The 251353-nt window shown below is 45.2% G+C and overlaps 3 protein-coding genes, 1 long non-coding RNA gene, 2 other non-coding genes and 1 pseudogene across 15 annotated transcripts; 2 read left to right on the top strand and 5 right to left on the bottom strand.

Annotated features, from left to right (window-relative positions):
• Positions 1-1723: 1723 nt before the first annotated feature.
• Positions 1724-2217, bottom strand: LOC125078448 (40S ribosomal protein S24-like; annotated as a pseudogene).
• A 21660-nt stretch (positions 2218-23877) lies between these two features.
• Positions 23878-172176, top strand: DENND2B (DENN domain containing 2B). Of its 9 annotated transcripts, XM_047691160.1 has the most exons (23): positions 23878-23978; positions 24235-24368; positions 53841-53922; positions 70979-71067; positions 121659-121763; positions 137311-138555; positions 141987-142123; positions 149513-149664; positions 151123-151338; positions 152253-152349; positions 152946-152990; positions 153952-154136; positions 155629-155738; positions 155960-156029; positions 158818-158895; positions 159473-159613; positions 163280-163428; positions 167056-167233; positions 167491-167532; positions 168535-168646; positions 169410-169649; positions 170567-170653; positions 171433-172176. In XM_047691160.1, the coding sequence occupies exons 5-23, from the start codon at positions 121684-121686 to the stop codon at positions 171465-171467; spliced, it is 3399 nt and encodes a 1132-aa protein (XP_047547116.1). In that variant the 5' UTR covers positions 23878-23978; positions 24235-24368; positions 53841-53922; positions 70979-71067; positions 121659-121683; the 3' UTR covers positions 171468-172176. The 9 variants fall into 9 exon arrangements, with proteins under 9 accessions (XP_047547116.1, XP_047547113.1, XP_047547115.1 ...); XM_047691157.1 differs by lacking the exon at positions 53841-53922; XM_047691159.1 differs by lacking the exons at positions 23878-23978; positions 53841-53922 and having other exon boundaries at positions 24125-24368.
• Positions 172177-177143: 4967 nt separating this feature from the next.
• Positions 177144-185988, bottom strand: LOC125078935 (uncharacterized). The gene is made up of 2 exons (XR_007121017.1): positions 185917-185988; positions 177144-178157 (listed from the first exon to the last, which is right to left on the bottom strand). It is a non-coding gene; the product is annotated as an uncharacterized LOC125078935 (long non-coding RNA).
• Positions 178593-181562, bottom strand: RPL27A (ribosomal protein L27a). Its single transcript, XM_047692209.1, has 5 exons — positions 181468-181562; positions 181016-181079; positions 180514-180589; positions 179680-179854; positions 178593-178765 (listed from the first exon to the last, which is right to left on the bottom strand). Exons 1-5 carry the CDS (start codon positions 181468-181470, stop codon positions 178637-178639), a joined length of 447 nt encoding a protein of 148 aa, XP_047548165.1. The 5' UTR covers positions 181471-181562; the 3' UTR covers positions 178593-178636.
• Positions 178872-179002, bottom strand: LOC125080279 (small nucleolar RNA SNORA3/SNORA45 family). Its single transcript, XR_007121302.1, has one exon. It is a non-coding gene; the product is annotated as a small nucleolar RNA SNORA3/SNORA45 family (small nucleolar RNA).
• On the bottom strand, positions 180216-180346 carry LOC125080280 (small nucleolar RNA SNORA3/SNORA45 family). The gene has a single exon (XR_007121303.1). It is a non-coding gene; the product is annotated as a small nucleolar RNA SNORA3/SNORA45 family (small nucleolar RNA).
• On the top strand, positions 181678-238923 carry TRIM66 (tripartite motif containing 66). Of its 2 annotated transcripts, XM_047692208.1 has the most exons (22): positions 181678-184151; positions 184644-184830; positions 189595-189901; positions 205941-206044; positions 207817-207964; positions 208786-208918; positions 209224-209340; positions 210561-210675; positions 211246-211392; positions 213523-213640; positions 215033-215934; positions 217324-217485; positions 229075-229596; positions 229753-229945; positions 232012-232072; positions 232489-232663; positions 232912-233201; positions 233677-233803; positions 234128-234202; positions 234567-234719; positions 235131-235349; positions 236107-238923. In XM_047692208.1, exons 4-22 carry the CDS (start codon positions 206036-206038, stop codon positions 236164-236166), a joined length of 3726 nt encoding a protein of 1241 aa, XP_047548164.1. In that variant the 5' UTR covers positions 181678-184151; positions 184644-184830; positions 189595-189901; positions 205941-206035; the 3' UTR covers positions 236167-238923. The 2 variants fall into 2 exon arrangements, with proteins under 2 accessions (XP_047548164.1, XP_047548163.1); XM_047692207.1 differs by lacking the exons at positions 184644-184830; positions 189595-189901.
• The last annotated feature ends 12430 nt before the right edge of the window (positions 238924-251353 follow it).

Here is a 251353-nt window from a genome sequence, read left to right as displayed (position 1 = left end):
GTGGGCAGTGGGACGCCCTCCGCCGGATGGCAGAGCCCCGTAATCCCCTCACGGCAGCTTCCGCACTCCTCGAGTGGGAAATATGGACTCACATTTTTGGAAGCCTCTTCTTTGCGGGGTGGGGTGGGCAGAGGGTTTGAACCCACCTTTCAAGAATAATTGCGCCACATTTAAATAAGCTGAGCCTCGTTACCTTGCACTCCACTCCACTCCTCCACACTTCTTTGTTATTTGATAGACCGTAGAGCCCAAGCGACTCTGCTACACCACACTGCGCTCAGCAAAGTATTGATCTTTGGGAGGAACTCCTTTAAGGAACACTGCTCAGTGGGAGTCACTTGAAGGGACACAAGGAAATCTTCAGTGCCGAGCGAGTCTCCTCAGCAGATGGCTTGATCAGCAGTTCTGGGCTACCAGGATACTACGGCAGTCTCCGTCTGCACTGTCGCTCATTTCCTGCTCTCCTCTCACCTAAAGAAATTGAGTAAAAGTCTTCATTATCATTGGGATATTTTTAATTGTAGTATAAAAGTATTCTACATAATGCTGTTTATCAAAAGCCTCCTTCAGAACATAGTGGTTAGGCAAGCAGGGTCCCGAATATCCAGTCTGGAGAGCTGAGTTTGAATTCAGACTCCGCCACCTTTTTGCTCTGTGATTCTGGGTGTACGAGTTACTTAACTTCTTCAAATCTCACTTTTCCTGTTGTCGCTACTCAGGGATACCAAGAGTACCAATCTGGACTGTGAGCTTCTTAAGAGTGGGGGGTGGGCATATCAGTTTTGTTTACTGAGTTTAAGACGCATCTATTATTTCATCTGTCATAGAAGGGGCTAAAAATAGCTGTTGAATGCAGTGAATTAGGAATTGGGTTGCTGTAAGGATTTTGTGAGAGAATTCCTTGAAAATGCTTAGCACAATGCCTTGCAAAGAGAAAGTACTCCACAGATTTAGCTAGCATTATAATGTTCCAAGCACTGTCGTTGGATTTGTGGAGAATAAAAAGTGAATCAGGCTAAAGCAGAATAAAAAAAAGAAAATGATGCACATAAAATCTGTAATGCTAGGAACTAAATAGTAAGATTTTGTTCATAAGCTGTTGCTGTAAGATTGATACAAAGTGTTATGAAGCTTAGAGGAGAAAGAGATATTGTTCATTTGGGGGTTCAAAAAAGGCTTTCTAGAGAAAGAGGCATTTGAGCAAAGTCTTGAAGTATGGCCAGGAATTAATAAGAGATATTTAAAGTACCTGTTAACTGCTTTTATAATTTAACTGCTTTTATAACGATTGAGGTTGAGACAGAGTTTTTCTTTTATTATTTGTGGGTTTCAAAATCCTGGCTCCATAACTTAGCCACGTCTGTGTAACCCTGAACAGATTAACCGTTCTCTACCTCAGTTTTGTCATCTTTAAAATGGGAATAATAATAGTATATTCCTCGTTGGGAGGATCAAATAAATTAATATAAATAAAGTGCTTTGAATAGAACTTGACACATAGTAAATGCTCAATAAATATTAGCTGATATTATTATCCTTTTTAAAAAAACATTTTATTTATTTATTTGACAGACAGAGATCACAAGTAGGCAGAGAGGCAGGCAGAGAGAGAGAGGACAAAGCAGGCTCCCCGAAGAGCAGAGAGCCCAATGTGGGGCTCGATCCCAGGACCCTGGGATCATGACCTGAGCCGAAGGCAGAGGCTTTTTTCTTTTTTTTCACATTAACATTCTTAGTTTATTAATCATCTCATGAAAAATCTGCACAATCACCATAGATAAAGCCACTGCAGCGTCTTTACTCCTTCTGTTGTCCAATCTCCAGCTCACTTTTTACCAGCACCAACATTGGCTTTCGCAGTCCCCCTGACTTTCTTCATTCTGTTCTTGCGTTCTTTTCTCTGTTTTCTTGCGTTCTTTTTCTTCTCATACAGACCATGTCTTGCAAGTCTATGTTTGGGTTCATTTTTCTTTGCATAATCCAAGGAATCATAAATCATGCCAAAGCCAGTTGTCTTGCCACCACCAAAATGGGTTCTGAATCCAAATACAAATATGACATCTGGTGTGGTCTTGTACATTTTGGCTAGTTTTTCCCGAATTTCTGTCTTAGGTACTGTTGCCTTTCCAGGATGAAGGACATCAATAACCATTTGTTTGTGCTGAAGTAGTCGGTTGGTCATGAACTTCTGGTCCGGATAGTTACTGTGTCGTTCATGATGGCGGCCAAGCTTCAAGGAGCCGGAGAGGAAAAGAGCCAAAGGCAGAGGCTTTAACTCACTGAGCCACCCAGGTGCCCCACTAATATTATTATCTTAATCAGACTTCAGCCTGTTTCCCACTATGTTCTCCCTTACCTGATACTTTGTCCATACCTCATGTCACTTGGCTCTCTTCCCCAGGAATCTATTATTACCTTCCATCCTGAATTCCATTCCAGTTGAAGCATTACTTTATTTTTGTCAAGTCAACTTTTTGAAATCTGCTATTCCAGGTGCAACCTGTTTCCATGGCTTTTTTTTTTTTTTTTTTAATGTTCAGGTACTTATCTTAATCTGATTTAAATTATATGTAGTTATGTTTCATTTCCCCCCAACAGCTTATGAACTCCTTGAAGGTGGAAATTGTTCCTAATTTTCCCTAAATAACAAGGGCTTGTTAAGCAGTAGGTGTTTAATAAACATTTGTTGAATTTGCTGACTTAATTTTTTATTTAAATAGATCCCTGTTAGAAGAAGAGTTGGCTTCTTCAAAAAAAAGTCTACCTACATACTTTAATGAATATAATGAACATTCAGTTATAACAACTTTCCCAGAATTTAACATTTAGAAATATATGGGAAAGAAGATGCTTGGAATGAAATAAAACCTAAAGACTGACATGAAATTAAATCTTTGCATTTATTTTTATATTTATATATTATAATTTCAAGGTTTGAACCATAAACCACAGAGTGAGAGAATCGTTTTTCTCTTTTTTAAGATTCGATGAGAATGATGATGAAACATGACCTACCACCTGGCCCTTTGTGGATCAAACACAGCCCAAGCCAGGTACTTCTTTAAATGGTTTTGTTTTGTTTTTGGAAAGAGAGAAAGAGAGAGAGAGAGACAATAAGGGGACAATAAGAGACTGGGGAGGGGCAGAAGGAGGAGGAGAGAGAATCTTAAGCAGGCTCTGCACTCAGCACCAAACCTGATATGGGACTCAGTCTCACGACCCTGAGATCATGACCTGAGCCAAAATCAAGAATCCAGTGGTTAACTGAGCTACCCAAGTGCCCCTAAGCCAGACACTTCTTAAAGCTACCAGTGAGACTTGGAAATGGAACAGCAAATAGAGGGAGGGCATATGATCAGGAATGTATCTGATCAAAAATGGAAAAAGGAACTATTGGTGTAAGTCTTCCATGATTTCTCTCTTCATGAGAGTAGATACATTACTAAGAACACACAGACATTATCTAGGTTGTAATTTGGGGAATAGATGGGTTGGAGGACATTTTTATTCCTGAAATCTGAGGAAAGAGATTGGTATTGTATTTGGGACTTCTTGAGGAGAAAAAAACAAGTTTAGTGACGAGCAAATGTAAATTATGTTTCTCTACATGAAGAGGCAAAAAAGGGTTAAAAGCCTATGATGTAAAAGTGGGTATCATGCCAGAGTTAGACAATGATTTATACTGTACATACCAGAGAATGTATAAATCATTTTATTTGACAGGTGGTATTTTTATTTCTTCAGCAGACTTAGGGAGCTTTAGAATCATTACAGCTTTGTAAAGTAGTATTATAGACTGAGTCATTAGATCATTCATTTTGCCTGATTACATCAACTCATTGGGTTTTTGGGGAATGAAAGAAACTCATTATCAAAATTGTCATCTTGATTATATAGATTAAAGAGAATGGATCAAAGTTCTGAGAATTAGCTTTCACAGCCTGTTAAAAAATTGGAAGTTAAAAAATTGATTGCAGAGCAGGAATGATTAGGGAAAAGTTTTGTCATTTTAAAAAACTATCAGAGATTAAAGGAATGGTAATTTTGGTAGATACCAATAGTTGGAATCCATGTGGAGTTTTTAAAAAATACTTTTTTGGAGTATAATTTATGTTACATTATATTCACCTGTTTTAAGGGTACAGCTCAATAATTTTAATAAATTTATAGAATTTTGCAAACATCACCACAATCCACTTTTAGAACATTTTTATTAACTGAAAAAGATTCCTGTGCCTACCATATGCAGTTAGTCTCAGCTCCTGCCTCTAGACCCAGGCAACCACTCTTTTCCTTGCTGTTTTTATAAATTTTCCTTTTCTTTTTTTTTTAATTTTTTTTTAAAGATTTTATTTATTTATTTGTCAGAAAGAGAGAGAGAGAAAGCACACAAACAGGCAGAGAGGCAGGCAGAGGAGGAGAGAGAGGCAGGCTCCCTGCCGAGCAAGGAGCCCGATGCGGGACTCGATCCCAGGACCCTGGGATCGTGACCTGAGCCGAAGGCAGCAGCTTAACCCACTGAGCCACCCAGGCGTCCCTAAATTTTCCTTTTCTAAGGAGTTTGGATAAATGAATCATGCAATATGGGACCTTTTTTTGTCTGTCATTCACTTAGCATAATATTTTCGAGGCTCATCCATGTTGTAGCAGGTATCAGTAATTCACTCTTGTGTATGACTGAATAATATTCCATTATATGAATATACTACTTTTGTTTATCCATTCACTAGTTGATTCATTTTCATTGTTTCCACTTGGGGACTATAACAAATAGTGCTGCAAAGAAAGATTGGGTACACAGGTTTGTGTGGATAGAGGTTTTAATTTCTCTCGGGAGATACTTAGGAGTGGCATTACTGAGTGGAATGGTAAATTTATGTTTAATATTTTAAGAAACTGCCAAACTTTTCCAAAGTGACTGTACCATTTTACTTTCCATAAGTGAGGTACGAAGGTTCTGGTTTTTCTACATCCTCCTCAATACTTGTTATCATTTGATTATAGTCATTCTAGTGGGTATGAAGTACTATCTCATTGTGATTGTGATTTTAATTTGCATTTCCGTAATGATTATTGATATAGAGTACATTTTCTCATACTTATTAGCCATTCCTATTCTTTTGTGAAATGTCTGTTCAAATCTTTTGCCCATTTTTATTTTATTTTATTTTTTAAAGATTTTATTTATTTATTTGACAGAGAGAGAGATCACAAGTAGGCAGAGAGGCAGGCAGAGAGAGAGGAGGGGAAGCAGGCTCCCCACTGAGCAGAGAGCCCGATGCGGGGCTCAGTCCCAGGACCCTGAGATCGTGACCAGAGCTGAAGGCAGAGGCTTTAACCCACTGAGCCACCCAGGTGCCTGTCTTTTGCCCATTTTTAAATTGGCTTCCTTTTTCATTATTGAGTTATAATTATGAGTTCTTGTTCTGACCAAGAATTCTTTATCAGCTGTGTGATGTATAAGAATTTTCTCCCAGTCTGTGTCATGTCTTTCATTGCCTTAATGGTGTTTATTGAAACACAAACATCTTAACTGTTGATGAAGTCCATTTACTTAATTTTTTCCTTCTATGGATTGTGCTTTCAGTAGCTAGGAAATCTTTGCCTAACTCAAGTTTACGTAAGTGATTCGCCAAATGATCTGTGTACAGGTTGGGGAACAGATCATCAAGTCTTCTACGACTTTTATTTTCTGTTGTGTGCAAGGCCTCGCATTCCAGCAGTGCATACCTAGGACCCATGTATAACTTCCAGACCACCCAGGATACATGCGTGAGAGCTTATCAAGGTCCACTATGATGAGCTTGTTCCCTGGATCCCATCGTTAAATTTATGGCTGGTCTGTTGCTTGCTGCAACCAATACTATAGTCTCAGCCAGCTGTGATGTTGAGTTTTCCCGATCGTTTACCATTTGTTTTCTAAGGTCACTTGTTTCCGACAATACCCTGGATACCAAATCAAGTCATTGCCTCCAGGTGCAGAACTGCTGGTCTTCATGGCTTGTCCTGTTTTTTTTTTTTTTTAAAGATTTTATTTATTTGACAGAGAGAAATCACAAGTAAGCAGAGAGGCAGGCAGAGAGAGAGGAGGAAGCAGGCTCCCTGCTGAGCAGAAAGCCAGATGCGGGGCTCGAACCCAGGACCTGGGTTCATGACCTGAGCCGAAGGCAGCGGCTTAACCCACTGAGCCACCCAGGTGCCCCGGCTTGTCCTGTTTTAACAGAACTACTGTGTTGGCGCTGGGGTCAGGGATAGGGAATGGGAACAGTCTCTGATGTCCCAGATCCCCACTTTCCTCACAGAAGTTCAGCAGTTTTATTATGTATTTATAAAATAAATGCTTTTCAATCTGTTGTACACCTCTGGTCAGTTTCTGCCCCCCCCCCCCAAATTGCTGATATGCTTATTTTGACAATTTTTTGTAGTTTTATTGTTGCTTTGGACAGATGATTTGCCAGTCTCCTTACTCCATCTTCTGAAATTGTCCGTTATGTAGTTTTGATGTCTTAAAAACTGATACAATATATCTTGACAGATGCAACAGCTTTTAAAAAATTAATATTTAGATCTTTCAGTTCCTTTCCAATGTTATATCCTTCCTACCCTTTCAAAATGCAATTCTTGATGCTCTTAAGTTTACTTTTATATATTCTCTTAGGATGAAATTTATTATTTCTGTCAGTATTCCTTTATTCATTCAGTAGTCGTGCATTAAGTCTTTGTTCTATATTGATGTTAGAATGTATTTCCATTTCAGGAAGCTCTCACAAGTTGAGTAGGAAGCCACATTTTCAGGGTTAGAATTATAACAGTTTTAGAGTAAACTTTAGTTATATTCCCTGGCCTATGGTAAGTTTACCTAATTATAATTATAGGTGTATCCCATTAGAAATACATTTAAAATTTTAAGAGATAATAGGGTAATTGTATTAATTAAAATAAGCGCTTTACATTCAAATATTTGTATCCTTCAGTTTTGTGACTTTTTTCCCCGTCATACACCATCCTCTTCACATTGTGGAGAGAACATAAAATGGTCTACACACAAAGTTTCTGTATTTTTTTTTTTCCGTATGAGCCCCAATAGTAAGTAAGGCAAAGAAGTCCCATTTGGAAAGGAGGGAGCAGGTCGGGGAGATATTGGAAGTTGTGTGTAATGGCATTAGAATGTGAAGAAGAACCCCAAAGTTGAGGTGGCTCACATTATTATCTGAAGTTATTTTATTATAGGACAAGGTATGGCAGGTAGAGAGGTTATGTCACCTTCCATATTAATTTGTTCCTTGGGCCAAGGAAATTTTACTCTCTGTTGTGGACTGGGCAAGACTGGGCATAAAGTGAGTGGGGCAGAGGATGCTTTCAGTATGAGAAAGGAAAAGAAGATGGGTGGTTGAGATTGTAGGCAAGTAGAGCAAGCAGACTTGTGGAGGGAGGAGGCATAAAAGCACTGACGAGGCTTGACACAAGGCAAAAGATCTTTCTAGCTAATAGTAGGTGTTCTGAGTGAACAGCTAGAACCTCATCATCCTTTTTGCAGTTTAAGAAAATAAAAGTCAGGTGAGGTCAAGGGATGATTTTAGTAAATACTGTAGTTGGATTTGGGGGTCCATTATCTGATGCATAGCATGGACAGGAAATGTGCTAGAAATGTTTCACACTAATTGGTTTTATATGTGGTCGTCTGACTAATGTAATCTTTGACTTAATTTTTTTTTAAAAAGATTTTATTTATTTACTTGACAGAGATCACAAGTAGGCAGAGAGGCAGGCAGAGAAAGAGGAGGAAGCAGGCTCCCCACAGAGCAGAGAGCCCAATGCCGGGCTCGATCCCAGGACCCTGGGATCACGACCCGAGCCGAAGGCAGAGGCTTAACCCGCTGAGCCACCCAGGCGCCCCTTTGACTTAATTTTTATACTGACATCTCATTTTATAAGTCCTAGCTTGGTCTCAATGCTAGCACTTAGATAATGAGATGTTAAAATGAAAATTAACATAATGGATATGAAATAATTTTGAAAAACACTTTGCTATGTAAATGCAAGAAGATGGGGTGCCAGGGTGACTCAGTGGGTTAGGCCTCTGCCTTCGGCTCAGGTCATGATCTCAGGGTCCTGGGATTTAGCCCCGCATCGGGCTCCCTGCACAGCAGGGAGCCTGCTTCCCCCTCTCTCTCTGCCTGCCTCTCTGCCTACTTGTGATTTCTCTCTGTGTCAAATAAATAAATGAAATCTTTAAAAAAATGCAAGAAAATATCATCATATAATACAAAAATATCAAGAGCTACTGCTTTCATTTTTCTATTTTATTTTTTTAAGGTTTTATTTATTTATTCATGGAGAGAGAGAGGCAGAGGCAGAGGGAGAAGCAGGCTCCCGGAGAAGCAGGGACCCTGGTGTAGGACTCGATCCCAGGATGCCAGGAAGAGTTAGTGCTAAATGAAAACATTTCATAAGATAAAGCTTCCCCAAAATCATAATGAAAATTGATGGAAAGATAAGGTTTAATATATCACAAATTTCAGCAAACATGTATTGAGTCTATGATCGCTAAACAGTGAGGTTCATGTATGTTAAAAGTGAAGGACAGATCACTTAATTGACATAGATCCTATAGGTACCACAATTTAAAAATCCTTTTCTGCTTATTGTGTTTATGATGCTAGTTTAAACCCAGTACATTTGCTCTGGAATCTAAAGGAGAAGATTTTTCCTAAAAAAGATGATGGTGTGTTTATCTAGGCCCTCCAAAAGCATTTCCTGCCAGGCAGTTGACAAGTAGCCTTGGCACAATTTCAGAAAACTATTTGCTTCTGTTTACCCTTCCAGATACAGTGTCTCCTAGGAATTGAGATGAGGAATCTCCTTTAACTCTTTTAAATTTTTGAAGCATACTTTATATATAACACTTTAGAGTCTACTCTTTATATTAGCACAATGAAAATTCTTGTGTCTTTAAATTCTTAAAAAAAAATGCATCTGCTTTAGTAATTCACTAGCAGAGACATCAAAGCCTTAAAGTGAATTAATCCAATGTAATTAGAATATTCCTTTTCTTTTTTTTTTTAATTTTTTTTTTTAAGACTTTATTTATTTATTTGAGAGAGAGACAGTGAGAGAGAGCATGAACGAGGAGAAGGTCAGAGAGAGAAGCAGACTCCCCGCGTAGCCGGGAGCCCGATGCGGGACTCGATCCCGGGACTCCAGGATCATGACCTGAGCAGAAGGCAGTCGTCCAACCAACTGAGCCACCCAGGCGTCCCTAGAATATTCCTTTTCCATAAGATTGATCATGGGATAATTGTTAACATTTTTAAAATCCCTCTTCATTAAGAAACAGAACTCATTATTGAGTTTCTTCTGGAGAGTATACTCTACTTAATTTACTTATAATATTTTTCTTTTTCTTTTCACATAACATTATAGAAAGGTTTTGGGAAGTGAGGTAGATATTATATTTTAAAAATATAGTTGGGGGGATGCCTGGGTGGCTCAGTGGGTTAAGCCGCTGCCTTCGGCTCAGGTCATGATCTCAGGGTCCTGGGATCGAGCCCCGCATCGGGCTCTCTGCTCAGCGGGGAGCCTGCTTCCCCCCCCCTTCTCTGCCTGCCTCTGCCTACTTGTGATCTCTGTCTGTTAAATAAATAAATAATCTTAAAAAAAAAATACATAGTTGGGGCCTGGGTGGCTCAGTTGGTTAAGCATCTACCTTCAGCTCAAGTCATGATCCCAGGTTCCTCTCCCTCTGCCCCTCTCTCTGCTTATAGCCTCTCCCTGTCTGTCAAATAAATAAATAAAAACTTTAAAAAATTAATTACTTAAAATTTTTATTCCTTTTAGGAAGTCAATTTGTTTTTTAATATTTTAAATGTTTTTACTATATAGTCAGGAATACAGGAGCATATTATAACTTTATTGTGATCCCAGAATGCATGTTATTTCAATTAAGTATAAATGTATCTTTGAGGGAATATGATGGCAAATGTATTAATTTAAAGATGAGAAATCTGAGATACAGAAAGATATAATAACTTGAGATACCTACTACGGTTAAATGTGAGCAAATTTAGGTCCTCTTGTTCTGATCCAAAATCAGAAGAAGGCCATGGATCAGAACAAGATGACTTCTGAATGGCAAGGATTAGAGCAAGCAACACGTCAGAGGCAAAGAGTACAGGAGACTGGCATGCAAACACCAATGGGGTGGATAGATGGAGAACGATAAGCACATGTCCAAAGTTTGGAGTCTCAAATTCAAGGTCTGACATTAGAATCTGTCCCCTTGATACTCTGGACAACATAGGTCTCTCATTCCCTACCCTCCCTTTCTCTCTGTAATTCACTAGGTTTCAGACGTAGTTGGAAGACATGGTCCTGCTTTTACACAACTGATACTGAAGGCTTATGTGCTGAGATGAATGGTTCCCTGCATGAAGGGAATAAAGAGTTAACAGAGTCCAGCATCCAGAGGGTTCTGTCTGAGAGGCTGGAGTTATAAGGGCAAAATGATTCAGCAAAGCTAGGGTCACCACTGTACCATGCACAGAGAATTATCTTGGTCTTGTGAATTGGTGACGTTGGTCCCTTCCATGACTTCTTATCTGTGTCTTGAAACCATGTAGACTCCCAGACTGCCTGGCCCAGGAACAATCTGATTACTGACCAATGGCCTCAGCCCTATCCTGTGGATCTACACCACCTTAATTGTTAGGACTTCCAGCTATGTATTCCAGAGGAAGTAAAGAATAGGAAATCCAAAGTTGGGTGAAGCAAGCAGAATGACTGAGACAATCCTGTCAGTTAGTCAGGAACTAGTATTACTGTCCTCTTAGACACAGAACTCACCTGCACCTCTCTTGCACTGCCTGTCACAGAGTAAGTAGGTCCGTAACAAACATTGGTCGAAGATTGAATCATTGCAGGGGTCTGCCAGTGATGAAAGTAACTTAATGGGAGAGGGAGTAACTCCTGACATAGGCACAGAGTGTAGCTTTCAGAGGTGAGAAAGATGAAACTGTTTTACTACATAGGGATGTCCTAGAAATAAACTAAGGCACAAAGAATTATTGAACTGGGTGGCTCAGTGGATTAAGCCTCTGCCTTCGGTACAGGTCATGATCTCAAGGTCCTGGGATTAAGCCCTGCACTGGGCTCTCTGCTCAGCGGGGAGCCTGCTTCCCCCTCTCTCTGCCTGCCTCTCTGCCTACTTGTTATTTCTCTCTCTCTCTGTCAAATAAATAAATAAAATCTTAAAAAAAAAAAAGAATTATTGACATGTCCTAGGCTATAGAGCCATCTAGGGTTATTTAGAAATTAACTAAGTGTCTTCGTTCTTAGATTTCTGCTATGCACACTAAACAAATGGTTTGTAAAGATTCAAAACAGTGCTTAGGCCAGCTAAAAAAAATTTTTTTTAACTAATGTAAAGTTTGAGTAAGTGAAATTTTGAAGATGATGGAATCTAATTGATAACTTCCTTACTCTTTAACCTGTAGATAATCTCCCTTTTAAAAGTGTTCATTATAGTAGTGATTATGCAGAGAAGAAGCCTGTGATGAAAATGTGGTATAAAATTGTGTTCTTTGTTCAGCAAGTTAAAACAAGCTGGTCTGTAAGCAATTATTATCTTCATCAAAATTCCTAGCTCTAATGTTTTGGCTTCATTGGCCCAGCACGTATGCCTTCTCAAACAATTGGATGGATTTAAAACACTTATGAGATGTTTGTGCTTATATCTTAACATAGCATCAGTTCAACAGGAAAAAGGAAAAAAAATGTAAGATTTGGCATTAGGGCATAGTTTTAAAAAGAAAATCAAACCAAAACTAAAGTAAACAAAAAGCCCATAACAGTGTCTAAATCCCTATATACGAATGAACATTCTTTATTCAGCCTTTTAATACCCTCAGGTAGCTGTGCAGTAGTTAGTGTTCAGGAGTGTCTTTCTGTTCCTAACTCATTAATCATTTAACATTTCTGAAAGAAATTACCAGAGAATTGGCTACCCATTACTAACATTTTTATAATGGGTGATATATTTTTTTAAAAATCTCTTTTTTGCCTTTTTTTGTTTTATTTTTGGTTATTCTAAGTAGCAACAACAACAACAAATATATTCTGTATTCTAAGGAAACTGTTCAGGTGCCTGATTGGGTAAGCAGATGATTTAAAAGCGAATTAGCTTTTTTTTTTTTTTTAAAGATTTTATTTATTTATTTGACAGAGAGATCACAAGTAGGCAGAGAGGCAGGCAGAGAGAGAGAGAGGAGGAAGCAGGCTCCCTGCAGAGCAGAGAGCCCCACATGGGGCTCGATCCCAGGACCCTGGGATCGTGACCTGAGCCGAAGGCAGAGGCTTTAACCCACTGAGCCACCCAGGCGCCCCGTGAATTAGCTTTTTAAATTCTGAATTTGCATATGTATAAGTGACTATGAAGAATGTACCTTTGGATAAGATTGGGAATGTTTGGTTAAAAAATAATCATCTTGGGGCGCCTGGGTGGCTCAGTGGGTTAAGCCGCTGCCTTCGGCTCAGGTCATGATCTCAGAGTCCTGGGATCGAGCTCCGCATCGGGCTCTCTGCTCGGTAGGGAGCCTGCTTCCTCCTCTCTCTCTGCCTGCCTCTCTGCCTACTTGTGATCTCTCTGTCAAATAAATAAATAAAAATCTTAAAAAAAAATCATCTTTTAAAATTAAAAATGTCCACAGGTGCATTTTTAAGCTTATGTAATTTTTTCTCGTGGGTTAGGTTTATCATTACAGTCTTTACTTAGCTAATGATTACACAGTCAAATATTTATACCATATATTCTTTTGAAATTACTGTAGGGGCTCCTGGGTGGCTCAGTCAGTTAAGGGTCCAATTCTTGGTTTCAGCTGAGGTCAGGATCTCAGGAATAAGCCCTGGTAGAGCTCTGTTCTCAGTGGGGAGTCTAGTTGCCCTTCTCCCTTCCCCTCTGCCTTTCCATCCCACTTCCTCTGCTCCTCTGCACTTGTGCACTCACTCTCCCTCTCTAAAATAAATAAAATCTTTTTAAAAGCCCAGAAATTACTGTAATGCAACAGCTATTTATTGGGTACCTGCCATTTACTAGATGTTGAAGATGGATATACCTTTAAGGGCTGCACATTCCAGCAGAATCAACAGATTGGAGTATGGTGAACAATACTTATGAACAGGTGTTATGGGCTGTGAACTGTGCCTTGAGTGTAAAGAGAGGGAGTAATTCATTTTGCCTAGGGATAGGAGAAGCCTTTGCTGAAGAGGTGACCTTCAAATCGGGCTTATCAAAAGTGTTAGCTTTCTTCACATTTTTGCAGAATGACAAGTTATTAATGAGTTAGAGCATAGACTGCCTGAAGCCAGTGATAAGATGTAGAGTTTGATAGAAGAGTTTGAAGGAAAAACATGCGAAATTTCCCATCAGGTAGAAGAAAAAGACAATGAGATGAACAATTAAGAGATCAGTCTAGGAGGTCCAAGAGTTGCTGTGGAAAGCGAGAAAAGAATCTAAATCACTAAGAATAAGTAAAAAGGATAGTTGAGTATTAGTCGGTATTGGGAGGAGGTTTTTAGTGAAGCCTGTCAATTTCTTTTGCATCTTTCAGTAGGGTTTCAGAAATGGTAAAGTTACTTTTTGTCATTCAACTTCAATGCTCTTTGTTTATCAGAGATCATTTTTTCCAGAGATGCTCCAAAAATTTGTTTTTGCAAAACTGAATTTTGGTTGGCAAAAGATCTATTTCTTCACAGTATCAGAATCTGCATGCTAGGGTCCCCTGGGTGGGTCAGTTAGTTAAGTGTCTGCCTTCAGCTCAGGTCATGATCTCAGGGTCCTGGGATTGAGCCCCATGTCAGGTTCCCTGTACCATAGGGAGTCTGCTTCTGCTGCTGCTGTCTCACCCTCTGGCTCATGGTCTCTCTCTCTCTCAAATAAGTAAGTAAAATCTTAAAAAAAAAAAAAAAGAATCTGTATGCTGGAAAGTTGAGGCTCTTAATAAATCACAGTTGGTAGTAAATCACACACACCCACACACACCCACACACACACACACACACACACACACAAGAAGTTTAGAGTGACAGCTTCCAATGTATCTGTAACCCAGAATTTCTGAGCCCTTAAATATTGGCTCTTTAAGTCTTGATGACTTGAAAGTTGGTTGATGAGTTAGATACCGAGTGAGGAGGAAGGAACTAAAGACAGGATGGAATGCTAGTTTATCCTGCAAGAAAAGAAAAGAAAGGAAAGAAAGGAGAATAAGATGGATGTGAATGCTGGAAAGAGCTTGGCCTTCCAGTCCTTTGACTGTAATATGTCAGCTGGGGTATGCTATCAGCTAGTGATAGAGTAGACACATACGAAATGTCACCCCCATCTTACTAGTGTTTAAATTTTCAAAGTCATAACCATGACTATATAAACGTTAGTGTGAGTAACCTTTTCATAACTATTTTAACAGAAACTCCCTAAACATTTATCATTCTATTTGTCAAGAAAATAGTTATTCTATTATTCTGTTTATTTGAATCCACTCAGCATGTAACATTGGTCATCCCCGAATTAGTAGACATCTTCCCCTTGACTCTAACCTGTAGTCTAGAATCTCCCATAGAACTTTTTTCAGTTCTAAGTGTCCAGACCCTACCTCAGGAGATTCTGAATCAGAATCTCTATGGAGATACCCTGGACTACAGCATTCCATTTTTACAAACTCCTCAGATGATTTTTTTCCCCCTGAGAACACATATTTTATTCTTTAGAAATATAAGGAAGTTGGGAGAGAACTACAGTTCTCAGGCAATTTCTAATGAACTCCAAGGCTGAAGACCATCTTTGTTTCTAACTTACTCTGCACACTACCTCCAGAATTTTTTCCTCAAATGCACATTGTGGGGGTACCTGGGTGACTCAGTCAGTTAAGCATCTGCCTTTGGCTCGAGGTACTGGGATTGGGCTCCTTGTTCAGTGGGGAGTCAGTTTCTCCCTCTGCCCCCCACCCCCGCTCATGCTTTCTCTCATACTCTCTCTCATGCTCTCTCTCTCAAAATGAATAAATAAAATCTTAAAAAAAAAAAAGAAATGCACATCATGTTACTCATTTCCTCAAAAACACTGCCCTTCAGAATAAGATTCAAATTTCTTCATATTGCTTTCCTGGCCTTCCTAGATCTGATCCTGTCAAAGTACGTTTAGCTTATGCTGCAGTAACAACCTCCTGGCTTAAGACAATAAAAGTCTATTTCCTACTCCTGCAACATGTCCAGCATGGATCAATAGGGAGGCACTGGTTTATTCAGTGACCCAATTCTGCCCCATTATCTCACATGGCTTTGGAGCTTTGTGGTTAGAGATGAGAGATATGCCATCTCTTCTTCCTCTTCTCTCTCTCTCTCTTTTTAAAGGTAAGCTCCACATCCAGCGTGGGGCTTGAACTCAGTACCCCAAGAGCAGGAGTTGCATGCTGAACCAGCCAGGTGCCCCTCTCACTCATTCTTAAGTACTTTGACCTGGAAGTGGAATGTGTCATTTCTGCTCACAATCTATAGCCCTGCCTAACTGCAGGGTGAGTGGAACATATAAACATCTGGGGACTGGGAAGAGTATTAGTAAGCATTTGTTGTATCTACCACAGACCCCATATCTACATATTTTTTTAAAAGTTGAAGAGGACTTCATACAACTTCATAAAAATTAACCATTTAAAAATGTACGGTTCAATGGCATTAATGTTGTGCAACCATTACTTCTGTCTAGTTCCAAAACATTTTCATCACCCCCAAAGGAGACCCCTTACCCATTTTCCCTCCCTCCATCCCCTGGCAACCACTAATCTTTTTTTTTTTTAAAATGAGATTATTTATTTATTTATTTATTTATTTGCCAGAGAGAGAGAGAGAGAGTGAGCGAGTGAGCACAGGCAGGCAGAGTGGCAGCAGAGGCAGAGGGAGAAGCAGGCTCCCCACCAAGCAAGGAGCCCCATGTGGGACTCGATTCCAGGATGTGGGGATCATGACCTGAGCTGAAGGTAGCCGCTTAACCAACTGAGCCACTCAGGCATCCCAAACACTTCTTTTTGTCTCTAGGGATTTACCTATTTGGATAGTACATATAAATGGAATAATATACTACATGGCCTTTTGTGTTTGGCTTCTTTCACTTGTTTAATGTTTTCCAAGTTCATCCATATTGTAGAATGTATCAGTACTTCATTCCTTTTTGTGGCCAAATAATATTTCATTATATGAATATACTACATTTTGTCTATCAGTTTGTCTGTTGATGGACACTTGGGTTGTTTCTACCTTTAGGTTGTTGTGAATAGTGCTATGAAAATTGATGTACAAAATTATTTATTTCGACACCTATTTTCAGTCCTTTTAGTGTATATCTAGGACTGGAATTGTAGGGTCATACAGTAATTCTATGTTTAACTTTTTGAGGAACTGCCAAACTGTTTTCCACCTGATTTGCCTTCTTAGCCTCTGTTACTCCAGTTAAATGAGAAGCAGTCATTGTTCTTAAAGTTAGTATTTTACAGCTCAGGGTATTTCTTTGGTTTTGAATCATCTCCCTTTTTTTTCTGTTTTTTTGAAATAAAAATTGTAACAATTTTTTAAGGTTCAGTTCCAACCTTCCTTCCATCAGTTCTTGGAAAGAAACTACTACTTCTGCAAATTCCTGTGTTTCCTCCTCTTTATCTCTTTTATACCACATATTTTATTCTGACTAGTTGTTTATATATACCTTCCTCACTAGATTTTAGATATGCTTATGTGACTTACTCTTTTTTATTCCACATGATGTCAAAAACAGTTCTTTGCAGATGTTTAATAAAGGTTGAGTGAATAAAGATACAAATAAATAGCTATGGCCTTTTTTTTCTCATTTGCTATGGGTTCTTTTTTTTTTTTGGAAGTAATCTGGAAAATGACTGGAAGGTATCACATTCTCAAAATTTTTATTTCAGGGATGGTTTTTGGGCAAAATTCAGTGAACTTAGTTAAAAAGTAAATCATTTTTTTTTTAAAGATTTTGTTTATTTATTTGCTTGTATGAGGGAGAACACAACAGAAGAGCAGGGAGAAGCAGGCTCCCCGCTGAGCAGGGAGCCCAATGTGGGGCTCTATCCCAGGACCCTGGGATCATGACCTGAGCCGAAGGCAGATGCTTAACCCACTGAGTCACCAAGCACCCCAAAGGCAAATCATTATTTAATCTAAGGATATTTGATTAGATCTAAAACTGATACCACTGGAACAAAGATCAAGAACTAGTGTTTCAAATCAGAAATTTTTAGACTTTAATTTCTCCCAATCAAAAATTATCTTCAAGTCCCTGAGAGAAGGAAAAAGGACCATTCAGCAAGAGATACAAATGAGGAGACCTTCTAGCCTTCTGAGCCTTTTCTTGTTCCTGTCCATCTGAAGAGCAGCCAACATTTCATCTTATTCTTTATTCTCTCCCAGGTAGAGCCTACCCAGTATCATCAGTCTTGCTATCCTAATATTTGCTTTAAATAAATAATAAATAGCCTGGCATTTGGAATAAAACCCCAAACAGTATTACAGAGCAAAACATAAATGGACCCAGGTCAGACTGAACCTTTTTGTAAACTGGTTATAGGAAAAGAAGCTTGATCTTATTTATTATATCTCTCATGCACTTAGGAGGGGAGGAGTGAAAGACACTGCATGGTATTCAGGCAAGGAAACAGATTCTACTATGAACAAGGGGGTAATTTTTTTTTTTAATTTTGTTTTGAGAGGGAGAGAGAAAAAAAGAATAATAAACTAATAACTTATTGTAGCTTTATGTTAAAATCCAAATTATAACACTTAAGAAAGTAATAATCACTGAAATCCAAATGAGATTTACCATCTTGACAAAAATAACATTTATCTTAAAACATATGGTTCTTGAGATCTTTATTAATAACCTTGTAATTTATGTTCTTTATGTTAATTATTCCTCTCAGGAGTACTAAGTTACTTTTCCTCTTTAAATTCTCTGTAGATATAGATAAAATCTTTCTTTTATTCCAAAAGAAAATTTTCAGGTTTTGAGAAAAAAGTATCTACCATCTTTTCACTCTCAGTCTGTTAATACAGTAACAGAAGGAACTATTCATTGGAGGGTTTGTTTAAGAAAAACATAAAAATAAGGAAGTTATTTACAAACAGATGTGGCATTTTATAACCACATCTGCATGTTAACCAACATTGCTTGCTGAAGCTATTTTGTAGTCTGGAATTGCGCATAGTAATACTCATAAGCAAACTGAAGGTTGCAATTCTGCTAATCCTACCAGTGGACTGGAGTAGAGCATGAAACCTTAGTCTTGCTCTGGAACAGTGATTCTTATCTCTTTTGAGATTGCTAACCTCTTTGATAATCTGTTTTCAGCTATGGACCTCTCCTCCCCAAAATGCTTTACACACGTATAAGTAATTTTGCATTCCCTTTGAATATCTCTGGAAGAATATACAAGAAACTCAGTGATTGCTTAAAGAGAGGGCAATGGGAGGACAAGAGGGGGAAGGAAGACTTCTCTTTCTCTATATATCCTTTTTTTAAAAAAAGATTTTATTTATTTATTTGAGAGTGAGCACAAGCGCGGTGGGGGTGGGGGGACGGCAAGCAGAGGGAGAGGGAGAAGCAGACTCCATGCTGAGCAAGGACCCTGATGTGGGACTTGATCCCATCATGACCTGAGCTGAAGGCAGACACTTAACCCACTGAGCCACCCAGGCACCCTCTATATATTCTTTTATACTGTTTTCAGCCAGGTATATATCTTACATATATATGTATATATATATTTTTAAGATTTTATTTATTTATTTGACATAGATCACAAGTAGGCAGAGCAGCAGGCAGAGAGAGAGGAGGAAGCAGGCTTCCCACTGAGCAGGGAGCCCGATGTGGGGCTCAATCCTAGGACCCTGAGATCATGACCTGAACCAAAGGCAGAGGCTCAACCCACTGAGCCACCCAGGCGCCCTATATGTATATGTTTTAATGTGTGTTTTTTAAAGTCACAATGTCAAAAAGTTTTGCACACAATTTTGGGTTCTGTGCTTCTTATCTCCTACAATTTAAAAACTCAGTAGTTTTTGGGGCCCCTGGTTGGGTGTCTGCCTTTAGCTCGGGTCATGATCCCAGGGTCCTGGGACTGAACCCCACATCCGGCTTCCTGCTCAGCGGGAAACCTGCTTCTCCCTCTCACTTGCCCACTCCCCCTGCTTGTGTTCCTGCTCTTGCTGTCTCTCTCCCTCTGTCAAATAAATAAATAAAATCTTTTAAAAGAATTAAGTAGCTTTTAATAGAATATACATTTAGTCAATTGTTATGGATTATTTTACCTGATTACAAAAGATAGAAATGTAATTAATAGTTTCAGTAACCTATAAGTGCCACTATATTTGTATAACAAAACATGCTGATTCCTCAATGATCTGTTAAAATCTTGTTAAACTTTGGTTAGTAGGATTTTTTTTTTTTAACATTTGGTTTAAGGATTTTTTTCTTTCAGAGGTAGGCTGTAAAGGCAGTTGTGCCTAAAGGAGTTGCTTATTATAAAGGAAAGAGCTATATTATGTTTCAATTCATGTAATATCTTGCTTGATTCCTTTTAGGAAGCCTGTGTGAGTGTGTAGTGATAGAGAGGTTTTGCTCTAAGGAAAAAATGGCCTATGTAGAAATGACAAAGATCTTAGAATTAATTTAGTGTAGTGTTTCTTAACCTTGGAGTTCTTATTCTGTAGGCCTGGGACTACGGCCAGAATCTGTATTTCTGACAAATTCTTAGATGATTCCAAAGGGCTCTCAGCTTTAGGAACTAGTGGTCTAGTACATGCTATTATGCTTTACTGACTACAAAAACTAATCACAAGAATTCATTCCACCAATGTTGCATCTATGTGAATGTAAGCTGCATTCATCTTTTGACAGTCTTGGAAAGGAGGAAAGTAAAAAGCCAGAGGAAATGACAAGGTCATCCCTTTGCAGTCATGATAGCTACTTCTGAGTCATGCTGGGCTTCTGGAGATTACAGGTCGGAGTTGTTTTATGTCGAAACTGGCTCTAAGTCTTAAAGCTTATGGAAAAAGTTCAAGGGTAAATATGGGGTGTTTTAGAAATGAGGTTCTACTCAAATGTAGGTGGAATGGAAAGCAGGATTGGGTTAAATAGTACTTGTTGAAGTTATGGATTAATAATTAGTAATTAGTTTCTCTAAAAAACATTTTAGAATGATTTCGATCTTTAGCATTTAAGGTTAACTATTTAAATGAAACATACTATTTTTATTAAAAAATTTAAAATGGGAAATGATATGTGGAAAAGCATGCCCTGGAAAACTTAAAGGTCATCTAGGACAACCTTCTTGCCCAGTTGCCTGCTTTAGAGAAAGCTGGTTATTTGGATCATGAAGCACAGACAAACCCCCCATTGCCCCTTTAATTAAGACTCCTTGTTGGGGCGCCTGGGTGACTTAGTGGGTCAAGCCTCTGCCTTTGGCTCAGGTCATGGTCTCAGGGTCCTGGGATCAAGCCCCGCATCCGGCTCAGGTCATGGTCTCAGGGTCCTGGGATCGAGCCCCGCGTCAGGCTCTCTGCTCAGTGGGGAGCCTGCTTCCCTTCCTCTCTCTCTCTGCCTGCCTCTCTGCCTACTTGTGATCTCTGTCTGTCAATAAATAAATAAAATAAAAAAAAAGACTCCTTGTATAATATTATAGGCAGAGAAATAACTGCTTCATGAATACTAGACCTGCAAATCTGAAAGATTTCCTCAAAAATCTTAACCCTTTGTCTCTCAAAGAAAAAAAAAAAAAAACAAAAAACCCACACCCAAGCAAAATCTATGAACTAGAAAGCCCAAAATATTTACAATGTTTAAGTGCAGGATTTAAAATAGCAAAAAGAAGTAAAGCCCATCTCTGTGATGTCAAGTGCTATTTTGGTATATAACAAAATAGTTGAATCATAAGTCCCTCAAAGTTAAAATATTAAACAGACTCTTAGCTATAAGATGTGTTGCCAGGCATCTGTATAGAATATAACCATGTAATCAAAGCATATTGTATTTCTCCACACACAGAGAAGCAAAGCTACTGCTTCTAAAGATTAGGAAACTTTCATTAGACTGACAGAAGACAGTACAGAGGAAATGGCTTGGGGGTGGAGGAGATGTATGAAAGAGGATAAAAGGAACAGTATTCATACTATCCAAATTAGAGCCAGGATGTTTATGCTCAAATCTTGTCTTGGCTCTGTGTTGAGGGGACTGAATAATGGGAAAATGTATCTGTGAGATCCCTAAATTAGGCACTAAATATACCAAATTCCTTCTATAAATGCTTTTTATTTATAGCAGTCTCTGAACATTTCTGAATATATTGTGAGTAAAGCCCAAAGCCATAATGCTAATTACCTCTACCTCTTTTCTGTTGCTAGTATCCTTCCTAAAGGTGTTCTTTCATTTTGTTGTTTACAAGTCACATGCATCCACAGGATTGTAGCCTTATGGGGAGTGGTCTTATTTACCTTTCATTTACTCAAACAGCATCTATGTATCAGGCACCCATTTCATGCCGGGCGCTGTGCTAGGCACATATGGTGTAATTATTAGTAAGACAGACCTGGTCCCAGACCTCACAGAGCTTACATTTCCCTTAGCTTGGTCAAGTGATGTGGACTTTAGATGAATGTAAATTACTTAATTAGCACCATTTAAAATAGCTTTAAAAACATTTCAGATGTCAGTGTCTCTAATAAAATTTTGGCCAGTATTAACTGACTAATGCTGAAATCTGTGGAGTTAGACTTAAGATAATATTTAGGTTGTATTTAGAAAAATTTTTTATTTTTTATTTTATTTTTCTTTTAATAAAAGAAAATTATTTATTTGAGAGAGAGTGATAGAGTGCACAAGCAGGGTGAAGGGCATAGGGAGAAGCAGAATCTCCACTGAGCAGGGAGCCCAAAGTGGGACTCCATTCCAGGACTCTGGGGTCATGACCTGAACTGAAGGCAGATGCTTAACAGGCATCCTGTATTTAGAAAACTTAAGGGATGTTACTTTGCTTTCTTAAGTTTTTTCTTAACAATTAAAAAAGTTCTATGCATAATTTGGAAGAGCACCCAACAAAAGGAGCGACTATTTGCATCTCGTTATTGCCCTCCTACGTTGTTAGCGCTCCGACCAGTAAGAGGCAGTAAGAGGCAGCAGTTGCTAGAGGTGAAAACAGTTGACCGTCCTGGCTCTGTGTAAAGAAAACCTCCATGCTTTCTTCACAGATGTCACTCACTAGAAAAACAGGATTCTGATAGAAATTTTAATAGTTTTGTAAGTAGGAAACTTAAGAACCTCCTTCCACAGCTTAGGGAGCTACAGGTAGAATTTGCCTGGAACATTATTAAATTCTGTGGCTTGTGTTCCCTAAGGATTCTTCTACATGAGTTCTCTTGTTGCTTGTGGTGGACAGAACCACCCTAATTGGAGACTGAAGATTGGAGAATCCTAAGTCCATCCATGTATGTTTCCTGAAGGGTTCAAGTGCTTTACTGAACTAGAGAAGAAACTCTCTGCTAGATTTTGAATTTGGAGTAAACATTGTTCTGACTTACCCTATTTTAGGTTTCCCCCTGTATTTTCCAGTTGCCTCAACAATGAAAATCTTGGGTTTTCCTAATGAAGAACCAATTCACTTTACCAAAAACTGATATATTTTTCAAACACAGACAACTGTGTCACACTGTATATAAAGCCTTCTACTAAAAAGGCCAAGTGTTATCTTTTGGCACTACTACTTCTAAGGTAAAAAGTTAGTACTAGGGGCACCTGGGTGGCTCAGTGGGTTAAAGCCTCTGCCTTTGGCTCTGGTCATGATCCCAGGGTCCTGGGATTGAGCCCCACATTGGGCTATCTGCTCAGCGGGGAGCCTGCTTCCCGCTCTTCTCTCTGCCTGCCTCTCTGCCTACTTGTGATCTTTGTCTGTCAAAAAAAAAAAAAAAAAAAAAAGTTAGTACTAGAGATACTCCAAAAAGATATTAGTATCTTTTTAGAGTAAAGGAAAAATAGACTTTATCAGTTTGTTTCTTGCCACTATTTCTGCTCTATCATGAACAAATACAATTATTTCCAGGATCTTAAAATCCCCATCGTTTTTTATTCTTGTCCCACAGCTGAGCAAATCCCTCTTTAGGATATATGACAATTGAATTGGCTTGGGCTGTGAAACACGTCTCAGCCTTATAGCCTGTTTATGCTCATTCATGCACATTTGCTCCTTCAAATTCTAACTAGGTTTGTAAAAGTCAATTTTATGCATTACAATATCAAGGTCTATTTATAGTGATTTATGGGATGAGAAATTGGGTTACATGGCTTCCTAACATCCCACCAAGTATGTATGGCTTTGGATTTTAAGTGGTTTGCGTTATTCTTTTCCAAGTGGATTGTCACACTGAGTTAACAATGTCTTTTGGAATTCCACTAATAAATCACAGATTCTCACGGCTAGTATTCCATTGCTTATTTAATGACACCCTATTTGAGTGCTGGGTTTTGCAAGCTAAATGGAGTACTTAAAATCTCTGAATGCCCTCCGAACTTTTAGTTCAGATCAGACTCATTGGAACCTTTGCGTTTTCAGAATTTCTCGGCCACTGCTGCAGTTCCAAATGTAGCTTCTTGTCATGTCTTTTTGGGTTTTGCAGGGCTCCCCCAGGCCGGGGGCTGGGAGAACGGAAAGAGCTCATCGGTTTGTTTGAAGGCAGGCAAGCTGTACAGGCAGCCTTTCCCAGACTCTCCCAACTCCGGCTTTTCATGCATACCAGCAGATCCGCTTTTTTCCTCCAGTGATTGAAACCATCTGGACTGCAGGGGGGTCACGTGTGTATGAGAAAATGACATAAAGTTTCAGACCCCCTTGTGCTTTGCTCCAGATACAGACAATTCTTGTTCGGATGGTGCCGAGGTGAGGGCGGACCAGTTGCGGGCCAACTCCTCATCCAGCCCACCCACCCCCATTTTCCCAGCCCTGGTCCCTCCCCCCACCCCCTTGCCTCCGGGCTCCGTACTCTCTGCGCGGTTTTCTTGTTCTCTTCAGTGCCTTGGAGCACACCCCTCTACCGGGTTCCAGCCGCCCACCCTCTCCGTCTCGGGTGGAGGCATACCTCCTCCACGCCCCCCTCCACTCAAATCCGTGCTCCCTCCCATCTCTCTCCCTCCAGCCCGGCCACAGCCTGGGGCGCGGATGCCTGCCGGACCACCGCCCTCTCTCCCGGAGCGGCTCCTCCCCCGGGCTGCGCGGCTCCAGACAAGCCCCCATCAGTGCGAGCGCCCAGCCCGGCTGGGGAGCTCAGAGGTAAGTGCGTCCGGCCGCCGCCCCGGCTTTCACAGCCGGTCTTCCCGCGGGTCGGGAAGGGGGGGCGGTTGGAGGAAGGGAGGGTTGCCCGTGCCCTTACTCCAGGAGGGGCGCGGGTTCCGCTCTGCCGCGCCCTGCCCGCCGCTGCAGCCCTAGTCCTTTCCCCGCTATTCACCGCTCCTAGCCTCCGCCGAGTTCCAGCTCCGTAAGTATTTGCGCCGAGCGCCCACACTCGCGGGGCCTCTGCAGGAGCAGAGGAGCAGGGCGGAGGGGCAGCTTCCCGGGGTGGTGGGGACTGCCCTCCCAGCGGTTGGTCGGGGCAGGCTGTGCTTTCCGGCAGGCTAGGGCCACACGGTTGGGGGTGGGGAGCCGCGAGACCAGGGTCTGGGGAAGTACAGAGCTTCGTGCAGCGAGGAGACTGCAGGCTGTCCCGGGAATGGGCTCGGTATGCCGCCTCGTCCCCTGGACTCACCCAAGGGGCACTGCTGTGGCTGTCGAGCCCTTACCTGGAGCTATGGTAGCTTGTATGCAGGCTCCTTGAGGGACGGACGGACGGACGGACACACACACACACACACACACACACACACACACACACGGAACTCAAACAAAGGAAAATTAACTTTGCACTCTATCACTTCAGCAAATTAAACTGTGACTCTTTGTGACTAATTAGCTTTCCATTTTTGTCCTCCTTAAAAGTGCACTAAGTATTAAAGATGTATTTTTTAAGTGACTCAAGACTAATGGAATAATACACTTTAGCCAATGTTTGTGCTACCTTATCCAATAATTTAGGAATTTAATAGAATTCAAGGGAGTGAACATTTTCAAATGTTTCTAAAGAGCTTATTTTCCTGGGACCTTTATATGAATGTTGTTTACAGTTACTTGAATATGAATAAAACAACTTCTTCACCTTCTTCACTAAGTGAGAGAATTTGCTTAATGCTGCCTTAGTCTAGTTCTTGATTTTATCCCTATGCAGGTGTTTCTGTTGTTTAGACATCAGGGTCTTGGGAATGGGAGAGAGGTCATTATTTCATCTCCCGGACAGCTTGAGTTATCTCTTACATCCACGCACTTGGACTGACCGGCCTGGGATAGGGCCGCAAGATTAAAACCCAAGTGATTGTGTTATTGTGTTTTTTTTCCCCTCTCCAGGTAGTATTTTCAGAAAGTAAATTACTTCACTGATGAGATTTTTCAGAAACAGGCATATCTAAAGTATCAGAAATGGTTTAGGTTCAGAAAGCTGATCAGAAGTAGAGTCCATATTGGTCACAGTCTGTCTCTAGTATTGAATTAAGGACTGCACAAAGGAAGAGCTCAAGAGGAGCCTGTTGAATGCAGGGAGTGAAGTAAAGGCTTCCTGGACTCTGCTGGCTTGTTTGAGCATTCCCCTGTGACTTCGTAGGTACAAACTTCCTTTCCATTTATCTGGTAACTCTTACCTTTGGGAAATAACTCCACATGATACAGAGGAGATTTGTTCAAGTGTATATGGGGAGTGGTATTCTCTTTAAAGTATTTCTTATGGAAAACTTAGTGATTGATGATTAGTAAAAACTTTGCTATTGGGTTTGTGGACTTACTGAAGAAAGAGGAGTGATACAGAAGAGAAGAATAAAAAATTTCGATCCCAATCCCTTGGCTTAGAATATAAGAATTAGTTATAGAAGCTCAGAGGAGAAAAGGATTATGAGCCAGTGTGTTTCCTAGAAGAGAAAGGATTTCAACTAGGCATTAAAGCAAAGTGTGGCCCTGAAACTGGTGGAGAGTTTCCAAGGGAGAGAGAAATATAGATCCTGGGGAGAATTTCCAAGAGAGAGAATAGGTCATTTGGACTGGAGCTGGCGAGAAAAGTAATACTTTCTGAGCATCTTACTCTGCGCCACATGCCGTGCTGTCTCTCATCCTCTAGTCATTTGAAGTAGGTATTGTCATTCTTGTCTTAGAGAGAGGGGATTCTTGTTTTAAAGACAGGATTCCAGAAGATGAGTAACTTGCTCAAGATCGCACAAGCAGTGAGTGGTAGAGCCAGAGTTCTAACTCCTGGTTGTCTCCTTCTAAAGCTCGCGCTTCCGCAGCTGCCTTCTGTGATGGGATGTGGGAAGTTAAGCTGAAGTGGACCGGTCAGCTTGAATACTGGGTCAGGAGCTGTAATTTTATCCTATACACACTGTATGACTTTTAAAGATTTTTGAGAGAAGGAGTGATGGGCAAAGCAGTGTTTTTAGGATTAATGTGACACCAGGGAACAGCAGTGTGATATGCTTGTCACAGGTAAGGTGCAAGATGTAGTTCTTAATTCAGGAGGTTAAAAAAAGTGAAGGTAGCCAAGATACTTGGGTGTTTAAATTCTTGCCGCATTTACCATAGCCTCCAATAGCTTGGTTCCCTGGGTAGGAACTCTGCACTGACCACAGGGCTGCTGGGAATCTAGAAAAGAGCTGGATCTGACCAGGCAAACACTGAACTGGAATGTGTATGCCGAACAGCACGCCCAGCAGTTTATCCTTTATGCTCCCCACATGGATTGCAGTGCTTTGGTGAAAGTTTTTCTTTCTTTTACGACTACCCTGGGACAGAGATCAATGTTGTCATTTGTTTAAGAGCCTTTACTAGGAGGCAAAGTTGAGCTTCCAAACCAAGGCCTCTGCCCTAAAGATCTCATTTGAGGTGTCCTTATCCCCCCAGTATTCCCATGTTTCTTAAAAATGCTGAATTTTAAAATTTGATACTGGCAAGATAAAAATGAATTGAGATTACCTTTCTTAATAAGATCAGTTATGAGAAAATGGACACTTATTTCCCCCCCTTTTTTTTTTTTTTGCGGAGGAACAATAGAGGACTCTGGAGAGTTACTCTAGGAATTTTGAAGGAATGGAACAAGGATTTAGAGATGTTCAGAGCTCTTCCTACCCCTCTGCATTTCTTACCAGTTAATTGTGTTGTTCATATACACAGCTAGGGAGCTTACAGGGCCTTTGAATACCCAAGTTTATAGCCAGACCCTTTGATTCTCTGCAGATAATGGGCTCAGGAAGGGCAGTAGTGGGTGGAGCCATTTTATTAGAATTGTCTCCCACTTTGAATACAATCTAGATGTCTGGTTCTTCCATGTGCAACCTCTAGGTCTTTTTCTCTGAACTGGTCAGTGCCCTGAGGATTTGGTTTTTAGGCAAGGAATATCAGGTAGTGAGAAAGGGGGTTGTGCAAAAAAAGCAGAAAAATGAAGTTTGTCAACTACAGAATTTTTATTTTAATTAATGTTAGAGTCAGCCATAGTTTTTTGTAACATACAAAATGTAAACCCAAAATATGATGTTAGTTCTTTACAACCATTTTTACCTTAAAAAGCCTCTAACTGGAGAGCTTGCCCCATTGAATGGGGCTTTGATAGGTATAATTCTCAGCAGCAGCTCTAATGGTGTGAGGACATGACTCAGTTTGGGTTTTGGATCTCAGAAGAATGTGACCTCTCACTGTAGGGGATTTAGACTCCAAAGATATGGGTTAAAGTTCTTCTTTGCCACTTTTATTTAGAAGTGTCTGGAGTTTGATGTCGGGGCAATCTCTTAGCTTATTTATTCTAGTTCATCTAAAGGAGGGTAATCCCCAGGTCCAGCCAGAGTTCATGCCCTGATTAGTTCTGCGGTTCCTTCTCATAGTTTGTACTCTTGTATCACCTGAAAGCCATTTTGTTTTATCTGTAGCCTGTGGTTATGATCAGAAAGGAAAATCAGCTAGAATTTCCTCCAGAGAATGGCAAATTTCCTTATTAGTCGACTGGTAATCTTGGGTAGGAGTTTTTGTGAGGATGCTCTTGAGGTTAGTTTTGGAAATTGGGGTCTCAAATAGTGACTTTGGTGGTGCTCTTATGTAAATGTCAGAAAATTTTTTTTTTTTTAAGATTTTATTTATTTATTTGACAGATCACAAGTAGGCAGCAAGGCAGGCAGAGAGAGAGATGGGGAAGCAGGCTCCCTGCTGAGCAGAGAGCCTGATGCAGGCTCGATCCCAGGACCTTGGGATCATGACCTGAGACGAAGGCAGAGGCTTAACCCACTGAGCCACCCAGGCGCCCCTAAATGTCAGAAATGTTTAGTTGCATTTTTGGTTCATTGCTTACTCATACAATTGATTATTAGTGTTTTTATATGTGGTAACCATTTGTTATTTTTTTTTTTAAAGATTTTATTTATTTATTTGACAGAGAGAGATCACAAGCAGGCAGAGAGGCAGATAGAGAGAGAGGAGGAAGCAGGCTCCCTGCTGAGCAGAGAGCCCGATGCGGGGCTCGATCCCAGGACCCTGAGATCATGACCTGAGCCGAAGGCAGCGGCTTAACCCACTGAGCCACCCAGGCGCCCCCCATTTGTTATTTTTATCATTTATTCAAGGAGTGACAGATTTTCTAAGGTAGCTGAACACTTAGAAAAATACTGCTGGAATATCCTTTTGGTTCTCAGATGTAATCTCCATTTCTCCAGTGGAACCATTTGACCATTCTAACTTACTCTGCCTCCAGATATCCTTAAATCTCTCTCAAGTGATTTGCTGTCTCTCAAGAGATTTCACAATCTCTCTAGGAAACTTTTCTGAGCTTTCCAGACTGATGATGATTACAGATTATCTCCTTGTCTTTAGCCTGAGTTTTCTTTTAGCGTGGCTTATTTTCACTGTTTTCCCATCCCTCTTCAACACACAGATGTTCACAGAGTGAACAACTTGTCTTTCAAGGACTCCAGGGGCAGCTACCAAATGTGCAGATTGCCCCTCTGGACTCATCCTTTCTTTCCCTTTGTCTGGCTAACCAAGCTGAGCACTCTGTATTTTTCTTTATACATTTCTCTTTTCAGACCTATGATTATACTTGTTGCTTTTTTTTTTTTTTTATTCAGGAAGTCAATATCAGATATGTTAGCAATTACAGCTTTTGGTGAAGGGAGACTTTTGGAAATAAAATGTGCTTTTCCCCCCTATCAGCATGAATCATTGTGTAACTTCTGAAAACTCTGGAGATGATCTTCTAAAAAAAATTATCAAAAGAATTTTGCGTAAGTCCTTTAAGAGCTTAAAAAGAATCCAGCCTTTGTAAGACTACACTAAAAATAAAAGACTAGCCGAATCAGGGCCTTTCTAGAAGTATAAGAATCATTTGTTTATACCAGAATTTAGGATCCCCAAGCAAATATGATAGAACGAATCTACTAACCCTTTTTTAATAGCATAAGAAATAAGAACCTTTTTAGTGGACCCTTGTGATAAAGGGCCATAGTGATTAGAATATGCTGAGAAACCTGATTGTCAGTGTTCTGGAAATTAACTTTGAGTGGGCATGTATAAAGGTTGGTGGCTTTTAGCCTTCCTTTGGTGTGAAGTAGAGATCTTGGATGTTAATAGAGATCTTGGATGTTAATTAAACTAAGGACAAGTTTGAATCTAGATATTTGTGGATTTCCCCTCCTTCTCCCTAAAAGCTAATTGGAGTGGAGCAGAAAGTGCCTCTCATCAGGGAGTCCTTGTCTTGGAATGTTTTGTCTGTGTTACTCTCATTCATACTCTTTCTTGTGTTCATCATTTGTTGAATATCCACTGTGGAAAAAGCACTGGGCTAGTGCTTTCAAGTGTCTGTTTGTTCTCTTATAACTTTTTTTTTCAGTGAACATGCTTCATATTAGGTATTTGAAGAATCAGCAAGTGGGTCAAGTTAAGAAATTAGATGGGGAATTGATTTTGGATGTGGGTGTTGGATAACTCCTGATTGGAATGCTGCCATTGAGAAGTGGCCATTTGTACATCACTCTGCCCTCTGGTCTAGGTGACAAGGAGGCTGACCATGTGGGATATATTTTTTAGTGAGTAAACAGGGCCTAGTTATTTATTTTTGCTATCAGTTGTGTTAAATTACATTTTCTGTTGCCAGGAATTCCGCTTAGCGTAATATCCCCTGCATTCGGAAGTACTGCATAGTTGGTAGTAAGGACTAGGTGCAGAAGTGTTTCCTGAAGGTCTGGTTTGGCCAAGGATGGATTCTAGGTGCTTAGACCCAATGGGTTTTTACACAAACTGGAGTGATTCTAACCCTGGAACCTAAGGGGGATGGAAGTTCTCTTCAAATGTTGTACTGGTATGGGAGGGATGACAAAGCTTTTGTTTCTCAGTGGACCCCAGAATCTGTACATGGAGACCAGAGTTGAAGAAAACCCAGCTTACAAATGAATATTTAGTACTACATAGGGTTAGGGAGAACATGGAAAAATGGGATTTAAGATCAAAGGGTTCATTTGTGTCCTTAATGTCAAATTAATCAGAAATATCAGTTGTGAGGGTTTTGTTTTGCTCTTTTTTTCTTTTCCATGTATGTATTTTGACAGGTCTTGAAATTGACATTATTTTAAATTGGAATAGTATTAGGATTAAAATGTTTATACAGAAAGTGATAATAGAGTTATGGGAGATGGGCAAAGGCCACTTTGTATCTTACTTCAGACCATTCAAAAAATCCCCATGAGTACCTCAGTGGTCAGAATTAGTTTGAAATTGTTTTGCTGAGAGGCATGGGTAAAATAACATTTATTAGCTTTGGTTTATTCCTGGTTTAGATATGAGCGAGAAAGCTACTTTGGGAGCAGTATCATGTGCCCAGCCCTGCCCACATTCAAGCTGCCTACTTAGTTCCCATGTATTTGTCACTGTTACTGGCCCCTGGAGGGCCAGGCTAGATCTCAGGATATGAGGCTCAGATTTGATTGAAGTGACATCAGAAGATGTCTGGCTGGCTCAGGCAGTAGAGCATTAGACTCTTAATCTCAGGGCTGTGGGTTTGAGCCCCACGTTAGGTGTAGAGATTGCTTAAAAGTAAAACATTTTTTAAAAAGGGGGGGTTGGACCTGGTAGGTCATCAGGGCCATAGGTGTGGGGAGATAAGTGGATTGGGCAGGGAAGAAAAACTGAAGGGCATGTAGTACGGTGGAAATTGAGTAAAGAAATAAAAAAGTTAGAATTCTTTTCCCCCCCTCATTGACTTAGACCTTTGTTCAGTTAGAAATGTTTATCACTTGAGGTCATTTTTATGAACACTCACTGTAACTAGTTGAAGGCGCTGTGATTCCTGTGTATTGATGAGAAGAACCCTCCTAGATGATTCTCTGGATATGTATTTGGGTTATTTCCATTTTCTTTCCCTCTTTTTCTCCTAAGTTGTGATGCTATTTGTTTGTTTGTTTAAGGAATATTCTGGCTTTAGTATCTGGAAACTTTTAGGGCTGTGGGGACTGGGGCAGGGGTGCTGAGTGTGACATGTTGTCAGGTATGAGAGGCTTTTACACTCAGACAAATTTCCAGGAAAGAGGGGATATAAAAGTTTATATACAAAGTTAGAAGGGAGAATGTCATGGCAGGTGGTGTAACTGCTTTGGCCATTGTGATGGTCTCTGTTAAGATGGGGCTGATGGTTGGATGATGCAGTGGTATTGAGAATATTTTATAATCCACATTACTCCTTGAAGAAGATTTTTTTTCTTTAAGGAAAAGCATAGTGCATTATGTTGATTTTTGTTTTGAAATTTGTATGACATATCCATAAGTGAGCATATAGAGAAACTAGCTCTTTTGAGATCACACAGCTCAGAAGAGGAAGAGCCAGGATGTGGTGAATCTAGGCAGAGACTGAATGCCAAGCACTTAACTTGTTCTGTATAGCCTCTAACTGGTCTTGACTCCTCTACTCCCTTCCCAGTCTCTTCTCCATATGGCAACCAAAGTATTATGTCTGTCCCTAATTTCAGCCCTCCTATGGAATCCCACACATCACACTTAGAGTCCAATTGCCAAGTTCTTAAGTGCTCTAACCTGTAGTTCTTCCACCTGCGGTCCACCGTCCTCCCCATCTCTTCTGTCACAGAGCCTTTGCCCTGTACCTGGGGTACTCATCTTGAATACTGCTAGTTTTTACCCTCCTTCATTTGGGTATCAGCTCAAATGCATCTCCTTGAGAAAGCTTTCCCTGACCATCCTATGTAAACCACTCTTTGTGAATCTTTAATCCTTCCTTTGTTTTTCTTCCTAAAATATTACGTATTTGTGTGTTTTTCCTGTTTGCTTTCACAAATAAATAAACTCCTTGAAATGAGGGAGTTGGTTTATCTGTTTACTGGTATCTTTACTTTTTAGAACAGTACATGGAAAGTTTTCTTTAAATATTTAAGTGAGTAAGTGGTGTCATTTGCATTTGACGTTCATGTTTAACATGACTTCACTTGGATAAAAATAGCAGAGAAGAAAGGGATATACAGGTGATACATTCAGGTCTGGGTCTTGGTTTTATATTTGTTACCAAGGCTTTGCCATAATATGTGGCAGAGAAATGCTCAGAAAATCTGACTTGAGGTAGCTCAGTTGGTTAAGCGTCTGCCTTCGGCTTGTGTCATGATCTCAGGGTCCTGGGATTGAGCCCCACAGGGAGCCTGCTTCTTCCGCTCTCTGCTTATTCTCTCTCTTCCTCTTTCTCGAATAAATAAAATCTTAAAAAAAAAAGAGAGAGAAAATCTGAGTTGAACAAATCCACTGTTTGATTTATTTTGGATTTCTTTTTTTTTTTTTTTTAAGATTTTATTTATTTATCTGACAGAGAGAGATCACAAGCAGGCAGAGAGGCAGGCAGAGAGAGGAGGAAGCAGGCTCCCTGCTGAGCAGAGAGCCCGATGCGGGGCTCGATCCCAGGACTCTGAGATCATGACCTGAGCCGAAGGCAGCGGCTTAACCCACTGAGCCACCCAGGCACCCCTATTTTGGATTTCTGACAGGAGTTCAAAGAAGGGAGAGAATAGGGTGCCTGGGTGGCTCAGTGGGTTAAGCCTCTGCCTTTGGCTCAGGCCTTGATCTCAGGTTCCTGGGATTGAGTCCCACATCGGGCTCTCTGCTCAGTGGGGAGCCTGTTTCCCCCCACTCTCTGCCTTCCTCTCTGCCTACTTGTGATCTCTCTCTGTCAAACAAATAAATAAAATCTTAAAAAAATAAAAAAAAAAAAAAGAAGGGAGAGAATAGTATGGACTGGAGTGCTTAGAGAAAATTTGTGGAGGCCTTGAAGGAGGATTGAATTTGTTTGGGTGTATAGGAATTGTAGAGATGGGGTTGTTGTCGTTTATTTTTTTAAAGATTTACAAGTGATTGGGAGAGGGGGCAGAGGGGGAGAATCTTCAAGATGACTCTTTGCTGAGTGCAGAGCCTGATCCCAGGACCCCGAGATTGTGACCTGACCGAAATCAAGAGTTGGCTGCTCAACTGAGAAAGCCATCCAGGTGCCCCGTTGTTGTTTTTTAAGCTGGAAAGACTATTAGGATGATCTAGTTCAGCTTCTTGGTTATAGATGGGGAAACTGAACCCAGAGAAACAAAGACTTGTCCTTTGTTCAGATATGGTGAACCATATCTGAAATTTAGGTATTTTGATTCCTATGTCAGTTCTCTTTCCTCTGTACAGTGGTGCCTTCAGAATCAAGGAGGAGCTTTGGGGGTAGGAAAGTGATTAGGAATATTGAGAGCAAAGGCCCAGAAAAAATGTTGGCTGTGTGGGATGGAAATTAGGTCATCTTAATTGAAACAGCAAGTTTATGAAAGAGCTCCATGGGAGATATAGTAGGCTGTAGAAGCTGGATAAGACCAGATCCTGGAGGATTTTTTCTTTCTTTCTTTCTTTTCTTTTTTTTTTTTTTTTTTTTTTTTGTTTTAAGTAATCTCTATTCTCAGTGTTGGGCTTGAAGTCACAACCTGGAGATCAAATGTTGTATGCTCTACCAACTGAGCCAGCCAGGAGCCCCATATCCTGGAGGATCTTGAATATTATTGGATACTTTAAATTTAGAATTACAGGGAGGCATGTGAAAATACTGTAAATATTGTTCTGTATTTTCTCTCCAATAAAGGTGACCAATAATGTAGTACAGAAAATGGATTAGAATTGAAGAATACTTTGGAGTCTTGGAGGAGTTAGAAGGCCCTTATAACAATCCAAGTATTAGTGTAGTTTGCGGCCTAGTAACATTTCAGTTTGTTTTGTTTTTGTTGTTGGAAATTGTGTGTTTTTTGAAGACGATATATAAATTTCTGACAAAAGATGTATGTACCCATTTTTCTAGGGGAGTTTGGGAGTAAGAACCCTGAAGAACCAGTTTTTTACTTTATTCAATTTCATATACGTTATAAATGAAATTTCTGTATCTAAATGGTAATCCATTTTAAGAAATCCAGGTCAGGGAGGCTCCTGGGTGACTCAGTGGGTTAAGCCTCTGCCTTCAGCTCAGGTCATGATCTCAGGGTCCTGGGATTGAGCCCCATATCAGGCTCTCTGCTCAGCAGGGAGCCTGCTTCCCCTTCTCTCTCTGCCTGCCTCTGTGCCTACTTGTGATCTCTCTCTCTCTCTCTGTTAAATAAATAAATAAAATCTTTAAAAGAAAAAAAAGAAAAGAAAAGAAAATCCAGGTCAGGAAAGTAGGGGTAGAAGATAACACTATACAAGGTGTGAAGCTTGTGGCAGGGGGTATGGGGAAGGGCAGAAGTTGCAGATGGACAATGAATGGGAGCAGCTTCCAAAAGAGAGCCTGGGCTTCTCTGTTAGAGCTGCTTCATCATGGCTAGAGAGTCAGGAATCCAGGGACCTCAGCCTGGTACTGGATTAAAAAAAATTTTTTTTTTTCTTATTTATTTTTTAGAGAGAGAGAGAGCATGAGAGGAGAGAGGTCATTGGAAGAAACAGACTCCCTGCTGGGCAGGGAGCCCCATGTGGGATTCTATCCCAGGACTCTAGGATCATGACCCGAGCTGAAGGCACTTGCCTAACCAACTGAGCCACCCAGGAGCCCCGAAAAATTGTGGGCTCACAATTCTTTGGTTGGACGGGTTGTGTTGAAACCCTGGCCCATTCATGTAGTCCACATAAGTTTTATTTTTTTAAACATTTATTTATTTGGCGGGGGAGGGCAGAGAGAGAGAGAGAAAGCATCCTAAGCACACTAGGCACTGAGCTCAGAGCCCAATATGGGGCTTGATCCACGAGATATGACCTGAGCTGAAATCAAATGCTGGTCGTTCAACCAACTGCATCACAAGGCGCCCCATGTAGTCCACATAAGTTTTCAACTGGAGCTGATGAGACTAGATTGATACAATCCTTACCAGGCCAGTATATTGGCAGAGGGTATGATACTTTAAAAGTTTTTTCCATCCTCAGGAATCTTTTTCCATCTCCAAGGAAAAACTGTAAAAGTCAGTGTGTAAGTGAGAACACAGACCTTGAAATAATATCTCAAATTTGGATCTGAGAGTTTGGGATGCAGAAAAATCCTGGAGCATTAACATCCAACAAATACTTATTGAGCAGCACCTGTTAAACACCTCATACTGTGCTCAGTATTAGAGTTTGAATCTTTTGATCATATTGCATCAAGTGTTATTGTTAGGATATCAACATTTGGTTCTATTTCATGCTAAGTTCTTTTAGCTCCCAAAGTTATGTAGCTCAGTCCCTAAACCCTCAGTTCAGACTGTTCACTTATGCTTGCATTCATTTGTTGAATCCGTTAATTGCTGTGCAATATGTAAGAGGCGATATGCTGAATGCTGAGGCAGTTTTGAAGATGAAAAAGGGTGGGTGAGGGTCCTCAACCGGTCCACTGGGATTTATCAGGTAGACCTGGCAGCTGTGCAGTTTCCTGGGATTCGTAGCCATGAGAGGAGTGTTTCAGCAGTGGTGCATCCCTCTTCACTTATTTTGCCCACACTGGGTTCTCCCCGTCCCTCTTGCCCCTGTTCTCTAACCCTATCTTTAAATTTATGAGAAATGAAAATTAGCTTCTTTGCCCTTAAATTTTGGAAGTTCCATTAAGGGTAGAACTTCTCTGATGAAACCTTTATTAAAGTTTGAAATCTTTCCGGTTTCAAGTTTGAATCTCTTCTATCTGTGTAATCCCACAGAAGAGGCTTCTCCATTAGAACTTTCCTCCTTCCTCTGAAAATCACTTTGCTTACGGAGTAGACAAAGTATGAGTATGCAGACAGAGTATGCAGTATTCGGTATTTTTTTTTTTTAAAGGTTTTATTTATTTGACAGAGAGAGAGATCACAAGTAGTCAGAGAGGCAGGCAGAGAGAGAGAGAAGAAAGCAGGCTCCCCGCTGATCAGAGAGCCCGATGCGGGGCTCGATCCCAGAACCCTGAGATCCTGACCTGAGTTGAAGGCAGAGGCTTAACCCACTGAGCCACACAGGCGCCCGGTATTTTTTTTTTTTTAAGATTTTATTTATTTATTTGACAGACAGAGATCACACGTAGGCAGAGAGGCAGGCAGAGAGAGAGGGGGAAGCAAGCTCCCCACCAAGCAGAGAGACCGATGCGGGGCTCCATCCCAGGACCCTGGGATCATGACTGTAGCCGAAGGCAGAGGCTTTAACTCACTGAGCCCCCCAGGCGCCCCATAGTAATCGATATTTCTCAGGCTTCTTCACTTCTGCCTGCTTCATTGGCTCTCTATGGGGATGCCAGGAGGGGCATGTTGTTTTGTTCACTTAGACGGATTGACAAAAATGAGAGGGAGGTAATGGTGCTAAATCTCCTCATCCTTTGGAAAGGAGAGGCGAAAGAAGGTGGATACAGAAGAGTGTTACATTGAGCCTGTGCATTGCCAATTGGAGTGAGGTTGTGTTCCCCTCCTTTGCTTGGCATCTGGAGCCAGCTTGTCCACTGTCTGAGATTTACTCTACTTATTTGTGTCTGTGAGCTCTTTTAATAGAAAATTACAAAATATAAAATAATCTTTCTCTCCAACTCTAAGTTGATTTTTCTAAAAATGTAATATGTTCATAGTACCTTTAGAAAAAAAGATTCACTTTCCTGTCACCTAGAGATCACCACTGTTAATATCTTAGTGCACCCTCTTCTCTGTTTTTCTCTAGGCATATATATGTACATGTTTGTATCTGTTTTTTTGAATAAAGCAAGATCATACATGCTGTTTTTCATTCTATCTTATTTTCAATTTTCTCCACTTTCCCCGGTCAGGACATTTTTATTTTAACTGATGCCAAGACTATATTTCAGATTTCCCCTATTGACCCTTAAGTATCTTCAACATTTTTTCCATACCAACATCAAACCTATAACCACACACTCTATCTGGCTCTTATGTCCCTTAAACTTCTTTTAATCTAACCTAGGCTCTTTAGTATGATACTATTTTGTTGAAGAATTATCCTTAATCGGTTCCTTCAGTTGAATGCTGACTCTGTTACCTGTGTATTGCTAAGGGGTTTGTAAATATTATCTCAATTAACCCTTGCAACAGCACTGAGAAGCATGTTTTATTATTCTTGATTTTTGTATACTCTCTTCCTGTGAGATCTCAGCTATCTCCAGGGCTTCAACTCTTTCCTTTATGGCAGGGGTACATCACTTGTATCTCAGTGGTTACCCTGAGAGCATGAGTTCTCTCTCTCCCTCTCTTTCTTTCTTTGTTTCTTCTCTCTCTCTCTCTTTCTTTCCTTCTTTCTTTCGAGAAAGCACAAGCAGGTAGAGTGGCAGGCAGAGGCAGAGAGAGAAGCAGGGTCTCTGCTGAGCAAGGAGCCTGAAACGGGACTTGATCCTAGGACCCTGGGATCATGATCCAGGGATCATGGACCCTGGGATCATGATCCAGGCTGAAGGCAGCTGCTTAACTCACTGAGCCACCCAGGCATCCCAAGAGCATGAGTTCTTGAGCCAGATGGTCTGGGTTCAAATGCTTTTTCTACCCTTTCTCATATGTGATCCTGGACAAGTCACTTAACCTCTCTGTGCTTCAGTTTCTTCATCTGTAAAAGGGCTAGTAATAGTGCCTACCTCCTAAGTTCTTTGTGAGGATAAATAAATTAATGCATATAAAGTGCTTAGATGACCTGGCATGTAGATAGTGTGTATCATCATTGCTGCTGGATGACCCACAGGCATCTCAAATTTTCCCTGTTTAGTACTTACCTCTGTAAAGCTGCTCGTTTTTCTCCTGTATTCATGAGCTCCTTTAAGGGTATCAGAGTCGTCCCTGATTTCTTGGTAATCATACTCAAAGTCTTGTCAATTCCATTTCCCAAAAGTCCTTCTCACTGTCTTGCCTCCAACGCAGTTAGAAATTTGACCATTTTTTTTCCTGGAATGCATCCTCAGTGTCTCAAAAGGCCTGCCCCTGGATGTTCTTGTCAATCTCCCAGCCTGTTTCCCAGAGTGATCATTCTAAAACAGTTTAATTTTATAGTTCCTTGCTAAAAACTCTTTCCTTTTTTTTATGAGGAATAACATAAAATGCACAAATATTAAGTGTATAGCTTACTGGATTTCAACGTTTGTATTCACCCATGTAACCCCCACTCAAATCAAGATATAGAACATTTCCAGCACTCCAGATGGTTGCTTTATGTCTCTTCCAAGATAGTATCCACATTCCTGCCCTTAACCACTCTTCTATTACCATTTGTCATTGCCTTTTCTTCCTTTTTTTTTTCAGATCTTTACAGCTACTTAAAATAGAATTCTTTTTTCCAGTTTTATTAAGAAATAATTGCTGTACATCACTGTATAAGATTAAGGTGTACAACATGATGTTTTGATTTACATATATTGTGAATTGATTACCACAGTCACTTCAGCTAACATCCATAGTCTCGTATACACACAGTACAAAAAAAAAAAAAGGCAAAAAGAGAGACACATTTTATCTCCTCGTGATGAGAACTTTTAGGATGTCCTCTCTTGGCAATTTTCCTATATGTCATACAGCAGTATTAGCCACGGTCATCTTGTCATACATTATGTCCCTTATTTATCCTACCTTCTAGAAGTTTGTACCTACCCCTGACCACTCTTGTTATCTCCGTTTATTTTGCCTTTCTTGAGCTTTGTGTATATGAATCATAAAAGCTCTTTGTTGAATTTTCTTTGACAGGGTAATCCCAAACTCACTTAATGTGACATTCAGAAATGTTTGTCATCTGGCTTTTTACTTCAAATCCTTCACACTCAGCCACCCTTCTTGCCAGGCCAAAATTGTGTCGTTTGCTAACACAATAGGCTCTTTTCCCCTTTCCTTTCTTTTTTTTTTTTTTTTTTTTTTGTACTTGATATTCTGCTTCATTCCCTAGCAAATTCATCCTCCAAAACTCGGCTCTAGGCTGGATCAAGCCCTTCTCTCTACTCTGGGAGCATGATTATTATTGTATTATTGTTAGTTATTTATTTACATGTCTTTTGTCTCTACTCATCATTTTCAAGAACTCAGCGATGGGACATTCCCCCACTCCCTAATTTTACACAAGTCATTCATATTCTCTCTGGGAAAATGAGAAAACAGAAACAAACAAACAAAAATAACCCCAAATCCCACTATATAGAGATGATATATCTATATATATAGATATATTATGATGTATCTATTTATCTATATGTCTATATACCAGAATATATACACAAACACTGTAAAGCGTAAATAAACATACATCCACAAAATACAAAATATTTATTTAATCTATTAATTACATTTGGTTCCCCCCCACCCTTTTGTTATAAAAACCCTTTGTATTTAACACAGTTCTCTTCCCTGATTATTTTTGGAGGATACATTTATAGAAATAAAATGGGTAGATGAAAGAAATGAACATTTTTAAGGCCTTTTGTTATACTTAGCTAAATCAGTCTCCAAAATTTCTTTAACCTGTAGTGTACTTCTGCTAGGGTGAGAGTGTCCCTTTCCAGCTGTCCCTACCAAACTAAAAAGAAAGAAAATAGTATTTGCAAATCTGATAAGTTTAAAATGGTTTTGCATTGTTGCTATTATTTGCATTTCTTTAATTGTTACCAAGGTTGAATATTTTCTCATAAGCTTGATGCCATTTATATTTATATTATATAATCTATATTTCTTTTGTGATTTACATGTTTCATGTATTTTTATTGATTTTATCCATGTTTTTAATATGAAGAGTATTAGCTCATCATATATACTATGTACATTTTCCTGACTTTATCATTTATCTTCTAACTTTATCATTTTCCACATACAAACATTTTAATTATTTAATGTAATAAAATTTATTAGTCTTTTAAGTAATTTTCTCTACCTGTGGTGTCATTCTTAAAAAGGTCTTTCCTTAGCAAGATCAGATAAATATCCATTCTATATTCATGTACCTCTTTTATGATGTTATTTTTTGCATTTAAATCTTTACTCAGTCTGGAACTTACTCTGTTATGAAATAATAATACTAATAATAGCTAACCTTTTGAGTGCATATTATATTCCAGGCATATGTTTCATTTGTACTGACTCATTTAATATTTTCAACAAACTTATGATGTAGGTATGGTTGCTCAGCTAGTAAAAATGGCAGAAATGGGATTCAGGTTCAGGTTTGAGCCCTAGAGCCCATGCCTTTAACTACTCGGCTAACTTAGTTTTTTCCCACTGTCCTAATGTCATTTGTTAAGATATCCATTCTTTCGGGGTGCCTGGGTGGCTCAGTGGGTTGAGCCTCTGCCTTCAGCTCAGGTCATGATCCCAGGATCCTGGGATCGAGCCCGGCATCCGGCTCTCTGCTCAGCAGGGAGCCTGCCTCCACCTCTCTCTCTGCCTGCCTCTCTGCCTACTTGTGATCTCTGTCTGTCAAATAAATAAATAAAATCTTAAAAAAAAAAAAGAAATCCATTCTTTCCCTGCCACTTTGAAATTGCCAATTTTAATCATATGCTATATATATATATATATATATACATATATATGTATATATATATATATACACACACACACACATACACACACTTAGGTGTGTTACTATACTTTTGTTCCCCTGACCTGTCTGTTCTGGTGATAATGCCACACTGTTTTAATTTGTGTAGCTGAAAGATGGTGTTCTCTTCCCCTTCGCCTCCCCAGTGCCTAGCAGTGACTGTTGCCTTGTAGATATTTAATGAATATTTGCAGAATGATGTAACTCTTGGAGGTTCATGGATAGAATTCAGAGGGTCTGCAGCTTGGTTAGGAAAAAATTACATCATCATTTTCCTTGATACCAGACTGAAATTTAATATTTCTTTCAATTATGAATATAGGCAATAAAGCACAGTAGTAATAGCACTACCTGTGACTTTGTCATGGGTATTTGCCAGGGTTAACCTTAGGTTAAAAACTCTTGGTTTAATGTGTTTCTTTCTTGAGGCTATTTTATCTTTCTGTCTAATACCTAGACAGTACCTGATACTTGGTAGACGCCCAATAAATATGCTAATTTGAAAAACTCTTTTTGTTTAGATTTACCCATTTATTTTATTTTATTATTATTTTAATATTGTACTTAAAAATTATTTATTTTTATTTTTTTATTAATTTATTTGACTGAGAGAGAGAGATCACAAGCAGGCAGAGAGGCAGGCAGAGAGAGAGGAGGAAGCAGGCTCCCTGCTAAGCAGAGAGCCCGATGTGGGGCTCTATCCCAGGACCCTGAGATCATGACCTGAGCTGAAGGCCGAGGCTTAACCCACTGAGCCACCCAGGCGCCCCTAATATTGCACTTTTTAAAAAAGATTTTATTTATTTTTTTGGCAGAGATAGGGAGAGAGAACACAAGCAGGGGAAGGGGCAAAGGGAGAGAGAAGCTGAATCCCTGGTGAGCAGGTCCCAAAAAGCCCCCAAAGTGGGCCTTGATTCCAGGATCCTGGGATCATGACCTGACCTCAAGGCAAATGCTTAACCAGCTGAGCCACCCAGGTGCCCCTACTTGGTATTTTTAAAACTTAAACACTTGTCTCATTTAAAGTTGTTCCTTCAGCCATATTTTGGACTGAGTTTATGTGATGGATAAATTTCTTAAGATCAAAGCCCTAACAGATATTTCTTTTTCATATTCTCAAGAAGTCTTACTTTGTTAAATAATTTCAGATTAAAAAAATACTTTCTCTGAGACTTTCATATGCATCTCTTGGCCTTAATTTATCCTCTGTAAAACTGGAAGAAATTCAGATTCGGGTTTTTTCTATATGCAAAGTTTTTTCTTTTCTTTATATTTCAAAGATATGAAACTGTCATAGTGTTAATTTGTGGTTGTTGATTTTGTTCAGGATCCTATAAATCTTTTGAATTTGGGGAGAAATCTTTTCTGGACAGTTTGCTTCTTTCGTTAAACTTTTAATTAGAGATCTGAGGCCATTTGTTCAAAGACTTCTGTTATTTGCAGGGTGTTCTCTGCGCTGCATTCCTTCGCATGATTTTCAACTTGTACATTCTTTTTTTTTTTTTTTTTGGTGGTCAACTTGTACATTCTTGAATCTCTCTTTTGCTTTCATTCATTTCTGCATATTATATCTTTTTCTTGATTAGCTTTTAGTAGCATCACTTGTGTTTTTATTACATTCATATCTATTCATGGCTTTAGGATGCATCTTCTGTTTTTACATCTTGGACTTGTGTAGTCATTATGATGGTCTCTTTCATCTCCTTGAGATCAGTGACAGCTGCTTTTTAAATTTGATTGATTGATTAAGTGTTTACTGTGGGGAAGGCATTCCATTACAGGGATTAGCTTTGTTTTTCTTTCCTACCCTAAGTTTTTTTTTTTTTCTTTGCTTATATTTTTTTCCTGTTTATTCATTTTTCTAAGTTCACTTGTTGATTCCCCTTTCATAGTTTCAAACTATTTTGTTTGCACTGTATTTACTGAGATTGGTGAGAAGTCCTTTTCAATATATCGAGATACCATTTCAGCCACATTATAAAGGGTTAAGGAATTGAGGCATTTTTTTTTTAAATTTTGTGATGGTAAATTTAATTAATGATCACCTAATTACAAATCCCCCATTTTGGAAAATGACTTCGTAAAGGAGAAATGACATTTCAAATTCCCAGTTCATCTTTGTTAATATGAACTTGAAGGAAGAGCCTATGATGACGGGAGAAAGCTCTCTACCAAGACATGGCTTGGCTTGTGCCTGAGAGGCTCACGGCTTGGGCATGCTTCTGGAGAGCTTGCCCACTGCCACAGCCTCCAGGCCAGTGAAGGCAGGGGTGCTCATGCTGTCTTCTTTCTCAGTCACTCTGCTCCCACTTGGCCATTGCTATTATTCATGCTGACTCTTGGCATTTCTGTGTGAAAACTCCCAGGACAGCAAGCAAAGGAATAAGTAGAAATATATTTTTTTAAGATTTTATTTATTTGCGAGAGAGAGAGAGAGAGAGAGAGAGAGACAGAGAGAGCACAAGCAGGAGGAGCAGCAGAGATAGTTTTTGATTATAGATAACTGTGTCATTTTGACATATAACTCAGAAGGAGTGCAAGGATTGGTATTGATATAACAAAATTTCTTTCATTCCTATCTAGTTATTTATGTGAAAATGTTTCTTGGCCCTTGCAACTAATAGACTAAAAATGAAAAAATTAATGCATTTATAACAAAGTTTTACTGTTTGTATTTAATAAAAATTTGAACTATGATTGTTTTGACCAATTACATAATAGTAGTAAAGGTAAGGAAAGCTCAATCCAAAAGAAAATTTTTTTGAACATTTAGAGTTTATAATCACAGAATTGAAAATACATGTATGGGATGTCTGGGTGGCTCATTCAGTTAAGCATCTTCCTGTAGCTCAGGTCATGATCCCATGGTCCTAGGATTAAGCCCCATGTCCAGTTCTCTGCTCAGTGGGGAACCTGCTTCTCCCTTACCCTCTGCCTGCCACTCCCCCTGCTTGTGCTCTTTCTGTCAAATAAATAAATAAAATCTTTTTTTTTTTTTTAAAGAATAGTATAGTAGTTTTATCTTAAAAATGTCAATATTTGGAGTGCCTGGGTGGCTTAGTCAGTTAATCATCTGCCTTTGGCTCAGTTCATGATCTCAGGGTCCTGGGATAGAGCCCCAGAGCTCACCGGGCTCCCTGTTCAGTGGGGAGTCTGCTTCTCCCTTTCCCTCTGCTCCTTCCCCTGCTCATGTTCTCTCTCAAATAAATAAAAAAAAACCTTTAAAAAAGTCAGTATTTATAAAATGTCAATATCTGTAATACACTAGAAAGCATATCTCTACTATTTATGATGCAAAAATAAGTTTTTAATTTAAACATATAAGAGGGATACTTGTTTTGTAAAATTCATTTAGGGTAATATGACAAACATTTATAATAGAGTGTGATATAAGTGATTAACAAGAGGAAAAGGAAGAAAAATAGGGAAAAGATGTAAAGGATGCCCTAGGATTAGAAAAAGCAACCAGACGAGGGGCTATTGGAGCTGAAGCTTGGGGGACTGTGGGAGTTGGCTAGCAAAGTAAAGGTGGAAAGGAAGTGGGAACAGTGTATGCAAAAGACCTAGAGGTATAAAAGAACATGGAGAGCTTGGGGGGATGGCAGGAATGGCATGAGCAGGATGGTGATTTACAGCCAGCCTGACAGTGCACTTTGATGACCTGGAAAGCAGAGACGATGGGGCCAGGGGTGGGGGTACAGGCAGGAGGTAGTGAGAACAAGAGTGATCCATTAATTTTGCTTTTTCCTAGTGATTATTTCTCATACTGGTTGTCTTCCGGACATTCTTACAACTGTAGAGATTCTTGTTTATATTCTGCTAGGGAAGAAAAGAGAGGCCCGGCCAGGGTCTATTCCTCTTACAGGTTTTGTATCTCAGTAGTGATGGTCAGGCTGAGAATAGTGCTAGAGGCCAAGGCTTCTTTCCACATACTGGCCACATGTTTGATTGAGGCCTTCCTCAATTAAATTTGTCACTAAAAAGGGTGACTATGTTTTTGGACCCAAATTTGAGATCCTTGGGCTAATAAAAGATTTCCCCTCTGATTTGTGAATTTATGTGAAAAACTTTTACAAACTTCCATAAATTAAATCAAATTTAACTAAATCACCCTTATTATAAAGAATTCTACTGTATAAAATTTCTCTGGTCCCAGAAAAGGTAGCACATAAGGTCATTATTCTGGCCCATCTGGGAATTCTTTTGCTTTTGTTAATAAAGAATCTCCCCATTATAGGGATCCAAATAGGAGTGCTGTAAAATAAGACTGTATATAGTCCTGAAAAAAAAAAAAAAAAATTTGTTCCACAAAGTGGTAGAGCCATGATTCAGTGTTTGGGTAGAGCAGATTGAATGAACTCCGAAAAGAAATCATCAAAGGGTTGATTTGATACCACACAGAAACACGAGGTGGTGAGATGGGTAGTTTTCCCACGTTTTAATATTTTCCAGGATGACACTGAAAGCCTTGCCCTTAGAGAACCTTAGACAACCCTGGCCTCAAGCCAGCTAATAATTCATTCTTCCAGCCTCTGAAGAAGGAGAAATGGAAGATTTATACCATTTGCCCTGGGCCTTTTCTAGGAGAGCCTGGAAAAGAGTTGAGGACAACCATGGGAATATAACCAGCAAGGCCTTGCTCTTGGGGATGTGGGCGGGGCAGCAATAGGCGAGAATGGGGTCAAAGAAGTACTGAGTCAGTTGGGGAGACCTATTCTGTGCCATTCACTACTTAACACTTTCATAAATCTCACTAATTGTCTAAAAGAGGAGGAAGTCAGGACTTGGAGAAATCAATTAACTTGCCCAAGATCCAGATTTTGAATCCAGGTTCATTTGATTTCAAAACCCTTTCCACTATACTGTCATGCTTTCTTGTGCTGAAATCCTGGAAAATGAACAATATTCTGGATTGAATTAAGGAACTCATGGTATCCAGCTAACTGTTCAGAAAAACTCTGAGTTGGAGACATTCGGGGAGAGGAATAATGCTGGCTAGGAGAGAGGAATTGAGGGGAAACACTAGGAGTTCTTCAGATTGTCTGCTTCATAGAAAGGGATTTTGTGTGGTGGCATCTAGTCCTTCGTGGTGGCTTGGAGGAAGTGGCTCCTGAATTCATTTGCTGCCAGTAAGCCCTGTGAAGGAAAATGTGAGAAGACTCTGATATGGGGTATGGGATTTCACAAAACACAGTTTTTGTTTGTTTGTTTGTTTGTTTGTTTGTTTGTTTTTTGAGACCAACAGGGGGTTCCCAGATTTAAAATTTTTTCTCAGGGTAAGAGAATAGAAATAAACAAAAACCCCAGACCTATTATCTTCCTATTCTATAAGAAAAGGCATTTGAAAACCAGAATAATAAATGAATTAAAAACAAACAAGCAAATAAAATAGAATAAAAGGGCAGTCCTTCTCAAGAAAGGACCTTATATTCATCTTGTACAAAATTAGGCTAGATTAAAATACTTTAAATTAAGAAAAGTTTACAATAAAATTTATTGATGTGTTTGTCAGTTTTGGAAGTTTTATTTGATATACAGCATTAGGTGAAGCTTGACTGTCCAGTTGTTTCATAGTTGTTGTTGTTTTTTTTTAATCACAGTTACGGTCGGTAGTCCATTTCAACAGGTATATTGATGAAAACAGTATCAGTAGTCCTGTAATTCACTCAATGTGGAGTATTCCGGTGAATGGAGAGAAGGAGTAAGCACAGTTCTTAGGTTTCAGTTCTGTGGCCAGGCTAAGAAGGAAGCATAGTATTAGCTCTGGGGTCTGACGTGGGGAGGCCGCAGGGAGAGTGCTGGCAGCAAGGACCTTTCTGCCTCTGATTCCCGTGTAGAGGGGGGCTGAGGGCTGCATGGGCCCCTGACTCCCCAGTATGGAACAGGTAGGAATTTATTTGAGAGGGATGCTATAGATGGTAAAAAACTTATTATGGCCTGGACCATATTTAAGGGAACCACTCCTCTAAAGGAATTATCCTGTTTGGTTCTCCAAGATAATCTAAAGGCAGAGGCATAGACAAAGGCCCATTGTTTTCTCCAGGGCAGCTGTTTATTGCATTGGTGCTAAGGAGGGGTGTGGGAAGCCTACAGGACTGTGGCCTAGGTGCTCGGATTTGGGGTGGTCCTGCTGTTCTGCCTGGTTGTTTTCTTCTGAGTCTCTATTGAGGGGCTCAGGGGCAAACTGCATTTTCCTCCAGGCAGTGTAGTCTTAGCTTTACCTTCTTCATGGTCTCCATGCCCTGGAGTTTTGGTGAATGCTGAGGGCCTGGGAATAGAATAAAAGCCTAAATGCAGCTCGGGAATTCCCCGGCAGTCCTAGCCTGCCTCTCTTGTCCAAGGGAACACTTACCTTCTGCATTTCCAGGGCCATGCTGGGGGAAGTGTGTGCTTTGGCCTCTCTGGAGAAGGGCACATTAGCTTCCCTGGCCTGTTTACATTAGTTTAGTCCTTTCTGCCTTGATTGCAAATGAGGCCTTGGATCGGGGATTTCCCTGCTTCCATGGAGGTCACTCCTTCCTTTTGTCTGCTTTCTCAATTTTTCCACCTGGAGAAGAGCTCTCTCCCCACCCCCACCCCATTCTCCACCCTCATTATTAAAATACTGTCCTTGGCTTAACTCCTTGTGTCCTAGCTTTGGCCTAGTGAATGGATCAGTTCACAATCAGGAAGCAATTAATCTGTCTTCTCAAATTCTCTTTTGCTGTGTTCTTTCACTTAATCAGATCTTTTTTGTTTGCCTGTCACTGCCTTAGTCGTCAGTACTCTCCCCTAAGAAAGGGTTGTCTTCCAAGTCCTGAGGCTGGACTGCTTCTTGGTTCTTGTTGTATGGATGCGGGATTTCCTGGTTCTTTGGAATGTCTTGGCTGCTCCAGTAAAGTGTAAACTCCTTGAGGCTAAGAGCTCCAGGTTCATTCTTTCCCTTTCCTCCAGTCTGTGTTGTGGCATGTGAGAGGAGAGGTGGGCCCTATGGGGAGCATGACCACCAGTGGCAGACTCCCAGTGAGGCTACCTCAACCTTGCTCTCAATGTCAGCCTGTCCAGCCAGAGCACAGACACAGCTATACCCCCACTGAGGCTGACTCCACTGTGTGCTGGACCATGGCTCACAGTAGGTACAAGAGGGGCAGTAGTAGAAGCCTGCTTCAGAACTCTGTTTCTTTGTGCTTACTTCCCTTTTCTTCTTATTCATTTGAACCATCCTGATTTCAGAGCTTCTGATGTAATTGAGGGATCTTATTTGACCATCGAAGCGTTTTCTTTCTTAAAATGTCCTCGGAAAGCTCTAGTGAATTTTACTTGGTGGTAATAACTTTTGCACTCTGTTCATAGCTTTCAGATTTTGGGAGGCTTTCTCTCTTGGGTTATTCAGGGAGGATTATTTTTTTTAAATCAGTAGACCTTGTTCTGTACAGCGACTTCTGTTATCCCAAGTCTTCCTTTAGATTGATCTTGGGTCTTGTTCTCCTTCTAGAAGAACCTTGTTTGGGTCCCTTGAGTTTCCTTCCAGTTCCACTGATGATGCTCTAGTGCTAGTGGTTCTTTGCCTCTAGCCTGTCTCCCTCTCCTTGAGCTCCTGGTTCCTATCTCATACCCATAGATTCCTGTCTACACTGCTTGGTACTGTCATATATTTTCTTCTGACTTCTGTTCGGTCAGTTGTTAGATGACAGCCTATTTACATTCATATTTAGATCTAAGATCCTATTTTTAAATCTCAAATTTTTTTTTTTTTTTTTAAATCTGATTCCCTGCCCCTAGCTTATCTTCAATTTAAGACTGGGTTTTCCTTTTGTGCCACCCATCTGCTTGTCTAGCAGTGGTCTTTCCTTCAGTTTTCCTGTGTGCTGCGCCTACCTCACTCCCACAGTCTTCCCCTGCAGCGTAGATCACAAAGGAAATATTTAGTTAGTCTCTGCCAAACATTTCTGGCTGTGTTGTTTTGCTTAAGAAGACATGCAGATAAACTGTTTTGATTCTTGGTCTTGGTGCTCTAGGGCAGATGTTCTCCTGAAGCGGAGGTATTGTGGTCAGTGGCAAGAGTGCAGGAGTTCGGAGAATTGGATTCTAGTCCCTGCTGCACTACTAATTTGTGGTGTAATATTGTGCAAGGCACATTTCTATGTCTCAATTTCCTTTTGTCGAAAGGGACCTTATGATAAAAAAGACAGGAAATCTGGGGACATGAGCTGGGAACCCAGCAAGTAAGTATGGGGATCAAGGAGAGAGTGGAGAGGCTGGAGGTAGAGAACCATTACTATGAGTATCATTAGTGGAACCAGAAGGAAATGCAAATTCAAATGCAGATAAAAGTAATGTATATAATCACTTTGAAAAAGTCCGGGGCGCATGGGTGGCTCAGTGGGTTAAGCCACTGCCTTCGGCTCAGGTCATGATCTCAGGGTCCTGGGATCGAGTCCCGCGTCGGGCTCTCTGCTCGGTGGGGAGCCTGCTTTCCTCTCTCTCTCTCTCTGCCTGCCTCTCTACCTACTTGTGATCTCTGTCTGTCAAATAAATAAATAAAATCTTAAAAAAAAAAAAAAAGAAAAAGTCCAAAGTGTGATAACAAAATGGTAGAAATTTCTTTTTTTTTTTTTTTTAAGATTTTATTTATTTATTTGACACACAGAGAGAATGACACACAGGAGAATGGTCCTTGGAAGTTGTAGTTTCCAGGAACCTTAAATGTTTCCTAACATGTCCAACTTCTGCATTTGTTGATCACTCCTTCTATGCATGGCTGTGTTCCAGTTTTTGTGCCCTAAAGGTGATTGCAGCAACTAAGGGGGGAATCTGGGGGATCCTATCACCAGGAACTAGGAAATACAAGTAGACAAAAGAATTGAGAGATCCCTCTTGGTGTTCATGAGAGGCAGGTGTTTGAAGGAGAAGCAAAGTGGTTTAACATCTTCCTGTGTAAACCACAGCCCCCATGTACACATACTCAGATAGGCAGAGCTACATTTTTTCCCCCCTTATCCCTACCAGTCCCCTTCTGAAGTAATTCTGGGATTTTGTCAGATTTTGCCTTTCTCTTTACAGTTAAAATTTTCCATTGGTTTCTTCAGTTCAGAATGAGTTGGATGAAGACAGCCTCCAGAGTCTTTTGCTGTCTTGGGATCCTTTGTCAGATATAATCAGCAGAAACTTTCCTAAATGAGTGCGGAGGATACTTGTCTCTGTGGGGTTAGTGAGAAGTTTTAAGTTTCTGGACACACTATTGCTATGCCCAACCCTGGGAGGCTCTTGGGTGCTGAAACACAGAACTGAGTGGAATAGTTCTGGGTGTGGAGTTACTTCATCAACTCTGTATACTTTCAACTGGACCTTCTTTGCTGTTCTGCAGTTATTTATCTCTTAGTCCTTTTGACGTACACCAGAGTGCCCATCCCTTATTTTTTTGTATTCTATAAGCTCTGACTCCGTCTTGACCCTACATTGCAAATGAGGGCAACTTCTACTTTACTGGAACTGTTAACACTAGGTGACTTAAAACTCTGGGATAGTTCCTGTTCTTTAGATAGCTAGGTACTCCAAATCATCCAACTCCGAGGGAACAGGCAGTAAGCATTTCCTGTAAGCTTTGTAGACGTGTTCATTGAGAATGTCAACATCATTTTGGCAAAATAATGGTTTGGCTTTGGGTTGATAAAGGTTGTGAGCCCATGTCTGGCTATTTGGCACTTCCCCCCATCCCATTTGGTGTTAAACCAAATTGTCCAAGGCAGATGGCCCACCTGCTAGCTGTCAGATGATGCCTGGTGTGCCCTCTGCCACCCCAGTTCTGGATCCTCATGAGCCCTCTGGCTTCTGTGTTTCTCATCAATCATAGCTCATACTGTCACCCTCAGGTAGGTGTTTTTTAAACCCCACTCATATCCTCTTTAATCCTCTTCTTCCATCCTCTTTCTCTCCTATTTTGCTTGGTTATCTTAGGAAGTACCCTCCTTGTCCCCTTGCCTCTTTGAGTGTGGAGGAAAAGCTAGCCCTAATCATAGCTGAGAAGCATGACGTCAGAACCCTTTGCAAAGGAAAGTCAGACATTTGGGAATGAAATTAGGTGGTGTGAAAAATCAGTGCTACATGTCCTGTCCTTGTTGAATGCCTTTTGAAATCTCTAAAAATACCCATCTTGTAATTAACCTATCCTCCTTCTAGGACCACAATTTTGGATATGTAAAAATTATTTAGTTTTATTTCTATAATGTTTTATTTTACTCCTAGTATTTACATAGGTATTTTTTGTAGGTTTATTATATATCAACAGTATTTTGGCCATATTATTCAGTAATGAGCTTATCTGGGCATCCAACTACCATGTCTAATATTATTTGTTTGGGAAAGGTCTTCAACTCATAAAAGTGACTGACTGATAAAGGAGCGATCATAGTCTTCACGCTTTGGACCCTGCTGGTACTGATGCCTCGGAAGGGGCTAACTGTATTCCTGTCGTATGGAGAGGGAGAGACGTGCTGCCAAGGCATGCCTAGAACTGAAGCAGGAAGGTGTGGTCCTGGTCCTGCCTCTTATCTGAGTCTCTAGGAGGTAGTTAGAGGTGCTGGAATCTGCTGTGCTTGCCTTGGCCTAAGCTCTTTTTCTCCCCACTTTGTGTCACTTCAAGAAGTACTTTAGCTTAAAGACTGAAGAATTACCCCTACTTTGAAAATCATGGTCTAATTATGACAGGACCACATTCTTTAAACATGTTGTTTGGTGGAGTTAATTGAATTATCCCCTCCTATTTTTTTTTTTTAATATTTTATTTATTTATTTGACAGACAGAGATCACAAGTAGGCAGAGAGGCAGGCAGAGATAGAGGAGGAAGCAGGCTCTCCACTGAGCAGAGAGCCCGACGCGGGGCTCGATCCCAGTACCCTGGGATCATGACCTGAGCCGAAGGCAGAGGCTTAACCCACTGAGCCACCCAGGCGCCCCATATCCCCTCCTATTTTGAGTGAGAAATAAAACATTCTTGTTGCGATGCTGTATCAGGTCTTAAATGGAAAGCTCCTAGTTTGAAGCTGTGTACATTTCCAGCAGGAGAAATCTGCAGTCAATTTATGAAAACTGAAGATGTCCCTGTGCTCTGGGTGTAAACTGCCGCATCTCCTCGTGGAATGAACAGTTCAGGAAAATGAAACAATTTTTTGAATAAAATTCCAAGCTCCATTAGGTTCCAAGTGACTGAGAATTTCCTGTTAGAGTGGGAAAGCTTATCCCTGTGTTTTTGCCTGGGGACAGTGTGTATCATTTAGTTCCAGAGAAGTTCTTCCATAGCTGATTTCCTCTTTCTTTTTCCTTCTTTCTCTGGTGCCCAGGGGTGGGTTGAGCTCATTTTGATCTCATCTCCCTGAAAAAGCAGCATGTATTTTCGTCAAGGTTTGAGAATAAAATCTGTAGCCTCAGGGCAGGGTGAGACTAATGGCTCTTCCAAGCAGCAAACCTTTCACCTCTGCTTCATTGGTACCAGGCTGTAAGTAACTGGACTAACCAGCTACAGACGCTTATTGTGCAATTCTGAGGTGAGCATGGGCAGAATCCCAGGGGCTGGGAGGCAGACATGTGGCTACCAGAGAGGTGACATCAGCTGGTTTCCTGGTGCTGTGGAGGAAGGGGAGATTCCGGGTGCTCAGCCACCTTCTCGCATGTGGGGGGGCGGTTTCAGTCTACCCCCAGTCCTGTTGGCAGCCAAAGCCTTTGCTTGGGAAAAGCCTTCGTCTCATTCTTACCCTGTCCTGTTCCCGCTGGGACCTGAAATTGGAAGGGGTCTTGCAGCCTTGGCTATGGGCACAAAGCTCTGAGGAGGGAATATGCATGTGTGTTTCTTTGTGTCTGTGCATTCTGTGTTAATGCTAACAACTGATGAGGGTTTCCAAACTGAGGGTTGGATATGAGATGGGAAAGCATTATCTACCTTCTTTAGTATCTTTATTAGGAATTGCCCTTTTCTTGGAAGGGAAAGCCTTTTAAGATTTAACTGGTTTTTTAAATTAAAGTTATCTGATTATTTTCTTTTGATACTCTTAATATGGACACTTCTAAAAAGAACACATTTCTAATTTCTTTTCTGAATTCTGCTCCTTCCTCTAGCTTAACCTGGGACAGACCCTCACAAAGCCATAATAGGTGACAATTGGAAAAAGCACTTCTGCAAGAAAGGTCTTCCTCTTTGCTTAACCTTGCCTTGCATATGGGCTTCTGGGAACTGTGGTGGGGCTTCTTGGGAAGCCTGTACCTCACAGTAGGAATGGAAAAAGTTTTATGACTTCTGAAGCATGACAGAGAGAGTAGGGAATAGAGCTAGGAGCCATTGGAGCCTATGAAGCCCATCTGCTTACCAGCTTTCCTTTCCAGTCAGATGTTGGGTACCCCGTCTGGTTCCACCCTCCTCCCCTAAGAATGTGGGGAAAAATGAAGCCTCTGGATAGAAAGCAGGTGATAAAGCCATCAGCAAAAGCTTACACTACGAGGTTCAGACATCCCCACCCCAGGCCTGCCTTGAGTTTTTCTGGGGCTGTTGGTAGCCTAGGGTTTGTTTCTGAGACTCTTGCTCGTATTCAAATGTAGCCACTGCTCACTAGAAGCCAGCTGGGGCCAGCCCAGACTTGTTCTTCCTGGGTGTCTTCCCACTGCTATACTTTTCTCTTCTTTTGGGCTTTCAGATATGGGGACCTTCAAGGTCTGTGAGCTGCTAGAGTCCTTCTGAGAGCCTGGATCATCCCCTTCTGGGCCCCGGAAGCTGTGGTAAGCTCTTGGTTTCCTTCTTAGCTGGCACTTCCCACTGTCTACATTCCTTTCTGGCCAGCCGTCTGCCTCTAGGTCTCTGTGGGGTGCCATTGCTTCAGGCCCCTGTGATGCTGAGTACTAAGGCAGTTCCATGGAGTCAGGTCACTGGAGATCCCCAGGAGTTGGAAGAAATCGGAAGCTGGAATTGCCGTTTCTTGCTGTCCTGGAGGAAACAGGAGCTCTCTTTTCATGGGCTATGGTATGGTACTGATTCTTCTTAAAACTTCCCAGCTCGCTTCCCTGTATCCTTGCCACTCTGGGAGAGAGGGAGGAGGGAGATTGGTGCTGTTTCCTTGATCTTCCTGTGGCACTGGAGATGGGTGCAGCAGATGCCTTTCGTGAGGAAGGAGCTCAGAGGCAGGTGAGAGGATCTGTATTCTGGTTGCCATATAGCTGGCTGTCTTCCCAGTCAGGGCATGTTGATGCCCAGTGGTTCATGTTGGCATCTCCTTGTCCTTAAAGGCAGGTGCCACCTTGACCTGTCAAAATCTTTTTTTTTTTTTTTTTTTAAGATTTTGTTTATTTATTTGACAGAGAGAGGTAGTGAGAGCGGGAACATAAGCAGGGTGAGTGGGAGAGGGAGAAGCACTTCCCAATGAGCAGGGAGCCCGATGTGGGGCTCGATCCCAGGACCCTGAGATCATGACCTGAGCCGAAGGCAGACGTTTAACAACTGAGCCACCCAGGTACCCCTTCACCTGTCAAAATCTTAACAGAGGGCACCACCGTCTGCTCCTGTAAAGTTGAAAGGACCCAAGAGAGCATTAAAAGGAATGAATATGCTGGGCAGAAGATGAGCCTGAGAGAGAAGCTCCTTGCCTAGGTACTACCCAAGGAGGGGTGTGTGTGTGTGTGTGTGTGTGTGTGTGTGTGTGTGTGTTTGGCAGCTGGAAGTGGAGGGAGGGAGTAAACACTTCTATGGAAAAGGCAGTAAATCTGGAGAGGGAATGGCTGGCTGTGGTGAACACGGAAGCTGGCAATTTTTGCAGAGATGTGTTCCAGAGTAGCTGGAGGCCAGTCGTCACAGGGAGTGGGTTTGGACATGCTCAGTTGTGCTTGCCTTGCTGAATACCTCAGGTATGATGGCCATGAATGCCTTCCTCTGGGAGTAGAGCTGGTCCCACAACAGCCCTCCCCACTTTGCATCTGTATTATACCTAATTGTTTTTCGTTCATCAGGGGTCCTGGCCTAGAGTGTTCTGAGGCAGAGGCACTGGGTCTGAAAGTGGGCTGGCCAGCCAGAGCCTCACCTCCCAGTTTCCTGGCTCCCTGAGGATGAGAAGAAGCAGGTTTGCAGCTGCCAGTCCTCACTGACACAGCCTGTAGAGGCGTCTGTGCCCTGGCAGGTGTCAGAACGTTTTCACTGATGCCCCTGCCTCTTTGGGGTTTGAGAACAGAGGGGGCTTAATTTGAAGTAGACCAACCTCAAGGGCCCAAATCTGAAATGTATATTATAAAATTATTGCTAATCTTGGCCCTTCTTCCCTCCATGTCTCTCTCTTCCTTTTACCTTCCCATTACTGTCAGGGATTGTGAGCAGCTGCTGCCATCCATAGACTGATAGGACATTAAGACTCATCCTTAGAGAAGAGGTTGATTTGAACCTGTGATGACAGAGAGGGCCTTTTCACCCCAGAGCGGTGAGAGCAGGAAGGAATTGGGAAGAGTATTGATTCCACCCCCTTCCCTTTCCCCTCCTGTGCCCCCAACTTTTCCTTTCAATGGTCAAGGGCAGGAGAGAAAACCCAGGTCTTGCTTTTCAGCCTTTAGGCAGTCATCAAGTACTTGTGGAATTTTTCAGCTTAACCGGCATTGTGATGCAAATATTATATCAATCTTGTTTGCTGCCTGAGGGAACCTATAATCTCCAGGAGAGACAAAATTTGTTAAACAATTAGAGGATATCAAAGATCTTAACTGTGTTTGGTTTCAAACTGAATATATCTATAGTTCAGGAATGAGAAAGATGTGTATTAAAACTATAGGAAAGCTTTCTTGGAGGTGGCAGACTCTTTTCTGGTCTTTGAAAGTTAGATTAACTTGATATAAGCAAAGGAGAGGTAGGAAGTGTTCTGGATGTGGAGAAGAGCAAGATCATAGAAAGAATGTGGCATGGTCAGGGTCATTGTGATAGTCTGCCTTGGGAGTGGTAGGTGTGGCTGCTCAGAGCTGGAAAGTTGAAGCCTGGAACTTCCGCCTTGGTGAATGGGATATGAAAGTGAGGCAGTCAGTGGAAGTGGGAATTTGTGGAAATCACTCTTGTAGAAGAAAGTAGGGTAATTTTGGAGAGGACAGAGACTGGAAGAAAGGAAACCTACTGAAGAATATGGCACATCAGCAAGAAAAATAGAGAAGGGGGTAAATCCTAGAGAATATTTAGAAGTAGAGCAAGTAGGACGTAACATGGATGTGAAGGATGAAATTGAGGGAAAGGCAGAAGATGTCAGAATGTCTGCCCTATCAGAATGAACTGTTACTGATAGCTTACATTTATGAAATGCTTTGCACTGCTCAAAGCACTTTTTCATTCAGTAAGTATCTGAGAATTGTATGGGCTCTTAGAGTTCACCTAGTCTAGCTTCATTTTCCATATAGGGATTAGAACCAAAAGGGGAGGGTGCTATTTCCACCTCACACGGCTATTTAGTGGTAGAATTGGGCCTCCAGTCTCAGTCTTCTATCTCCTAGGGGAATTTGAAGAGAAGAGTACATGGAGAAGAAGTGTGGGATCAGGGAAGAGTCCTGTCTAGTTGGGTGACAGGAGATTACTGACCTCTGAGTAAAATGAAGCTAACTCAGAAGCATTCAGACCAGATGAGTGATTTTACTACTACATTTTTTTTTTTTTAGAATTACTAGACAAGGAAGATGGATTCCTTGGGTCCTTCTAGTTCTGAGAGTCTTTTTTTTTTTTAAATGGTTTCATTTATTTATTTGACAGAGAGGTAGAGGGAGAGCACAAGCAGGCAGACTGGCCAGCAGACCAAGTGGGACAAGCACACTCCCTGCTGAGCAGGGAGCCTGTTGAGGGGTTGATCCCAGGACTCTGGGATCATGACCCAAGCAGAAGGCAGCTGCTTAATTGACTGAGCCACCGAGGTGCTCTAGTTCTGAGATTCTGATGAATGCACAAAAAATGTATATGAAAAGTACTGAATTGGGTTTTCTGGGAGATGGGCTGGTTTCCAGGTGGTACTTTTCTAAGAGAATTTCGAGAGTAATTTGACTTCACGTGTTTTTCACCTTCTGTGCTGACCACAGAACCTAACTACCTAGGAGGACACGACTCTGCTGTTCAGAGACTATGGGCAGTGATAATCATCAGCCAAGAGCTCAATGTTTGCAGAGTTACATTTATGGCTCTGTTTGCATTATCCACTTCCTCTCCTCTCCTCCTCCTAACACACACACACACACACACACACACACACACACACACACACACACATTTACCTCCATTCCCCTCTTTCTCTTTCCTTCCTTTCCTCTTTTATTCTTTATTTTTCACTACTTTTCTTGTCCATCACCCCATCCTCCATCCCTGTTCTTCCCACTCTTGTCCGTCTTGTCTGAACAACTTCCTGTGTTGGAGTGACTTCCCTTCTTTGTTGAACTCAGACATGACTGTAGCAAAGCCGTGGAATATCCTGAAATATCCTGATGCACTGGAATCACCGTGGACTATCCTGGTTTGTCTGTATCCCTGATGCAGTGACTGGCGCCCAGTGATCAGAGCCAGAATCTGGACCCTTCCTTACTTCACAGTCAGTCATCCTTCACATTCTTCTTTCCTGTTAAAATAGCTCCTAATCTGGGGCGGCTGGGTGTCTCAGTTTGTTAAGCATCTGCCTTTGGCTTGAGTCGTGATCCCATAGGTCGCACATCCGGCTCCCTGCTCAGTGGGGAGCCTACTTCTCCCTCTCTCTCTGCCCTTCCTCCCCTCTTGTTCTATCTTTCTCTCGCTCTCTCTTTAAATAAATAAATAAATAAATAAATAAATAAATAAAGTTTTTTAAAAAAAATAATAGCTCCTGATCCTTCCTCTTCTGTCTATTGTCATTGCCCATACAGCAGGAGAGATAGCAGGGAGAGGTCATGGTTGAAAAAAGAGAAGTAGAGGTCACCTTTGGTGTCCTCAGAAGCATTTTGTGAACCTGCAGATCCCAAGTAGAGCCTTCATGTTTGCCTGTCACACTCTCGAAGCTCTCTCTGGGTTTCTGGCCCTCTGTGATGGGCTGCTGGCTGTGCTTCTGCTGGCTGTGTCTGGATACACCCTGAGTCTGAGAAGGAACAAGAATTTAATAAGCAGTGGTTATTCTCTTGGGAGGACATAGAGTCAGGCCTCATCTTCTTGGTGAATTTTCCCCAAGTAGACTTCCTCTCCTCAGCTCCTGGAGGCCTTTTCCTTGGAAGACGTGTGTCCCACGCACCTCAGGTGTTCTCTGCATTCACCTGAGTGGCTGCAGTCTTTCATCACCTTGAGGACTCTTCCTTGGCTTGCTCAGGTTTCAGGAAAAGCCAGCGTCTCTGAGATATGGCCTCTGGAGTCCCACAGTTTAGGGGAAAGAAGCCTTCTGCTGGCATCTGCTGTGCTGGGGACAGTGGTCCTCAACACTTTGTTTTTTGTACTCTGCCCTGTTTCCTCCCAGACTTTTAGCCGCGTTAGCCAACCAGTTACATGGACTTTGGGCAGTCGTGTTAACTCGGGAAGGAACCTTGACACTGAAGTAATAATAGGGTTTCTGAAATCTTTCTTTCAAAAAGCTAAGTGGTACTCAGATATGTTCCTTGACATCCTTGGGAGTAATGCTCAGAAATTCCCCCAAATATGCTATTCTCAGACTTCCAAACAAGTGTCCTTCTGTTTCTGTCCTTCCCGGATCTTAAATTGCTCGCTTTTCTCCCTTCACATTCCTTTGTCTTCCCATCTTCATCTGTCTTCCCTTCCTTGCAACCTGGGGCTTAATTTTTCCCCCTAGTGCATAGGTTCCTCTACATTGATCTCTAAGTGAATGAACGTTTGAAAGCACCTCTTTGTACACAAAAGGCAACTAGCTCTATTTTACATAAAATTGGGATATACCTAGCGCATGTGTTGTTATTAGATTTATTTATTTATTTTAGGAAGAGAGAGCATGAGTAGGGGGAGGGCCAGAGGGAGAGGAGGGAGAAGCAGACTCCTCACTGAATGTGGAGCCTGATACGGGGCTCACTCTCAGGACCCTCACATCATGAGCTGAGCTGAAATCAAGAGTCGGAGGCTTAACTGACTGAGCTACCCAGGCACCCCTCCTAGTACATGTATTGTTAAGGAGCTAATCATTCTGGAAACTTTTGGTTTTTGTCCTTGGGAAAAAGAGAGAAAATGGTTTTAAAAAAATGGCATGTTATATTTAGCGTGACAGTCATCTGCAGACCAGGGTCTCCTTCCACGTTCCTTGGGTAAGAAGTGGGTATTGAGGGGCTGCTGCTCTTCTCTCTTAGTGATTCTTCTTAGGTACCTAGAAGAAGCATCGTAGTTTTCCATTATGGGAGATAAGCTGGTATTTATATATCCCAGTAATGCTTGATGGAGCTGAAATGCTGCATTCCTGCAGTCTAATGTTTCCGTTAGGATAGTCAGACCCGAGTCCTTGCTCACCAACAGCTATCAGATGACGGCTTAGTAGAGAGGGCTAGAGATCCACAAGAATTCGCTTTGATAGTTAAAAATATCACCTTGTAATTCTGATCATGATGAACCATAGTTCAGGAAGATGATGGGTAAGAATTGTTGAGATTCCTGAGCTTCCCTGTGTCCTTACTAAAGCTTGGGTGCTCAGAGCCCCAAATAGGAGGTTCCAATGTGAGGACAGAGGGCTGATCAGGCAGGGCTCAGCTGGCCCTTCTTCCCATGAGCTTTCTTTACCTCGTCTAGCCATGAGTCCCCAGAGATGACTCCATAGGGCTAAAAGTGGTATCTTTGTGTTCTGTAGGAAGACTTAAGAGCCTCACGAACCAGACGTGAGCTTATTTCTCAGCTTAAGGGGCTCCATAGAAACTTGATTTTCTTTTTTTCCTTCAGTATATTTGCCTGAGATGTTATTAAGACTCCATTTTTCCCTGGGTCTTCAAATATAGTGTGTGTCCCCCCAGACACACTATTGTTCTAATAGGTATGGAGCAGGGTAAAGACATGGACCTCATTTGATCTGGGCTCTGTATTTTAGTCAGTGAACCTAAAAATCACATTAACTCATCATTTGACTCATATTGAACCATTTCTCAAGTCTCTTTCACTTCTACTGTCTTCATCCTGTTAGTGCAGTTTGTTTTTTCTAAACTTAAGAGTAAAATAATATCTTTTTTTTTTAATGCCACATTGCTATATTTAACCAGTGGTTCCAGTTTGTGGGAGCCTTTCTTCTTGATTCTGATATACTAACAATCCTTCCATTTAGTTTGCCATAAGCATTTTAGTTAAGCATGTCTTCCCCAAGTCATTGATAAAAAGGGTGACCGTGATAGGATCTAAAACAGATGGCCAAACTTCTAGGAATTCCAGAGCGCTTCTTCCTAGTTGATGATCCATTTTACAGCACCATTTGGGCCCAGCTGTCCTGAATTACCAGACTATCCAGCTGCCAGTGTATTTCTGTTTTATCCTTAAGATCAAGAGAAGTTTTTCTGAAATCCAGAAAAATTGGGTTCCTGTCATTCTTTGTTAAATGTGTGTGTATATGTATGTGTTTATTTATATGATATACAAATATATATCATGGAAATAGGTATGCATATTATATATTAAACCCCAAACTATTGTTTATAGACCACTTGCTATCTATCACTGTTGCACATATATTGTCTCCTTTATGCTCTATAATAATTTTATATTAACTTTATTTTTTATTTTATTATTTATTTATTTTGAAGATTTTATTTATTTAGTTGACAGAGATTACAAGTAGGCAGAGAGGCAGGCAGAGAGAGAGAGAGAGAGAGAGAGGAGGAAGCAGGCTCCCTGCTGAGCAGAGAGCCGATGAGGGGCTTGATCCCAGGACCCTGGGATCATGACCTGAGCCGAAGGCCGAGGCTTTAACCCTCTGAGCCACCCAGGTGCCCCTATTTTTAATTTTTTAAAAAAATATTTCATTTATTAGATAGAGATAGCAAGAGAGGGTATACAAGAAGGGGAAGTGGGAGAGGGAGAAGCAGACTTCCCACTGAGCTGAGAGCCTGATGCAGGGCTCTATCCCAGGACCCTGGGACCATGACCCGAGCTGAAGGCAGACACTTAACGACTGAGCCACCCAGGTGGCCCCTTATATTAACTTTATTAAGTGAAAGTTTAGTTTTATGTTTTAGTATGACTTGTACTTAATCTCTAGTGGCTGGTGTTTCCTTCTCCATGTCCTTGCCACTTTTCATATTTCTTTGTTCTGGAGTTTTGCCCATGATATTGCCTATTCAATAAATACTGACCACTTGTTATGTGTAAAGAAAGCACAGTATTATAGCCAGTTGGAAATTCAAAGACTAATAAGAAATGATCACATTGCTCAGAAGAGCTTGTATGTAGTTAAAAATATGAATGGATGACTTGGTGGGGGAAGGAGGGAAAGCAAAAGAATTCAGAAAAGAGAGTCCTGAGTGGTAATGGAGTGCTGAAGCTAGCCCGCTTACCAAGTTCTGAATGGAAAGTTCTAGAAGCCATAGTGGTGGTATGTTCTATGTCAGAACCTTTTCAGAAAGATGGAAGGTGTTTGGTTGACTGACTGTTTTAAATCCTATCCCAGCACTTTGTTGGAGTGTCTTCCTTTTTCACTTGTATGTGTTTGTGTTGTATAGTGTAATTATAGCTTTGTGAGGCGCAATTAGCATTGCCTGATGCTGTGTAAGTCTTCACAATCATTACTTAAGGTTAATTTTCAAATAAGTATCACATGTATGTGTTGTAAATTCAAAAGGTGCACAAAGGTGGCCCACGAAAGCAAGTCTTTTTCCCACCTTCTCTCCTCTTCCCCTAGAGCCAGTTGTGGTCACCAGCTCAGGTACTATAGTCCTCTCCTTAATGGCTGTGTATTAGTCCAGTGCAGCATTTCTCAAACTGCAGGTCATCATTAGTGGGTTGGAAAATCAAGTTAGTGAGGGCTGTACAAGCTGAAAATAACAGAGAGCATCACATATGCCCTCTCATACATGCACATTCTACATTACTATATAATATATGTACTTGTTACTCTGGGTCTTGCTCAAAACATACTTGAAATTTACCAGTCTAGTAATGACTGATATGGAGATTGTTCCTAATTTTTCATTATCTTAGATAATGCCGGAGTAGGCATTTTCCCCCGTCATACTTCGGACATTTTTTCTTAGAATAATGTCCTAGAAGTGAGGATACTGGGTCAAAAGATATGAGCATTTTAACTGATCTAGCCAAGTTACTTTCTGAAAACTATGTCCCCTTCACTATTTAATAAATGTCATCTGTATTTTATTTAGCATAGGTTATTTTTATTTTAACACATTTTTCTATGCACTATATGTGTGATATATATTTTAACAAAATGGGGTGATTATTACTTTTCTCAGTATAAACTTTCCTGTTTTACTAAATCTTCTTCTATAAGCCACAATTCTCATTCTGGCAGCAGCTTTTCTTGGATGTAATGTGTGAGGAGTGACTGCTGTAGTTCTTCTCAACCTTGAGCCATTCTTACCCATTCTTATGATTTGTGCTGTATATACTTTCTAAAAAAGATTTTATTTATTTATTTTTAGAGAAAGAGAGAGAAGGCATGTGTGCTTGAGTGGAGGGAGGGGCAAAGGGAGAGGGAGAGAGAGAATCTGCAGCAGACCCCGCTCTGAGCACAGAGCCTGAAATAGGACTTGATCCCACGATCCTGAGATCACGACCTGAGGCAAAAGCGAGTTGAATGCTCAACTGACTGGGCCACCCAGGCGCCCCTGTATATACTTTTATTTACTGGTCTTTAAATTGGTTTTTGAAGAGCTTTTTATTTTTAAATAATTTTAAACTTACAGAAAAGCTGCAGAAACAGCTTTATAGAACTAGGGTTCAGTTATCAACAAGAAGTTAATAGTAGTGTAATGTCAACTCTAGACTTAATTTGGATTTCATTAGTTTTTTCTCTTCCAGGATCTAATCCAGACTCCCACATTACATTTATGTGTTGTGTCTCCTTAGTCTCCTCCAATCTGTGGCAGTTCCACAGTCTGTCCTTGTCTTTTGTGACCCTGAGACTTTTTTTTTTTTTTTTTTACCCTGAGACTTTTGAGGGAGTACTAGTCAGGTATTTTATAGAATATCCCTCAAGTCAGGTTTGTTTGATGTTTTCTTATAATTATATTGAGGTTATGGATTTTGGGAAGAATGCCACAGAAATGAAATGCCCTTTTCACTACATCATGTCAGGCCTACATGGTGTCAGTATGTCTTATTAATAATAACATTATCTTTGATCACTTGGAAAAGATAATGTCTGCTAGGTTTCCTCATCATCAAGTTTTTGTTTTTCTGCCTTTGTAATTAAACATTTTGGGAGTGATACTTTGAGACTGTGCAGGTCTCCTATTTCTCTTTAAACTTCTGCCCACTAATTTTAGCAAACAAAAAACATACATAGGTGACACTTTGAACAACATGGGTTTGAACTATGCAGGTACATTTATACATGGATTTTTTTTTGATAAATCTTTTTTTTTTAGATTTTATTTGTTTGATAGAGAGAGAGAGGGAGAGCAGGAACACAAGTAGGGGGAGTGGAAGAGAGAAAGCAGGCTTCCTGCTGAGCAGGGAGCCCGATGTGGGGCTCAGCGTGGGGCTCAATCTCATGACCCCGGGGGATCATGACCTGAGCCTAAGGCAGACGCTTAACAACTGAGCCACCCAGGTGCCACTGGATAAATATATTATAATACTGTGGATGTGTTCTCTTTTCATATGATTTTCTTGTTAGCATTTTCTTTTCTCTAGTTTACTTTATTGTAAGAATGTGGTATATAATACACATAACATTCAAAATATGTGTTAATGACTTTATGGTATTGGGAAGGCTTCTAGTCTGCAGTAGGTTCTTAGTAGTTAAGTTTTTGGGAAGTCAAAAGTTATTTGAAGATTTTCAGCTGCACAGGGGGCCAGTACCCCTAACTCCAGCATTGTTTGTAGGTCAACTGTACCTTCTTTCACACTGGTCTAATCAATGAGATCAGTGAAAATGGGGTTAATAGCTGGTTATGTTTTTGTCTCATGCACATTAAGATAAATATAAAAGTATTTGACATTTTTAAAATGTTTGTCCATGTACCACTTATAATCAGTCATCTTCTATACACGCCATACGTTGGGAACCCTTGACCCTTCTAAGGTGCTAAGCACCAGATGTTTTAGGTTTTATGGTGACATTATTGATTCCTTATTAATTGGATTGATTTGTTGGTTGGTTTCATTAGTTCATATATTAAAAATGTATTAATTGTGCTTGGTACAGAGTTCTAAGCTAGAATTCAGAGTTAAGACATAGTTCTTGCCCTAGAGAATATTGTAGGCTTATAGGCTAGTAGGAGAATTAAGTTGAATAAGCCTTGTACACTAAAATACAAGGCAGTGAGCATGGCTAACAATGGAGTAGTAGACTGTTTTAAGTATAGGGCCAATGGATAGAGAATCCAGTCCAGGCAGGGAAAATCAGGGGAGATGGCATGGAGGAGGTGACACAGTCTGGACCTATATCTCCCACAGCTTTGCCCGGATCTTATGCTGAGGGGTGCTTTTCCTTTCAGGCTTAAGGTTTTTTGTTGTTGTTGTTGTTGTTTTTGTTTGTTTGTTTGTTATATCATGGAAGAGCTATTTGAGTCCACATTCTTCTTATTCTCCCAGCCCCTTTACTCCCATTTTGTGCTCTACCTCCCCTGTCCTCAAGCTTTGGTCATGACAGGTTAAGATCTTGGTTGAGCTCAGAGTTGCTAGGCAAGTAATCGTGAGAAGCCTGTTCTGGCAAGGTAAAATGGCGCTTTTAAAAGGGGCCTGGAATATTGCCTCCTCAGTCTAGTCTTTCCTGGCCCCAGACTGCATTTATGTGGCCCAGTGTTAAAATGCTCAGACTTAACAAGGGACAGTATTCAGTGGTCTGTGGATTTGAGAGATTCTAGGAAATGAGTGCATACATGAGCATTGAGACAGATACTCCAAGAGACTGGATCAAGCCACTGAGTATCTTGTGCCCTGGGGATCTGAATTTTGAGTTTCATGCTGAGGGTTGTAAGCTGAGTAGAGGTGAACTAGCTCTGGGAGGCTGACAGACCCAAGGGGAGTATGCTCAACCCAGTGCGAGGATGTCCAGTAGCCGCTTCATCACAGGGCAGGACAGTTACAGGCTAAATCCCACACTCTTTCAGTTCAGAGCCTTAACGTTGGGTGGGAGGGTGGCAGATGGGTGGGAGGTGGGTGGGATTTGGGCAGGAGTAAGGACCCCAGAGAATTTCCTGCCATAAAATGCCAGGACTTGAACATAGGATAGCTATTTCATCTGTGCAGGCAGAAGCAGAGTATGTGCAACAGTGGACGGAGACCGTTGGTTTGTTGATTCACGGGTACTGTCGAGCCCATGAGGAGACTGCTTGATTGGCAGTAGGCATATTATCTTTCAGAAGCCAATTCTTCTGCTCTGTAAAAGCAGCTTTGTCTCAGACCAATGGCTAAGGAATGAGTCCCAGGTAAAGGCTCAGTCTCCTTCTGCGGCACTTCTCAGGTCCTTTCCGAATTTCCCCATCCTGTGTTTGGTATCTTTCTTCTCTTTTCAGTCTTCTTTAGGCGAGAAGCCTAAATCTCCCATCTTCTCTAGGAGAGGGTGCCTTTTGTGGGGCTGGTCTTCGTGTCATCCCAGGCAGATGACTCCAAAGTTCCAGGCCAGGGGCTCTGCTGAAGGGCCTGGAGGAAACTCTGGAGCCCCTGAAACAAGAAGTCTTTCTGGAAGCAGTGGCAGTAGGTGCTTGCGACAGAACAGTTGGACTGAGCAACTGTAACAGAACATCCAAGTTGTAAGGACCCTTAGAGAACACCTAGTTCCAACAGCCCAACAGCCCAGCAGCCCTCTCATTATGTGCAGGGAAAATCGGAGGCCCTGAGAGGGGTGGGGACTTGCTCAAGGTCTCACCACCCTGGCAACCAGGACCTGGGCTCGGGTCAGCCGACTCTTTCTCTATTCCTGCATTTTTTTTTCTTTCTTTTTTTTTTTTTTTTTAAAGAGAGAGAGGGTGGAGTGGGAGAGGGAGAAGCAGGCTCCCTATTGAGCAGGGAGCCTGACGTGGGGCTTGATCCCAGGACCCTGGGATCATGACCTGAGCCGAAGGCAAATGCTTAACCAACTGAGCCACCCAGGTGCCCCTATTCCTGCATTTTTAATTTTTCCCTTTTTAACCACATTGCTGCTCAGTGGTAGCAGAAGAAAGCTGTAAAGCCCTAAAGGGCTGTTGTGTAAACCTGCCTGCTCACACGGCAGCCAGAGCCCAGTGGAGAACCGGGCAGGACACATGCAGATTCCCCCGCTACTTGGGCAGAACTAGATGTCCTCGGTGGAGAGGCAACTGGACTCCACAGTCTGGCGGGCACTGGAGCTCGGCTCCCAGAGGCAGCTGAAGTTCCACTGCATCTCTTAGGCACTCTGGGATCCAACAAGTAATATCAATATAAAAAGTAAGCAACAGCTTACTTTTCTTGAACTCCTTTGATCCTAAAATAAGGAGTGACTTGAACAGATTTTCTCTGCTCTTGTGTTTTTAGGTTTGGAATTTCAGTTGCTGTTAAAGAGACAAGAAGATACTATAAACTCTTCTAGTGACCAAATGTAGACTCTAATTATCATACATACATATAAATACACACACACACACATACACACACACACACATAGATATTCTCTTGGTACAGTATAAGTCTATGTACTCAGATTCCCTCATCTTATGGAGGGGACAGCTTCTGTTTTTGCTTTTAAAAAGTCTTTTTCAAAGATTGATTTATCCCACACACATTAAAAGATTGCCCACTGTGAATGAAATAGAAAAGTTGGTAGACCTCATGGGGCTCATGACCGTGGGGGGACAGGGGGTACGAGTGACAGTGATAAAGTGCTGTAAATACCACGATAAAGGCATCTTCCGACTGCTGTGCGATTGCAGAGCAGACAGACAGAGTCTTCTAAGAGATCAAGAAATATTTCACAGGGGAGGTGATCACTGTGTTGGGCCTTATAAGCAATAAGATTTTGCTTGTTGGTTAGGGGGAGGTCCTCCAATAAAGGTAACAGCATGAGCAGCAAGGAAGGAACAGTGGGAGAGGAAGAATGCAGTTAAATTATAAAACATAAGATGACTTTTTCTAAGGAAAAACGTATTTTTCTTAAGCACAGTGACCTGCACTGTAGAGGTAAGAGAAAGTGTTTTTGTCCCTGAATGGAGCTGACCGGAGAGAAGCTTCTCCTCTATGGGAACTGGGCCATTCCTGCACCCTGCTCAGTTTGGCAGTGACACTGGAGGAGGAGTGCCTGTAATGGGTAATGGGAGAGGCTATAAAACCCTGGAGCGCGTCCCTCGAAGAGTGACCTTACGAAGAAATTTCTGGGAAACAAACCACAGGGAGACTTTATAGGAATTTTTGGTTGAGCCCACAGGCAAGGCACATTGAGGAGAGGAGATGTAATTACAGTTTGTAAGTCTATGAAAAGAAACAGTGAGTAGCATGGAATAGCTGTTCTAAGTTTCTTCTTCCCGTAGGACTAGAGGAAATGGGTTCTTTGCATTCAGCAGATCTTTATCGAGTGCCAGCTGGGAGCTGGGCCCTATCCTGGATGCACGGAATATGGTGACAAAACAGTCAGGGTTTCTGCTCCCAAGGAACTCATCAGGGAAGGCTGGCCTTAATAAAAGGGAAATGTATTTTTGTTGGAGATTGTGATGAGCGCTATGAAGGATAAATCCTCATTTGATTGGGGGATGGGGGAAGACCTCTCTGAGGAGGTGAGAGACACGTAAGGACAAGGTAAGAGCCAGTTAGGCAGACTGGGGGCAGGGGGAGTGTCCCAGGCCAAGGAGAACAGCTTGGGAAGAATCTGGCCCTTTGGGGGAACTAAAAGAAGGCCTGTGTAGCTAGCGCATTTGGGGAAGGGAAGGAAGTATGCTGAGAGGAGACTGGAGAAGGATGAAGCAGAGCCTTCTAGGTCCTGATAAGAATTTAGATTTTATCTCAAGTGCAGTGGGAAGCCATTGAAGTGCGTCAAGCAGGAAATGACAGAATCGGATGTAGATGGGTAATTCAGACAGCTGCATGGAGAATGGAGCTAGGAGGACGAGACTGGAAGCTGCGGCAATCCAGGAGGGTTTTTAGTAATCAAGGAAAGGAACTGAGATGGCAGTGGAAGGCAGAAAAATGGACAGACACATTTTGGAAATAGAATTATTTGGAATCAGCAAATGGATTGGATATGGGGAGAGAGACACACAAAGATGTAAGGGTGTCTCCCAGATTTCTGGCACAAGTATGCATGTGTGCCTTTCAACAGATCCTAGACCCCACAAGGCTATAAAAGCCCTATCATTTGGGAAAGGTCACGTAGGGTTGATCTGAATCCAGCCTTGCAGAGGCAGTGGAGGGATGCAGCTCTCCACTTGCCCTGCCTAGTTCAAACAACTTATACCTGCAGCAGCCCAAGCAGGGGTTACAGTTTTTCCATGATGGGCCCTTACTGTCTCCCTCCCCCCCGGAGGACAAGGTTCTGAAGAACCTCTGTGAACTGCAGTGTGCCACTAGAGGGAGCATGGCTTGCATTCAGCGCCTGGCCTGGAAGGCTTTTTGGAAGTTGGATTACTTTAGAGACTGACTTGTATCCACTTCAGTACTCAGTGCAGGCCCTGGCCCCTGGCCCCTCATGGGGCTTAGAAGAATGCCTGACGTATGGTAGGTGCTCAGTAAATGTTAGATGGTGCTAATATTGTAACTCTGAGTATTATCTTGTTGTGGAAGTAGATGGGCATCATTTCTTCCTTCTCAGCACGGCTACTCTGAAGTGCAGTGTGCTTTTTCAGGATCAGGAGGAGAACAGAGGGATGCCCATGGGGGATGGGAAGAGGGGGAAGTTTAGGGACCTGATGGTGTTGCACTTGCCATTTCATCCCATCTTCCATCGCAGACATGAGACACTAGGGCCTGTGAGGGATTCGTGAGGTGGTGTTTGGCTCAGGTCTGGGCATCTGTGGTGGGAGATGGGTCCTTGCCCCCTTTGAAGCTCTGGTGGCTTCATTCCCCCAGTAGTGCCCACCACTTAGGGTTTATACCATCCCGTTATCTCCTGTTGCATTTTCTTGACACTTTTCCTACTTTAGCTCCTGACATATAGTTAGCTTTATACACACACACACACACACACACACATACGTTCACCTTTTAAACTCAAGTCAATTAAAATCTTGTTTTGAGAATTTTGTGATACATCAGAAGCTAATAAAAATGCAAGGATTCTGCAAGAGATCACTGCATTAAAGATCCGATCAGGACCTCTCTGGCACTGTTTTAGGAAGCAGCATTGAAAAATGTCTTTCTTGAGCCTCAGTGTCCTCCTCTTGGAGAGATACCAAATGCCATGGGGTTTTGTTTGTGTACATGGTAAAAAATGGCTGAGATGAATGAAGGTCTTAGCTCAGAGCCCAGTTTAAGGAGAATGCTTTCCCACCCATCATCTCTTTTTATGCCCATCCCAGCCCTATCAGTTGCCGGTGGGGTAGGTTTCATAGGTGGAAACTGGGAGGTTAGTTAGTGGTAGAGCCAGACACTTCTAGGGTCTTCTGACCCCTGCTCCACGGGTCCTCCTGCAGCCACTCTGCCTAATACACACATGAGGGTTGAAAGGCGTTGGTACTATTTCTAGATCTGTTCTTTCCTGCTTCTGTGACCTGGGGCAAGTCATTTGACCCCTCTTTGAGATTTTCTTTAATCTGTTAAATTAGTATGATAAGGGGCACCTGGGTGGCTCAGTTGTCGGGCTCTGCCTTTGGCTTGGGTTGTGGTCCTGGGGTCCTGGGATTGGACCCCTCATCGGGCTTCCTGCTCTGCAGGAGGCCTGCTTCTCCCTCTCCCACTCCCCCTGTTTGGGCTCCCTCTCTCACTGTGTCTCTCTCTGTCAAATAAATAAATGAAAAATCTTAAAAAAAAAATTGAAGTAAAATAAAATAAATTAGTATGGTAAATACCAGTCCTAACTTTTAGGTCGGTTGTGTTGAACAGATGAGCCACGATTTTTGAGAGTACTTGGGGAAAGTGTAAGGTAATTTATAGCTATGGGGCAGGACTTTCCCCTCTAATCTGTGCACTATTACCTTCCACATCTCATAGATGCTATCGTAGAATCTTCAGACCAACACGATGGTAGTCAGGTCAAATGCATGATGACTCTGAAAGATTCTCCACCTTCCCCTAGGAATTCAGCTTTGTATCTCCATAGCAGCTACCAGAAAAAAGTTTAGTTCTTAAGATCAGATGGTAGTGTACTTTAGGGGAAAGCCCTGGACTGGAGGCCAGTGGCCTGGTCTCCTAGTTCTTTGACTGCCTAACTAGCTAGCTAGGTAACTGTGCACTAAACATTTGCTCTCTCTGAGCCTCAGTTTTCCCATCTATAAAATGGTTATAATATTGTCCAGTGTATTTTAAATGGTTTGAGGATCAGACAAAACAGTGCATATAAAAGAAGGTCACAAAGCAGAAACGTACATGGCGGGGGTGGCAGAGCGGGGGCCTGAATTGAGGGCCTACTGTGTCCCAGGCTCGGTGCTAGCTCTTGGACAGGAATGATGGTATTCCTGGCTGTGACAGCAGCTCCCAGACAGCCGGGGCTTTGGCTGCAGGTCCTCTGTAGGGCAGAGAGATGAGGTTGTGTTTGTATCACGTTTGTTGCTTGGGCAGTGATTCTGGACTTGCCCAGGACTCTTACTGGTCCTGACCTAGTGTCTTTCCTCTCCATTGCAGGAAGATGAGAGACTGCTTGGGCACCAACAATAGTACCACAAGTCCCTGCACTGGTTAAAGCCATCACCACAACCTGGGCAGGCAGCAAGGTAAGCAGAGAGGCCAGTTCAGGCGAGCTCCTGGGATGTGAATGCATTTCCGCCTCAAGTCTGCCCGGAAAATCCCAAGTGCACAAACAAGTCCAGGCAATGCATCTGGGTCCTCCTACCCGCACTCCAGGACCCAGAGGAAGGACTTGCTTCCCCTCCCAAGTGCTCCAGCTAGCTCCCTCTCTTCTGGCCAGGATTCCTCTCAAGTTAAAAAAATGAGACACTGGAGGGGAAGAAAACAAGTCCACTCACTGTCTTTCCCATCTCCCATCTGAGCTGTTGAAGCAAGTTCCCAGGAGCTGCCCAGAGCCCTTGTTTGACTGGAAGGGAGGTAGGAGGAGTGGAATGTGTGCAGAACCCGGGCTGATCAAAAGACAGTGCTGTTTCATGGAAGCCTCCTAGAACTGAGAGCGGGAGAGAGGGGGGGTGGAGGGGGAGAGGGGAAAGGAGACAGAGAGAGAGAGAGAGTGCGCGCGCGCTTGGAGCAAGCGAGAGCGCAGGAGCATGCTGGCTGGCGAGAACAGGGTCTCCATGACAACTGGCCTGGCCAGCTAGAAGTGCTCTGCTCACTTGGCTGGAAGGAGCGCCACGAAAGGTCAGAGGAAGGAGCTGTGGGAAGCTCACAGCAGGTATCGGAGCTTAAGCGAGTGGATTTTGGGGCCCTTGGGCTCCCTTACAGTCTGTGGTGCGAGCCAAACTCTGCCAAGCATGGAGTGGGCAGGAAAGCACCGGGACTTTCAGGTAAGGTCAGCTCCGGCTTGGATTGTTTTTTCTCCTTTCCTGGCCATAGTCTTGGGCTGTTTTCTGGGAGGCAGGCAAATGTCTGTACTCTCTGCTCGGGGTTTGGGGCTCAGGAATGATGTCATGCTTCAACAGTTGGATTCTATTAGCTTAAGGAGGAGGGAAACAGCCAATTTTCTTGACTTTGCAAATCTAGCTGATCTCACTCTTGCTGAACCTGAGGTGTTTATACTTTTCTGTAGAAATCACCATCTTTTATTTAGCACAAAGGCTTAGGATATTTTACAGAAAGTAAATTTTTTATATAGAAAAGGCGAGTTATCATCACTTCAGTATTGTGTTTGAAGTTACAACACGGAAACTCCAGTGTCTTTTGAGTGGCTCAGTTTCTTCTAGTGAACACTGTCTGTTTTGTCTCTTGGTGCTGCTCTGTCTGACCTGTAATGAAAAAAAAAAAAAAAAAAAACAGTTAACTCAGCTAGGAGCCTGTGGCGAGTTCCTAGTCTCTGGAGCAGTTCTTAGGACAGAGGGACCTTCTTATGGATATCTAAGCTGAGATCACATGCTTAGTCTCTCTCCCAGGTAATCTGGAAAGAAGCATACTGTTCTCCTGCCCATAGCAGGCTTTCCTAAAAAAAAAAATGTATATGGGGTGGAGGCTGGCAGGTGTGTGTATATTTTGGGGTTGGGGGCCCTGTGGAGAGGTTTCCTATACGGGTACCTCTGAGTGAACTCTCAGTGGTGGCTGCTAAGACCCAGCTTGTTGGTGGAGACATGAGGTATTGTGGTTGTGCCAGATGGATACTTTGGGTTAATGTTTTAACTCAAATCTCAGGGCGTTCACTGTCCATGCTGTGCACTCCTTTTCTGTTTTTCCTATGTTTTGGTAAAGCTGGTTCTGACCTAGAGGAGTGGTGTGTGGTAAGCTCGGTGTGGCCTAGGAGAGGAGACCCTTCCAGAAAGGTGATGGGGTAGCTAGGTTGTTAGTAATCTTATTTGGAGAATTCATGCAGCAGACACTCCCTGCAGTTGGGACCCATCAGGAGATGTGCTTCCGCTTCAGCCATGTTATATATCTTAAACTTACTCCTGGGCCTCAGGGAACATTGTGGATGCCTTTGGTTTCTCTGTGGGATGAGGGAACAGCAGCTGTCCTGGCGCTTCGGTTTTTCTTCTTGAACTTTCTGAACAGAATATCTTTTGTATTCTGGCAGACAATGAGGGGGCCTTCTGATTAACTTCGGGTCAGCTTGCCAGTAAAGGCACTGACCATGTCCCCAGTTTGGGCTCCCTGAATGTGTATATGTCTGCATCAGTATTGTGGCCTGAGGGTCCACAGGGGTGAACTCCATGGCCCTGGACCTCAGAGGGGCCACTGCTAAAGTGATGCCTCCTTTTAGTGTGCTCCCAACAATTCTCTGCTTGGTCAAAACCTCTGTTTTGTTGGGGGGTGGATATGGCATAGCACTGTTGGTTGGGATTAAATTTGGGGGTTGTGAGGAAGGGGCAGTGCAAATTCAGAATCTGAGTTCTCTGCTTAAGTGGCTGTGGTTGGGCCTCACCTCTTCCCCTTCCCCCGCCCCGACAATGTGAAGATGGCTAGCAGTTGATCATTCTTTTGATATAGCAGAATGGACACTGAATTTGGGGTTAGTAGACTTAAGTACATGGTCAGATTCTGCTACTTGCCATCAAGGTGGCTGCCAGCAAGATCGTTAACCTCTGTGACCTTCAGATTTATTAGCTGTGAGATGAGAGATAATGGTATAACTACTTCAACAGGTCTGTTTGGAGGAACAAAAATGAGATAATTTCCATGAAAGTAATTGTAAGCAAGTCAAGTCCTACATAATGTAAGATGCTGCAAATTAGAGCTTGAAGGATGACCCCAGTCTCTTCTGAAAAGTCATTTTGCCCCTCTGTTCTGGTTTCCCAATTTATTTTTATTTATTTATTTATTTTTAAAAGATTTTTTATTTATTTCACACACAGAGAGAGATCACAAGTAGGCAGAGACCAGGCAGAGAGAGAGGGGTAAGCAGGCTCCCCGCTGAGCAGAGAGCCTAATGTGGGGCTTGATCCCAGGACCCTGGGATCATGACCTGAGCAGAAGGCAGAGGCTTTAACCCACTGAGCCACCCCGGCGCCCCTGGTTTCCCAGTTTATAAAGTGCCCTTTTCTTTTGTGCATTTGTAAGTAAAATGAGGAAAAAAAAAAAACCTTTAAAAAGTTCTTTAAGATATTAAAGGAAACAAATAGTGCTCTCTTTGAGTTGGGAAATAGAGTGATATTCACTGTAGGCTTTGAGCCTTATAAATGATCCTTCAGAGAGGAAGCTTTCTTTCCCTTAGGTTACCTCACTCATGTGTTTAGTATAGAAGAGAGGAATTCCAACAGACCCTTTGCTTTTCCAGTGTCCTATAGCTAGCTACCTGCCAGTTACGGTATCATAAATTTCAGTAGCTGGAAGAGAGGCTTCTGGTTGTCAGGTTTGTCTCCCTCTTTCTGCTGGGGAAACTGTACTGAGTGGGCAGAGAGGCCTTTTCTCCTGTTCTGGGTTTGAAAGGCAGTGTCTAACTGGCAGGAAGAGTTATCGCTCTGAAGGGCTCCTTGGGGGCTGGGCAGCTTTCAGGAACCTGTGTGGCTACAGCTTAGAGGGAAACGAGAAAGAAAGAAAGAAATGAGGAAGTGGGAATTTCAAGGGCAGAGATTCTTGATATGCAGTGGAACTGTGCCAAGGAACAGAATAGCAGGGGTGGGGAGACTCCAGGCAAGGACACCCGGATCTGATCTCAGGGAGTGTATACGGCTCATGGCATGCTTGGTGGGAACATGGGGAGGGACCCAGCACCCCACCTGCTGCCCCAGCTTTTGTTGTAGGACAGGGAAACTGCCTACCCTGCCCTGGATTTGGCTCTGGGAGGAAGCCCCTGGGAAGACCCTAAGGAGGCAGATTTGTTGTTGTTCAGCAGCAGAGCCTTTTTTCTAGGCAAATCACAGCCCAGCAGCCTCTAAGGTCTGATGGCCAAGTTGTCCATAGCTTAGGTTGAGGCTGTAGCTGTTCCCCACTCCTCTTTAGTCCAGCTTCCCAGAGCTGAGTCACACGTTGGATGGATCCCTCCATGTTCTTTAAGGATTAAAAAGTAACATTTCTGTTCTCACTCCTTCTCTCCCCCTTCCTCTACTCCCCTTCCTGCACACTCTCCCTCTGGGCTCCCTCTGGGCTCCCTCTCTCTAAAATTAGAATAATCAGTTATCCAAGGAAGTTGAAACTTTGAAATGCCTTGGAGGACAGGCCTGGGGCATCCTGAATTCCACTGGCTCTGCCCTGTCACTGCAATGGGGGGCTTGGGTATAAAGTTTGCAAGGGCTCCCCAGACTCTAGGTATCATGGCCACGCTGCTGGCCTGGAAGCAAGAGAGGCTGTGCTCCATTTCCTACCTAATCCGATTCTAAGAACTACTTTGGGAAGCAGCACCGGGCACCTGAGGGTGGTGGGAGGGTCTGAGTCAGGGACTGCCAGAGCACCTCCCTGCACGCAGGTGGGGCAGAGAGACTGAAGAGCATGTCTTCCTGTTGCTTCTCTGGTCTCCTAAATGCCATTGCGCTGGAGGCTCCTGATTTCTAGTGTTGGGCCCAAGAGAGTATACTGAGGCAGCCGAGTACAGGAACTCGTACCTCAGCCTGGGAGAGTATAGGCATCAGCCCTGCAGAGCATTGGCTTGGCCTCCCTGCTCCACTACATTAGCTTGGAAGAAGAGGGTGTTTAGGGTGGGCAGGGGGAGGGGAAGGGGAAATCTGCTGGCAGATTATTGAGTTCTTTGAGTTAGAAGATTCATGGAAAGTGGAGAAGAGGGCCGGGGGCATGAAAGAGGGAAAAAAAATTACCATCTGGCACAGTCTGCAGAGATTTCTCTACAAAGCCTGAGGGAGAAATTGTGTTAGTGAGTGCCTTCTCCTGGGGAGTGGGGAGGGAGAGTCTGAGCATCTATTTTTGCTGGGGAGGAGGCGCTGTGTGCATCTGTCTCAGCAAAATACTGGGTGCATCTTGTCTGTCTTAGAGGAACATGCCACGGAATTTTGCCTGATAGAAAAATTCCCTGTGAGACCTAGTGTGTTGAGGGGAGAGGAGGAGGTTAAATGAGTCTAGACTACCTTATTGTAGGATTTCTCCAAAGATCCCTTTTCTTATTATTTTTGGCTCCAATATATTGTCGAAATTATCACAATAACCTTCTCATCTAAAAACTGCCAGTGTGTTAGATTGTACTGTCTCTATTTTTTTAAAGATTTTATTTAATTGTTTGACAGATTTGACAGAGATCACAAATAGGCAGAGAGGCAGGCAGAGAGAGAGAGAGGAGGAAGCAGGGTCCCCACTGAGCGGAGAGCCCAATGCGGGGCTCAATCCCAGGACTATGGGATCATGACCTGAGCTGAAGCCAGAGTCTTTACCCCACTGAGCAACCCAGGCGCCCTGTACTGTCTCTCTTAAGGGTGAGTTATACGCAATTATATACGTTTTTAAGCAAAGCTGACTTGTGTCTAAGGGTTTGTCATGAAACCACGCATCTCTCAAAGATGCAGATTCTTGTGCGTGACTTGTCACTGAAGGCGTTTGTAGGTGAGCTGGAGGTTGATTAATGGGAAGGAGCACAGTGAATAAAAGACTGTTTGACCCTTGGGAAAATGAGATGAACAGTGGCCTATGGGAGACTAGGAAGAAACAGGAGAGAGGCTCTGGGCAAGGGGGTTGGGGGTGTGGGAGGAAACTAGTTCTGAGAAACAGCAGGGGGATAGAAGGCAGTACCTGGGCTGCTCTAGGAGGCCTTCGCAATTTAGCAGAAGGTTGCACTGCCCCCAGGGGATCCAAGGAGACCGTGTCCTAGCAATCAGGGAGGCTGGCACTGGGGTTGACGCTCTGTTCCTTTGTTCCTGGGTTTGGAGGCATCTTAGGCGCCCATGTGCCCTCTTGGTCTGCTCACCCATTTTGTCAATGAATAAGGAGGGTCTGGGCCAAGAGCTAGGAGGGTCTAAATAGTATCGAGTGTGAACTTGATGTTGTCACCAGGTATTGTATAATAGTTATTTCCTCCCCAAAGTGAGCCTCTGTCTCTGTGATGAAGAGAGAAGAAACATAGGCCTGCTGAAGTTAGGGTTTTGCAGTAGGGTTAATGACCATCTCATGCTTTATGCTGGGAAGAAGGCGGAACATCCCAACTCTTAGATGCTGATATAAAGCACTGTTTGAATGATGGAAGAGAGCCAACTAAAAAGGACTGGAGATAGGAGGGAGAGGTCGAAGCTTCTCTGAGTGTCAACAGATCAGGTGTTGGGGGGGGAGGAAAAAGGTAAGGGGAAAACTGGAAAGAAAACTATATAGTTTCTATATAGTTTTCTATATATATAAAACTTAAAGTTTTCAGAACTCTTCAGCCTTTTCGAGGAAGTGAGTTCTGGTGTGCTCATTTATGTCTTGGAACACAGGCTCCCTTATGCAGTTCTGACAGTTGAGTTTTAAAACTTGCTTTTAAATGAGTCAGCCTGTGTTTGTTCAGCTCTCAGGGACTCTTAATCCTTAGTGCATGTGGTGGAATGACCCATCAGCACTAATGTGAGCTGAGATCTCAGTGCTTCGAGGTGCAGCGGTGAAGAACTGGCACTTGTAGGCCATGGCTGCCTAGGTTTAGAGCCCAACGTTACAGTTACTAGCTGTGTGACCTTGGGCGAGTTGTTGAATCTCCCTGAGCCTCTGTTTTCTGTGAAGTATCTGTAAAATGGATATGATAACAGTAGTTAACTTGTGAGAGTTTTGCTGAGGATTGAATGAGATATTACATGGAAATTTCTCAGCCCAGCACCTGGCACTTAGTAAATGTTCAGTGCTTTCCCGTATTATTATCAACCTAGAGCAGCATTTTAAAGAGTAAGGCTGGCATCTCTCTTTTTTTTTTTTAAGATTTTTTATTTATCTATTTGACAGAGAGAGAGATCATAAGTAGGCAGAGAGGCAGGCAGAGAGAGGAGGAAGCAGGCTCACCGCTGAGCAGAGAGCCCGATGCGGGGCTCGATCTCAGGACCCTGAGATCATGACCTGAGCCGAAGGCAGAGGCTTAACCCACTGAGCCACCCAGGCACCCCAAGGCTGGCATCTCTTAATCAGGTTGGGATTACGATGCAGCAAAGTCAAATCAGATTCTATATCTTTCTTTATTTAAAGATTTTATTTAGTTTTTTTGAGAGACAGAGAGAGAGAGCACAAGCAGGGGGCTGGGAGAAGGAGAAGCAGATTCCTCACTGAGCAGAAGCCTGATGCAGGGTTCATTCCCAGGACCCTGGGACCATGACCTGAGCCAAAGGCAGATGCTTAACCAACTGAACCACCCAGGTACCCCAAATCAGATTCTTCTTTTAGAAGTTTATACTTCGTGTTTCATTCACCTTTCTGTCAAGACCTCAGGAGAGTCTCCGTGGTCGTCCTTCTCAAACCAGATTCAGAAGCTCGGCTTCACCCTTCACTGTAGGATGCTTACCCTTCACTGTCATGGGAGATGAGAACTGCTTCTTGCCTGCTGCTTTCCCTGTAGGCCTACCCATGCAGGGCCCTAGGTCCTCCTTTGCCCAGCATTGGCTGCCCTTCACAAGCTCCTGTTGGTGCTCTAGACACAGGCTATCCCAGCACTCCTCACCTCTACTTCCGTGAATTCTGTTGATCATCCTTGGAAACCCAGCATAGAGCATAGGCTTTGCAGCCAGCTCTGGAAGGCTGTAGTCTGGCTCTTCCAGTTATTATCTGTGGATCTCTGGCAAGTTAATTTTATAAACCTTATTGTCTGCATCTGTAAATTGGGAGTAAAATGGTACTCATCTCAATGGTTTGCTGCAAGGGTTAAATGAATTTATAGAAAGTACTTCGCTTAGTTGCTGGCGCAGATATGCTCTTGGTAACTGTTCGCTGCGATAGTTGTTCGAGATCCCTCCCTCTGTGTGTTCCTCTGCCTCCATACAGCAGTACAGAGAGCCCTGGTCAGGTCAGCAGATCTGAGTGATAGTCCTGGCTCTATCTGTGACTTGTCGGGTGACCCTGGGGAAGTCACCTTGGCTTCTCTAGACTTCAGTTTCCTCTTCTAAAGGGCAGAAGGTTTAGATTGAGGGTTTTCATTGACATTCTGACTTGATTCTTAAATACTTGTGTCTTATCTTACCAACAGATTCCCTGAAGTTGTATAAAATTAAGCGTAGGGGCGCCTAGATGGCTCGGTGGGTTAAAGCCTCTGCCTTTGGTTCAGGTCATGGTCCCAGGGTCTTGGGATCAAGCCCCGCATCGGGCTCTCTGCTCAGCAGGGAGCCTGCTTCCTCTTCTCTCTCTGCCTGCCTCTCTGCCTACTTGTGATCTCTGTCTAATAAATAAATAAATCTTAAAAAAAAATTAAGCGTAATATTTTATACATTTTATTTCCCCAAAGTGGCCAACATATATACCTTTTGCTTAAAAAACATTTGAGAAGCTTTTTAAAAAAATCCCATCAGCTGGATTCTAGGAAGCATTTGACTTGGTTCTCGTAACTTGGAGCCTGGGATCTTGTTCTCAGAGGCACAGGGTTTGGCTGTAACAACTTGAAAAGAGTGTCCAGCCTTTAGTGAGTTAGAAAGTCTACCAGCTTAGTAAGAAAGGAGGTGGGTTTCACTTGGTGCTGCTGGGAAAATTTTGGTCGACAGATGTTTGGAGGTACTTACCGGTTGTGCTGTATAGACTCAGATCAGCCCTGTAAATAAATGCTGCCGTCACTGTTTACTTCTCTCCATGGAGAAAAATGGCAGTGTTTCCTGGCTGACCCTCTCCCTTAGAGTCTGAAGTGAGTCAGTGGTGCTCAAGACAAATTCATGTGTTAGGAAGAGATGTCTAACGAAAGGGTGATACTTAGAGCCTGGGCTCTGGGGTCACACAGTTGGAGTTCATATTCTGGCTCTGCCACTTACTCTCTCTAAGATCTTGGGTGAATTGTGTAGCCTGTCCATGCCCCAGTTCCTATTCCATGAAACTGTGAGTCCTATTTCACAGAGTTGTGGTAAGGCCTAAGTGTCACATGCTTAGGATAGTACTTCGTATCTGGTGCTGAATGAAATACGAGCATTGACTGTTAGATTTCTTCTTCCCTTGTAAGCCAAGCAGAGCTTGTTTCCAAGTGGCTGGTCTGTCTGGTTTGTTCTGCTGAGAAATGTGGGATGAAATCCCCTTCTTTGTCATGGATGGACATCTCTAGTATCAGGAGAGCAGTGGTAAGTGTCCTGCAATCAGTACAGAGATCATAGCTCTTGTACTTTGCTTTTGCAAAGACATATATAAACCAGAAAGGGAATCTGAGCTAAAGAGCATGTAGGTTGAAAGGACCTGCTCTGATGTGTAACCTATGTTATATGGCACTGGAGTTAGGGACAGGCAGAACCCTGGGTAAAAGAACAAGATGGGAAGTGGGCTGAGGGAGAGATGGAGCTAGGTAATGAAGAGTGGTGAGTATTTCTGGGCAAGTGGTAGTGGCTGCGACGATAAGCCCTGTGGAGAAGCTCCTGGCACTCTCTCTTCCCAGAGGCACCTTGACTCCCCAGCCCCAGGTGAGAATTGCCCCCACAGTGATCACTCAGACCAGTCTCAGGGGAGCGGTGAATTGGGATGAGGTGGTTCTTATGTGTTCCTAACCAGAAGGAATAGCAAGAGTAGCTTGGTGTATCTTATCTACAAGTGTAATTATAAAGAGATTTCCTTTTCCAACTGCAAGAAACAGGAACTTTTGCTGCCAAACCTAGCAGCATGTTTTAAGTCCTTCAAATCTCCTCTGAGTGCTACCAAAGCTCTGAGCTTTGTTGTTATCTCTTGTTGAAATATAGCCTGGAAAGGTCATCTCAACAGTGCCAATTTATGGGCCTGCTGAACCCAGGCAGGCCTAGGGTATAATGGGGAGTTCCTGGGAGTAGGTGCTTCACAGATTTTCCCTTTGAGTCAGGTTGTTTATAATTTAAGGTTCCCTTTGCTTTAGAAGATCAAACTCTGCAGATTAGGGTCAAACAATTTACTTCTGCAGTTTTCCTTCTGTAGGCAGGAGCTCTGATTCCACAGTAACTCCCGTATGGTGGGGAGAAGCTCAGCCTTGATGGTAATTACGCTGCCAAAGCCAGCACTCCTCCCTGGAGGTTGGTTTTCTCAGCACAAAGTTATACCAGGATCCTTCACCCTATTTAGTTTATTAGCAGTTTTTTACTTATACTGTGTGTTTTGAAGGAGCAATTAAAAGAGGCGAAGACCACATGCTGTAGAAACCACACATAGGTTTTTGCACTCATTCGTAAAGATCTGAAGAAAAGAAGGTCAGACCCGTGTGTGCATGTACAGTACTCTGTCCCTTGGCAAGGTGGATGCAAATAGGGAAAGGAAACTAAAGAACCTAACTGACCCCAGCAACTGTAAAGAAGTGTGGCACTTGAGTGTGAGAGAAAATACCTGGGACAGCTGAGGTGAACTTGGCAATGGCAGTGACCTTGGTTGGCAGTCTATGACTTGACTAACTCAGCTGCTCTGTTTAAAGAATTGAGGCTTTGGAATCTAAGAAGGAAAGAGAGCACTGAAATTTTTTATTTTCTTTGCCTCCCTCTGACCCTGATTCACTTACCCGTCTGGGTTCAGACACCCGTGGAAAGACTGTCAGCTAAATTGCTGTTTTTGAAGTGGTGTGGGCAGCACTGTCCTCTCCAAGTCTCTGTATCTCTGGGTTGGAGTCCTCACTGCCTCCCAGGAGTGAATTATTGCTCATTTGTGCTGGGAGAGCCTGCTGGGAGGAGACTGGTGGTGAGAAGGGCAGTAGGTTAAACTCTGAGGAAGTGCCCGAAGGGAAGCGGGAAGCGGCAGGGATCAGGTTAAAAAGAAAACAGTAAGGAACAACTGGGGATGTTTGTCTTATTTAAATCTCATCAAATAGAAGTAGAAAAGCTTTTTTTTTTTTAAGATTTTATTTATTTGGGAGAGAGAAAAAGCGAGAGAAAGAGAGAGTGAGTGCCCAAGCAGGGAGGGGGCAGAGGGAGAGGGAGAAACAGTCTCCCCGCTGAACAGAGTGCCTGATATGGGACTCGTTCCCAGGACCCTGGGATCGTGACCTGAGCCTAAGGCAGACACTTAACCGGCTGAGCCACCCAGGCATCCCTCAGGTGGGTTTCAAAAGCAGTGCTATCCAGGCTTCTTTTCATCTGAAGAATACCCAAGGTCAGTTGTCTACACAGCTTGCTCAAACAAGTTGAGCCCTGAGAAACTGTAGAAACTAAAGGAGAACACCATAGAGTCATGTGTATTTACCACAACAAGAAAAAATCAGCAGGGCTGAGGGTGCGGAGCAAGCCATGGAGACTCTAATACCTGTGACATCATCCCCACCCCTGAGAGCTGTTCCTGTTTGGTCACCAAGGGTGTTAGGATGACTGCTTGTGTTCCCCAAGAGTTTATTTCTGCTTAGCCTTAAAAATTTAAGTAATTAATCAAAGTATAGTTAACATACAGTTTGGTATTAAATTCAGGGGTACAGCATAGTGATTCAACAACTCTATACATTGCTCAGTGCTCCCCACGCTGTGTGGTCACCCTCTCTTACCATCCAATGTTACTACAATATTAGTGACTCTATTCCCTAGGCTGTGCTTTTTATCTCTGTGATGTATTTGTTTTATAACTGGAAATTTGTGCCTCTTAATCCCCTTTATCTATTTCACCCATACCCCCACTTGATGCCCCTTCTGGCAACCACCAATTTGTTCTCTGTATTTAAGACTTTGGTTTTTGTTATTGTTGTGTGTTTGTTCATGTTTTGTTTGTATATTCCACATATAAGTGAAATCATATGTTATTTGTCTTTCTCTGACTTATTTCACATAGTGTAATACCCTCTAGGTCTGTTTGTGTTGTTCCAGATGCCAGAGTTTCATTCTTCTTCATGGCTGAGTAATATTCCTGTGTGTGTGTGTGTGTGCGCGCGCATGCACACACACGTGCATATGTGTGTGTATCATATCTTTATCCATTCATCTATTTTTAAATGTTTTAAGTATTTATTTATTTAAAGATTTTATTTATTTATTTGTGAAAGAGAGAGAGAGTGAGAGTGCACAAACGGGGAGGGTCAGAGAGAGAGAAGCAGACTCCCCACTGAGCAGGAAGCCTGATGCATGCCTTGATCCCAGGACCCTGAGACCATCACCTGAGCCAGAGGCAGATGCTTAACTGACTGAACCACCCAGGCACCCCTATCCATTCCTCTATTGATGGACACTTGGGTTGCTTCCATATTTTGGCTGTTGTAAATCAGTACAACTACTGTGGAAAACAGTATGGAGGTTCCTCAAGAAATTAAAATAGAAATACCATATGATCCAGTAATTCCACTACTGGGTATTTACCCAAAGGATACAAAAACACTAATTTGAAAAGATATATACACCCCTATGTTTATAGTAACATTATTTACAACAGCCTTTCTTTTTACTTTACATTCTTTGCCTCAGATTCTACCTTCTGCTATCACATAGATAAGGAGGGTGTGGGTGTGTGTGTCAAACTCTGCATTCTCTTTTGAGAAACTTTTTTATTCATTCATTCATTCATTCATTCAATACATAATCATTGAGTACCCATTCTGGTCTAGGCACTGTTCTATATACTGACAATATGGAGATAACTAAGACAGCAAAGTCCATGTGTCATGGAACTTAAAGTATTTGGGGTATCAGTCAGTAAATAAGTAAACAAATCAATAAATGAGATAAAGGTAGTGACAGGAGCTATGAAAGAAATTGTGGTGATATAAAAGAGGATAATTAATAGGAACTTGAAAGCTATCAAAACAGAACTTAGAGAAAGCGTCTCTGAGGAAGTGACATTTGGACTGCAAATTGAAGCACTAGAAGCAGCTGTGAAGGTGCAGGATTGGGGCATGTACATTTCTAGAGGAGCGAACAGTAGGGACAAAGCCCCTGGGTTGGAAAGAGCTTGGCATGTTGAAAGAGCATGAAGAAGTCATCATTGTTAGAATATAAAGGAGCCACTGGTTATAAGGGTGTAAGACATTGGTGTAGGCTAGACCAGGTACAGCCTTTTGGGCATGGGAAGGAATCTGGAGAGCCAGTGTGGGGGCATATATTCTAGGCCTGTGGCGCAACTAGGGATAAGATGTCAAAATGTGAGAGGGATGATTGGCTAAGAGGAGCACTGAATTTGAGAAGAATAAAAAAAAAAGAATATGGGGAAATAGAGGGGATCTGGAGTGGGGATAGGCATAGATAATTTGCTAAAAGAAGTGGAATAAGTATAATTCAATTCTGCATAATTCTTGGGATCAAGGAATATATGTTTCAAAAATTGCTGTAGATTTTAGGTTTGTGGTGTATCGTTAGAGAATGCTTTCTGTATTCCTGGCATTGTATTAGACTAGGCATTTCCCCTTGCATCATTTGAGTAAATTCTCACAATAATCTTTGAGTGAATTTGATGTTCTGATGTCTACAGATGAGGAACTCAGAGGGTCTAACTTGCTTAAAATCCACATCCCAGTCTGTATGATTCCAAAGTATGTGCCCCTTTTATACTTCCACTCTGACTGGTACACCAAATATACCTCCTCTTAGTTATCTAAAATATTTCATGTGCATTTTCCCCTGGAATTATGTGTTGTTTACTGTCATGTTCTCCCTTCTATCCATTGGAAGCTAGGATAGATTTTGGATGTTTGTGGATTTTTTTTTTTTTAAAGATTTTATTTATTTATTTTACAGAGATCACAAGTAATCAGAGAGGCAGGCAGAGAGAGAGAGGGGGAAGCAGGCTCCCTGCTGAGCAGAGAACCCAATGCAGGGCTAGATCCCAAGACCCTGAGATCATGAGCTGAGCCGAAGGCAGAGGCTTAACCACTGAGCCGCCCAGGTGCCCTGGATGTTTGTGGATTTGAATGAGTTCTTTTCAGCTTTCCTGAAAGGAGTACCTGATTAAGTATGGAAAATGCCAGTCCAAAAACGGGGGACGTGGGGGTAGGTGGCAAGACTTAGAAACAGATAATCTGATTCACATCTCTTTGGGTAGGAAGATTGATGGTCTTTCTCATGAGCAATACTATACAAGTAGTCACATGTCTTAGATTACAATTCCTTTTGTTTTATAGTAAGAGGATAAAATTTGTTTTGGAAAATTTAAGTAATTTTCAGTAAACTAGCATTTGTAAATGAACTATGATTTCCCAGTTTACAGGTCTCCTTTAGAGTCTCAAAGTTTATTGGAAATGTCCGAGGAAAGAAATTTATCAGGCCACAACTTTCACTTGCTGGAAATTGAATATTGACTAGTTTCTATTGGTGGCTATTTCTTTTATGAGGGATTGATCCTGTTTGGATTCTGTAAATCAAGCGTCAGGATTCTGGAATGAAAGTGTGTGTGCTGTTAATAAACTCTCATTCCTTAGTGCTCATGAGATCTGAGATCTGTGTTCAGCCTCCTCAGCCAGCTTAGATGCAATAGTTTGTGAAGGGCAGAGCAGGGTGAGATTGAATTTCATTTTAGCATAGATTCTTGACACACAGAGGAATTTTCTTTTGTAATGGGATTCTGCTTTCCTGTCTCCCCTGTCCCTGTCTGTTTAGTAACTACTTTGCTTCTGAAGGAAAAGATATGTGGTTAGGAAAAGATTCCTTTAGACAGTGTTTTTATCTTTAGCACTGATTCACTGAGCAGACATGAGATGGTCACCTACCATGCATGAGCAGGTCCCTACCATGAGTGGGGCCATACAGATCAATTAGGGGTCTCAGAGTTCATTTAAAGCAGAGTATAACGGAATTCTGGAGGGTCTGAACTCTAGTTGCAGGTTTTCAGACTTGAGCAGGCCCCAGATTCAGCTGGAGAGCTAGTTTCCAGCTCAGTAGGTCTGAAGTGGGGCCTGAGAATTTGCATTTTAAAAAAAGATTTATTTATTTATTTATTTATTTATTTGACAGAGAAATCACAAGTAGGCAGAAGTAGGCAGGCGGAGAGAGAAGAAGAAGCACGCTCCCTGCTGAGTGGGGCTCTATCCCAGGACCCTGGGATCATGACCTGAGCCGAAGGCAGAGGCTTAACCCACTGAGCCACCCAGGCACCCCGAGAATGTGCATTTTTTTTTTTTTTAAAGATTTTATTTATTTATTTGACAGAGAGATCACAAGCAGGCAGAGAGGCAGGCAGAGAGAGAGGAGGAAGCAGGCTCCCTGCTGAGCAGAGAGCCCGATGCGGGGCTCAATCCCAGGACTCTGAGATCATGACCTGAGCCGAAGGCAGCGGCTTAACCCACTGAGCCACCCAGGCACCCCAAAGATTTTATTCATTTATTTGACAGAGAGATCATAAGCAGGCAGAGAGAGAGGAGGAAGCAGGCTCCCCGCTGAGCAGAGAGCCCGATGTGGGGCTCGATCCCAGGACTCTGGGATCATGACCTGAGCCGAAGGCAGTGGCTTAACCCACTGAGCCACCCAGGCGCCCGAGAATGTGCATTTTTAACAAGTTTCTAAGTGCGGCTGGTGGCTGGGGAACACAGTGTAAGAGGCTCAGCCTCTGAGATTCAAATAAGGCTGTGAGGGCCAGATGTCATCCACATGCCTTCTTTCGGTGACCTAGCATTTCATGTCTGTACTTCAGACTCTCTTGGGTGGCTTACCACCACAATGTCAACAAAGCCCGGTAAAGGCCTGCACCCTCGGTCACAGTGACTCTTCTCACGATATCTGTATCACTTCCGGCTGAGGCTTCCGGCCAAGTGCTCGTCTCTAAACAAAACAGCTGTTTGACTTCTTGGAAAATGCCCATCCCAGGCCCTTGATTCGATTAGGATGGATGACATTTCTGCCAGGGTAAGCTCCCGCCTGCCCTTGAGCGCACCCCTCTGCTTGGCAGAACTGTCTCAGGGACTGTGTTCTGTTGATTAACCAGGTTTACACAGGATATGCCTGGGAGATTATCTCTGTAGCCCAGGAGTTGAATTTCCAGGGCAAAGTCCACAGTTGGCTGCTGATAGGCTGAGAACACCTGGAAGAGAGGATTTCACTTGGCTTTCACTTAGCCAGGCCTCAGTGCTTCTTCCCAGAGAGGTCAGGTGTTCTACTTGTCTGATGCCCAAGCAGGTATTTTTGGGGTGCTTCTCCAGAGCGGTGTGGCTCCAGGCACTGCCCCCTTGCTATCTGGTACAGGACCTGTGGCTTCAGGTGAGACACTTGCATGAATAAACATAAGCTGCCCTCTCTTCCTTGGCATTATCACTTTTTGCAGCACTGTCTGTGCTTGCTTCTCTCCTTGGGGGAGGATCTCCCAGGGCTCCCCTTTTCTTCACTTCGCTTATTAGTTCAGCACAGTTGTAGAATTCTGTTTCAGTGTGGGAAGAGATATTAAAAGTTACCTGACTTAGCTCTGCCCAAACCTTTTTCATACCCCTGCATACACAGGAAATGATCATTTTGGTAAGGCACGTTGAGATAATAGGAGGAGGCTCTTGATAGTGCTGAGCTCCAGCGCTTTCCCTGCCCTGGAGCTTGAAGGAGTCGCTCTGTCTGCACAGCTATCACCCACTCTTGGCATCGTGGTTGGGAACTCTGGTCCCGTCCCAAGCACACCAGCGTTTAGAGGTGAGAAAACAGAGCGCCCAGAAAGGTGGCAGAGCTAGGACAGAGAGGTGAGAAAACAGAGCGCCCAGAAAGGTGGCAGAGCTAGGACAGAGATGCAGGTCATTGCACTTTGGATTCCTCTTCTGTAAGCATTTCACAAGAACCGTAATGTGTTGCAATTTCAGATTAGTAAGTGTGGCATGAAACTGTCTCAGGCTAATTTTTAAGATATTTTTTCTTTTCTGATAACAAAAGTAATACATTTGTTCTATAAACTTTTACACAATAGGAAAATATATGTTGGAATATGAGCCTCTCCTATAAACCAATGCCCCAGGAGTATAATCAGTTAACAGTTGGGTAACAGTGGGTTTTCCTCCCAACAATACATTTATATAAACATTTATTTTATTTTTACAAAAAGAGATTATGGTCTAATCAAAGATGGAAAACAAAAAGTATTGGCAAGGTTGTGGAAAAATTAGGAACCTTTTACACTGCTGGTGGGAACGTAAATGGTATAGCTGTTGGACAGCCAGATTCAAAAGCTAAAATTTACCATATGACCCAGCAATTCCACTCTTAGGTAACCCTCCCAAATTGAAAACAGGGACTCAGATACCTAGATGCCAGTATTCATAGCAGCATTATTCACAGTAGCCAGAGGTGAGGAAACAAACCAAGTGTTTTAGCCGCTGATTAATGAATAAATAAAATCGGTATAGCCACACAATGGACTATTATTCAGCCATAAAAAGGGATGAAGTTCTGATCTCTGCTACAATGTGGATGAACCTCGAAAACATTGTGCCAAGTAAAATACACCAGACACAAAAGGACAGGTACTGGATGATTCTGCTTTTATGCAATATCTGTAATTGGCAATTCACCAAGACAGATAATAAGCTAGAGGTTTCCCAGGAGTTTGGGGACAAGGGAGAATGGTGAGCCATTGCAAAGTTTCTGTTGGGGTGATGGAAAGTACCAGAAACAGGTAGTGGTGATGGCTGTACAACATTGTGAATGTAATTAATGTCACTGAATTGTAAACTCAAAAATGCTTGCAATAGCAGAATTTATATTTTGCCATAACAACAAAATGAAAGAAAAGATTATACTCTCCTGAAAATGTTTTCACTTGGTCATTTACCTAGGCTGTCTTTCCTTGTCAGTGTATTCCTTTTAACAGCAGCATTGGGTTTCTTCAGGTGGATGAAGCAAACTTTATTTAAACCTGCCCCTGTTGATGGATACTCGAGTTGTTTCCAGTTTCTCCTGTCCTGAACAGGGCTGGCCCGCAGTAGTCAGCCATATATAGCTGTCTTTGCCCGAGCACTGTACTACTTGTACTACCTTCAGCAGAATTCCTAGAAGGGAAGATTTGCTGATTAAGGATATACTCATTTAAAATATTAGTAAACATTGCCAAACCGCTTCCCAAAGAAGTTGCATCAATGTAATTCTCGTCAACAGTATGGAAAGGTTTCTCCTGCACCATTGCCAACACGGCTGTTATAAATCTGATACGTGGAAAGGATTTCTTATTGTTACTTTATTTAGGATTTCTTTCCTTTTTTTTTTTTTTTTAAAGATTTTATTAATTTATTTGACAGAGGGAGAGCATCAGCAGGGGGAAAGGCAGAGAGAGAGGAAGAAGCAGGCTCCCTGCTGAGCAGAGAGCCCGATGTGGTGCTCAATCCCAGGACCCTGGGACCATGACCTGAGCCGAAGGCAGATGCTTAACTGACTGAGCTGGGTTCCCCAGGTGCCCCAGTCGCCCCAGGATTTCTTACTAGTAAATTGAACACCTTTTATGTTCACTGGCAGTTGTGCTTATTCTTTTGTGAATTTTTGTTTCGAATACTTTGTTTGCTTTTCTGTTTGGTCATCATTTTTTCTTATAGATTTACCAGGAGTTTTTACATAGGTGTTACATTAGAAGTATTCACTGTGTAAGTTGCTGATCTTTTTTCCTCCAGTTTATTTTTAATTTTTGACCTTTTTTTGGCTAATTATTTGCCTTTCACATGTTTTAAATTTTTCTTGAGGCAAATATATGATATTCTCCTTCAGGGCTTGTTTATTCTTCCCTTAATGACTTTCGAGTTGAATTTTGTGTCATACTTGGAAAAATTTTCTTCACTCATCAGAATTATACAACTCATTGATTTTTTTCTAGTGTTTTTATGGTTCCAATTAAGCTGTAATTAAGTTTGTACTAAGGATTGAGGTAGGAATTAAATTTTATTGATAAAAAACCTAGTAATAACCCTTCTCCTATTAAATCAGCTCCTATATAAAAATTTGTAAATGTCTGTTTACTTTAGTGTGTTTCGTGAGTAAGGCTATCTGTATTTAAATTTTTTGCAATATAAAAGTCTTTAGTGAGAGAGGCAGATCAAAATCAAGGAATTGTGCCCAGGTCTTCTGATTGCCAGTCATGGCTTTTGTTTGTTTTCTGTTATCCTTAGACAATGCAGCCGGATTCCTTTCCTTGAGGTTTGGGGATAATTGCCTCACTCCCCTTCTGAAGAACTTTACAGTGAATCCCGTGCGCAATTATATTTGATACATTAGACCTAGGTAGTGTGACATGAAAGCTTCACTCTTACATTATACTGAGTGAGATGAGCTCAGCCCGGCTGAGGTGGGAGCAGAGAGGCAAATGTGTGTTTGGTGCTGAGGAGGCTCAAGGGCCAAAGTCTGGAGGGATGTTAGGAAAGGTGTGATTTGGGGGGGGGGAGGAGCAGCAGAAAGAAGTGTGAAGAAGCTTGGCCGATTAGAAGATTAATGAAGATTTTTGAACTGAGAGAAGGAAGAGGAATCATTATTTATGTCCCGATGACTAAACTAGTAGGTCCCACCTAGTTGAATTTTAAAAGTCACCTTTCAGTGCTGGGTCAACCAAGGGTTGCTGCCCCCAAGGGTTGTGAACCCAGAAGAGAAAGGCTTATTTAAGGTTCAGAGTAAGTGAAATCCTACAACTAGAGAAGTTAGGGTTTGACAGACCCAGGAGAGCAGCATCGACCTGTTGAACGGCGTCGTTTCTGTTCTTGTCAGCCAGGAGCTTAGACGGAAATGTTTTTAGTGGGAATAGGCTAAATAAGGAAGCAGGAGAAACTCCTTCAGACCAGCAGACATTAATTAGGCCTGTAGGACTGGCTGCATATATACATACAATCCGTACCCTTAAGGAACTTAGTAGTAGTTCAGTGGATAAGATATGGAAAATGTCAATACACTGTAGTGTGATTTATGTCCCTGTAAGTGGTACCAGGAGGAAATGGTTCATTTAGTCACTGGTGGAAAGAGAGGGAGAAAGATAAAGGGCAAGGTTTCGCAGGGGAACTAATGCTGATTCAGATTTTGAAGGATAAATAGATTCTTTTTTAAAGTTTGTTCCTTTTGACCACCATGAAATGTTATTTCCTAAGTGACCAACCCAAAGGAAGGGCATTCCAGGTAGAGGGATCAGCGTGTGCAAAGACAGAGAGGAGTGAAACAGTATGTGCAAAGTTATGTGCCAATATGTATGTGCAAAGTTATGTGCCAAACATAACGTGCAAAGTTATGTGCCAGACTTAATTGCCAGTTGGTCATTTTGGCTGTGCATAGTAGGGAAGCGTGAGCAGAGTCAAGGTGAGGCTAGAGGCAGGTCTTTAGGAACTAGGCCTTCAACGGCTGGGTCTGCCATGGCCTACCAGATTACCCCAGACAGAGTGGGTTTTTAAACAATAATTCTCATGGTTTTGTGGGTCTCGTGTGGGGTGTTCTCGTGTAGTTTTAGTCAGATGGTGGCTGGCACTGGAATCATCAGAAGACTCATTCCCCCCATGTGTGTGGTGCCTGAGCTGGGAAAATTCAAGAGCTGAGGCTCCTGTACTCTGTTGCCTTTGTCTTTCCCTCACCCTCCATCACTATTCCCTGGGGCTATTCTAGCATGGTGGGCTCAGTGATCCCTGGGTCTCTTGTAGGGTGGCTCAGGAGTTGGAAGCCAGTCCCCCGGGTGAGGCTGGGGGAGGTTTCATGGCTTTTATGCAACCTGGCCTTGAAGTTAAGGACCTCAGCTAGGCCACATTCTGTTCCTTGAGGTAGTTACAGGGGTTCTTCTGGTTCAAGGAGAGGAGTAGCAAACTTGTTTTGAAATCACCACAAGCATACAAAGAAACTTGAATTTTATGCTATAGGGCAGTCTTGGCTAAACTTAATTCATTGCTTACCATCTTTACAGTATTACCATGGCCTCTTAATACCTGACCTGTTATTTACATAATGTTTAAATCAGCTCACATTCGAACTTAAATTTATTTTAAAGGAAATGTTATCTCGCTTTCTTAAAGTGGAAAATCAATATTCCTTGCCGTACACACAAGATAACTTTTAAAGTAAATACAGTGAGAACAAAAAATTTTAGCCAGATACTGCTGTCTGTGAAAGTCTCTCCAGTGTTAAAGCTAAGCACAGCAGCAGCAAGTGGAGACTTTCTTCTGAATCGAGTGAGAAGGTTTGAAAGAACTAGCGGATGGAAGACTTGATCAGCTTGTGATTTCATGCTGTCGAGGGCGTGCCCCCCAGTTCCTTACCATGTTCTAGCCATGCAGCTGCTAGAAGAACTTGAGGCCTGGAGTCATCCAGTAAAATTTGCATTGTAGCAGGATCACTCTAGCTGAAGTGCAGAAAATAGACTTGAAGAAAGTAAAAGTAGGAGCAAGGAGATGGTTCTCAGGAGATTATGGCAGTAAGTCAAGCAATTGATAATAAAAGTGGGGTGAATGAGTGGCCGGCCGGGAATGGAGGAGGTGAACCCAAGGCATTAAGGAGACAGGTTTGTAGGTCTTGGGGACAGACTGAGCTGGAGGAAGAAGGAGGAGGAGAAGTCAGAGACAGTTTGTGGAGTTGGGAAGATGTGGAGAAAAGCTGTGGAAAAAGTACAGGAGGGGAAAGTGTTTTATTAGAGGTAGAGTGGAAATGATGAGTTCTGGTTTAGGCATTCCTTTTTCTTAAATTTTAAAAACTGATGTTTTTTTCTTTTTCTTAATTTTTTTTTTTTTTTTTTTTTTACCATGAATTCAGTTGGCACTCTATGTATTTGTCTGATTGTTTCTTTGGGGTATTGTGTAGGTTCTTTCTCTCTCCCTTGGATTTTCTGTCAACCACAGATTAGACTTAATTAGATTTAGGGCAAGCATTTTGGGGGAGGGGCATTATTTATTTATTTATTTATTTAACATAGAAAGTATTCTTTGTTTCAGGGGTACAAGCCTGTGAATCATCAGTCTTACACAATTCACAGCACTCACCATAGCACCTCCCCAATGTCCATCACCCAGCCACCCTATTCCTACCCCCTCAGCCCACCAGCAACCTTCAGTTTGTTTTCTGAGATTAAGAGTCTCTTATGGTTTGTTTCCCTCCCCGTCCCATTTTGTTTCATTTGATGCAGCAGATCAGAGGCACATAATACCTGGTTTTCCAGACATCATTGATGCTAAATTTGGTCACTTCTTAAGGTAGGGCCAGCCAGATTTCTCCATTGTAAAATTATAGTTCTCATTTTATAACCAGCAGATAATCTGTGGGTAACCTTTGGCACTATTCCCCATCAATCTTTCACTTAACTGGTTTTATTTTTTAAACTTTTTTATTGTGGAAAGTGTCAAACATACACAAACATAGAGAAAATCAAAGATGAACAGCCATATATCCATCATCCATCCTCAGCTTTTCTTATCAGTGCTTGGCCTAGCTTGTTTTATTTCTATCCTTGTCCACTTACCCCTCCTTCTCCATTGGATTTGGGGAACAGATTCCAGGCATCATATACCATTGCATCCATAAATCCTTCACAATATCCCTCTAAAAGACCTTTCAGACACGTTTTAGATGTGTTAATTTCTGACCAGTGGATTTTAGCTGCCCTCATGAGGAAACAAAGAATGCTGATGGTTAAACTGATTCCGAGGTAGGGCTTTACAAGTAGGTCCAGTGGAAGGAGAAGGGGCTAGAGATTTGAGGGTGTGATGAATTGTGGATTCCTGCTTGAAAGTTCATACTGCCCCTCAGTCTTTTCAGTCTAAAGACTTCATCTTCCATCCTCTTATGGTGACTGTACCTTTGACCTCATCACCTGGAGCTGTTCCGCTTTCAGGATCCTAAGCTCTGAAATTCCCTTCGCTCCCCAGTCTTCTGAATGTTTACACCTCCCACTCTTCATTGTCCCCTCTGGACAGCTGATTCTCTGACCTTCCCTGCCTGTGGAGCCTTTGAGCGCCCTCGGGACTGCCCACTTATCTTCCTCTTCAGCCCAAACCCCAAAGTTAATTCTAGTCATGTGCTGGATTACCTGAGTTCCCTCCCTCTCTTCTTCCTGTGTTCTTCAGTCCTGGTGGGCTCCATAATCAGATTTTGCTGCCATGGTCCCTAGATTTCTGAGGGCTGCTTCATTTTTCAGAAGCACAGTTCCTGATGCATCATTCCTTTCTCAGAAAATTTATATGATTTCCCGGACAAAAGACAAGACCCTTTAACTTGGTTCTCAAAGGCCTCTGAGAGCTGACATTTCTTAGTCTTTCCACTTCTCCTTTTCCCTGGTTTACTTCCAGTTAAACTCCCACCAGGCTGAACATCTTGCCATCTTTCATATGTCTTCTGCTTCCCTGCCTCCAAGATGTTGCTCATGTAGTTCCATCCACCCAGGTTTGCCCCTTCATTCTTTTGCCATTTGACCTTCCATGCCCAGTGCAAGGGCAGCCCTCTCTAGGAATCCCTCCTGCTTCTTCAGTTGGAAGTAATCCCTGTCTACCTAAATCCACACCATTTCATCTCTCCAGTGGCCCTTAAAATAGTCTTCCTGGTATGTATTATGTTTATGTTTCTGTTCTATCCACCTTACTGGAATGTTTGCTCTCTGAGGGTGGACCCAGGCCTGAGGCATTTTGGTGTCCCAGCCAGCATTAAGCACATTAATTTACACATGTTGGTGTTCAGTATGTATTAATTGAATGCACATACGATTCTAAGTGTGAATGGAAGGAATGTTAAGTGTGAATTCCCCTGGCTTACCAGAGTCTGTCCTTAAGATTTCCTACCGCTTCTTCTGTTCTAGTGAGTAAAGAATCAGACTTAGCTTGATCTGGCCCTGTGGAGGAATAGACCAGTCTCCTGACCCACATTGCAATGGGTGAAGCACCAAGCTTGTCCCACTGTGGGAGCAGGAGCCTTGAGTACCAAGAGTTCCAGCAGGATGTTTCAGGTTTAGGGAGTTAGGCTGGCTTGGCTACATTCTGTGCACTGTAGGGGAGAGGATTTCAAAGTAGTACAGAAAAAGGAAACACGGAGAATGCTCTTGGCAGAGGTAGGAGCAGAGGGATTGGAGAGCATGGTGACCCTGAGGGGAGGGTTTTATTTTCATCAAGTGAGGCCAGTCCTTTTCCTCCATACCTCCCAGGGCTGAGCCTCAGTTGGATATGGGAAAACATGTGGGCATGATATTTGCCATTCTTCCTGCCTTGGGACCTTGAGTCATAGTCTAACTCTTCATCTCAAATTGCCTCCTGTCTCATTCTGTCCAACTATTGTTTGTCCATTAAGGTCTTGCTCACATTTCGTCTCCCACAGAAAACTTATCCTGAGCTACTCTAGCCCCTCTGCTCCTGCCCATTGTACTTGAGAGTACTTTTACTCTGTATCTCACATTTGAATCATTTCCTACTGTTATCCTGTCTCCCTAAGTTAGTCTGTGAGCTCCTTGAGTGTACGAATCACATCTCATGGCTTTTTTTTTTTCCTATGCTGAAAACAAAGCAGTGATCAGTAATTACCATTGCTTTTATGGAGGAGCCTGATACTAGAACTTGGAAGATTATCAGTAGCAGAAGAATTGAAGATGGGAAACTTGGTCATGGGCTGGTTCTCCAGAGTTTGGTTCTGGAGAGGCAATGCCTGTTCATCGTTACAATTGCCTAGGGTACAAAAGAAGAGAGTGGGTTTCCTGAATTCTGGCTTTTGAAACTCTGAGTTCAAATATGCTCAGCATCCAGGCAGGTAAGGGACCGAGGTTTTCAGGGCCTGGCCTCCAGGGAAGAAGAGGGAGGGCTAATGGCTGGGGCCCCACATAGCAGTGGCCAGCTTGGGGTAAGCTGGCACCATGCCAGTTCCCCTCATCTGTAGGAGCTGTAGGCACACGTGGTAGATTGGAGCTTGAAGGATCCTTCACCAGCCTCTTTCCCGAGCTGGAAACAGGACAGGGAGCAGCAAGCCAGTTGGCTGACTTGCCTTTTCTGCCTTAAAGTACTTTGTTTCTGTTGCTAGCAACAGACATGGGTAGTGTAAATAAAACACAGACACACAGGCACATAGACACATATGTAGAGACTGAAAATTTGAGTTGTCAGGGGCAGGAGGAGGGGCTGAGGTGGAAGGGGACTGAAAACGTGTAGCTAAGTTTTCTGAGATACTGAGTGTGCTGGATCCTCCTCTAGCCTTTGGCGATAGGGTAGCTGAGTGGGGGCGCCTGGGCTCTCGAGTAGGGTTAGATACTGCCTGGATACCACAGGTGTCGAAGACGGTGCTTGTTAACACTTGGATGCAGAGCTTCCCCCAGGCAGACATTCCTCTGAGGGAAATCCTGCTGATCTGAAGGCTGCTGGCAGCTTCTTCCTATCTGTCCTGCCTTTCTTTTATGGCCTTTTGCTCACTGATCCCTTGTGATGCTACATGTGGTGTACATTGATGGGCAGAGGCTGGGGCATTTCTGGTGGTCTTGACCTGTTAAAGCCCCCCAGGGTCTGCACACTTAAACATGTGCCTAGTGTTTTGGATAATGTCCCGAAAGCTGTAATCTTCCCTAGCATGGACTGAGACCCATTCAGCCTTGCTGGGGAGGGTAGTCCTACCAGCAGGATGCTGAATGGTTAGTGCCATAAGAACTAACAATTGAGTCTCATGTGAGATGAGCTTTTTAGAGACTTGAGTTCCATATAGACTGGGAGGAGGGTAGGTAATGAGGAAGACTGTGAGTCTCCGTTGCTGGAAATGTAACTAGGGGTGGGTTAGGTGTTCTCTCTTCCTTTATTCCTGGGTCCAAAAGGCATCTAAGATTACATCTGGAGAACATTTTCTGTTTCTGTTCAGGGGGGAAAAAAAGAGACTGCAATGATATGGTATGTCTCATGGAGTTACTGCATTTGTTCCTATAGGAGTTAAAGGTTCAAGGTACATGTGCATGGGTTACCCATTTTTTAATTTAGAAGGTCTGTAATATTATCCCTATAATAACAGCAGTCTGACTTATATACTGATAGCCTTTCTTGAATAGGAGAGAGAGGAATAGAGTTAATGTCAGGGTCTGAGGATTGCACATGACCCTGGAGTGGCTGCAAGGGCTTGCCTCCCATGCGACCTCTATCAATGGTGTAGTCACAGTGGTGCAAAGTCTGGGAGCTCTTGATGAGACTTGGTCACCTTCTCTCCATTCCCTGGTTTAGGTGGCGTAGTTGACTAGGGCTGTTATTGAATGGGTGGGATTCAGTCCACCTCTGAAGTTGATAAAACTCCAAAACAAGAGGTAGTACTCCTCCAAGTGGTCAGAGAGAATGCTGGTTCTTGTAATAAACTATGTTCTAGACCACCAAGCCTGGCTGGCTTCGTGGAGAGGCTTAAGGGGGAGGCATGAAGACCTCATAGAACTGGACTTTATCTCTCACTCCCGTCTCCTCCCCAACAATTATCACAACAAGTTGCCAGTGAAGTTTGGTTGTTGACTTCCCTACCTGCACAGTTCAAGTGGGCAGGGAGGTTGATGCTGAAGCCCCTCCCACCAGTTAACCGCATGGAGGGCTGTGTTGTTTTCGTACTGTGTCCTCAGTGTCTGGCCTCCCGCCTGGCACAGAGGAACTGCATGGTCATTGTTTATGGATTGAATGGTTTCCCAACCTAAGCTCGTGAGGGATGTTAGACTGGGCCTTGAAGTTTGGATAGGATTTGGATGATAACAGAGAGGAAGGAAAGTACTCCAGGCTGGAAGTGGTTTGAGCACAAAGATATGGAGGCAGAAATGGACATGTTTTGCAGCAGGAAGTATTCTGCCTGGAGAGAGAAGTATATTTGTATGTGTGTCTCTGTGCAGGTCTGGGTGTCTTTGTGTGGAGGGGAATGGAGGGTGTGGTGGTATGATGTGGGATGGTTGAAGGGGAGAAAGGAAGACGAGAGAAGTGTGATAGTTTGGTAGCCTTTGATAGGGTTCAGGAGAACCTGGAGGAATCTGGGTCTGGTATGATTGGCAGTTAAGGAGCCCAGAGGAAGGACATAGTGATATTGATGTTCTAGGATGCTTAGTCTGTCATTTATGAGCAGAGAGGACTGGACATGGAAGAATAAAGGGAAACTAGTAATGATAATAGTAATACTTCATATTTATTTAGTGCGAGGTGATAAGCTAGAGAAAAATTGCACGGAAGATGACATAGTTAGCCTCTTAATATTTAGCTATATTTGGCTTTTATTTGGTTAAATAAGAAATGGCTCCAAGGACATCTTCTTCCTGGGCTCTGCTTCTCAAAATGCGTCCTTGAATCTGCTGGAGCTGGTGCTGTTATCTGGCTCAGCTGGGCTGCTGAGTTTCTGTATGCTCTCTGCCAGGAACTAATGTCCTTTGGCCTCAGCTAGGGTGTGTCCCCAATCCAGCCATCTGGAAGGTCAGAGAAATTAGCCACTAGAATGTGCCCATTAGTGTGACGAGGGGTTACAACCTGTCACTGGAATCTTCAGCCTGGGAACTGCTTCTCTCACAGGGCTTTTCCAAGTTGGAACAGGCTAGCTGTTCTAGCACTGACTGCTCCCTTATTTGGACACTAAATTTTCAGGGTGAGACTGAACTTCTGCTTTGGTTTAGGAGAGTTTTTAAAGGATCTGATATTCTTGTGAGTGCTTTTCAGAGATAACGTGACATTAGAGCCATACCTTTCTTCACCTGATTCTTTCCTTGGCCTCTAGCCCATCCACTCACAAGACCAGGGTGGGGTACTGTCCACTTACCTCAGTCTTCCTAGGGGAAAAACTAGAGAACACATCATGAAGCCGAGAGTCAGGGTGGCTGAGGCTCAAGAGTCTGGCACCAGGGCTTTTGGGGGTGACTTCATGCCCAGTGCTGGGGCTTATCTCCTGGCTTTGGGGAACTTACTCTGTGCATCGGCTTGGTGGATTTGTAGTTTATTAGCCCAGCTTCATGGGGTGACCGGCCAAGGTGGGGAGCAAGGTACAAGGGAGAGGTGTTGGGGGTGGGGGTGGTGAATGGTGGTGGATGGTCATGGTGGGTGGTGTGGTGCTGCTGAGGGTGAGGAATCTTTCGTGGTAACTTTGAGAACACGCTTCTTTCCTGCCCACACCCCACCGTGGAAAGCTAATTATACTGAAGCCCTACCCCCGCAACTTCTGCCTTTCCTTGTGGTTGACCTCTGTGAGCCTCAGGAATCTAGCTTCTAATGGTGACGTTGGATCCTCCTGGAAGAAGGAAAGCAGGAAGGAGAAGAACACGTTTCCAGTGGTGTGCTTTCACTAGTTGGAACTCGCTGTGGGGCAGCCGTCAGCCCTTTGGGCGATTACTATGGGCTTAAAGTGTGATGCTGGATTTGAAGAGGCTGTAACTCGTAGAGACAGGTCTGACTGTGGAGGGGAGGCAGGGCCTCTCACCCAACCCCAGGTGAAGGCTAACTGCACTGAGAAACGGTTCCTGCCTGGAAGGAAAGCACCTCAGGCGGCGGTAAATTCTTTTTGTGCAATCCCTCACTTCACCTGCATGACCACACTTCATGGTGGGAACTGTCATTTCCATTTAATTGAGGAGGAAACCAAAATTTCGGGAGGTTGGGTAATTCCCAGCTAGTAGAGGCAGAGCTGGAATTTATATCCAAGATCACTCTTTTCCATTATTCCTTATAGAGGAAACCATGACAAGCCATTTATTTTAATACACTTTTTAATTTTAGAATAGTTATAGATTTACACAAAAGTTGTAAAGATAGTACAGAGAGTTCCTGTAGACCCTGCAAGCCATTAGTTTTTTTTTTTTCTTCCCCTACTGGTCCATTTTATGAGGATTCATGGAGTGGGAGAGGGGGAGTACAGATTTGGAGTAAGGACATATTTTCCAAAGATCTTAACTTGGAGATTTTTCAGCTAAGAGTTCTGAAAGTCCCATCAGAGTACATTGTTTCTTCCCCAGTTCCACTGTATCTCAGCTCTGCTGCACTAGGCTAGACCTGGCTTTGACATCTGGTTTCAGAGTCAAATACCCTAATTTCTGATGCTCTCAGTAGAATCAGATAGCAGCAGAGCTTTGGAGTTAGGGAAGGCAGGTCACTGTGGGGATGGTCCCTAGCAGCTTGGCTCCTGGACATTCTTCTGTCTGAGAAGAAGGGAGTGTTAATAGTTTGAGCTGATGTTTCATGACCTGGAGCAAGAGCCCTCCTGAGGGACACAGGAAACCTCAGTGTGGTGAGACCTGTTTGCTTGGATGCTCTCTTGAGTCTGTCCTTGCATAGTGCGGAGTATCTCGTATCCGTCGCTTCTCCGGGCCCAGGCCTCAGTCTGCGAGCAGGCAGGCTGGCTGTGGGCAGGATAATGTCCGTGGGCAGCTGGTGTGCTTTGTTTGGGGCCCCAGGGACGTTCTCCATTTAAGGGAAAGGGGTCTGCAGTCTCCTTGGCTCTGGGTGTGAATGGGCTGGCCCAGAGTTTGCTCATGGCCTTTGCTGGATGTGCTTTTTCAATGAGATCATTTCAGAATTACATTCCTATGAAATTATATTTCACTCAGGACGTGAAACTGGATTTGTGTAAAAGCATTGGCACTAAAACTCAGGGCTCAGAGCAGGGCAGAAATGAAGATAGGGATAAACAGCTCTTCTTTAGAAGGAGAGACAGAAAGAGAGAGAAAACAGTTGTTAAAGGATTTTGTATTGAGATTTGGTACACTGTGAGCATCCCTGGGGAGTCGGGATGGCCCCTCAGACCCTGGAAAGGCAGATTTGATGTTTGTTGTCCCAGCTGCCTGCCACTCCCAGGCAGTATGGGTTCACCCTCTCACACTGTCCTCTCTCATAGCTTGTTCTGTTTCTGTCTCTGTCTCTCACGCGCACATACACACACACAGCCCTTCCATGCTGACATTATTATTGTACTCTGTATGATTCTGATTTGTATCTCTGTGTAAATACTGTTCTCTCCTCTCAGAATGCCCTTCTCTCCCCTTGTCTGCCTAGGAAACTTTGGTCACTCACTAAAACTCATGTTGGCATTGCCTTTTCTGAACTCTGTGGTGCTGCCTTGAGACCAAGTATTTTCCGGGACCTCTGTGCTGTCATCCCCCTGTGCATCCCACTCCATTGAACTTCTTATCCGCTGTATCTGGAGAGCAAGGACATTTTCCCCGGGACCCTGTACTGTGCTTCATAAAGAGCAGGTGCTCAGTAAATGATTGTTGAAGGAAGGAAGCAAACGAATGAGGACTTGGATGCAAGCCAAAGTTGGGCACTGAAGGCAGGGTGAGCCACAGAGTGGTGGCTCGCTCAGCATAAGTAATGTCAGAGACCCCAAGACTGGAGAGTCAGATTTGTGGAAAAGGTGATGCATGTGTGTGCACACAAAAATACGGGGAAGTTTGAGGATTGGTAAGATAGAGAGCCCAGTGAGTTCTAAGTTCCATGAGCAAATTATGAAGATTGGGTCTGAACTCAGGGTTAGATGACACCGCTTCCTAAGTGATCTGTGTGAAGCCACAGCGGGATGGGGAGGAAAGAGCTCTAGATTTGGAATTGGGGGTTCTAGTGGTGCTGCTGATAATACTGATACAGCAGCATCGATAAAGTAACATAACGAAGCAACATAGTCTTTACTGTGGACCAGATACCATTCCAGGTAATTTTCATACGTGAGTCCATTTATCCTGTGAGGCAGCTACAGTATTAACTGTTGCCATATGAAGAACTGAGGTCACACAGCTACAAAGGAGTTCTAGACCTGGTTCTGCACTTACTGCTTGAGTGACCTTGGGGCAAGACCAGCCTCCCCGCTCCTTAGTCTCCTTGTAAAATGGAGAAAATACTGGTGCCTGGCTGGCTTTGTCTGGAGAGCATGTGACTCTTGATCTTGGGGTAGTGAGTTTAAGTCCCTCGTTGGGTGTAGAGACTACTAAAAAAAGAATGGAGAAAGTACCTATTGCATTCAAGCTCTGAGGCTTGTTTGGTAGGCTCCACTGAGATAACATGTGAAAGTGGTTTTGGGAAGTATAAAGCACTCCACAGTACCATGGGGCCAATGCTGGAGAAGAAGGGAAACTTGCACAGTAATTGTGGTTTAGATATTGGGCTCGTACTTAATATGTATGCCCCACAACTGTGGGGCCACAATTGTATTTCATGGCTCCTTTGGGCTACATCTTTGATTATATTTAGAATTGGGATTCAAGCTGTCATTAATGAATCAAGAAACCAGTTTTTATTGGAGCCAAATGTATATATGAATAGTCGTTAGAAGCAGATTCTTCGGGCTTCTTCCTTCCTAGTCAGGGAAGTAGTGTGGAAGCAGGGTGGTGGACATTTGCATGGGGGAGAATTACTCTCTCGGGTCCTGAGGAGCCCTGAGACCACTTGAGCCAGTGGTAGAGAGGCTGGGTCAGAGAAGAGGCCTGTGTCAACTCCAAGAGCCCAGCTGCCCAGCAGTGACTGCAGGAATCTGTGGGCTGGTGGATGTGACCTATTTTTGCTCAGGTGAGAAATTTGTGGGGAGTTTTAGAAATTGATTTACGTCACCGTTGCCTTGATAATGGAGACTGTGTCCAAGAAGGTGGTCCTTTTTGTGGGCATTGGGCCGTGAAGGTGCTGATGCTTGGGCTTGGGATGAGCTGTGCTGAGCCAGGCAGTAGATAGGGAAGAGGGGTGAAGGGGATGGAGGAGGCGTATCTCCATGTGCAGCCAAGGAAGAGCAGTGTGGCCCTGCTGAAGCCTGGTGTTAACGGTATTCTCTGCATGTCCTTAGAGCCAAGCAGCCTCCTCCATGAGGCCTGAGCTTGGAGTGCCTCCAGCCTGATAGCTGCCTGGATGGGCCCTGATGCCTGTGTGCATAATTATAGGTCACTGAGCAGAACCACTAGTCAGCTACATCCCTCAAAAATGCCTAATTGTAGGCTACACGTATGAAAATATACAAGAGATTAGACGCATGTCATACCTCATTACAAAGAGCAATGGCATGAGTCAGATGTGACTTGGGTGGTTGTTAGTATATGAGAGCTGCTTGATGAGCTTGCTGGCTGGCCCAGAAGGACGAAGGAGGTGTATTCCCTGTGCTTCCCTTAAGAAGACTGGTTACTTAGGGAAAAGGGAGAGAGTAAACGCTGGGGCCATTGCTTGCTCTTTATATCCGCACTTATACATAAATGAGTGTGGCTGCCTAAAGGTGGATCTGATTCCTCTTTGGGAACTGTCTCCAGCACCAGTTTATAAACCACATTGGAAAATGTCACATTTAAGTCCCAGGACCCTTGGCATTTGTGAGTCTTTAACATTCCTGGATTTAACCATTTCTGACACTCCTGAAGTACTGTGAAATATAGTAGTTTGTAGATGGTGGATCATCAACCTTAAAGATAAAACTTACCTTACCAGCAAATGAGGTTTATTCAGGAATAGCAGAGAATTGCAGTTTAAGACAAGCAAGGTATGGCAAAACCATAGGCAATTCCAAAGAACAAAGGAGAGGAACTTTTTTTTTTTTTTTTTTGGAGAGAGAGTCTGTGTGAGAGAGTGCATGGAGTGGGGGTCTGTGTGATGGGGGAAGGGCAGAGGGAGAGGGAGAGAGAATCTTTAGTCTCCATGCCCAGCTCCATCTCACAACCCTGAGATCATGACTTGAGCTGTAATCAAGACTTGGAGGCTTCACAGACTAAGCTACCCAGGAGCCGGGATGTTCTTTTCTTGAGGGAAAGGGGAAGTTGGGCAGGACTGCTAGAGACAAAAAGCCTGTTGGAGTCAACTGAGGATTTCAGAATGTAGTGGCTTTTTATTGGCTCAATTGTGACAGCCTCTTACTGGCTGGGCTGTTGCTGGGGGCAGAGAAAACCTTTCTTCCTGCTGGGACAGGAAAGTAGCTAAAGTAGTATAGACTTCTGTTGGGCCTGCAGTTGTGAGGGCTCCCACTTCTGGCCTCCTGACTCCATTTGAAATTAGGTTTCTTTCTCTTAATTTTCACCCTGAGGTGAGTTTGAAGCATGGTGCAGCAAGGACTCAGGAGAGCAGGGTACTTTGTTGTAAGTCATCTCTCTTTGTGCCCAGCGTTGACATATCTGCTGAGCTCTGTAGACCTCCATTCAGAATGATCTTTGCGTTTATGAGGAAGGTAAAATGGGTTAGGATAGGGATTTTTTTTTTAAAGATTTTATTTATTTATTTGAAAGAGATTACAAGTAGGCAGGGAGGCAGGCAGAGAGAGAGAGAGGGAAGCAGGTTCCCTGCTGAGCAGAGAGCCTGATGCGGGGCTTGATCCCAGGACCCTGAGGTCATGACCTGAGCTGAAGGCAGAGGCTTTAACCCACTGAGCCACCCAGGCGCCCCTGGATAAGGACTCTTTTTTTTTTTTTTTTTTTTTAATTTTTAAAAAGCTTTTTCAGTATTTGGGACACCTGAGTGTCTCAGTCCATTAAGCCACTGCCTTTGGCTCAGGTTATGATCCTAGGGTCCTGGGATTGAGTCCTATATCAGGCTCCTTGCTCAGCAGGGAGCCTGCTTCTCTCTCTGCCTCTGCCTGCCACTCTGCCTGCTTGTGCGTGCACGCACTCTCTCTCTGACAATTAATAAATAAATAAAATCTTTACAAAAATTTGTTTTTTTCAGTGTTCCAAGATTCATGGTTTATGCACCACACCCAGTGCTCCATGCAATACATACCCTCCTTAATACCCACCACCAGGCTCGCCCATCCCCCAACCACCCCCCTAAATCCTCAGTTTGTTTCTCAGAGTCCACAGGTTCTCACACTTCATCTCCTCCCTCTGATTTCCCCCAATTCACTTTTCCTTTCCTTCTAATGTCTTCCATGTTATTCCTTAGGCTCCATAGGTAAGTGAGACCATATGATAATTGACTTTCTCTTCTTATTTCACTCAACATAATCTCCTCCAGTCCTGTCCAGGTTGATACAAAAGCTGGGTTTTCATCCTTTCTGATGGAGGCATAATATTCCATTGTATGTATGGACCATATCTTTATCTATTTGTCTTTTGAAGGGCATCTTGGCTCTTTCCATAGTTTGGTGATTGTGGCATTTGCTGCTGTGAACATTGGGGTACAGATGGCCCTTCTTTTCACTACATCTGTATCTTTGGGGTAAATACCCAGTAGTACAATTGCAGGGTCATAGGGTAGCTCTATTTTTAATTTCTTGAGGAATTTCCACACTGTTTACCAAATTGGTTGCACCAACTTACATTCCCGCCAACAGTGTAAGAGGGTTCCCCTTTCTCCACATTCTCTCCAACATTTGTTGTTTCCTGTCTTGTTAATTTTGGCCATTCTAACTGGTAAGGTGGTACCTCAATGTGGTTTTGATTTGAATCTCTCTGATGGCTAATGATGATGAACATTTTTTCATGTGTGTGTTAGCCATTGGTATGTCTTCCCTGCGGAAGTGTCTGTTCATGTCTTCTGTCCATTTTTTGACGTGACTATCTGTTTTTTGAGTGTTGAGTTTGAGGAGTTCTTTATAGATTGTGGATATCAGCCCTTTGTAGTGTTGTTTGCGAATATCTTCTCCCATTCCGTGGGTTGCCTCTTTGTTTTGTTGACTGTTTCCTTTGCTGTGCAGAAGCTTTTAGGATAAGGACTCTTAATATGAGTCTGTGGAGTAGCTTGTGAACCCCCTAAAAGGAAAACCCTAAAATAGTGGACAGAAACTTATGTTCTTACAAACTTCCCGTGGAAGTTCTTGGGGTTTATTAGATAATCACAGGTCTCTGGGACCTCCAAGTAAACAACTGCTGTACTCTAAAAAGTAGAGATTTGGGGCAGTTTCCATACGCATCCCCCTTGATATGAAGTTTCTCCAGTACACTGGCAGTTACTGTTTATTCTGACCTAAGATGGTTTTCTCTAGATCGTGGGGTTTTTTTGGTCATATGGCTCTGAATGAGTTAGCACCCTTGAAGAATGCAGATTTTCCTTCAGAGAAAATTCAAATCATGTTCCAAAGCCTCTGAGGGAAGTTTCCAAATGGGAGTTTCAGAAATGTTTTGAGAATGTATTGGAATAAACATTCAAGCCCCTAAGGACTACTTTGAAAAGGAGAATGACTGGTATATCGTGAGTCTGTGTATCATGATTGTTAAATAATCTGCTTCATTACCTGTAGTTATAACTCTCTTGCCCTTAGCAGTTGGGAACTAAGCCTACAGCCCTAGCACAAGCTAGACAAAGATGATCTTGGAATTATTTCTTTGAAAATTGGTCTGTAATAACTATGTTGTCATTCAGATGTCCTCTAGCAGGATAAATGCCCAAGGTCTATGGGGAAATTATAAACTCCTTAAGAGAAGTAAAGGCATCTGAAAATACCTCATGTTACCTAGCTGGACCATACTTACCTACTGCTGGGCTAAGGGAGCCCAGGTTCACACAGGAGCCTACTTTGTCTGGTAGGGGGGGATGGGGGCGCTTTAATAAATACCCAGCCAGTTGCTCTGGTCTGGTCTGGTCCAGCACACTGTTGTCTCTGCATGAGGCCTCTCCCTAGCTCAGAAGGCAGCCTGAGCTCAGTCTAGATTTCTAAGCTTGTTAGTAGCAGTAGAGGTGGTAGGTAGGGTTCATCTGTGGCATTTGGGGTCCTCTTTCCTCCCAGTTTCAATTTTTTTAGTCATCTCTAAAACCAAGGAATCTCAATAGGGAAGGGACCTTACATGTCCTCTGTGCTAAACTACAAAGCAGGAGGAAAGGGGAAATAGACTAACCTTTTCTACCTCATTCACTGCTGTTATTCCCCAGCATCTTAATTGAGTGGCATGGATTAAAAAAATACCTTTCGGAAGAGTGAGCCCCTGTGAACACCACAACTTCCATAGACCATTGCTTATAGCTTCATTTGTTTATTTATTTGACAGCTATTAATAAGCACCTACTGTGTGATATTTACCCTAAGTGAACAAGACAGTCCTTGTCCTCAAGAGCATAGTCTCAATGAAGAAATTGGGAATTAGAAAGAACTTATAGTCTTTAATTGGAATTTAGGAATAAAAAATTCTCCCTCATTTTGTCCATTCTAGATCTTCTCATGTCTGAGGTCTCTTTGGGGGCCATAGAAAACACATATAATCCCTTTTTCACATGAGAGCCTTTCAGAATTCTCAAGGCAATTACCCTCTTCCTCCATCCTGTCTTGTCTTCTCCAGGGTAAACATTCTCCATTCCTTTAGTCATTTGTCCCGTGACATGCCTCTGAGTGCCCCTTCCATCCTGATCGCTATCCTCAGGATTCAGTCCAAACCAGGTCTGTCCCTTTGACAGCGTGGAGTCCAGAACTCAACACAGTATCCCAAACATTAAGTTCCAGAGACCATTCCAGCCTGGAACCTTTCTGCATTTCCACTTTTCTCTGCTTGCTCTGGGCCCCGGGCGACGGGTGATGGGAAGAGAAGGTCCTGGACTTGGCCAGACTGAGAACATCTTCATATTTGGCTGGCTAATCCTAAAAGTGAAAACTCCTTTCTTTTGTCTCCTTTTTGCCTTCACCCCTCACCCCTACCGCTCTCCAGTTGATATAGACAGTCTGCATACAGCCTTGCTGCCAGCAGTTTGCCTTTCCTTTTCTGAGTCACTGCTCTTCATTTACAGGGAAATTAGCATGAAAAAGCAAATTCCAGTTCTGTAACTTTATTCTGTTCCAACCCTTTGTCCCATTCTGTATCCCAACCCCCCACCCCAAATGACAAAAGTTGAGTCTTGTGACATCACCATGGTTAGCTGTTGTATCAGCTGCAGTGATGTCACCAACTGAGGATTATGACTTCAGGGAAGAATGGAGGGAGGGAGTAGAGCAGGCAAGAGACTCCTTGGGAACAAAGGAGTTATTTTCATGCAAATCTTCACCCAAAAAGCCCAGCTGGTCTTTCTGTGGATGGGCTGTCTGTCAGTGAAGCCCTCACTCAGATTCCCATTGCTCCCTCTCTCTGTGGATTAATGGTTTGATTTGTGGACATTGCCAAGTCCGAGCATGTGTGGAAGTCCCCTGCCAGCCTGGCTGGCTTCTGGGCTGGCTTTGGGTTTTGTTCACGAGGTCAGTGCTGAATAGAGGTTTTTAGGGAGGGAGTTCAGAGGAGATCCTGGGAGCCTGGGGTGAAGCTGGCACAGATGTGCCCTGGCTCTTAGCTGAGAGGGAGCTGGTGTGCAACCACTTCTCTTCAGGCATGGGATGGGGTGGGGGTGGGGGGCAGCTGTTCTGTCAGCCGCTCTGTGCCCAAGTGTGCCCTTCATAGACCTGAGTGTTTGCTGCCTGCCTCCTTCTGGGACCGGGTTGGGCCCGCCCTGGGAACTCCTCCTTGGCTCCTTGATGCCGAGACGTAGAAACGCCTGCTGCCGAGCTTCCCAGACTTTCTCAGTTCCTGGGCCCGTGGCGTTTCAGTAATGTTTTTCACAGTGTCCATTGGCCAAAAGAAACACCCAAGCTTCGTTTGTGAAGCATTTAGGTCTAAACCATGTAGTAAGAGCTTATATCCTAACAACTGAGTCGTCATTTGAAAAAATATATACATATAAATTGAAAGGAAAAATATTTGTATTTCATTCTTAAATTATCACAGTTACTAACTAATGGGATGGACTGGGCCCTATACAACATCTCACTTCTTTGTATGGGGACAGATGGAGGCTATGCTTGCAATGAACATAGCATACTGTAGGAACTTGTAGAATCACTATGTTGTACACTGGAAATGCAACATTTTACTGTAGTAAAAAAAGAAAAGACATCTTGGAATCAGAGTGAGTATTGCCATCCTCATTTCGTGTTCTATATTGCTTTGCACAGGGTACTTGCTTTTTGTCAAGTACTGATAACCCAGTTTTGCAAAGAAGTGACATCACTGAAAATAATGTAGTGCAATATGATGTTAAAAGTGTGAATTTGTGGGGTGTCCAACAAATGTTAAATACTGCTCTGTTTCCCTCAAAGAATTAAAATATTTTGCAGCACCCCCGTGAATTCATTGTAGTGCTCTAGGGTCCCACAGCACACAGTTTGAGAACCACAGACCAGCAATCAACAAGTAGCACTTGCTTTGTTTAAAGGAGGAAAAAGAAGCAAATTGTGTCCCCATCATGACTCTGAAAGAAATTGGACAGACAGATGGGTGGACAGAGTCCCCATACCTGCCGTCTCTGCTCCAGTGTGACTGCATTTTTAGGGGAAGCCCTTTCTTTGACCAGGGTCTGTGTTTGTGAGAGCTTCCATCTCTCCATCTCTAGGTGGGGAAGAATGATGAAGAGAAAAGTTCTAAAGAGCAGCACTAGAGGAGCATTTCTGATATTTATTTTGTGTTGATTCCAGGCCCTCTGAACTTAAAGAAAAATGAGGTTTTAACACCAAGAGTTTGAGGGGGACCATATGTGGGACCTCTGCTAATATCCTTTTCTAACTCTATCCAGATAAGCTGGGCTGCAGGGGTATACTTGGGATGAAGGATGGCTTCCTGCCACAAGAGATGACAAATACCAAGGGACAGACATGCTCTGGTATCAATGATAGAACTCAGTGCCAAACTCTCTAGACTCCGGTGTCTGCCACTTTCTATGAGACCCTGGGCAAATTTCTTAATCTGAGCTTCAGTCTTCATCCATAAAATAGAAATACTGACAGCTAGGTTAAATGAGATAAATGCATGGGGCGCCTGGGTGGCTCAGTCAGTTAAGTGTCTGACTTGGGCTCAGGTCTTGATCTCAGGGTCCTAGGATTGAGCCAAGGGTCAGGCTTCCTGCTCAGCGGGTAGTCTGCTTCTCCCTCTCCCCTTAACCCTCCCCCAACTTGTGCTCTGTCTCTCTCTGTTAAATAAATAAATAAAATCTTCAAAAAAAAAAAAAAAAAAAAGATAAATGCATGCATGGAGCCAGCAGAGCCTGACAGTATATGTGTACTTTCTTCTACTACCTTCCAAAATTGAGAAAGGGCTGTTCTCCAAAGAGAAATCCAACCCTATAGATCTGGCCAAGAACTGTAGTATGAGAGTGACTCTGTTTCTTCTTGGTAACTTTGTATATCTGATGTTCCCAGATCTGCTGAGCCCTGTAACGTGTGTACCCACTGTGTAGGTCCCTTTCTTACTCTCTAAATGGCATTTTAAAAATGAACAGAGTTCTTGGGGTGCCTGGATGGTTCAGTCCTTAAGCGTCTGCCTTTGGCTCAGGTCATGATCCTGGAGTCCTGGGATCAAGCCCCACATCAGGCTCTCTACTCTGCTAGGAAGACTGCTTCTCCCTCTCCCACTTCCTCTGCTTGTGTTCCCTCTTGCTGTCTCTCTATCAAATAAATAAATAAAATCTTAAAACATAAAATGAACAGAGTTCTTATTTAATGTAGCTGAATTTATCAGTGTTTTTCCTTAGGTTATCATTTTTTGAGTCCTGTTGAAGAAGTCTCAGCCTACTCCAACGTCTGTCTCCTTGGCTTTTGCTTGAGGTTTTTCTTCTGCTTTCAGTGTTCCTCTTTTGCCTTCTTTATCTTTCTTTCCCAAGGCCTGCAAGACTCAACCCAGTGTCACTCCCTGTCCCCTCCGGAAGCCCTCCCTGAAATCCATTCTGTCCACCTGATTAGGTGTTTTTCTCCTTGCTCTCAGAGCTCTGTGTTCATACTACTTTCACAGTTCTTGTTACATTGTACCAAATCCTTTTCAGTCTAACTGGGGCAGGATGGCTTGCTGTTCAGAGGCAAGAGTAAAGCACAGTAGCATGGGGGCTTGGCTGGGAAGATGTTCTCAAGGGGTTTGAAGAAGTAAATGAATGGAAGCCTTGGATGCCCACACCTGTCCCTTTGCTCTGCTTTTCTGACAATATTTCCCACCCTTCCTCAACCTGTTTCCTCTTTTGATGAGCATAAAGATCTTGTGGGCAGATTGTGAATCCCTTAGCGAGTATATTCCTGATTGAGAGTTAACTACATTACAGTGCCTCAGACAGGGCTGATGAGTTGCATCCAAAACAGTAGACATCAGAAAAGGAAGGTCCTGTAATTCTTTAAGATCCACAGAAAGGACGCTTGCATTTTACAATTGGGAAATAATTGTAATCTTTGCAGAGAGCAATTTCAGCTGAGTTTTTGGGCTGAGCCACCCCTGGGCTGAATCTTTTGGCCAGTCAGAAGACTGTCCCCTTTTGAGTTTTCTGAGTGGGTATGATTTTTGCAGGTAGGTCAGACTGAACTGGGAAGACTGGTAGGATTGGAAGATGGGCCTGGATAACAGAGCCCAAAGCTATTAACCCTGCCCAGGGAGAGTCACTCTAAACTGGTGGCAAATGTTTTGTCATTCAAAAAATATTTACTGTGGAGCTATTGTGTAGCCACTGATGATACAGCTGTGAACAAAACACAAAAATCCTGGGCGCCTGGGTGGCTCAGTGGGGTAAGCCTCTGCCTTTGGCTCAGGTCATGATCTCAGGGTCCTGGGGTTGAGTCCCGCATCAGGCTCTCTGCTCAGCAGGGAACCTGCTTCCTCCTCTCTCTCTCTGCCCGCCTCTCTGCCTACTTGTGATCTCTGTCTGCCAAATAAATAAATAAAATCTTTAAAAAAAACACACACACACAAAAAAATCCTTAGCTTATATAAACATAATGAGTGGGAAAGAAAAGTAGACCATAAATGATATGGAGAAAAATAGACCAGAAAGTAGGAAATAGGAGTGCTGAGGGGCAGCAGGATGGAGGAAGGTTTTTTGTTTTTTTGTTTTTCTGTTTTTTTAAAATTTTAAGATTTATTTATTTATTTGAGAAAGAGAGAGAGCACTCATGCAAGAGAGCATTGGAGCGGAATGGGGAGTAGGAGAGGGAGAGAGAGAATCTCAGGCAGACTCCCTGCATGAGTGTGGAGCCTGATGGAGGGCTCCATGTGGGGCTCAGTCTTATGACCCTGAGATCATAACCTGAGCTGAAATCAAGAGTCTGATACTTAACCCACTGAGCCTCTCAGCTGCCCCTGTTTTTTTTTTTTTTTTTTTTTTTTTTTTAATTTTATTTTTAAGTAATCTTCACACCTGGCATGGGACTCAAACTCACAACCCCAGATCAAGAGTTGCACATTCTACTGACTGAGCTAGCCAGGCGCCTTGAGGAAGGTTTTTTGGTAAGAATTTTGTTAATACTAATTTTTTACAATGTGGTTAGGGAAGTCCTCACTAAGAAGGTGGCATCTGACCAAAGTCCTGGAGGAAGAGGGAGCAGGCTTTCTCAGGGGTGTGCCCTAGTTACAAGGCATGGCAGGTATGAAGGCCCTGAGGTAGCACTGTGCCTCATATGTTTGAGGAAGTAATAAGGGGACAGTGGGACTGGTTGGAAAGAGAAAGGGGAAGAGTAGTTGAAGTTAGGTCAAAGAAATCATGGGGCCTCAGCTGATCAGGGCCTTGTGAGTCATTGTAAAGACTTTGGCTTTTACTTGGAGTGATTGGGAGCCCTTTCAAGGTTTTCAGCAGAGAAGTGACAAGATCTGCACTAATGCCAGTGGTAGTTTATTGAGGGTGTATTGTGTTAGTTTCCATTTTCTCAGTGAAACAGGAAGCAAAATCAGCTAGAAGAATAAGGACAAGGAAAAAATTTGAAGGCTGAGAGTTGGGGGAAAGGTAACCCATTGCCTAGAGACCTCAGATGTGTTCCTCTTGGTTCTGAGTGCCCTCTGTTTTTTGTAGATGGCGTCTAGTTGGTCTCCATATTCTCGTTATAGAGGTGGGGTGTTCTCCCCATGCTACAGATAGGAGAATGGCAATATTGAGACTTGCCCAGTCCCTTTGGCCCTTACTATTTCCTAGTTGCCTTCTGAGAAAGTTGGCTTGTGGATGGTGTGTTTTTCAGAGCAGGGAGGCATCTTGCCATCAATCAGGTTGAGTTCAGCTAGATTGGAGAACGTGGGAGGGGTGAGAAGGTGGTCAAGATTCAGGATCCGGAAAGGCTTCAGATTTGAACCAAATATTTAAGAAAGAATGGGGGACGAGGACATCAAGATAGAAGGAATCGGTTGAATAAAACCAATGAACGTTCCTGATGTGTGCAGGAAATGGCAACTAGTCTGCTGTGGCTGGCTGGAGGGAAGGCGCTGGTATGAGGTAGGGGTGCAGCCTTTTAATCAACATCATGATGATGGACTCATAGGCTCCTCTCACCAAAGTGAAAGAGGGCAGTGGTTAGCCCCCAGGAGCAGGGCTCCTTGTGGGGCAAGACTTTGTTCTACTTTCTTTTTCCACATTTGCCAAGTCATTGGACAGAGTAGGCTCCGTTGTCCTGGCAGAGTTGGGTTCAGCTGCTTGCTGAGAGGCTGAGTTTGCAGACTGTGTCTGGGTTTTTAAAACTATCTTGGAAGCCACCAGATTTCCTTTGGCCTGGAATTGCCTCACAAGCCCTCACCCCTTTTCAGGCTTTCAGGAAACATTTAAACCCAGCTTTCAGCCTCCACACAATCTGTACTGAGGTGGAGAAGGACCATCTGGCAGGAAAAAGGACAAAATGGTTGAGGTTGAAAACCCAAATTTACAGGCCTCTTTGAAGAGGAGGGTTGGGAAAGAGGATGTGGGAGTGATAAATGGACAGTGAAGAGATGGAAAGAGCTTAATTTTTTTCTGATTATTATTCAACAACAACAGGAAAAAAAAAAACAAACAAAAAACCAAAAACCATCTTTTCCCGTGGCTGCTTGAGAGGATTTCAGCCTCATAAGGGGCCTGTAAAAACAAACCAGATCTCAGTTCCTCTCCACTTGACCAGGCTCATAATCCCCTTGACATTTTTGCTTGAAGGGCCTTCTGGACCTAGAATCCCAGAACCTGGGGCTGGAATGGAGAAGCTCCAAGGTATAAGGTATGTAGAAATAGTAACAGAGAAACAGGGTCTGGCATTTTGGAGGGAAGCATGGGATAGAGTGGAGAAAATCATTCCTGGCTCCCGTTCTAAAGCTTCCATTGCCCACCCACCCAGCCTCCGAGCCCACTTTGTCCCCTTTCCCTTGGAAACCCTTGCTTTTAGGCACAGTAGAGCCAAAGATAGGTTGTGCGCAGATAAGCAGTGAGAAGTGAATTGGGAATGGAGGGGAAGAGAAGGGGGATGGAGGAGGAGAAACCCATATGAATGAGATGAAAGCAGATTTCCCAGGAACAGCCTCTTCTTGTGGGTGATGTCTTGTCTGCATCACTGTTCCAGAAGGTAATAGTGACCGTTGTGAGAGGATTGACTGAAAGCCCCAAGGTGGACAAAATCAGCTGAGGGATGGGAGGAGGAAAAGGCTTGCCATTGACAGTCCAACTGGGTGGCAGCCACAGTTGGAAAACTCCCTTTTCACAGTTTTATAGCAGCTGTGACTTTGGGAAGAGGAGTGCACTTTAAAGGATACAGCCAGTGTGGAATTTCTAGGACCCCTTATCACCGTTGCTTTCAGCTCTTTAGGGATCCTCTTCTGTCATCAGTTAAAAAGTCAGTTGACATTAAGTTGAGGACCTAGGGAAGAGCTAGCTAAAACGGCCCTCTAGCTTTCTCAGCCAGGTGGGGACAGAGGGGGCCAGCATGGCAGGAGAGCGGTGTGGCTGAACATCCTAGGAATCCCAAACAGCAGAGGCTGAGCCCGTGAGTTGTTAGTCCAGGCAGAGCCAGGAAAGGGAGACACAGCCCTTGCCACCTTAGCCCAAGGCCAGGACATCTGCCAGAGAGAAGGGAAGACTCAAACACTCACACGTTTGAGAACTCTGGTTTGGGTGGTTAAAAGGAACTCATTCTAGTGATGACCCTCCCAGAAGCTGGTTAGTGCCAGTGTTGCTTGCTGGGACTTTTGAAGGAGGAAATTAAAGACCTAAGCCCTCCTCTGGGGGAGCTGCTGGTCTGTCTATTCCTTTTCTTGGCCAAGGACATGCACTGATGAAAGGTTGCAGGAGGGAGTCAGTAAGAGGGGAAGGAGGGTCTGAGCAGGTGTTCCCTGGGCTGGGGGTGTGGGTGTGCTGACCTCACCATGGTCAGACCACAGCCGTATGGAGCTGTGCAGTCTCCAGGGTCTCAGTGCACACATAGAGCTCTGTTCCCTTTCCCACCTCTTCCTTTCCTCCAGGCTGCCACTTCCACAGGGGAGATTGCTTAAGAAATTAGTGGAATGCAGTTAGCAGAAATTCTGATATGGTTTAGAGGTTTCCTTTGTCGGATATCTTGACTTCTTACCTGGACCAGTAAAGCAGAGTGCTTGGCAGGGTCTGTGTTTCCTCTACAGGGCAACTTTAACCCCAGCAGAATGGGACTCTTCCATCCAAATGCTGCTATCTGTTTCTCATCACCAAATGCTGGTTCAAATGTCTCCTCCTTCAGGGGCAAGATGTCATGTCCACAGTTAGGCCCGTGAGAAAGTATCACACAGACATTTAGAAATATCACCTAAGCAAGGGGGAACTTTTTTTGTTTTGTTTTGTCTAGGATAGGAAGGTTTATTCTTAGAGGTTGGGCATCCCTCGGAAGGTGTGCCCTTCAGAGCCTGACCTGATGGATCGCTTTCTGGACCTTCGGGAGAGCATTTGTGATCATGGGATTGGATTATAGGGAGAAGGAGTGGGAGAGAGAGAGTTGCAAGATGAAGGCTGGCCCAGGCTAAAGCTAGGAGCCTTCCAGAGGTCTTTCCTCCAGTGGCAGTAAGGAGAATAGATGGGAAGGGGGGTTTCAAATGGCTCAGAGATAGTATGCCCTGCGCTGAAATAGCCTCCTCTTCCCTGCACTACGTAGGCCCAGCTGTCCAGAGACTTCGTGTAGTTGCTCCACTGGAAGCATGTTCCTGGTACAGTACCTCTTAACCCTCCCCTACTGGGACTTAGTCTAGGGCTACAGCACTCACCTGCTGATGGAGAGTCAGCTGGCCAGTGGCAGGCACCGGGTGGGGAGGGACAGCTATAAGTTGGAGAGAGCTTGCTGCATCTAAATGGGCCCCTTTTACTCAGTCTAGTCAGCTGTGGCCACGCAGAAATGCAGACAGTGACATCAGATTTTCTAATTTTTCAAGAGAAAGGCCAGTCTGACTTTTTATTTGTATTTTATTTGTACCTACCCACTTTTTAAAATGTTTGGTAACTAATTCAAATTTCTTAAAAATAAAGGGAAGGCCAGATGAGACCTATTTTTGCTCTTACAAACCATCAGCAATGTCTTCAGGTATAAACTCTTTCTCCTAGGAGTCAAAAGTGAGGAGAAAGTGCAGAAGGCAGATGTTAGCTACGGAGGTGGGTGGCAGGAAGAGTTGCTCTGAGATACAGGAGTATTGAGCACCAGAAAATTGAGGAACTGTTTAGAGGAGACATTGATAATGCTTTCACCGGACCGCATGTTGGACCTGCTCTCTGTCGTTGAAGGTCGGTGGTTCCTGTGCAGGTTGGAAGAAGCTGAGGGGTGGGAGGAGGATAAGGGACTAAATGAATATCCATCTTTTATTTGCTTGCAGCTGGGAAACCTTAGGAAGATGGTCAGTAGTGACCTTTGTACCTTTCCAAGTCCTCAGAAAGCAGTAGGACACAAGCTTTTACCCTTACAGGTATATAAACTAGCTTAAAATGCAAATTTCTAGGCCCTATTCCTATAGATTTCCATTCAGGAAGTAGAGGTGGGTCCTGGGACTCTATTTTTAATAAGTGCCCCTTTGATGTGAAGGAGGGTAAGTAGATAGCAGAGTCAGACAGAGCTGTGCCCACATTCCTGCCCTGTTCGTTCACTAGGTGAGTGATCTTGGACCATTCAATCTCTCTGAACCTAAATTTCCTGATTAGAAAACTTGTCCTGGAGAGCGGTGAGAGCTGAATTAGAAGATGATTAGAGGTAATACAGAGTCCTGGCTCCAAGCTGGGGCACTGGTGCAGGCTACCTGGCTCAAATTCCTGCTGGGCCACTTTCTAGCCTAGTGACTCAAGGCAAGCTGTTTAAGTGCTCTGTACCCTGATTTTCTTGGTAACATGTAAATAATATTATCTACTTCTTAGGGTTGTTCCTAGGATGAAGTGATTTAATATATGTGAAGTGCTTATAACTTCAGCTGTTACAGAAAGAATTTAGGAACATGTCTTAATAAATGTACCTTTGCCTTTCCCGAGTTCCTCTACCATGGGTAACCAATAGGTTAAGGCCTACCTCAAATGTCACCTCCTTATGAGGCATTCCCGGGGTCCAGTTTTTACCTGACTCTTCTCCCTTTATAGTTATATCCTCCGAGGGCAGAGACCGTGTCTGAATGTTTTTATATCCTTTGCACAGTGCTTGCATAGAGCAAATGTATTGAATGACAGTAGTAACAGGAGTTTAAAGATGACTCAAGGCCGGGAATGGACTGGTTGTTTTCCAAATACCTCGAGCAGCATGACCTGGAAGAAAAACCATTTATTAAGCTTCTGTGCCAGACAATCACATGAGGTAGATCATGTTATTATTATTGCTCTTAGGGTGAGAAAGTTGAGTCTTTGAAACTCACTTGTGCAATGTCACTTAACTACCAGTTGGTGGAGGCAGGGTTAGAATTAGTTATCTGACCCCAAGTTAGGTGTTCTTCCTGCTGCACCTCAAGTACCTGGGTTAGTGGTTTCTTTGTCTCGTCTCAATGCAGAGTTTGTAGAACAATTTTAGGAGTACCTTATTATAGTCCTTTTTCTGGACAGTCCTAACTCTTCAGATGGTTGTCTATAATTTGTCAGAGTTGGGTTTTTGAGCTACTCATGACTGGTGATAGATGCTAACTGAACAATTTCATTTTCTAAACATGAAGTTTCTGCCTGGACTTTGCATCGAAGGGCCTGAGAACTAACAAAACAGCCTCTCAGCCCCCTTCTCTGCTCCATTCCCAATGGGTATTTCCTCTACTGGGAGTATCTTCTCTCCGTGCAGCCAGGCTAGCTGAGATGTCAAACTGAAAGCCTAGCTGAGAGCCTGGAGTTGCTCTTAGGGCTCTGGAAGAAGCAATGTCCCCCAGGAAGCCATCCATGTGCAGTGTGCAAGTCTCAGCTTCAGGTGTAAAGGGTTATCCTGGTCCTTAGTTTCTCAAGCCCCTAGATTATTCCCTGATCTCACAGACCTGGCCTAGAGAGAGCAGGTGGGAGGAAGGATGACAAGTTGGCATCTCTCTTCTTCTGACAGAATGGGCCTGTCTGGGGTTTTCGGCGGGGCCTGCCCAACATGCCTGAACTCCAAGGCTACTTTTTTGAGAATAGCAGCTGTGCTCTTGCAGAAGTGTGATCAAGAATCCTTGCCATGGGCCTCGTAGAAATTTTGATCCACTCCTCTCTTGGTTACCTCTTCCCAGGCTTTTTCTTCTTGGCCCAAGCAAATGTCAGAGTCATCTGTATTTTTCCTTCTTACTAAGTTGGCTCTGTGTTCTCATATTCAATGACATGAAAGCATTTCTGAGCAGTGGGCCCACCCTCCTTAGATCGGAAATTCAGGGAAAGAAAGAATATATTTTTTATCATGTTATTTTAATATCTTTCAGTTTTTGGTCTTTCCACAGATCTTCTGCCCTTTCCCTGAGGACTTGCCCTGGAGCTGCTAGAGCATGTCTAGTGTTGTTTTGATGGGTTATGATGGTTATTGTGACCATTGTTACCATGGGCACTGTGCTCCCTGAGGACCCTGAGAGCCGGCCTGGGAAAGCTTCCAGAGGCTGCCTCTCTTTTCCTTCTTCTGTTGCACACACAGCCATATGCCAAGCACTTCACTTGGCACTGGGTTGGGGCAGATAAAGATCTCATGAGAGCCAGTGTACACAGAGGCTCTGGTGGCAGGCTTGACTTCTGCTTATCCTCAGTATCATCATCATCATCGTCATCATCACTAACATGTTGTATACTTAGGTTTATAAAGATTCCCCCCCCCAACAACTAGAGAAAGCTTTTCTCTACTTTGTGAAGGATAAAAGTGAGGCTTAGGTTTGGTTTTCTTGTCACCGAGACCAATCACTTATTTGCACCAAGGTAATAAGTAAGATGGCCTCTAGGAATAAGGTCTTTTAGTGGCTGTAAATAAATCTGTTTAACTTTCCCATCCCAGTGCACTTCATTTTGGGAATGCTTGGTGTATCAATTGTGTTCTTTCTCACATCCACTCTCCAGCACACTTAAAAAATTTTTTTTGCCCTTAGGTTTTATTTTAATGGCTATATTGAGATGTAATTCACATATTATAAAAATAGCACATTTCTGTCGTTTTTAGTTTATTCACAGAGCTGTGCAACCATCACCATGATCTAATTCCAGTACTTTTTTTTTTCACCTCAAAAAGAAACCCATACTTATTGCAGCCATTCCCTCTTCTGCCACTTTCAACCCAACCTAGGCAACCACTAATTTACTTTTTGTCTCTATAGATTTGTCTATTCTGGACATTTTGTAAAAATGGCACCAGGGTTCTTGCATATTATAGAGTGTATCACTACTTCTCATTCCTTTTTATGTCTGAATAATGTTCCATTGTATGGATATACCCCATTTGGTTTATGCTTTCATCCATTGATGGACATTTAGATTGTTTCTACTCTTTGGCTATTATGAATAATGCTGTTATGAACATTTGTGTATAGGCATTTTGTGGGCACAGTGTTTTTATTTCTCTTGGATATAGACATAGGAGTGGATCATGCGAGGTCATATGGTTACTCTGTACAACTTTTCTGAACGCCGAACTGTTTTCCAAAATGGCTGCACCATTGTACATTCTCACTAGCAATAAATGAAGGTTCCAGTATCTGCACAGCCTTATTAGCATTTGTTTTTTTCTGTCTGTTTCATTATAGCCATCCTGGTGGGTGTGAGGTTATATTACTTCATTGTAGTTTGGATTTCTGTTTCCCTGATGACTGGTGATTGTTTTGTCAGCTGACTGGCCGATTTTATATCTTTGGAGAAATGCCTATTCAAATCCTTTGTCCAGTTTTTAATTGGGTTATTTGTCTTTGTTATTGAATCGAAAGAATTCTTTATACATTCTGGATACAAGCTCCTTAGCAGATATATGATTTGCAAATAATTTCCCCCCCATTTATGTCTGTCTTTTCAATTTCTTGGTGGCCTTTTTATAGCACAAACATTTTTAATTTTGATATAATGCAGTTTATGTCTTTTTTTGGTGCTGGTTCTTTTGTTATCAGATCTAAGAAACCATTGCCTAATCTCATGTTACAAAGATTTACCCCTGTTTTCTTCTAAGCTTTGGTTTTGTAATTTTTTACTCTTACATTTAGGTCGGAGATCCATTTTTACTTACTTATTTATTTATTTTTTTGTATGGTATGAGGTAAGCGTCCTAATTTACTTTTTGCATATGAATATCCAGTTGTCCTAGCATCATGGGTTGAAAAGACTTCTTTCCCTATTGAATAGTATTGGCATCCTTGTTGAAAACCAATTGACCACGAACGTTTGGGTTTATTTCTGGACTCTCAGTTTTATTCCCTTGATCTCTGTTTCTATTCTTATGTCTGTATACACTGTCTTGATTACTGTAGTTTTGTAGTATGTTTTAGAATTAGTCTGAGTTCACTAACTTTATTCTTCTTTTTCAAGATTGTTATGAATCCCTTGGATTGCCATAAAATTTTAGGACCAGTTTGTCAGTTTCTGCAGTTGATGGATATTCTGTTCAATTTATAAATCAATTTGGGGAATATTGCCATCTTAATGATTTTGAATTTTCTGATCCATGAACATGGGATGTCTATTTATTTATGTCTTCTTTAATTTCTTTCAATGATGTTTTATACTTTGCACTATACAAGGCTTACATTTCTTTTGCTAAATTTATTCCCAAGTATTTTGTAAGTATTCTTAGAAATATTAAGGTTTTTTCTGCTCTTATTAATGGAATTGTTTTTCTTGATTTCATTTTCAGATTTTTCATTGCCAGTGGTTGGAAGGAAAATTGATTTTTAAAATATTACTCTGTATCCTGCAAACTTGCCTGACTCTGTATATTAGTTTACGAGTTTTTAATGGACTCCTTTGGATTTTCTGTGTACATGAGTATATCATCTGCAAATAAGAGATAATTCTACTTCTTCATTTCCAATCTGGATGTATTCTTAAGTTTTAACCTTTTTCCTTCTTTTATTATTTTAACATGAAGTAATGTTCCTCAAAGAATAATGATATATTTGCTAACTCTGTATGGTACATGCATGGACCTTTTTCACTTTGTCAGTTTTTTTGACTTAATTTTAATGAATATTAGAAAAAATACAGCTCATAATTTTATGGTGTTGGCTCAAATGTTATTCTGTTAGAATATTCCTCCCTGAACCTTCTATTTCAAATAACAGATCTTCACTGTCCCTCTACCTTGCTTCATTTTCTTCTTTATACTACTTATCATCCTCATACATATTATACATAAATGTACAGTGATGTATCACACACATGTGACATGCGAAAGGCTTATTGTTTGTTTTTCCTGTGATGTGATCTCCCTGAGGGCAGAGACTTTGTTTCATTCTTTGTTGGATGGTGGTGTCTAGGATATAGGTGCTCAGTAAATATTTGTTGAATGACTAAATGATTAATTATATTGAACAAGGTTAAATCTTTAAGACAAGCAAGTTAGTTTCAAGTTGGTTCAAGAAAAATACTGAATAAATAGTTATTCAGGAGGTATGCAAATAGGATGAATTTGCCAAAGCTCTATGGCATGCTAGAAGTTTGGGAATCTTTAAGAAATGAGAAGAGGTAGGATGGAAATGGAGTTTTGTCATTTTCTGTGAAGTGATTAGTTATGTGTTAGCTCACAGACTCATTGCCTAGACCAGATGAGGGATCCCTTGAGGCTCTTAAGCTATAACACATGGAATTAAATCTATGTGGGAAAGTGGTTCCTGCCACCCGCCACAGAAACCCTCTTAGCAGTTTTGGAGGTCATCTGGAAATGTTTGAGGTACTTTTGGCTGCCTGTGGAAACTTGGCTAATAGGCCTTGTCTTCTTTGCAGGGCTCTGGGTTTGCAGAGAGCAGAAATGACCATGACTGCCAACAAGAATTCCAGCATCACCCACGGAGCTGGAGGCACTAAGGCCCCTCGGGGGACTCTGAGCAGGTGAGTAGGGGAGCACTCTTGGGAGAATGGAGTTCACTGGAGGGTGGCATCAAGGGGCAGCCAAATGTCTTGGGTCCAAAATATAAATGCTTATTGTCATGACTCTGACACTTGTCCAGGTGAATGACCTGGGCCCAAGTTGTGCTGACTATGAAGCAAAAACCATCTCTAATATCTATGCCATTTTCCAGTTGTATAAGTGTCCATAGGAGAGAGCAAAGGGACCCTTTACAGATTTTGATTTGTACTGTTGGAGGAGCCTAAAGCTCCAGGAACTGAGCCAGAAAGAAGCAGCTGACATTCTCCCAGCTATATCCTTTTCCTTAAGATGAGGACAGCTTGGGGCCTGTGCCTGAGCTAGGCTACACTGTAGTGAGGGATGTTGACCACACTGGGGATCGGGGTGGGGAGACAGTTATGCATGTTAGCACAAGTTGCAAGCAGAAGTCTAGGTTCTACAGGAATTTAGGCTGGACTGTAAACAAAGAAGCTTGGGGAATTTTAGTCAGTGTAAGCTATAATTCACTTTCTTGGTTTGGTCTTCTTCTTTATAAAGTGGAATGTAGAATTCTAGATAGAAAAACCACAGATTTTGAAATCATATACAGTTGGCTTCAAGTCCAAGCTCTAACTACTCCCCAGATAGTGAGATCTCAGGATATTTTCTTATGCCCTCCAAAATTTTAGATACTCATCTATGAAATAATAATACTAGTATGTACCTCACAGAGTTGCTGTGAGGATTAAATGAGATAATATATGTCAGTGCCTAGCATAGTTTCTGGCATAAAGCTTCTCAATAAATGTTAGCTCTGTTCCTATGATGGGATAAAAGCTTCCAGAGCTAGGAGATTGACATATAGCTCTCACCAGGGCTCCTCAAGTTTGGTTCAAGGCTGGATGCTAATGTCCTAGAATAACCTCCGGGCTCTTTTATTAAAGCCATGTACCTTTCCTAACCCCCTTGCTGAAGCTAAGGGGGATAAATTTGGCTTTGGGGACCTCAGCCTCTAGAATGGGTAGCTGTGAGGAGGATGCTCCGCTTACCAACTTCGGGCTCCCTTTCCATTCAGTTCCGAGGCTCTTAGAAAGGCAGAACTGAAAGGAACCTTAGAGCTCATTCAGTTGAACCCACTTGTTTTACAGATTGGGAAGCTGAGACCTAGACAAGGAGAGGCCCTCCCTCTAAACACAAAGCTAAAGGGAGAGAGAACTTAAGGCTAGCTGTCTTGGTCCTGTTGTTTTACTACACCACTCCATTCACCTCCCTCTAAACATTCCTGGGATCTTCCCACTCAAAAACTGTTGTCAAGTATGATATGGTCAAACTTGGCCTGGCTTTCGTAAGGTTTGTCTACTGCAAACCTTACCTTTCTGCAAGTTTAGCTGCAAGAGTTACGTCGTTCAAAGTGCTTTTCTTAACCACCCAGCGAAGAAGGATTTCCCTCCCCTCTGTATTCACTCTTGGAACCCTTGGTTTGGAGCGTCCAGATGGCACTTCTTATACAGTACCTCCTAGGGTGCATTTCATGGGGGTCTTATTTCCCCTACTCTGTTGGAACTCTTTGGAGGCCCAGTACATACTCTTTTGGAATGTTAGAGTTGGAGGGGTCTTGGAATTCATCCAGTTACTTGATGTTCCATATGAGGAAGCTAAAACCCACATAGCTAATTGACTGTGGAACCATAATTTCAACTCATATGTGCAGGTTTTTGGGGTCCTACTGCTAAAGTGGGCACTGATCTGGGCTCACTGTCTTAGTGTTCAGGAAGAGGATAAGATCTAGCAGATAGGGAAACTCTCCTGAGAGTGGTGGCCGTGGGTAAAAGATGGTGCTTCAGAGCCTGTTCTGATGTGGCAGGCCACCTACCTCTCTGGAGGACCTGTGGCCTTAGCCTTACCTGAGATGCTTCCTAGAATCCAACCGTGACATCAGTAAAATTTGCCTGGTTATTTATTGCTGCGTAACAAACAGCCCTAAACTTAGTGGCTTAAAACTTTAACAGTCACTTATTTTGCTCATGAATTGCAGTTTGGGTAGGGCTCATTAGGGAAAGCTTGTCTCTATTCCTTGCAACACTGGTGACTCAGTGGCTAGGGGCTAGAGTCATCTGAAGACTTGTTACTTACATGTCTGTTGATGCTGGCAATCAGCTTGGACATCAGCTGGGGACCACCTATGTGTGGCCTCTGTGTTTGGTTACATACTTTTATAGCATGATGTCTGGGTTCCAAAAGTGAGCATCTCAAGAGAAGTAGGCAAAAATGCATGACATTTTAATGACCTAGCCACAGAAGTTGTGTGGTATCTTTTCTGTTTTACCCTGTTGTTTAAGGTGATAACGAAGGTCTGCCCAAGTTCAATGTAAAGAGCTCTGCACCCCAATTCCAATGTGGGGTGTGTGAGAGTGCTCCCCGAACCACTAGGCAATTCTCTGACACCAGTTGGATGCCCTACAATTCAACTCCATTCTGAGACTGTCTCAGTCCCAAAGACTGCCCTTTGGCTCAGATGCCAGTCCCAAGCCCAGGTTGTTTCCTGTGCTTTTGACAGACTGGCTAAACATGAGAGGTTCCCATGACCCCCTCCTTGGGTTCATGAATTTCCTAGAGGGGTTCACAGAACTCAGAAAACCCATTTACTCACTAGGTTACCATTTTATTACAAAGGATATTAATGGGTACAAATCAACAGCCAGATGAAGAGATATATAGGGCGAGATCTCAAAGAAAGGATTTTTTGTCCTGGGGAGCTTGGGCCTTGCATAGTGGCATGTGGCAGCATTCTGATTCACTAACCTGGAACTTCTCTGAACCCTGCCCTTTTGGGTTTTTATGGAGTTTTCAGTTGCATAGGCATGATTGATGAGATCACTGGCCATTGGTGTCTGACTCAACCTCCAGCCGGTCTCCCCTTCCTGGAATTCTGGGGAGGACGACAGCTGAAAGTTCCAATCCTCTAATCACAAGGTTGGTTTTCCTGGCAAACAGACCCCATGCTTAGGTGTAGTCCAGAAGTCATTTCATTAGCATGAAAGACACCTTGATCGCTGTCATCACTTAGGCAATTCCAAGGGTTTTAGGAGCTCTGTGCCAGAAATGGGACTAAGACCAATTCTATATTTCTTATTATAAATCACAACATCACACAAGTGGAGGGAAAATAATTCCCACCTGATGAGAGGAGTATCCACTTCACATTGTTAGAAGGGCATGTGAGATGGGATAGGTCGTGGTCACTGTCTTTGGAAAACTCAACCGGCCGTAGTCTGCCCTCTGATCCCAAACTTCACGTCCTTCCCCAATGTGAAATATGCTCAATCTCTCCCCGAACTTCCCAAGTCTCATCTTGTTCATGGCATCAGCTCGAAGTCTAAGATCTCATCATGTGAGTCAAGTTCAGGTATAGATGAAACGCTTTGGGTGCAGTCCCTTTCTCTCATTGTGTGCAGTTCCTTGGGTACTATTTCTCTTGATGTGTAGACCTATAAACTGAAGAGAGTATGTATCTGCCACCCAAGATACCCTGTTGGGACAGGCCCAGAATAACTGCTATAGATTGCCCTCTTCACAGAGAGGGAAACTGGAGACTGCGCAGCAGTTACTAGCCCATTGTAATTCTCATACAGAGCGAGGCACAAGTGACTGGAAGCCTTCTTTAGGTCCTGGTTTTACTGCCTGGGAGGCATTTACCTTGTCTCTGGCTCCCCCCTCAGGGCTTTGAGTCTACCCTGACTCTGACTTCCTTTTCTATCAAAGGTAGCTCTTTCGTGTAGGTGAGTAGTTTTCTCTATCTGCTTCATGTCCATAATATTTCAGGTGTCCAGAGTCTTCCCTTCATTTTATACTGTCTCTGTGCTTTCCAGTACCAGCCAATATACTTCATTTAAAAACTTTGTGGGTTTCTTTTGAATCCCTTTATAACGCACTGTAGTCGATGGGAGGCCATGTACAGATCCCTTTACCGTGAGTCCCTTCCCGCGTTGGGTTCCCTGGGAGAGTGCTCTGGGACAGGGGTTCTCAAGAGTCTCTGAAGCCTTACCATTTACAGAGGATCTGCGAGGCCCACCCTTCAAATCATTAGAAGGCCTTTTGTCTGTCTGTCCCTGAGATTCTCTGAGGCAGTGCTTGAAACCATTTTGTTAGGTCTTGACAAAGGATTTTTTAAGATTAGACAAGGGTCTAGTCCTACTCTAGCTCTTTTTCAAAGAGGTTTATTGAGGGATAATTAAACTACAGTAAACTGAACCCTTTAAAGTGTATAGTCTGATCAGTTCACATACCCGCACGCACACGCACACACATAGTAAAATTCCCAGTACAATCTGGAAGCCATTTCTTAACTTGAGAATTCTTTCCTGTCTAGAGAGACAGAAACAAGTGTTATTTTCTAACCCAGAAATTCCTTTCTCGTTTCTGTTTCCTTTCCGTGTTGCTTGAAAACGAAACAGTCCCTTTTCTGGCTCCTCTCTTCCGTCTTATACTGTAGGCAGCTAGACGTTGGATGGCACTCGCAGCGCTCTGCTCCAAGATACTTCAAGCTGGATCATCGAATTAGGTAGATTTCCCATTTGCCATATTGCTTTTGGGGACAGAATTACCAAAGTTTTCAACCTTTTTACGAGGGTCCCCTTCCCTCTAGCTTCTACTAACATTTCCTTACTTTCCCTTAACCCCTCTTGATAGCCTGTCACTCAGTCCCCAAGTCAGTGATTTAGGATTTTGTTTCAACAGCACTAAATTTCTAGGTACCAAAATCTGCTCCACGTATTGACTGCGACATAACTACCCCAGAATTTATGGTGTAAAACAACTATTTTATTATGCTCGCAGACTCTGTGGCTTAGGAATTCAGAGAACACTGCAGTGATGGCTGGTCCCTGCTCCATGATGTCGGGCACCTTGGCTGGAAGGACTTCAAGGCGTAGGGTGACTCATTGACTAGGGGCAGGTGACACCTAGAGGTATCTTGCCTCATGTCTGGGGGTTAATGTTGGCTATTTCTGGAACCTCAGCTAGGTCTATTAGAACACCTATATGTACCTTCTCTATGTGGCCTGGGCTTCCTCACAGGATGGGAGATAGGAAGTAGAAGCTGTTGGTTTCTTGAAGCTTGGGCCTGAAAATTGGCGCCGATTCATTTCAGTTATATTCTATTGGTCAAACAGTTGTAGAACCCAGATTCAAGGGAAGGGGTGCTTTTTATAGGAGACATGTCAAAGAATTAAGGGATCATGTTTTAAAAACTATTGTAAGTATCTTTAGTATGGTTTCCTGGAGCTACATTTCTCTCCCTGTTGGCTTTGCACAATACCTGGTTCTGCTTTGTAAAGCAGTCCCATTTTTACTAGACTAGGGTTTTGGGGATATTCCTGTAAGGCACCATTTTTTACCTGCCTCAGGGATGGCTTCTGTCTTATTAATACTCTGTGTTCATTGCAGCTACTATTTAGAGGATTTGGAGTTCCTGATCCTCTTTGTGCTTCCCTAGAAATCAGTTGGAAGGTAGACAGATAGGGCTTTGGTAGATTCTTAGGTGTACTTTTGGAAGTGAAAAGGTGACTTAGTTTCTGCTCTGACCCTACCTACCATTCTACTTACTCTGACAAGCTATGGTTGACCTCAAGAGTCTCTGTAGATGGTGACCCATATGTAGTTCCTTGGAGGATGAGGCATCCTGGACCCTGTTGAGGGCTTCCAATCTTTTGAGATGAGGTTGCTTTGGGAACAGGAAGGCCAACTTGTGTCACCCTGTCCTTTGGCTTTTTATCAGGACCATCCCAGAGTGGGATGTCAGTGGGAGTTACTGAGCTGAGCCCCTGCTTTGGCCTGGGGGGCAGGCTTCAGGGCTTGCTAATGGGACTCACAAAGCCTTCCTCTCCTTTCTCCTCCTCGGATGCCTCAGAGTATGGCCTTGAGGGAATACAGTGAGAACATCATCTCCAGAGTTGAGGCAGTCACTGTGTGGTGGGCGGATGCTGATGTCCACTGAGTCAACAAGGGCCTACCTTCATTGAACAGCCCTGTATTGGTGAATGGCCAACTCCAAGACTGTTTCACTGGGGAGCAGGCTAGACACCTGTTTAGTAGAGACTAAGCATACTGGAAGCTGGGCTCCATATAACCTTAATCTTCAGATCAGGGCTTGCTTCATGACATCCACAGTCCATCTTGTTACCTCCGGGGCTATTTCCTGGACCCACAGGAACCTTCTCCAACTGGCCCCAACTTGGTCCTCTTCCTGACACCGACAACCCCAGAAGCCCTGACAGCAGAACATGATGAGTTCAAAACCTCTTGTCATCAAGGACTAAAGATAGGCTTCCCTCCCAGAGAGCTCTTGGGTGCACTTGGCAATATATGGGGCATCCCTCGGCATGAATGCTTAACACTGTGTTCCTGGAGAATGGCTCAGATCGCTAAGCGAAGGGTTGGGTTGTGTTCTTAGGAAACAATACCAGAGGGAAGGGCATATAGTTTGCATTTTAACTCCCACCTTCTGTCTATGTATACATATACTGCACATGTTTTTTCTGTAGATTTGTCTTTCTATACCCTTAGTTCATATTCTTTCCTATTCAGTTGTCTGAATACATATTTGTACATATTTGTCTGAGTGTTTATGCTCCTCTGTTTCCTTTAAATTTCCTTTGTATTCTCCCCAGCCTTTCTTCTTTCTTTCTCCTTTTATCTGTTTATCTTACTCCCTCTCCTGTAAATGTTGCTTTTGGCCAGTCACATGCTGCAGTGTTGGCATCCATGCCTGTGGTGAGCAGCAGATCTGGCTGCCTGCTGACAAGGCGGTGACATGAGTGCCCAGTTTCACAGTGTCTGCCTCCCCAGGGACAGGCCTGAGGTTTTAGAATAAAGAGCAAAAGATGATCAGAGCCCAGGCTTAGGTGTCTTTTAGCTGTGCTGTATTTATTTTTATATTTCTTTTACCTTCCTGGAGGTATTGTGTTCAAGCACTTTTTAAATGTACATCATTTTAGCCACACAGCTAGTATGTAAGGATACTCAGAGCAAGTGTTTTTACTGTTCCATGGATAAAGAATTGGAGGTCAGAGAATTTAGATGACTTTTCCATGAACACATCCAGAAAGTGAGGGAATCAGGACCAGAGGAAATCCGGGTCTTTAGACTCTTGGCCTGGTATATGATTTTTGCCTTTATGGGAGAGTGCTTTACAGCCGTGCTGGTCTTCACTAAGTGCTTTATGTAACTTTTTGTGTTGTTCTTCAGGTCACATGTGACAAAGAGGGGGAAACAGGGAAGTCTGTGACTAATATCCTAGGTAGGCATAAAGAAACCTAGGTTTTAAGTATTTATCTTTTATTTCCTCATTCAGTCATTCAATATAAATATTAAGTCCCACTAAATTCTAGGTGCAATGCAAAGAGTAAGGGGTATCAAGATTAATAAGACACCATCACCACCTTCAACTAGGTCCACTCATCATCTATCTAGTAAGGGATACAGGTGAGGAAACAGTGTAGTCCAATAACATGTTGCAAGTACCATAACAGACATTTTCCCAGGTGCAGTGGAGGCATAAAAACTTGGCCATCTCCACCTAGATGAAGGGGGTAGGGTCAAGAGGGATTCCAGAGTGAAGCCACAGAGATATGTACGTGAACAAGCCAGCATCCTAGGCAAAGCAAACAATATGTAAAGGCCTAGAGGCATGAAAGGCGAGAAGTTTGATGCAAGTGGTTTTGGGATTGTATATAGGAAAAGGCAGATGACAAAGTGAAAATAGGAATCAGATCATGAGGGACCTTGTCATCCATGCCAGTGAATTTGGATAGTGGGGAGTTTGAAGCATGAAGAGTTTTGCATTTTAGAAAGATGTCAGAAGATGAGAGGACTGACTAGAACTAGGTTAAGATTGAAGGCAGAGAGAGAAATTAGATCATTTTAAGAGTCCTGGTGAAAGATCAGATCTGAACCAAGGGTAGTAATAACAGAGGAGATGAGGAGGAACTGGGGCATTATCCGAGAGATGTGAAGGTTATAGCATTGATAGGACTCAGTCATTAAGTACATCAGTGTGTTTCGGGAAGGAGCTCGGTACAGATGCTTGAAGGAGTAGGAAGCAAAGAACAAATCTGGACCTTTTCTCTCCTCTATGGAATGCACTGGAAAACATGAGGCAGTAAAAGCCAATGATGGAAGCATAGAGCAGCATAGGAATGAGACCATGTGAGAAGACATTCAGCCCAGGTGGGTGGGAATGAGAACAAAAGTGGTTCTGCTGTCTGAGGCCAACCCTTCTAGATGGGCATGGTATCCCCATCCCCTTTACTGCTTGTTTAAGGATATTATTCCGAGTTTGCTCTCTCTTATCCTGCATTGGCAGCTTTTCTCTGTCGTGGATCATTCCAGTCATCATTCAAATCATTCAAGCATACTGCATCATATCTCCCAGCTCAAGCTAGTCAACAAAATGCTTCTATTACACTACATTCGTTCTCTTCTACACACGTCTTCATTTCCTTCTTCTGCTTTTAGGAAAACCCTTTGAAAGAGATGCCCGCACTTTTTGTCTCCACTTCTCATTCCATTTTCTTGAATTCCTTCCAGTCAGGCTTTCCTTCCTACCTCTCCAAAATCTCTTTTCTCAAGATCATAGGATCCTCTGTATTGCTAAATCTAATAATCAGCTGTTTCTGTCTTCCTCTTACTCGATTGTTAGCAAATTTGACTCAGTTGATCACTCCGTTTTTTGGAGGTCTCCAGTACATCAGTCTTCATGATTTTCTTCCTTCCTTATTACATGCTCTTCTCGGTCAATCTTCTTCACCGGTTCTTCCTCCCTCTACATGACTTTGAAACACTGGAGTGCTCCGTTCAGGCCTTGGGTTTCTGTAGCTACTGACTCCCTAGATGAGCTCTTATAGTCATATAGTTTTCTGTCTTTTATTATTGAAGTATGGTTGACAAACATGTTATGTCAGTTTCAGGTGTACAACATAGTGATTTGACAATCCTATACACTATGCAATGCTCACCACAGTGAGTAACCCTACAGTGTTATCACAATATTATTGACTATAGTCCCTATGCTGTACTTTTCATCTCTGTGACTTATTTTTTTTTATAGCTGGACGTTTGTACCTCCTAATCCCCTTCACCTATTTTGCCCATCCCCCCACCTCCCTCCCTTTTGGTAGCTATCAGTTTGTTCTCTGTGTTTAAGGGTAAGGGTCTGTTTGGGTTTGTTTGTTTGTTTATTTTTTTGTTTTTAGATTCCACATATAAGTGTAATCATACGGTATTTGTTTTTCTCTGTCTTATTTCATTTAACATAAGGCCCTTTAGTTCATCCGTATCATCGCAAATGACAAGATCTCATTCTTTTTTATGGCCAAGTAACATTTCATTGTATGTATATACGTGTGTGTGTGTGTGTGTGTGTGTGTGTATCATATCTTTGGCTAGCCATTCATCTACTGTTGAACGCTTAGGTTGCTTCCATAGTTTGGCTATTGTGAATAATGCTGCAATAAACATAGGAGTGCATATTTCCTTTTGTATTATTGCTTTCATTTTCATTGGGCAAATACCCGGTAGTAGAATTACTACATCAGATGGTATTTCTATTTTTAATCTTTTGAGGAACCTCCATACTGTTTCCCTAGTAGTTTCACTAATTTACATTCCCACCAAAAGTGCACAAGGGTTCCCTTTTCTCCATACGCTTGCCAATGCTTGTTATTTCTTGTCTTTTTGATACTAGCCATACTTAGTCATATAGTTTTAATATCCATATACTGCTGATGATTACTAGATGAGGTTTATAACTCTAACTCCATTCTACCAGGTGCTCAGGCCAAAAACCTTGACATCATCCTTGACTTCTCTTTGTCTCTCATACCTTTTATCCAATTCATCAGCAAATCCTCTTGGTATAGCTCTCAAAATAGATTGTTCTCTTCTGCTCCCATTCTAATCCAAGCCATAATAATCTCTTGCTTGGTTTATTGCAGTGTCCTTTAGGTGATCTCCTTGCTGCCACGCTTGCATCCCTGCATTTCATTCTCTGCTGTGAAGTCAGAGCGTATCATTTTTCTGCTAACACCCTTTCAAGAGCTTCCTTTCTGTCTCAGAGTAAAAGCCCAGGTGTTATTATTGGTCCATAGGGTGTTCTGATGCATCTCTGACTAAGCTCCAGGCTTCTGCTCTCCTCACTCCACTCTGTCCACGTTGGGCTTTTTGCTGAGCCCAGAATACAGTAGGTAGGTAGTTGCCTCAAGCCTTTGCACCGTTGCTCCTTTTGCCTACAACATTTCTACCCTGCATAAACTCATTGTTTACTTCCTTAAGACTATATTCACATTGTCCCCAGCAGAGGGGCCTTCCCTGATCTCTCTCACTGTGACTCTCTCTCTCCCTTTAGCCTTTTTTATTCTTCTTCATTGGCTCCATATCCATCTGTCAGTGCTGGTTTGTTTATTGTCTGTTTGCTCTAAACAAATAAAGCCACACTGCTTCCCTCCACCAGACTATAACCTATCAAGAGACTTCATCTAATTTAATCTCTGCTGATCCTTGATGCCTAAAATAGCTCCTGGTATATATTTGGATCAAGGCACCACCATTCATGTAGCTACAGTTTCCCATTGTCCAAGAGAGGGAGAGTTACCTTGCTTTCAGTGCCAGCCTGCATTTGAGGAACTGGAAAATAGCTAGAGGAGACTGGCATCTGTGAGGGAGGGAGCACCCCCTCCCATCTATGCCCAGGAGATGCCACCTGCCATGGGAACACTGCCACAAAGAACCATGCATCCTCATCGCCAGTCCTCAAGCCTCCTTGTTTTCTGGGTTAACAGGTTGTTCCTGAGCCCTCTTCCACTTGGGGCAAAGACTGATGGAAGCTTATTCTATTATTGGGATTACAGAACTAGCTCCATTTGCAGGAAGTTCCCTGAGGAGATTCTCAGGCCAGAGCTCCTAGTAGGAGAGAGAATGAGATCGAAACAACAAGACCATGGAAGCCGCTCTTTGGGGAAGTGGAGGAGAGAGGTGTGGGGAAGGAAGGTTCAGGGCAGTGGTTCTGCACTGGGATAGGGCAGATCAATTATACACGCAGCTGACCTTTCCTCCCTGCATCATTTTGCTATTAGAACATTTTATTACTTCTCACGTCTCTGTGCATTTACTGGGCAGTCCCTCTTCTGGTTTGCCCTGGAGTCTTTCATGTAGCCAAGTTTGGTTGAGTCCACACGACCTCTCTCACGTGCCAGGCTCACGATGGGGCTGGCTATTGGCTTCGGGGACCTCGGTTGCGTTCCACATGGCCTCTCATTCTCTGAAAGACCAGCTTGGCTTCCTAACATGACAGTCTCAGGGTAGCATTCCAGGTACGCGAAGGCGGATTCTGCAAGGCCTCCTGAGGCCTCACGTTCGGGACTCAGCTTAATTTCTACTCCATTCTGCTTAGCGAAATAAGTCAATCGGAGAAAGACAGCTATCATATGATCTCCCTGATATGAGGAAGTGGAGATGCAACATGGGGGGTTTGAGGGGTAGGAAAGGAGTAAATGAAACTAGATGGGGTCAGGAGGGAGACAAACCATAACAGACTCTTAATCTCACAAAACAAACTGAGGGGTGCCGGGTGGGAGGGGGGAGGGAGAGGGTGGTTGGGTTGTGGACATTGGGGAGGGTATGTGCTATGGTGAGTGCTGTGAAATGTGTAAACCTGGCGATTCACAGACCTGTACCCCTGGGGCTAATAATACATTATATGTTAATAAAAAAAATTTCTACTCCATTCTGTTGGTCAAAGCAAATCACAAGGTCAACCTAGTTTTAAGGGGCAGAAAAATAGAATCCACCTTTTGATAGCATGAGTTGCAAAGGATTTATGGCCAGTTTAAATGTACTCTCTTCCTCTTTCACTCCAGATGTTTAGAATCCAAGGACAAAGGTAAGCTCTTTGAAAAAGTTTGCCAAGTGATTATTCAGAATAGCGAGCCCCTTGTTAGTTTAGTAATTATCAAGCTAAGACTGAGTACTATGTGTTAGCCACTGAGTTCAACACTTGATGTGTGTTGTCTCTATTCCTTACAGTAACCCCCTGAGATGTGTGTTCTTTTAACCTCCATTTTACAGATCAGGACACTAAGATTTAAAGACATAAAGTTATTTGCTCAAGGTCACATAACTCATTAGTAGCTACTCTGAAACATGAACCCTAAGGCTTTATAATGTTCTTACCCTCTGTTGAGAACAACTGGCCTAGCATAACCTGGTGAAAAACTTAATACTAATGATAATTAACAGTCATAGTGAGTTACAGTGTATGATATCAGTTTACATCCATAGTCTCATTTGCCCATTATGTCAGCCCTGTGATATTGTCAGAACAGTTTTAAGGAGTTGAAACTGGAATTTCAGAGCGAGTGAATGGCTTTGCTTATAGTAAATGCCTAAAAAGTTAGAAGCAGAACCTTGGAGACATAGCAATGAGTTCTTCTGTCAAGTGAAATCTCATGAGGGCAAGGTCTTATCTCTCTTGTTTACGAATTTATCCCTAGGACCTTGGAGTGAGTGAGTGCTTCCTTCTCTGGGCTGAACCTGGGGATGACTAGGCTCCAGGTCAGCGTGGGCAGGCCCCTTCTCCCATCCCGAGCTGCTAGACACACTGGGCCTGGCTTGTGTGGGGAGGCTGTGCAAGGAGCCCCTGTAGCTCTGCCCCAAACATTAGTGACACGAAGACCAGCACGTTTAAAGGGAAGGGCCAGTCTCTTCTCTATCTGATCCTTCCTGAGAGGAGAGAAAATAAACTTTAGTTAAAGCAGGCTAGGTTTTTGGGCACCTGGGTGATTCAGGCAGTTAAGTGTCTGCTTTCGGCTCAGGTCATGATCCCAGGGTTCTGGGATCGAGTCCCACTTTGGGCTCCTTGCTCAGCAGGGAGCCTGCTTCTCCCTCTCCCTCTGCTGCTCCCCCTGCTTGTGCTCTCTCTTTCTCTTTGTGTCAAATTAAAAAAAAAAAAAAAACTCTTAAAAAAAAAAAAGGCAGGCTAGGTATTTAGGGTTTGAGAGAATTTCTTACCTTGTGGACGTTTTTCCATGCTGGAACTACTAAGGGAAATTAGGGAGTCATGTTCTAAAAGCATGCTGGAGTTGGACAGACCAGAGATCCTTACCATATTTCTTTTCATGTGGAGCCATGCTGTCCACACCTCCCCCCCCCCGCCCCGCACCCCATAAACACAGTGGCTTCATGGCCTGGTGAATACCTTACCTTGAATTGAGGAAACTCATCCCTAGGGGAGCATATATCAAAAAGTGAGGAGAGATGAGGCACATTCAGGAGGCTTCCTGAGAGATTCTGAGTGTTGTTAGATGCCTGTCCTCTCCCACTAGAGTTTAAGCTTCATGAGGACATGAATTTTTGTCTCATTTATTCTTATGCCCGGCACCTAGAACAGGGCCTGGGGAATAGTAGGTGCTCACTAAATATTTGTTGAATGAATAAACACATGTTCAGGTTGTTTTCTATTAAAGGCATCTTCTCCCACATCCAAATGAGAATAATAGAAACATAGAGTCCTTTGTGGAGTCCAGACACCGCTGGCGTACAGGGCTGGACCGATGATGACCTTTGGCATCCACGGTTCTATGAAATAAATGAGGGACTTAAGGCCTCCCTCGTCTGTGAGTAGGTTGGGATCTCCCAAGGCTCAAGCCTGGCGCATTGCCCTGCTGCTGCCTACCCCGGGGAATGCTGAGGCTTATTCTTTTCACACGTCCTTGCTGCGCCGACTCTCTTTGGTCATTGGCTTGGCTGGGCACTGCATTTCTCTCATCTGTGCCCATGTACACGTGGGATGGCTCTTGTTTGACTTGCCCTTTTAAAAACAACTTAAGCATGTTGAGGTTTCCTGTCGATCGGGGGCAGCCAGAGGCTATGACCCAACAGGGAATTGTTGGCCAATCCCTGACTCACCCGAGCTCCAGTTTTCTGTGTGTGAGCAAGCAGTGACAGCAGGCTGGCTCGAGGGCAGCTGGCTGCCTTCCTGTGGATGGCATGGCCCTCTGGAGCCCATGAGGCTCCCTGTCCAGCTTTAAGGGCCATGCCTGCGGGTCAGGTGGGCTTTCCTAGCATGCGGCATTGGCTGTCTTTGAACTAAAAGAAGATGCCTGCTGTCTTTGAACTAAAACTGTTTGAGAAGAGGGCCAAAAGTTGACAGTGATTACCCTAACAGACAACTAGAAAAGTGTACTGAAAGAAAAGTCTGCTCAGGTTCTTGTCATTAAGCTCACCTTTACCTTTTCCTTTATTTGTCCTCCATTCACTGAGCACCTTCCAGATACTGAGGACGTGTCCTTCCACCTGGAAGAAATCACGGACTGGTAGGGAAGAGGTCTAGAGGTCTCGAGGAGGAAGACGTCCCTGATACTTAGAAATGCTATGTTTGAGACAGGGCTGTGCATGGTGCCCTGAGGGTTTCTGCTGCGTTGTGTCTGGGAGCCTTGGCAGTTCACAAAGATGGCAGAGGCCACTGCTTCCTCTTGAGCGGGGCAGCGTAGTGTTCTATAGCTTCCTGTCCTGGCTTCCCGCCTCACCAGCTGAGGGACCTTGGCTGAGATATTTAGTTTCCCTGTGCCTCTGTGGTTTTCCCTTATAAAGTGGAGATAATAATAAACAATAATAATTGTGTAGGGTTTTTGTGAAGACTAAATGAGTTTACTAATATGTGTAAAACCAGTTAGTTAGAACTCTTCCCCCTATTGGCTAAGAGCTACCAGTGGATTTAATGCTGAGGAGCAGCAGGTGCTTGTCTGAAGCGGTGCTACCGCTGAGGAGTTGGCCTCCCCTCCCCACCAGCATCCTTGTTAACGGCGCAGAGAGGACCCTTTCTGGAGGGACCCTGCTGATGCTTCTGAGACCTTCAGGGATCTGAATTCTGCCGAGGGGCAGCATGCTGTGCCGGTAACAGAAGTCTCAGGAGACGGGTTTATTAAGGAGACAGAGCGAAGGGCTCGGGGGTATACTTGGGGTACTTCAGGAAGCAGCATGCAGGAGATGCTCTCCTGAAAACCGAGCACCAGCATTTCTTCCTGGTGCCACGTTCAGCTGGGCCGTGTTGGTAGGTTGAAATCAGCCGTGGTGGGAATATTTATACTACGGAGCTTGGCCAGTGTTACAGATCTGTGCTTTCTCTTCAGAGGGCTGATGGCTAAACATTTCTACAGCACGGTCCTGGCCTTAGGGTTCTCTGGAGGCCTATGTAGCTTCTTGGGATCCTCTCCCCTGACCTAGAGCTGGCCTCTGTTCCAGACGGCACTCAGGGCCTCTGGGATCGAACTGGATAGAGAGACCCATTGAGTTTGGCCTGCTGTGGATAAGCAGCGCTCCTTTCCTTAAGGACGGCTTTGCCAGGTATACTTGAAAAGAGCACTTCGGGCTTGGGTGCCCTGCAGGAAAGAGATACTGAGCGCTCCAAAAATGAAATGCCATGCCTCTCATTGTCAGGCCACTCACTGCCATTTTCTCTTCTTTTCCTTTTTCTGTTTTTGTTTTTGTTGCTTTTAGGTCTCAGTCCGTCTCTCCACCTCCAGTTCTCTCCCCACCAAGGAGTCCCATCTACCCGCTCAGTGATAGTGAAACGTCAGCCTGCAGGTACCCGAGCCGCTCCAGCTCCCGGCTGCTCCTCAAGGACTGGCACCCCCGTGATCTTTCACCCCCAAATCCTCAAGCTCCCTCCCCAGGCACTTCACCACCCGTCTGTCCCCTCAAGGCCACCAACTTCAGTTATTCGGACCGAAGCCCTTCAGTGTGCAAGAGAGAGGACAAGAAGGAGAACATCCAAGGGGAAGGCCAGGATGTGGAGGGAGTAGCTGCTTGCCTCCCTCTTGCCCAGAGCACCCCGTCCTTAGGGCCAACACCTGGCCCACGGAGCTTCTTTTTGAACCGCACTGGCAGCCGTGCCCACAGCCTGGGCATCCGAGAGAAGATTTCAGCATGGGAGGGGCGCCGAGAGGCTTCGCCCAGGATGAGCGTGTGTGGGGAGAAGCGGGAGGGCTCTGGGGGCGAGTGGGCGCTCAGTGAGGGCTGTCCCAGCGTGGCGCCATCCCCCTGCAGCTCAGAAAAAGCCTTCGATTTCAAGGGCCTCCGGAGGATGAGCAGGACCTTCTCAGAGTGCTCCTACCCTGAGACCGAGGAGGAGGGAGAGGCGCTCCCTGTCCGGGACTCTTTCTATCGGCCGGAGAGACGGGCAGGCCGGAGTGAGCCCAGCACCTTCCTCAGGGGGCATGGCAGCAGGAGAGAGAGCTCAGCAGTGCTGAGTCGGATCCAGAAAATTGAACAGGCCCTGAAGGAGCAGCCAGGCCGGGGACTCCCCCAGCTCCCCAGCAGCTGCTATAGTGTAGACCGAGGGAGAAGGAAGACTGGGACCTTGGGCACATTGGAGGAACCGACAGGGAGCACGAGTGTGAGCACTGGCAGCCGGGCAGGAGGAGTGGCTGGAATTGGGGGGGAGGCAGGCCCACCCCTGGAGAGGGAAGGCAGTGACTCCACTAAGCCAGGGACCCCTGGAAATAGCCCGAGCTCCCAGCTGCTGCCGTCAAAGAGCTCCCCTGATCCCGCTGTGAACCCTGTCCCCAAACCCAAGCGCACCTTTGAATATGAGGCTGACAAGAACCCCAAGAGTAAGCCAAGCAATGGTCTACCTCCTTCGCCCACACCTGCTGCTCCACCCCCCCTGCCCTCTACCCCCGCCCCACCAGTCACCCGGAGACCCAAGAAGGACATGCGTGGTCACCGCAAATCCCAGAGCAGGTAACAATTGCTGTTCCAGTGTCTTTAATGGCTGGGCACAGTGACTTTCTTTTCGATGGAAGTTTCAAAAACAGACTGTAATTGTGGGTCACAGTCAGTAGTCCTTCCTTGGTCCTGGAGCAGTGAATCATCGTCAGGTGGTAACAGGAGTTAGGTGGAAAGGAATTTGCTCTGCTCTTGCTGGGATAAGGATCCATAAATGTGAGTGGGGCAGGGGTGGGGGGTGGGTGAAAGTGGTTCTTCCAAATGTTGCCTGCTGAAGGTGTGGGCTAGATTTGGACTTTGGGGGAGAGTTGGGCTGTGTCTTGAGCCCTGTCGGAACTTCCTTGGTGCCTGTGGGAGGGGTAGGGCCACCTTCCTTGTGGATAAAATGGGCAGTCCCTTGAAGACTAGCGGTAGGATCTTAGCCTCATGACCACCTGAAACGCCAGCGCTAGAAACTTACTTCTTTGAGGGAAGCATCATCTGAATACTGCATGTTGTCCTTAACGCGGGAGTATTGGCACTTTTAAGGTGATTTTCTCTTTCCTGAGGCTTCCTGGCCATTTAGGGACTCTGGGCCTATAGGGAGAGGGGATCCTTGGATCCTGAAAGGGGAGACTGAAGGACAAAGGAGTTGAAAAACACTTTCCTGGCTTCTTGGCCGTGCCCAAGAATGACCTGTCCTGACACTTTCAGTGTCTTCCTGGCAATCTGGGCATTCCTGGCCCTGGACTACCTGGGCCATCTTAATGTGACCAGGAGCTTGAGGTGCTGGGGTTCAGGAAGGTTAATAGCATCTTATTCTCTGAACTGGGGTAGGCTGGAAGCCTGCCTCCTTGGGAAGTCCTGTCCCCCTCTCCCTCTTTGCCTTTCTCTTCTAAAGCAAAGTCCGATGGCATTCAGGTTCATTTCAGTTCTCGGGATTCTTCCATTGGACCACACACTTCAGGCTGCATCCCACATAGCCTTGCTCATAAAGGTAACTGTTCATGAGAGGAGGACATCAGAAAGTTTCAGATCCATGGGCCAGAAGAGCCCTTGGCTAAGGGTAATCCTACGTTTTGGCTCACCTCAGCATGCTCCCTGGCTCTTAAGTCTTTAACAGCCTACCAAGAGTGTTTGCTTTGTTATTTATCCATTTCTATAAACACCACCCAGAGCCTGCCATGCACCAAACCCTGAACTGGTTAAGGGCACACAGGATCAGATAAGATGGGGTCCTTCCATTCTTGATGTGGTACAGGAGATAGATGGACAGATAAATGCTAGATGCTCTTCTGTGTGCTCCCTGTCAGAGTAGGGTGCTATAGAGACCCAAAGGAAGAGGCAGCTAAATCAGGCTGGGGAGTGAGCGAAGCCTCCTTATAGAGGGAGTTACTGAGCTAAATTTAGAAGAGCGAAACATTTGCAGTTAGCTAGGTGGGAAAGGGGGGTGCGGGAGAGTATGTCAGCCTGGAGGTTTTACACATACTCCCACACACAATACATTTATACGTAATACATACACACACACACACACACACCCCATATACAGAAGGGTCACTTCACATAAGAAGTAGCCTCGCAAATTTAAAAATCTGTGCTCTTGGGAGGAAAAAAAAAAGACCACTCAAAAAGCATAGCCTGTTTTATTTGCCTGTTCACAGAGCGAGCATATTCCCTCGCAGAGCAGGTGAGTTTCTTTCTATTGTGTCTGGTATGATTCTTATATTTAATACACCTTTTTATTTTTAAAAAATGCAAGCCAAATATTTCTTTGGGTATTCAAGCAAAGAAAAAGAAATCTGTTTTTAAAAATCTGTGGAGAAATTGACTCTATTAGTCTTAATTCAAGACAGTGTTTTGGTCTTCAGTGTGGTGCCTTCCTGAGGGATTTTCAGGGGTAACGTGGCAGAACACAATTTGTGTCTTATTTGCTGACTTGAGAACTACCTGCAAAAGATGTTGACCCCACTGTATGTATATCCACGAGAGCTTGATGTCAGACCACCAGTTTCCGTGGGCCCACGTTCACAAACCTCTGCACTCGACCATTGCATATTTAACTGGGTGAGAAGTCTGGGTCAGAGACAGATTTGGGAGCCATCATGGTAGGAATAGTAGATAGAGTGATGGCCATCAGTATTTGGCCCCCAGAAAGTACAGAGTGAGAGAATCCTAAAGACGGGACTCTGAGAGACCCTGGCATTTAAAAGACAAGTAGAAAAGGCAGACCCCTCACAAGAACCTGAAAAGTAAGTGCCAAAGAGGCTGTTGCCTGTGTCACAGAGGCGAAGGAAGAAGACTGCTGTTCCAGAGTGTTCAGCTGTGTCAGGCACTCCAGAGTAGCTAGGCAAGCTGAGAACAGAATGTGGCTTTTAGGACACTTGTAGTCCTTGACTTGCACCCCAAGACTCTCAGGAGTTTTTCATTAAACAAGAAAAAAAGGCTGAGATGTCTAATGGTACCCAAAAGAAGAGGGAAGTGTTCATGGGTGGGAGGAGGTCTTCAGTCAGTGCCTTTCCTTTCTCCCCCTCCCCAGGAGTTTGCTGGGACCTGCCTTGGAGAGAGAGAGAGAATGCAGCTGGGGTCACATCTTAGATAATGAAGGAGAGGAGGAGAGAGTACTGTGGGTCCAAGCTGTCTGAGGAGCTGACAAGCTGTGGTTTTGAAATTCTGCAAATGGCTATTTGCAGTGTGCAAAGGAGATTACTAGCTGAAGGGAAACTGGGTCTTGGAAGTAGCTTCTGACTGCAAATTGTCCTTCTAGTTCCACCTCAGAAGCAGTATGGTGTTTTTTGTTTTTTTTTTGTTGTTGTTGTTGTTTTGAAGTCTCAGCCTTTCCTCTTCCAACAACCCACCTACCACCCCAACTGCTTCCCTGACCCCCAAACAGCCCTGGGTACCCCCCACCCACTGTTGAGCCCTTGCCCCATGTTCAGATAAGGAGCCTTTGCTAGGATGCAGGTGTGATGGAGTCTCCAGAGGCAGAACAGGGACTCCATTCTTGTGGTCCTGGTGGATACTTCTCAAGGATGATATACTCCAGGACTTGGAGGCCCAGGTCAAAAGCTTAGACCCTGGAGCCAGACAGCCTGCGTGAGTCCTGCCTCTTGTCACTTCGTCCCCCTGAGCCTCCACCTCCACATTCATAAAATGGCACAATAGCTCGTAGCAGTGTTAGGAAGATTAATGATATTCACCTGCAAGGCATTTGATACGGCATCTGACACACAGCCCCCATCCTAGCTGTGGGAGCTGTTACGGGGATTATTTGCAGGAACCCAGTCTGGAGCCTTGCAGACCCTTTTCTCCTCCTTTGAATGGTAAGTTTTGACCCATCTTGATGCATTGCTTGGCAGCTGTTGGTGAGGAGGACGTCTGGTCTTTGCTCTTGCCCATGGCCATTTCCCCAACAAGGCAGTCGGAACCTAGTTTTGCTGGAATGACTCATGCTCTGTTATCCACAGAAAATCCTTTGAGTTTGAAGATGCATCCAGTCTCCAGTCCCTGTACCCCTCTTCTCCCACTGAGAACGGTACTGAGAGCCAACCCAAGTTTGGATCCAAAAGCACTTTAGAAGAGAACGCCTATGAAGATATTGTGGGTAAGCTCTGGCAGAGTGGGTGGGCTGGCTCGTCTCTGGGAGCTCTAGGGCAGGAACAGGAGGGACACCTTAGATTCTACTTCATTTACCGGGGGCAGAGTTGGCCCAGCTTCTGGAACTTCTCAAGAAAATGGGCACCAGAGGAAGCAGCTTAGCAAAGACTGAGCAGCTGAGAAATTAAAGCCTGACCTTGAATGAACTGAAACCCAAAGGGTTTCTGGGACCACAAAAAGGGGAAAACCACATCATCCTTTTTTTTTTTTTTTTTTTAATTTTCAGAAATCTTCCTTAGCTGTGTGTCCTTCCTTAGTGGTGTGCCTTTAGGCAAATCACTTTTCTTAGACCTCTGTCTTCTCACAGGGTGGTGATGATGATGTTGTGATTTTAACAATAATAATGATAATAGTAATAAAACTTCAAGGGATTGTTAGAATTCATTGAGATAAAATGTTTATCAAAGTACCTAGCAAAGTGCCTGGTCCTTAATATCTGTCTCCTACTTTCCTTTAAAGCAAATGGTGTCAAGAAAGCATCTGAGACTTTACTCTGCTTGCAAACAAGTCTAGCCCTCCCCAGTTCCATAGATGCTGACACGACACAAGACTCTGGGGAGACAAAGGACTTTATTGCTCATGGCACACAGGAGGCATGAGCTCCGTGTCCATGTAGGTCCCCCTTGCTCCCAGGTCCCATGAGGCAGTGTGGAGGAGGTCCAGGCTCTATGCACAGTGGGTCTGTGTCCCAGCTGAGTTTCTCCAAGCTTAAGGAACCCCAGTCTTTTCAGGGGGTGGCTAGCAAACATCCCCAACCTTTGCCCCACAAAGAGACATTATCTTTATTCTGGTCAGGAAACAAATCTGCCTCTACCCTCCAGGAAGACACCCTCTGTCTTCTGAGGTAGTTTGCTATACATCTTTGAAATGGTAGTCTGGATGGTTTCATTCCTCTTGCTCAAAAATCAGAAATATAAAGTGCCATGGAGAATTGTCCTTCAACAACTGAGAAGACTTGGTGTTGGCAAACCTGTATTCCAGGGTCAATGAAAAACCAACAGAGTGGGGTGGGTTGGGTTCATTTTGGGCTTTCATTCTAATTCTGGCCTCCTTCTCTTCAGCGGATACTTCAGTTCCGTTCAAGTAATGTGCTGTGTGTGAGTGTAGATCACTCAAGAGAAGAGAAGCAGTGTGCTGTGCTTAATCCCTCCTCTCTCATCTCCGGCTCTGTCTCATCTCTGTGTTAGGACTTGAGGCTGGAGACCAGAGGCTTAGATAACACATTAGAGAGGGAAGTGGCCCTAGTGGAGAACCTTCCAGATTCTCCTAAGACTGGGGAATCTTCAGAAGAGGAGGTCATCTATTCCCTCATTTGATCTGAGCCACCAGTTTCATTGTTTTCTCCTTACAACTCTCTGGGCTGGCGTTTCTGGAAAAATAGCAGAGCACTGCTTGGATCCACTTAGGCACTGCTTCCCCAGGAATGGAGTGCATAGTATACAGCCATCCAAAATTAGGTCATAACCGGAAGACTGTGGGAGTGGGATCCCTAGAATAGCAAAACGGTTTAGGGAGGGAGGCCTTTTCCCTTAACACTGGGAAAAAGCTTTGTACACATGGTCCCCAGAGTTGAGGTCAAGAGCTGTGGGGATCAGAGGCACAACCCCATCTTCCTCTCTGCTCTCGTTGCAGGGTACATTCCTGTTTCCTCTAGCTGAGAAGAAATCGGAATGTGTTCTTGCTGCCTGGGGCCCTTGGGAGCACCCAGTGCAGCAGCTGCAATGGGCAGAGGAGACTCGAGTTCTTAGCCCCCTCCCCCAGCCCAGAGGGCTCTGCCCATGCTGTGCTCCTCTTCTCTGAGGAGGCTTTGCAGCCTGACCGGGCTGACCAGGGATTTCAGGAGAGGAGATGGATGTTTTTGTGTCAACTGAATTGAACTAAGAGAAAGAGGTTTAACCATTTCTCCCTGTCCAGAGTTCCATGATCCTAACCCTATTTAGCCTTGTTTGGGGACTGTGTCTGGTGGGGCGGGGGGAGATGAGAATTTGGGGGGCGCTGTCCTGGGCAACAGAGCTGTTCTCTGGGCCTTCTTTGGTCAGATTAGAGAGAAGAGGAGGAGGGAGGCAAGGGTGTGTGGGCCTCAGTCTCCAGACTCAGTAGAGGAGTCTTTACCACTTTGGGATGCTGCAGGAGGAGGGAAGGAAATACCGGAGCAGCGTGGCTCCTTCCTGAACAGATGAGCTAGAGCTAGGGGAAAGGGCTGGGATGGGAGGAGGCTGAAGTGGGGGTGTGATCCCTCGCTGCTCACCTAGCTTCTGGATTTGGAGCATTGTGCAGAGTACAGGAGTAGTACTCGGGAGGGTATTGGAAGGAGGGCAGGGAGTGACCCAGGCACCTGGGTTTGGCTTCAGCCTTGGGGGTGGTGGGGTAGGGCTGTTCAGCATCTGTAATTAGTTCACTGCCTTGGACACAGCTTCTTCCTTTGTATCCCCGACAATAGCACTGGCTAAATTTCTAGACCAGGGAGGCTAGAGGGAAATCTAAGAGAGAATATCTCTTTCTCTTAGATCCTGGTTGATCTGTCCCTTTCTCTTTCCCTGGTCCAAGAATTTGGATCCCCCAGAGGCTTCACGGGGGCCCTCGTTGCTGCACTGTGAATGTCAGTTTCACTTTTGCCTGGGATTGAACAGTTCCCTGGACTTTCCAGGAGCCCTCTCTTCTGTTCTTGGCCCAGCCTGTGCTCTGTGAGCTTCAGGTCATTTTTGGTTCTGTTTGGATTAATCAACTCTTATGCTGCTTTGCTTTCACAGGGACAGACAAAGCTTTGTTTTGGGTATGTGATCATGGGCTTGTTGGGGACAGGGAGCTCCCATGTTAAATCTCCATCTTGGGGACCAGTTGATTGGATTGGAGTTACTGGTCGGTTAGAGGTTGAGGTTTAGTTGGCCCAGAAATGAACATGTCTTCTCTATGAGCAGTGGACTTGAACGAGGAGCCTTGGGGAATTTGTTGGCCTCCCGCCCACATCAGGCAGGACGCCTGGGGACCTGGGGTGGGATATTCCGAGACAGGCTGAGGTTTGTCCTGCTAATTTGCATTAGAGGGGTTCAAAAATAAAGTTACTGCCTTGCTGCTTCCTAGGCTGTTAATTCTCGCCTGTCCAATTTGACATCTGCCCCTGGAAGATGTTGCTGTCCCACAAAGCCTTATAATCGTTTGCATTCTGAGGCTGACACTTAAAAATGCACCGAAGGAAGCAGCTTATTAGGGAGTTATGTGGAGTGGCCTCGGCGCCTGACCAGGGAGCCTGGACTGCATTCCTACAGAGATTCCCACTCCCAGCAGCTAGTTGGGGCTGAGGGAGAGTTTCCAGGAACTTGAGTGGGATGGGAGCTGGGGATAGGGCCGGTCAGCCTGACTGCAAAGCTTTTGGAGCTTCTGCTCTCTCCGTCTTCTCTCATTTGTCCCCAGGCTGGAAAGTAGGAAGGCACAAAGGGTACCTAACAACACCAAGGCTGTAGCCTGGGCAGTTGGAGAAGGGTGTCCAGGCTTGGAGGGTGGGTAACAGTTGGCTCCTTAGAGCTCCACATCTGATGTACTGTGTGTTGGAGGGGAGAAGGGATGTGTTGGACCTTTATCCTGGCCCACTCCGCTGCGTGAAGGAGGGGAAGAGGCTGAGCACCAGCAGAAGCAGCTGGTTGGAACCAGGACAGGTTTTGAGAGAGAAGCTACAGACCCTGTGCCCTAGCCAGGGCACGGTCAAGAGGCTTAGGATTCTGTGGAGAGAAATCCTCACTGTCTGCGCACTTACACACCTCTTCCCTGACTGGTTCTTCTAGTTGTGTGTGTGTGAGTGAGTGCGGTTTGGTGTGTGTGGTTAATGACCAAAGGAACTGTGGGGAGGAGCGGGGGCAGGGCTGGGTGGGGCTGGTTTCTTCCTTCAAGAGGATCGCTATGATAAGCTTGGGCTCTGACAAGCCCCTTTAAAAGAGTGCAAAGCAGAAATTCTTGGCGATGCCCTTGTTCCATATCTCATCAGCAAAGCTGGGAAGGGTTGAGACCTCTTGGCTTCCCCAGCTGGGCTTGATGAGATGGGGCTGCTCAGGGCCAGGCTTCTGGGCAACAGGGCCTTCCTCTTCCTCTCCTCTCCTCAAGCAGTCAGTGCGGATCGGCCTCCAGCAGTCCGTGTGGTGGGAATGCAGGTGACAGTCTGGTGGTCTGCCAGGCTTCCTGTCTCCCATCTATGCCCCTGCTAACTCTTCACCATTTCTCTCCACTCAGCTGTAGCTGCTCTAGCCTTGCTGTGGCCTTGCTCCCCAGAAGGAAGTTCTGAGCCCTATTCCACAGCCTCCTGCCTCTCCCAACTCTGAGCCATTGCTTTGGGATTAATTTTCTCCCAGCAGGTTCAGGTGTGGTTCGCCTTGGGGCCCACTTTGTATCTGCATATTATCCCCATCCCCTGGGCATCCTTATTCCCTGGAAGGATGACAGGGAGTACGTCTGTGAGACAGCTCCAGAACAGTGGCTGGGAATAATCTAGGACATGGAGAGTAGCAGGTGAACGAGGGCTGTGAGGGCCCAGCTAAGGCTGGGGAGGCAGGGCTTGGGCTGGGGCCAGCAGTCATTTCCTGGAGCAGTGATGAGTGGCCTGATTCTATCAGAGAGAATTTGAAACATTGCTGAAGAAAGAGGCTGATGTTAAGGCTGGGAAGGCAGGAGGAGCAGGCTTTTGAGGCTTTCCTGAAATTTTGTTTCCAGAGGCAATGTTAGTATTGAGACCCTGGTGTTCGCACCTGTTTTCTCCCAGGTTGTCTTCGATGTGCCTCAGTGTTGTGCAGCTATTACTTCCCTGGGCTTTGGTCTCCTACATCTTTTCCTTGGAGTGTTGGATTTTGTATCCATGTTCAAAGCTCTGATCCTTTGGGAAGAAAGAAGGAGGAGAAGGAGAGAGGGAGGGAGAAGGAAGGAAGGAAGGGAGTTTGCCTTGGGAGTCATGTCATGGCACTCCGAATCTATTAGGAAGTTTAGAAACATCTATCTAAAGCAATGGTTCCTAACAGGGCAGGGGGGTAATTACATCCATCCAACCCATCAATCTATCCATCCATCCATCCTTCCTTCCTTCGTTCCTTCCTTCTTTCTATCTTTCTATCTTTCCATTGCTCCCTCCTCCCTCTGTACCCCCTGCCATGCATCCATGCCTGCATTTATCCTTCTGCTCAGGGGACATTTGGCAGTGTCTGGAGACATTTTTGGTTCTTACAACTGAGGGGATGCTACGGTCATCTAGTGGATTGAGGCCAGGGTTGCTGCTAAGCATCCCACAAATGCGCAGGAGAGCCCACCAGCGCAACAATCATCCAGCCCCAGATGTCAGTACTTTGGACAAACTCTAACCTAAAGCAGTTGAGACAAGGTCATCCTGTTGATTCAGGGATGATGATAAGGACTCTGGCTGGTCAGCCATCCAGCCCAAGGCCGTCTGGATTTGATGAGCTTGTAATAAATGTTCTTCCTGCCCCCATCAGAACAGTGATGCTCTGGCCGCATTTCCCAGGGTCCGGAAGATTGTGTCCTGGCGCTCTTGACTCCTGAATCCTCCCACCTCATCAATACAGGTCATATGTTGGAAACAGACCAAGAAGAACTGGGTGTCTCCTGCCTCCTCCCTAAGTGCCCAGAGTGGGGTAGGCTGGATGCCAGTTTTGATGCTTGGCTTCTAGAGCAGGGTTGCTGGCCGGCTCTGCTTAGTCAGGACTCTGGAATGGAGACCGGTCATCTTTATAGCATGGCTGTATTACAGGAAAACGTCTGCTCAGTTGCTGAGGACTCGGCTTGGTGCTGGGAATCACTTCATCCTGTCCCAGATCCTCTCTTGACCCCTTCTTGACTCACTTTCAAGAGATTTGTGTGGCTTTGCTGGTGGCTTGAGTAGGTGTGGCAGAAATCTTCCTTTCACACCTCTTCCCTCCCCCTACCTCTGCGGAAGCATTTCCTCAGTAGTTTTCCATGGTAGGAATAAGTAGATACCCCAAGTTTGGGGGGAATCTTGACTTTGGAAATTGGGAATTCTGTAAGCATATAGGGATTGGTTTTTCTCCTGTATCGCATCCTAGGAAAGCCTACAGTCTCAGCGGCCTTATTTCTAGTCCTGTAGCTCTTTCCTCAGTTGCTCCCCAAGAAGTGGTGTCTGAACTCCCCTGGGGCGTGAGGTACATCTGGGCATCTGCAGGACTCAGCGGTCACCAGCCTCCATCCCGCTGTGGAACAGAGAGAAGAGGAGTGAGCTCTGGTCTCTTCATGTATGCTGCCCCCAGCAGAGGGTAGCATATATATGTTGGTCACTAGTTGCCCGGGTCCCCAGTACCAGACAGGGATGTCCATGTGGCAGGGAGGATATGGAAAGACAAAGGAAGGAGAGCAGAGGGCCACATTCACTCTCATTGCCCACAGATCTGTGGCAGGAGGCACATGGTGTTCTGAGGCGTAGGGAAGTCCAGGTTTGTGCTGCAGGGAGAAGGGCAGGCACGTAGGGCTCTGGGAAGGAGATGCTTTTACAGGCAGGGACTGTGCTTTGTACTCCCTGAGATTTGCTGGCAGTGCCAGGATGGTGCCTGCTGCCAGGGATCTTAGCCATTCGTCCCGAGAAGCCCAGACCCCACCCTCACCTCTTTGGCACAGATGGCTAGCAGGCGTTTCACACCTCCCCTGTGTCACAGCAGGAGGGCTTGTTCCAAAAGGGGATTGAAGACCATTCCCTTATTGCAAGGCCGGTGGTGGAGGAAACAGTGACCCTGTAGTGAGAGTGCTGAAACTACTTGGCTTGCCCCTGTTCTGGTGTGGGGTTACCTGTGGACCAGATGGAAGAGCTGCCCTGAGAGAGTTGGTGCATAGGACAGTCAGTGGGAGGGAGGCCTGCCAGCCCCCTGCTCCTTGTAGTTAGGTTTGTTCCTCTGTGCCCAGCCTCCGGAGTGGGTCCTCAGGGGGCATTTGCAGTAGGACAGACGTGTGACCTCTGAAAGCCTTTCCTACCTTGAACTGTGTATCTCTGGGGCTTTCACAGCAGGAGGACTGGAGCCAAGGAATGAAGCCTGGTGTTGGTTTTGTCCTCTGGCTGGGCACAGGCAGGGTAGCTGAGCCAGTCTTGTGCAATCTCTGAATTTATAAAGCAGAGGCCAGACGAGGCTGAGCTGAACTGGGGGCGGGGGGTTTGCTTCTGGACTTGGAGCCGGGATCTGTTTGTAGCCTCCCTGCAGCAGACGGGCAGCTGTATGACTCATGGGCTGAAGGGCCAGGCAGAAGCCATTCTCTTTGGTTCACAGGAATTCTGCTTGTTTATTTGTGAGTGTGTTTCCTCCTTCCCTTCTCCCAGTCTCTGACTTCTCCCCCTCTGCAGGAGATCTGCCCAAGGAGAATCCATATGAGGATGTGGACTTAAAGAGCCGAAGAGCAGGACGAAAATCCCAGCAACTGTCTGAAAACTCCTTGGACTCTTTGCACAGGATGTGGGGTCCTCAGGACAGGAAGTACAACAACCCACCCACTCAGGTAATGGCAGCCCCAACTTGGGCCAACACAAGAGCCATAGTAGAGGCTTGTCCTGCCAGGGTGTGGGCCCGCTTCCACTCCCACTCTTTCCCTCACTAGTACTTGGCAAAGGAGGTGACCTCAGGGAAGAGCTCTGCATGCGGGGACTTCTGCCACATCGAAATCCTTGTGGGCACCCTGCCCTCTGTGCTCCCCTTCACTACTTGAGCTCTGCGCTGCAACATGAGCCCCAGCTGCCTCTTGTCCTGTCATTGTTCCTGCTCCCTTTCTGTGGGTAACAGGAAGACGGGCCCCTGGTTGGAGTCTTGGTATTCGGCAGCTCTGGCAGAAATGATCTCAGTACTGGCGTTGCGGGGCCAGGCATAGGCCCAAGAACCAGATATGGAGAGCTAGATAGGTGTCTGCCAGACCTGGAGCCGCTCACGTTGGAGGGAATTAAGACTGAATCGTCAAGAAAAGGGCTGATAGAAGGCAGGATGAGAAAAAAGGTGAAGAGTCAAAGGAGACTGTTAGACTCTAGCTCATTCTGGCCTTGTCCAGGGTGGACAGGGGGCAGGAGAAGGAGGCAGGAGGCGCTTTCTTAGACCTACCCAGGCAACTCTAATTCTCTTTGCAAATGGAGGGACCTGGACATTTTCTAACATTGGCTGGAGAATACAGAGATGGTTTCTTCTGGCTTTGGAGTGATATAATCATTTTTATAAAAGATTCACCTTTCTCATGAGCTATGTTCAAACAGGCCCACACTGAATTTGTGTGGCCAGCCTGACTGGGTGGGAGGAGGACTGGCTGAACAGTGATGAAGGATGATGCCAGATGCAGAAAGTGGGTGGGAGGCGGGCTGAGTGGGCAGGGGTGCTGCCTTTCTAGCAGGCAGCAGGATCTGTGGAGAGTAAGGTGCCTCTGAATAAGGGTGCTGGTTTCGACTGAGGGAGTAGATCGGGGCTGGGGAGGGGCAGCTGCAGTGAAGGAGCCACCTGGCTGGGAGGCCCACCTTGCCAGGCTTTGGGAGTGAGAGCCCAGAGCCCTTATGTTCTGCCTAGAAAAGGTGAGCAGGGCCAGGCTGCTATGTGGATTATGGCTAAGGAAGCATTTTAGGACTGGGTCAGGGGCTGTGGGAAGGAGATGACCTCCATCAACCAGGCTGAATAATGAGCCAAGGCTAAGCCTTGTCCCAAAGCTCAGGAGGAGCCCCCAGAATTCCCGCTTGTCCTTCTCTTTCCACTCAGATGAGAGCCCAGTTTTTTAGGCTCTGTTTTCTTTTTTCTGGTAGAGGTGGTTCGGCTTCCTTTGTGGAAGCTGTGTCTCATCTAGCTCTGACCTGCTGATGAGCAGCTGAGGTCTTATGAGAGGAAATCCAGGCAGAGGGAAATTCCAGGGTGGGATTCAGGGGAGCCAGGGATGCCAGCCAAGGCATATGTGCTGAACCCCTCTCCCACATCTTCTCCCCCGTACCAGCTCTCTCTGAAACCCAGCAGCCAGTCCCTGCGCAGTGGGAACTGGTCAGAGAGGAAGAGCCACCGGCTGCCGCGATTACCCAAGAGGCACAGCCATGACGACATGCTGCTGCTGGCTCAGCTGAGCCTGCCGTCTTCACCCTCCAGCCTCAATGAGGACAGCCTCAGCACCACCAGTGAGCTGCTGTCTAGCCGCAGGGCCCGCCGCATTCCTAAGGTAGCCTCCCCAGGGGGACCACCTGGGGCTGGCTGGGCAGGTGGGCAGGCAGGTGGGCAGCTCTCTCCTCTTCTTCCTTCCCTAATCCAGGACTGCTTCCTCACTTCTCCTTGAATAAATTCTGGGCCCTTGCACTGGCCTTTCTTTTTCACCTGGTTAATTCCCTGTCTTACTAACAGAGATGCATTAAGGGGTTCATGGGTGCACAGATGTTAGGGGAGGGACAGACTAGGGAGCACTCCTTGCCATTGAGTGACTGGAAGCCAGTCCTTTAGGAGACTCCCCTCTGGTGGAGTGTGCACTTGGAGATCTCTATGTATACATAAACACTTCTAGGCTTTGAAGGGCCTAAGACTCAAACTTGAGTCTTCCTTTCTCTGACTCTCAGAATTGAGAGTTTTCAGCAATGAGTTGCACGCACAGGCAGTCAGACCCAAATCCCCAGCCCAAAGCAGCAGATTTAGCCAAATGGTATTTTTAGCCTGCAAACAATGCTTGGGTATATTGGGAATTAGCTCCTTCCTGTCGTGGCCCCAGGTTATAGCCTAGAGGGAAAGGCTCCAGTCCTTGTTCCTGTTATTACATCTGAAGAGCTCTTTTGTCTCCACTGGTTCAGTGACTCTAGGGACCCAGAAGCTCCCGTCCTGTGTAGTTTGATCACAGTTCCTTCCTCTGGGGAGCTAAGTTTAACATTCTTGTGTAGGAGCAGAAGACCACTTAGGGGACGAGGGAGAGGAGAGCTACCGGCCAGTCTGCACTTGGGGTCAGTGCAGCAGGGAGACCAGAACTGGGCCCAGTGTGGGGAGGGCAGAAAGCTTGCACCTTAAGGGAACAAATGGGCTACTAATCAGCCTTCTTAGAAATAGGGGCAGCTGGTGTTAGGGTCATCTCACCTCCCTGCTTTTCCCACTCAGCTTGTCCAAAGAATTAACTCCATCTACAATGCCAAGAGGGGGAAGAAGAGGTTAAAAAAACTGTCTATGTCCAGCATTGAGACAGCATCACTGAGAGGTAGGCCTTGATGTCTGAGTGGTTCAGGTATCAGGGGCCCTTGGGCAGTAGGAACAGGGAGAGGTACAGACTAGCTTCAGTTTACCCTCCTGTGGGCCAATCCCAGGATCCTCCTGCCTTCTAGGAGGGTAGAGTCCTACCAAGAAACGGCACATAGAAAGGGAGGGCCAAGCAGGGAAGGAAGCCATGGGTTGGGTTAGTTCAGGCACTGGGCTGTGAGGCCCTGATGAGGGAGGTGGATGTGGGATTCTGGTTCTGCCAAAAGGAAAGGCCAGACTTACTGAGCACTGTGGTCTGTTTCCCATTTCAAATCTTGGCGTCCTGGAGGTAGTCCCTGTGATCCAGGACTTTAGGCCTCTCTGCTGTCTCGGCCTCCAGCTGAGGCCTTCAGTAGCTTCCCCCAGATCAGGACTGGATGGAGAGGGGTTTGTATAGCAATTAGCACCTGTGGTTTGAGCTCAGAGGGACCCTGGGCCTAGGGGGCCCAGAAGAGGTAGGATTCATCCCTTGTGAGAAGAGCTGGGAGGGGGGCCCAGGAAACATTGGCTGTGGGGCAGTGGTTCAGCAAGTGTGCACTCCTGCTGTTACTTTTCCAGATGAGAATAGTGAGAGCGAGAGCGACTCTGACGACAGGTTCAAAGGTGAGGCACGGAACCCCTTCCCAGCCCTGGCTGTAGAGTCACCCCCTCCTCCTCTGCACATATAGTTCTCATGTCCCCAGTTGGCCTGCTTTGGAGGGGCCACAGGCAGGCAGGATAGCAGCTGACAGAGCAAAGAGCTCCAGGGAAGTCCCCTCCTACTGTGTGCAAGGCAGCCCTGTGACGTTGAACTCAGACAGCCGCCTTCACCTGGACTTCCCCAAGGTATTGTCTGTGAGAATTGGGTGTTGATTTGCCTGGTAAATGCTGCGAATCTGGAGGGTCAGAGGTGGGTTTAGAAGATTACAAGTACCTCTTCTGGCTTTAAGAATTGTGCCCGTCTGAGGAAACTGGTCCTCTAGAGGCCCTGAGACCACTAACCCCCCATATCCACAGAGAGGACTGACACCTTCCTGAAAAGATTCTGGGAACTTCCCGTTCCAGCAACCTTGGATGAATCTCTATTTTTTCTCTCCTGGGAAACCTGTCTAGACTTTCCTGGAAGGTTAAAGTGTATGGGAGCTAGCTCCCTTCTGCCATCCTCCACTGGTTCTCCCACGGGTAGGGACAGGGACAAAAAATCCAAGTCCAAGGACTCTGAGAGGGTCCCAGGACGAAGCCTTCATGGTGGTTTCTATCTTCTCCTGTTGGTACGGGGCAGGGGTAGGTGGGTGCCTGGGTTTTGCCTGGCTTAGGCAGTCCTGTCAGCCCCAGCCCAGCCTCCAGAAGGCCTAGAAGGCCTAGCACAGCAGTTCCCCGTGGCAGGGCAGGGCCTCTGCATAGGCGTAGACACTTTGCTCCTGCCACTTCAGCCCCAGACCCAGCTGCGAGAGGTGGTCAGACCAGGCTTCTGCACTTACAGGTGGTCCACAGAGGCAAAGCCTGAGACTGGGGTTGGGGGGTGCTGATGTGGGGTCTGTGAGGGTCCAGTCTGCCTGTCCCCTGACATACAACCTGCCCCCAGCCCACACGCAGCGCCTGGTCCACATCCAGTCAATGCTGAAACGCGCACCCAGCTATCGGACTCTGGAGCTGGAACTGCTTGAGTGGCAGGAGCGGGAGCTTTTCGAGTACTTTGTGGTGGTGTCCCTCAAGAAGAAGCCATCTCGAAATACCTACCTCCCTGAAGTCTCCTACCAGTTTCCCAAGGTGAGGCCATCTCTCCCCCATCCCGCCCCTCCTCTAGCACCTTCTGTCTGCCTGGGCTATCTGTTGGGCAAGAGAGATCCTGTTCCTGCCATCGCCACTTATCTCGCAGTGACAGCCCTGAGCCTGGTGCCTGCCAGCTAGCTGGGAAGAGAGGCATTCCGAGCCGTGGGTTTGGGCCAGTACTTGTTCAGAAGGTGAGGTACAGAGAACACCTCCTAGTATGCTTAGAATAAAACTCAAATTGGTTATAAGGATGGCAAGGGGCCTGCGGAAGGGCCCCCAGGTGCTTCTACTTTATTTCTCTTTTTTAAACTACTTTATTGAGACTTAATTCACATACTATATAATTCAGCTATTTAAAGTATACAATTCAGGACCCCTGGGTGGCTCAATCGGTTAAGAGGCTGCCTTCAGCTCAGGTCATGATCCCAGGGTCCTGGGATTGAGCCCTGTATTGGGCTCCCTGCTCGGTGGGGAGTCTGCTTCTCCTTCTGCCAGCTCATGCTCTTTCTTTGTCTCTCTCTGACAAATAAATAAATAAAAATTTTTTAAAAAGTAAAGTATACAATTTAGTGACTTTTAGTATATTCAGAGTTATAAAATGAATATTAGAACATTTTTTTAAAAAGATTTTATTTTAGAGAGAGAGAGTGCAAGCAAGTAGGGGGAGGAGCAGATTGGAAGGTAGAGAGAGAGACTCTGAAGCAGACTCCATGCCCAGTGTGGAGCCTGGCACGGGGCTTAATCTCACAACCACGAGATCATGACCTGAGCCAAAACCAAGAGTTGGACGCTTACCTGACTGAGCCACCAAAGTGCCCCTGGAACATATTTTTATCACCCCAAACGGAAACTCTGTACCCTGTTAGCTGTCACTCCCCATCCCCCCACCTGCATTCCCTCTTACCACACCTTCTCTGCCCATCACCAGCCAGCCAGCCAGCCTGGCCTCCTTGCTCTTTGCCTCTGCCCGGAATGTTCTTTCTTTAGCTCTGCACATTGCTGCCGGCTCTTTTTCATTCCTCATTCTCTGCCCAGATAGTATGTCTTCCAGGAGATCTTTCCAGATACCTAAAGTATCCCTCCTCCTGCCCAGTTCCCTCTGTCACAGCACCTTATTTATTTCTTTTGTGGCAAGATCTCCTTCGGAGATTTTGTTGTCGATTGCTCACTCTCCTGACCAGAATGTGCAGGGATGCGGACCTTGTCTACTTTGTTTTCCATCAGTAGCCCTTGCATGTGACACAGGGCCAGGGGCCACATAGAAAAAGGGCTCACTTGGCACATACTGAATGAATAGATGATGACTCAGCTCTTCCCAGACCTCTCTGTAGGAATCGGGAATGGGGACAGGATTGCTGAGGAGCATGCCAGTTGGTAGGATGCCATCTAGAGCTCTTAGGACAGGAGATTCTTCTCAGCTCCCCTCCCCTACCAACCAAGGATCCATGTCTTCTCTTGTCTATCTCTCCCCATATTCCTCTCCCTGCAGCTGGACCGACCCACCAAGCAGATGCGGGAGGCAGAGGAGAGGCTCAAGGCCATTCCCCAGTTTTGCTTCCCTGATGCCAAGGACTGGCTTCCTGTGTCCGAGTACAGTAGGTGAGGCATGGCCTGGTCTGGCTGAGGTGAGGCAGGAAGGGGACACAGCCTCCTTGCCTCCCACAGCAGGGGCAACTGCATGGGACACACCTGAGTCCCAGCCTCCGCTTTTACAGCAACCTAGCCCTTCTCCTCCTCCCTGGGAGGGCATTCCCTCTTCTGGGGTGCTGTTTCCTGGGTTCTCTGATCCTTCCCTGATGCCAGACCCCTCCCCGTTCCAGTGAGACTTTCTCTTTCATGCTGACTGGGGAAGATGGCAGCAGACGCTTTGGCTACTGCAGGCGCTTACTGGTGAGTAGGGCCATGTGGTCCTTGGGGGCCTGGGCCACAGTGTGTATGTATGTGTGTGCTCATGTGTGTGTACACACACACACGCACTTTCTTCAACTCTAGTTTGTGTGAGATTCTGCATTCTGCTTCCATGTATGCTCCTTGAGGCCACCCCCAACACAGACAACATGTGCATGTAGGCACACTGATGAGGCATCCTGGGATGGCAGGACTCGGAGTGACCCTTCCAATCTAAGATAAACTGCACTACGAGGAGACAGTGGATCACCTTCTACTGAGATGTCCTTTGTTTTCAACTTTACACTTTTTCTTCTCATTCATTTCCCTCGGGCTCCTGGGCCCTGGCTACTGAAGCCGGATTGCAGGATCATATCAACCCAGCAGCATACCTGGCCCATACCTGGCCAGCTGAGTGAGGAGGCATCCTGTCCACGGTCTGCTAGTGCTGGAGGCTGAGGAGGGACAGAGCTGTACCTTCTGTGGGATTCTGGGAGACGTGCCTTGAACAGGGGAAAGGGAAGGTTTTGAAAGTATAAGCCATGTTATATAGAAAGAAGCCTGTCCCCATCTCCCTTCCCATTAGTCCTAGGAAGTAGGGATCCCCAGGTCCCCAGGTCCCCAGCCCTGGGTAGTAGTAGTAGTACCTTGAGGTAAGGTCAAGAGAGACTCCTGTTGCACTTTCCTCTGGAATTCACTAGGGATGTTGGTTTGGGGTGTCAACAGTATTTCAGGGCTCCCATGCCTTAGTGGGACAAGGACTCACTAGATATCTAGCCAGTCTAGGGGTAGACGAGAAGGATCCTAGGCAAGGGTCATGTATAGCAGGGACCCCAGATAAAGGATTTGGGGCCATTCATTAATTCATTTGTTCATTCATTCTGAAACACGTCCCATACTCCCACTGAGGGTCAGGCAACATGTTAAGGGCACCTAAAGAGGACTTAGACTTGAGTTCAATCCAGTCCTCAAGAAAATTTAGATAGTCTAATAGAGGAGGTCAGCCTTTGAATGTAGAAGGGAAGACAAAGGGAATAGGCTATTATTTAGGACCTATTGTGTTCCAGGCTAGACGCTTTAAGTATGTCATCTTCTTTAATCCTTATAGTAGTTCATGAAGTAGTACTATGTCAGTTTCTGTAGATTAAGAAATTAAGACTTGGGGGGAATAACTGCCCAGGATCACACAGCCAGTGAAACACAAGCCGGGGTTAACTCTAAGTTCTTTAACACCAAGTCTGATACTCTTGGATCACCCCAGAGGGTAGTCTGGGAGAAGGGATATTTGGATACTGACTGCCCAGTAAGCAGGGCTAAGGGGATGTGGAGCAGTGCAGATGCCAGATGGGGAGCCAGGCAGAGGCCAGCATGCCCCAGGTTCACCTGCGCCCAGAGAGGAGCATTCCAAGGACTGCTTTTGCAGGAATAGTGATGGAGCAGAGCTGCTCCTTTGCAGCGGGCCTGCCGCCCCCAGGGAAGAGCATGTTTGTCCTGGCGTGCTCGTGCTCGGAGAGGGCCTGGGCTGGGTCCCTGCCAAGGGGGCTGGCACTAGCTCGGCATTCCTGCAGATTGGACACAATGATTCTAACCCAAATCCCACATACTTGATTTAATCACTTGGGGCTTTAGGGGAGGCGGGGGAGAAGGAAAGAGAGAGGAGTGAGTTTCAGGCCTAATATGGACAAAAACAGATTCTGCCTTCTCTTTAGATCTGTGACGTGTGGCCAGCAGGTTTGGAAACTGAAATAGACCCATCTGCATTTGCTTAGCGGCCTGCGTGAGGGGCCAGCACCTGCTGCTCTGCTCCCTCCCTACTTGGCCTTGCCAGGCACTCAGGCCTCCAAGCCAGAGGCAGCCACAGAGCCCTGCCAGCCCCTGGCTGGAGAAGTAGACTCCTATGGCCTCACCCCAACCCACATTTGGGGGCTCCAGGCCTGGGGCGCTCTTAGTGCACATCTCCTCCAGCCATTCACTTTGCCAATCCCCTTTTTTCTTTGTTCTCCTCTCCTAGCATACCTCTATTCTGTGTCTTTGTGTCCCTTTCCCTTCTGTCGGGTCAGAAAGCAGCATGCTTTAGAGGTGAGACTGTAAATCTGAGGCCAAAACAGACTCCTGGATCTATGACTTAGATGCATGCCCTTGGCAATGGCTCACTCTCTTTGTGACTCAGTTTACTCATCTACAAAACGCAGGTGGTAGTGCCTGTGCACTACCTCTCACAGGCGGTTTTAGAGTACTAAGCCCGGGCCTCAGATATGGTAAACTTTCAATAAATAGTAGTTTGCGGCCCTTATCCATGTTCAGTTTGTCTTACTATAATAGGGTGGATCAAGGAAGGGAGGTAAGGAGAACCTAGAATGGGGCTGTTTTACAGAATATTCCCTGTGAGGGATGGGGGACTCCGTGGCTTGCTCCGAGGAATGTATACAGGTTCCTCTCATGACCACTGTGTCCTCTGGATTCCCAGCCTTTACCTTGTAAATCCACAAATCACCCTATAGCCTCTGCCGGGCTGCTTCCTCCTTCACCAGCCTCTGTCAGCGTCCTCCTGGGAGGAGCTCAGCAGGAGTCTGGCACATTGGGCTGGAAGACCCAGTGGAGGCTAGAGCCTGCCCCTGGAGGGTGTCAGCCTTTCCTCTGAGGGCTTGGTTGAGTAGTGGTTAGAAGAGGCTTGCCACCATCCACTGGAAGATCAGTCCTTAGTCCTCAGTTCCCCAGGAAAAGGAGCCAGATGTAGTAATTGTGGCTTCTCTGTATCTGTCTGTCTCTCCTCTGCCTCGTCCCGACCCAGCCGAGTGGGAAAGGGCCTCGGTTGCCAGAGGTATACTGTGTCATCAGCCGCCTTGGCTGCTTCGGCTTGTTTTCCAAGGTAAGAGGGCTATGGCTTACTTCCCTCCCCTTTCCCCAGCTGACAGCTCCCACAGGAATATCTGTGGCCAGCTCAGATGAGAAAACCACCTGTGTGTGCAAGCGAGCGAGCGGGCGGGTGTGAGCAAGAGAATGCAAGAGCAAGCACAGGGAGCTCGTGGACTCCTTCCTCTTCCCAAGCCTGGCTCCCCATCTGGCCAGCTGGCATCTCCCCAGCTCCTGTGCCAGCATGGTCTGCCAGCGTCACAGTCCACTCTGAGCCCTGGGTAGAGTCAGAGTCCTTTGGGAGAGAGACTCCCCTTGGGGAAACCAGGTGCCCAGGGACCCGACTTGAGAGTGGTGTTTCATTTACCCACCTCCTGGATGTGGGGCAAGGACGAGTTAGTGAGCAGAGCAGTCATCGAGTGCCAAGGGAAGCAGGAAATCTAGAGTGTAAAGCTGCTGGTGAGATAGCCCTCCTGTCCCTTAGCTTTTGGCCCCAGCTGGTCAGATGCCAGGCTGCCCTCTTCGCTGCCCAGGAGGTAGGGAAGGGCAGCGCCTGACACCCTTCCTCTTCTGGCCGCTGGCTGTGGGCACAGGTCCTAGATGAGGTGGAGCGCCGGCGTGGGATCTCTGCTGCCTTGGTCTATCCCTTCATGAGAAGTCTCATGGAGTCGCCCTTCCCTGCTCCGGGGAAGACCATCAAAGTGAAGACGTTTCTTCCAGGTGCTGGCAACGAGGTAGGGATTTCTGCTGCCTCTTCTCTCAGACTGTGGATGGGGGCTGGAGGACAACCTGCCTGGCCAAGGCTGCAGTTCCTGGGAGGGGTGGAGCACGGCCCCTTCCTCGATCACCATGTGTGTATAGCTAATCAGTCAGGACTGGAAAAGTGAAGGACAGAACTGTCAATGGGGCCCAACTCCCCACAGCTCCTAGGAGGCCTTCCCTGACCTGCTTGGACTTGACTGCATTCCACCTGCCCACCTTTTATTCATTCATCAACTATTTACCGACAGTTCTCCCTCACAGTCAGGGATGGTGCCAGACCTTGGAGCAGCCATGAGGTTGAAGTGGGGCATAGCTCTGTCCCTGTGGAGTTCATTATCTCATGAGAGAGACCAATATTAAATACATGTGTCTGCTTTTAAGTAGATAATTTCTGAACTTTTTAAGTGCCAGGTGTGAGCATGGGAGTGAGAGTATGTGACAGGTAACCTAAAACCTGCTTTAGGTTAGGGGGCCCGGGAAGGCCCCCTTTGAGGAAGTGACTAAGATGAGTAAAGTCAGCTAAATGAAGTGGGGGAGGGAGACTGAAAGAGAAGGGTGTGGACGGGAGAAGGTTATTCCAGGTGGAGAGGGAACAGCACCTGCAAAGGCACTAGTCGGAAGAGTGACAAGGAACTGATAAAAGGCCAAGATGGTTAAAAGGGTGTGAGCAGGGCAGGATGGGCAGCGAGGGCCATATCACAGTGTGCCTGCTAGGCCGAGTTAAGGATTTTGGAGTTTATCTAAGCAGGGTTATAAGATCTGAGATATATTTTTAAAAGCTCACTGTGGCTGCTCTGGAGATCATGGATTGGAGTGAAGGCAGGAGACCGGCTAGGCTCCTGTACGGAAGTGCAGACAGGAGATGATAGTAGCTTGGATTGAGGTGTGGTAGAAAAGGTGAGAAGTAGGTGGATTAGAGACACATTTTAGAATGAGGATCAGAGCACTTTGTGTTGAGTAGAAATATGGAGTAAATATTAGGGAGATTTTAAGGCTAATCCCAACCTTTTGGCTTGAGTGACAGGGTAGCTGCCGGCCTGCTGCCTATGGAGGGAGTGGGCTCTAAGGAGGAAGTGAGGAGGTGGATTTTGTACATGTTACATTTAAGATACCTGTGTGGCACCCAAGATAAGATGTTTCATAGCAGAAAGTATAGATAAGAGAAGAGAGCCTGCGCTCGGTCCTCCTCGGACTTGGGGAACTCCCAACATCTGGGGATCCTGCAGAAGGGGAGGAGCAACCCCCAGGAGGGAGAAGACAGGAGGCTGAGGTCAGGATGGAGAATGGCCAGCTGCCTTGACAAGACTAGATCTCGGAGGAGCAGGGATGGAGGGGCCCACATACCTGAGTGGAGTGAGTTGAGAAGTGAAGAGGGGTGAGAAAGTGGAAATAACTTGTACAGACTTCTCTTCAAGAGGCTCAGTTGTGAAGAGGACTAGGGAAGGGGACGGTGATTGAAAGGGAGAGTTTGCTGGAGATGGTCATCTGGAGGCTGGTGGGAATGGCCCCAGTGGAGTCAGAGGTGAAAGCGGATAGTCAGGGGAGGGAGGGAACAGTCAGACTGTGGCCCAGGAGGTGGCGGGGCTGTGGGATCCAGGGAGGGACTGGCTTCAGTTGGGAGAGACGGGCACTTCCTTGTGTGATGGCAGGGAAGGGCCATGGCTGGTAGATTCTGGCTTCTACCTGATGGCTTCGGTTTTCTCAAAATGGAAGAGAAGGTCATCCCCCGAGTGAGAGGTAGGTGCTGGGCTTCAGGAGAGGGAAGAAGAAATGACTGTTGTTGGAGAGAGCAGGAGAGGGTCTGACTAAAGAAACACGGAGTGTGCTGGTAGTGGCATGAAGGCCATTTCAGGGCTTTCCTTCAGCCTCTTTTCTCCCACCCTCCTCTGGAGGGACTTTAGGCTTCTTGAGAGGATTGGCACAGGCTGATGGCTGGCCTTGCCCCGAGAGCCCAGCAGCTTGCCTGGGAGACCTTGGGATGGCCTCACCCTCACCAGCCTCACTTCTCATCACTCTAACTTGAATTGCTTACTGTCGCTGAACCTTGCTTCCTTTTGCCTTGAACACTCTTGCCTTCTCTCCTTGGACAGCCCAAATGAAGTACCTTGTGCTCTGAGCGCCCCCCCCAACCATGAAGACATGAATCATGGCTTCCTCCATCTTGGCACCGGTGTCACAGCTGTGGTTGTTTAGATTCAGTCAGCCCCACTGGACTGTGATTCTTGAGGGCAGGGATGCATGAGAAGAGGCCCAGGTCCTATAGGATGCTTCTGGGAATTCTCATACCCTGGAGAGAGCCAGGACCCCAGGGGTGCTACAGAGCCAGGCCTGTTGGACTGTGTGTAGGCTCTTGGGGGTGGAGGGTTGTGGGGGAGCCTCACTGTAACTTCTTGGGGCTAGGACAGGGGCTCATACAGAGGCCTCTTGTGTCCCCGTGGTGTGGGTTTCCCTCAGGCCACAATCCTGAGCATTTTGGGTGAGTGCGGCATTGTGCTCATCACTGGGCCTTCTAGGAGTTCACTGGTGGTGGGAAAGGTAGTATCTGCTGATTGCGGGGGCACCTTGTACCCATTTTGCTGCTTCTCTGGGAGCCAGAGGAATGAATATTGAGCTAGGAGTTTGAACTTCCCTTGCTTAGACCATGAGGAATAAATGAGATGATAGGGGCGAAAGCCCCTGGAAAAGAGCTCTGACACTCTGAGCTCTATGAGGGAACCCATTTCTCACCCTGCTTAGCAGGAGGCCTAGACACCCTTGCTGCCCACAGGCACTGAGAGACCAAGGAGAAGACGAAGCAGGCCCCTGTGGCAGCTGCTTTGGCCCAGCCTGAGCTCCAGCAGTTCCTCCTGCTCTCACTGCTAGGGTCAGTTGCTACCCTTCACGCTCAGGACCACCCCCAGGGAAGTGACTTTTTGTGCCATAGCACCGACCTTGGGAGTGGCCTTGCATCCCCTGGAGGGCGGATGGCTGGGTCTGGCCCCGATAAAGTCCTGCTTCCTGGCACAGTGGTGGAGTAGCCAGCCCTTTCCTTGTGTTTTCCTTGTCCCTGGCACAGAGATTAGATGGCTCATGGAGATAGAGGCCGGAAGGGTAGCAAAAACGGGACCTCTGGAAGGAAACCCTAGCAGAAGAGGGAGAGGACATGGTGACAAGGACACTAGCATTGCCTTCTGAGAGATGGCAGTCAAGGGATACAGAAATGCTGCTCTTCCTATGGCCAGGGGAGCAGCAATGGAATCTGGTCAGCATGGGCGCCAAGACCTCTGCTAGGGGGCATGGACCTGGGCGCAGGGAGTACCCCACAGATAGAGCTGTGTGGTTTCCTCATTCTCCTTATCTACAAGAGCAGCCACTTCTCTTTTTCCTGTGAGCCTGATGGATGGCTCATCAACTGCTTCCCCCTGGAGCCTCCTCCACATTCCAGTTATCCCTCTTGCCACAGGCTAGGTGTCTGAGTACTGTGGGAACAGAGCTGTGGTCTGAGAGGAGACGGAGACTGGGTCTTACTGCACAGTGGGGTAGATTAGAAACCTGGAAAAAGAAGAGAGAGAAACCCATTGCCCTTCACTTTGTGTAGGACCTGGGAGGGACACCCACCTCGCCTGCCTTGACCCACCTTCCCCCTTGCTGTCCTGCAGGTGTTAGAGCTGCGGCGGCCCATGGATTCCCGGCTGGAGCATGTGGACTTCGAGTGCCTCTTCACCTGCCTCAGCGTGCGCCAGCTCATCCGAATCTTTGCCTCGCTGCTGTTGGAGCGCCGAGTCATTTTTGTGGCAGATAAGCTCAGGTAAGGCCCAGCAGGGAAAGGTGAAGAAGGGAGAGGGCACGTCCACTGATTGATCTGACGTGTACTTATGAGCCCTACTATGTGCCAGCCGCTGTGGTGTTGGTGTGGCAGGATGGAGAACCCAAGGGAGGACTTAGCCTGAGGGAAGAGGTGGGGACATTTGTTCTTTGGCCCAGCCAAGAGGGTGCAGATGCAAACACATGGATATGGAGAGAGCTGGGTGATGGTAGGACTTCCTGTGGAGGAGGAGGCAGGGCCTTCTCTGTGGGATGTGGGGTTGGAGGAGAGTGATGAGCTCTTAGGCAGAGCCACTTGAGGAAGGGGCAAGAGTGCCAACTAGGGTTTGGAGGAGCGCTGAGCCTCCCAGCGAGGAGCTGGTTAGGGCATCACCTGGAGAAGGCACCTGGCGATTTGTGGAGAAGATCAAGGGGAGGCATTGAGGGTGCCGGGGAGGAGAGTGGTTGCAGGAACGTTGACCAGTCAGATTAGGAGAGGGAAAAGATGTCCAGGGACAGGAGGTGCCCATGAGGCAGGGGAGCTTGTTTAGGAGGAATAGGAAAAGAGCTGGGTGGATCCTGGGTCTTGGTCTGATATGTTGGCATTTATGATTTTAGAGGCAGAGGAGTTCCAGATGCCAAGATCTGGCTGTGGCTATGGGAGAGGGTGGTAGAAGGGTCACAGAACATGAGGCATTATGAAAAGAGTTGAGGTCTTCTAGGCAATCAAGATCCATAAGAGAGTGTCTCAGTCTCCTCAGGCTGCTATAACAAAACACCAGACCGGGTGGCTTGTAAACAATAGAAGTGTATTTCTCACAGCTCCAAAGCGTGGACATCTAAGCTCAGGGTGCCAGCGTGGATATGTTCTGGTAAGGGCCTGCTTCCTGGCTCATAGCCAGAGCCTTCTCATTGTGGTGGAAGGAGCAAGGGAGCTCTGTCGGTCTGTTTTATAAGCACATGAATCCCATACATGAGGGCCCCACCATCATGACCTAAGCACCTTCCAAAGGTCCCTGACCTCATATTTGGGGTTTGAGATTTCCACACAGGAATTTTGGAGGGCACAAATACTTAAACTACGGCATAGGGTGTATGTGGGGAGTGGACAGGAAAGTAGAGGATGAGATCTTGGCAACACGTTGTGTATTTTTTTTGGTCAAAGAATCCATCATAGGAGGAAGAGGTTTCTTGAGAATGGTGGAGTTAATTCAGTCATTGGGACATTTATTAACCCACCTGCTCTATGCCATACCATATGCCAGGTGCTGATAGGAGGGGCAGAAAAGAAAAATCCTCTTTCGGGTTGGTCATCAGTAGGGCCAGGCTCCCTGGGGTCTTCCTTTCTGTCTATGTGAGGGGCTACTGAGGGGAGCAGGAGAAAGGGACTCCAGAATGCCGTCTCGGGGCACTGGGGCAGGATGCCAGGCCCACCCTTGGTCCAGGAGAAGGAAAAGGAGGAAATGCCAGGGCTGCTGACTTTTCCAGAGAAGGTCTACTTTAGAAACGAAAACGGTTCCTCGCTTCCCACCCCAGCCTCAGTGTTTCACAGTTGTGTGTCTTGTGGTCTGTCAAGAAGGGGCTGAGCCTGGCAGCTGGAAAAAGCCAGGGACAGCAGGCTCCCCGTGGAGCCTCTGTCTGCTGCCTCCCTGCCACCCATATTCACTCTTCCTCATCAAGAGAGCCTGGCCGGACCGTGGTGTCCCTACCAAAGCCTGGACCCGAGGTTCCTTTTTTCTGAGGGTTCCATTCCCTCACTCGGGGCTTCCTCTTTGCCGCCCCCACCCACAGCCCAGCTCCACTAGGGCCCTGAATGCAGCTATTGTTTCCTTTGGCTGCTCCTGCCTCTGAGCACATTCCTGCACCATTCTGGAAGGAAAATACCCCAGGGCTCTGTTCTTTGCCAGGCTCAGCATTCAAGTTCTGCCACTCTTGGGTCTAAGAAAAGATACCCACCCTCCTCAGGGTCTGCCTGTGACTAGAGAGGGGCAGGGTAGGCAGTCCAGTGATGGCACCAGGCCTGGACAGGGTCAGGGCTCGATGAGTCCAGCCATCTCATGTCCTGTTGCTCACATTTTAGGTTGTCCACAAATCCTTTGTGCCTCTAGGTCTAGTTTTGATGTCTGAGTATATGGAGGTGTGCACCGTGTATGTGTACAGGTTCTGCAGTGATCAGCCCCAGGGGCTATACAAAACCTTCTGTCTCCAAAGAGCCAGGCCCATTGGAGGGGAAGGTAGAGATCAATGTGTCCCTCAACCCTGAGACAGCCCTTTCCTAGATCTTTTCCAGATGGCTCTCCTTGAGGTGTGGGGAACTGCTGTCCCCAGGGGAAGGGCTGTCAGAGCCAGGATACCTGTGTCTCTGCCTCAAGGCCCAGCACTATTTTAGGCATCTCTAGGGTGACAGGACAGCCAAGCAAGGCACTGGCTGACGAAACACTTGTGAACATCCAGAGGTCCTTCAGGAAAAGGGGGTTTGTTTCTGTCATGGGTTGGAACCATGTTCTCTAACTGAGGGGGCATTATTCAGGAAAGGGGGAGAATTCCTGCTGGAGGTGATCCTGTAGAGTCTCTTGTGGCTAATAGGTGGGACCAATAGAGGCAGAGGGTCAGAGTGGGAAAGTCAAGCTTAAAACTGAACTTGACTGTGGCCTTTGCCTCCCCATCTACAATATGGTCCCTAGGGGAGGGCCTTTGATTCTCTTCCCAGCAGATGGGTTGTTCAAGCCAGGTGTGTCTCCTGTGTCTACTAGTGCCCCACACCAGCCCTCAACACACATGGAGCATGTACACTCACCTCTGCTCCCATTGGCTAACACCCTGGAGGTCTTCCTCCCCTCTTGCATTGGCCATTCTGCTCAGATAGCTGGTCCTGGAGTGCTGCTGGGTCTAGACGCCTGGAGCCCCCTCTAGGCGGAGAGAGGAATGACCGCACTGAGACTGTAGACTATTTTTTGGAGCCTGGGAGGAAAGATGGGTGGGGACGCCGTTTCCCCAGCTTGGTAGGAGCGGTTCCGGGCTCCTTACCTCAGTCAGTGGTCCTCAGTCAGACCACTTTTTGCGATTACAGAGAGGAAGGGTTGGATAGACGGCAGAGTAGTCAAGTGACACGGGACTGGGAGACAGGACGGTTGGTTGTGTCCTGGGTTGGCCACTTATGAAACTGACCCTTTGTATCTGTGGACCCAGCTATAAAAGGTAGAACTGGTAAGACTACCTCTGACGGCCTTCCAGCTCTTGCACACTCCGAATATGTGATCAACTCTTGCTCCCCTTACCTTCATGTTCCCTAGCTTGAGCTGTTACTTCCCCACCAAGTTAGGCCTATCTGTGCATTAGGGTGACCATTGCGGGTATGTATGTGAGTCGTTTGTGAGTTTAAGCTTTACTGTGTATCTTCATGGCTGTTCCTAGGTCAAGTCCCAAAGAAGGTTGGTGGTACCAGTGTCCTTGAGACCCTGAGCAGTGGGAATGTGGGGGCTTCACCAGTCGGCAGGGTCAGATCCTGACCTGAACTCCATTAGCACTTCTGTTGCACTGGGAAGCTTAACCTATAAAAGGATGTTTTAACTCCCATTCCCCAAAGGTTCTAGGCCTGGGCTCAGGTGCTTTGTCTCTGTCTGTCTACCAGTACACTCTCCAGCTGCTCCCATGCCGTGGTGGCCTTGCTCTACCCCTTCTCCTGGCAGCACACCTTCATTCCTGTCCTTCCGGCCTCCATGATTGACATCGTCTGCTGTCCCACACCCTTCCTGGTTGGCCTGCTCTCCAGCTCCCTCCCCAAACTGAAGGAGCTGCCTGTGGAGGAGGTGGGCCATTGTCTGGGGGACCAGCTGGGTGAGGGATGGAGGAATGAAGGGACCGAAGAAACAGAATCTCCCAGGAGGGAGGGAGGGGTGGATGGGGAAAGGAAGGGACCAAGACCACTGGAATCTTCTCACTTGTGGCCTCTGGGCCTCTCTGCCCAGCTTCTGTCCCTTCCTGGAATTATTCCTGTTGTCTGACTCTGAGGGCATCACAGGGGCTTGTTCCCTGCATCACTGCCACTGACGATTCTTTCTTTTAGGCACTGATGGTGAATCTGGGATCCGACCGATTCATCCGACAGGTAAGAAAGAGCAGGACCCCACAGAATATGGCCTGCCCTGGGGTAGGTGCCTGTTTGCTGCAGGCCCCAGGGCACCCGACACTGTTACACACATTGCTCAACCCTCACAGCCTATTTGCTGAGCTCTCTGGGCTCCATATTCACAGACTAGACAAAGATGGGGAGAAACTGATCGGGGAAGTGTTGACCCTAGCAGGATCTGCCTTTCTGGTTGGGATCATCCAGTGTGATGGGAGTGTGGGAATGTGGAGAGCATGGCCTGGAAGTCTGAACACTTGAGGTCTGGTTCTGCCACCTTGGAGCCCCACGATCTCAGGCAGGCCTCCAGACTTCTCCAAGCCAGAGTTCTCATCTCTAAAGCAGGCATGGTGACACCACCTGCCTTGAAATGTTGCTGGGGGATGATACATGATGCACAGAATGCTATGGAATTTCAAGGTTTACAATCATCATTGTAACTTTAGAAAGCCTTTGTTAGTCATGGAAGTTCTTCTGGCTTTCCACTAAGGAGCACAGCCCACTGGTGTGCCCTCCGGGAAGGTAGAGTGTATTACACACCACTGACAGCTGCTACTCCTGGGTACAAGGCATCAAGGTACAGACATAGAACAAGAATGCAGAGATAGGAACGACAGCCTAACCTCATACCTGAGCCACAGGCTGGGCCAGAGTTTCCCTGCACTGAGCCAGCTCTGCTTCCCACCATGGAGCCGGAGAAAGAGGAGCTGGGGAGGCTTCCTCAGGGTGCTCGGCAAGGAACCCCGAGCTCCTGGGCAGTGAATGCCACGACCTCCACCACTTTTTATCTGTGTGACCTTGGACGAGTTTCCTAACCTCTCTCTCTGCTCAGCTTCTCATTATAAAATGAGGTTGATAATAGTATTAGGATTTAGGGGAAGAATGAATAATATTAAATATTTAAGCTCTTCAGCCAGGGCCTGGCATATAGTAAGTGCTCAGTGTCTATGATTATGATGACTGTGTGTTTTCCTTCCCCTGTAGATGGATGATGAGGACACGCTGTTACCGAGGAAGTTACAGGCGGCTCTGGAGCAGGCTCTAGAGAGGAAGAATGAACTGATCTCCCAGGACTCTGACAGCGACTCTGATGATGGTGAGTGAGGCTTGCCCCAGGGCAGAATCAGCTCTGGCCCCAGGACTCCCTCTGCTCTGGATCCGGGCCTTATGGCACCAGGACCCTGTTTCTACACACCAGACCCTTCTCGTTGATGGGGCTTCAGGTACAGGACCTTGGTCTCAGGCTAGCCTGGAATTCTCCAGCCCCACTACCAGTGGGCTCAGGGAATAATGGGCCTGCAGGGAGAGAAGATTGTGGTGTTTTGTCAGGGGGAGTTGAGAAACATAACATTGGGGGCACTTCTGGGGTGGCCCAGGCTAGAAAGCTACCCTCTTCCATCTAATTCTTCTCTACTTCAGAAGGTTTGAGAAAGAAAACCCAAAGACATATGGCAATGCCTAGACTCTTCTTGCTGATAGGAAACTAGTTATTCCTCCCTCAGGGGCCTTGCCTTGAGCCCCTGCAGGAGATGGAGGGAACTTCCTCTTCTTGTGAAGCCCAGGAAAACCACCAAGGGTAAGGAGTATGGGGAAAGTGATCCTCTGGTCTCTGATTTCCACTCACATTTGCACAGTGAATATTTGCCAGCTTGCATGTATAGACCACAGTTTCTGACCTTCTAGTTCAGGGGCTAGTTACAAGCCCAGGAGCATAAGAGATAGTTTCAAAAACTGCTAAGTGGTTCTGGCTAGAAATTCCCTTGGGGAGAGGGAGACAATACCAGGTAGAGATTGGGGTTGGAGGTTGGAGATGACCGGTTCTTGGCCTGAACCTTGAAGATTTGTCTTTTCTCTTCCAGAATGTAATACCCTCAATGGGCTCGTATCGGAGGTGTTTATCCGGTTCTTTGTGGAGACTGTGGGGCACTACTCCCTCTTCCTGACTCAGAGCGAGAAGGGAGAGAGGGCCTTTCAGCGAGAGGCCTTCCGCAAGTCCGTGGCCTCCAAGAGCATCCGTCGTTTTCTTGAGGTTTTTATGGAGTCTCAGATGTTTGCCGGCTTCATCCAAGACAGGGAGCTAAGAAAGTGTCGGGCAAAGGGTAAGGCCAGAAGAGCTTGGGGTTGGGGGCTATGGGCCCTCTTGTATAAGTTGTCTGCTACTAGTAGGCCTGAATAACTGGGCACCGTGACAGAAGCTCTTAGCTGTCGGCTAGGGCCAGGCCTCCTACCATCCCTTTCTTCTGCTAGAAACCGCCAACAGAGCTTTCTTCTCCTCCCGTTGCAGGAAATGCCTTCACAAGACTGTGCACAGGCTGCAGCCATGTGGCTGGTAGCGTCGCCCTCCACCCAAGAGCAGCGTACCATTGGTTGCCCATCCCCTCCCCAGATGCCCTTCTCATTCAGAGAAAAAGGCCAGACTGAGCAATTTAGGGGGGTTCTAAGAACCAGAGGTTGGAGAAGCCACTGAAGAAAATTGAGCTAGCTCTCTGAGGTTGGTGGCAGCCTCCATTCAGAATAGGTCACCTTGTCTCTAATATCAGCTCAGCTCACTCTAGGACGTTATTTTTTTGGTTTTTTGTTTTGTTTTTTTAAAAAATCTCATCAAGATGTTTTTTTCTAACCTCAGGGTTGTTAGTTACATCTTCTGTTCACTAATACAGTCTAACAAACTTAGTCTAACAAACCTTTTGGAACAACATGGTAGAGTGATCTAAGAGGACCTAGAGAAGGCACCTGCTGAAATAAGGAGCGGCATCTTTGCCTTACACAGTGTAGCTCAGGCACATGCACCAGGAAGCAAGGTGCTGAGGTGCTGAGGGCCTCTTGCTTCAGCAGTGAGCACAGTAAGATGTTATTAACTACAGTTCTGATGATGAGACAGTCTGAATTCTAGTAAGATGCTGTCATAAATTGTAATTGCAGATCCTTGGTTTCTCTGTGCCCATGGTCCCCTCAAATAGGCCTCCCTTCCCTTCCTGCAATGATGGTTCTATTCCCTGTTCCTCCTCTTCCCCAGGCCTCTTTGAGCAGCGAGTGGAGCAGTATTTAGAGGAACTCCCAGACACTGAGCAGAGTGGGATGAATAAGTTTCTCCGAGGTTTGGGTAAGTAGCATGGTCACTGATGAGATAGATGTTCAGCAAGAAGCTGGGGCTGGGGGATCTGTACCCAAACTACTCTAAACCACTGCCCGAGGGTATTTATATTGGAGCTGTAGACAGAACAGTAAGAGATCCCCTGGTGAAGAGGTTCTCAGCCCAGTCCTCCAAGAGCATTAAGCACAGTAATTTTTTTTTTTAAGATTTTGTTTATTTGACAGAGATCACAAGTAGGCAGAGAGAGGAAGAAGCAGGCTCCCTGCTGAGCAGAGAAACAAGGACTTGCTCGATCCCAGGACCCTGAGATCATGACCTGAGCTGAAGGCAGAGGCTTAACCCACTGAGCCACCCAGGCGCCCCCATTAAGCACATTAAATTGCACAACCAGGAGAAACCAGAGATCCTTACATAAATCAGGTCTTTTCCTGCGTGTTCCTTCCTGAGTGTATATGAGGATGCTGGGGGCAGTGAGCTTTTCTCTAGGCCTAAAGGGGTCTACAAAAGTCTTAGTGCCAGAGTGCCCTTCTCTGAAAACCTCCACTGTCTTTATAGCATGTCTCAGTTTAAAGGGAAATTGGGGACAAAGAAGTTAAATAGCTTGCACATAGCCGCAGAGTGATTGATACCAGTGCCCTAATTAGAGCTCTAGCATATTTTCACTGCCCCGGATCCGATCCGTCTCAGCTAAAATCCAGTCTTTCTAACCAGATCTCCCACTGAGAGGGTTAAGGCTATTATAAGAGTTGATACTGAGACCTTCTCACTCTTACCTCTCTGACCCACAGGCAACAAAATGAAGTTCCTCCACAAGAAGAATTAAGCCCCTTTCCCAGTAATGGAGTCCAGTGCCTTGCCAAGCCTGGAGCCTGGGGAGGGGGCCAGCTTGGAACCTTCTGGGCTGCTGTGGCTACTCTGCCCCCCCAAGCCAGTCCACCTCTGCCTTCACAATATCCCAGGATACTGTTTGTAAATAATCTGCTGTAAGCTTTCTTATCTCTTTTTGTAACAAGCAAAGAGAATCTGGTAAATATTTGTATATTCCCAAGGGGCTGGGTGCTGGCGACTGGCCAATTATGTGCAGCTGACTGTCTCAGCCAAACCACTGATCTTCCCCTGGAGGCTCCAGGCCTGCCTGCCTGAGGCCCCTGCTGCCAGTCTTGGGCCCTGGAGAGCAGATGCTGTCTTGTTATGTACAGGAGGACTATTTTTTTTTTTTTTAATCTTAGAGTTTCTATTTTTTTTTTCTAGTAGTCCCCCTTCCCTAACCCTCCGTTTTTGAAAGGCAAAGGCCAATCAATCCCCATTTGCAGCGTGGTACCAGGCTCTCGGGCCTGGCCTTCTCTTGTTCCTCCCACCTTTGTGATAATGGTCAGTGAGTCACGGGAAGCCCACCCCCCACCCCCGGCTGTTCCAGTGCTCTTCAGGCCCAGCTTCCAGTCCGTGGTGGCCACGATGCGGTACAGGGCATCCCTCCTTCCCACCATCTACGGGTGTTCTCAATAAACAGTGTACAGTTGTTTGGGCCCAGAGCCCTACGTGTTCCTTGGCTTCATTTTCTATAGTTCTCTCTCCTGGGGGATGGGCTCAGGCCAGTCAGGAATGAAATACCATCATGCAGGGAATTGAGTACTTCCTTAAGAGTTTAGCTTCAGTGTGAGTCACTTACCTCCTCTGAAATCAAGTTCTCTGGCTTGAACTGTTACGACTGGTCTAGAAGATACCTTGTCATTGTTCTTGTTCAGCTTGCCACTTCGATAACCAACTGTTCAGACTCTCTGTATAAGTGTTCCCAGTGATGGAAAGAATGCTCAGTGGTTGCAGCTCCACTGTTAGGTGAATCTTAACATTTTGCTCTTTAGTATGAAGCCCTTAAGACATCACTAGGTGTCCTGACATTGGTGGTTAAAGCTCAGCAAAAGCCAACCCAGGCTTGCTCGCAGCTCTGGCCCATTGCCTGTAGCTCTTCTGTCACTCTGTTACTAGTTTTCTGTTGACCTCTGCAATATTCCATGGAAAACCAAGAAGAGCAGGGCAGGAAATATGGGTGGCTTAGGCTTTTCACCCACCCAAGGCCTTCGCAGAGCAACGACTGTGAAAATTTCCAAGACGAGAGATGAGGCAGTAAGCTGGAACTCTTTAACTGGAATTCAGTTTGGCACTGGCAGGATTTGAACCAAGAAGTAGACCTTCCTGTCCTTCCGCCCTGGCCTACTTAAACAGGAGACAGTCCTATCCTGGACTCCCTTCCCTCCTTCTTCCCATTTCCATTGAGGCCCCCACAGGTCCCAACCTGTCTGGGGTTTGGGGTTGCTATCTGCCTCCTAAAGTAGAGGGTTTGTTTTCTGGGAAGACAAAGTCGTCTTCTCCTCTGAAAAAGCCTCTTACATAGTTGGCTTTGGCATCTTCCAGGAATAGGGAGGCAGAGATTGAGGCCTCATGAGTCTGAGTTCTCAAGCTAAAGTAAAGAAGACAGTACTTATCAACAGAAAGTCCAGAGTCCGGTATAGTTACCTCCAGGACTCATTACTGCTAACCCAGTCTGGGCTTCATGATGGTCACAGAAATAGATTCCTTAACAGTAAAATAGTAATAATACAGTTTCCAAAAGCTGTTTCTTTCTCCTTTCCTTCTCCCACTCCCCTCTTTTTTAATGTGATTCCAAAGAATCCTCACAGATATGTGATCACGTCACAAGAGATATAGGTGTAAATTCCTTTTTTAAAATAAAATTTGAAACTTTTATGTATCTTTAAAATCTTAAGATACCTAAGATTAACCCTAAGGATTTCTTCCTCTTGTAAGGGCCACAGCTTCATCCTAATTCAGAAAATCAGTACAGGCCCATAATAACTCTGGTTGGGCTACAAGGGTCCACACAGGGAGTACTATGGGCTAGGCATGGAAGACTTTGGGGGAATATAGAGGAGGGTATGATGTCCAGGAGGCCTGGTATGGGGTTGACAAAAAGTGGTCAGGACTTCTTTCCAAGTTGTTTTACATGATTTCTTGACCCTTAAACAGATGGTTCTTAACCCTATTGGATCCAACACTCTCCTTTTCTATAGCATATACTCTAATTCCCCCCTTTGCTATCCTGAAATGAAATTGGTATATAAGGTAACCTACCTAAACACACCTTAATTTTCATATAAATAGGGAGAAATAAAAGGAAAAATTTTGTTGTAACATGTGTTTAAATATGTAAATGCTTGGGTATAGTTGTACTAGAAGATATAATAAGGTTGGATGTTTACACCTGTATATAGAATCACTGAATTTAGCAGCTACACAAGCACAGATAAAAGTGTGTTGTATCAGCAGCAGATTCTACTAAGTGCTACCATGGGTAAGAGAGTTGGACAACTTTTTTTTTAGAGGGTATGGAGGGGCAGAGGGAGAAGGAGAGAAAATCTTAAACAGGCTCCACGCCCAGCATGGAGCCCAGCACAGGCTCAATCTCAAGACCCTGAGGTCATGACCTGAGTTAAAATCAAGAGTCAGATGCTTAACCGACTGAGCCACTCAGGCACCCCAGAGAATTGAACAGCTTTTGGCAACGTTGTGAGCAAAACACAGTATGAGCTTTCCCTTAACTTAAACAGCATTTGGAATCCTGGAAAACTGAGAAGTATATATACCCGGGGGAGGGTATTATGTGTAAAATGGAGGTAGATCTAAACTAGATTTTTGTTGCTGTTTAGAATCAACACATACATTGCAGGATGTCTAGCAACCTGGACCCTCCATGATTGTGACAAAAAAACCCTGCTCCATTCATTTCCAAACTGTCTCCTAGAGGATGGTTTTTGCCACCATTAAGAATAAGTGTCTTTAAACCATCTTTCTGACCACCCTAGGGCACTTAGGGATAACACAACGCTTTTCCTCTATCAGAAGCCCCAGTGCCTACGGAGTGTCAGCCCTCTTCTATTCTGGAGTCAAGAAAGGCCCTGGGTTTTCTCCTTAATCACTTTGGTAACTTTTAGAGCAGGGCAGGTTGCCCAATACATCTTTCTAAATGCCCTTTTTTTTTTTTTTTAACGAAATACGCATGCTCTGGTAAACTGTAGTGTCAAAATGAGGAATCTGGGTTCCTTAAAGGCAATATTTTGAAGGAGTACCTTTGGAAAGCCATATTATTCCAACTCCAGCTCATATTGGAATTAGGGCTCCCCCAAAAGCATTCTAATTATAATCACAGCTCAGTTCAAATTTTTGCTAAAAATAATCTTTTTTTTACATGGAGACTTGTAACTTGTACCCAAATGACTTATTTATAAAGATACAGAAGCAGTATTTTTTTTAAAAAGTGGAAATAAAAGTAAAACAAAAATTGGTCCATAAAACAGAGCCAGAATTGAACTTACATTCTTAATAAAGGTGATACACAAAATTAGTTTCTAGAGCCCAAGTGGTAGTATGCCTTCCTAAACATCTTATTTGCCTATGGAGGTGGGGGTGAGTGTCACTTAAAAGGTCATGAAAACTTAAAAAAAAAGTCATGAAAATTCTAGACCAACGGAAAATACTACATTTCGGTACTGGCAAGTTTCTGGTAACTTGGAAATTATTTTCTGTCCATTTATATTTCTTTTTGTATTATATTAAATATGTTATATTAAATATGCATTTGGTTAAGAAAGAAACTCAAACTATCAAAACATACATCTCCCCCACCTCATACAGCTCATTAAGAAATGCCTTCTCAGTTTTATGTCCTCCCATTTCATCTCCATGAACGTACAAGCAGGTGTCCCAGGTACCGTGAACGTCGTAATTGGCGCTCATCTTTTTGGCAACCAATTAACAAGCTAATTCTGAGAAGTATGGAAATTCCCGTGTTTGACGTGTATAAAAACCATGTTTCCGTAAGCGCCGCAAGGTTGGCCCGGCCCCCTGTTCTGAAGGGGCCCACGCCCACCAAGAGCCGCCGAGTTAAACCTCCCGCCATGCCTGGGAAAATCTCCCGGCCGCGCAACGAGCCCGGCTCCGCCCCTTCCGGAACTGGCTGCGCCCACGGAAGGAACCGGTGCCGAGCGTGCTTCCGGTCGTGGAGCGGGTGAGGTTAACGTGACCCCGGAACCAGAACCTACACCCTCAGGAAGTGGTTCTCGGGGCTGAGGCGAGAAGAGGTGGGTGTTGTGTGATGGCGTTGCAGAAGTAGGGCAGTGTAAACCACAAGGGCAGCTGCGGCAGCCTCAGGCTCTGTAGGGCTGTGGCCTTTGCCGTCTTCGTTGTCGTCCGCCTTCCGCCGATGGTGCGCCCTTAGGCACACCAGGGGTTTTCAGACCAGGGACTGATTGCGTGTGGCCTAGCCATCAAGTAAGGATCCGCGTATTTGAATTGAGACCTTAAATTCGTTAGCGGATTTTGATAATGGGGTCGAGTCCGATATCGACAACTTACCTTTTTACAGCATCAGCTCTGAGGTTTGCGTGAAAATGTATCTAAAGCACATGTACATTAGGCCAGAAATCCTATCCTTAGCAATCCAAGCTATAGAAAATAAGCAGGTCAGCCTGATGGGCTAGGTGACGTTATTTTACCAGTTTGAAGAGGAAGGTAAACGTGGTTGAAGACCACGGACTTAGAGGGCATCTGACAAAGCTCTGGCCTTCGTTTATGGGAAGACTTCCATTAACCCTGTGCCCATATCAGCCACTAAAAAGACCAGTGGCAGTGTGGGCCTCTGTGCCTCCAGCACAGACTAATCAGCTTGGCAGCTTCATTTGTTTCTTCAGCGTGGACTGTATCTCAGCAGTGGCCCCTTTGATGCAAATATAAAGTCAAACTGTAAGGTTTGCGCTTGGTCCCATCAAACAAGCCAAGTGGTCCCTATAGGTCTGTGCTTTTCATCTGCAACATGAAAGTACGGTTTTGTCTCCTGGCTTCCTTGGCAATATTAACACCTGAATCAAAGCATCTGCCAGCTACTAGTTGTAGGTACTTGAATGAGCAAGCTGGAGAGTCCGCTTCAGCTGTCCTTCCCAGGCCAGGTGGGATGGCATGGTATCTGGACTATCTTCTATTTAAAATGGATGAGGGACTTTCACAATCAACATGGCCATCTACACCTCCATACAGGGATAAGTATTATCCCACTTAGCCGGACCCTGTTTATGAATAGTGATGCTACACAGTGCTAATGAATTTCTGGGTAAGAAACTGGCTTCTAAGGGACTTGTTTTCACATATGGGCTAAATCCCACCTGTCCAGGCCTAACCATTTAGCTGTCAGCCCCACCCCAATTCATCCACTTGCAAAGTCCTATCCATTTAATTTTCTGAATCCTACTCCTGCTACTTTCTCATTCCCATTTTCTTTGTCCCACCTCCCACTGCAGCCCAGTCCCTAACTACATTCTCACTTATTTTGCTTAACTTTCCCAAATTGGTTAGCATGTTTGCTCTTCTCTCTGCTTGGGTCATTTTGCCTTATCAGACCATGGGAATTAATTTGTCCGCTCCCATAATCGTTCACAGTAAGTCAAAAAGGTTTAGTTAAGTACTTCCATTTTAATCCACACAATCCTCAGTCTTTAAAGATGCCACACACAGCTGTTAAGATTTGGGTGAAAAGCTCAAACCCCATCTGAATCTCAAGATATTCTACATTTTTAGAATCTTCAATGTGTAATTATCATCAATTAGACTTTAAATTCTCTTAGTATCAACTACAACCCATTTCAGATCAATGACCTCAGCTTCCATATTTTATGTCCTCCAAGACACTAAGGGACCAGTTTTGCCTTTCTCCCATCATCAAAGATCAAATCTGAATTATCCAGTTTGTCCAACTGAGTAAAGCCTTCACACACTTCTCAACCAAATCACTAAGTTTGCTGTCCATTTTCCTTTTACTTGGGGGTCTGCAAAATCCTCTAAAGGTTGTCACAAATCTGTCCCATAGGAAGTCATGGTTCCCAGCCCACATATCACCCCCAGAGGACTAAGAAAACACCACTCAACGAAACCTAGTCGCATTTTAAGTGTCATCCTATTTTTTTGGCCAGGGCTGTAGACACCAACTTTATTTGGGGCCAAAGAAAATTTCACAATTTTTGGCAAGAACTAGAAAAACTGTAGCAAATTATAATTTACCCTGAGATCTGAAGGTCCTGTCTGCACACAAGCACTGGTCATTGTTTTGTTTTTGTAGGAGATACAAATCTTAGAAAGCCCAAGTACAGTTTCTGGCTTTTCCAAATTCTATGCTAATTTCAGACTAGAATCTTTAGCATTTCATGATGTAGTTCTTTGAACATTAATACACAGGGATACGTACATCCTGACAAATGCTTTTTAGATTCCAAACCACTTTCATGTGTAAAAGCCCCAGTGTGTTTAAGATTCAGACTGCTGGGCCCCCATCTCAAGATTCTGGAATGGTATGATAAAAGACAGAGTCAAGGAGGAAAAACCTTAGGCTCAGGAATTACATCCTTCACAATCGCTTCAATCCTATCACTTTGTCCACTCTTTGGAATGCCCCATCAAAACTGAGTTTTCCCTTTTGGAGTGCCTGACTGGCTCAGTTGGTAGAGCAAGTAACTCAATCTGAGGGCCCTGAGTTCAAGTCCCATGCTGGTTAAGAGCTTACTTAAACAAAACATAACCAACCGAATCTTCCCTTTTGAGCCATGTATTACAGTTAAAGGGTGTATTCTCCCACTCACTGTAAATTCAGAATATACAATGCAAATTGGTCTTTCAACTCTAAGATACATACATGTGCTATCATTCTCACTTTATAAATGAAAATGTTCTAGTTAGGTATTGGGCCAAGTCCTCTAAGTGCTGGTGCTATCTCTTCCACACTCTCTGAGGGGAGTTGACAGAGAGTCTCAGGCCCTCATACCCTTACTCCTGGAAATCCCTTAGGTGGGTTTCGGATATACAGGTCAGGAGGTAGGGGTGCTAAAGAATTTACACCCAGACCAGAAAAGAAAAGCACTTGTTAGCATTTAATGAACCTCTCCCCACAGGGCTTCAAGCTACTAGAACACAGGCGCCCCCGACACCCTTGATCTTCTCCTCTGCTCTTCTACTGAAGAATTTGGCCTTCACGATGACAGGCTGTTTTGGGAGTTTCCCCTTTCCCAAAACTTTGTAGTAGCCCTGGAGGAATAGAAAAAAAAAAGCTTTAATACACACCACAGCAGATGACAACTCCCTGGTATGAAGAAAGATGCCTGCCAATCTATACCACCTAGGAGCTGGGAGAGCATGTTTCTGATCTGGGCACTACCGGGGGCACTGACTGCCCTCGCCAGTGAATCAAGACCAGCAGATTCTCTCTGAGGACTCTAGCACACCAGGACAAGAGATGTGTCAGGATGTGACTCTAGCCTCAAGCAAAGCACCTCCCCCACCCTATTCAATTACCAGGTGGTAAAAATAAAGACTACATCCCCAACAAGGTTCCAAGAAGTCTGGACCATCAAAATTGCTCAAGGAGTGTTAAGTAGGCTGGAAAAAGGTATTTAAAACTTAACCAAAAGCCCCTTTAGGATTTAGACTATCTCCATACCCATGGGAGGTAAAACTGACACAAAGACTGGAACTCCAAAAGACAAACAAAAATGCTTTGTCATCACTGTTTTGGGGTGTGTGGAAATCTCCTCAGATAGCGGAGATCCATAAATAACAAACATCTCAGGATTTTATTCTGTAAGGGACATAAAGGGCCGAGAGCTGTGCCTCACATAAGTGGGACTGTCTAAGAGGGATAAGAACCAGCTAAGATACTGCCAAAAGCTTAGACCAGAAATGCAAACCTGTATATATCAGGGCAGTAACAGTGGGGATGAGATTACTGATTGTAAAGATTATTATTCTTCAAATATTTTATGTGAATCATAACTGAACTAGAGTTCAATTTTGGTCAGTTACCTGTGGAAATTCTATCAAAAGATGGAATAGTCTAGAAGGTAACAGGGTAGAGATTCCATGTAGATCATCAAATAGATTAGATTATCCAGAATTTTGAGAGGCAAGAACAATATGAAGTCACCAACTATTCCTTCACTCACCGATCGCACCACATCAATGATAGGAGCAGCTCCAGTCTTGTTTTTGGCGGCATTTACCCGTGTCTGCTCACTGACTAAAGTCCACAGTTTATCAAGGTTGACAGTTGGGCAGAAGCTCTGGTTCCTCTTTAAGTGGTAATGTCTCATACCAACTTTTCCAAAGTAACCTGGGTGACTAGGAAGAGAAGGGCAATCACTTTTATAACCTGACTCCAATTAAGAAGTGATGTATATCATCTTCATTGTTCTTCTCTCTTAGTTTTAGTGTAAATTGTTCACTGGTATACAACAGTGACATAGCAGGTATTCCATCCATTGTTGAACTAAAACAAATCTTTAAAAAAGAAGCCACCAAAGATGCTCCAGAGTAGGACTAGCCTTATTTCATGGAACTAGGATAAGTCACTGAAAAAGAGGCAATGAGGTCTTCTAGATCACTTGACAAAATTTTATGGAAATTTTACACATTCTTGTGATAAGAGATTTTCTAAACAAATTTGGGGACGTAAGTCACTCTAGGAGGTGCATAGTTAATCTGATGTCACTAACCCGGTGACTGACTATGCCATGAGGGTCACAGCCAGTGAATAAGGTCAGCAATTAATCTTCGAGGGCTCTAGCACACTAAGGCAATAAGCAGATACCCAAGCGTGACTCTAGCCTCGATGAAAAGTTCTCAGTTTGCATCGAATGTTAACTTGGTAAGACCCAGCCACACACAAGGTTTTCCAGTGGTAAGAGGCTTTCTTCCCACTGAAGGTGTCCTGAGCCAACCCTCTGCCCCTAATTCCAAACTGTCAGTGCCAGGAGAAGTACAAGTCAAGAAACACTCACTATTTGTCGAAGTTGATCCTGTGGTGATGCATGCCACCAGCATTACCCCGGCCTCCTGGGTGCTTCCGGTGCTTGCCTGCAAGAATACAAAGCTACATGGCTATAGCCTTCTCCAGCCCCTCAATTCTTCTTTCCCCATACTTCTACATATTTACTTATCTTGTTCCCAGTCTACAATACCTCTTTAAGCACTGCTATTCCCTCAAGTTTCCAGGTGAAACATCTCTTTGCAATGTTCCACATCATAGCACTATCCACAGTACTCCATGCCTTCGACAAATTAACACTTTGCCTCAATCAAACTTCATTCCCCCAACTGGTGTTAAATTCTCTTCAAATGGAGTACTGTAGAAAATTCTAAAAAATTCTAAAAAAAAAAAATCAACCGCTAACAGTCAAATTCGCACAAGGCGAACCCACTTCTACCCTACCCACTTCCCGGCTAGGTAAGTACCCAGCGGGGAGAGCTCAAAGCCGACCAGGATGGGATGCCGACACTTACCGATGCGGCCGTGGCCGTGGCTCACGTGGCCCCGAAGTTTCCGGGTCTTCCTCAGTCTGGAAGGCTGTATGGAAAAAGGTGCTTGGTGATAAGGCCAAAGGGAGGTGGGGCAGAGGGCGAGCCTGACCGTGTGCGAAGGGTCTGTAAGCTTTGGGGATCAAGTATCTGCGTTGGGTCACATTCAGCAAAGGTGAAGTTACGGACTGGCCCGGGGCCATGCGGCCTCATCAAGGCGGCGCCCGAGCGCGCGGGTCCCCGTGTCTCAAGAGATTCGAACCCAAGAAAAGCACGCGGCCCGACTCCAGGGCCGATGCCGGCCACCCTGCCCTGAGGTCCGCCATGGGCGGCCTGGAAAGCCGGGCCAAGATCGGGGGTAGGTGGCTGGGTGCAACACGAGTAGTGCTCGCGCCCTGCACCCGCAACTAAGCAGAGGCACGAAAAGAACCACCTACCATGTCGGCAGCCCAGACGGAAAAGGGACGCTTTCGTGAAATCTCGCGAGGTACCGATGACGGGGGCGGAGCCAATGAGACTCACTTCCGGCAGGGAGGCCGGGCCTAGGGCGGGGTCTCTTGAGTCTCGCGGGTCTCGCAGGTCTCGCGGGTCTCGCGTAACTGCCAGACTAGGCTGTCGCTTCTTTGAGCTGGGCGTTCTCGCCCTCTCAGCTGAGTCCGGTTTGAGGTGGCGGCCGGAATTCCTTGCGCGCGCAGACCTCGTTCCCTCAGGTTCTGAAGCTGAGAGCTGTCGCTGTATTCGCGGCTTGGGGCGCTGTGTGGTGTACGTCGTCGCGGCGCTTTGGCTCTGGAACCCGCCTAAGCCACCGTATCTCACTCAGCTCTTCCCCAAACGCCCCAACTCTGAGCCATTCCTCGCGCCTCGCGTTCTTTGTGGTCTGCTAGGCTCTGGCGGTAGCGGTTGTTTGCTTGTTCTCTGGCCGCCGTGCGGATTCGCGAGGCGCTGTTTGACCCTCAGTGTGCCCACCGGGTATCTCGCTCTGCTCCCTTTGAGTCCTTTCCTAGGTGTCTGCCACCCACTGGCACCTGCTCACCCATACCTGAGGAGGCACTCGGTCTTAATTCCACCTTTGCCTTCGTGCTATCATCCTGGGCATCCCCAGTTTGAACAATACTTAATACTTCAGGGATCTATATACCTGGTTGCTTTATGGTCCTTTTAATGCAGACTCTAAGTACTTTTTTCTAACCACCAAATTTTAATTTTCACTTGAATCTACTTGACATGGCCATGACCCTCTCTCTTGCACCAGGGAACCCCTGCTCAACCTCGAACCTGCGAAACTTCTCTGACCCATTCAGCCATTGTTGTTTACTTCTCCCACGTGTACGCCCACGCAGTCGCATAGGCAGCTCTTATATAATTGTCGACCACATTTATCTTCCCTTCTCCACCAAATTCAGGATTATTTTCTTGTATCCACGCACTCCCAGTTCCTGGCATGTAGCAACCTTCAACAAATTAATGTGACTGAATGTACTTACTGTCACCTCACTCAGTGGAAGAGCCATTTCTCAGTCTCAACAGGTGTCCAAAATCCCATTCTTTCAATTACTCTATGTGTGTATCTTCCCTACCCCGTTCCTCTCAGGTAACATGTTTTAGCGAAATATCCTAAATTCTCCCTGACTGATTTCTACCTAGCACCCTTACTCTTTCCTTTACAGTCAAGCTCCCCAAAAGAGTAGTCTGTGAATTCTGTCCATTTGTTGATTTCCTATTCATTGTTTACTCCGCAGCAATCTAGCCCTCAGGCACACCACTCTGACTCAAATCATCAATTAAAAAATACCAAATTGAATGGACTCTTCCCATTCCTTTTACCACTCATTCTCTCTGTTGTACCTCTTTCACTCCTTTTAGAAACTTCTCTTCTTCCTATCTCTCTGGCCATTTCTCAGTCTTTTCAGGTTCTTTTAACTTTATTAATCATTTAAGTGTTGCTATTTTTCAGCCTCTGGTCCTTGCCTCTCTTAACTTTTCACAGTACACAATCCTTGGGTGAGCTTATTTTGGGTGGCTTCAATTCACATCTCCATAGCTGAGCTCCACACTCCTGTATTTACTCAATCTCTGATTATTATTCCTTGAACATTCTACAGACAAACCTGGTAAACATATTCAAAGACTTCAATCTTCTCTGCTCACTGGTGCCTTCTTCTTTATACTGTATCTTGGTGAGTGGCACCCTTGTCCACCTAGATAGTGATGTCACGGAGACATGAAAATTGTTCCCAAGCCTTCATTTCCCCTAATACACTGTCACCATATCCTTTTGTTCTATATCTCAGATTTGCTTCCTCCTGTTAAGCCCCCATTCCACTGCCTTCATTAAGACCCTCATCATGTCTCTTGAGTTCAGCGGCCTTCTGTGGCCATCCTGGCTGCATTCTAACCCTCCTCCAATCCATTCATCCTTCACATCTCTGCCAGGTTCATCTTCCCAAAGCATGGCTTTCATCCTTTCACTTACTTGATCAAAAAAGTTGGATAGCTCCCTATTACAACAGAATACAGCCCACTTGCCTTTCCAAACTTCTCTTACACGAGCTTTTTCCTGCAGCCAGACTTGATACATCTCTTCTGCCTTTTTGCCTGTGCTGGTGCCATTTCTCACGTCTGTAGTGCTCATCTTCTTCCTGCTCAGATATTCTGAATCTTTCTCAACCTTTAAGGCCCACCTTATATTCTGCTTCTTCCACAATGATAATAGCCAAATACACCTTGCAGTTTACAAAATGCATCTGCCTGAGAGGTCAATACTACCAGCCCCATTTTATGAATAAAAATGAGAGAACTGTGGCACTGAAGGTTGAGCAACTTGCCAGAGGCTACAGAGCTGCCAAGAGACAGAGCCTGGGCCTACCTAGTCTTTAGTCTTCTCTTTCCAGATCTGCTTTTACCTCAGTGACCACTCCCTCTCTGACCTCACAGCATTATGGTCTTCATCAGTTCTTCAGTCCTTGATTACATACTGCCTGTGACCAGCAGAAAGAGGGGCCTTGAGAGTGGGGGGGGTGAGGCCTAAGAAGAGATCACCCCCTATTTGAATCAGATCTGGCCAATTAAGTGCACAAGAGACGAACTGAGCTATCCTTGGGAACATGGTCTATGAATGGAGGTAAGCTGGGCAGAGCTCTGGGAATGAAAGGTACCCATCAAGTGTCCTGTAAGGAGGACTAGAGCAAGGACCAAGACTGTCCAGGGGTAGAGGTAGGGTTCTGGGTCATGAGCACTACTTCTGGGTAGTTTTGCCAGCTTCCATGGGTATAGAGGAGCTATATTCTACCCCTCAGGCCATCCACCAGAATGGAATTTCTCCCTGAGTGGACCAGCACTCTGTGTTGGGTTCTGTGTTCACTTAATGTTCTTCTCATTGGTGGTTTCATCTCCAGGGTAGAGGGCATGCCCTGAGCAATTGTCTGGCTCTGGTTTCTAGAAGGCTCCCTTTTCATTCCCAAGGAAATCTTATAGCTTTAATATAAGGCTTATGTGTGTTTTGTCAGTGCAGGTCAGTTTCCCTAGGTTGACTAGCTCTGAGAGAGCAAATGAAGTTTGACACTGAGAAGCATCCAGACATTAGGCATTTGGTGACCTGTCCTTCTCCACTCAGGCACATGGAACATGACCCTGAGACTTGACCTCTGAGAGGCCTGCTTCTCTGTGACATCTCTTCTGAAGTAGAGCATGGCCTTGTGACATCTCAGGCATTTGGGCTCCCCAAGAAGGTCAGGGCCTCAGAAAATATCTGTGAAATGAGCAGAAGGGAAATGATGCCAGGCAGCAACCTGGCGAGACAGGTAAATGTGCTGACTTTTTTGGTACCCCAGACCTTTCTCCAGGGGACCTTATGAACACACCCCCACCCTGAAGAGGGCCCTGTGATCCCTCTTTCTTCCTCTCCCCTCTGGGTTCCTGAGTTCCTCAGCAGTCCTTCAGATACCAACCACAAAATGGGTGGATCCAATTTACTTGCACTCCGTCTTTAGGTTCAGACATTTGGAAATAATATGTTGCTTTCCTTTTTCAAGTAGAGGATTGTTCATTTAAGATGGGAAGAGCCAGGGTTTCTGTTCTTTTTAAGTGAGAATGCTGGAAAAACTGAGAAATCCAAATTTATTTCAGAAAGGATTTTTAAGAACTGCATGTAATAGAAAAGTCAGTGAAACATTAAAGAAAATGTTAAAAAAATAAACATCTTGAATCATAATACCTTACAATGCTCTTTTTGTGTCTGAATATTACCTTTCAGCTCTTGTCTACTTGGAAAAATAGCTACCCTCAAAGCTGATGATTGTAGCACACAAATCCTTTTGTATTCTGCTTTTCATTTGATATCATAACATTTTTCTGAATCACTACCTGGTCTTCATGATTATTATTATTAATAGCTTAAGGCTAATTTATCTTCAGCAGATACTATAATTTACCAAGCCATTTTCTCCTGTAGTTTTATTGTTGTTGTTGTTATTCTTATTGTGTCCTCTGCTATCAGTGATGCAATGAACATTTGTGTGTATGTGGTTTTTTTCTTCTATTGAATAACTTGTTTAGGGTAAATTCCCAGGAGTGAGATGGCTGTATTATAGGGTATGAATATTTTTATAATTCATTTTATGCTGTTTTTTCCCCCCAAATGGATTGTAGTAATTTATGCACCAGCAGCATGTATAGTTATCACTTTCAACTACCAGGTTCAGGGGTTTTTGATGCTGTTGTTTGTTTTGTTTTTGTCTTTATAAGTAGTTGTTGATATATGGCAATATGGCATTTAGAGGAAAATCCATAGGACCACAGGGTTGTCTTCAGCACAAAGTAAAAATAATCTAATTTCCGAGAGTCTTTCCGTACTGTGTTGAATAGATTTTTAAAAAATATCATGGTACGGGGCACCTGGGTGGCTCAGTGGGTTAAAGCCTCTGCCTTCGGTTCAGGTCATGATCCCAGGGTCCTGGGATGGAGCCCTGCATCGCATCGGGCTCTCTGCTCAGCAGGGAACCTGCTTCCCCTCCTCTCTCTCTGCCTGCCTCTCTGCCTACTTGTGATCTCTGTCTGTCAAATAAATAAATAAAACCTTAAAAAAACATATCATGGTACTACATGGAAAATGCATTCCTAGAGTTTTGTTGGAAGCTAGGATGGAAAACCTTGCTGCCATTAAACTCAGAATAACAAAATGTGAAGAGAGGAATTTGTGTACATTAGAGGGCAGTTTATCCAATAGCACAATAAAGAAGGGCTTAAATACTTGGGTTTTCGTTTAATTTCAGATGATAAAACTAGCAGAAGGAACATAGAAGTTTGGGGTCCTTTCCCAACTAGTCAAATGATATTGAACAAACAGCATATACTCTTTGGATCTTAGTTTTCTTGTTGAAAAATGCTGAGATTCATTCTTTCATTTTAGAAATATTTATTGATGGGGATAAAAATATATGTTTATAAAAAATAAAATTAAAAAAAATAAAAAGATAAAAAAAGAAACATTTATTGAGTGCATGCTATGTTCAGACACTATATATGCCTGTCAGGCAGTGAGAAGCAGGGACAAGGGTGAACAAGAAAGACTAAGTCATGTCCTAGGACTGTGTCCGAAAGAGACAGTAAACAAGTACACAGGTAATAATGTCACATTCAACACCGTCTAGCTCAAGTGGATGTTTTCTCATTACCTAGTGTGTCTCTCTCCCCATTTTTGCCTGAAGTACTTGCTTTGATGATTAAATTTGTTCTCTCCTACCCATGCAAACAGTCTTTGGAAATTCTTACTCCCAGTGTGACATGGAATGACTTGCTCTGCCATTCCTTGGCCAGGTTGTAGAAACCCTCAGATCAGGCTGTAAGGTATTAAAAGGAGGGAATTGTAGCAAGGTAATGTTATATGAGAGGTTTTCTGTCCTTCCAGACTTTCACATGATGTTCATTTAGTCCATGTTTGTCTGGGACTTAAAGCAGAGGTCACAGGCTAATGACTGGTATGTTTTGTTTGACTCATGCTGTTTTCTCATGTTTTTGAAATGTAATTAGTTGCCAACATTTGTGAGTTTAAATAAAAATGTGGATTTCTGACATTTTGGAAAACTAAGGTTTGACAACACTGGACCCACATTCTTTTAGGTGGAACCTAGCTATGGCTAGCCCCTGTGGGCATTTGAATTTGCTACCCCTGCCTTCCTCTATCCTCTATCCTCTTCCCCAGGTCAGAGGAGATAGGAAGGAGAGGCAAGAGCTAAGGTGTAGTGAAAAGCAGCCAGAGGAAGGGGGTAGAAGTTCAGTCATTTGGAACCCCCCAGTCCTCAAATCAGAGACTCCATTTCTTGGCCATGCCTTTAATTTAAACCTTATCCTCATAGAGTTACTTCAGTTGGTTTTCTAAGACAGAAATTAAGTATTTGTTTATATACTCATCCCGAGTAGTACCCACTGGTGTTGGAAAGCCATGCCACCTCCTTGAATCCCCAGAGTAATTATTTAAAGCTTAATGCAGCAGTTCTGAAGGTGCTGTCTGTAGACCGATGACAGGTCGGGGGGGCTGGGGGTGGTACCTGAGACTCTTCCGTAAGTGTTCATGGGGTCACAGGTATCCACAAGTGTCCATAGCGTCAAAAACATTTTTATAATAATATTAAGATGCTATCTGCCCTTTTCGTTGGGTTGGCATTCGCTCTGGTTGTGCCAAAGCAAAAGCCAAAGATGGTGTGTAAAAAGCCAAAGATGTTGGTACAAGTTATACTGTTCTTCACTGCCAGGCATTTACAGGAAAAGAGAGAGAAAGGGAAGAGAAGGGAGTCTCACTTAGGAGTGTCCATGACAAAGCAGTAAATAGTTTACTACGTTTCAGTCCTTGAATACATGTTTTTAATATTCCGTGAAGAAACTGGAAGAATGCATAAAGCAGTTCTACTTACCAAAGAGAGGAACTGCACATGTGCTGTAGTGTGAGTTGCAAACTGAACTAGCCTGTTTTTTGTTTTTGTTTTTGTTTTTGTTTTCGTATGACACCAGTTTTACTTGAAAGAACAACTGCCAGACTGTGGTTATTCAGCCTTGGGAATCTGGCAGGTATTTTCTCAAAAATGAAGTGAGCCTGTCATTTCAGGGAAAAAACCCGACAGTATTTGTTGCCAATGATAAAATTAGAGTTCCCAGCAAAAATTAGAATTCTGGTAAAGGTATTCTGAGTCTGACATCTTTATTTGAGTCTGACATCTTCCTTGTAAAGAATTTTCCAATGAGATTTGAGGCAATGTGAAAGAGTGTGATGTTTTGTTATTGTCTAATGAAACCTCAATACTCAGAGCATCTGCATAAGTCATTGAACCAGTATTTTCCAAATGGCAAATGCTTGGTGTTATAAAATGATGCCTGGGTAAAAGAACAGTTCACAGTGCAAGATAGGACAGTGGATTTTAATGTAACAGGGTAAGAAATGTTCACTGATGTAGTTTCAGACTCCACATGGCAACCAGCCTTTAAGAAACTACTACTTGTAGAATCAAAGAATGTGCACAGTTACCTGACAAGGCTATTAAACATAGCCATATTTTTTTCTAACTGTGTGCAGCCCTATGAGGCTGGATTTTCCTCACACACTATAAACAAAACAACACAGAGCAGATTGACTGAAGAAGGAGGTATAGGATTCCAGTTGTCTCCTATTACGACAGATATTAATGAGGTTTGCAAAAAGGAAAAATGATGTCACTCTTCTTACTAAATTTATTGTTTTGAAAATAGTTAATTTTTTTCCCAAAAAAGTACGTTATTCAGGTTGACATGTAATAGGTTTATTGTTTTTGCATGAATTAATAGTTTTAAGTTTCTCAGTTTTCATTTATAATATGGTAAATAGGAGTAGATAGAACCCCCATAAATAAAATCTCTCTGGGGTCCTGAATAATTAAAAAACATAAAGGGGTTTGAGACCAAAGAGTTTGATATTCTCAAAGTCTAATGAAATGGACTCAGCCACACTTAAACCTTCTAAGACAGACTGCCCTTACCTCCATGGGGCTACTATGCTGCCCTCTGCTAAATAAGTGTGAAGTCTGATTTTGAATTTGAACTTTGCTATTTACCACCTGTCTTTGTACAGTTACCCAGCCTCTCTGAACCTCAGTTTCCCTAGCCTGTCCCTCATGGCTTTATTTAATTTGTGAAAGTATCATAATGCCTATCTCCAAGAGTACCTGTGAGGACTGATAAAGCACAGGAAGCACAGGAAGCCCCTGGCATACACTTGGCTTTTAATACATTTCCTTCTCTTTTCCAAAATGAAATTTCAGCTCAAGCCTGTCCACTAATAAAGAGGAGCACAGGTAGATACTGGACACTTTTGAAAGTAAACAAACCCTGTAAGAAGCACACAACTGAGAAGACCTCTGCCGCTTTGCTTCCTACAGCGGAGATGCTGGACTCTCTCTCTGGGCTCAGGCTAGGGTGTGAGGCAGAGGCCTGCAGGCTACCAGGCACGAGCCTCCAGCTCTCTGAGTCCTCCCTGACCTGTTCAGGAACATCTCCCACCCAAAAGAAATGAGTCACTCTGCTTTGTCCTTCACTTACAGGGAGTGGAGCTTGCTCGCTCTACACGCTGCTTCACACCTGAGGATATCACTGGAAGAGCCCTGGTCCCGGGCACGAGCATGGGCACCAATACGGGCATGAAGTTTATGTGGCTGCCGCTAGTTGACCGGAAACACAGGAGTGGTCAGATGGAAGCCCTGGTACAGACCTGCTCGGTGTGCTGACAGGACCTGCACGATGTGGGGGCCCGGTTCCTACCCTGCCAGCATTTGCTCTGTAAAGGCTGCTTCCAGGGCTTGATCCAGGAGCTGAGGCAGGTGACCAAGGTTCTTGGGACTGTCCCAGATGGTAAGTACCAAAGTAAAGCACCGCTGGTTCCCCTCCTTCCGCATAACTGGTCTCTTCCTGTTTCATAGGAACTGAATTTCAGGTGTAGAAAGAATCAGAATTTAAACGCCCAAGGGATACTTGTTGCCAAACACAATTCTTTGGGGAATCTGTGAGACAAAGGAATCCTCCTGATGCCTACTATATCTATTTTGTAAGCTGGGACTTTGCATGTTTGGGATTTCCTTGAGTTGGTGGCAAACTGAAAAACCTGGGAAGGTGTTGATTCAAGGTTTGGCTGACTCCCCAGATGGAGAGGACGCTGTCCTGATTCACTAAACTTCCGAGGCAGAGGGACAGCTGCTGCCCCCCTAGGATTGGTTGGGAACTAACTTTGAACAGACTCCCTTGGACTAGTGAGCCATTCACCATTTAAGTCACCACCAGGTGGGAGGAGCTTGTGTCTTGCACCTGAATATCAGGTTTCTTAGGGAACAATCTCCTTGAGGACTGTGAGTCCTTGGAGATGTGAACCCGGACTCTTCAGCTCAGCATTCTAGCACAGGCCTGTAACAGAGATGCAGTCTCTGTTGGAGGAACTTGGAGGATGAGAAAGTCAAACAAGTCGTGAATGTTTAGAAACATCATCTTTGTTTGTTTTGTTGTCTGTAGTATTATTAAAGTGATTTGTAGCCTAAGGCTAGGCATACAAATTTGAGGTATTACAGCAGCACATTTGTCTTTAGCTATGAATTTGGGGCCCTCTGAACCCTTGGGGCAAACTGTATGACCTCCCTGGGCACTTTTGTGAGTTTGGAGCCCAGGAAAGATGATCTAGTTTGATTTTTAAAATTAAAATCTGATTTTTTAACTTAAATTTAGTCCTTCCTTAAACTTTTAATTTTAACTTATACATCTTACTCTGTTTATAAATGTAGCAAATTTTAACAATCACTTTAAAAATTTTAAATCACTTTTATTGGGGCGCCTGGGTGGCTCAGTGGATTAAGCCTCCACCTTTGGCTCAGGTCATGATCTCAGGGTCCTGGGATCAAGCCCCGCATCAGGCTCTCTGCTTGGCAGGGTGCCTGCTTCCCCCCACCTCTGCCGACTTGTGTCTGCCTCTCTGCCTACTTGTGATCTCTGTCTGTCAAATAAATAAATAAAATCTTTTTTAAAAAATCACTTTTATTTACAAACCTAGCTAATATTTGCTTTTATAAATTAAATGTTTTTTATTTTCTTTTTAAAATATTTCAGTTGTCTAGCAAATAATTGTTGCTAATTAAAGGACAGTTGGAAATCTTATAAGTTAAATTTATAAGCATGGTGAATCTTAAATATGTCTTAAAATGCTCCAGCATTGTTGGGTGAATATCCAGAATATATAAAGACCTTCTCCAACTAAACAATAAAAAGCAATCTAACTTAAAAATGGGCAAAGGACTTGAATGGACATTTCTCCAAATAAGATATACAAATGGCCAGTGAGCACACAAAAAGATGCTCAACATCACTAATCTTTAGGGAGATACAAATCAAAACCATGAGATGCCACCTCACGTCCATTAGGATGGCTACTATTAAGAAAAAAGAACAGAAAATAACAAGTGTTGTGAGGACATGGAGAAATTGGAATCCTGTACACTATTGGTGGGAGTATAAAATGGTACATCCTCTGTAGAAAACACTATGGAAATTCCTCAAAAAAGTTAAAAAATGAAATTACCAAAAGCAGGGACTCAAAGAGATATTTGTATACCTGTGTTCATAGCTGCATTATTCTCATGGCCAAAGGTGGAAGCAATCCAAGTGTTCATCAACAGACGAATGGCTGAACAAAATGCGGTATATACATACAGTGGGATATTATTTAGCTTTAATAAGGAAGAAAATTCTGACACATGCTACAACAGGAATGGCCATTGAGAACACTATGCTAAAATAAGCCAGTTAGAAAAAGACAAATAGAGGGCGCGTGGGTGGCTTAGTAGGTTAAAGCCTCTGCCTTCGGCTCAGGTCATGATTCCAGGGTCCTGGGACCGAGCCCCACATCGAGCCCCACATCGGGCTCTCTGCTTGCCAGGGAGCCTGCTTCCCCATCTCTCTCTCTGCCTGACTCTCTGCCTACTTGTGATCTCTGTCAAATAAATAAATCTTAAACAACAACAACAACAACAAAAAGACAAATAGTCTATGATTCTATTTGCATGATGTACCTAGAGTAGTCAAGTCACAGAGACATAAGATAGCCTGGTTGTTGCCAGGGGCTGGGGAACAAGGCAGGGAACAGAGAGTTGTTGTATAATGGTATAGAGTTTAAGTTTTGCCCACATTTTAATTGGGATTTTTTTTGTTGTTGTTGAGTTGTAGGAATTTTTTAAAACATTTTATGGGTACTAGATCCTTATCAGATATATGATTTGTAAATATTTTCTCTCATTTCAGGTTGTCTTTTTGTTCTGTTAATAGTGTTCTTCGATGCACAAAAGTTTTTAATTTTGCTAAGTACAATTTATCTATTTTTGCTTTCATTGATGTCCTAACCATGAAATTATTGCCAAATCCATTGTTGTGAAGCTTTCCCCCTGTGTTTTCTAAGGGCTTTCTAGTTTAACTCTTATGCTTAAGTCTTTGATCTCATTTAGGATTTCTTTTTTTTTTAAAGATTTTATTTATTTATTTGACAGAGAGAGATCACAAGTAGACGGAGAGGCAGGCAGAGAGAGAGAGAGAGGGAAGCAGGCACCCTGCTGAGCAGAGAGCCTGATGCGGGACTTGATCCCAGGACCCTGAGATCATGACCTGAGCCAAAGGCAGAGGCTTAACCCACTGAGCCACCCAGGTGCCCCTCATTTAGGATTTCTAATATGAACTAATGATGCATGTTTCAAGTCTTTGTATGACTCTGAAGTCAGAAAACTAAATCATACTAATGACAATTATTTGAATTATACTGTTCATTCACCAAGTTATTCCGAGTGTAATGGAGAATAAAAACATTAGCTTTGGTGTCAATATGTGTGGGCATGAGTGAGGTCTAATCTGCCTGCCACTTACTAGTTGTGCAGCTTGGGCAAGTCATCTCGCCTAGAATGTGAGGATTGGTGATAGTAGTATTTATCGTATAGGATTTTTAGGAAGATTAAATGATCATGTACATGTAGAAGATTCTGTACTGCTCATAGGAGATAGTAAAAAGCTTAGAAACTTAACAAAATACTATTATTTAGAACTTTTGCAGCTGAAGTAGAAAAAAAATTGGTCAGATGTGAATATGTTTGATTTGGAACAAGAGGGGCAATTTCTTAAATATGTGGCATCTTATATTCTTTAGTCTGTCCTGTCACCTGGCCAGACCATTGTTACTTTCCATTTTTGCATTTATGGGTGAAGAGTAGAATCAGCTTCTGTGACCTCTTGGGAGATTTTAGGACTCTATGCTGTGTGGGTGTTTGTTGGTTTATCTGCCTATGTATGTCTGTCTTCTTTGTGGGTATTTGACTTCTATGTACTGGGCTCTTTGGCATTAGGGTATAGAGATGAAAAGACAGGGCCCTTGCCTTCAAGGAACTCCTGTTCTGTTGAAGGGCAGAGAACTAGACATATAATAATATGGTGTGGTATGGATGTGAAGAGAAGATTGTAAAGTTCAGGCAAAGAGGGGCGCCTGGGTGGCTTAGTAGGTTAAGTGTCTGCCTTTGGCTCAGGTCATGATCTCAGGGTCCTGGGATCGAGTGCCGTATTGGGCTCCTTGCTCAGTGGAGAGCCTGCTTCTCCCTCTCCCTCTGCCTGCCACTCCCCTGCTTGTGCAATCTCTCTCTCTGTGCCTACTAAATAAATAAAATCTTACAAAAAAAAAAAAAAGTTCAGGCAAAGAAGCAAACCTCCAGGAGGTTCTCCATGGACCAGACTGGTGTATATCAGTTGTTCACTGAATGTTTTTGGAAGAACTGAAAGAATGGTACCCAAATGAGCTGTCTCATGAAAATGAGAGGAGAGCTGTCATATCTCTAGTTAGTCTAGTGAGAGATCCAATACCTGAACTTGATTTCTGGTCCTTAATTTGAGATACCCTGCTTGGGATCTGGTTCTTTGGAAAGAGCATTTAGCACTGCCACTTTATCCAGCAGAGCAGGGGCCCAGACTTGCTAAAACACTTATCCTACTTCTGCCAGTTTGGGGTTTTCAAAAGTAAAACATGGAAACAGCTAGAGAGGGGATGGGTAGAGGCTAAAGAATAAATAGGTCCATCAGTGCCTCCAGCCAGGTGGGCCAGCAGTGCATGGGGGTAAGTCCACTGCCATAAATCCAAGTCTGCTGGTTGCTGGGAGAGCTGAGCATTGCTGTGTGCATGGGCCCAGGGGCCGTCCAGCTGGTTTTCAACTTTGATCCCTCGGGGAGCCTCCCTGGGGCCTGCACATCTGCACTAGGGGAGGCATCTGATTTAACTGCACTGGGCCTTTCATCTCAACCTCCCCACAGCCCAACATAGAACCTGACACAGGATGAGGGCTTCAGTGAATATTTCTTGAACAAATGATTGAATCAATGAATTCGCAGAGATCTCCTGTGGCTCTTACATGGAAGGCACACTGTCCCACTTGTGACACTGCCCTTTCTGTTTCTCAGGTTGCCAGGGGCAAACATGTTTATCAAGCACCTGCTGGTTGGCAGACACTATGCTGGGTGCTTGTGCCTGTATCATCTTCTTAAAACCATGCAACGACCCTGTAATTAGGTATTATTCTCATTATATGAATGACCCTGTAATTAGGTGTTATATCCATTATATGAAAACCCTGGGTATTGTGAATATGTCAGGTCTCAGATCTAAAACAACTTGTAAGTGCTACATCAGGTCAAACCTCTCTTAGAAGCTTGTGATCGGCACTGTAAGCACTCAGCTTAGGGGAAGATTTCACGTGGAATCCCTGAACGGATGGGGAGATTCCATGGAGAATCTTTGAGGAAAGAACCAGCACTGCAGCCTGAGTCCTCAGGTGCACATCTTTAATGTGGCCATGGCCTTGTGGAGATTTTCCCCAGCAGCTCTGTCACACTAGGAAATGTGTCTGTGTTAGGTCTCTACCTCTAAGGCAACCAGAGGGTCAAGGTCTTCAAAAGCTAGTGATGGGGACAAGAGCGAAGGCAGCAATGTGCTGAGCACACAGTGGCTTAGCTGTGCAGTGGGATGACTGGAGCTGCAGGCTCTGTACAGAATGGCTGAGAATGGGAGATGGGTGTATGAAGCCCACAAAAGCCAATATATGTGGGACTCTGCTTCTCAGCCTAACTGAACATGGTTCCAGGTCAGACTCTATGGAGAAGTCAGCCAGGGAGTGGCAAAGTGATACTTAAAATAATGTAGCAAGCTCTGAAGGGAGTTGGCTGCCTGAAACTGACATTTACCATGCACTGCATTTGTCTTCAAAATTCTCAGGACTCCTATAACTCTAGTTGTTGTTTTAAGGGAGAAGGACAATTAATTGGCTATTTCCTTCCCCATGTAAGGAGAAGGAACATTGTATTTCCTTTTCAAATCTACTAAAAATAAATCCTAGCTGAGAGACCTTGATTCTGATATCACAGTTTTAGAATCTACTTGTTTAGTATCTTACATTTTGATGTGGGTGATGTGGGAGATGTGGGCAGAGCCCTGGTCTGGACGTCATGGCCCTTGGAGCTCAGTCTGGACTCTGGCACTAATTGACTGGGCAATCCCAGGTCTTCTCTGGCTTTCAGGGCTGGACTTGAAGAGCTCTGAGAACACCAAATAACCACCATGGCCTCATGCTTCCTGAAGCTAATCTGGGTGGCAGCATGTCTCTTGTAAGCCACAGATGCTGAAAGGGAAATCTCTGTCCCTCAGTGGGCAAGCCTTGGGGCTTTGGGAAGATCTGAAGAGAGGGAACTGATGCAAGATGCTACAACCTCAGAGTCAGAGAAAGAAATGATGATCTTAATGAGAGCTCAGCTGGAGGGGCTCTAATGGCCTCGGGTGAGGGTGGGAGGCAGGGGGATGAGAGCTCAGCTATAGGAGCCTGGAAGGCCAGGTGACTGCTATTTGCTCAGTCCAGGTACTAATTGTGTCCAACCATTGTGGGATCTGTTGTGGGCAGTGACCCAAGTCTCCTAGGTAGAGGACAGGCAGCTGAGCTGGACTGAGCTGGGTGTGCAGCAGGTGCAGGAGCTGGAGCTCCCAAGCCCTATCAGCACGATGGCTTTTTAGTTCATGAACAGTTTCCTCACCCTAATTGGCTCTCTAGGGCCCCAGGAGTAGCACTGGCACCTCAGAACGGTACCTGTTACTGGGAGAGCAATTCCCCTGGTACTGGGAAGGTAGCAGGCTGTGTTCTGGGGGATGTGCTGGCTGCTACCAGCACTGCTCAGAAGGATATAGCTAGAGTAGGTTTGCTGAGGGTTCCCTCAGTTCAAGGTAGCTGTGATTGATGGACAAGGTCTTGGAGTGGCCCCTTGTCTACTGGAACTCTCTCATTCAAGGGGGACCAGTCATGGTTGACTGCTGTGAAAGCTAGAGAGCAGGAAAGACCCTTGGAGCTTATCTCTAATCCCTTACCGAATAAAGGGAGCATCAGGAGTCCAGAAAGCCTTAGAATCCTGCCGAATGCCATAGTTATTACAGAACCTGAAAAAATAAATTCAGCTCCTTTGCCTGCCGATCCAGGGCTTGCCTGGATCTGATGGCCAGTAGGCACTGCAGACCTAGAGTAGGCTGCTGCTCTTGGATCTCCCACTATCAACTCTGTCCAGACCAGCTGGAAGTGGGGACAGGGGCTTTGCTGGAGTATGTCAGTGCTGTCCTTGGATTGACTCTTGAGATTTGAAGGGAAAGAAAAAGAGGTTCCAGTCTATCAGATGAGATGAGTGAGCCTAGATCCATCCAACCTGTACCTTTTGCATTCTGCTATGGGCTATTTCTTGGCCCTGAAAGCTTGTTTCACAGCTGAGCTGTCCTACAAACGTGAGCTCTGAATGCGGTGGACCATAATCTCCTGCCTCAGCCCGTCACCTAATCTCATGCCCGTGTTCTGACTCTGGCTTAGGTGGGCCACATGGCCCTGCCGCACACTCTTTGGATCCCCTTGGCTGAGCTCACTTTACCTCTTGCCTCTGTGTGTTATGCTCCCAAATCCTCTAGCTTCAACCCTGATCACACTCTTCTGTTGTGAGCCTGCCGCTGTAGCTACCTGAGAGGCTCTTGATTGCTTATGATTCAGAGCAGACACTTAGCTTGGCAAGGCTCTTCCCAGTCTGATTCCAAACTAACTTTAGAGCCTCATCTCTGTCACTCTTCTCCATGAACCAGCTTTACCAATCTTTCCCCCAGAGGCCTCACGTTTTGACATCTGCAGTCCCCTGTTTATGATGTTCCCTCCTCCTGGAATACCCTCTTCTTGTTCCTAGCATCCTACCCCAAACGGAAGGTTGTTCCTAGTGTCCTACCCCAAATGGAAGTGTGACCCAGTTATCAGAACTCAAGCACACAGGGATGGAGGTAGACTGGGAAAAGAAGCAGGATCCCCATTACCAGGATTGAACCCCAAAGGGTGAGGCTAGAACAATTGAAGTAGCCATTGCTTTAGGCCAGGGACCAGCAAATTTTGTAAAGGGCTAGGTAGTAAATATTTTTGGCTTTGTGGGTCCTACAGGCTCTGTTACCACTGCTCAGCGCCGTTGCAGAGCAGATAATTTGGGAATTGATGGACCTGACTGTGTTCCAGTAAAACTGTATTTACAAAAAGGGCAAGCTGTGATTTTCTGACCCCTGGTTTAGGCTCTGCCTTGGGAAATTGGATGGATTTGAATCTGTGAGTGGAATCAAGTAGGAATATCTGTGCAGGAGCCAGGCAGGGCCAGACTCTGGATGGGAACTGAAGGTTCGGAATAGTGTTAAGATGAGGCATATGGAGGAATGACAGGAGGAAAAGGACAGAGTTAATTTTGGCTGCAATCTAGGATTGTTTGAAGGAGGGAAGTGGGAACTCCAGAAGGGAAATTTGGGGATGCATTGTGAAGGGTCATGACCAATTTAAGCTATTCTGTAGGCAGTGGAGAGACACTGGATATTTTTGGTCAATGGAATACAATCAAATCTGTATTTTTGGAAAGTTATTCTCGCTTAGTGAGAAGAATGATTGGAGGAGACAAGACTGGATGCAGAAAGCCCTGCTGGGCGGTCACTGCAGTTGTACTTGCCATTGCTTCTAGCTTACTGGTCTTTGAGCCAGTGCTGTGTCTGAATGCCCAAGAATCACTTGGGTAACTTGCCAAAAATATAGATTTTTGGTCCCGTACCCATAGCCAAGAGATTTGGATTTGGTAGATTCAGGATTTCTAACAGCCCCTCCAGATTTGTGAATTACGGGTCTGGCAAAGCAGGATGAAGCCTGACCTAAAGAGGCTACGGACGCCAGAGAAAGTAGGGCACACATAAGATGGGGTCTGGCAACAGCCCTCTCCCTCCCTCTTACCTCTGGTCCTGACAGCCCCTCCACTTAACTCCTTTTTCTTCACATACCACCATTCCCTCCCACATCCTATTTTGGTCATGCCATATTGGTTCTCTTTGAAACAACTCTTCTGTCCCTGTCTTTCCATTGCTACCCTTGTTTGGGATCCCACTACTCCTAAACTGGACAAAACTTCTCCCTGACCCCCCAGTCCCCAGTTCATCAAGAAAATCATAAAGCCCAGCTCTGTCCCTCTCCAGAGCCTTTGCTTTTTAGGATAAAGGTCAAGCTCCTTAGCTTAGCATTCAGGGCTCTTCGGGCACTTACTCTCTTGCCAGTCTTTTCAGGCATATTCCCTGCCATTCCCACCCATGCTTTTGCAATCTTCCTGTGCTCTGTGCTTTTACAATTATCTTGGATTTGTAGCTTTGCCCCCTCCTTATGTCTTCCCTCCAACTCAACCTTGCTTTTCCTTCCCTTTTCTCTCCCTGCTTGTGTTCGACTATATCTCCCCTGGGGTGGGGGCAGGGAGGGTAGAGTTAGCTGCCAAGGGACACCTCCCAGGACCTTGGTGCATCAGAAACATGTGTCTTCCCCATCCGAAGTCCTAATCCTCCACTTGTGACGGACAATTGGTCACTATGGCAACTGACTGTGACGTCACAGGATAAGGACTTCAGGTGAAGTGGCAGGAGCAGGTGAGTGTGTAGGAAATAGATTTTAATGTCTGTTGAAGGTTCCCCCCCCCACACCCTCCTTCCGTGCCGGGGGCACGGAGGGCTATCTCGGGCTCCTGCTGATTTTTAAAATGATGCGGTGAGAGCGTGTGCCTGGCATCTGCGTGCTGCAGCAGTGTGGGGCTGACAGAGTGTGTCAACTTGAGCTCTGGGTGTGCAGGCACCGCTGCTGCGTGAGCCTGTTATTCCGTTCTGGATTGCTATTTTGATACCCAGATTGCATCATTCTTCCTACGTATAAACAGGGGGTCCCCAGGGCCCTGCAGCTACTCACTTCTCCACCAACACTGTTGTTGTGATGAGCTCTATTTAAATGAGCTGCCGGATCGGGGCAGATTCCAGCCATACATGAGCACTGTCATTTTGGGGAACATGGAGGGCTGAAGGATTTTTGGATCGAGTCCTAAAAGGCTGAGAGTGATGGCCTCCTGAGCCGTGCAGAGGGCGGCAGAGCTAGTTCCTGAAAGTTGAAAATCTCGTTTTCTTCCTTCTGAGCTTCTATTCCAAGGCACCCAGAGGATTAGGAAGGAGATGCAGCTAGGAAGAGAGTCGCCTCTTTGAGGTCTCCCTCTTGCTGCTCAGTTTGGGAAATTGCTGCAGAGCCTTCGAGATAAACAGGAACAGGAGGAGTCAACCAACCTTTTCTTGCAGGAGCGTCTCAGGTGAGCTGGAGAAATGCAGCCCTGGCTGAGGATGTATCAGAGAAAGGAGAGGACCCAGGGTGCTCCCCTTACCCCACCCAGGACCCAGTTCCCCAAGGGTTAGGCCCTGCAGCCCAGCCGGCTGTAGCACGCAGGGTGGGTGTGCCTGGGCACTTGGTGAGCACCGTCCTTGGGGACCCGTGGTGGTCTCACCTGTCGCTCTTCTGACTTCTCTCCCAGGTGTCACTCTCATCACAGGGCAGCAGGGCCACGGGTAGACCTGCTGGCAGCCAGGGGCAGGAGCAGCAGTCCCCATAGGATCAAAGTCTGCCTTTCTAGTAGGGACTAGGCAATCTCGGGAGTGGGCGTAATGTGTTTCTAGAGGGGGTGCTGCTTTGAGTTATGGGCTAGAAGGCTGCAGGGGCTTGTGTGGTGGGGGGCTTAGCTGGTGCCTAGTACCTTGGGACTGTCCTTGGCTGGGAGGACAGGAATGGGTAGTGAGGATGGCCAGTATGCCAGAGGATACCACCAGAAGGTTTGTTTTTCTTTTTCTTTTTCTTTTTTTTCTCCTTGCCTAGTGACTGATAGAGGCATAAGGAGGTAGAATGTCTTACTTGTGGATACAGAGGTAGATTGTCAGGGACTGCTCAGTGGTTCGAGGTAGCATCTATATTTTATAAGGGCTCCGTGGCTTTCAGCTAAGTCCCTCCCTCTCTCTGGGCATCCACGTCACCATCTGTATGGTGAGGGAATTGGCTACATGCAAAAAGCTAGGTCTGTCCAGCTTTGGTTCTACAGGTGAGAGCTGGCAGGGGAGCGTCAGGCTGCTTCTGAGGATGCCACTGCTCTGTGGGAGTCAGAGCTTGGGCCCCAGCTGTAAAGTTCCTTGGAGCTGTGGACAGGAGCTGTAGGATGAAGGGCTTCTTAACCCTCAGTGGGCTGCGTAGCACTGGGCTCAGGCTTAGGTACCTGGGGTTCATGTGTCCCTACCTGGTGGGCTGAGCTGACCACCTCCTTGGGATGTCTCTCCCAGCCTAGCCCCCTGGTCCCCGGTTGCCTTGGTGCTGCTATTCATCTTTGAAGGGTGGTTTTGACCCCCCTCCCTTGCTGCCCCACTAAGTCCTGAGCTCAGCACACTCTAGGCCCCAGCAGCAGTGGTTGTCGTGCCAGAGTTCAGGCAGCTTCCCATGCCCTTAGCTCGTGGGTCCTTCAGTGAAGCTGAGAGTTAGGGGAGGCAGGATGTGTCCACCAATCCCCAGAGAGCCTAGGTGTCAGGACACCCTGCTGTCTGTCGGGGATCTGCCCTCTTCCCTTCCCTGCCAGAAAGGAGATACATCCCAGCTGCATTCAGTATGTTTCCTAACTTTGTGGAGCCTCTTTAAAACTGGGTGGTCCTGCCCTTCTCAGCTGCGTGGTATGGAGAAAGAGCTATCGGGCTCAGGTTCGGGATCAAGAGATGCTCTCTCTAAGGTGCTTGTTCTCAAACATGGTTGTATATTGTTATATAATATACAATTTTAACAACTGCTCATGCCTGGATTCCACCTCCTAAAACTTTGATTTAGTTGATATGGACTGGACATCAGGATGTTTAAAGTGCCCCATAGGATTCAAATATGTAACAAAGTGTGAGAACCACTGGTTCTATAATATGAAACTATATCCAGATTTATTACCAGGCAGAAAAATTCTTCTTCACCTTCCTTTTCTCAAAGGTCATATTTCTTAAAACTTGAAGCACAGATGGGCTGGCTCCCAGTTCCTTCCTTCTGGATTCCCATGATCCAAAGCTGGGTTCAGGTCATCATTAGAGTCTGATCATTATTATGGAATATTTTACTTATAATAAAATTATTGAATTAATTAAAACTACCTTATTTACACTTGGAGTAGAGAGCTATAGCATAATGGAAAGGGCTGGGTTTTAGAATCAGGGAGACTTGGATTCCAGTCATTGCTCTGCCCCTGTTTTATATGATCTTTGCCAGGTGGCAACTTCTTGGAGTCTCAGTCTCCCCAGCTATGAAATGGGGATAAGGCCTGTCTCTCAGAGGTGGTTTGATGATTAAATGAGGTAACGTTCCTAAAGGTCTGGTGCAGGGAATGGTGGTAAGAGAACCATCTGCCCCACACCTCCCAGGGACCAGAGTGCTCACTCTTATGACAGGAGGACTGAACACCTTGGGCTTTCAGAGCTTCTCTCTCAGGGCCCTAGATCCCCAGGAGAACTCTGGTGCTTGTAACTTCTTCATTCAGGAGGCAGAAACCCCACTTGCTCTAGGAATGGTTGTGTGTGACCTTTGGGTCCTGGCTCTGCATTGCTCAGATTTGATATTCCTGTGTATGAAATAAAAGCTCAAGGCTATTACTTGAAAAATCCAAATAGAAAAAAGGAAGTGCATCTAAATATTTTATGTGATATGTGATTTAAATATGTATTAATAACGAAGTATTAAATGTTAAACATTATAAGCAGATGTTTGGTTATTTTATATGTACATCTGCAGCCCTACGGGTTCATGTATTCCAGCTGTCTCAAGTGAAACTTCAGGCGCACTTGGGTGGCTTAGTTGGTTGGGCATCCAACTCCTGATGTCAGCTCAGGTCTTAATCTCAGTATCGTGAGTTCAAGCCCTGTGTTGGGCCCCAGACTGGGCATGGAGCCTACTAAAAAAAAAAAAAAAAAGTAAAACTTTGTTTTGGTATTGACATTGAAGAATGGGGAACCCTCTGGAAACAAAAGCTCAAAGTTAGCACAGCTTAATGGGGGTTAGGGACATTCTAAAGGCAGATAAGAATTTCTGGACAAAGATGGGACCTGGGGCACCTGGGTGGCTCAGTCGGTTAAGCGCCCAACTCTTGATTTTGGCTCAGGTTGTGATCTCTGGGTTTTGAGATTGAGCCCTATGCCAGGCTCCATGCTGAGCACAGAGTCTGCTTGATATTCTCTCTCCTCCCTCTGCCCTTCCTGCTTTTGCTGGCGCTCTCTCATTCTCTTTTTCTCTCTCTAAAATAAATCTTTAAAAAAAAAAAAAAGATGCTGTGACCCAAAGAGAGCACATGTCCTCTGTGTCTGCTCTGGGCCCCACAGCCTCTGTGGGACCTGTTCGTACCACTGGTACAGCTCTCCAGCTCTGCTGTCTGGCATAGCTGCCCCTCTTCAATGGGATATAGGCCTCTCCTAAGCCATAAGCCCTGATTTGCTGACAAAGGGGATAAGCAGGTCACTGCTTGGCTCTATGTCCCACCCAGTCTTGCCCAAGGGAATATTTCTGAAGCTTGGGTGCAGGAGGCAGAGGAATAGGGTTGGATAATCCACAATTCCCTGCTATTCCTATTCCCTTCATTTTAAGGATGTAGAATAAGATTCAGGGGGAAAGGGGTCACTTATGAGGTTACACAGATAGTGCCCGCTCTGGGCCTGGAACCCACATCTCCCAGTTCACAGCCTTTCCCAAACACTGCACTTCTGCTCTGGGTCAGACCTGATTCCTTTATCATCCTGGCTGGGTTTTTTCTCATCACCCTAAAAGCTTCCAGATGACTTCTTACTACTTTCAGTGGCTGTGAGTGCAAGGAATACGCATGGGATACCCAAACCCAAAAGAAATATAATTGTCCAATCTGCTAAAAATTATGCAATATCCTTTAGTGACAATTGTGGATTATTTTTGTATGCAGACATATGAACAGATAGTTAAAATGCAATGTGATATTTGTCATACTAGAAGGATGTTCATGGTGCTGTGGGAACCCAGAAAAGGGAATAATTAACTCATCCTGAGGGAAATCAACCTTTCTTCTCCAAGGTAGAACATTCAAACAGGTTTGAAAGGATGAATAGGAGTTTATCTGAAAAGGAGGGGAGAAGGAGCAGAGTTAGGCAGAGGTTGATATTAAGAAGATAGCAGAGATATTTGCCCTGGCGAGGACACAGGGTGCGGGGCAGGTGAAACTGAAGATGAGACTAGAGAGGGGTAAAGCCAACTTGGAGGGGCTATGAGTACCAGGATGTGGACTTTGGCATTTAAGCCCAGAGGCAGTAGAGGATGTGCTATGAGGCCTTGCCTGATCTCTTCAATTAGTTCTCTTTTTTCATGAGGTAAATAAGACTAATGTTTGGACATCTGCTTCCAGAGGCTCAGAAGCCTTGTGGAAATCATTTTCAAAAAATAGAGCAGCATTTCTGACCTGGGGGTAGATGAGGAGGATCTCCTCAGGACGAACCAGGTGGAAGGGAGGGACAGTCACCGGATTCCCCTGGATGATGACACCTGTGAAGAGCATTCTTTTTCACCTTTGGCCACTGTTCTTGACAGGCAGGAGAATATCTGGGAAATGGCAGCTCCATGGCTCTGTGAAGGCTGGGGAGGGTTTCTTTGTTGGGGGGTGTTGGGGGTAGAAGGGGAGAAAGAGTATTGAATTACTACTTTGTGTGATGTAGATTTTTATTTTTCCAGGATAGATCAGTTAGCTGTTGCTGCATGAGGAGACACTCAAAATTTAGTAGTTAACAAAAGCTGAATTTATTGATGATTCTAAAGGTCAGCCATTCGGACTGGGACTCTCCGGGTGGTTCTTCAGGGCTTGGCTAGGCTGGGCTGGGCTTGGTTAATCCCAGCTGTGCCCACTGTGGTCACTCCTGTGTCTGTGTTCAGCTGGTGAGGCAGTTGGGGCTAACTGGTTTTTGATGAGTTCCAGGGAACCCCTGAGACAACCAAGGTGTCGGTCTGCCTGGTCTCTCATCTTCCAGCAGCTCTAGCCTGGGCTTGTCCATGTGGGTGGTCATAGAGTTCTGAGAGCAGAGCGGAATCATACAAAGCCACTTGAGGACTAGGCTTGGAGCTTGTTCAGTGTCACGTCTGCTGTGGCCGGAGCAGGTCACGAAGGCAGCCTGGCTTCCAAGGGTTGAAGATAGACTCCCCCTTTTAATGGTTAGGATTGCACGTGCATGGATGCGGGGGTGGAAGAGCTCGTGGCCATGTTTTCGCTCGACCTCTCAGACTCTCTGACTTCGATCACCTGGGAGAGTTGAAATTGAGGTCCTGGCCTTGCTGTGAATGGGATATGAGAAAACTTTTGAATTCAAAGTCAACATTTGCCGAGGATCAGATGCTTTCTAAAGTATTACAGAAAATAAACCTCATGGCAACTCTTCTTTTTCTCTCCCTATTTTACATCTGAAGAAACCAGAGCACAGAGGAGCTGAGTGGGATTAAGTGACTAGCCCAACCAAGGTCACTGGGTGGTAAACCTGGTATTTAGACTTCAGTTGGTCTGACTGCAACTGCCATTGTCTCATTTCGATGGTATGAGGCTGAGCAGATTGTGGTGGTCCTGCTGCCTTTGCTGCCATAGCCACCGCTTTCTGGGTGGCCCTATGCCTGGGCACAGGCAGCTGGCCCTACTCAGGAGCCTCATTTCCTTGCATGCAGTGGGTTTCCTGCTCTTGAGGTGGGCCTAAAGAGTACTCTAGTCTCCAGGGTGGCAGTCTCATGATGCTTATGTAGTCCAGGTACCCCTTGTGCTGGGGAAAGTTTGGAGACTATTACATTTCTCTAGGAAGAGGAGATAGGACCAAATGTTCATGTTCACGGGTGAGACATGGGCAGTGCATGCAGCGTGGCTGGATGGAGAAGGCCCAGCGAAAGCCCTCTGTACCTCATGGGCAGACTGACTGGTATCGGCAGTAGCAAGAGAAATATACCTCCTAGATGAGTAGGCAGGGAGGCCTTGCTTTCTCTGGGGAGAGCTTGCTTGAAGCTCTAGCTGTGAGATCTTTAAAGTCGTTCTTCTGTGTGGGAACCTTAGTGGCTTGATCTATGCCCTGGGCTAAACTGGCCCCCTGGAGCTTGGCCAGTAACAGGAGCTGGGCTCTCAGAGCTAGGGAATGAGGAGTGGGAGCAGCAGGAAGGTACCCAGTTATCAGAACCAGAACAGGGTTGGGTCTATGATAGAATGGCTTGTGAGGGGGGCAGGACCAGGCCAAGACAAGGATGCAAGGAGGTCTGTAGGACTGGCCCTTACTGAGATGGCCATGTTCAGAGTACCTAGATGTTAAGTGCAGGCCATGACATAAAATGTAGTTCATTTTGACATAAGTGGCACTGGCACATACCTTGGTGTTGTATATTTAAAAACCTTGTGTCTAGGCCTTATGTATAATCTGCCATGTTGCCCTGACTCTGCTTTATTGCTCCCCTCCCAGAGCTCATCTCCTGTCCTGGGTGTAAGCGAGTATACCTTACCAGGGATGTAACTGAACATTTTTTCCTGCAGTGCGTTTCTACTGGGCAATCCAAGATGGCCAGGGTAAGTTTGGACGAGTAAAGAAACAGCTGATCCTTTTCAGAAATCTTTGGGGCCCCTGTTCATAAATTCACCGGTTCACCCATCACTTCATCTGACTTGTTACTCCTCCATCAATTTGCCTAATCATCCACCCATCCACCCATCCACCCAGCCTTCTCCCCTCCTCTCTCCTCCCCTTCCTTCCCCCCCCTCTCCCTTCCTTCCTTCCATCCTTCTTTCCTTCCTTCCTTCCTTCTTTCCCTCCTTCCTTCCTTCCTTCCTTCCTTCCTTCCTTCCTTCCTTCCTTCCTTCCTTCCTTCTTTTTATCCAAAGAGTATCAAAATACTTGAATTGGGGAAAGCAAAATGGGTGTATTTTTCTCTTATAGCTCTTACTGGAAAACACCAGTACTAAGCTTTTATTCCGCCCCCCTCCCCGAGTTGAAACTTATATACCAGCTTGAACTAAATGGGTTCATCAATCTTGCCCATATTTAGCAGCCAATACCTTTTTCCTGAGTTTCTGATATTTCACATCACTTACTAACTAGCACCTCCTGTTCGTCCCTCCCTCGGGGGTACCCTTGCCACTGCATTTGATCCATTTGCCCAATCTACTTACTTGATCCTGTATCTAATTTTTATTAAATGTCTGGTATGTGTTGGGCCTTATGCTGGGAGCTAGGGACACAGATACCCATGTTCTTTGCTTTCAAGAAAGTCATAGTTTAATTAGTAAAACTTGTATTTCTCTTCTTTTATCCCCCCACTGTGGGTTTGTCAGATGCCAGTAAGAGGACACTGTGAGAATCCACACCATTTTGATGGCCTGTGTTATTCAGGCCCAGACAGGCCAATTTTTTCCAAATCTCCTTTTTCCTCATGTTTTTACAATTGGCCCTGCAAGATATTTGCTGACCGAATGAATGAACGTCTGGACTAGGAGAGGACCAGGTTCTCTTGGGCCAAGCAAGCCCCAGTTGTGGAGGCATGACTCTGAGAGTTGGTCTGTACTCGTTCTTTCTCGGTCTTATGTGATCATCTCTCTCTGTACTTCCACAGCTCTGGCTGCTCCCTTTTTGTGGGCACACGGGATTTTCTGTTTTGCCTCTGCGCTCCCATTTCAATCCCTCATCTGCCCGGCAGACTTTTACTTGTCATTCCCTATCCGATCAGAAGTCACTCCTCGGGGCACCTGGGTGGCTCAGTGGGTTAAAGCCTCTGCCTTCGGCTCAGGTCATGGTCCCGGTGTCCTGGGATTGAGCCCCACATCGGGCTCTCTGCTCTGCGGGGAGCCTGCTTCCACCTCTCTCTCTGTCTGCCTCTCTGCCTACTTGTGACCTCTGTCTGTCAAATAAATAAATAAAATCTTAAAAAAAAAAAAAAAGAAGTCACTCCTCATGAAATAGTTCCTGGCACATCTTAGGCTGAGCCCTGGGAAACCCCACTTCGCTTCCTTAGAACTTGGTGTGGCCTTTTATCACAGCATCGCCCACTGACCCTGTCAGTCCACCACCCCATGCAGACTGTGCATGCCTGGGGAGACTCCCTTTGCCTTACTTACTCGAGTGTCCTCATCTGCAGCATGGGACTTGGGGGAATAGCTCCCGAGGCCACTCTTGTTTTAGTCACAGAGGATGCTTTGCTTCACGAGCCACCTTGTGGCCCTCCCCAGAGACTCTCCAGAATTGACTGCCCTCCAGGGAACAGCCCTCCAGGCTCCCAGCCCCTCCCAGAGAGCCCCCCACCCCCGGAGAAGGATGGGTCAGTAACTGCAGACCTCTGTGCTTGCAGAACTGCTCCGAATGCAAGGAGAAGAGGGCGGCGCACATCCTGTGCACCTACTGCAACCGCTGGCTGTGCAGCTCGTGCACCGAGGAGCACCGGCACGGCCCTGCGCCCGGGGGCCCGCTCTTTCCCCGGGCCCACAAGGGACCACCAGGTAGCTCTCCCTGCATCCTCACCAGCTCACGCGCCCCAAAGCAGCAGCTCTTTCTTACCTTATTTCCCTGCTGGGGGTGAGGGTAGGGGTGGCCTCCATGCTTTTCCCAGAGGACACGACAAGTTCATGCCAGGCTCTCCCTTGTTGGGGAGACAGGGCAGGGAGGGGTGAGTATGAGCCAGAGGTGCAGAGAACAGTCATGAATTATCATGGGAGCCAGCTGAGTTCCCTACTTTCACCTTCATTTAGAGCAGCCATGCCTCACTTCTGTTTAGTGATTTGTCTAATTAGCCAGGATCAGGGCTTATCCATTCGTCCATTCAGTGCCGCTTGTTTTAAATGACAGTCTCCTTGACCATCTTTGCCCAAGGTCCTTGAACAGTGGGAGCGGTTTTACCTTTGTGACACCCACGGGAACCAGAGTTAATGATCCGTGTGATCTGGCCTGGAGCCCCTCCTTCCACCCCTCCCCCCAGCATCCTGGCGAGTGAAGAGGTTTAGGTTGAATTTTAGAGGATTCATTACTCTGCAGGAGATCTGTTGCTGCAGCAGCAAGAATCTTCCTCAGCTTTGGGCAGGCAGTGAGGGGTCTGGGGCTGGGTGGTGTGTGATTTCTTCACAGCTGGGCAAGTCCCGCCAGGCTTAGCTTGCACTCTTTCCTGTGCTCCGAAAACCTCACTGGCCCAGAGAGAGGCCTCTCTTCCTTCTCCCCAAGTTCTTGGTCTCCCCTGTGTTCATTGAGGGCTGAGGGCTGCTCAGTGGAGCTTACCTGAGAGTCTTTCTGAGCAAGAGAAGCCCACTTTCTCTATCTTCTCTGGCAGGAGTGAGTGGCGGTTCTGGGGACTTCGCCTTGTACTGTCCTCTCCACACACAGGAAGTGCTCAAGCTATTCTGTGAGACCTGCGATGTGCTCACGTGCCATAGCTGCCTCATGGTGGAACACAAAGAACACAGGTGCGGCTGGCCGGCTGCCCTCAGGTGGCTCGGGAGGGCTCTGGACTCCACTTTGCTAGTGCTGGGCTCCCAGTGTGTCAAAATGTTCTCCCTGCCTGTGCTAGTCTGGGGCCCTGAGACTGGAGTTTTTGTCTCTGCTCCCACTGTGGGCCTTCTCTGGGAAAGGCCTGAAGGGCCAAGACTCAGCACTTTCCCTAGATATAATCCTAGCTTCTGTGGGCCAGGCTGAGACAATACACAGTGGCGGTTCTTGCTTGGCTGGCATGCTCAGCCCTCCTCAGCTTTTTCTTTGCCTCCTTCTTTAGATGTAGACATCTTGAAGAAGTTTTGCAAAACCAGAGGATGCTTCTAGAAAGTGTGACTACACAGGTGGCTCATAAGAAATCCAGTCTACAGACATCTGCAAAACAAATTGAGGACAGGTAACACATACTAACCCCTTGCCAATGCTGGAAATGCTATGTTTCCTGACATCCTGGATCCTGATACCAGGTTATCAGATGTTGTACTTAGGAAGAATGCAAGGGGTTAAACAGATGTGGGCATATGTCCCAGTAGACATATGTCCTGGAACTTAGAGGTCTTGGGGCCACTGAAAGGGCTTTGGGTCATCACTTAGTAGATGGAACCAAGCTAGATCAGAGTGAGCAGTGTGAGTTTGGGCCTAAGCACATGCCTTCTGAATGTGGCCATTGACATAGCCAGGGGTAGGTGCTCAAGAAGGAGGGCATAGAGCAGATTCTGGGTTTATCATGAAGTTGTAGTAAATCAGTGGCAATTTGCCCCTTATCCACCCTATCCCAGTGTCTTTTGTATAAATCTACAAGTGATATGGGGCTATTGATATTTAATGTGGGAAGAGGAATTAGTAGGAGCTCATCATGTGACAGGCACTGGGTTGGGCATCTACATGCATGATTTTGTATAATTCTTATAATTTTTTGAGTTGGATTATCTCTATCGTTTTGATGAGAAAACTGAGGTTCAGAAAGGAACACAGCTAGTCAGTGATTCAACTGGATTTGAAAGCAGATCTGTGTGATCAAAGCCCATGTTCTTTAAAAAAAAAAAAAACCTTTACTGATATAATTTATATACTGTAACATTGCCCTTTAAATTTTACAATGCAGAGGTTTTCAGTATATTCACAGAGTTGTATAAATCAGTATTACTGTTTACTTTTAGAATACTTTATCACTCCCAAAAGACACCTGATACACATTAGTAGTCATTCCCCATTCCCCCCAATGTCCCCTGCCCTTTGCAACCCCTAGTCTATTTTCTGTCTCTGCCCATGCTCTTTTTACTGCATGGCATTGTTCAGTGACATAACTCACTCTCTCTGTGCTGCCTCCAGTGCTGTGTAATCGGTGAGCTATTGGGTTGACCTGAGTGTGGACCTGAGATTTACCAGAGAAAAGCTGGTCGAGCTTTGGGCCCTTGGCCCACTTAGATCCAGTGTGCTGCATAGTACCAAGGTTAGGGTGGTGAAGGAAGGTTAGCCTTTCTTTATATTTGGTGTCTGCTGGGCTCTGATCTTCACAGGCAGCCTCTAAGATATTGGCTGTTATGTTTGCGGTCTCTAGTCCCTCATAAGCCTGGAGGGAGGAGCTCACCATGCTTTGTCATGTTCTGTTTATAGGATTTTTGAGGTGAAGCATCAGCACAGAAAGGTGGAAAACCAGATCAAAATGGCCAAGATGGTTCTGATGAATGAGCTGAACAAACAGGCCAATGGGCTCATAGAGGAGTTGGAGGTATACGAGGACAGATGGGTCACATGGATGGGTCGATGTTCTCCCTAGGTCAAAAACCAGGCACATATCAAACTAATCCCAGGGCTCAGAGCTGCCTGAGCTGGAATTCAAACGTGCAATTTGCATAGCTCTCTACTGTTCCCTATATCTTAAAATGTCCAGTCTCATTTGGGGAACATGGCTCATTAAGTGCTAGAAAGTCAGTTCAAACTCCCATCAGTGCTATGGCTATAAGGCAACTGCCTTCCTGGGCTATGCAGGCTTACAGCCTCAGAAAAGACAGCCATGAAACAAGTCATGCCCGAGAGATACAGACATTGGTTCATGTCCTCCTTCATTTATCACACATTCCCTACTGGCACTATAAAATTCACCCACCTCCCTCCCTCCTCTCCCGTGTCCTTCTGCTGCCCACGGCAGCACTCTGTCCCACTGTCATCCACTTGGGGACACAGTCTCATCTCACTCCATCAGGGTTCCCACTGAGACATGAGCCACCAAACTCCCCAAACAGGTAGACCGAAGTCCAAGAATAGGATGAGGGACTCTGTCTTCTCTGTCCATACCCAGGGCATTACTAATGAGAGAAAGCGGAAGCTGGAACAGCAGTTACAGAACATCATGGTCCTCAACCGTCAGTTTGAGCATGTGCAGAATTTCATCAACTGGGCTGTCTGCAGCAAAACCAGTGTCCCTTTCCTATTCAGCAAAGAGCTGGTAAGAGCTCCAACTCAGTAATCACTGCTTTGGGGTTAGTAAGTGAAAAGTATCTTTTACCAAACTCCACAGTGCCAAGGACAGGTGCTGAAACAGTCCTGCTTACCTCCAGGCAAGTCAGGTGGGAAATTTTGTAGTTCTGTGTTAGGTCTTGGATTTAGGCATGAGCCTGGATACTAGCAGTGTTCTTTCTGGACATCCCAGGGACAGTTATCTGTGTTCAAATGGGGGCTTGTGTTTGAAGGAGGCATTGAGGATGATGTTGAGGTGTTGGGTTTGTGAGGGTGGTGAAGACCAGGAGGAGTGAGAATTTTGAAATATGTTGGTGGGGTATATATTGGGTTATGTTGGATCTAAAGTGCCTGCAGGGCATCTCAAAGGAGATGTCCCAAATCTGTTTCAATCGATGGGTCTGGAAGTCAGAGGGAAAGTCGGGGTTGGGGATAGAGATTTGGCAGTCACTGGGGTATTGGTGGTGTACTTTGGAAGAGTGTATGAAGGAAGAGGAAGGTAAGACATCTGGAACCGAGGGGAATACTAGCATTCTCAGCATAGATGGAGGGAGAAGAAGAGTGAAGGATGGTGAGAAGCAACAGTCAGAAATGGATTGTGGGAAAAGTAGGAGGGGGTGGTGCACAGAAATTAACAGAATTTCAGATTACAAGTGGTCAATATTATCGTTGCTACCTAGGTAAAAGAGGATGAATAGTGAAGAGAAGCCTTGAGATCTGGGAATCAGGTGGTCCCAAGTCATCTTTTAAAAGAAATTTCAGCAAAACAGGAGGGTGAAAAGCTAGTATGGGGGGACTGAGGGAAGGAGAGGAGGAAGTAGAAACAGAAGTAAAAAAAGGGAAATAAGGTAGCTTGAGAAGGGACAGAGTTGGGAGATTGATTTTAAGTATGGAAGACATTTGCGCGAGTGTATTTGGGAGAAGAAGTTAATGATAGGGAGAAGAGATGTGTGGTGGGGTAAGCATACTGAGAAGGCAGAGGGAACCAGTTGACCCTAAACATAAAAGGGGAGGAGGGGAGGACAGGAAGGTCTCCAAATAATGTTTGGAGGTAGGCAGGGTACCAGTTTGGGGGCAGTTTGTCTTTTGTGTCTCTTGTGCTTTCTGAAGTAGGAGGTGATAAGACGGTTAGGCACCGGGTAAGTGGAACTGAGGCGAGAAGTGAGGAATTTAGGCACTGAGGACAGTGGAAGAGGAAGCCAACAAGAAAAGTAGTGATAAGAGAAAGGACAGCAGGGTGCCCCGGAGGTTGGTGGTCTCTGAAGTGACCCCAGATAACATGGCTTTAAGGATGGCTGTATTGACCTAAAGTTAATGGACGGTGATGCGGAGGGAATTAGGCCCTAGTGATATTGTGACTGCAAACGATGGGAAGCTGAGCTGGCCCTAGGGACTAATGGAGCGTGGCTTGGGAAATTCAGGGAGGCTAGAGAGTGTGCTCAGAAAGAGCGGGAACTAGTTAGAGCAGGGGTCAGGCATTGCAGATGAAGGTCTCTAGATGAAGGAAACATCTGGGTACAGTGCCCAAACTGAAAAGAGACGTGAAGGTGATTGACACTAAAAAGATGGAGGAAGAAAAGGCCAAGACGGTGACCAGGACATCAGTTAACTAGATGATAGCAGGGTGGGTTGGGACATTTTCCAAAGTCCTAGATGCATGGGAGAGTTCATGATAGGAGACGGATGCAAGGGATGAGGGAAGAGGAGGGCAGTTGATGAGGATGGGAGTTTTACATGTGGACAAAAGAATAGCAGTGGGGAGCTCGAGAGTGTCTGCCCCTATAGGCTTTTGCATTGAGGTTATAGGAGAATGAATAGAACTCTTCAGAGGGCTGCCAGGCAGGTGATCCTGAGGGATAATTACCAACAGTTTAAGGCCTGAAAGAGAGAAGACTATAGGGAATCCAGAAACCCGGATAACCTGGATAAGAGGAAAGGGGGAGGGCACAGGGCAGGGGAAGGGATATGAAGATACCAGTGCAAGGAAATGAGCATATAGGGGACCTGAGGCTAAAGACCCATGGCTCCAAGCCCTTCAACCTGTCCAAAGAGTGAGGGAGAGGGAGTTGTCATTCAGGTGCAAGACGTCCACAGAAATGACCTTTGGCGCTGTTGTCAGATTGTGTTTCAGATGCAACGATTGCTAGAGACAAACTGTAACACAGATCCGGGCTCCCCTTGGAGTATCAGATTCACCTGGGAGCCTAACTTCTGGACCAAGCAGCTGGCTTCCCTTGGTGAGCCGGAGCCCATCCTGTGGGCTTTTACATAATTGCTAAAAATGAGGAGAGCACATCTACTTAGCTTACTGGGTAGGTCAGTGTAGGCCCAAGAGAAAGGACTCCCTGAGGCTGCCAGTGGTCCTGGAGTCACTCAGCAGACCCTTGTGTGGGTGTGGGGAGGAGGAGGGTTGGGGAGAGGGGACAACTTCAATAGCAGTGCCAACACAGACTTTTGTAACAGGACCATTTGAAATCTGAGCTTTCCATTCTGCATGAATGCCCTATTACCTTGGTTTCATTGCTGGAGAGGAGACAAGCCAGTGGCCCTGCTCTCCAGAATGCTGTGTGGCAGTGCAGGTGAATGTGTGTCTCTGTGGTCCTGCAGGGGGTATTAGTGTGTGTGTAGGCACAAAATGGGTATCAGCATCAGAGAGAGGGGGAGAGAAGGGGAAGGAGGGATAGTGTCACCCCCACTACCCCTTGGAGTTGAGATGTAAGCAGATAATTCCTGAGCTTCCCTCCTGCAGTGATTTCCTGGCATTCAGTCTTAGGCAGAGTACAACTAAGGTGATGGCCTGATGTAGGTTTGTTATGCTAATGGCCACCTGCTGTCTTTGTTCTTGAACTTGACAGAGTGAAGAATAAAATTTAGGTTTATTTATTTTTTTTTTTGCTTCCCTCTCCCCTTTGATTTAATTCAACAGACCTTTAAGTGGGCCCCTGCTGTGGGTCAGCACCCCATGCTGGGCACTAAGGGACCAAAGGTGACTAGAACACACCTCTGGCCCTCAAGTTGCTGAGTCTTCCCCTAAGTAAGCATCAGTGAAACAATGAGCGGAAGAAGCCATGAGACTGAGCTGGAGATAGATGCTGTCTGCTCACGCGTCAGGGCTTAGAGACCTCTGGATGATGCTGGCACTTGCTGCTGACATGATGTTGGGGTTCCCTGACTCCTTCCATCCTTCTTACCCAAAACACAACCCCCCAGACTTATATTTGGAGACTTGGTCATTTGTCCCACAGTCAGTTCCCCTTTGCAATTTTCCAGACTGCTCCCTCCCCACCCCCAATGCTGATTTTTTTTCTTTTGTCTGAGTCTGTGTTCAAAAGGAGTGAGTGCTGTTTGAAGGAACCCATAGTTTTTCTAGTGGGATAAAAACAGAGTGAGATTGAGTATCTGGAAAAAGCTGAGCTAATTTCTCAAACGCCCCTGGCCGCCGCAGGTCTGCATTGGTTCTATTGCTGGCAACATTCTAGTCTGAGTCTTGGAGATCAGGGTTGAATTTGCTCATCTCTGTGCCTGGTATAAGTTTATCAAATGATGCCCTTTGGTCCCAGGAGCTGGAAGTGGCAAGCAGGGAATAACCGCAGTTACTTTTGGAAACACTCTCTGTTCTGAATTTCCAGGCTGTATAACTACTGAAGGTGGACAGCTGTCCCGGGCAGATACTCCTGCTTATGGAGGCTTGCAGGGACCGTCATCCTTTTATCAAAGCCACCCGTCCCCAGTGGCTCAGCAAGAGACTCTCAGCCACCCCTCACACAAGTTCCAGTCTCCAGCCCTGTGTTCCTCCTCTGTGTGCTGCTCCCACTGCTCCCCAGCCTCACCCTCCCTCAAAGGCCAGGTCCCCCCACCCAGCATACACACAGCCCACAGCTTTAGGCAGCCCTCTGAGATGGCCCCCCAACACCTGGGGTCTCTGCAGTGCTCTACCCTGCCGCCCAGGGAGAAGGAGCTGGCTTGCCATCCTCAGCCCCCAAAGCTGATGCAGCCCTGGCTGGAAACCCAGCCCCCTGTGGAGCAGGAGAACACATCCCAGCGGCTGGCGCCACAGCTGACTTCCCAGCCGGTATGCATCGTGCCCCCGCAGGACGTTCAGCAAGGAGCCCATGCCCAGCCTACCTTGCAGACCCCCTCTATCCAAGTCCAGTTTGGCCACCACCAGAAGCTGAAGCTCAGCCACTTTCAGCAGCAGCCGCCTCAGCAGCTGCCCCCTCTGCCCCCTCCACCGCTTCCACCCCAGCAGCCGCCGCCTCCCATACCTCCGTCCCAGCATCTGGCCTCTAGTCAGCATGGGAGCCCTCCTGGGCCTGCCTGTTCCCAGAATGTGGATATAATGCACCACAAATTTGAGCTGGAAGAGATGCAGAAGGACCTGGAGCTTCTCCTTCAGGCTCAACAGCCCAGCCTACAACTGAACCAGACCAAATCTCCTCAGCATCTTCAGCAAACCATTGTGGGGCAGATCAACTACATTGTGAGGCAGCCAGCGCCTGTCCAGTCCCAGAGCCAAGAGGATGCTGTGCAGGTGAGCCTCAGGGTGGCTGGGGAGGGGTTGGCAGGGGAAACACACATTCTCCCTGTTCTGGGATTACTCGGTAAACACAGCCTCCACAGTCACTGGGTTGAAAGGGAACACAGTTTCTTCATCTGTGGGCATCCTTGAACTCGGCGCTCACATTTCAAGTCCTTCCTGGACTCCACTGCCCATCTCAGGAAAGCTCCCAGAAACATAGTAGTCCTGACAGAGATCTGGGCTCAGTATTCTCCAGAGTACTCTCCAGTACTCTCCAGACACTAGGGACCTTGTCCATCAATCGAACCTTCCGAGCTGTGCCACACTCCTGCCACTACCAGGACAGAAGGGAGGTTATCTCTTGTCTTTGTGACCTCTCATTTCTCTTGCTGGGAACTTATGAATCTCAGATGGAAGGGGAGACCTTAAGGAGTGGAGAGCAGGTATGCAGTAATGCTAGTGGGTAGCATCTTTATAACACCACCAGCTATAGACTTCAAATTTGTTTCAAACCTTCTAGCTAGGTATGTTTTATATATACTCTATCATTTATTCTATCAACAGTGTTAGGTAGGCATTGCCAATCATTTTTATAGGCACAGAATTGGGGGTTGGAGAGGGCAAGCACTTTGCCTAGATATCCTAAACACTGAGTGACAGAGCCAAGACTTGGATCCTGGTCTGCTGACTGTAATTCCACAGGAGAGGCCTTGTTCTCTCCCCTGGGGTATTGGGCGGGGGTGATGAATGCTGCTCCTCTCTTCTCTCAGCTAAGAGCCAATTCAGGAGGTATAGATCGTACCTCTGGGATCTTTGCTGGTTTCCACATCTTCATCTGTAACTCGTGCTTTTCTTTTCTTCCAGACTTTCCTATTCTCGCCTTTTCTCCCTGTCCTTTCTCACTTCCCCCTATGGTGTCTCCTTTAAATGTGTAATCACATTTATATCTTCAAAGCAGCTCTAGGGACTTTTACTTTATTATAAAATATAAGGCCTCACATTTATGCTTTAGCACCGACAATGTCAGATCATCTTCAAATGTCTCCCTCTGAGGCTCAGTTCCTTTGAGGAGATAGGAAATCATCCTGAGGATGGCAGAGAAAGGTCTAGGGTTCATTGAGGACCACAGGCAAAATTTAAGTCAGATGTGTTAGGATCACTATGGTGAATACAACAAGAGTTTGACCAGAATTCTCGTTTTGGCTTCTATCCTAAGACTGTCATATTAGGATTAGTCTCATGAAAAGTTTAGATAAAAGGATCTTTCTTTCTGAAAATTTTCCAGCAGTTCACAATGCGTAGTTGGTGACAATGGGCAATAATACAGGGTGGGTGTCAGCCTTTGCCGGCGCTGCTGTTCTTTGCAGGAAAACCCACCCAAGTTCTTATTTTCTCCTTCAGGCTTCAGATGAGCCTTCAGCGTCTGAAGGTCCAAAGCCGGCTCTCCCTCTTGACAAGAATACTGCTGCTAACTTGCCCCAGGCGCCTGGGGAGGAAACCCCTCCCAGTGTCCCTCCACTGGACGGCACCATCCAGCACTCCTCTCCAAATGTGGTGAGAAAGGTACTAATGGAGCCTGCTTTCCCTGACCACATGGGACCCACTGCCAGCCAAGACCCTAAGGACCTGGATGAGGATGACTGGGTGGGGGGAGGAGTGTCCCTGTTCCATCCCTGGATATTACACAGCCCTGACTCATGCCTTCTGTCCTAATGAGTCAGCAACATAGGTCCTCCTCCATGCCCATTTCCACTCCCACACACACACTTGAAATGGGACCAATTGGGCTTTGTTTAGAGTAGAAGGGGGAAGGAAAAGGGAAAGAAAGCCAATTTGTGACACACTTACACTGGGCCTGGAATGGGGCATGGGCCTTCATGGTTCTGTGAAGTGGCCGTCCCCATTTTCTAGCTGAGGTAACTGAGATTCAGGGCCCTATAGCTAGTAGATGAAAGGGCTGAGGTCTATTTAAAATGAGGTTTGTCAGAATCCAAAGACTGAACTGTTTTTTCTCTGCAACAAAAATGGGGAAAATATTTTATGTGGCTGCGTGACCCAAAGTTGATGGGCTTTAGAATTTGAATCAGTAGAGTTTGTTGGGGTGGGGGGCGGGGGGGGGGTGGTCTGCAGCGATGTCCTGACAAGGTGACTGAGCCGCTAGGGGCACTGAGAGCTCTTAAAGATAAGCAACTGGAGCCCTTCCTGTCTGCTGACTTCCCTGCTTGCTATAGGGCATCATTTACTCTGGCAACTACCCAGAGCCCCACAATTCGTCATCTGTTCTCCCCATATCCCTGCCCTTCACCCTCACCCTTGCCATACTCCTAGCTAGAACTTCACTCGGCCCTTCCCGTCTCCCCTGTCCCTGTTCCACTACCCTTTTGCCTTCTCTGGGCTGGTTCCCTCGGCCCCCCTGCACCTCCTGTCAGCCATGTACTTGAAGCCCTGTCAGGTGTTGGGTACCCCCAGCCTGTGCACTCAGCCCTGCACAAGGCTCTGGCTCTGCAGCCCCAGTTTTGCAGCTGTTCTGCGTTCCTGCCCCTCACCATGTTTCCCCCAGCACCATCGCCACGTATATCTTAATCTATCCCAGTGATATGTGAGAAGAGACTGCAGAAAAGTAAGAGATGCAAAGATGAAATGGTAACTTGGAAATCCCTGGTGGCTCTTGAAGTCTGGCTAGGCCTCTAGTATTACTGGGTTTTGGTCTGTGCTGGGCCTGTCCTGCCCTGTTAAAATAGTTTGGCCTAGAGGCCATAGAGATGCTATAAATGGACTCTTTGCGGCTCTCAGGGGTTTAACTTTTTATATATGGGCCACTTACCTATCCATCTGTCCAGTTATTTATTCACTTAATGTTAAAAAAATATAGATCTGTCTCCTAGTGTGTGCCAGATGTTTTGCTAGGTGTCAGGCACATATCGGTGAATAAGAGTCTCACATTGGAGCTTACAGTCTAGCGGGAGAGACAGACGGTTAAATGAGCAGCAACAATAAATGTGATAAAGTGCTGGGGTAGTCACTGGGGTAGAGAGAAGGAGCATGTAACATTGGAAAAACTGTTCACAGAGAACTTTCTAGGGGACATGATTTTAAGCTGAGATTTGAAGAAGTCAGGTTAGTGAAGGGAGATGAGGGAGAGGGCTGGACTAAATAATCAGAGGGAACGGCCAGTAGGAGGGTCTAGAAGTAAGAGAAAGCCTGGGGTACTTCAGGGGGTTTCAGATTGCTTGGCTTGGTGGGAACATGAGGTGGACTGGGGGATGGGAATGGAAGCAGAGTGCTTGGAAGGCCCTGTAAATTGTGCTCAAAGTTTAGCGTTTCGTCTTGGGAGTTGTGTTGTGAGGAGTGAAGGAAGGATTTCTTAGCAAGGAGGGACATGGTTTGAATTAAATTTTAGAAAGGTCACTTTAGCTATAAGAAGGGAGACCAAAATAGTACAGAGGAGAACAAGGAGAGATTGAATGGAACCAGCAACAATGGGTATAAGAAGGAAGCATGGACTTCAAGAGATCAGATCACAGGAGCTTTTGGACTTGGAGTCTGATTGGTGATGGGAAGTGATAGAGAGAAGGTCCTTTGGCTTGACATCCAGGTCTGTCTTGCCTACTGGATTGCCGTTCACTGAGGTGGGAGCATGGGAAGAAGAGCCTATTTTGGGGGAGGAAAAAGGTAAATTCGAATTGTTGGCATTCTCCTGTGGAAGCTACATAAGAAGATGCCCAGAAGTTAGCTAGCTCTAGATGTCAGTAGTTCAGAAGGAAATATGGGGATTGGCAGTGCTCAAGGGTTAGGAGAAGCCATGTAGAAATTGCTGCTGCTGCTTTAATGGGACCTGCTTCTGTTTCTCTAGACTGTACGGAGGAAAGGAGGGGAGCCGTGTGCAAACATGAAGTCTTTGTTCCTGTGTGGGTGGCCCACAGGGCTCTCTGAGCATCAAGGGGATGCTGCCCTACTGTGTGGCTATGGGTTGGCAGTGGGGTTAGTGAAGGTCCTAGGAACTCTTAAGTCCTCATTTGGAGCTATCTCTGGCCCTTATTAACCTGGGCTCAGGGAGAGGTTCAGAGGAGTATGTGGCCTGGCCCTTTCCTGATATTTTGTAGGCTTCTTCATGGTTTTGACTCCCCGTCCCCACCAACCACAAAAAGAACCTCAGTGTTGCCATCCTGGCTTAGAGGAGCCTTTGGGTCTACTTTACTGAGAGAGTTACTGGTTAGACATGAAGCTACCAAAATAAGAAAAAGGGCTTTCTTTTTTGAGAGAATTCATTGCCTTGAAGCTGGGATTGGGTATGGCGGAGGGTGAGATGATTGAGAACATGGAATAACATTTTGAGCATCTTATCATTGAATGATAATACTTTGTATAGCATTTTTCTACCTGTTCCCTTAGGTTTTTACGTAGAGTATTTCATTTTATCTCTTTGTTTATCCTAGAAGTACTATGAGGAAGCCACTTTCATATTCCCCTTTGAAAGATGTGGAAACTGAGACACAGAGAGGTTAAGTGACCCACCTAAGAGCTATACAGCAGAGCATTGACAAAGTTAGGACCAGAGCACAGGTTCCTGACCCTGGCCGTGCTCAGGGGCTAGGTTAGATCACCTCTCCTTGGGCACTGCAGTGGGAGAGTCAGGACTCCATCTGATCTCTCACTTGCTGGATTTTCCTCTTTACACTCATTGGGAGTAGCCTAGGTGCTACTGGGGAGAGGGTTTAGGACCTAGCCTTGTCTGGTTATCGGTCAAGGTGTTTTAGCCTCCAGCCTGCTCCTAAGCCCGTGATGGCCTACAAGTACCAGGAAAGTCAGAGGTCTATGTGAAGGCCACAGAACAGAGGAAGCCGTGGCAGCCAGCACCTCTCTGAGTGTTCTGCAGGGACTCGGTCACGTGCTGAGCTGCCAACTGACATTCCATCACCACGGGGAGGACTTCGGTGACAGCACAGCAGCTGCACACACGCCGTCTTGAGTTGATGCTGACTGCTGGTGAAAGCAGTGCTGCCGAAAAGTGAGATGGGCCAATTTTTGAATGGATTTTCTAGTGGCTTGAGCTCTGCTCTCTCAGAGGCAGCGTCCCCTACTACCTTCCCTGTATCTAGCAGGGTGTTCTGGAATGAATTTTGACATCTGTCTGGCCCTCGCAGTTGCCTCATCTTGGTTTAACCACTCTGAAGAGAGACCATGGTTACAGCATGATGACAGAACTCCTTACATCCCGAGTGAACCCGGAAGGCATTTTGACGGCCTCATTTGTACTTTTGAACGAGTCAACTGATGAGAAACACACACACTGTCTTCCTCAGAGCTCTCGTGGAGTCAAGGATGTAGGCATCACAGAGAGCCTGTCCGAGCCCAATTCAGCTGCAGGAGGACCTCTCTTCTGCTTACATGTGGTCCACATCCTCTGCAGAGGGCTGAGAGACCACCAGGATCCTGCTGATGGCTTCAGAGGAATCCGAGATGTATTTTTAGCAAACAATGCCTAAGCAGGAGGCTTTCCTATGGTCTGCATTAGTAAGAGTTACGCAGAAGAACGAGGGATGATGACTCATACGAGCACTCACTTCATTACCAAAGCCTGAGCTCACAATCTGATTCCTACAACTCAGATCTACATTAGCATGTGGGGGAGGAAATTAAAGCCCAGAGACGGGAAGTATCTTGCTTAAACTCATTCTCTAAATCCTGGCTTGCGTAAGGAAATACAGGGTGTCCTGCCTTCATAGTCTCCACATTCATGTCTGTGGGCCAGATCATGGCTTCTCAACTCCAGCAATGGTCGTTTCCTTAAAGTTTGGCCTCAACAGCAGAACTTGGTGAGAACCTTCCCAGGGCCTCAGGAGGCTTTCTTAGGGCACAGCCCAGGTTCTGGTCAGCAGTTAACAGTTGCAGAACTGTACAGAGATCTGCTCTGTGCTGCTCAGAAGCCAAGCCAAGCATTCCCCAGGTCTGGCTCCCTGAATTTCACAGCCTCTAGGAAGGCTCTTTCCTCAGTTCTAGCTCGATTTCATTCACAGACCAAATCTAAGATCCTTGTCTAGGTCTCTTGGTCCATGAGAAAAGAGGTCCTTGTTTCTGGGCCCTGAATTCCCTTACACTGGACTGGCCAAAATTTCTCTGGGCAAATTCTCCTAGTCTCCAAGGCTTGGGTTTTGGGGGTTCCACTCATTCTGGCTTTTACTTCAGGTTTACCTGGAATCCACTTATTCTTTTTCTCTTCCTTCCCCCTTAGACTCTAGAGTCCTCTTTGCTTTTCCTGTCCTTCCTGAATCATCAGAGCGCTGGGCACTCTTCAGCTCTTCTCTCTCCACCCCATGAATGTTTTCCCATTTGACTCTGGTCAGTTAACATATGTTACCATATCCACAGGAATAGCCTTAATTTGCACAAGAGCTTTTCATGGAGTTGGAGGAGCACTCACTGTCATTAAGGGCAACAACTTTGCTATTAAAAATCAACTTATGAAACCACTTGCTAGGAAAGTTAGTTCCTTCCTCAGATGTCTGATTCAGTTGTTTGAAGATCTAATGTTCAACTAGTCTACCTGATGTGAATCTGTCAAAACACTCAAATATTCCAAGATTTAATTCACAAATTTGTTTATCTCTGTTTATCTCAATCCTTGTCTCCTTATCTGTTTCCTTCAGCCAAAGTGAAGGCCTTTAGTGTGTTTCCAAGATAATTTCCAAGTCATTGCCCCTGTGTGTTTACAGGGTGGTCAGTCTTTAACAATTCTGGTGATTGAGACAAAACCCTAAAACCAGAAGTGAGCAGGTGAAGCTTTGGAGCAGCAATGAGAACAGAAGTCATACACCCACATATCCTATTCGGTGTGAGATCATAAGTCCCTGCTCAGGTATATAGACAAAGGTCTTGACTGCAAGCTTAGTTATATGGTTTCCTCTAGAATTTTTCATTTTCCTGCATTAGAGCAGTAAGCAGGGTAGAAGCAAGGAGTCAGGACTTCTGTAATGGCAGCTAACGACAAGGGAGAAGACAGGAAACATCACCTGAGCAAGTGCCACACTGGGAGGTCATTTGGCGAAGGGACAGGCTCAGTCCTACAGGCCTTAAAGCATCACTGAACTGCAGCCTACTCCAGCAATAGGAGTCCATCCAAGTTCCTTTATGTCACTAAGAATGGTGTAATGAGGCTCCATGTACTTTGTTTATTATGACAAGGTGGTGTGTAAAGTTTTAGAAGTACTCCTATTCAAGATATTTTAAAGCCAATTGCATTTTGTTACTGAAAGACATATGTTTCAGATATTTGGAAAATTAATTTCTGTGGAACACCACCCCATTTGTGCTATTCTATCCCCAGCAATATTATCTTGCTGTAAAAACCTGGAACTTTTATTAAACTCAGGGCATGTGCATTAAGTGTCTGTTTATTGACTTCTCTATCATGTCTTACTAGACTACTAGCTTTCTGGCTGATGGCACAAAATCAAAACCAGCCAGAAGATTTTTAAACCTTCGCCCAGATTCCTAGTCTTGGGCCTATATATGCTTGGGAAATCTGTGAGTGATAACTCTGTGTCTCAGTTTCCTTTTCTGTTGAATGAAGGAACCATGCTTTCTCTGAATTTCGATAATACCGTGTGCCAGTAATTGCAATAATGTGAGCACATTGAACTCCAGAACAAGATCTGAATGGTGAGGATGGGGAGGGGAAAGCCAGGTGGAAGAGCAGATGTCAAGTAGGAGATAGGCTAGGTGGGTGAAGAACTGCATAGGTGACTAGTAAAAGAGCCTGAAAGTTAGACAGTTCAGGGAGGTCATAGGTCAGGCACGTTGTTGTGAAGGCAGGTGGTTCAGACAGGTACATTCTATAGGTTTCAGATGGGTTAATTTAGACAGGTCACAGGTCAGGCAGGTGGCAAACAGATCAAGGAAGAAAAACAAGAGAGGAAAGGAACAGAGATAGGGACATGCAAGTATGGGAGAAGGAGAGAAAATTAGGAGCAAGCGAAGAGATGCTAGGTAAGACGCTCAGGGCAGTCTCCCCTTGTACCCCAGTGCCTGAGCTGATTATCAGAGCCAATGTTTTTGGCATTTTTGACTTCTCTTTCTGCCCTGAACTAGAAAATAGTTTATTTTCACTTGCAAACCTCAAAATACATATTTTTCCCTCATGAAAGCTGTAGGTTTTGTATGTGAAGAAGGTAAGGTATCCATTATGTAGCTGACAACTTGGGAAGCAGTTGCTCTATACAGACCTTACAGCCAGCCATATAATTATGCCTCCTCACATTTGACCCCGGAAGGATCCTGGGTGCTAGAGAGGGCAGGCAGCATCATCTCCATGGAGGGATGAGCTTCTCCTGGGTGTGTGACACCAAATGTCAAGTGCAGCCACGTTCCCAAGCCTGGCATGCTCTCAAGAAGCCCCATCCTTCCATCCAGACCCTAGAGACCCAGCCTCCTTTCCTAGCCCTGAAATTTGGCCCTCTCCTTCTCCCTAGTCACCTGGTAGCACTGACAGCAGGGTAGGATGGAGGTTCTCAATCCTCTCTTTGTTCCTGCACAAGAAATAGTTCCTTTTGTGTGTGTGTGAGTGTGTGTGTGTGTGTGTGTGTGTGTGTGTATGTGTATTTAAAATTTTAATTATTTGTCAGAGATAGAGAACATGCACAAGCGGACAGAGTGGCAGGCAGAGCAGCAGGCAGAGGCAGAGAGAGAGAAGCAGGCTCCCCACTGAGCAAGGAGCCCGATGCGGGACTCGATCCCAGGACCCTAGGATCATGACAAAGGCAGCGGCTTAACCCACTGAGCATCCTTTGTTTTTATATTTTGTACCTCTTCACTCCAGAGAGCCAAATGAAATAGCAACAATACCACCACAGTATACCTGTGTTCCTGAAATGCCACTGTATTTGTGTAGCCTGTAGAAATGGGGTGGGGCTGGCTTCCTTCTTGCACTTCCTCTGAGATCCTTCTCAGACTTCTCACATGGATGTTTCTCAGGTTCTTTTTACCACTACCAGAGCTTCCCCCCACTTCCTGATGGCCTTGGTCTCCTTGAGGTTGGCTGTGGATGTGGACATGAAGAAGACTAGTTTTCAGTATCTTAGGACATGTTATTGACCCTGTGCTATGTGCTGGCTGCTATAGGAGCAGGTTCAGCAGGCCCAGCTCAAAATAAACTCTGATAGAATTTCCATAGTTCTTCCATGGCTCAGTGTGCATACCCTCCTCTATCATTTCATTAAGTCACACTTCATGATATGCAATAAGTAATCAGGAAAGGGAGTTGTTATCCTACAAAAGCATCCTGCCTCTAATCTGGAGATAGAGGTGGAGATAGCCTATCTCTAATCTGGGGAGTTTTTGTCCTTGGGAATTTCATGTTGTGCCTATTTTGTGACATGCAGCACCTGACTGTTCTTACTTGGGATTGCCACTGGCAGTTATTTGGTGCCCTTCATGCTTGGCACCAAGGATCTCATAGAGCCATCTGTGTCTTTGGCAGACGAAATGACCACCAGAGCTGCAGAAGATATACATGTCAAATGGGGAAAGGGTGAAAGAAACCAACTCAAAGGATTAGACTGTCATATATTACAGAAGGGATTGCAACCATCACTGGGCATTCTTGTCCTGAGATAAGGAAAGATAGAATCTTAAAAAGCTGTGGTGGTGTGTAACCCGGACAGTGAGGATGCCAAGGGGAGGCAGGTTACAGCATTTTTGAGATAGCTCTTCAGTACTTAATCTACCCAGTTTGTTTTGAGTTTCTCCCCAGACCACCTTCTCCTCAATATTTATCTTGGGACTTAGACAGTAGAGCAAATTGGAGCCTTTTTATTGAACACTATTGAACTACCAAGGAACATATAAAAAACAAACTTTGGGGAGACAAAGGGCATTTATATTTGGCTCGTCTGCTTTTTAAAATTGGGAATTAGGAAGAGAACATAAAAGCTTTACCAAAGCAGTGAAATAACAAGGGGAAAGCATTGGGAGAGAAGAGAAAGAGGTGATAAGAAAAAGAAAAACAGGAGAGGAAGAGAGAGAAGGTTGAAGAAAGCAGGCAAGGTAAGGACAGTGACTGAAGCAGTGTGTGGGAGAGGGGAAGATGAGTTCACACAGAGAAGGACCAAACCAGACAGGCCATGGTTAAGAGTATGGCTTCGGCGCCGGATATCCGGATTCTAAATCTGTAAAAATCCCACATCACATGTCATGCTTATTTGTTGAAACATTGAAAGGATTGCCCCAAGATCAGAAATAAGACTAGGATGGCTACTCTCACTAGTTTCATTTGACCTGGTCCTCCTGTACTTAGCTGTCAGGGTAAGGCCGGAAAAACAAATGCAGGAAAAGGAAGGAGTAAAACTTAACTAATCACGGATGACATGATTTGTGTGCACAGAAATTCCCCAGGCGACTTCAGCAAGGTCTCTGAGTACAAGGTCAATCTATAAAAATAAATTACATTTCTATGTGTGAGCACCAATAAAGGGAAAATGGAGATTTACAAAGTGATGTGTTCAACTGCATAAAACATTTCAGATGCCTTGCCGAGCCTTGTTTTTCTTAAGTATAGGGTTAGGGCCACAAGAACAACACTAACAGTCACAATACGAGGGGCAGCAGCGGCAGTAGCTGGGGATCACAGAGTACCTGCTATGTGGCAGACAGTGTTCTAACCCTTTATCTGGATTTGTTCTTGTCACCTTCACAACCACCCTTTAACATTTGTGATGAGGATTTAGTGAGGGAATGTATGTAAGATACTTAGCAAATTTCCTCACATATAATAAATGATCAATAAATGTTAGCTATATAGGGGCGCCTGGGTGGCTCAGTGGGTTGGGCCGCTGCCTTCGGCTCAGGTCATGATCCCAGGTCCTGGGTTCGAGCCCCGCATTGGGCTTTCTGGTCAGCGGGGAGCCTGCTTCCTCCTCTCTCTCTGCCTGCCTCTCTGCCTACTTGTGATTTCTCTCTGTCAAATAAATAAATAAAATCTTTAAAAAAAAATGTTAGCTATATATAGACAATCATGATTTTAGAGAGACACATAGACCCAGAGTGGAGCTGCTATTTATTTGGTTTAAGTTTTGTAGAATAAACAGTCATACATTGTTTTTGTTTTTTAAAAAATTTTAAATAGTTCATGAATTCATTTATTCATCCAGGTCTAGAAGCTGCTCCTGGGTCTAGAAATACAGTGGATAAGCAAAATAGATAAAATCTATGCCCTAATGGAGTTTATGGTTTATGGGGGAAAATAGAGATTCATCATATAGTCTCACAACTAGGAGAATATACCCCCCCCCCCAAAAAAAAAGGAGTTACAAGAATGTAAAAGGGAGGAATGAGGTCTGGGCCACAGAATGAAAAGAGGCTTTGATAAAAAAAAAAAAAAAATCACAGGTGAGCTGAGTTTAGAAGGACAAGTGGTATAGGGGCAGGGATAGGAGAATGTTCCATGGAGAGGAAGAGGTCTGTTTGAAGGGGATGAAGGTTGTAGGTGAAAAGAGCTTTGCATGTTTCAGGGATTGAAAAAAAAATGTCTGAGTGGCTAGAGCTCAGAGAATGGGAGGGTTGTTATGTGAACAGTGGCTAGAGTAGGACAGGGGATGGGCAGTCATTTTCACAGCTGTCCTAAGAACAGTGCAGTGTACTGTGGGGTTTCATGCAAAGGAATGATGTGGTCAGATTTGTGTTTTGAAAATATTTCTCCAATGAGGAGACTACTGCTATCGTCTGGGAAAATATGAGAGTGTAACCCAGACTAGGACACCAGCAATAGAGAGCGGAATTAGTGGGAAGATATGTGACTTGTCTAAGGGGTAGAATTGATGGGGTTTGGAATTAGCTTGGGTGAGGGAGGAGAGATGGCCCACTGATTCTTCCCCTCCTAGCATCTGACTTGAAGAACTGGGTGACTAGAAGGGACATTCACTGAGGTTAGGACAACCTTTCTTCACTGTTAAATAGGTTTGCTAATTTTGTAGTGAAACTTGAAATGATATTTGAAGTGTTTACTTTCCTGTGGAAATTTGAGTATCTTACTCATGGGGAAAGGCTGAAGACACTGATTTTGGAAGCTCAGAGATATTTACTCTTTGTTTCCCCTTTGACTTTCAAAAGATGCCAAGTTATTCTATCTTTAGTCTAAAAAGAAAAAAAAGCAGGGATATCAAACTTCTAAATTCCTAAATGTTACATTTAGAACCAGTCTCTCACCATCCTCCCTCCATCATATGTGTTTCTCCAACCTGTGAAACGGAATGCATCCAGCGCAGAAATCTATGTCTTTAACTTCACTTTGTGAACCTTTACGTCTCTTCTCCCTGTAACACCAAGCAGAAGAAAACAATTCTTGGGGTTGGGAAGTTACAGCCTCATCCAGTGATTGTCCATACTCGGTCATATTAGACCTAGCTGCTCTGATGTTCTCTGCTTCTGGCTTGGAAGGTCTTGGACAGATAGAGTTGGGCTAGGAAAGACTTTCCCATCTCTTGGTCAAAGCTTTCCCTTAATTCTAGTGGTTCTGGAGTTGATCTGAGCAAGCCATGAAAAGGGCCTAGAGTTGGCTCAGGTTCTCCAGGACTGATTGGGTCCCCCTAGACCTTGGCATTATCTCAGAGAAGGCCTGAGGCAGATCAGAATTTGAGCCTTCTGGACTTCTTTCCATTTATATATAGCAGAAACTAGCCCAGAGGAATGCCAGCAGGGATGAGAAGGCACTAGTGGTTTAGTCAGTGGGAAATGTGAAGTTGGAGGGCAGTCCCACAGTCTGATCCTATGCCTAAGTACTGGATGGAGGTGAAGAGTGTGGGCTGATGGTGGCTCCGTGTGTGTGTGTGTGTGTGTGTGTGTGTGTGTGTGTGTGTACCACCCTCATGGCAGGTTGTAGGTGATCTCTGTCATTCTCCCACACTGTTTCATCACTGTTTCACAAACACACATGCACACCAGTGTCCTCAGTCCGTGCTGCCCTCTCTGTCAGAGCCTAGCAGCCTCCTTGGCGTAGGGGACTGGGAATAGGACTTCATGTGTTGTCTGAGTTCCCTGCAGCTACTAGACTCTGAGGCTGCAGTGAAATCTGAGCATGGGAACACTCTTGGGCTGCATTTCTCCTCCCCTCCCCTCATCCCCTGCTAACGGCCTGACTCTGCGCTGTCTTCGTTCCTGCAGCACTCCACTTCAGTGAGCATCATGGGCTTCTCCAACACATTGGAGATGGAGCTGTCATCTACCAGGCTGGCAAGGACCCTAGAGCCACAGATCCAGAGTGTGAGCAGCCTGACCGCTGCCCCTTCCCACATGGTCCCAAGCCTGCTGAGCAGCACACCCGCAACTGTGTCCGGCCTGACGAGTGGTCAAAACCAGGCTATGCCCAGCCTGACAGTCAGTCATCTGCAGACTGTACCCAGCCTTGTACGCAGCACGCCCCAGTCTGTGCCTGGTCTGATGAATGATTCCTCCCAGGCCATCACAAGCCTAGCAAGTGATCACTCACAGGCCAGGCCCAACCCAATGTCTGGTGCCTCCCAGACTACGCCAAGTCTGGCAACTTGTCCTCTGCAGAGCATGCCTCCAGCTTCTGACATGCAACCGGAAACCGGGTCCAGCTGCAGTCCTGGCTCTGGCCAAACTGGAGGGAGCCTGTGCCCTGCAGATGGGGCTGAGCCCTCCCTTGGGAATGCCCTGTGTAAGGTAAGTCCTAGGGAAAATGACATAAAACTTCCTCTGCTCATCATTGAGCAGCAGGGTGGCAAAGGCTTATCCTGACATTAGCTTAATAGCTCTATGACTACTAACAGTAAAACCATCTGATTTCTTTGATTCTTTTTGGCCTTTCACTTTTGAAAGATGGAGAGTGAGGATTCTACTTGCTTCACTGACTCTCTGGGACAAGACTCTACAACCCCGGGTCTGGAGGTTTCCAAGGATTTGGCTATGCCTTCAGAACTGGAGGAGCCAATTAACCTCTCTGTGAAGAAACCTCCACTGGTCCCAGCAGTCAATACATCCATGGCTCTACAGCAATACCGGAACCCAAAAGGTGAGGTGCAAGCCAATAAGCAGCCTGTCACTCGTGCAGGCCACAGGCATGAGCTCAGCACTTCCGGTCAGATACAGGTCAGGAGACAGGCTTGAGGCAGGAGGGAGAAGCGTTTCTCTCTCAGGATCATTTCACTTCCCTCCAACACGGACTTACTGGGACCTGTTCTGTTTCCCTCACTGGGGCCAGGACTTAGCCTCCTGTAACATTTCCATGCAAAAAGTTCTGGAGGCGGAGGAGAGGCGGGGGAAACAGGAAGAACTCATCCCAGAGGGGCTAGCCTTAGCAAAATATTTTAGGGAAAAGAGCATATCTGACTTTGGAGTCAGGTATATCTAACTTAGAAAACTTTTTACCTTTGTTCTTTTATTCTTTGTTCTGTTCTCTTTACCTTTGACCTTTCTGAGCTGGTTTCTTTCTCTGTAAATGGGGCTAATCATAGCTACTACATAGACTACTGGGACCAATAACTACAGTGAGATCATTTGATGACTTTCTCTGTAGTAACAAGATTTGGCCATGCTTTGCCTCACACCTGGCAGTCCTATGGATTTGTGCTGTGCCCCAGAGTAAAGGGAATTTGGACCAGAGCAGACACCCTCTGATTCTCTTCTCAGCTACCTACATACCTTCTCAAATGGGGCTTCCTTTTTTCTGTCATAAGCAAAAGCTAGCTGGGAAGTTTGAAAGCAACCATGGAGTGACTGTTTGGGACTTTTTCTCTTTAATGTATGATATGTGTTTAGTCTGTAATGATCACTCCATTTCTTATACATTTAATAAATGAAAATGAAATAATTTTTCCCCTTGTTTTTTCACACTGACTGAAAGACCAATTGAACAATGATTGGTTCTTGTTAACTGCATAATAATGGGACCCTGAATTTTAAGCTGTTACATTTTTTGGACCCTGGTTGCCCATGGAAAGTGCCTGGTGCTGAGTGGTGCTCAGTAAATGCCAGTTTCCTTCTCCATCCCCACACTGCCTCCTGCCCGTCCACACAGGCACTACTGCACTACTCAGGGTAGGGCTGCAGGGACCCTTTTGCCTATGGAGTATGAACTAGACTCTCAGGTAGTACTAAAATCCCAGCACTTGGGTGGAAAGGCAGAGGCTGGACAGAAGGACTCCTCAGAGCACGTAACACTAGTATATGGAGAACAAGAGATTTCTGAACTCACTTGGAAGGTGAGAAGCTGGCCCCTCAGCACCTGACCCAACACTCACCCCTAGACAGCCTCTGAATGTAAAGTGTGGTTTTTTAAATTTATTTTTAACTTTTTAAATTTTTAATTTTTAAATATTTTTGAAGTTTTATTTAAGTAATCGCTACATCCGACATGGGACTCGAACTCACAACCCCAAGATCAAGAGTTGCATGCTCTTCTGACTGAGCCAGCCAGGCACCCCATATCTGTTTGTCTTTTTATTTATTATTTATTTATTTATAAAGATTTTATTTATTCCCATTTGAGAGAGAGAAGGAACACAAGTAAGGGGTAGGGAGAGGAAGAAGCAGGCTCCCCACTGAGCATGGAGCCCAACGTGGGGCTCGATCCCAGGACCTGAAGATCATGACCTGAGCCAAAGTCAGAACCTTAACCATCTGAGCTTCCCAGGGACCCCTCTGTTGTCTTTTTAAATATTTTATCTATTTATTAGAGAGAGAGAGAGAGAGAGAGAGAGAGCATGCGCACGCACATGTGGGGGGAAGGGCAGAGGAGAGGGTAATAGTCCCAAGCAGACTCTGCACTCAGCATGGAGCCTGATGTGGGTCTCGATCCCAGGACCCTGAGATCATGATCTGAGCCAAAACCAAGAGTTGATGCTTAACCGGCTGAGCCACCCAGATGCCCCTGTTTATCTTTTTAAAAGAAGGTGGGCTTCTTTCTCTCTGAGGAAGAAGAGCCATGGTAGGATTGCCACCATTATGAATGATTACAGTGTGGGTAATGATTGCGTGACAGGTGTGTGGCCAACGGGATGCGTAGTACATATGAGTGGAAGGTATGGGTTATAGGGCGTGTTAGAAATGTACATCACAGGCATTTGTCTTTTGTCTTAGAGCATGAGAATTTTGAACAAGGAGCTGTGGAGATGGATGCAAAAGAGAATCAGAGTATCAGGTAACGGGCTTTTGGCCCAACCTCCATCTCTAACCCTCCAACCTCATGTCCTGGGAGGTTGGCACAGGAAGCCAGCATCCTTGATGATTAACTAGAAGCAGAACTTTACCTATAACCGTCTTCTTCAACTCCCAGACCCTCGAGTAGAATCATATGGTTGGGAGCCTAGGATCTTGTGGAAGGATATCCTGGCTCCTGCAGCAGGAGGCATGTGCTTCCTCTTTAGGAATTCCCTTTCTTTGAGCAGAGGGCACCCCCCCAACCCCGGGGCAGGAAGGTGACATGTAGGCCTGCACAGGGTGGGACTGGGATCTGGGGCAGCAGCATGTGGGATCGTGCATCGTGGATGAGCTGACTTAGAGGCTGGGGTCAGAGGAGGCTCCTCCTGAGACCCAGGGGTGTCTCTCTTGCCACAGGCCCTTCCACAGCGAGCCTAAGATTCCCTACGTGCGGCTGGAGCGACTCAAGATCTGTGCTGCCTCCTCGGGAGAGATGCCGGTGTTCAAGTTGAAGCCCCAAAAGAATGAGCAGGATGGGAGCTTCCTGCTGATCATCGAGTGTGGCACTGAGTCCTCCAGCATGTCCATTAAGGTACCGCTCTGCTCTGTCTTGTCCTTGAACTTGGCTTACCCTGGGAGCCTCTCTTTTCTCTCTGCTTCTGTCAGAATTCTGGCTCTGTCGCTGATACTGACCTGGTGCAGATTTACCCCTGGCTGTGAGGGGGCTGTCCCAGCATTCCTGGGGCTCAGCTGGCCTGGGGAACTGGTCAGTCCATCCTCTCCCTCCCTCCACAACTCGTTGGTGCTATGCTCTGACTGCTGACTCCCTTCTTCTCCAAGGTCAGCCAGAACAACATGCCTGATGCCATCCAGGCCCCAAGTCTTGGGGGAAGAAAGGTCACTGTCACTTCTCTGGCTGGGCAGCAGGCACCAGAGGGGGAGGGTGTATCTCCTGAGGAACAAAGACTCATTCCTCGGAACCCTGGAGCCAAGAAGGGGCCCCCAGTACCCATGGAGAACGAGGATTTCTGCGCCGTGTGCCTCAACGGGGGGGAGTTGCTGTGCTGTGACCGCTGCCCCAAAGTGTTCCACCTCTCCTGCCACCTGCCAGCCTTGCTTGGCTTCCCGGGGTAAGCCATGCAGGTCCTAGCAGGGTGCTTTTCTGAGAGGCCTCTCCCAGGCCCACACAGCTCCCTGGGCTGGGCTTCTTCCCCGTCTGGGCCCCTGTGAACTGCAGGTCTGTGAGTTAGAAGCCCTGCTGCTGTGTCTTGTGTGCACGGACAGGCAGACGTTTGAGATTGGGGTGGTTTCCTTTCTTCCTCTGTTCCCAGCTTCCTCCTACACACACAGATTTGTCCCCATACTCCTGTTGCAGCCCCTTGCTGAGTCCTTTGTTTTTCTGGATTCACTCCATCCCGAGTTACTGAATTTCTCTCAAGCTGGTGGTTAGGGAGCCATTCCTTACAGGGAGGACTAGGTACTGAGTCTCCCAAACTACTGCACACCTCCCCCCACACCTGCCCTGGGTATCTTGGAGCAGAGGGATAGGGGAGGTGGCTCTGGGCCATGTGCTGAGGCCTCACTGGGCCTCACCTGCCTCTGCAGGGGAGACTGGGTGTGTACTTTGTGCCGCAGCCTGACCCAGCCAGAGATGGAGTATGACTGTGAGAATGCCCGCTATTACCCACCTGGAATGCGGGCCACTCCTGGCCTGAGTGTCTATGACCAAAAGGTAGGGAGGAGTCTCTGGGAACAAGGTTCCCTGCCTGGGGCAGCCCCCCTGTGCCAGGGGCTGAGACTTTTCTGAGGGGTTGGGAGGCCTCTCTACCTACCTCTCTGTTGGGTGATGCCCGACAGCCTGGCCCATGGGGGTTTGCTGTGAATTCCTTCCTGCCAGCTGTTTTCCTCTGGTCTGGGAGGCTGGGCTCTGCCTTTTCATGGTAGCCCATGCCCTGTGGGACAGAATTGCCCTGCTGGAGTTACCAGGGTCACTGTCTTCAGTCTTCTTGAGGTGGGGCCGGGGAGAAGTAACATGCTGCCCTTCTGGTTTCTGCAGAAGTGTGAAAAGCTGGTGCTGTCCTTGTGCTGCAATAGCCTCAGCCTGCCCTTCCACGAGCCCGTTAGCCCGCTGGTAAGGAAGGCTGCCTGTTTCTGCCGGCTCCCGAGGTCCTGGGCCCGTGGTGGGTCCCAGGGGTATCCAGGGTGGGCTCAGAGCATGGCCACTTGGAAGTCGAGTTAATACGTGTCCAGACTAGCGGACCCAGCCGTGGCCACCACAGCCTCCCAACCCCTCGGCCACCACACCGGACTGGACAGTGAGCCAGTCCTCTTTTCCCCCATCTCTTTGTCTTCTTTCTCGCTTTTCTTCTTGCTGCCCTTCTCTTTGTTGTGTTCTTTCACTCCTGTCCTACCTCATTCTCCATCTTTTCCTTCTTCTTCTCTACCTCCACTTTTTCTCTCTTCCTGCTTGGCTTCCCCTTCTCTCCTCCCCCAAGGCCCGGCATTACTACCAGATTATCAAGAGGCCCATGGACCTGTCGATCATCCGGAGGAAGCTGCAAAAGAAGGACCCAGCTCACTATACCACCCCAGAGGAGGTGGTATCAGACGTCCGCCTCATGTTCTGGAACTGTGCGAAGTTCAATTATGTATGTCTTGCCTGTTTTCCCTCTCCCCTATTTCCCGGGGATCCTAAGACTCTTGGCTGGATGGGGATATCAGGTTTGGTCCTGAGTTGCTATGAAGACTTGGGAACAGACTTTTTGGGGCCTCCATAGTGAGTATTTATAAGCTCTCTCCCACTCTTGGGCCTCAGCATGGACTCAGGAGGAAGAAGGGGGAGTGCTAGTGGTTGGCCATCTGTGGGTAACTGTCAGGGCCACTTCTGCTTTGAGAGATGCCACTAAACTGATTGTCTTAAGTCTTTAGGAGAAAATGTCACCTTCTAGACCTCCAGGAAACTAGCCAGGCTTTGCACTTGCCGTAGAGCTCTTGAGGGACCACGAAGAGATGGGCTGGTGGGAATGGGCAGGAACATCACTGCTGTCCTTCCCCTTCAGCCTGACTCAGAAGTCGCAGAGGCCGGCCGCTGCCTGGAAGTGTTCTTTGAGGGCTGGTTGAAGGAGATCTACCCGGAGAAACAGTTTGCCCAGCCAAGACAGGAGGACTCAGACTCCGAGGAGGTGTCTAGCGAGAGTGGGTATTCCACTCCCCAGGGCTTCCCATGGCCCCCCTATGTGCAGGAGGGCATCCAGCCCAAGAGGCGGCGGCGGCACATGGTAAAGATTGCTGCCAGGTGGTGGGCGGGCGTGGGGGGTGGTGGGGCAGGCAGGGGGCACCCAAGCAGCATGTGCAGGGCAACCTAAAGCCAGACTTCTGGGGAGGCACAGGTGAGTGGTGACCATGAACTCTCACTCCCAGCCCCTTAGTCTAAGGGGAAGGCAGGGTGTGAGGCTCTTGAAGTTTAATTACTGCTGAGACTTGAAACTCATAGAGGTGACTGTACATGCCCAGGTCACCCAGCAAACTAGCAGCAGAATCAGGGTAAGAAGCCAGGGCTCCCAGCTCCTAGCTCGGGGCTGGTTATTCTGCACTGTGATCCCTAGGAGAGGAGAAACAGCTGTCTCTATCTGATCTCAGCTTGGGTTTGGGAGAAAGGAAGGTGTATTTCCAGTCCCTTGGTGTAGAGAAGGAGGGAGAGGTGTTGCTCGCAGCAAAGAGAGCTCCTCTGACCTTGTGTCTGGTCCCACATAGGCAGACTCGAGATATCACTTAATGCTGTTTCATTCCACTGAACTGTATTGCCTGCTTGCTGGGTGCCAGGGCACGACCAGCCACCCCCACCCCGTTGTGTACCATACTTGGCACACTGTAGTATTCAGTGGCTGCAGTGAGCCTCGCTGTTGCATTCCTGGGCTAGACTAGAACACCTGCACTCTGGGGAGTCCCAGTCTGGACACTGTGCCTTTCCACATTAACAGGTGCTACACTGGACCATATTAATGCTACACATATATATATTTTTTTTCCTTTCAGGAGAACGAAAAAGCAAAACGCATGTCCTTCCGCCTGGCCAGCAGCGTCTCCCAGGTGTGAGAGCTGGCAGCAGAGCAAGCAGCCTGGCAGCTGCCACCCCGTCCTGTCGACCACTGTCCCCACCTTTCAGCTCATTCTCTTCAGACCGTGGATGTGAGACGAGTCTTGTCGAGCCATGGACTGCTCTTCTTTGCCGTTTGCATCTTACAGCATTCATTTGGGAGCCATCGTGCATCCACTACAGAGAAGATTCCAGTAATAAACAGCAAAGAGGGAGGTGTTCCCAATTCCCAGACAAATCAGATGTGTAGGGTCCACTGGACAAGACCGCGTCGGTCAGGCTCGGGAGGACCTGACCTCCTTGGTGACCTCCCTCTGCTGAGGAAAGCAGACTTTTCTCACCTTTCAGTGTGCAGGGCTCTGGAGCAGTGTATATATCTGAAGTCCTCCTGGGCCCTGAGGGGTAGGGGAGAGAAGGGAGAGAGGTTCTGACGTATAGCAGGCCTGTGATCGCTGGCCCAGCACAGCCAAAGACTGTCACTGTTTGCCTTTGCTTGGCCTGCTGGGACAGGATGCTGCCCTGTGCAGGGTAATGGAGGCTTCTAGAGGCCAGAGGTCTCAATTGGTGCCTATTTGGGTTCTAACGGTTTTCAGGGTATTTGTTCCTCATGCCCCCTCTCCCGATGTTGACTTAGGTGGCCGCTGTGCTCTAGGTGGTATGGCCTTCTTGATGGGGCTGGGTAGCTGTGCAGGGACTGCTGATGACTTCAGGCTCAGATTTCACTGGCAGGCTTAAGGAGATGTCAACTGCAGAGCCTGTCCTCTGTGTCACTGACTTTGGGTTCATAGCTTTTCTTCGGTGTCAGAACCTGCTTTCCTGGGAGTGATTGTCAGTGGCCATCTCTTCAGTGTCTCCACTCAGGTCCGGACCCTGAGTTCTGCCTTGGAAACCTGAGAGGCAGGGGCTGGCCAAGGAGGCGGCCACCAGAACAGCTCACCCTGCTGGGCTTCTCCTCCTTCTTAGACATCCTAGCCCTCAGCTTCTCCACTTTCACAGAGCCAAAGATCAGGAGCGAGTGCTCTGACTCGCCTGCCCCTGGGCTCCCCACAGCCCAGAAAAAGCCAAGACACTAGTGGCCACCCTTTTCTGATGGAGGCTGGAGAAGGCCAGAGGGTGAGCCAGGAGCCCGATCTAACTGCTCCTGGGGGAATGTTGTGTCTAGGATGGAGAAGGGAAAAACTTGAGAGGTGAGGAGCCAGAGTCCTTCAGTGACCTTGAAGCAACTTCAGGATGTCACTTCTCCAAGAATGCAGAGGGAAGTGTTCTGGAAGCCGCAGGCACAGGAATTCCAGACTGCATCTCAGGCGGAGAGGGATCTTCATGGCCTGTGACGGGTGTTTGGCAGGAGGAGGCATAGGCAGCTGCGGCGAATCAGGCTATTTCCCCAGCGAGGACTTGGTGGAGAAGGAAGCTACTGCTGATGATGCTGGGGGAGATGAGAGCGGACGCGCCCATGGCCTGGCCTGCAGACGCAGCTGTCTCTGGTCTGGTCACGGTGTGACTAATTTCAAGGGAGTCTTAGGTCATGGCTTTATTTTTGCTAAGAGATGAAGTTCTTGTGTGTAGGGCCTTTGTCAATGGGAACATTCTGCTCAGAGAAAACATTTCTTCTCTCCTTGTCAGTTGGTGTTACTGCTCATTTCCTTCACCCCGCAGGCTGAGAGGCCATCTTGGCTTCAGAAACAATCGCGCCCTTGGCCTGCCATTCTTTCACCAGCCCTTGCCAGGCTCTCCTCCACAATTGGGCTTCCATAGTCCTGTTTCCTAGTCGGGAGTAACTAAGTCTTTAATGCTCCAGTAGCCAGGCAATCTTTAGGTCTAGCCCTCTGCTCTTTGGGGCACACATGACTCTGGCTTGGGTTTTAGCCACTTGCCTTTCAATATTTGAATCTTTTTTTCCCTGTTGAGTTGACTTGGCAAGGTTCCCTCTGTAATTACCTCACTAATTCATGCTCTTGGTCATCTTTCCTTTGTTGTGGCCCCCACCCCCACCTTCCCTGAGTGAGCATTGTGGTGTTGTGTGTCAGACAGTCAGGTAAGGCCTGCGACAGGCTCAAAATCTGATTGGGATCCTTCTACAGGACCAACTGGAGGCCACAAATAAGAAGAAATGCCTGGCTAACTGCTTGGCTTCCCTCCTATGACATATAGTGTGCTGGGCCAGAGATCTTAGTAATGTAGTAGAGAGTCACATATTCCTTTCCCATCGCAGAGACCCTGCCTGCTGAGAGGCCCACTTCAGCACCTGAGCAGACAGAGAGTGTCCTTCCCTGCAAGGGTGCGAGGCCCTGCCCCACCACACCACCCCTGCACTGGTTACCCCACCACACCCCTGCCTCTCCCCAGGCTTTTCCTGTGGACTTAGCACCAATGTTTTATGCCATGGTTTGGTTTTATTTTTGCATGCAGAAAACAGAACATGGGTTTTTAGAAATTAAAAGAAAAAGCTGCTAGCCGAGTGACTGACTTCGGTGGCTCTTAACTAACGTCTGAGCTGATCCTACTTTTTTTTTTTTTTTTTTTTTTTTTTGAGCTGATCCTACTTTTGACTTACTCCCATAATGGCCCCCTTTGAAGTCAGTCAGATCCTTTGGCCCTTGACTAAGTCATGAAATGGCAGTGAGTTCTGGGTCCTCCCATTATAGAATGCAAGTCTGAGAAGAGAAATGGGGCTCCTTGGATATACTGAGAAATAGGGCAGAGTGGCTTCAGTGGATGCAAAGGGGATTTTAGTGCAAAAATTGTTGCAGGATGAATTGCGGAGTACTCTTCCAGAACATGGGTAGTCCGGCCCTACCTGACTTCTAGCAGTTGCCAATTACACCCCCTCTAAAGGTCCCCCTCCCACAGTGTCAGCTGCCTGACCCTCTGTAGACTCTGCTCTAAGACTTGATAGGTTCTGGCTCCCTCTGGCAACAGGTCTTTGCCTTGCTTCTGAGACCTAGACCTCTCCTCATTTGTTCCCAGGCTCTGCTCTGCTCTCTCTCCTACTCCCTGATGTCATATCACCTGTAGTCTTCTCTTCTGAACTCCCGAACTGAGACTTTGCTCCTTTGGGATCGCCATCCCCCATGCTTCCTCTTCTCCCATGCCCTCCTTGCTGTTTATTGAAATTGCCTGCTCCTTTAGCCCAGTTCCCTGACCTCCTCTCTCTTTGTCTCAGCCTTCTCCCGGGCTGCTTCCTCTCCCTAGCCTGAGCCTGTGGTCCATCACGTATGGACATTTTTATCAGGATCCTGAGCTTTCCTATCCCCTCTAACTCAAAACTTCCCTTGAAACTGTCAACCGTTCTCCATTTTTGGCATCAGCTTATTTTCTGCTCCCCTCTCCTGGGTTGCTAAGCATGACAGCTTCATAGTTGACACCCTCAGTTGGGCTGTCAGCATTGATGGGTGTATCTTTGACTTGTAATTACACTGCTCTCTGTCTATGTCTCTCATCTTTGCTCTCAGCAAATGACTGACCCCACCAAGAAACAGAGTCCCTAAAGTGAGAAACTCCTTGCCCATTTGCTCCTCTCTCCCTCCCATCTGTGTCCACGTCCCTCCTCAGATTGTTCCCTTCTGCTCCTGTTCAGTGCTCTGTTTCTTGAATCCTGCTCTGTGGCCTCCAAGACTTCGCTCTGTCCCTTATCCCACCACTCCCACTTCCTGGAACCTCAACCTCCCTCTCCAATGGCAGCTCCACAAAGCCTACAAACAAGCAGAGGTCGCCCCCAGACTAAAACAAAGCTTCTTAGAATTGGTTGCTCCTTACCCATTGTCCTTATTGACTAAGTTTCTTTGAAAAAGGATTTTTTTTCCCCATTAATTCTTCTCACTCTTCAACCCTCCACAGCTTTTCATAAGAGTCACCAGTGACCACCCAGTTGCCAAATCGAAAGAATACCTTTCAGTTCTCAACCTTCTTGACGTCTCCATAGCATTTCACACCATCTACCACTCGCTCTTTTGAGACAGCCCCATCACATGGCTTTTCTGACACCGCAGGTGTCTGGGTTATTCTCTTCCCTCTCGGCCACACAGGCTGAGACTTTAACGTCTTGACAAGCGAACACATCCGTAGCTCCTTGCAGTCTCCCCTCTTCAGGAATGGGGCAGTCAGGAGTAAGCATGGCTGCTCCTGCTCCCTTCCCTCTGTGTCTGCCTGTTTTCCCTGAGTCTCTTTCTTCCCCTGGGCTCAGTTCTCCCCATGCCAGTCATGTTTATGAGCTCTCCTGGGAAGAGAGCTTCTGCAGTCCTTTCTCTCTGTCCTTCCCAGTGCAGCATAGAGACAGATTTTAGCTATGTTTGCCAAGGGGTCTCATCCAACTCAGCCCAAGAATGTGGATTGAGTCTTACCAAAAAGCAGTTTGGGTAAATGGGATTCCCAGGCTGGTGGGCAGCTCATCGCCATGATCCCCATACCAGTTAGAGCTGGCCACAGTTGGTGAGGTGCTAGGGATCATGGTAAAACATGTTTCCATTGCGTGGGTCGTTGTGCTTCTAGTCGGGAGGAGGATCCCTGCAGGGGTGGCTGTCTGCCACTGATAACATTCTGGTGGGGGGAAGACTGAGAAGTGCTGGGAGTCATCACTTGCTTGGGGCCCAGTTGAGGTCAGATGGGCCTCTTTTGGCCAGGTCTCTCCCATCTGTACTGATATCACCCCGTTTGCTCCAGCTATTCCTGGAGTTGGAGGCAGATGTCAGGTGTTATCAGGTGGGGTGAGATAGTAGAAAGTTATCTGATTTGAGATGCTGAACACCTAAATTTTGGATCTGCCAGTTATGAGCTATGTGACGTTGGGTAGTTTCCCCATCTGTGAAGTTGGTTGGGGGAGGGGGTTGAAAATAGTGATCTCTCCGAGGCTATGCTACTGGAATGATGGTGCTGGTGATTCGAACTCTAAAGCTCAGGCACCACAGGGAGCAAGGGAATATTGGGGATAGGACATAGCTGGGGAGTCTTGGCCAAGGCAGGACAAAGGGACTCACAGGCTAGACTGAGCACTTTGAGGAAAGGAGCTTTGAGCTGCTTCTTGAGCCAATATGCCCATTCCTCAAGCTGCACCTCTTTCTTGGATATCTAGGATGAGTTCCTCTTGGGCCTTTTTCAGAAGTGACCATTGGATCCAAAGTGGTTGGGGGCAGGAAGGAGGAATATTGTGAAGAGAAATGTCACTGATCTTAAAAGGGCCTACACATTCAAGAACAAATTAAAAATAGCATTTTTCTTTACCAATAATTGTGTCCTGGAGTGTTTCTTCAGTAATGATGGCCGAACCTACTTCGTGGTCTTCTTGCCCCTGGACTCCCAACATCATGAAGAACACAAGGTGAGGAAGAACAGACTGGGAAGTTTTCCATCTAGGGAAGAACTGAACTCTTGGCTTCTTGCTGCATGAACACAGCCCATTCCTCAAAATTCAGTCAATGAGTCTGAGGCAGAGTTAAGAGAAAGCAGTCTTATGAGCGTCCACCACTTCTAGACACTGAATACCTCAAAAATGTCCTTTATATAGGGCCATTCCCCAGTCACCTAGCCTTAGCTCTCCTCTCTGCCCACTCTACACCTGTGGTTTCTAGCCATCTGGGGGAGAATGACATTGTTTTGAATATTCATCATTCATTTCGACTGCATAGAATCTGAACCCCTTTCCTATTTGGGCGGAATTCCCCACTTCAGGAGTCTTGGGAGGCAGAGCTCACTCTTCACTACAGTAGCTAAATATATTCATATCTTGATTTATCAGCATGCCCCGTAGCTAGGATACAGGTCTAATGGTAGTCATTTAAAAAAAAAAGCAGGGACCACAGAGACTTCTCTGGTGATGGTATTGGTTGCAGTGAGGCAAGGTTTCCATGGCAGCAAGAGCAGCAGAATGAGCTAAAGCCCCTGGTGCTTGATGGCAGTGCTGGTTTTCTACAGCTAGACCCATTAGCTCCTAATCCTCTCGCCTTTCCAACAATTCTGTGAACACTCTCAACAAATATTTTATAGAATCATTTTCTGCTTAACTGAACCAGAATTGGTTTCTTTTTGTTGGAACTAAGCACCCTACTGATGCAGAAATCTTAGAGAATCTCATCAAGTCAGGGACCCACTTTCTGAGCTCCAGACACCTCCACTTCGGTGTCTTGATGTCACCTGACGCATTAGTCAGTCCCCGGCACCCTTAATGTAGTCTTACTATATAGTCTCTATCTCTGAAACCAGGGACATGGGAAAAAAAACCAGTGGAATGTGGTGTCAGAGAAGATTGTGTTTCAAGGAAGGATGATCATAATTTTTTAAAAAGATTTTATTTGGGAGAGAACACGAGTGGGTGGGAGGGGCAGAGAGAGACCTACTGAGTGGGGAGCCAGCCAGACATGGGCTCAATCCCAGGACCCTGGGATCATGACCTGAGTGAAAGGCAGATGCTTAACCGACTGAGCCACCCAAGGGCCCCAGATGATTATCATTTTTTTAATGCTTAAGATGAGATCTGGAAGTCTTCCTCACCCCCACCCCTTCCAGAGAGACTTACAGCAACCTCCAGGAAGCTTAGGAATACACTTTCAGTCCTGTGGGCAAATAAATCTCTGTCTTTGGTATAAGAGTATAGGCTCAACTGCTGTAATGACAAAAAAGGCCCCCAAACAAAGGGACTTTAAAAAATTGAAATATGTTTCTTTTCCAGGTAATAGTCCCAGAGGTAAGCAAACAGGTTAAGGTAGGTAACTATGGCTTTGCTCTGTGAAATTGTTGAAGAACCTAGGTTGTTTTTGTTTTTTTTTTTAATTGTTATTTGAGAGAGAGAGAACAAGCAGGGGTGGGGGGCTGGCAGAAGGAGAAGCAGACTTCCTGCTGAGCAGGGAGCCCAATGCAGGATTCCATCGCAGGACCTGAGATCATGACCTGAGCCGAAGGCAGACACTTAACTGATTGAGCCACCCAGGCACCCAGAACACGGGTCCTTTATAAGGTCTGGTTACACCATTCTCTAGGATGGCACTTTCATCTGTATGGTTGAAGTGGTTGACCAGTGGCTTGTCTGTGTTCCTGTCTGGGGAAGGGTAAAGAAAGAGGAAGTGGAGGGAGGACAAGCAATTTCATCCAAAACTGGTGTCTTGGAAGTTGTACACATCACTGCTTCTGACATGCAAATTCATGAAGCATTCCATATTTTATTTTATTTTTTTAAAAAATATTTTATTTATTTATTTGACAGACAGAGATCACAAGTAGGCAGAGAGAGAGGAAGGAAAGCTCTCTGCTGAGCAGACAGCCTGATGTGGGGCTTGTTCCCAGGACCCTGGGATCATGACCTGAGCCGAAGGCAGAGGCTTTAACCCACTGAGCCACCCAGGAGCCCTGCATTCCATATTTTAAAGTATGAGCTTTGGATCAAGATTATCATTCTATTTCGTCCATGCATGTACATGTTCCTGTAATTCTAATGGGATTGTATTACAATAGAGTTGCATGGATAAAACCTGGTTTAGAAAAGAAAAAATAAACAAAAACCTGTGTCTTGGAAAGTGTTATATACATCACTACTTCTCAAAATCACTTGGTTAGATCTTATTCATAAGGCAACATCCAGCTATAGAGGAGGCTTGGAAACATGAACACCATAACCTCAGCCATGTCCTAGCCAAAGAACTAAGGCCTGGTGCTGGTAGAAACAGTTGTCCTTCACTAGGGTTTCTAGAGAAGGTTTCTGTCCATTTGTTTCAGTGAGTTGCAGGTGTGGCCCACTGACAGTGTGTCACTTTATGGCAAAGGCTGTGCCAGGGCAGAGGCTCTGTGACTTTTTAAGCTTATTAATTGGCTTAATGAAGCATTTATCCTCTCCACATGAAAATGTAACCCCCCTATATGAAATCTCTGGGTAACCAAATATTTGATGAGGGGAAGTGTCTCTTTCAGAAGTATTCCAGCTAAGAATTGAAGGGTTGATAGATTGGAATATCACCATTTGCCAGCCCCTAATGAATGAATGAATCTGGGTAATGACCATGCATGGCTACCCACTATGCATGTGTACCCATATCATAGAAAGACGTCCAGACATGACATGTCTCCTGATTGAAGAACACAACATCACCTATGAGTGCTTCCAAACAAATATGTTTTGACCCTAATCAGGCCTCTGGGTCTAACTACCAATTAACAGATGTAGCTGCCAAATGACAGGAAATTCAAAGAATAAAGGAATGTCTTGAATGACATCACAAGGATACAATCAGCAAAATCCAGTCTGTGGAACCTATAAGACAGATGACCTGGTACCTTCAACAAATATATTGCACAGGGGATAAAAGTGGGATGGGCAGAAAACCTATAGATTTAGAGACTTAAAAGGCATATAAACCAATTGCAAAGTATGGAACTTACTTACATCCTGCTTTAAACAAACTAAAAACATCATCAGATAATTGGGAAAAGCTGAATGGTTTTTTTTTTTAAGATTTTATTTATTTATTAGAGAGAGAGAGGGAGAGTGAGCACAGGCAGACAGAGTGGCAGGCAGAGGCAGAGGGCGAAGCAGGCTCCCTGCTGAGCAAGGAGCCTGATGTGGGACTCGATCCCAGGACTCTGGGATCATGACCTGAGCTGAAGGCAGCCGCTTAACCAACTGAGCCACCCAGGCATCCTGGGAAAAGCTGAATGTTAACAGGATATTTGGTGATATTAAAAACTTATTTTTATCTGGGTGTGGTATAAAAACAATGAATACTGTTACGCTGAAAAGAAATAAAAAATTAAAAAAAAAAGAAAAAAAACCTTATTTTTATGTTATCTGAATGTGTTATTGAAAATGTTTATTTTTTTAAGGCATGATAAAGATTTGTTAGAGTATTAGAAACAATGAAAAGCCTGTAGAAGATGGTTAAATAATTAATAGAATATAATTTTAAATGATACTTAAGGACCCTATAGGGCATAATTTAAATGAGACAAATATTCTCAAAGTCTTTCTTTGGATTAAGAACCCAACAGAGTAATGGGATGCATAAAGGGAGAAGAAAATTCCAAAGTTGTTCTGACTTGAGAAACCTCTCAAGTATTTCTGGAAGCAGAGACCTCAGTTTAAAAAATTATCAAAAGAGGAATAAATTATTAATATAAGCAAACGGATTTATAGATTAGATTACCTTTTATAGAATATCATAACACTTTCTGAGACACAAGCCTCTTAAAGACACATTAGTATGAGTAACATTTCCAAGGCTCACTGAACAATCCAGCTCTGTTTTCTGTTATTAGAAACTTTCATGCAGTCTCCCCACTGGAGAAGAGGGTAACATTGTCTAGTCTTTAGCGTTAGACTGGGCTGATTTTCACCATCAGTTAGAATGGCCTAAGTTTTCGAGACTGAGCACTAAAATTCTATCATTTCACTTTGAGACGAAATGTCCTGTCTAGAAGTTTTAAGTGTATAATATAGAAAAGAACAGCTGCATAAAATACCAGGTACTTAGATCAAATACTAGATACTAGATCAAAAAAACAAACAAAACCAGTTGTAAAGGATATTATTGGGACAAGTGGAAAAATTTTAATATGGGACCATAGCTTGTATTAATATGAAATTTCCTGAGTGTGCTAATTTGAACTGTGGTTACAGGGGTGAATGACCGTGTTCTCTTGTAATATATGCTCAAGTATTTAGGGGTGAAGGATCATGTTGCCTGTAACCCTTGAGGGTTCAGAAAAACTCTGTGTTGTATTATTAGAGTAAAGGAAATGTGACAAAAAGTTACCAATTGGTAAGCCTAGATGAAGGTATATGGGTGTTCATTACAGTGTTCTTGGGAAGCAAAGGGCAAATTTAATAAATGAAATATGAAGCATGCATCTAGAACAGCAACATGGAAAATACTTATGAGATGATGCCAATTTAAAAAAAAAGCAGAACACAGAATTATATGTAAAATAAAAGAAAAAAGGTAAATATATTAGAATGTTGCCAGTTGCTTGTCTTTTCTCCAAACTTTGCACTAAAAAGTTATTTTATATATATATGCATATATGTTTATGTATATATATATACATATATACATATGTGTATATGTATATATGTATATACATATGTATATATGTATATGTATATATATGTTTTTATATATGTACATACATATATATGCACACTATATATACTATATATACTATACATATATATGAACTTTTATCATGAGAAGTATCTAATAACATCTTGTGTGTCTTAGCTCCAAGCCCCTTCCTCAGACGGCTTTCCCTAACCACCCAGTCTGAGGTGGACCCCCCAGCACTTTCACAATCTTGTTTTATTGTCATCCTAGCACTTACTACTGTATTATTTATCCTTTTATGCAATGTGTTTTCTTGTTATTGTCTGGATCACCCCTCGTATGACATAAGCTTCCCAAGAGCAGGACCCTCGCCCAGACCCTCCAACAGTGCCTATAGTTGCTCAGTGGCTACCTGTTGAACAAGTAACACAGATCTTTGTCATCCAACCTCCCATTTTACCAGGCACTCAGAAGACTTGAGAAGGGGAAGAACTTGTCCAAGGTCCCTCATGAGTTCGTGCCGATGTCAAAACTAGAATTCAGGCTTTGTGATTCAGCTCTCTATAAGCTCTTCTTTTCAAAATGTAGGTGGCAGGTGGCAGGAGTGAGGGAGGATGCGCCGTGCGTTCCCATCAGTGCAGTGTGGCGGCAGCCCCCTAGGTGGCGCCAGCGGCGTTCATGTAGCTCTAGGGAAAGGAAGAAGTGGGTAAAGGCAACTCCAGAGGGACACCTTGATGAGAAGCAGGATATTTGACAGTCTTGTCTTTCTAGCGACTGCTCATTAGTTGTGAGAGAGGAAAAAATATACAGTAAATAGGCAGTGGAGAAATCCCCACCTTGACTATGTGATCAAAAAAACATCACAGACGAGGAACAGATGGACCTGTTTGGAGTCCAGAAGTGATACACTGATAAGGACACAACATCACTGATACAGTATTGAAGCCCAGAATGCACAACCTGAATCTAATGAGAAAAACATCAGACAAGCTACAAATGAGAAATGTTATATTAGGGCCAGGGGATAGGGGACTGGATTTTTTTTAAATGGCACCACTGACAACAAAGAAAAATTGTGAAAATGTCCCAGATTAAAAGAGGCTAAAGAACTGACAACAAAATGCAATCCCTGAGACTAGACTGGGTCTTGTAGTAGAAGGGGGAGATCCTATGAAAGACATCATGGGGTCAACTGACAAAATTGAAATACGAACAATAGACTACATCAGTGTATCGATATTAAATACATTATAGCTGATAACTGTTCTGTCGTTACATAATGTTATATAAGGGAATATCCTTATCTTTAGGGAATATGCACTGGAGTATTTAGGACTAAAAGGCCATAGTGTATGAGACTTGCCCTCAAGTGGTGCAGGAAATGTGTGTATATATATACATTATATACACACACATACATATATATATACACACACACACAGATTTATATAAAATATATATTTATATGTATATTTAAATATAGAAAGTATGCATTATATATTGGGAGTATATAATTTATATATTGAAATTAGACAAAATATGTATTTGTACATATAGATACAAACAAAGCAAATGGGGGTAAAATGTCAATCTGGGTAAAGATTTTTTTTTTAAAAGATTTTATTTATTTATATGACAGAGATCACAAGTAGGCAGAGAGGCAGGTAGAGAGAGGGTGGGAAGCAGGTTCCCTGCCAAGTGGAGAGCCAGATGCGGGGCTCGATCCCAGTACCCTGGGATCATGATCTGAGCTGAAGGCAGAGGCTTTAACCCACTAAGCCACCCAGGCGTCCCTAAAGATTCTTTTTTTAAAAATTATTTTTACATTTTAACTATTCTTTTTAACTATTGGATATACTTTTTACTATTTTTATCATTACCACTTTTCTGTTACTTTGAAATTATCTCCAGATAAGCATGTAAGAAGCAAAACCAAAGTAAAGCATGGTGGTTGCTGGTACGTCCTCTGCCTGCCCTTGTTTCTGTTGTTCGATTCAGAGCTAGGGTCCTGCCTCACTCGTGCATGTCTTCTGCTGTCCCTTGCCTCAGTCGTTCTCTCCTGAAAAGGACTGAGTTTGGCTTCCAGTCTCTGAGGCTGAGGCCAAAGCTGGAAGGGATGGAATTCCCTTGTCCATGGCTGGGAAATGCTGGTGAGGCCTCTGTAAGGAGATGTGGAGAAGCAGTGGAAGGATCTGAGTCCTGTTTTCACCCCCACTCTGGACTCTGGGGCCTGAGGATATCTGTGGGGTCAGCTCGTTGTAAGCCATTGGGCTCAGGCTGTGTTTCCCCAGCCATTCTGAAGAGGCCTTTGGTACCTGGGGGGGGCTCAACCAGGCTGGGTGTGGAAAGAGCCTTGGCAGTATTGGGATGGGAGGGCCTCACTATCCTTTCCTTCTGCTTATAGTTTCTTAGAAGTGACACAATCCATTTTCTCTCCTGAGTCTGGCATGCTGGGCACTGCTGACTCTTCAGGAGTCCTTCCAATCTTCCAATGATCTCCTTTGCATTAAATCAGCAAAATGGGATGTCTGGTAATAGGGAGGTAGGACATTGGCCCTAAGTCTTACCCGACACTTCTTCCTGGGATGACTTCTGGTGGTGTTTTCCTGGGCTCCATATATTTCAAATGTGTGTAAGAGGGACTTCATCCCTCCATCCCCATGCTGGGACGTGACTGGGCCTGCCTCTCACCCAGACCTCGTAGGAGAGAGAGGTCGATCTCTGCATTTTCATCACCCTAATAAGAACCTCATACCTATTAGCAGTCTCTTCCCATTCCCCATCTCTTCACAGTCCCTGGCAACCATGTAATCTACTTTCCCTAGACATAGATTTGCCTATTATGGACATTTCACATAAGTGGAATCATACAATACATGAACCTTTGCATCTGCTTTCTTCTACTGAGCATAATATTTTGAAGATGCATCCATGTTGTTCCACGTATCAGTACTTCATTCCATTCTAAAGCCAAATAAAATTCCATTGTATGGATATGCCAGTGTATATGACATGATGTACAGGTCCAAATTCACTCCTTTCCATGTAGATATCCAGTTTGCTCAGCATCATTTGTTGAAAAGACTATCTCCCCCCTCCCCCCCGCCATTGAATTATCTTGGCACTCTTGTCAGTTGGCCAATGACGCATGGGTTTATTTCTGGACTCTCAATTCTATCCATTGTTCTATTTGTTTATCCTTGTGCTGGTCTGGCAGTCTTTTTTTTTTTTTTTAAGATTTTATTTATTTATTTGAGACACAGAGAGAGAGAGCACAAGCTGGGAGGAGGATCAGCGGGAGAGGCAGAGGCTGACTCCCTGCTGAGCAGGGAGGTGATTTTGAGGCTCCATTCCAGGATGTTGAGATCATGACCTGAGCCTAAGGCAGACGTCCATCTGACTAAGCCACCCAGATGTCCCTAGTCTGGCAGTCTTAATTATTGTAACTTTACGGTAAGTTTGAAATCAGAAATTGTGCCCCCTACCCCCGCCCAACTTTGTTCTTCTTTTTCAGATTGTTTCTTGCATATCTCTATGAATTTCAGGATCAGATTGTCAATTTCTCCAAAAAAGGCATCTGAAATTTTGGTAAGGATCACATTGAATTTATAGATAAATTTGAGGAGGATTGTCACCTTAACAATATCAAGTCTTCCAGTCCATAAACATTAATTTAGTTTTGGTGTTCACTAACCTGACCTTTAATTATTTGAAAAGGAGGCTGGGTCAAACATCCTCAGTTGAGTTAGTTGTCAAATGTTTCATTTTGAACTATGGGGATAAGTCACACTTCTACTTTTGTGAAGGTAGAAGAAGACAAAAAAAAAGAAAGACTTGCATAAATTGGTAGAGCCTACCAGTAACTAAAGATAGATCTCATTAAGAAAAAGTTACATTCTGCATTATATATTTTTAAGGACATGTCCCCATTCAAGAAATCTTAAAATAACACATGGTGACCTAAACATCTCTGAATATATCTTATAGAACAGAAAAATTATGGGATGGTTTTTATGATGTTGTGTGTCTCAGAAATCTTTTGAATAACAGAGATACATATTAATTAATGCATAAAAGAACTCTTCTTGACTTAAGAAAACTGAAGTCCATTCCTTCCCCCAAACTTTGGAATTTTTACTGACAGGGCCAGCAAACCCTGGAACAAACTGTACTAATTGCTTCTTATGTTTTGTTATAGTGACAAACTTCAATTCTGATTCCTCTTCCTTAAATGACAAGCAACTTGATATTGCACTTTAACAATGACGTTACCACATGGAGTGTTTAAGCAAGCAGCGTATAATGCTTGTTGCCAGCAGTGACATTAATAATTACTGGAAGAGACTGAGAGAAGATTGTTGTATAGTAATGACCCTTGCAATAGCTTGGGTTCCCTTGGCAATATAGACAGTTTGTCATGTTGGTGGTCATGGTGTTGCAATCCATTACCTCACTGAGAACTGATGACTTCAGCTATGGTAACTGGCCATAATATTTAATGTAGCTGCCTTGAGCCACTTGAAAACTTCGAAAAAAAATTTTTCTCTGAGGCACTTACATCAAGTGTTCCCAGGAAAACCCAGTACCTCTAGGTACACATTTTAGGGAGTTGTGTTTTACTTCCTTGTGTAGTTTCTCTGATTCCTCTCTCTAAACGTTAGTGATATTTACACACTAGAAATGAATATTTGTCTATTTGTCAGTCTACTTATCTACCTATTTATTCATCTATTTTACCATGTTCTACAAAGTCTTCCTTCCCTTCCATTCCTTTCCTTCCTTCCTCCCTCCCTCCCTCCCTCCCTCCCTTCCTTCCTCCCACTTACTAAAGCCATGATATTTTATTAAATAACTACTAAGTGCCAGAGACTGTCCCAGGGATTGGGAATGAGCAATAAGCAAAAAGGCTGGAGCTTAGCTTCTGGTGAGGAAGGAAAGAAAATAAATAAGCTTGTTTTAGGTGGTGTTAAGTGCTCTAAGACAATATAGGGTAATGTGATAGACTGTGGGATGGGACTACTTTAGATATAGGGATGAGGGAAGGATTCCCTGAAGAGGTGGCTAGTGAGCTGAAATCTAAATGATGAAAAAGAACCAGCCTTGGGGAAGTATGGGGGCAGAAGCTTGTAGATAGAGGAAATAATACATGCACATTATTCGAAGCAGC

Source organism: Lutra lutra, chromosome 10 (assembly GCF_902655055.1).
Source record: "Lutra lutra chromosome 10, mLutLut1.2, whole genome shotgun sequence".
Classification (NCBI taxonomy): Eukaryota; Metazoa; Chordata; class Mammalia; order Carnivora; family Mustelidae; genus Lutra; species Lutra lutra.
This window is presented reverse-complemented; position numbering and strand designations above follow the sequence as displayed.

Excerpts from the sequence above, each read along its gene's own strand:
- DENND2B (XM_047691156.1), top strand. The coding sequence starts at position 54,033 with ATGCTGAGTACTAAGGCAGTTCCATGGAGTCAGGTCACTGGAGATCCC. Across the intron at positions 151,339-152,252 it reads GGGCCCGCCGCATTCCTAAG|CTTGTCCAAAGAATTAACTC; the intron begins GTAGCCTCCCCA and ends TTTCCCACTCAG. Across the intron at positions 169,650-170,566 it reads AAGAAAGTGTCGGGCAAAGG|GCCTCTTTGAGCAGCGAGTG; the intron begins GTAAGGCCAGAA and ends CCTCTTCCCCAG.
- RPL27A (XM_047692209.1), bottom strand. Across the intron at positions 180,590-181,015 it reads CCACGGCCACGGCCGCATCG|GCAAGCACCGGAAGCACCCA; the intron begins GTAAGTGTCGGC and ends GTATTCTTGCAG. Across the intron at positions 178,766-179,679 it reads TCATTGATGTGGTGCGATCG|GGCTACTACAAAGTTTTGGG; the intron begins GTGAGTGAAGGA and ends CTATTCCTCCAG.
- TRIM66 (XM_047692207.1), top strand. Across the intron at positions 208,919-209,223 it reads GTGGAACACAAAGAACACAG|ATGTAGACATCTTGAAGAAG; the intron begins GTGCGGCTGGCC and ends CTCCTTCTTTAG. Across the intron at positions 229,597-229,752 it reads TTGGGAATGCCCTGTGTAAG|ATGGAGAGTGAGGATTCTAC; the intron begins GTAAGTCCTAGG and ends CACTTTTGAAAG.